Source organism: Coturnix japonica, chromosome 5 (genome assembly GCF_054131305.1).
Source record: "Coturnix japonica strain WE chromosome 5, WE-NBRP24, whole genome shotgun sequence".
Classification (NCBI taxonomy): domain Eukaryota; kingdom Metazoa; phylum Chordata; class Aves; order Galliformes; family Phasianidae; genus Coturnix; species Coturnix japonica.
In genome coordinates, this window is record NC_140667.1 from 40,925,507 (window position 1) to 41,213,864 (window position 288,358).

General features: G+C 36.6%; 3 long non-coding RNA genes across 7 annotated transcripts; 1 reads left to right on the top strand and 2 right to left on the bottom strand.

The window, feature by feature from the left end:
• Window positions 1–16,609: 16,609 nt before the first annotated feature.
• On the bottom strand, window positions 16,610–171,255 carry LOC146760775 (uncharacterized). Its single transcript, XR_014947249.1, has 3 exons — window positions 171,145–171,255; window positions 137,025–137,095; window positions 16,610–18,855 (listed from the first exon to the last, which is right to left on the bottom strand). It is a non-coding gene; the product is annotated as an uncharacterized LOC146760775 (long non-coding RNA).
• A 59,676-nt stretch (window positions 171,256–230,931) lies between these two features.
• On the top strand, window positions 230,932–243,209 carry LOC116653528 (uncharacterized). 5 transcript variants are annotated; one of them, XR_014947252.1, is made up of 7 exons: window positions 231,634–231,819; window positions 233,983–234,029; window positions 234,165–236,195; window positions 236,373–238,301; window positions 238,479–240,407; window positions 240,585–242,513; window positions 242,691–243,209. It is a non-coding gene; the product is annotated as an uncharacterized LOC116653528 (long non-coding RNA). The 5 variants fall into 5 exon arrangements; XR_014947254.1 differs by lacking the exons at window positions 231,634–231,819; window positions 233,983–234,029 and adding an exon at window positions 230,932–231,007; XR_014947250.1 differs by lacking the exon at window positions 233,983–234,029.
• Window positions 243,210–267,749: 24,540 nt separating this feature from the next.
• On the bottom strand, window positions 267,750–282,788 carry LOC146760776 (uncharacterized). The gene is made up of 4 exons (XR_014947255.1): window positions 282,369–282,788; window positions 280,711–280,788; window positions 279,675–279,798; window positions 267,750–271,054 (listed from the first exon to the last, which is right to left on the bottom strand). It is a non-coding gene; the product is annotated as an uncharacterized LOC146760776 (long non-coding RNA).
• Between the last annotated feature and the right edge of the window lie 5,570 nt (window positions 282,789–288,358).

Sequence of the window (288,358 nt, forward strand, 5' to 3'; positions counted from 1 at the left end):
TCAAAACGTTCATCATTTTAGTACCATTACTAAATTTTACACTGTACTGACAATCATTTGGGGGAAAAAAATACCAGTTAGTGACAGGAATTTGCAGAATGAACTAAAAAGAAATTATAACTTGATAAGATTTCAAATATTCGCCTAACTCAATTTCTGTTATATAGACCCCTGCTTTTCTAGCAACATTTGATCTCCTCATCAATTAGTACTAGAAAAGAACATAAAGAATGCATATTTGTTAAAAGGAGCCAAGAATGGCTATAAAAAGAATACAGTATATTTATTCAGATTTTTTTTCTGAAAAGTGACATGATATAAAATATAATATATATTGATATATATATATAAATACATTTGATTGATTCTAGATAATTGTATCTCAAATGTTCCAAGTTAATTTAACTCATTATCAAGATCAAGCTTGGTTTAACACACCGTGAGATTTCAAATTAAAAGAAAGATTCTGTAAGCTAGCTTACTAGTATTGTCAGTATCATCAGAAACACACATCATACTCTTATGAGGAGTTAGCATCCTTGGGCCCATTTTAGAGGAATGAGCACAAGGCAGGCACCCCAAAAGAGGAAAATTCAGTGACAAAACAATTGCCCAGAAAATTTTTAAAAAAGGCTTAATTCCTATCTCTTTCTGTAGCAATATGAATCTATACATTCCCCCTCTCACTGGCTACTAAATTATAAAATAAATTAAAAAAAAAAAATCTAATATGAAACGTAGGCATTACCCTACCATTGAATCATTTGTGGTAATTTTGTGAAATCTGTTTAAACACAAGTTATGTTAACTTTAAGAATCTTTCCCTTCTATTCTTCATTAGCATGTCTATCATTTGGGATATTGAAAGAGTGGATATGTGTGCTGAGAGTGTCTCTTAGAAAATAAGTATTTGAAGTTTCAAGAAGAATTGAGAAAGCAACTTCTTAAAGAATAAAAACAGGTTCTTAGATATCGTTTACAAGCTTAATGTGGCAGGCTGGCAATGACTTTAGGCATGCTTTTAAAGAACCACCTTTTTCTGAGATCAAAACATTCCCTCCTACAACACTTACATTTTGATTTGCAAGACTAGATTGCTAATGTATAACTTTTAAACCCGATCATTTGATGGACAGAAGTTGCAATAACAGACTGGGAAAAGAAAAGGAACTGCATTTTGGTTGATTTCTTCTTTCCTTTTCCTATTTTCAAGACAGTCAGTAAAAATTAACTTGGATAATTATATTACATTTTATAAACCACAGAAATCATTACTATGTTGATTTTATTTACGCATTTGTTTTTGGGTCTCTATGAATAAAAATTTCAAATCCTCTTGTTTTCTCAAAGGATGCCTTCAGAAAACTGCAGGGAAAAAATTATTTGTCAGTAACTGTCTGTTTTGTTATTTTGTAAATTACTTATTTTTCCTTATGCTAATTGTTCAGCACTATAAAAATTTAGAGTGTCATGGTGGAAAACTACATAACTCTCAACTACAAAACATAGTTTTTCAACATAAAGAGTCCTCACCATAAGCTATGTACTTTTGCCAGCAACTAGCAAGGGCCTGCGTGCTTTACTCAAAAATCTGCACAAGAGACAACCCCCCTCTTGCACAGCTACTATGACAGCATCATTGCTGGATCACAACACTCACAGACTCACTGCGTTAACATTCATTGTTTTATCTCTATAAACTGTCAAAAAGCTTCAGTGAATGTCAGTGGGTGCCATTTTTTCCTGCATGGAGAAATTAAGTTCCATACCTTTGCTCATATGTACTTCCATGTCAGACCACATTTTGTCAGACATTTGATGCTTGGCAACAAAATTTAATGGAACATTGCTGGGAAGGTTCAACCTCTACCATTATACATTCAAAATCTGCCTCTAATATTATAAACCAACAGAACAAAACAAGAGGTATTACTTTTAGAGCAGCCCTCATACATACTATGCAGATATAAAACCGCATATATCCTTGATCAAAAACAAGTGAAGAAATAGAACAGAGAACGGAACAGGCATCATTTATTTCTAAGCCACAAAGAAGAATGATTGCTATCTGCACTAATCTAAGGACAAAGTTTATTTTCCAATACAATATTATGTTTTTAACATGAAATTTCTAGGATTTGTATATTTCTGATCTTTCATATGAGGAAAATTCAATTCATGGAGAAAATACATCTGCTTTGCCAGCTGACATCACCACAGATAGGGAAGAACAGATACGTGGCAGAGCACTAACAGCTTGCTTTTAGACAAGGATTTTATGAAATGAAATATAGCATAAATGAGTTTAAACCAGATTTTTTATGGGTTGTACTGTATGCTCCGTCTAATATAGGCTACTGTAACTTTATTCATATTTAGAATTTCATTTTCAAGTGCAAGATTGTGTTCCAAATACAAGCATATACACAATAAGTGATTACCTCACTTTACAGTGCTTGTCACCTATGTTTGTCAGACTATTCTTTGCATATTTAGCTTTTAAATATTTAAATGCAGAATTCACCTCAAAGTAATGATGATATCCATTTCAGTTTATGTCATATAAAGTAAACCATATATATTCCTTATTCACTGTTTCAGCAGCACCTAAAAAAAGTGGATATCCTGCAATGTAGCATCACTGTTACATATTTATCTATATATATGTTCAAACAGGAGAAAATTAGCATATGATCAATAAGAACGAAGACAATACTGATCTACAATGGCACATCACATCTTAGTCTCTTAACATAATGCTTACAATGTTTGGAAGGCAGACAGTGTACTACTAAGGTCCAGATGGGTTTGTCTAGGCTCTGTGTGCTGGGATTTAGAAGAAGGTGCTATTCTTGATAATGCAAGCAAATCCTGAGGTCTTGCATGTAGCCTAGTAGTAAAAAGCAACTCTACCCAAAAACAGTTTTCAGGCAGATGTAGCATGTCTTACTTGACATCATTAAATCACATGCTGCTTTTTTTGTTAGTTCCAGTCAGCAAGAGCAAGGACATACTTTTGCAGCATAACACACATTTGCTCCATGGTTAATTTGTTCCGAGTTCAGCTATAAGAGCTTTTCTGTCCTCTGGGACCTACAAGAATTGATTATCTGGAATTTCACTGAGAAAGCAAGCTCCCTTAGTAGAGAAAAACACATGTTCTTTGTCAGCTCACAGGGCATTTGTTGGCATTGCATGAGTCTTTTGATGTTAGTAGAAAAGCTAGAAGCCTTCTGTAGTTCTCGGAGGCCTGGGAGGTTTGTCTGAAATAGAGCCAATAAGTTTGAACAACTCTGATTCCTTCCTATCCCTGATAAAGTGATTGCTTCCAGGTTCCAATAACAGCTGTAACAAGCACTTGCAGTTACTTTATACATGAAAGTTGTTTCATTTTGCCCTATATACCTCAGCCTTAGTAAAGATAAGGACCTGCTATATATAACACTGTAATCTCTCAATTAGGCCACTGAGGCAGTGCTTCCTTAGAGTCTCTGTTAGTATTTTTCTAGTTTTGTTTGTTTTTCTGTTCTTATGTTTGTGGGTTTTTTTTCCCCATATTGTTGCTCTCATCGCCATACACTGCAAATCCCAGCCATGCTATAGAGACTTTGTCTACCACTTTCATGAGAATTATCTCTCTTCTCCGTCTGACATTCGCTCCCTATTATAACATGAACCAAATTATATGGTAAGAGTTAGTCAAGATGAGAGATCATCATAAAGTGTTGTGGGTGTGCACTGTGTCTGAGTATATATGCATAAGTGGCCATCACGGTCTACACATTGGTTTTGGAAAGAGCAATTCCCAAATAAGATTAGACATAGTACATAAAAGATTTTCAGGACAAGAAGCTGAGCTTGTTATCCAGTCACTAATTTGTTAGCATCCTGAAATTTTATGAAACATTATATTGTAGCCACAGCACAAAACTCATACAACACTGACTGTAGAAGAATGCACTGGTCAATCTGAAAACTCATGACCAAATTAAATGAGGCTTTTAAAAAACATTTAGTCTTTCTATTTGAGGTCTAAATCTGCTAACACTTTGTTTTAGTGAATACGTAATACTATTTCTTAAAGTAGCTATTTTAAGAAATATTGCAGAGTTAAAGAGTTAAGATGTCTGCACACTGAGCAAGAGAAAACTCAGACTGAGAGCATATCAAATCATTACAGTGTGTGTTAGGTACTCTTCCAGAAATTCTAATGGGCTTTAGAGTGTGAATCAAGTGTTAATAAACCCTATAACAGAAATAGGGGGCTATTTAATTGCATCTGTATTTTTATGAAATATTACTAGCCTATTAATATATTTCATCAGCATCAGAAAAGCTGCCCATGTAAATGTCAAATTGTCATTTAAGCAACATATAATGAAATCCTTTGAGATGGGGCACCATTTGTAAATTTTTTTGTAATTTGGTTTGTTGTTTTTTTCTCCTCTCTAGCATTTTCCATAACACCTAACACAAGGTATTATTCTAAGCATAGTTGAATTATAGTTGATGAGCTTTTTTTTTTTTTTTTGAGACACAGGTTTTTTAAAAGAAGGTACAGTTGTGCTAGCTGATTTTTAAAACAAGAAATATCTCAAATAACAAAATATAATTACTCTGAAGCACTTACAAAAGGCACCATGGTTAATTTACTCAAGTATTTTCTGAATTCAGTTAAGTAGATGTATGTTAGAAGACCCCTCCCTTAAAGATTCACAGTTTTACTTTTTAGCCTATCAAATGCTGGATATAGCATTTCATCTAAATGTGCCCATTTTTTTCCAAGTTTTAGCAACTTCTTAACTTTATTATATTTCAAAAGTAAATTTCACTATTCAGATGCATAATCAGTACTGTATTCATCTTTTTGTTGTTGTTATTGTAATGTTTCAACTGACTTACTTTTTCCAGGTTCTTGAATTGAAAGAAAACCATTAAATAACATACTTACGTACTTTCACAGTTCACTGTATCCTCCAAGCACACCCTTTCATCTCTCACCATTCAGTTATCACACAATTAATGCTATTTACACTCATGGGACTTCTGAGAGAACTTATCAGTGTGTATGAAAAGGAAACATCTGAGGAATTCAAATCACTGGATGCTTCATACTGAAATTCTGAAATCCCATAGTATAGGTAACCCATTGCCACATGTAGCAGTAATATAACAGCTATGAAAATAAGAGTCTCAAAAAATATAATAAATCAACAAATTTGAAAACAGACTATGCAAACTGACCTCTCATCCTCTTCTATAATTCTGATTGTTTTGTAGAGGATTCTGCAATTAATTTTTGACAATCAGTAAAGAACTCTAACCCCACTATTTGAATTTAACAATATTGCTTAAAATTTTAAGCCTCAAATCCATGTAACATTAAATTTAAAACACATACATAGAATCCTATTGGATTAATTCAATAAATGATACGCATTCCTGTTGGGGTTGTATTTCCAAGAAACTAGCCACTTGCAAGATAGAAAACTTTTCTGCTACTCAAAAGTTTATTAGTATCTCACAGGCTCTTGTTCAGCTGTCAACTTAAAGCATAAGCAGTGATTTTTCATAATGTAAGAAAGAGCTGAAGCAACTGAAATTCAAGGTAAGTTCTCTTTATTCATTCTGTGTATTACCAGCTTTCATTGAAAAATCACTTTTTGCATTGGAATATCTTTGAGTTCTCTTCCTTTATTCTGCTAAAACTCTATTTCCTCCATGTAATCTTAGAGACAGGTGCACTCAGCTGTGTCAGGAGTAGATAAGGACTGTAAGTTAAGTTTATCAATTGGCAGAGTGTGAAAACTCAAAAGTAAATTATAAAATACCTAAACGTATATGTATTGGTAATTAATTCTTCACTAGTTGAGTGAAACTTGGAGACATAACACCAATACAAAAAGTTTCAGTTATGTTGAGACTTGCAAAAAATTTTGAAGATATTCGTTTCTCAAAAAACTCCTAATGTTGTCTCCATCTCAGTTTTATGACCACCAGGACTCTCAGGCCCTTTTCTGCAAGGCTACTATTCCAGATCATCAGCTCCCCTGCATCTCATGGGGCAAGGTCTTCATCCTTCCCAGGTGTGAAGCTTCACATTCCCCTTTATTGACCAATTTCTCAAATCTGTCCAGGTGTCTCTTGACAGCACATCTCTCTGGAATGACAGCAGTTCCTCATGGTTTTGTGTCATCAGAAAATCTACCCTCTCTATAAAGCATTTCCAAGAGAGAATTACTTCAGACAGAGATACCAGTATTGGACTGTTATTTGGAAATATCTTACATCTATTGATCATATTGAAAGCCAAATGATCAACTAACAGATGCTGACCAAAAACTCAGAATGATAATACATAAATTGCTTCACAAGTAGTGTCTCTTATTTCCATGGAAAGTACAATAGATGCAAAGAGCACAGGAACATTATCTGATAGAGCAAACTTTCTTCAACAGTCACCACCTTTATTAGCTATATATTTTTTGCCATCAATGAACAAGAACCTGCATAACACACAAAAATCTGCACCAACATGGGCAACTTACTTCTGCCACTACTGTTCCACCCATTGCCTCACTGTGCTTGCCTTCACTGGTCTCCATAAATGTTCAGAATCAATGAATTGATATCCATCAGTGCCATTTCTTCCCCACATGGAAGAACTCAGTTCCACAACTTTGTTTCATATGTACTTTCATTTCAGCTGCCATTTCATCAGACTGCCCTAATGCTGCTGTCTTTAACATTGGTGGGAAGGTTCAGTCTCTACCAACTTCCACCTGTGATATGGTGGCAAAATAATAAGGCAGCACTATTTTCAAAGTAACCCTTAGATGTAAGTTCAGTAATTAACTTTCACTGTGAAGAATTAAATTTTTTTCTTGTCATGAAATGAAACTTAAATATTTTTATGTCTTGTGTTCCTTATTCTATCAGCGTAGACATTTCATTGCTTTGAACCATTTGCTCAGTGCTATTATGACTGTCCCTAGTATTAAACTTTAAGCTGCTAAACTTTCTAAAATATATTTGATTAATATTCATATTTTTACAATATTTCACTTTGCTCCACATTTTCTTACTTTCTCTTTTTTATTATTATTGTTTTCAAGCTTTTAAGCATGTACCAAACCACTTTAAATAAATAAGCAGCTCTGAAGGAAAATTATAAGAGAGCATTATCTGCTGATTTCAGAAAGAGGTTTTAAGCCCTGAAATTTTACCCAGGATATTTGAATTTATGCTACCTGTATTATTATAATTTCTGCACATGGAAAAATGCTATCAGCTTTCTTCAAAAAAACGCTTCATACAAGCACTAACAGAAAGAGCAAGTAAGACCACAAAGGTTTGCTGTCTGGTTAAGTGCTGTGGTTTAACCTGATAGACAACAAAGCAACACATGACTATTTACTTGCTCTCCCCGAGGTGGGATGAGGGAAAGAACTGGAAATAAAACATAAAGTATGATGAAACAAACAAACCAAAAAAAAAATCAATAATATATCATATATTATCACAATTTGCTTACCTGCAACCTGACACCTGGATAACCACACAATTGCCAGCCAACTCACATCCCACTAGCAAAGGGTCCTGAGCATGCTCCCATCTCTCAACAGCAGCTGAAACAGTGTACTATTAACACCATCTCAGCTGCAACCAGCACAATAGACTACTTTTAGTTTCACAAATTTGTGACACAAACTATAAAAATGATTTCTAATTAACCTGTGTACTCTCCAGCTAAAGGTAAATGAAGGTAAATAGAACTGCAATGCCTCCCTTTTTGTTTACGTGATTGTTACTTCTAAGATAAACTTTGCTATACCCTTAAAATATGTTAATTTCTCCTCACAGGATGAGCTAGAGGTTAACAATCATATCAAGAAAAAAAATAAAAATCAACTTACTACTGAACTAGAAAGTATGAAATATCAAGTAATATTTTAGAAGCTGGGGAATTATGAGGAATTAATGGTAATGACTTCAACTTCCTAATAGTTTAATAATAGGCTGTTTTGCACTAATGCTGTTTAATTTAACATTCTCATTTTGATTAAGTCAAGTACTCCCAGGTTATGTACGTTCCAACACACTCCTTACAGTGGTGCTAAATCTTTTTGTACCCAAATATTATGCAAAGCCTGTTAGATGTAAACAGCAGATAAAAGCTACTATGCCCTTAATACCTCTCTACTTTGTGCACTTCTAAGGCTTATATCTGATTTTGCTTACAGTCTATCCCAAAGTTTATTCATCATCAGGTGGAAAAATATTTATAAATGGAATTGAATCAAATATTCTCACAAAACCCATAATCATTACAGCGGGAGGATTTTCTATTCTAGACTCCATTAGGCATCTTTGCAGTTATTTTTTTTACACAGACACAGTTCTCTAATTTATTTCCCCTTTTCCCTTCATCTTCTAACAGTGCAGGGTCATGCTGGGATATTCATTAGTTTTATGCTAGCAGTTCTTACAGGCAGCCTCAGAGGCATCAGCATCACCTCAGAAATCATTAAAGTAACTGGCGCTGCAATCTAAAACTGACAAGCATAGAATAATCATTTAGGAGCTGAAACATGGTCTTCTATAAATGAGTCTTTTGCAGGAAAAAAAAAAGTACACGTTCCAGTCATCCTCTGGAGACAAAATGAGATCTTAATAAATCAAATCCAAAGCCATTTATGTGTATACATCTTTGCCATGTCTGAGAAATAGCATCAAGTTTTTCAGACCTGTGTTTTTTTTTTTTCCTGACTAAGTCCAGAAGCACTGAATCACACATGACAGCAACAACGTTGGATCAGATTCATAATCTAACATTAGATTCACTGAACTAGAGTACTCTATTTGCATACTCATGATAACTTTTATTTAAGATGCCTGCTGCCTCCCTTACCACTATTAATGAGGAAAATTTTATTGAGAACAAGAATTGCCATACTCACGTGTATGAGGATAGTGTCATAAACAGTCATCTGTGGATCTGTGTATCATTTGGGTTAAGCTACTGACAGGCGAGTAAGAGTATCTGGGAACAGAAAGGAAATGTATTTTCAACTTTGTGAGTTGGTTCTTCAGGATCTTTATTCTCTCTCTGACCTACAGAAACATCTACCACTTTCCCTCAACCACTTGCTACAGGCACACATACCCTTTTGTAAGATCTGTTTCTTACTTCTTTTCCTCATAACTCCAACTCCTTAACACTGATTTAGAATCATACCCCATCATTTCAATTTGGCTGAAGGAAGTAAAAATGCAGCTGTCACTCATCCACACTACCTCTTTACTAAAACATGACTATATAACTATCAGCAATGATATAAACAAAAAGAAAGGCTTCTTTGAGACCATGGAAAGGCAACATTTGCTGATTAACTATGTTATGATTCAAAAGGTTAGTGTGGCAGAAAGGTGATACAAGAGGGAAATAGCAAAAGGGACAAACAGGAAAAGAATACTCACCCTTCCCCAATTACCTAAGCTCAAGAGGAAAAGCTCCAACAAGAAAGGGATCTCCAACAACAGAGGTCTAAGAGAGTGGCAGCCAGGCTTTATGTCTTCCTGTTACGCAGCTGAAATGCCTTCACCTGTGCTCCCAGGGCTGAATGGATCCTTTCCCCAGGTTATCAATCAGTGGTTCAGGCCGGGGCTCAACAGCTCCCATCAAACAGCCATGTTTTAAAATGCACTTGTTATACCAATTAGATATCAGTAACTTGATCAGTTAAATGCTTAGGGCTTAACTCAGTTGCGGACAGATTCATATATAGCTCTGCTTAAGAACACCTGAATTATACATGGTGTATTCATTCTTTCTAACCAGCCGAGTTACAGACCTGCAGAAGTGTTGTAACTCTTTAAAGCAGCAAATGAAGGTTAAAGTGGTCATTTCAAATGAGAGGCTCAGCACATCAACTAGTCCCAGAAACTGACAGACTGCAATAGGGAGAACAAACCTGTAGAGTTGAAGTGGGTATAAACCCGTTTAATGCAACCTGATCTCAATAACACAAATAAGATTGATGACAGATTTCAAACAGCTGTGTTGTTTGTCTGAACTCTAAACTTCCTGTCTTAAAAACTGCATGAAATTTTCTCTTTTCAAGTTTCAGATAGTCTCTCTCATTGCTTTTAATGGCACTACTTGCAGAGTAAGAAACTTCAAAGCATTAAATACTGCAGAATGTGGTCTAGTAAGAAAAGAGGCTCATTATGAAAGATGCTCTTTTGCTCAGGGTGGATGTCAAAGATTTATGAAAAGAGTGAGAACTCTACGCAAAAATCCAACTTCCTGGAAAAAAACAATCTCCTACTGTCCAGTTCCTCAGTTTCCTTCATATTGCTGCTGAATCACAAGCACTGTTGAGATAAATTTAAAAAATACATCTTGTATTTTGCAAGGAAAATCTTTTGTAACCCTGTAAAAATACTATCAGATAATTATTCTGTTTGGCTGCAGTTTGAGAAGATGGTCATTTTATCTGTGATACAGAAGAAAGCAGCTGGATAAATTCTATCAAGGCAGATAAAAGGAATGTTCTTAGAGAAAGAGTGAAAAAGATGACTTTCTGAAAAATTGATTTTAAACTCTAATTATGGCTCTTTGGAAATTATATCACTCACAAAGGATTAAAACGTGCTTCAGAATCACAGAATGACCCAGGTTGGAAGGGACCTCAAGGATCATGTAGTTCCAACCCCCCTGCCTAGCAGGGCCACCAAACATACACATTTACTAGATCAGGTTGCCCAGGGCCCCATCCAACCTGGCCTTGAACACCTCCAAGGACAGGGCATCCACAATCTCCCTGGGCAGCCTGTTCCAGGGCCTAACCACTCTCCTAGTGAAGAACTTCCCCCTAACAACCAACCTAAATCTTCCCTCTTTCAACTTAAAACCATTTCCCCTTGTCTTGCTATTGTCAGCCCTTTAGAAGAGTTTACTCCCCTCCTGGGTGTAGATTCCCTTCAGGTATTGAAAGGCTGCAATGAGGTCACCCCGCAACCTTCTCTTCTCCAGGCTGAACAAGCCCAACTCCCTCAACCTGTCCTCATAGGGGAAGTGCTCCAGCCCCCTGATCATCTTCATGGCCCTCCTCTGGACCCTTTCCAAAATCTCTATGTCTTTTTTGTACTGAGGGCTCCACACTTGGACACAGTACTCCAGATGGGGCCTCACAAGAGCCGAGTAGAGAGGGACAATCATCTCCCTATCCCTGCTGACCACCCCTCTCCTGATGGAGCCCAGGATACCATTTGCTTTCCGAGCTGCCAGAGCGCACTGCTGGCTCATGTTAAGTCTCTTGTCCATCAGGACCCCCAGGTCCTTCTCAGCTGAGCTGCTCTCAAGGACCACTCCTCCCAGCCTGTACAGGTGCCTGGGGTTCTTCCTGCCTAAGTACAAAACCTAGCACTTTGCTGTGTTGAACCTCATTAGGTTCACCCGAGCCCAGCTTTCCAGCCTGTCGAGGTCCCTCTGCCTCCTAATGCAGGAAGCTATTTGCCTTCTCATAGTGAAGTACCTCTGCCTCTTTGACAATGCTGGTACACACTAAAATTAACAAACATGATAAAATTTTCTGACCTGTACTGCAGCTTTTTCTTTCAAAATGCAGATGTAGTAATCGTGTATTAACACGCTGCAGTATTCTTTGAGTGATCTTTTGAAGAAAAGCTATATGCTTGCTAGGAAAAATAATAATAATAATAATTTTTAAAAAGTTATTGAATTATTAGCTTACGTTGTTGAAATTCTATGAAATGGAGAATTCCAGATAGTACATTCCTTTAGCACACTGGGAAAAAAAAAAAAAAAGAGCTTTACCTTCTTGTCTCTGAATCATTTTCTTGAGTGGTTTACACCAAACCATCTGCATAGCCTTCAACTCAGACAGAAAACAAGTGGAGGAGGCATTTGGATAATGGTGCCAAAGAGATAGTTCTCATTTACTTTTATATGCCACAGTGGATTTTAGAGTGTACCCACAAACACACCCACATTTTTATTTTCTCTGACAAATTCTTGTATCAGCACTATTAGTGGAAAGATGATTTAGTATATTAAAATGCAAATTGAATAAACTTTGGCAGAGGATTCCTGTGGTACACCTCTCATTACACTAACTATTAGCTTATGAACTTGGAGTTGCGGCTTACTAAAAATAAATAATATTCATATGAGGAACATTAATCTGCAGTGTCACATTCCACTTCAGCTGGAATAATTAAAATGTGACTTTAGTTGAACTTGAATGAAGTATCATGAGAGTCAAGGTGGTGATTTTATTTACAATAGCTGTGTTCTTTATGAAACACCAGTACGATAAAAGTAGAAAAATCTCTATAAAACAGTATATAATAGATAACAACCGTGTGGAAATTAGCAGTAGCCATAAGGAGTGCTAAAGTGCAACAATCTAATCCTAAATGGGATGCAGCATATGTCACTATAATTAATAACTAAAAGAAGTCTAAAATGGTTTAAGTTGTTTCATATGAGATTTTGAATTGTTGCAATATGGGTTTCATTTAGGAAGGAAGAAAACCAAACTTTTAAAGTCTATAAAGGTGGACTGGAAATATTATTAACTTTTCCTTCTACTTCTAGCTGAGTTCAACCACAGATACTGATGTGAAGACATCTGAGACATTGTGACACATTCACTAAGGTTTGCTTCTTATTTTCAGTGGACTAAGGCTTATCTGATGTAAGTTGACAGAAATACTTCTCATCCACAAGTGAGTAGTTCTTGATCAGAAGTGAATTGTCAAGACAAATTTCTGAAAAGCAAAATACTTTTTTCTCTTTGAATGAAAGAAAAGAGAAAATAATTGATTTTATTTTATTAAAAATGCATTTATTCCATGTAGATCTATAATATCTACAATTTCTAATTCCTTAGACATTGGCCAGGTAGATTGGGCAGTTTCTGATACAACAAAAATTATTTTTAACCATCCAATTAAATATCTGTGTAGTAATCTCTTTTTTAAGTACTATAGCTCTCTAGCTATGCTGTTTCTCTGTTGCTTGATCCTGAGTAAGGTGGCTGAAGGCAGACAGTAAAGTCTTCTTATTAATAAATCACATAGAATTGTAAGGGTTGGAAAGGACCTCTGGAGATCATCTGTCCCACCCTCTGCTAAAGCAGGCTCTCTAGAGAAGGTTGCAGAGGAAAGCATCCAGGTGGGTTTTGAACATTTTCAAAAGAGAATCTCGGCAGCTTGTTCCAGTACTCTGTCATCCTCACAGTAATTTTTTTTTTTTTCTCATGTTTGTATGGATTCTTTTATTTTCTAGTTTTTGCCCGTGGCCCCTTTTTCTTTTTCTGCATATCACTGGGGGAAAAAAAAAAAAAACACAAAAAAAACCAAAAAACAAGATATGTTTCTCTCTTGGTTTGCTCATCTCCAAGCTGAACTGTCCCGCATCTCTCAGCCTTTCCTGGCTTACTCCACCACTGGCTGCACTGATGTGAACACTGCCAGTCTTTCATTTTATCACATTGTCCTTTTGCTAAGAAAAAGCAAATGCTAATTTTGGAAATGAAGAAAATCCAAGTTATGATTTTCCCTGTAACATAAGGGCACAATTACTTAATAAGATTTAATTCATCTCCAATCCCTGACACATGTACATAAGTGAAACTTAACACTTTCCTTCAATTTCAGTAAAGGAATATCTGAAGTTTACGCTAGAAAACATTGATATGTCTATTTGTATATCACTGAGAAGAAGCAAGCACAAATCCTAGACTTCACTGAAGTCTGTCTGAAGTGCACTCCTAGTGTCCAGACAGACTGTGCGGAGCATTTGGGAGTGAGGCCAAATCCCCTGGTTCAAAAATCACCTGCAAGAGCAGCTCTGCCAAGGAATGTCCAGAAACAAGGTTTGGTGATTTTGTTGTCCACGGGCTATAAATATGAGCAGCGTCTCTGGGCCAGATGAGAAGACCAGCAAAGATAAAGAAACAGCAGTTGAAAAAAGGAAATGTGCACACTTTTAAATCCATAGGGAAAGAAGGAGCAGGAAGGGCAGAGGGAAGAGCTTACAAGAAATCAACTTATTTGGCCAGCAACTTAGGGCTGGGTTGCCACACCTCATCATTAGCAGATGCTTTAAGTTTTCATTTTTGAGGAAGGCAAATACAGAAAATGTTTTGTGTGTTACCACTGACTGTACAACGGCATGTGCTTGAGTCAGTAGGATACAGTGCTAATAATTCATTTAAACAGTATAGTTTCTTCTGTGACACAACCCAGGCATTTAGGCCACAGTGCTGACTCCAGTTTTAAGATATTTAAAAGATCTGTGCTTAGTGAAGGAATGATGAACACAAGAAGTATCTGTGTAAAATCTGTATCCACAGCAAAGTACACATATTTGGAAAAGATCTGGTATGACAGAATTAAGTGTGTAAATAAACACAATGTAGGTATCAAAGCCTTCCCCATTACAAATTGCTTTATGCCTTTCTGAGCATGGCATGCAGATTCTGATAACTAATTTTTCCCTTCAATTCCTCCTTTCACATTCCAAACCTCTGAGCAACTTAAAGCTGAGATTTTCACTGAAAAAATTGACTTGACATAGAAATACTTCCCTCTTTTAGGAATCTGGAGAATAATGCAGTTATCTTGGGATTAGAATTTGCAGGGAGAGCTTCCAGATGTCCATGGGATCATTAGCAGAAAATTATAATTCTTTTAAACTGCAACTGATTTCAATTAAACTATCTCAGTATTTTTACAAAGACTTAAATGTAGTGGTTATTTCTTTATTGACACATACACATAATCACATTAACCGAACTGGGTGTCTCTTTTAGTGAGAGTATAGGCTCCAAACAAATGTTATTTCTGACTTAAGATCAGGCCACAAAATGTCCAAAAGCCCCCTTGTGGGCTTATCATGCAGTATTCATGTGCTCGGAAGAAATTCAAGGTGCTCACCCTTTTGCACACCACTTTTAATTTTTCATTTATTTTTGTTTCTCCCCTAGATGTTCTTTGTGAAAGCCCACCTCATAGCAGTGTGAGACCATGGTACGTGATTTAAATGAAGCATTTAAATGAAGAAATACTGGCATGAGAAACCTGTGTTTAGCCAAAGCACCTTGCTCTTAGCGAGGCAAAGATTCGTCTTTCATTACTGAGCTTTGAGTGTCCAGTATACAGTACTGAAGGGCTGATTCTTCCAGAGGAGGTAAAGTAAGATGGGGATAGAAGGAAAGAGGAGAGAAAGGTGTTCAATCATGCTGCCCTGGGGTCCAAACATTTCCAGAATATGACAGAGGGTGGGAGTTCTGGATTATTACCAGGAGGGAATGGAATTTGGTTCAGAAGAGAAAAACAACAAAAAACAACAACAACAAACAAAAACAAAAACAACAAAAAACCATATTTTGCTTCAGTTTGATGTTGTGTACCCCACACACAAAAGCAGCAGAAAGGGGTTTATCTCAGGGCTGAGGATCTGATCCCTAGGATCTGAAAAAAATAACATACTCAGACAAAGAGAAAACAATCCTTTAGCTGTTCTCCTGCAGTCATAAAACCATATTGTTTGTTCACTACTTTCTCAGAAAGGTTTCATCTGTTTTCACTTTAAAAAAAAATGGGACCAATGATGAAAACCAGAATAGTATGAAACATGAAATGCCCTAGTTTTCTGATTTACATGAAAAGTCTAATTTAACAATGATATGATTAATATGTCAACAGGAAGCAGAAAATAAAGAAGAAACTGGAAATATTTTGGAAAGGGTGAATACAAAAAACAAATAACGATAACCGTTGTAAGATATGTCTGATATAGATGTAGATAATTTTTTAATGTCAAGCTAATGGGATTACAATGTGTACTATGAATATATATACCACTGGACATATAACATATCTATGGCACATTGCCATAGATCCCATCTCGTATCAACAGAGGATGAAGGATTTTCACGACTAGAATTGTGTTTGAAATTTCACAGAAAAAATAAAATACATATATATATCTACATATATTAAATAAATGAAAATGAAGGAAAATATCTCTGACTTGGAGTTTTCAAACAGTGGGAAAAAAAAATATTAGAAGCATACTTACCCTACAAGAGGAAACATGAATATAACTCCAAGGTTTGGACTCTTTATTTTTGCCATGAGCTTCCAGTACTTACATTGCCTTTTCATTTCATCTGGTATTTATTTGAAAATCCCATCTGTTCAGATCCCCCCAAAATTGTAACACATATAAAATGTTAAAACTATTTAAATAATATGAACATAATTTTCTGGGGCTACTTTGCTGAAATGATGTTAAAAAATCTTTCCTTAATATTCAATGACTTTTCTTTATAATGCCTGCTAAAGTTAATAATTCTGTTGAGATTAGATGAAAAGCAGAACACTAATCAAAACAGTCAAGAAATAAGAAGGAATAATTCAATCTCTACATTCTCTATATTTATATATTGAAATCCTCTACAGTGTACATCAACAAATCATGAAAATCTTTAGATATCTCCATCATCTGAAGTACCTATCAAGCCCTATTTTGCAAATATACAAAATGTTGATAGAAAGAGGAAACTATTTTATCTGTTAAACAAGAAAATCAATGTCATTTTATTGTTTAGTGTAATTTTAGACATCAATACAAGTGAAAAATACAATGTTTAATTAACTGCAAATCAGTCATGCCATTACTTCCCAGAGAATGAGCATCCTGTAGAAGCTACAGGACCAGAGGTTATATGCAACCTAATTGCTACCACCTTCAAAAAAGCTCTAGTAACTGTACTCCCACAGAGTCCACCAAAATCACACATCCATTCCCAAACACTGTTTAAGAGTTAAAAAAAACATACCCAAAATAGTTGAGTAGAAGAGATGGAAATCTAAAGAAACAATAAACACAAGAAGAGATGGATAACAAATCAACAGAAGCTTAGGGAGTTTGTGTCCACCTTTCTTGTCACAATTTAGCTATACCATCTTGGTGGGACATATATTCAACGGCTTGTAGATTGGATCATCTTGAAACCTCTTGATTAATTAATTTATTAGGTGTCATAATGTGTTCCTGAGCCTGTCATGAAGAATATTTTTAATTTGCTATTTATATTCTGGTATGTAAAATTGCATGTTACTTTTTTAAGGCTCTGATGTGTTGACCAATGTTGTAATGAGTGTTTGAAGAACAAATGAAGTCTTTGATTCTTCTGGGGAGAGGGTTTAGCAGATAATAAATAATTTGACACAGTTTAGGGCATTTAAAATCTTTTCCTATTATCCCTGAATCAGCCATAGAATTATGTTTATTTGGCTCCACACATGGACCCTAGATTTAAAAATAACCATATTCCTTCCTGAGTGAGGCAGTCAGAAAGATAAAAGCCAGATGTACTGGCTGTCTCAGGGACTTAGTGTTCATTTTTTTCTTGACATGTTCGCACCAAGTAATGAAAGTGTGCTGTCTTCCTTGTGAAATCTGTGGTTAGAGCCTGGTTCTGGCCAGGAAGCTGAGAGATTTCTATTTCCGTATCCCACAAATGCGCAACAGCATGTTCTTTCACATACCTGGCAAGGACATGTACTGAACTGATTTTCATCTTGTGTTATCAAAAACTACTAGTCACAGAATCACTTGTACATAGGAACAGCTGCTGGCAAAGAAAGGTAATGATTTTGGGGTCACTGGATTTTGCTTATTCATCAGTTTAAGGGAGGTTCATATAGATAACTCATCTTCAATTAAGTTACTGAAATTTGGCCGATTATTTGCCATCTCACCTACATGGATTTTTGGCAGCTGGTCTAGCGGACTAATATCTCTCTGTAAATGAATCTTCTGAGTAGCTTAGCCCTGGTCTATTCAGTTATGGAGGAAATCCAAAATCTACAGCTTTTCATCCAGATCAATCTGAAACTGAAAGTAAGGATATAAACAAATGTTCCTCATAAATAAATTAATTTTTCTTGTCCCACTTTAAAAGTTTTCAAAAGTTTTGCCATGTTGTGTTCAGATATTGCCTTGTTACGTTCAAACACTATTTAATTCAATACAACATGAGTTCTTTTGGGAAAATCTCTTCTCCCTGAAATGCAAATTAATTATTTTTATAATCATGGTCATTAGTATTATTAGAATTAGCAATACTTACTATCATTTTTACTCCATTTCTACTTTCCTTAAAATCATCACAAATTTGACCTTATTTTGCAACTGCTTTGAGCTGTTCTGTTTGTAAATCTTGTAGGTTTATCTTAAAGAAGTGCATAGACAGCTATGTAAATTACTAAGAGATAAGTCAGCACAGTATTTGTGGGCAGTGACAGTTTCAAAATTGAAATGATCAAATCTTTTTTATCCACTCTTATATTTGGTTTTACAGTCCAAATTCATCATGAATATATGGTGATGTGATGTGATCCACACATTTTAGTGCAAATTTTTATATACATTCTCTTTCTTCATATACATATGCTATACCTCAAATAATTGATACAATACATAAACCATACAAGAGGGAAATAAAACACATAAATAAACACAGTAGCAGGTGTACTTCATAACACTGCAATAACTGCTGTACTGAAGAACACAGCAGTCCGGATTACAATAATATCAAAATGCTTCAATGCAGTGTAAAGTGTCAAGCAACATCTTTTTCCACTTTGCAGTTTCCATGGCTGAAATCTTGATCCCACTGAATTCAAGAGGGTAACTCCATACAGAGCTATGATACTGCCCAGTGATGAAGAATCTAGGTTCTAGTGCTGTGACATTTAGTTCAGCTAGTCATCATCTCAGTCCCATTCATGTGGTTCTTCACATGGTAACTGGAAGAGATTTAAAGAAGAAATCTTTAAACCAAGAGGGCTGAGGAAAATTCTCATTTACATATGCAGCAATAATCCCAGCAATGGTAACAGCAAGTTTATGTATATTATGTGAAATCATAAAACAGACCTGATGCTGTGAATTAGTTTATAGTAGACAAGAAAACAAGTAAGCCTGTAATAGCTTATAAAAATTTTTTTTTCATAGTTTTCCAACTTTGGTTTTTCAGTCACTATGCTTCTATGTTGAGTTCGGAGTAGAATTCATATATCTGATTCCTTTCCCAGCTCCCCTTCCCAAAAGAAACATTAACTGGAATTGAAACTCTTTGATCTGCTCTTAAAAATGGATCTGATTTTAACAGGAAGCAGCTATGCAAAAAGTAAGGGCTTAATCCAAATTTGACACTGCTTTGTGCATATATCATCAGTGCATGAAAAACTGCCAAGAGATTTTGAGATTATCATTTAAGATGCAGAGCACTAAGGTGTGAATTTTACAGATTTCTGCAAAGCTAGAAAGGAAAGGACCTTGTATGTTGTAAATATATAAGAAAGCTTAGAAATCATGTTCGATCTTAGATGGTATTTTGACTAACTTTCACCCAATTTAATCACATACTACACACCCCACATGCATTGCATTTCCAGTCATTTTGGAACATTCATCTTATTTTATTTAACATGTTAGTTGCGTAGTAACCTGAAACTTTGTGGTGCGTTGTTATATTTGAAGTGTACACTGAAATCTGTACAATTGAGAAGTCTAGCTTCTTGCTGCTGCTTGATTCTATGACAGACAAAATAGAAATTGTTTAAGTTATGAAGTAAGAAAACAATTCTCAAAATCTGCTTCTAATTGTTCAGAATTTACTCCTTGCTCCTCAGATATGCATAATCTGAATTATAGATACAATCCTTGCAGACATGTTTTTATTAAGTTTCCCAAGTAATGATCAACATGAATATCTTTTCCAACTACTTTCAATAAGAAATTTATTGTGAATTTTATCACATTGAGATTGTTGTCTCTTCATTGAAAAAACAGTCAAGAAATAATCCAAATGAGATTTGAGGAAATAAAATCTTAGAAAGACCATCAGCTTCACGAATTCTGAGCACACTTTTACATGGTACACTGTTTACCAAGCAGTATAGAAGGAATGTTTTATTTCTTCAGAGCCAACAAATACTTTTAAGTGCCATTTCTATTGCTTTTAAGATAGAGTAGCGAAGTCCGTAACTTTTACTTCTGCTGAACTGTGTAAGCTGTTGGCATTCTCCTGCAGTCAATTGTGGTCTGTTATTGGACACCATTCTGGTAAACCTGAAGACCCAAAGAAACCCCATAGTGATCCTGTGGTTTGGATATAAGAAACAAGTTGTTTCAGACATGCAATTACTTCAAATAGCTGTTGTCTGCACCCAAGAAGCATTCCTTATCTGTTTTAGCATGGCATGATAGATTGCACTATACTACTCAAGGACTGTTTCAACCACTGCAAAGATTCATGCGCTTACTGTTAAAAATCTGCTACTTGATCTCTTTATTAAATCTTGGTTACCAGAAACTGTTTCTTATTATAACTGTCATTTGACACTTTCTGAAGTATTTTTCCAGGCAGATCTTCAAACAATTCAGCTTGGTAGCAACTAAGAATTTATCACTCCAAATTCCCCAAGCAAGTACCCTTGCTCACTGAAGAGCAGACTCTTGATTGTAGGTCTGCAGCAACAGCTGTTATATAATTAATATAAGGTTCAGCTGATTTTATCATTAATAATTAGGGTCTTGTTCAGCAGTTAATTTAACAACCATTTAGCTTTGTACAAGGAATGATTTTTTTTATCACATCTTATTTTTTAATGTTTATTCTGTGAATAAATATAAAATCATTTATTTTCAACTCACCTTTTTGTTTACTTTCAGGGTAGTTTAGGGGTTAGGAATCATCAAATACATAGCTTTTAAAATAACTCATTCTTACATATCAGTTCTCTTCACATCCCTACTAATAAATAAAGGTCAGTTTGCTGTCATTTAAGATTATGAAACAGTTATTATACATGCAAACCTCATAAGCAAATTCAGTTTAATTCCTTTGAAGAGCTATGCTTATTTTGCTAACAATATATATATGATGGCTGATGTTTGTTTTCCCTATTCTTATAATTTTCACAATTATTGTGCCTTGTGTCACAAGGGCACAATTAATTTGCCCTTGTGACAGTTCATAGTGTCTCAATGTGCTTGCTATTGTCAAATGCATTGATACTCTTCATAATCATGAGCTTCCATTAAAGACCAGAAAGACAAGATGAAGATAATCTCTAGTAAAGTTAGTCATTAGAAAAGTGAAGCATTTGTTTAATGTACTTTTTTGTTGTTCCTAAATTAGAAGGTCTATTTTTTTTTTATTTTATTTTATTTATATATTTTTTCTTCAAAGAGAAATAAATAAAGCAGTATAGTCCCTGGAGACTCTCAAGGCAAGGCTGGATCAGGCCCTGAGCAACCTGATCCAACTGTATACGTCCCTGTTCATCATGGGGGTGTTGGAATAGATGACCTTTAAATGACCCTTCCACCTCTAAGAATTCTATGATTCTATGCTTATTAAATAATTAATAGGAAACAAACAGTAACAAGTATAAATTGTCACTGTTAAGAAACCTGATTGAAGTTAGATTTGCCATATAACATGTCTATCTGAAACTAAAGAAGGCTACTTCCTGGAATCTGAGGTCACATTGTTCCGATCTGTAAGAGTAGTCTTTTATCAACTATTTAAAGGCTTTCTTGCATATATTTGCCTAATCAAGAATATCTGCTTGGCCAAATTAACCCACATATCTCATCTCACCTTTAAACAGATGAGGTGGGGTGGGAAATTTGATCTACTTTACCTAAATTCTATGTGATTTGTGAGCTGTTGCTGAGGTGCCAAAATATCCCTCAAATGAGCAAATACTGAAAATCTCATCAAAATCTAAATTTCAAGGGGCTGTTGTATGTTAATAACAAATTTATTTGTGTCATTCAATTCACCCAGCTTCCTGAAATCAATAGAATAATCTCTGCTGGAGAGGTCTGGATAAGGTGCACACTTCCTACTGGTACATAAATGGATATGATATCATTAGTCACTCATACATGATGCTGTTTGTGGAGTCCGTGGTTTTCTTCATTCAGTTAATGGTACAGTCAGTCCCCTAGAGGAACATACTTTTTGTTTTCGTGGATAAAAATGTTCCTTAAAAAGCTTCTACAGAAAACTTTTATGGGGAAAGCTATTTTCTCACCCAATACTGGTGTCAAGAATTATGCTACATGAACTTACTTTTATATAAAGCAGAGCACGTGTAGCAGCAGTAAAAAATACTCACTTCAATGCAAATGACTGGATATTTATGTTATTATACATGTTTACATCAAAAAGCTTTTTAAAAATATATCAAAACATTTTTAAAATAAGACTCCCCAGTGTGCCAAAAAATAAAGATGTCCATCTGTACATTTTCTAGATTTTGTACTAAATCATTCTGTGTTTGCATTGTGAAAGCATTACAAGCCATGGATCCCATGTGATACCTAATTATAGTGTGGATGTGGGCTGAGAAATGTCCTGGCATTATGCAGATAGAATGGCTTTCTTGCAATTCCTTCTGAAATATTTGCTTCTTTTCTCACTCTGATTATTTAACACCATCTGCTTTGAATTCTTTCCTAACTTATTTGATAAAGGATAAGGATACGAGCAGTTTAGAAAGCCGGAAAACTTAAAAAACACAGAAGAGGGAGAGGGAGAGGGAGAGGGAGAGGGAGAGGGAGAGGGAGAGGGAGAGGGAGAGGGAGAGGGAGAGGGAGAGGGAGAGGGAGAGGGAGAGGGAGAGGGAGAGGGAGAGGGAGAGGGAGAGGGAGAGGGAGAGGGAGAGGGAGAGGGAGAGGAGAGAAACCCCACCTTCTGTTAAAAAAAGAAACAAAACCAGCACACTAAGAAAAGCTGATAACAATCAGGGCAAACAAACAATCACGTTAAGGTGATTAGATAGAGCAGTTTGTTTTTTTTTATTTTTCCTTTTATTTATTTATTCATTTATTTGTTTATTTTTCTTGAGTGGCTTGATAGTTTGTGTGAATAAAAGAATGTTTATAAGCAATGTTGTTTGTTGGGATTTTTTTCCAGAGCATTTGGAAGTTCTATACTGAGAGACTTCTGTTTGTGCCTACAATACATCTTTTTTTTTTTTCCACTATAGTTTTAAACTATACATTTGTATAAATGTTACAGTTTTATATGGAATGCATGCAACATATGTATTATAAGTAAGAAGAAAAGTATCTGTGCTTGAATACTTATACTTGAGTACTTATATCAATATGGCTAAGTGGTGTCAGGTGTAATCATTCAGAACCTTGAAAAAAATCTGGTCTCAATATTGTATATTGCCAAGAATCATAGAAGTTACTGTCTAAAATTTAAATTCCTAGAAAGTCAGTATCTTTGGTTTTGTACATTAACTCTTTATTAAAATCTTTGCATATATCTCAACTAATATCAATAATGCTATTCACATCATGGAAAAATGTTAGCACCTAGAATATAAAAAACAAAAACAAAAAAAACCAACACTGCACCCCCTGGCATTAGATCAAGAAATCTAGAAAAACAACAAGAGCCGTTAAAGATAGCATTAGCCTCAAAATGATTTTTTGTAGCATATACTTGTTCTTTCTGTGATTTCCTGAGAATGGCCATAAAACTTTGAATTTTAATTTTGAAATATAATACGACTACAGTGTTCAAACATGCTCCTGATCCAGTAATGGAATGGGGATAAGTAAAATATAGCTTGAACATGAGTGAAGAAGCATCTCTCCATCAGCCTCTATCAGTTCTACAAAGTTGGTTAAAGCTGGAAGATTCAGAAGTAGTCTCTTTTCAGACTGACGGGTAGAAAAAGTTAAGATTAAACAGTAAATTGGTGCTGATAAGCTAGTATAATGTTTGCTTGTTTGTTTATGTCATAGATGACTCTCTATATAAGCCCTCTCCCTCACTCCCCTATTTTTAAGGTATTTGAAATGGAGAGTCATGTTTAATTCACATATTGCAATCTAGTTATCTCAGATGTTTCATAAAGTAGAAAGAGATTTTTTACCACTCATCAGCTATTCCATTAGACTGCCTGTTCTTAGTGATTGCAACGTATGTCAGTCTGTCTTTTTCTTTTAATATTCTCCATAGATGCAGAACACATTTAATTGCCATGAATAAGGTAAATCCAAAATACATTTTGGACTATAAACATTTAGAAAAAACATTGGTCACCTAAAACTCAGGTTTGTCTTTTACCCAGCTGAATATGTCTGTATTTGTATGTTATACAGCCTCAGATTATTTAAAAGACCATTGTTTCCTGAGATAATACTACTGCTGAATACTGAATGCTGTGAGATACTGCAGCCTTTTCTAAGTAAATGAAAGGTCACAAAAATTTACTGCATTATATAAATGGAATGATCTCTCCATATGCAGCTTCTCTGCAGGAAAATAAAGAATGGTGCTATACAAATTTTCTCCATTTTAATCTTATTTACTCTACACTGAAAATCATTGCCAATGGCAAAAGAATATCTCAGTTTTTATTATATAAAAGAAAGAAAGAAAGAAAGAAAGAAAGAAAGAAAGAAAGAAAGAAAGAAAGAAAGAAAGAAAGAAAGAAAGAAAGAAAGAAAGAAAGAAAGAAAGAAAGAAAGAAAGAAGAAAGTAAAAAGAAAAATCTAAAAGAAAAAGAAAGTAGAACATTAATTTCTTTGTGTTATTGACAAAATGTTTAATGTTGACATTTCAATATCAGTGTCCAGTGTCCTCAGGTATTTTTATTGAGTGCATGGCCTTTGTAAATACCTTCTGTTTTAAAAGCATATTAAAAATAGCAAAAAAAGTAAAGTACCTATTTGTAATTGGACTGTAGCTGAAAAACATCTGTAAAATAGATTTCCTTTGGAATGTAAAGTTAGTAAAAAGTTCTGCATTTTTTAGAAATAATATGTAACGTTATGGAATATGAAATGAGGTATTTGCCATACAGAAAAAGCACTTCAGGAGGAAAAATTAAAAAAAAGTTTTAAAGTTAAGTTGAGCTAATTTTGTTTTTTACTTAATATGTTTTCCTAGTGTGACACATAGCACTGTTGCAAACCATATTATGTGACAGAACACAGTCAGTAAAATTTTGCAGAATAGTTTGTAATATATGTTTGGATTTATGCAAAGCATACAGAACCTTAGCTAGTACAGATAAATCTCTTTGTTGGAAACTGAATTGCTTTCTGTTCTTTTTCTTCCTTAAGTGCCTCAGTTCATGTTTAGGTATGCATAACATTTGTATTGGGTACAGCATCCTCACAGGGGACTGGATTCAATTGTGGATCCCTTGTGGATCCCTTCCAACTCAGGATATTCCATTTCTTTCCATTCCATTTTGTTCTAATTAATATAGATTTTCAAAATTCCTATGTTTCTACTGTCATTTTTACTCATCTCCAAAGGAGTTTAACTTGGTAGAATACAAAGAGAAAGCCCAGCAGATCTCAGCCAGAAACAGTGATGCAGACTCAAATGTCCTTTGCAAGAATGGAGGCTGAACAGACAGGAAATCCTAATACCTGATAATTGCCTGCAGCAATTGTTTTTCAGCATGTTTCCTTCATGCTTCTATCTTTCCCTTTCTCAGTCAGTTTTATTTTTTAATCAAAACAGAAACAACATTTTCTGAGTGCTTGGCAATTAACTTCAGTGCAGACTTTCATTCTGCACAGTTCTGCCATGTTCAGATTAATTCACATTTCCCAGGATATGGCACTGCTGAGCTTGGGCATCTGTAGCAGCCTCCATGGCTTCATGTTTATCACTGCGCAGTGAGAAGGGCACAGGAACACGTAGTAATTCTGCCCTCTCCCACAAACTGGGTGTTATCCTGCTGACAATTTATTTGGAACCAATCCCTGTGTAAGATGACAGCATTCCTGTTGCTTAACCAGGAAGTCCTCAAGGTCAGCATGGGTCAAGGACAGACTGGCCATTTAAAAACAACATGACATAACAAATGGAAGTGTCCCATTTCAGCAAGTCGGCATGAGGTTTATTCCTGTCATTACTGTCACCAAATCAAATCTGCTTGTGAAAGTCAAAGCTATCAAAGTATTCCTTGCTTCCTTGCTGATAATTCAGGAATTATACAGCCATCTACTGGTGCTTTTTCTACCTATAGGTATGATACTAACATATTTGGAAGAAAAAAACTATAAGAGACTTTAACTCAAGTTAAAGTGGTAAATTTTGCCCTTGTGATTGAAATGTTGAAGAGAAAAGCAAGGGTGAGATGTGGCAACCACAGTTCTACTGTTACAATTCGTAAAAATAATGAGCAAACTAATAAAGAGCATGTTAGTGACTGAGAATGATGAAAGCATAGCTTAAATGGAGGCTGACATGAAAAATATATATATCAATTTGTGTGTGTGTATTTGACAACTAATTGCAGTTATTTTTAACAGTGTAAATAGCTGCTACCTTGAAACATAATAGAGATATACTCCCAGGCAACCAAATTGGTTTTTCCTTACCAGGTGAGCAAAAAAAGAAAAAAAGAAAAAGGTTGTATTTGTGGGATTTGTGGGAAATAAACACCTCTTTTAGGCACAAGCAAAGGTAAGGCAACAGTGGATATCTGTATACATAAATTAAAACTCCAGAAGCAACCATCTTCTATCCCATAAATAAGCATCCTTGCAGCCTGATTATTACATTTTCCGTTTCTCTCACAAAGTTGTTCTCTGTTAAGCTTAACAGTAACCATACATTAAAGTGGCAATGCCTGTTCAGGGACAGAACTACTCAAATTTTTCAAGTTTTAACAGTCAGGAGACTAGCTGAAGATACATTGTGTCCTGTCCTGAACACTATGAGCCACACTCAGTAAAGCTGATGCCTCCTCGGCACTTATTCATCTGGAGTATCCCTGGCATATGACTCACCCTAGGTGCACCTGAACACAGCATGTAGCTGGGGAAATCAGATGTGTTTGTAAAGACAGTTCTTGGTTCTCCTTACTATAAACATACATTAATATGTAAAGCAGGCTAAGAACCATTTCTTGTTTAAGACACACACTGGCTCACAGCCACAGGGCTCTTTCTAAACCAGTGTTATGTGGAGCTTGGCCCTGGGCCCTCTCAGAGCCCCAAACAAAACTGCTGAAGCCCAAAGGCATTGTAAAATGTAAATATATAGTAGGTCAGATCAAAATATCTGATGTAATGTATTGTCTGTATTGCAACCTATCTGATCAAGGGTGATATTTTTATAGCAAAATACTTGAGAGTGTGATGGGTACCTAGATCTGTGACATGAGAGAAAGTGGTGGTCTTTGAGAGGGTCAACAATTTATATATATACACCATTGAACAACAGTGAAGGATGAAAGAACCAGACTATCCTGGCATTGTTCTTTCTGCTCATTGAGAATATACTTTACATGTGCTTTGTCCTAAGCAGTGCCTGTGCACCACCAGGAAAAGTATCTCTGGGCATCATCCCAACTGTGCCTGCTTGGTGTTTATTAACCAGAGCTGTAGATCACAGATAAGTTTTATGCCATGCCATGGTCTTTTTGTTTTTTTACTATGAGCAGAGATTTGCTGGAGTAAACGTAGCATGGACATTTAGTAGCAAGCAAAGAAACTGAATACTGTGTAGAGAGTAATTTGGCATAGATTCAGATAAAATTTGCTGTGAAAGCTAAGGGAAATAAATAAATAGCTCTCAAATTCAAGACAGGAAAGGAAAGAATGAGTCAGGGGCTCAAGTGGATAGGAATGAGGAAGCAGACGAATGACATAAAATAAGACAAGAACAGACAGAGGTAACAGAAGACTAAATTAAGGGTTTCACTAAACTCAGCAGACAGAGGTCACCACCAGTCAAGTGTGCAGCCTGCTGGCATTTTCATAATCTACTCTAATTCTTAGTAGAACAGATATTTGTTTCATCTATTAGCAGAACTAAGTAGCCTTCTTCTACCTTTGGGATGCAGACTGAAATATTCTCAGAAGCAAATCACAGCACATTAGCTATGTAGAAAGTAATGGCTTTCTCTTGGCTTTCTGCAAAGTGCTCTTGTAGCAAAGCCCTTCATCATTCTAACCTAGGTAATCTATCTGAATTTGGCAAAATGTTTAAGCAGTCATTTAATATTCGATGCTGACTTAAAACTTCCATGAGTTAACGGATTTCAACCATGCTGATTTAAAGCCTGTACTTACATATTTTCTTTGAACTAAGCCTTTCAGTGTGTATTTTACCAACTATAACTTAGCCCCTGCACCTCTGAATCCACATTACATAACCACATTATATAACCACAAACTGTTTCACGAATCTGTCACAGCAGAACTTTGGCTAATTCTGGAATTTACAGCCTACTTCCAATCAGCTTCCACTAAAATGTGACGGGATTGTGCCATCACCTTTTCAGAAACCATCTGTATTCAGCCAGAGTTCTTAGCAAAATTGTGCTGCAAGAACTTGCAAGCAAGAGCTAAGGAGGAGGTGGGATTGCTCTGGAGATTTAACAGTCTCTTTTGGATAGTTTCTTTCAGCTACACTGCATACTGTAACTTTAGAAGACACATCTACAGAGATATAGAAGTGCTTCCCACTCAGCCTCCATGAGCACATTACCCACTGCCTGACCTTACCTAGGCAAAATATGTAAATAAAGCTTCCAGTTGAGTACAGTTGGTTTCAGAGGGTTCACCAATGATTTTATCTTGCCTATATATTTAGAAATGTACATAAAATAAAATCATTGAAACATATTTGAAATAATAATTGAATAATTGAAAAAAAAAAATGAAAATGATCTTCAGATTTTCACTTCTTATAGCTTACCAAATCTTGTCCATCACTTGGTGAATTTCAGCTGATATATCAATCCATAAAATTCAAGAGCCAGTCTGCCTGAGACCGACAGAGATCTGCTATTATGTGCTAGTTAAAAGAAATGAGACTCTGAGAAGGTTTATCTTCACTTTTTTAAACATGTAAATGTTCTGAGTATGAGCTGTTAAGTGTTATTGGATTTGCTAAATATACCCATACATTGCTATCTGCAGCACAGCTAAAACTTGCTCTTGTACTACATTGTTGCTGTCAGAGTATAATACATAATTAAAAGCTAAATAAAAGCCATAAATGGAATAAGGATTCATCTTAAAGTCCTTTCACAATAAAGCATTTAGGTTTTTGTAGATGCATTTAAATGGGGGATATTTACTTGTCCTGATAATCTAATTCAAGTCTACAAAACAATTGCCATAGGTGTGATTTCAGGAATCTCTTAATACAATAATAGTTCTTATTTAGTTGTGCTACAGTAGTACTGGGAAGTATCAAGTGGGAAAAGCTTTCTGAATGCACATTAAGAGAAAATTCCCCCACTCCAGAGTAAATCAGTAAGGCAGACATGCCACAGACTTAATATTTGTGTAGTGAAATAACCCATAATAATTTCATCCTAAATCAGCTGGGAGTAAATAACTATATATGCGAACAGTGAGGGTACATGGTTGATCTCACCTAGTTGGTGAGATGGAGAAAGCAATGATTGAAACCTCTTTGAAGAGGGAAACAGAGGCCAAAGTAGAGATCACTTTCTTCTCCAACTTCGCTCATTCATGTTTAGTTCCCGATACGAAAGGGAGAGATGAATTCATTTGCTCTTGACATTCATCATTCTGAGGTGGGACCAGGGCACATTGCAGTTTCATAGAGTCATAAAATGGTTTGGGTTGGAAGGGATCTTTATGATCATCCAGTTTCAATGCCCCTGCTAACAGCAGGGACACCTACCACTACTCTGTGTGTGAAAAAGTTATGGCTACATTAGACCTATCAAGAGGAAGATTTTTAGCTATGCAAGCATACTTCAAAAAAAAAAAAAAAAAGAAAAGAAAGAAAGGGAAAGGAAAGGAGAAGGGGAAGGGGAAGGGGAAGGGGAAGGGGAAGGGGAAAGGGAAGGGGAAGGGGAAGGGGAAGGGGAAGGGGAAGGGGAAGGATGCTGACAGTTATTTTTCTTCATCTCTCATTGCACATAACAGTGTCACTCCTTTACTCCATGACAGAATGAAATCTCAAATGATTTTTTTTTAATCTTCTTCAGTGCATATTATTGTGAGCAGCAATGCAGAAGAATACATTTTATCAGATCACAGATCCTCTAGAAACTGCTGTCACCACACTGAACTAAGTAACCTGATGTCTGTGTCCCATGTCTACACCCCACATCATCACATTTGTTTAGCAGGTTTCTACAAATCTTCACTGAGTTTCAAAGGTGCATTCCTTAGTGTTATCAGTCAGAGAATCACAGAAACGTAGGGGTTGGAAGGAACCTCCAGAGATCATCGAGTCCAACCCCCTAGCCCCCAGTCAAGCAAGCATTTAGCAAAACTTTGTTTTAATATTATTATCTCATCTCAAATTATGGATAGTTCATTATTCTCTTACCTTTAAAACATACCTCTATTTAATTACATAGACAGACTGGGGTGGACAGAATTTTTTTCTTAACAGCCACTAGCTGAGTAGAAGAGACTAAAATATATGACATCTGTATCTATTGGTAAACAGGTTAGATAGCTGTATGAAAGCTGAGATTTTAGATCTGATTTAGAATCCTCCTAGGTTTTCCTGCTATGTGCTTGCACTATTCTATTTTATAACATAAAGAATATACTTCTACAGGTTTAGTTAATGAAGTTAATTGTAAATGAAGTTATCTAAAGCTGTGTCATTTACTAATTTCATTTGTTTTGAACTTCCCAGTGTACACAGGAACTCATTCATATTAAAGATGAGTTTAGCCACTGAAACTGTTAATTTAATGTTGAATTTAATCTCTAGCATTTGAGTGCACAAATGCATGTGTGTTCACACGTATAATATTTTTATCAATTTAATTTAATAGGAATTTCCAAAATACCTTATGAAAACGGAAATAAAATGCCTCAGAACTTGGTTATGATTTAGAAATTATTTCTCTGTAATATAAGACTCTGGGAGAAAATAATTGAGAGTCCCTACAGACTACTAACAAAGGCCAGATGTGCTTAGCCACCCATGGAGATGCAAACATCTCCAAACCTCAAAAAAAAAGATGGTCCAGGCATTACATAGTTCCTATTTTGATATTTTCTGCCAAACATCCTACTTGGATCATGAGCTCTGTTCTGTTAGATGTTACTATAAAGAAATCTTTTCCTTATGCTGCGTATTAAAACTGAAGGAGTGAATGTGAGAATGATTACCTTACAATTGTATAATCTTCTCCTTCAAATATCTTGGTCCAAAAAACAAAAAAACAAAAAATAACAACAAAACTTAGCAAATCACACCAATATGCACTTTATATTAAATTAAAATTAAAAAAAAAAAAAAGGAAAAAGGAAGAAAACAAAACAATTATTTTTAAAAAAAAAAAAAAAAAAAAGGAAAAGAAAACACAAAGCAAAGCAGAGAGCTTTTCTCCTAATTTTCTTGGAAAGTAACACTTTTTCAAAAACTACTTTGCTCTTCCAAACAGAGGAAAGCATTGATTTTACAATGGCCTCCACAAGTGGCTAGCTAAATTTCTCAACTTTATCATGTATACTTCTCTAAGATTTTTGGAGCATAAAGTTTTTACAATTTCGTGGAATTCCATATCAATTTGCATCCAATAAGTTTTTTTAAAAAGACCTTTTTTAAGAATTGTTGCTCAATGTTTACTTTAATATTGATTTTTATATTAAATACTACATGTTTATTACTTTTAAATATTACATATTTATGTATTTTAATATGTTTAAAGCACAACTGCTTATAACAATTTGTTTAAAGCATTTTTTGAAGTTATTAGATATAAACAGTATCTGGTGGAATTAAGCATTCACTTGCAAATGAACAGAAGGTTGCAGTTAGTATTTTATACTTCCCTCATATTATAAGAGGCTAGGAACATAAAGACTTGCTTTAGTAAAGTTTTTTTAACCAGTGACAAATCTGCTGCTATAAAATATGGGTGTCTTCCAAAAATTTTAAGAGGAGACAATTTCATAATATATGTCTAGAAAACATGTGAGAGTATAACATATCAATTATTTCCCTAAAGGCTACACATTTGACTTCTTCATGTGTCATAAACTCACATATCCATACATTCCTTGAATTCCAGTGTGATAAAATGAATAACATCTGTCTCTTTATCTGCTGCTGCTGAATGAGCACTCTCATCCCTAACACCTAGCATTTTCTAATAATCTCAAGTTATTGAGCTATCTTCACATACAGCCCAACTACCAAATGTAAGATGGTTTCAGCATCAGAGTAGGTTTCAGGAGTTTGTTCAACTCATAAGCTTGGTGGCGTCCTTCTCTGTTAGGCACTCTGCCATCTACAGAGAAAAAGCCAGTGGATTTTTTTCACACAGTGAGGCAATAAAAACATAGTGGAGGATATACAATTAACAGTTCACAGATTCAACAGCACAAAGTGACCTGAAACATCATCTTAACCCTCTGCAAAATCACTGCACAAATAAATAATAATGAATGCACTTTGTATTCAGAGGAAGTAAATTAAAGATAAGGTCTACTAGTAAATTTCGAAGGAACTGAAAACTAAATCATTTGCCCATATTTTATTTGGAGTTCATATATATTGCTGTACAGCAGAGAGCCCAGTAATCGCTACACTGTTAACTTATAGGCAGTGCCTGCTAATTCTAAAGTACCAGCAATTCATGTGCTTCTGAACTGTGCAATTGCAGGCTAACTTGAAGAATGCCAACAATTCTGAAGGCAAAAAAGATCCCATCATGCTGACGGATATAAGTACATAAGTGATAATGTGAAAGCATTAAAATGGCATCACTTTTTATTTCCTTCTAGAACAGAAGTGCAGATACCATTATTTCAAGTTGAAATGAAACTAAATAATAATACATTACAAGCCTTTTTATTGGATGAAATGAGGCTTTCTTGTAGAGTGAAAGGATGGTCTAAATGTATTCTCTTTTTGTTATCAAACAAATGTTGTCTCATTGTCTCTCTAGATTAAAAATATTTAATCTGAAACATTTATTAACACTGATATTGCTAAATCTAGAAGCTATTATGTTTGACAACTCCTTCTTTGCAGTAACCCAAATCTAAATATGTCTTGTAGCATCTCATCAGGAAAAATTGCCTTCTGGTAATAGCAGTACTTCAAGGTACAGATAGGAGAAAAATGACCAATGTTCAGCACTTTTCAAACCTGATAGTTATAGAACGACCTTCTGAAAGTTAAATAAGCGTTCTTCAGGTTAATCTTCATTTTATCTACATAAAAGTGTAGTAGATGCCTCTGAGATCAGCTGAAGAAACTCATTGCCTAAATGTATTTAAAAATGTTTATTTTTCTAGATGGTTTTCTACTTTACATTGAAAATCCACTCTAAACAGGAGTGATTACAAAAATAAGATGTCATTCTCAGTAATTCCATATTTATCATTTTCACTTTCAGAGCACTGCTGTACTTCAGTAACTCTTTTTCACCGTATTTTCTGACAGCGTCTTTAGCTTACAATCCTGTGCCCTTGTATTAAAAAGAAAAAAGAAATCTTATACTGACTCTAGTTTTACTAATGCATTTGAAGTAAAATAACTTTCCGTCAAATCATGTGACCTTTTTCCTTACTCTTTTTTATTCTCTAAGTAGTTCTTCCAAAAAATATTATTTTTAGACAGACAGATTTTTAGATGAGTACATTCATTTAACACACCAAATAATGAAGAGATTTGCTATAAGCTGAAAGAATATTAAAAGCTTTTAATATATCCTGCAAGAAGCTTTAGACCCATTGGGTATACTATTATGATCACTGTTCACTCAACAGTCACTATGTCTTTAGCTCATGAATAAAATAATGCCTTGAAATATTCTCAAGAGCCTCATTGCATTTCTGGCCATGAATTCTACAGTACTTATCTTGATGCCTCCCATATCTCATCTTTTAAAGATCTTAATAAATGTCTTAGAGAATCAGGATGAGCTGGACTGCTTACTAAGGAAAGAAACATAAAAAGGGACAAAATGTAATAGCTGATATGATAGGTATTCATCTCTTTATATGTTAAATGTGTTTGCATCAATAGTTCAAGGAGCTGAAGGCACAAAGTATGAAAGGCAAGCATGATTGGCTTCAGATATCAAAGACTAGTAAAGAAACAGAAATATTTGTCTGGTTGTGAACTGACTGTCACAATGAATTATTTGACTCAGACTTCACCATAGGTATTTACTGAGAGAACAAAAATAAACAATCAAAAAAACCTCATCAAGAAAACACACACACACAAAAAATCACATCTGCTAGCATAATTAAATGCTTGAAAACTTATAGCAGGATTGAAGTTATTCATCCTCATGATAAAACATTGAACCTAAAGCAAATTTCTAAAAACCAAGGCTAATCTCCTGTAGTAGGAAGTAGTGTGTAATTTCAGAATTCATTATCATCTTCATCTTTACTAATGAAACAAGATTTGCAACTACTAAGGGCAGTTTAGTCCTCCTAGGATCTGAAACACAATATGGAAGTACATATTCGTCAACTAAACACAGAGGATTCATAGATGGACAGGAATGTCAGGTAAATGTTACATACAATATGTCTGGACCTTTAAATTCATATATATACCCGAAGAAATTTATGTCTGGATCTTATGTATAAACCCAAAAGACAGAAAATACCACAGTGTACCTCTTATATCCTTCTGTCCTTCAAGCTGAAAAAAGTAACCTGTGCTTTAGGGAAAGCTATTGCACTGGTACAGTACTTAGCAGCTGATAGAAGCAATGTACACTTTTCATGGATGAAGAGCTAAAAGGCAACCCAGATCTAGTTCCATAGAGGAAGAGGGATCAGCAAATGACATCCAATGATGAAGACTATTTTTCAGCTCACATTTTTCATTCTTTCAGGAGAAATATAAAAAATTTATTTATTAAAAAAAAAAATTACCCTACATATTTTAAAACCATGGAATTATTTAAGTTGGAAAAGACTCATAAGATCACTAAGTCCACAATATCAATTCCTGGGAAGTCCTTTACAATGCCTAGCTACTCTTCACGTAAATAAATTCGTCCTGACACCTACAATGACACCTGACCCAGGTAAAACTTGAGGCTGTTTCCTTACAGCATAGGCTTACTGAAAATCTAAATTCTTTGTCACATGTCACAAGCAGGGGATAGTGAAATCCTACTGTTATTACTCAACAGTCTATCAGTTGTAAGAGATTTTAACAGATATTTTCAAACAAAACTATAATTAATGGTGTAAAAAAAAAAAAAAAGAAACATTAGTATCTCAAGAACTACGGTTTGTTTTTTTTTTTAACTTTTTAAATGTTTATCTATAATTCTTGAGTCATTTTTATTTTCATTTATAGAATCATATCACGGAATAACTTAGGTTGGAAAGGACACCTCCTGCTTGTAAGCTCCCTTCAAGTACCGAAAGACTGTGATGAAGTCCCTCTGGAGCCTTGTGTTCTCCAAGATAAACAAGCCTAGCTCCCTGAACCTTTGTTTATCATCATGGTCTCCCTGTAGACCAACTCCAGCATACCCACATCATGTCTCAGAATCAAAAAAGCTTCCATCAGAGCAATAAATTCAAGAAAACATTTCATTCAGAGATCAAGAAATTATAATAAGAGATTTTTTTGATTAAATTATCTGTCCCAGTTAGCTTAATAGTCATATCATATTTATACTCAACTACAGCAAAAATTGTTCTATCCATACTTCTGCAAATTCATGAACACTTATGCTTCGAGAAATTTTCAGAAAATCAGATCACACTAATAGGGAAGGCACAGTTCCTTGGTTTTGCTGGTTATGGTCTAGTTTCCCTATCAAGTGTTCATAATAACTTAATTCCCCTCAGAAGAAAAAAGCACAGTTGTTTTATCTTCCTTAACGTATGTTTTTCTCTGAAGTATACTATGTTTGTCTTTCACACAAAACACATGCTTCCTAAATTACAGCAATTACTAAAAATATATCTCCCATCTTAAAATAATTGAATGCAGCAAGAGCTAAACTAGTGATATAGTATAAAAATTATAAAGCATTAATATACGCATCACTATTTTCAGCTTCAATCTATATGTAAATAACTCCATTGTTTACAATGGCTACATGAGAATTACAAACTCCTGTAATATATTTTGCTGCTATATTTGAAGCTTTATGAACAACCTTATGATCACTATGAAATTTTCTTTGGTAGATGAAAGTTTGCTTTTAAGTCTTGTTACAAATTAGTTTAAGTATTAGTCACTATATTTTAGGGTTTTTTTTTTTATTAAAGTGATGCTATCTAAATTTAAAAGAATATGTATAAGATTGTTATCTGAATTTCTCCAGAACACTCTAATTTTATAAACAACTCCAAATGAACTGGGATTGATTGAGTTTTCAGGAGAATGAGTTTACTTCAGCTAGTATAACACATGAAATATCATCAGTTAGCATATTTTATCACCTCATGTCTGTTTACACTGCAGCCTTAATAGCACTTTATGCTATTGTTTACAGACTTGTATTTGTCTACTTCTAGGCCACATTACACTATTTTCATGCTTTTCTATCAGTCAAGCCCAAAAGAGGATATACACCAAAACCAGCAGCAACACAGTTGTCAATAGTAGGATATTAGACAAGTGTTTATACACAGAAGAAAAGCAAGGAAAAACAAACAAACAAACAAAAACAACTACAACAAAAAACAGCTGTATTTATTTTGGATTCATCATTTTTTTCAGTAACTGTTGCAAGTGAAATAAAAATTCCAGTGAATCTTTAGACATGAGGCATACATATAATCAATGAGCACTTTTGAAAAGACATTCTGTTCCTATTCAACATAGTTTAAAGTAGTACACATTTTCTTGACTACTTCTGACTTTAATTACTGTTCTGTCAGGTGCTTTGGCACATATTTTTGTGTAGCTGAGCATATCCAAAGAACCTCTCAGTAGGCAATATGAGTCTAAGCAGATGGTAATGATATGTGGAAATGGCCAGTGGTAGTGAATACCTTGAATGTTTTCCATCCTTTCACTTCATCTCATAAAAAAAACGGGGTACTGGATGAAAATAATGGGATGCAAGTTCCAAAGAAAATGGTTCTACATTTAATAGGTTACTGAACTAATTAGCTTCTGGAAAAGGTGGTGGGCGCTAAATATTTATTTTGATATAAGTGAAGTCTAGACAAACTTGAAAATTCTTTTAAAACAGCCTCAAAGCTTGGCAAATTCAACAGGTTCATCATGGGTTTATAGACATAATAGTCATACGAGAGCTTAAAAATGCCCTGAATTGAAAATGGAGAATATTAAATGTACCATGTGGGACTGCTGTGTTTTTATACAGTTTTCCAGACATTTACTATTTTTATTCATGCTCATTGGAAAAATTGATGCTTTGTTTGCTTGTTTGTTTTTGTCTGGTCAAGACTAGACAGATATTGTCATGGTTGTTTTATGTTATCATTTCATTTTTTCCACAGTGTGGGTGAGGGCACTACCCAGTTGTGTTTGGGCCTTTCTCTCCTGTTCAAAGGCATGTAATTTAGTGCTAGTCCCATTCCCAGTTATCCATGACTCAATAACTCAATTTAGAGAGGTCTAAAATAATTTCCAAGGGAAAACAGAACACTGCACCTTCAATCAACACGTCTCTTGAAGAAGCATTCTGGACATCTTACAGAGATTCAGGAGTTAGAATTTCTCTTTTTATTAAAGGTGAAAACAAGTACTTAAGCACTTGTTTACAAGTACAACATTCAAGATATTTGTTTTAATGGTATAATTAATGATTTTGAGTGGATAATTCATATCCACTGTTTAAAAATTAGTCCACTAAAACAGGCCACTGTAGCTATATCAAGCAGTAGAAGGGTATTTCTTTAATGAAGTAAACCTGCAAATTGTTTTCCTCCATAAACTTAACATTTCTTGGCCTTGCTCCTTAGAAGTCAAGGCTCTGACTCAAGGCATACGTAACATAAATAGAAAATGGAGATTATTTCACTTGTTTGTCCAAATATTCATATTATTAAAAGGAGAATAAGCTAAGAAAAGTTTCATTAGAAAATGCATTTAAGGAAAGATCAGTGAGCAGTCTGCTGGTACAGCTGTACTGTACTTGTAAGAAATTCAGATCTTGTTCAGGATGTCTATCCTTCATAGTTCACCAATTATTACATACTGTGTAATGACAGGATTAAGCAGAAAAGATAAGGCAGTGGGCCTGCCTGTAATTCCAGTAGTCTTTGTTACTCATTTCAAGTATCAGAATTATTTAGATAATATTTTAGAAAAAGTTAAATATTTCAGTATTGGCTAGAATAAATTCTCAGTAAGACTAATTTCGATTTAACAACTTGGGGTGATTTGGAATTATTCCTAATTCTATACCCAGATAAATTTTTCCTATAGCATACTTTCAAAAATCTCAGAAAAGTTTTCAGGTGGGAATGCTACTGAAGATAACAAATTAGAATATTGACTATTTAGGACCAAGAAAAGCTGGCTTTATAAACTACTTAAGAGTTCATTGTTAGATAAAATATAGGTGAAATCTAATACGTGCGGTTTATATTTAATTTATGTCTCAAAAATAGTTTATTTTTTTAATAGGCTCAATGGATTATAAAACATATTGCTTTGCTTTTATCAACCTAATCCTGAATCTCTAAGGCAAGGCTTACTTTCAGTGATTTCTCTGGTTCTGTTCACACAATTTACTTCAACCCAGTCCCCAATTTTCTGCATTGCTTCAGATAAGAAGAATGTGCTCATAAAATTCCATTCATGCAACAGAAGTACATAGCTGGCCACGGGACTGAGTTATTTTCCTTTACTCTTTTGCTCTTTACATCATAGCTGTTGCAATTACTTTAACACACACTCTTTAAGAAAAGTGAGCATTTACAATTACACTGTATTCTGTCTTCACATGTTTATATTTCATCAGTGTGGTGTGAAATACAAAAAGAACTATATGTTCAACTGTGGAACCAAACTGAGACCAATACATGGTCAGCTGGTGGGAAATCCCTACTAGACGAGAGGCTGTGGTAGTTTAAAACTGGGCCTGTAATCCCCAAATCCCTTACACAAGCTGATCTTGAACTGCATTTGAAACGTAGCTCCTCACTTTTTCTGGAAGTTCTTTTTGCCCAGCATTTTGGAGAAACAGTTACAGGTAGCATGGAAAATTAGTGCCTTATTTCAGATAGTCATCTTTTTTCATGCTACCATTTTTAAGTTCCCTATGTTTTAATACTTTATCCTTCACCTCATGTAGAAACAATCCAAATCCTGGTGGAAGTCTAAAGAAAAACAATTTTTTGCATGACTAAATAAAGTTCTTATAGTTCTTCTTGACCCAAGATTCCAGCTTATCTCGCTACAGTTGTTCTTTTCTCCCAAATGGCACTGGAAATGGAGCAAAAGCATGACAGTCGAAGAAATAAGGAATCAGCCTTTCTTTTTATCCCCTGTAAATACTAAAAGTATCCTTATCTCTGGCTCTGGAAGTGTGCTTTGCTCTTTGGAGATGATTTACTAAAAAGCTGCCAAATTCACTAATGAAATGAGAAAACGTTGCCAAAGAATCTTTATCAAAACCAAAAGTGTTAGCAAAATATGTTTAAACTTTTAAAATATTTTACCTTATCTTCTACTTCTTATTTTGCTGTGGCAAAACTAGCTTTTCCAAAGCAAGATGACTTGTTTATGTACTATTGTGGATTTCACAGAAATAAGTTACTTTGAAATGTATTGGTGTTTAACTTGTTAAATCATCAACGTCTTTAAAGTACTTCTCCACTTTATTGTTATAAAAATAGACAAACTCTCTACAAAAAGAAAAAAAAATCTTTTTATGCAGATCACAAATAGAACAAATGGTAAATATATATCAAGCAAGACATTCATCTGACAAGACACCACTAACAAGCTATACTGCTATGCATTACCCTGGTCTTTGTCTAATTCTCATGTGTTTGCTTTTTTCCCCAGTAGCTTTTTCAGCTTTTTCTTTTCATATTTCTATTAACATCTAGTAGGAGAGTAGCAAAATGATCACCTGAGTCTATCAGATTTGGCAAGAAGCTGTTGGTTGCCTTGAGGATGACAGGTGTTATTTTTCAGCCTAATTGTAACACAGCAGTGAAAGAAAGCTGTATCTGCTTATGGACTGCTGAAGTCCTCTCTGTATTAGAAGAGGTACGCTAAGGCTTAAGCTGGATGTTGACTCAGTAAACAGCTGCAGAATTTGAAGACATTAAAATCTCCTGGTAATGCTGTTTCTCCTGTCTATTCCCCCTCAGAGATTCTTGTAAGAAAACTTCTGTGAGCTCAATCTGACAGACTTTGTTTAAACCACTGGTGGTCGATTTTAACTCATCATTGGAATTAACTATCTGAATTGGTGCTCACTTGGCACAAAGTGAGCAACTTCTGGAGGCACCTTCACCTGTTGTATCCATATCATCTATGAGCACAGCTCATCTATGTTTGCTGACATAATGCTATAGCTTTAACGAGATCGCTTCTGCTATATCCAGGGATTTCAGAACATCTTTTGGAGAAGATAATGAAAGTCTTTTCCAACCTGAGGAATGCTATGATTCTAAGACAACTGGGAATCTCATATGGTAGTTAAGACATTCTTTTAGAAGCAGGAAAAATAAGCTGAATTTTCTTAGTTTGTGTAGGAAATTGTACTAGATTTTCCATTTCTCTAACAGCTGCCTTGGCTCTCAGACATCAGAGAAGCATCCCTCTGCACCTCAGGTACTTCAGCACAGCAAAGAAAACACATACACCAGACTGGCAGCTAAATTCTGACTCATTAGTATTGCTGTACCTACCTTTTGATTCCTATATATATATATATATATATACTTTTTTTTTTTTTATTCTAGATTTCATGGATATTCTCATAGGATAATGAAATAAAGTATTAGGAAGAAAAGGATGCAATATTGCAGATGCAAACGAATGAAGACATAGCTTACTTAAATGAAGTTGTATCCTACTAGCTATAAAAGGCATTTTCTAGACTTAACTGATTACTCAAAACCATCTCAAACCATGACAGGCATTTATGCCTGTGCCATAAAGAGAGAGGTTGTTTTTAAATACTGAACTACTAAAACTCCCATAAGCTCCACTATCACCTTGACAACGAAGATTTATTCACTGATTTTCTCCAGGGACTCCAGTCACTAACCTCCTAGCCACTATTTGGACAAAGTACAAGTTATCACTGGACTCATTCTCCTGGACAAATCTTAATTCAATTTTTCTTCCATAACAGACATAAAATGAAATTATGTTCAATATCTAAGAAGCATCATCTCTGCAGACCACTATATTTTTTCAGTTTTTCAAAGGAAAAGTTTTTTGCATTGAAGTGTTTGAAAAGTGTCTATGTCCCGTTACTATAGTCCAAATGGCAAAAAAAAATCATAAAAATCTTGAAAATAATGGTACTGGAAAAAGATTTTTAATTTTTTATGGCAAGTTTGAGATATAATGATACATAAAGACAGATGAGAGTAAACAAGAGACCATGAAGGCTTGCTCAATTGTTTCAATATTCAAGAGAAAAAAGGAACAAAAATGCTTATACCTATGTCTGGCTTTACTGGCCATTGCTTAGACCTGGCAGTCTCCCTTTGTTAAAGTACAATATATATAATAGAGACTATAAAATCCCATAGCACATATAAATATGATGGGAATGTAAATTCATATGGATCACTAAGATTCTTAAAATAAAAATTTCAATCTGGTAGTACATATTCACCTACAGAAAACAGAAGGATTTATTTCATCTTGCAAATGTAAAGTCAGATGAGTACCCCAGGATCACAACCACAAAAAGATTTAAGCTTCTGAAAAGGGAATAAAGTTTCCTAAATCCAGAGTCCTGACCCGCACTTCTCACCAAGAAACGATGCATGCTTTGTTCTGTGACAATAAAAGTTCCCAGAAACTTTATGCTTGGTTTCTTGCATGTGTAAGAGATTCCTTAGTTATAATATGAGTGGATAGTTCTTACCTAAGCACTCTTGCCTTGTTCTCTTTTCTCTGGTCTCAGATAACTGCCTACTGAACAGACCTGATCCATCTGAACAAGCAGAATTGTAGATGATTGTGCAAGTCAACAGCATTTACTGACCTTAACACTGTCAAACCTGTTCCTGCCAGCAAACTAAGCATTCAGAGCATAAACCATGAAGAAAAGAGAATATACAAGAATTGAAAGAATCAAAATTTTGAATAACAAATCTTATTTTTCCAGAGTGACACAAACTTAAATTATTTTGAAAATACAAATTAGACTGATTCCGTCTACAACCTTTCCCCTATGTGCAAACATACCCAATTAAAACTGAGTGTTCTTTATTCTCAGTTTTCTGCTAATACATCAACTGAGATGGAAAAGGCAAACATTTTATCTATATGCTGTTCTTGTCTCAGATAACGTTATGGTCTATCAATTATTTTTACCTGATACCAGTATTGGTTGCTGGATAATTTAAAATTCAGGGTAGATATTTCTTCTCTCATATAGGTTTCTTAAAACAATGACAAGAGAATATTAAAACTCTCTTTGGCTCATGTATGTTCACTGATAAACCAGATGTCCTTACAGCCTAATATGCAAATGTTGATGGTGCTGATAATCACTGGACCTTAGTTTCTATAATTGTCTTTACCTTCATTATCTTCTATTATGTCTCCTATGAAATCAGTTTTCCAATATGAAATCTGATGCATGTAATGCTGCACATATCAAGGGTTTAATGGCCTGCCTTTCAATAAATTGAATTTAATCTCTTTTATGATTCTTAGGAAGGACCAGAAGATAATAAGACCATTGCAACAGAACATTCAATGATCATTTTCAGCCACTAAAACTTAATATAGAGGTTTACTGATCCCTTGAAGCATGTCCACTTACTCTATGATGTATGCATAAGGTATCCCATTATAAATATTCTCATAGTGGTCTTGTAGCTGCATGATTAAGAAAAGATTTGCCTTAAATGTTATCACAAAAAGAATAGATAATATTGATAGCAAAGCTCTGTTCAAACCCTGTGGAGTCCATCTGCAAAGCAATGGTATTCAAACACACAGGTTAATTCCCAAATGTGAGATCTGTAATAGGAATAAAGTAAATTATTATCATCTGCAAAGTAAATTTCTAGTGTTATGAGAACATTCTCCCTCCTTTCAAATATTTTTCTTCTCAGTCACTTTCTGATTTTTTCTCAGCTGTTAAAATTATGGCTTTATCCACTGCAAACCCTTTTTTTTTTTTTTTTTTTTTTTCCCTGCATACTGCTCTTAAAAAGATGAAACAATTAGGCACAAGTAATTGAAAAGAATTGTCAGGGGTTCATTCTTGGCCTCATAGTGTAGGTCTGCTGCCATCTATAGATAAATTGCAATGTTCACAAGCATTTGTAATGTATTATTTGAAAAAAAGGAAAAAAATTGCAAGGACAAAAAGTGCCACATACTATAGGAACCTCTTCTGCAGAAAAGTATAGTGGCAACAGAGTACTGTACAAAGCATTATCAGTTCTATAGCTAATAAAATAATCTGCCTACCATCAACAATTTCATATTAATGATAAGTGCTGCTAAGTATTACTAGCGGTGCTATAATAATATACAAAGAGTAAATAAAAACAGAGGATGAAGAGTTAGCCATGTTTTAAGGACATGATTTTTGTTTGTTCTATCAAACACATCAAGTTTGCATCACCTTACATATATTATTAACAAGAAAGATTATAGGAGGACTATGCAGAATAGGAAACATGATCATAAAGGTTGTGTGCCAATCCTTCAACTTCCTCTAGCCAATATTTTATTTACATTACCTTTTATCCTAGGGCCTAAAATGCATCACAGGAGCTCTGTTAATAAAGATTTCTGTAAGTTTTCTTGTTATACATTATACCTACGCTAGATACATTTTGAAAAAGGATGACAATTCTTTAAAAATAAACACAACATACATTGTTTTCAGTATTCCAGTGAGATATTCTCATCCAATTTTTAATCACCTACATCATATTTTATGGCTATTTTAAGATTGGTAAGTCATCAATAATTTAATCAAGGATCACTTGGGAAAAAAATAAAATAAAATAATTGTGTGTGCCCCGGTGGCACAGTGGTAGGAATGCCACCTTGCAACACTGGGGCCCAGAGTTCGAATCCCCCCTGTGGCACAAGTGGTAGAAGTGTCGCTCTGCTACACAGAGGCTCGAATCCCGGGGGTTGGATTCGATGATCTCTAAGGTCCCTTCCAACTCGCATGAGACTATGACACTATGATACTATGATAAAATAAAATAAAATAAAATAAAATAAAATAAAATAAAGGAAAACATCTAGGTTATATTTATTACTATTATTTGGGGGGGAACAACATAAAATCAGACCGTTACCCGAATCATAAATCCCATGCTGAGCTGAATATATGTGGATTCAGTGTGATTGCAGATGGATTAGAACACATCAGGTACTGGGAAAAAGAAAATAGCTCCTAGAGAAAAATTTCCTCTAATAATACATGACAATTTTTAATGAATGTTAGCCGTAAAATCTTTCCCAGACTCCAACTACTGATATTTTAAGAACATTATAAGTAGACTGCTTAGAAATAGTTACTATTGCTTCAAATGAACACCTCTGTGTGAATTCTCTTAAAATGTCCACTGAAGTCCTCATTCTTTTCAGTTAAATGACTAACCTCTCTAGCTAGAGTAAATAGTGGCTGATACAGAAAAATAATAATAGGATATTAACACTGTGAATTCTTGTTATGGACTTTGAGACCTGGTATGTGCTAGAATAAGCTCTATGAATTGGATGAAATTCAATAATTCAGCCTGATAAAACTCGTAAGTCAGATCACAGTTGCCGTGAGTTGTTATATTTAATTCCAAATCTGCTATTGTCAGTTCTCTTTGAAGTCCTATAAAACTGAGAGCTGAAAAAAGCAGAGTGCTAACCCAAAGGTAAATCATTTTAGTGCTAGAGAAGATTCAGCATCTTTAATTCATTTTTATTGCATGCAAATGATTCAAAATTAACACAGTCGCTTGTCCCTTTTTGTGACAACCAATTTTCCTTTTTCAAGTCAATTATTTCCTTTGAATAATAAATATGGACTAGGGGTTAATAGCTATATTGGAATGGAGCACCTGAGACAATTGGTTCCCATGACAACCAATCTCACTTATTAATAATTTTAAGTCATTCTACAAACCCCCCCCCCCCCCCCCCCCCCCCATTCCAAATGAATTTATTAGATATAAGAGTACCTAAAATACCTGACATGCACTTCTTGCAGCCAAGCCTTTCAGATGGGGCATCACAGACTTCATATATAATCAACAATTACCATAATCTGAAAATTAATTTAGAGAACTGACAAACAAGGCCTAACCACTGTTTATGCAGTCTGTTTAGGGATCTGACTTTGATACCACATTTACTTTGGATTCTGAAAGTGTTCGCAAAAAAGATAAGCCTTGCAAGTCCTTGCATATTCTTCAAAATTATTAAGTTTGTAAGAAGGCAATGTTCTTGTTATTTTGTCTGAGGAGATAATGTGAGAAAGCACACAATGTACATCTGAATGTCATATTTTGAGCAACATCCTTGGAGGCACAAAATACATTGCTGATGTAAGTCACCTTATGGCCTTTTAAAATTCATGCAATTTCTATACTGTGATAATTATTCTAAGTAGTTACCCCAGTAGTGACAGACATCTTAAAATTTTACTGCTCTGTGCTAACATGGCCTGTTTCAGAATTTGTGACTCCAGTACCATGAACTTGACAAGTCTTTGTGTGAAGCTATGCCTTTTACCTTGTTTCTCTGTGTATGCATTTCTTAGTTCTCTTTCATATAAAAAAAAAAAGAGCTCAGCATCCCAAGAGTTTCAGCAATATGCACTCTATGTACAAGTACTACCTCTGTCCTGATGTATGAACTAATACTTTGAATGGCAATGTCTTACATATAAACTAAGTGGTTTATATCTAAGTACACAGAACAGAAAGATCTGAATGACAATTTCTCCTACTGCCTCTTGCAATAAATCCTTGTAAGAAATAAGACCATGCATCCTCCTTTCTTTTAAAACAATAAATTTCCACCTGTGGAAGGTGGAGGTATTTTAATTAAGTAGTAATGCATTTATTCTATCAAGGTCATCCCAAACATCATATCATTAAAAATAAAAACAGCAGAACCATAAAAACCTTGTGGAATTTCATATGGAGTCTTCCTGAGGGTCAGAAAACAGGTGATATATATCAGTGTTTGGTCATTTCTTCACCGAGTTTCAAAGTTGCTAAGTTCTATGTTAATGTTCTTGAAATTCTCTTTTCACACACTTCTTCACGTCCCTCTTACTTTGAGGCTACAACTGGGCACCAGATGTGCAAATATTTGAGATTCCTGAGAGAAATTCTGGAAACAGTGGAGCAGATCAGACATGTACCAGAGCATACCATCAGTTGTTCTGTCTCCCTCTTGTCTCCTCTTTCCCCTGGATGGGCTAACAAGCGTTCAGACTCCAATCTGACTTGGTATTAAGAAGAAATTCTTCTGGTATGGAAATCTCAGATCAGAGTCAGGGACACAACTGCTTGTGCTTTTAGATTCTATAATAATTTCAGATTTTAGGAAGAAATGTTCCCACTTCTACTGTGTGATATTTATACTACCCAACCAGAGAGAACATGTCATAGTTACAGGGGAAGAACATCCTCTTGTAATAATTTATGAAGAAATCAATACAGTAAAAACACTCTGTTCTGCACCTTTTCTTTCTTTTCTCTCGTTGGAAAGCAGAAAAGTCCCATCCCACTCTCCTCAACTTATTTGTCTGACATGCACACATAGACCAGTGTTGGTCCTGGAAAGCAAAGTACTACCTGATCTCCTTGAATTTCCCCCATCTGAATACAGTGCTCTGTGTCAAAGGCATGTACACATCTGCCCCCAACATTGTGATCTGCTGCTAGGGGAAACAGAAATAAGACAGAGTCCACAAATCTCTTCCACACATCTTTTTTGCTACCTCCTAATTCCCTGCAGTTAGAGCTGGAATTTCACTGCTCTGAACACTGAATTAGACTGGATAGCAAGCATTCAAAGCAGTTGCTGCTGTGCTGCATGCACTATATGAAAACACTGCCAAAGTATTGAGAAAGTCACAGTTTCTTGGGCACTTGTCTGAATGGGTTTGATCCATCTCTGACAGTAGTCTTCGCTAAGCTAGTGCAGCTGGCTGTAACTTTTGCCTTTGCAGCTGTATCTACCTCATTCTCCAGTCTGCCAAACACAGTGGGAAGATGGGGAAGAACATGTCTCCATAAAAGCCAGCAGATGGGAACTTGACTTTAATTAGATATGTTTCGGCACTGCAATAAAATGCTATGGTGAGAAGAAATGCATCATTTCTCAAAGAGTGGGGGGTAGGTGTGAGTGAAGCAGCAACAGCTTCACAAGGCTCTTGCGTGGCTGGGTTTCATTATGCATTGTTGCCTTAAGCAGTACAAACATTAATAACACTGAAAAAGAGAAAATGCAGCTGATTTTTGCCTCCAAGGGGCAAGTGAAGAAGAATGACATAATTGTTGAGTGGTGCCATTGGAAGCTGTATCTGATATTGGTCAACCTGCTACGTGAAACACAGACTGTGTCACAGGAGACCTGTAAAGTCATTCCTATTGAGTTATGTCTGCAGTAATTCATTCTGCTGAATGAAAATCACAATAAACACTTGATTTCAGAACTGAATAAATGAGCTAAAGACAACTTAGACAGCCTCCTTTAATGGAGTGCTGTGGCTTTGCCAAACCAGCAACTTCTTAGTATGAAAAAAGCCAGGGAGCAATGACACAGAAGATTAGCAACTGTGCCAAATGCTTCTTAATGAATGACACTATACATCTGACAAGATTTAGTAAAAAAAAGAAACAAAAAAACCTGCATGCATCTAGCCTCAAGAGCATCCTTCCATGAGCCACATAAGATGTGTTCTCTGCTCCTGCATACAAATCATACCCATAAATTCTCCAGTGTTTTCATGAAATGTAACTCAAATACTTTTTTTTTCTCCTTTTTAAATAACAGGCCTAGATGCAACAGTCAAGATGCTGTTGCTGACACACTGATACTGTTAATTGCAGTGAAAAGATTTGCCAGTATTTCCGTATGACAAACTAGCATAATTGATTCTCCTATTTTCTGCCTTCTGCATCCTTGTATTTATACCACCTGTTCTCACCAGCAGCTCATTCTGGCCCCAATTCTGGCAGAAAGGATCCCCAGGCTAACTCACTCACTTAAATAGATGTTTGCATAAATGTAGAAATCTACATATGCTGGGTTTCTTATGGGACTGGAGACATCCTGCAAAATCTGATATTAACATATCTGCTAAATTTCTGTGCAAGCACTCTGAATGTTCCATCTAAGTACACACACCTAATGAACTCTAACATGTTTTGTGACCCTGACCTGCTTATGTTCAGACATCAACTGAAAATCAGTCTATTATAGCTTGTCCTAGATGTCCATCATCACTGCCTGAAAGGTGGCCTTGCAGTGTTAGCTGTAATCTTCTCAGCTAAGAATTTCCTCAAAGACAGCTCCACAAAAATAATTCTGATGTGAACTGCCTTGAGCCATCTTTATAATGCAAATTAAAATGTGTAGGAAATGAATAATATTGAGTGGAAAGCATGCTGTAACTGTTAATAATAAGGGCTTTTGGAGACAAAAACAGTCATATATATTTTAGTCTGAAGAGAGTGCTTTTTAGGATTCAAACTGCAGTGAGTCTAGTCACTTAGTTTCACTGAGTCAGATAAAGTGTTATTGTTGCTGCACACTCACATCTCCATAGAGGGCTGGTTTTCAGACTTTTAGATTTTCTGAATTTTTATCTCTTTCTGTTTGCTACTATCTTAAAACAGTTTAATTCAAGTTTAGAATTTGGCTTCTAGACATGTAGGAAATCTAAAAAAAAAACCAACAAAAACTACCATATAAAAGTAGAATTAATATAAACAAAGGAAGCTCAAACATATGCAAGAGGAATTTTTGCCACACCTGATGATTACCAGCCCTGTAAATTATGCCTTCTGACTTAAATAGGAGTAGGCCTGCATTACAGTTGGACACTATTTATCTAAGTATATATTTAAAAAACAAACAAACAAACAAAAAAACCAAAAAACCAACTATAGAAGAAGAGCAGTTTAAGAATGATCTTGATGACTGACAAGGTCATGATATTTTTCAGTCAGCACTGAGTATCTATCAAACACATGTTGATCTACAGAATGAGCAAAGCTGTTTTTTGGTAGATGAAATAAAGCGCACATTTAGATTTTTAGACTGTGTGAGCTTTTTGATCTTCTAGACATAGTTCAAACTTCTGAAATTATTATTTTTTTCCTCTTTTACATGTTATACTATTTCTCTAAAGCATTTGCTAGTACATTTGAAACTGGAGATATAAGCACAAGTCATCACTATCTCCAGACATCTAGTGTAAATCAAAAACCTTAGGAAAAAAATATATATATAATCATTATAATCTTTATAATTATAATCATTATAATTTTTGCCCATAGCAAAACAAAAATCTTTGTGCTTTTTTTTTCCCTGCAAGCTAAACAGTTTTCGGTAATATTCTTTACTGCTCAATTCTCTATTAGAAAATTAGAAAGACCATGTTTATTTCATCAGAAACGAGGCAATATTCTAATTGCAGAGTTTGATTGTATTGAGTCACTTGGAGAGATGATCATCACAGTCAAACTAGTCCTAGATCCCCTGGAGTATTGTCTATTCCTGTGGGATTCATCGATGCTATCCATTCAGATTCCAGTCAAGACAGTTTTTTTCCCTGACTGCTGCAGTGATCACTAAAAAGTATAGATACCAGTAAAACAGTATGCTCTTCAAATTATTTTGAAAAGCAAACATGGTAAATTTGGCCTCTACATCAACGTGTCATTTTTTCATTGTATTTCCACAATGATAGGAACAGTATTTAAGGACAGAGATTACTTTATAGCAAAACGTTGCTCAGGGAAACTCTACAGAAAACAAAAGCCAACACTGGAATGGGTTGTTTGTCATGCAGATGAATCTTGCATCTAGTAAATGCTAGGGGAGTAAAGGAACAGAAATAATCTTATTGCATATCCTCAGATTTGAAAAAGCATGTGGAAAAAAGGAGCTAAGGAATAAATGGTATTAACAAAACTGGTGAAAAACAAATCTGACTTAAAAATACAGTACCGGTGCCTTCAGAGATGCTAAAGTATTATTTTGTAGAAGAAAAAAAAAAAAAGGAAAACAAAACCACATTAAAAAAAAAAAAAAGCAAAACAAAACAAATTATGTATTATTTATTTACCTAACATAGATCTTAATAGACTAATAGTTTGAATTTTATAAGATTTTCCCCCAGCATGCTTATTTTCCAGTATTATACCAAATAACTTACATGTAAATATAAAGAAAAGGAAGTCGAGTTATTTCCAAATAAATTTTTGTTCCTATCTCCATTGGCTCGTATAATAGGAAGCAGGGAGCAGTATTTTTTCTAACTATCCTTAGTCTCTGAAACAATAACCCATTAGCCATGTAGCTTACCATAAATGGATTGCAAAACTGTCTATTTCACAAATTATAGCAGTCTTCCAAGTAGTCAGAAGTAAAGTTGCAGCAATTTTCCATGTCTTTAATTTTACTGTCAAAAGATATGTAAGGGCGATGTTCTGGAACTGATGGATTTCAAGCAGAAAAACTAAATTTCTTCTATTAAGAGGTAAAAAGGGAGGCTTTGCTACTATAATTTTAAACTAATTATTAGCTCAAGAAAAAGGTTTTGTGAATTCAAATTAATATATACTGCATAATACTGTTAATGGTCTACACACTTTCTGGATTGTAGGATAGGTAGAATCGTATTTCTTTGAGAAAGTAGATTTAAATTTTAAAATAAGAAAATGCAGGGTGAGAGGAGAACAGCTATTTTTAAGCATAGCAACATTTTAGATTCTATGCCAGGGGACAATTTAATTCAGCTTTTTCATCTTTGTTTGCTAGTGTTGTTACGATGAATGAGTGAACTTAATTAGTGCTGCAAGGAAGGGGCTGTGTTCCCAAAGCTCTCTAAATGGGAAAAATATTTAAAGAACATGGAGGAGAAAAGTATTAAAAATGCTTTGGAAATAACAAAAGAACTGCACAACCTTTATACACAGTTGTATATAATATCTGTAAAGAGCAGTTTCAGAAATGTCTTTGATATTTTCCTAAAGCAAATGAGATGGCTCTTTTCTGCATGCACAGTGCTCATAAAACATGTGTTTAAAGAAATTAATATAATGATTGCTCCATTCTTAGTCCAAAAAAAATAAACTTTAAATATGCTGACAAAACCACATGATTTATATTGGACCTTTTTATTCTCTTCACTGAAACTCACGTGTGAGTGGGCATACAATAAGGACTCCTGATTACTCAAGCCAGCTTCTGTAGAAAGCAGGAATAGGGGTCTTTCCTTGAATCTGCTTTCAACATGACTTTGAGTAACATGTTATGAAGATACCACAGAGTTTTTTCCCATTACTTTAACTGAGAGTTACATCAGCCAAGTCAAGTCCCACATCTCCATTTGTAGATTGGAGATATCATTACACATTCCCTCTGAAATAAGTTTAGTTTTTAAACTGCAGCACAGGTATGAATATCATTTCTGTTGAGGAGACCATGGTTCTCAGATGGAGCCTCCTGGACTCTTCCAGGAATACTCCTACCAGTGAAAAGAATCCACCACTTACAGTAAGCAGAAAATATGAAAAAAAACTTGTGGAGATGGATGAATGTTTTAGCATACCATGAGATTGCACTTTAAGGCTAAAAGTGAACAGATGGCCAAACACAAATACACGTGCATTTGTTCATCTGTCATTTGTGCTCATATTGTGATTCTGGGCTACGGAAGTCAAAACCACACAATCCCAGATACATCCTTAAACAGCAAGCCTATCATGCTCTAAGGCATCCTGTTCTATTTGTTTAAAGCCTAAGGACAGTACAAGTAGAATAAATCCAAAATTGACAACAAAAAAGGCTATGAATTCATCACCAACCTTGTAAATGTTTAGGATTCAGCTGGTATATATATATATATATATATATTTAGACAATCTGCTAACTGATACTCTGTGTTAAAATAAATAAAATATTTCCCTGACAGCAGCAACTATAACAAATCCCTCCATGAATTCCTTTGGAATCCTTCCAGAATCTTGTATCAGATATTTTGTTGTGGCTTTGTTTTAATATTCTACTCATGTCACAATATCTCCTGAAGAAAAAAATTTTGGGTTATCTTAGAATAAGTGACTTTCTTTTCATGTTTTTATTTTTGGTTGTTGTTGTTGTTTGTTTGTTTTTGCATAGGATGGAGCTCATTTTCCACACCTTATCATGGGTCTTCCTGACACAACTGATTTGAAGTAATGACACGGCTAGTGATATAAACAGGAAGCAAATTCTCATTATAAAATTCTGCTATGACTAAACAAAAAACAAACAAACAAACAAAAAAGCCTAGGAAAAATGTAATACCCATGAAAACTTTCATATTTTGAGGAGAGAATGTCTTCAGAGCAGCCCAGAGGAGAAGGATTTGAGGCACTCTTGCAGCCCAGAAAGCCAACCATATCCTCAGTTACATCATGTACACAATAGGACGCATCAGCAGAAAAACGAGCCTCTACTCTGCTCTTATGAGAGCTCACCTGGAGTACTGAGGCCAGTTCAGCAGCCTTTCCTATGGCAACAGGCTGAAACAGTTGGCAATTTTCCAACTGGAGAAGAGAAGGCTCTGGGAGGACCTTATAGCAGCCTCCCAGTACTTGAAGGGGGCCGACAGAAAAGCTGGAGAGTGACTTTTGATAAAGGCATAGAGTGTCATGACAAGGGGAAATGGCTTTAAACTTGAAGATGTTAGGTTTTAACTAGAAATTAGGAAGAAATTTTTTTACTGTGAGGGTGATGAGACACTGTAACAGATTGTCCAGCAAGGCTGTCACCCTAGAGGCATTCAAGGCCAGGGTGGACGGGGATCTGAGCAGTCTGCTCTGATGGGAGATGTCCCTGCCAATAGCAGAGGGTATAAACTAAGTAATCTAGGTTTCTTCTAACCCAAACCATTCTATGATTCTATGATTTAAATGGAAGAAGAATGTCACAAATGGACATGTGCACAATTTATGTCTCTACTAAGAGAGGCTGACTGTGAATAAATTATGTGATATTAGTATAATCATGCTGATTGTTATAGTTAAGGAAATTATTAGCAGTAAAGTGAAGTCTGAGAAAACGAATGCAATGTAACTTCCTTGTATGTTCTATAATCTTCTCTAAATAGTATTATAATGCCATGTCCAATTCATATCTCTCTCCTCATGTATTTAAACAAAGCAGACAGTGATACATTGTTCTCCTTTCAAATAAAACAGTTCATGTGACATATCCTAATTTGCATTCAAAAGTAAATGCCTGATTCTTTATGAAAAGGTTATTCACAGTCACCAGTGTATTTTCTTCTTGGGAAAAGGAGCTCAACCAAATTCTTTCTACATGTTCTCTGCTTGTATCTCTTCTGGTATTGAAGCAATTTTCATTATTATAGTACAAGTATATGGTAATTAAAATTAGGTATTCTATATTTGCCAAGCTATTCCATCCCACTTTCTCCACTCTTCGCTTCTTAGTTCAGGCTATTCAATGAGTTACTTCACATTTAGGACCATAATCAACACTTTGCTTTCCTGCACTGAGCTCCCAGAAACCAGAAATTCCCACAAGTACCAAATGCCTTAGCACATCAAAAGAAAGAGTACCTTTCCCATCTGTACCTGGCTGATTCATTGTGCAATCCATGTGAGCCCCTCCATGCTGACTTGTTTCCCCAACTTCCAGTGAAGGCGTTTATGATGCTTTAATGACTTTTTCTGCACCACTAGTGACAATGATGCTTTGTTAGACATCTAGTAAATACAAAACAGTATTACGTAGCTGAACATTTTATAGATTCCTAGCTCTTAAAGTCAGTCATTAAATATTTTTAGCAGTGCTCAGTAATTTTTTTCTTCAAAAACTTCAGAACATTGGATAACTGTGAGTAAAGTCATTAAAATAAAACATTGATTTGAGAGATGAAGTATATTTAGGTGAATAACTAATTAAATGAATTCATAGGTTGCTACCCATTGATCATACAAGGAAGTGCTGAAGTATTAATTTCCTGACTGTCTTGTAATTTGATTTCTCATAAACTTTTATGCCAGTGCCATTAATAGCTACACATACACATAACAGGTGGTCAGGAGAATTTGTGCAGAGATGCTTTAATGGTCATGCATTATTCCCTGAAAGCTGTGAGATTAACACATCTGTTGCAGATGCAGGAACAGCTAGCCACTAATGGACAGTCTGTTTACTTTGCCACTGCTCAATAAATTCTACAGAAGGCAGATTTTTACAGCTTAATCAAATATTCACATTTTAAAACTAAAAATAAAAACGAGTGTAAAAAGCTAATTCCTTCACCTAGCATTTAAGGCTAAATACTTTTCAGCTGTTATAGATGGGAAGTCTAGGAAACAGCGCACTTCCCCCTGAAGCTACGCTGGGCCTATGAAAACGTGGTACCACAGGGATTTCCAGGGATAGCAGTGGCTCCTCTGACTTCCCTTGCACCTGGGGAGAATGTGCCGCTGTCTGTTACAGCAGAGGCACAAAACCAACATCCCCATCATATGCAATGGTGATGGCATTCCCATGTCAGGGATCCCACAACAATGTACTTAACTGTTAGAAAAAATGGCATCACACATTGTTCTATGTCATCTTAGATATATTTAGGAATAAATATGATTCTAAATCAAAATGTTAGGCTTCAGTATGCCAAGCCTTCAATAAAAGCAACTTTGTCAATGCAAATGGAAGTTCTGACAGGAGAAGACACATTTCAGTAGTCAGTGGTTTGCAAGACTCAGCCACATACCTTAGGTACCTCAAGAGGGAGGCTTTTCATTTGAAATATTTAATATGTATTAGAACTTTAAATCAAGATGTATTTCAAAGTCATGTTAAAACTGAAAGTTGTCAGCCACAGTGTTTGTATTTCTAATTTAAAAAATTAGATTCTTACTATATCTTGGAAGGGTCTATTATAGTGTCTTGTACTGTAACAAGTCTGCCAGTATTTTACACTAAGGAGTAAAGTTCACATTTTAAAGGATTGAATTTTCTCTGTAGAATCCATGCAAATAGTACATAATCCCATAATGAAACAGGTCATAACCTATTGCCACTCCTGGTAATAGGAAGGAGAAACTAAAAATAAATCACTGTCAGTTTAAAAGGTTAATTTCCCTTTTACATAGGCAATGAACTCAATTGATGGAGAAAAAAAAAAAAAAAGCCTTTTCAATACAATACAGAGAGAAATTATTTATCTGAACAAAATGTGGGTAAAAAAAGCCTCTTTATTATTGTCACTCAAGGGTTGTATCTGCCTCATTACTTATTCTAGTTTAGACGTGACCTCTTATTAAAACATGTTAAAATAGGGGGAAAGTCTCTGAAACGAGCCCAAAAAAGTCTTTGTTCCACTTCTCAAAGTAATTTAGTAATAACACAGCTTTGAATGCAGAGGTCTTTATTTTGATTAAAATGTAAAAAATATATGGCAAAACGTGCAAGGATGATACTTATTGAGACACAAGCTGTGTGTGTGTGTGTGTGTGTGTATGTGTGTAAGTATATGTCTGCATGCTTCTATATGTCTGCTTACGTTCCTGGTTGACAGAAGCAGTAAACTGCTTGCCAGCAATTGTGTTTTCCATAGAGGCAGCAGTGCTTTTCCTTGTATTTATAAGCTATTCAAAATGCATGAGAAAATGGGAAGTGGGAGGGGGGGAAGAGGGGGGTGGGCCATAGAATGGCAAAGCAATAACTTAAAATGAAAAGAATGGCTACAGCGCTTCGTATTGATTTCTAGCAGTCAGGGACATGTCAGATAGCATTTAAACCATCTTCTGGAAACATTTAGATTATCCCTATCATCACATTATCTCCCAGGCAGCATTTCCTCCAATAAATACAAAAAATTATGTGTTTAAAGATAAAAGTCACACATAACAAATAAGTTATTTACTTATTCCAAGGATCCATTTATGGATACTTGGTTTTGTGGTTCTTCAGTTCTTGTTTATACTTCCCCTTTGTTAATCACATCTGTAATTTCCTTGCTGAAGTTTTTTGTTTGTTTTAAGATGATTATGGTCTCTTACGCTCTCAATAGCTTCCAATTGATTTACTTTTCTCTCACATTTATTCTGTAATAAATGAAACTAACGTACAGAATCTCACTGTTCTCAATCTATAGAATTTTTCTAAAATCTGTATTTGCATAAATCTCTAAGAAAAGACGAAGGGAATCACAGAGGGAAAACAGATAAGTTTCATCTTTGGCCTCCATTCAAGAAGGATGGATGTCCACCTGCATCCTTGTGCTCAAGGCACTAGAGGGCTGAAGCACTTGTGTCAGCAGCAGTGACATAAAACAAAACTCAGTGATCTGGGTACAGGACTTAGAATAGAATAGAATCATAGAATCTCTAGACTAAGCTCTACTATTTAATATTGAAGCACTGCTGACATTTTTTAGTCATTTATAAGGATGCACTTCATGCATCTGCTTTACATACAAGATCTACTGTCATCAGGTAGCCAGGATAAATAATTTTACATTATGTATATTTCTATGGCAATGTAGTAATCAAATAAGAAACCCATGACCAAAGTTAGAGAAACCTAATAAAAATAACTGTGGATCCACAGAGGATTTTAATTGAAGAAGAATTACTTGCCTAAAGAATTGTAAAACTGGACTTTCACCATTATCATTAGGCCTGGCAGATTTTACAAAAAATTCCCCTCCCTCCTCAAAATAGACTTGTTACAAGGTATCTGTGATATGCTACTGTAATATTGTGATAAAGTAGCGTCATAATGTCTGGATCTCACAAGACGGAAAACACACCATATTACTGGTGAAGTGTCTACTACTGAACATTCTGTATCCAGGGAGGTATTTTGTAAAACTAGATCAGGTCACCACTATATTGAGAGACTGATGACGAATAAAATAATGCTACAGAAAATATTGTTCACTAGTGGAGGTAGTTCATAATTTTCTCTTCTGGTATTTTTGAAAAATGAAATTTTCCCCAGCCCTTTATCCAGTGATTCCCTTCTCCCAAGAGGTATGCACACTCCATTTTCAAACTTCACTTCTTCATCAGTTCCACTCACTAAAAATTCTACTGTGGTTTTTCTTCAAAACTTATTTTTAACCCAGTATCCTGGTCAAAGTCAACCTTACATAATTATTGTCCATGTAGAATTTCTTTCTTCCTTAAGTTTGTGTAAATCTGTGCTTACTGTTTATTCAGGAAGCATTTAATTATATATGTCCATAAAGCATATCTGTGCTCCTCTTTAGACATAAATGTTCTCCAGTAGACAGTTTGATTTGTTCTGATACATTCTTCATCTATTTCAGCAAAGGATATGAAAACATCCATTAATGAAAAGCTAGTTAATCCATTTATTAAAATGGGTTACATCAACATGACTGCTGAGAGACCAAAATGATGAGAAGACATCAATAACTGGATGTCTAATTCAGATGAAACTTACTATATTCTGTAGCTTAGGAGGATAAACTTCGTGTATAGAAAGTTGACAATCTAAATATGAAGTGCGACAAAAAAGATTTTTTTATCATATTGCTCTTACTATTACTCTCTTTTTACATCTCTTCAAACAAGCATGTAACAGCCCTCCTCTCTAAATACATAGAAAACATCTACAGTCAGGATCTGAGAAACACATACAACCTAAAATAATCATCTAAATAAACAACCTTAAAATCCATAGGGTGAATCTCTCACGCTGCAAGTGCCTACTGATGTCTAATTTTTAATATAAAGATTTGGAACAACCTGTCAGTCTAACTTTTGATGGCTTATATGGAATCATAGGATAGAATCATAGAATCACCAAGGTTGGAAAAGACCTCTAAGATCATCCAGTCCAATCATCTATGTATCACCTATATTTTCCTAAACTATGTCCCTTAGCACATCTAATCTTTTCTTGAACAGCTCCAGGGAATATGACTCCACCACTTCCTTTGGCAGCCCCTTCCAGCACTTCATCACTCCTTCTGGAAAGAAATTTTTCCTAGCTTCCAACCTGAATCTCCACTGGCACAACTTGAGGCCATTCCCTCCAGTCCCAGTACTAGATATATGGGAGAAGAAGCCAACCCCCACCTCACCACAACCTCCTCTCAGGGAGTTGTGGGGAGTGATAAGGTCTCTCCTGAGCCTTTTCTTCTCCAGACTAAATAATCCCAGTTCCCTCAGCCATGCTTCATAATGCTTGTGCTACAGACTCCTCACCAGTTTAGTTGTCCTTCTCTGGGCACACTTCAGCGCAATGTGTTAAATGAGGTAACACATTATGTGACCTGTTGAAGGTCAAAGAGGAAGACTATAGAGATACACACAAATGCCTGAGAAGTATCTGAATGCTGCAGCTACTGGCCAATTTCTTTATGTGGACCTTAAAAACAAGGGCAAGAAGGACTTCTGTTTATTTCAACGAATGACAGAGAACACGTGTTCCTGGAGGAAGATAAAATGAATGGAATCATAGAATCATAGAATTACCCAGGTTGGAAAAGACCTCAAAGATCATCAAGTCCAGCCACAGCCTAAGCATAGTACCCTAACTCTAACAACCCTCTGCTAAATCATATCTCTGAGCACCACATCCAAATGGCTCTTAAACACATCCAAGCATGGTGACTCAACCATCTGTAGTTGAAGCAGTCACCAGTGTTGATTTTTCACTTGTTCTGTTCATTTGAATAACATATAAAATAAATATATATATCAGCCACTTAAATCTCTGTAATAAATAAGTAAAAAAAAAAAAAAACACCACACATTAGGAACTGCTTGTTCCCTTATACATTTACAATACCTTACACAGTGTGTTCTCAGGCTCCTTACATTTGTCTCCTTTTTCATACATGCTGAATTAATTTTTTAAGATATACATATTTAAATACACACTTTAACATACTCTCATCAGAGCATGACATTCCTGAGTCACTCTATTTTTTTATATGTTAATTCACGCAGAGCTGCCCCTGGCTTTATCCACTTCTTTTAGCAATGTTCCCGTAGTGTGGGATTCTGGTATTATATGATACTTGTTATACATAACTGCTATCTCTGTTATGCCTGCCCGGAGGGAGCTCATCAACTACAATCCATCTGCTTATTCACAGCTCCCTTATTGATTATTCATGAAGCAGCTGCCTTAGAAAGCAGGTATTGGTCATATTAGTGATGATAACCTGCATGCTTCAAAAACTTAAGTGTTATCATCTCTGCTCTTGCCATCTGTGACCTTGAGAGCATCTGGGATCTGTGGAAGAGCTTTGGGTTCAGTATGCATACTTGGGCGCTGCTTTGCTGTAATGCATCAGTAACTTTTTACTCTTCAGTATTAGTTTCTGTACACATGGAATATGTTCTGACTGCTTTCACTCAACAGGAAAAAATATATATACTTCTATTTCTTGGTTAATAAAAAGTTAAAATTCCATAAACATCAAATTTGTTCAAAGAATGATTTAAAGGAAGTACTAGTGGAGAAATATATAAAACAATACAAACAATATCCCTCCAACTTCTAGCTACAGGTATTTGCTCAAAGATATAACTCCAGTGAATTAACTTCTGTATTTATCCTCATGCATTTCCTACATGTATGGCTATCCTCATCCCATTTCCCAGTATATCATTTCTCCCTCAGATACCTCCATCCCATGTACAATTCCATGTTACATGCTCTTCTTGCTACAGAACACATTTGCTTCCCTAGGAAAAAAACAAGTTATCAAACCCATTTGGATTTCCTGTGCAGTAATCACAGCTATTTTATTAGTGGCAAAATAATGCTAAATAGGCCTTTATGCTATATTTTCAATAACAAGATGTTAAATCCCTTTCAAACTATCAGCATGCAAAATAAATGTTTCTGTTACTCATGGGTTTAAACGAAAATGCTTTTCATTAAAGAAAAATGACTTCACTTATATTTCATTTGGCAACCTTTACTTTCATCTTTATGGGGGAAAAGATGCTCCATGAGACTTCGTTTTACATTCTTATCTAGAAATTGATTTTACTAACAATAAAAGGATGAATATTATCCAGGATGGAGAACGCAGTTACCTGTTTTAGCACATATTATTCTTTCACATGTCAACACAGATTACTAGCATTTTCTATTATAGCTGTAATATGTAGCATTTCAGTCATTACGTTTGCGTACTATCACCACGAGAGTAATTTTTTCTCTGAACTCCATATTTTATCACTTAAACTTCCAGCAAAAAAGTTATGAAACCTCACCACTAGGGTGTGAATTCCTCTAAGATGGGAGGGCAAATGTTTCCTCATCTCCTTTATATTTCAGAGAAAGTGTAAGTCGCTCCAAAAGTAGTGACTCTTCTTTATTTCAATTGAAACTGTAACAAGAGCACTGTTTAAAAGAGCACACTTTTAGCTACAAAACACTATTTTTGAACATGCCAATACCATCAGTGAGGCATTTTTCACAAGAAACAAACGAGAGACTGCATGCTGCAGTTGTAAAAATCTGCACGCCTTTCCAGAGTTTGGTTTCTCTTTCACATCTCTGCAGCAGATGCTGAAATGCACCACTACCACCTCACTGTGCTCCCATCCACTGTTTGGCCTCCATGAACATTCAGTTAGCATTGATGAATGTTAACAGGTGCCATTTTTCCTGCATGGAGGAATTCAGTGATGCATCTTTGCTTCATATGAACTTCCATGTCAGAAGCCATTCTGAGAGGCTGCTTTTCTGTCACTACCTGCCACACAGCAACAAAATACAACAGGAAATTGGCAGGAAGGTTCAGCCTCTACTGCTTTGCTACCACCATCTGCCTCTGACATAGTGGGCAGACTTAATAGAACAAGAGGTGTTTCTGAGCGGATGCTGTACATGCAAGATATTTGTTACATTTTAATTTATCTTAGACTACATTTTGAAATATCCACCAATGTATGTCAAAATAGGATATTTAGTGGTTTGAAATACAAAATAAGTCTTACTATGAATTCAAAATTTAAAAATTTAAAAATCAGCCTCTTTTAGTAAGCATGCAGTTCTGTCAGAAAAATCACACTGATTTTAGACCCAAACTGTAGTTATGACTTAGGTAAGATTAGCTCACAATGAAAGTTGGCTCTGCTAAGCTGAACTGGTTCACTCTAATGGTTTGTTAATAAACCAGAGCTTAGCAGGTGTGTAGTGAATTGTTCCTTGATTAAACATGAGCATTTGCAAGCCCAGGTCCTTGTGAAAGTCCAAGAGAGAGAGAGCACTGATGAAGTTTAAAATACCTCCCTGGAGAGGTTTGAAAAAAAGGGTTAAAAAATGTAAAGTCACAAGAGAAACAAACATGACTTTATATCATGAAAAAAATTGTCTTGATCAGCCTGTACTAGCTAGCAGATGCAATACTTCCCAACCTGGGAGAGACACAGAGCATAGACATGAAATTCATTTTTTTTTTCCATAATAAAGTGGGGTTATTATACTGCTGCCTGATGCGCTGTCAGAGACACTATTGTTTAATACAAGATTCTGTAGAGACTGTTATAATGAGACATGGTGAGAATCTTATACATGAGTTGAAGAACTTCTTTTGCTGCATACTACAGGTAGTGGAGTTACCATTCCTGGATAGTAACATACAGAAAATGTTTAGGTGTTGCTCAAAGGGACATGGTTTAGTGGGAAATATTGGTCATATGTGAACAGTTGGACTGGGTGATCTCAGAGATATTTCCAAACACTGGTAATTCTATGATTATGTACTCTCACTATTAGAGAACAATGAATTTTCTCCTTCCTATTCCCATTTTATAAAACTTTCCATTTTTCCTATCACCTCCTCTTTATCCATCTCTTTAAAAAACTGTGTTATTAGAACAACAATAAACAAAATCCTACAGTCTGGAACCAAAATCTATACTTTAAGAAAATAGAAGCTTCTACTCTCATGACATCATCTGCCCCATTACTGACTTTCTGAAACTTTCTAAAAAGGGTTCTATATTAATTTAGGTATAGATTTGTTTTAGTAAATAATCCATTCATAAAGTATGGCAATCACCATTGATGATATCAACATAGAGAAGCTAGAAATATTTCTTTTAATTGGATAGCATATAAAAATGTTAGAAGTTGTAGAAATCATTTTTTGCAAATAAATTAGTAAACTATTGGGATTTTAATGTTACTTGTAATAAGCAGAATAATTCTAACACTCCTGAAAAAAATGACAGAAAAAGACAAAATACAGAAGTTACAACTGTACAGGTTTTCTCATTTTGCCCTCCAAATACAGGTCATTCTTGCTCTGGAGGGACATCATTAGAATTTCTTCTTATTTTTCTTGCCTCTCTAAGTCCTTGAACTCTGTCTTTTCAAACTATCCTGTGTTCTGAAGCACAAAAATACTAGAGGGTGTTCTTGTATTTCTGCTGGCATCTGCACCGAGGCAATCCCACAACCATCAGTGGGTAAGATAGTTTACCTTACCAGAAAAGCTTATATTTGAGCACAGACGGATGAAAGTCAACATTTTATTCTAATATCCTAAACACTGAGAGTATTAGCCTTCATCTCACTGGTCTAGTGAGATAAATTCCATGTTTATTATCTACTCTCCTGACATATAAAATCAAACTTCTTAAAATATTAGAATGTGTTTTTGCTACTTTCTACGTGAACAATTAGAGCCATGTAAATAACATGGGCTGTGCTTGCTTTGAGGTCCTGGTACACAGATGTGCCTCTTGGCCAAATCCTAACAGCAAATTGGGAAGACATATGGATGTTCCCAGTTCCCCCTTTTGCACTCATTTTCATAAAAAGCAACTCCATTGTCAAAGGAGGGAGCTACACTACATTCTAGTAATGGAAGAACAGGAATATGGGATGCTGCCTGGAATGCAGCTGCCTCAGAACATAGTGACAATCATTGAGGATACACTACAGGGACAACAACTGACAGACAATAAATTGTTGAGGAAACACCATCAAGAACACATTTATAAGCTAACAGCCTTTGTGCTTAAAAGAGAAGTGTTTCTTATTATGTGCTTTTATTTGTAATGAATTCTTTTTCTCCCAAAGCCAGCCTCATATACATGTCCTTATGTATTTTTTAGTAAATAATGTCAAGATTTGGCATTGTTTTTGTTTTTCTCCTGAATTACCTTCCTAATATATTCTGTCTGCCTGCTCATCCTGGTTTCTGTTATCACAAGCAGAAATCCAACTTCTTCTAACAATGAATATTTAATTGCAATAAATTTTTTATACCTTTTAAGATTGGATTTTAACTAGGCATTTGTAGATGATGCTGAAATTTACTGACTAAACATCAAGTATCACTGCTATATGACTTTAAAAAAAGTGTGAATCCAAATTCTTGTGCAGAAACACAGTGCAATAAATGAATCCACATACAAGCTGTAACATCTGATTTGATAATCTGGATGTTTTTGTTCGGTTTTGTTAGGAGATGTTTCTTTGTAGTTTAAACTTCAATGTCTAGAGTCCTAATCCTACTTCTACACCACAGAGTAATTCAGGTGAGTCATTTCACTTGTGGTGTTTATCCAAATGAGAACTGCATAGTTTAGACATTGAACTTGATCCAGAAGGGGAGATTACTGTTGAAGAGGAAAGACTGCAGTTGAAGTTCTTTAACTAGTGTAACCTAGAAGAAACTGAGGGAAGCCTTATAGTAGGGTCAGATTAGGGTATTAGGGAAAAGTTCATCTCTGAGAAGGTTGTCAAGGGTAGTGATCACAGCGCCTATCCTGCAAGAGTCCTAGAAACAACTTCAACAGTGCTCTCAGACATAGGGATTGCAATTTGGGATTGTCTTATGGAGTTATGAGCTGGACTCGATGATTCTCGTGAGTCCCATCCAACTCAGGATATCTATGTTTTTTAACCTGTTCAATCTCATCATTAGTATTATGAACACAAAAATGGAGGAATCCCATTAATAGTACCAAGATTACTCACAAAATCACAGAATCATAGGGGTTGGTAGGGATCTCTAGAAATCAAGTCCAATCACCCAATAAAGAAAGCTCCCTGCAGATGGTCACACTCATAAGTGTCCAGATGGTTTCCTCTAAGCATTATACCATTTTACTCTACTTCCTTGAATCTTCTTTTTTATACCAAGGACTCTTGTTTAAAGACAAATTAACTGAAATGGTTTTAAGTAATGATGAGTGATTTTTCATGGACAAATAATACTTCACAACAGGACAATAAAAAGTCTAAATAAGGACACAACACATCTCATGTTAAAAAAAATCTGCACTGCATTTTACCACACATACCTCAGATTTAACCAATGTGATTAAAAAAAATACTCTGTTCTGTTTGGCTTTCTAAAGGTTAGTTGACAACATTAAAAATAACAATATTAATTAAAACGGACTGAAATTAATGAAGTTAATTAATCAATTTTTAGAAAAATAAAAAATAAAAAAGATTGCAATGGTTTTCTTAAGATCTAAATATAGCCCTAATTTTTATGACTATTTATTCACCTGCTTTAAAATATTTTTTTATTTGAAGGATTTAAGTCCTAGAATGTAAGGCCAAAAGATAAAAATACTAGGATCATCCCACAATTACAGTACACAGGTAACTGAGGTTTTCAAAAAAGGGACTAATTTACAAAACTTTCAGTAATATAATCATACTTAACCTTTACAAAACTCTCAAATTAGTTGTGTTTTTAAATCCTGTTACGTCTGAAACATACTTCCTAGTGATTAGACATCTATGCTGTCAAGCATTACAGTTTATGAATGTTTTAAGTTATTACCAGTTCATTACTTTCATTATATGGTTGTGACACAATGGCAAGTACAAGAACAACAACACCTGCCACCACACAGAAAGACCCTAGGATGCAGTAAGTGAGAATTCACTCCAACCAAATAGCAATGAGCACAAATATAAGGGAAACTACTTACCTTCAGAAAACCGCAGCTATACAAAAACTGCCAAGAAGATACATCCTTACCTCCTCTGCTAACCCTTAAATGAGGTCTAGGGAAGGGGTGGATTGCATTGCATGCACCTGAGCTCCCTGGGCTGGCGCTTTTAATTTCTGTTTCAAGTCCTGACATAGCATTACCACTTCAATGGTCTTCCCTCAGTTCACTTGCATACCAGCCACTGTGTAAGTGCAGATAGAATTAGTTAGTTACTGAGGCAGAGCTATGAAACTCTAAGAACTTCAGCAAAAAGCTGCTATCCACGCCTAAGAAAAGTATTAAATAAAATCAATGCACCAAGTCCAAGTGTAACAAAATAACAAGGGGGGTTAGGGAAGCTCTAACCCTGCTTTTTGAAGACATAGCTTCTGATTCTACAGTTTTGAAGAAAAAAAAACAACAACAACAACAACAAAAAATACTTAGTATATTCAGGAAGATAAAAACCTGGGAAACAGAAACAGAGCTCATCTCACATTCTGAAATTGGAGTCCATAGAAAACACAAGAAACCTGTAACTGCTATACCGAATGGAAAATGCACTACCATCCAAACCACTCTTCTCAGAAAGTAACTGTGTGATATGGTTTGTTTTGTACCTTCTCCTTTCTTTTCTCCCTTTCATTTTCTCAGATACTTTAAATCAAAACTTTGTCCCTGGCTTCAAACATTTAAATGAGGAAATGTTGGCAGGTGTCTTGAATCATCCTTAGGCTGCCTTAAAGAATCTGTATCAATACAATCTGAAACACCACTGTTTTCCAGATATAGTTTAAAGAGCTTTTAAGGTTTTCAAATACACAAATTTAGGAATTCCCTAGCATAGACCAATATACTTATGAATTTACTCATATTAACATTTGTATTGTGTATACTAAGATGTTCCAAACAAAACGTATACAGTGAAAATTAATTTATTAATAAAAATCCTTTATCTTTACTAGGATTTAAAAATAAAACAAATTTAACTATTTGTAAACTTAAAAATATCTTCCTATACCTATTACACAAGAATATACCTTTTACTTAATTGTAAAATATTCAAATTATTTGCCAAAAAAAAAAAAGTTCAGCCTTTTCTGTCTGTATAACCCTCATAATCTTCCAGGTAATTAACAACTATTAATCAGTTTCAGGTCTCATAACTCACACGAGGTAACAGAAAGGATATTTTGCTAATTTTCTCAAACAAATCAATGGAGACCATTAAAAACAGATCCAGCAGCTCATTCATACCAAGACAAGTTTCCTACATCCAAACCCACAAAGCGAGATCTAGACTACTGCTAGCCAAAAATGGCAGATATCTCCTTCAGGGTGGGCAGCCACTCACAGCTCAGCCTACCTGGCAGCAGAAAATTTGTCCTGAAGTAGTTCAGCTTACAAGACACTTCTAACTCAGGATTGTATCTACTATTAACCTGCAGCCTCATTTCTGCCAAAGTTTTTCAGACTGTGAGTACCTATGCATGCTTCTTTACACAAACTATAAGCTTAAAACACTAGTTACAACAGTCTAGAACAGTATCCCACAGTGTATGAAACTCCAGAGGTAAAATTCACACCTTGACTTTAAAAAAGACAGATTTAATAAAGTTTAACTTCTTTCTAGTTCCAGTGCCAACCCCCTGGCCCCACTCCAGTTTTTTTCACAGAATGGCATCCTGTGTCACATTATAACAGTATTATTCCAAGCACTGCAGAATTCCTGTGTAGTTTAGAACCTGTCTAGAGACTGTTGGAATAAAGGGCTGTCTAAATCATTACTCAACATCTATAAAAAGTTCTTCCTTTCCTTTCCTTTCCCTTTCCCTTTCCCTTTCCCTTTCCCTTTCCCTTTCCCTTTCCCTTTCCCTTTCCCTTTCCCTTTCCCTTTCCCTTTCCCTTTCCCTTTCCCTTTCCCTTCCCTTCCCTTCCCTTCCTTTCTTTTTATATCCAATTTTTGTGTTGTTATAATGAAGCATTTCAAAGTCAATATACAATTCTGAGACTAAGGATTTATTCTAACCTGTATAATAAGAGTAGACGGGAAAAGGAATACAGTTTGACAAGAATGGCAGCTTTCATAGATTAGGAACAGAATAATCAGAAGCTCAGAATCTTTATATCTACATAGGTCACTCTGATGTACTATTTTTAATACAGAAAAATAAATCTTCCAGTTTTTCTACAAAATCCTACATAGTACAGATCCTATCAGGCTCCAAAACAAAGATTAGGATCATAATTCAGTTTAGAAAGTATAGTATAATTCAGTTTACAAAGAATCTCAGGAAGCCTCTAGTCCAACTTTTTGCTCCAAGAAGGGTCAGCTGTGAGATCAGACCAAGTTGCTCAGGTCTTTACCCATTCTGTAGTTGAAAATTTCTAAGGCTGGAGACTGAACAAATTCCCTGGGCAACATGTTCTATTATTTGACAGTGCTCATGATGAAAAACTTTTCTCATGTATGAAGCTGTCTTGTTTAACTTATGCTTATTGTTTATTTTCCTCCCACCACAAATAACAACCTGCCTTCCTTTTTGTAATAAACCCCTCATAGACAATGAGGATCTGCTATGTCCTGTTAAAGTTATGACTTCTTCGAGCTGAACAAACCACCCTTCCTCATAATCTCTACATAGGGCATGTGCTTCAATCCAGAGCTATCTTTTTGAGCCTCTTGTCAATATGACCTAGTTTATCATGAATGTCTTGTTTGTTTGTTTGTTTGGGAAGCCAAAAATAGTATATATTGTCTACATGAAGTTTTAACGAGTGCTGAGAAGAGAGAATAGTCTCTTTTCTCAGTCTACTCCTATGACCTTGTTCATATATCTCAGGAAGCTGTTGGCCTTCCTTGCTACACACATTCAGGTAACTACAAACCAAGGGCCTTCTCAGGAAAGCTGACTGCAGCCCATGTGGCTGCAAATATTTCTTCCTTGTCATACGCACAACATTGCACTTGCTGAATTTCATAATATTCCTGTTGGCCCCATTCATCCAGTCCGCCTAAGTCTCTCTGAATGACAGCCCTACACCCCAGTTTGTTGTCACTTGCATACTTTCTGAGCATTCTCCATTAATTCCATCACAGCACTGATAAAGTTGTTGAATGAGAACGGCCCCAACACAGTCCCTTCTAACTAGTACTCCATCACTTGTCACATATGTTTACATAGAATACAACCAATTAATTCTATAAGCACAATTATTGGAACACTTTTTTGTTCACTTGTTGTCCAGTCAGCCAAACTATAACATCTTAATTTGAATGCATAAATATTTAGGATGATATCATCTAAACCTTTCAAAAGATAAGGTTAATGACACCTACTACTCTCAGCTCATCCACCCATCTAAACTCTTTGATTATAGAAGGTGATGAAATTTGTTAAACATCCTTTGGCATTTGTAAACACATGCTGTTTTTCATGTGCCCAAAAATGTCATTCCATGAAGACTGTGAGTTTCCCAAAGACTAGAAGGATTTCCGCATGCTTAGATCTCCATGCACGGTGACATATGATATCTCTAAATATCAAAACATTGCTTTCTGACATATTTCTCTATCATACAATGTTAACATTCTTGCTGAAGAAGAAATACCTTTCATAAATAGTTCATAAGGATATTTCATAGACATGTTAAGTTTACTTAAGTCTTGATTGATTCTTCTTTTCCTTTTTATTTCCTTTCATTCCTGTAGCATTTCATTAGCAAATACACAAATATTTTACTGAAGTTAAAGCAAAAATAAAAAGCCAGGTCTATGGATATTCATAATTAATTATGGCTACATGTAATTAAGTATGGCAATCTGGTGATAAAACCTTTAAGTAATGACTCATGAAGAGATAAAAATGGAGCATGTGTTTAATCAGTCTGTAGCCTTCCACAGAAGCTGGCATTACTCAGGTGTTAATGAGACATCTGTTGCTTAGGATACCAGAGAAAGTGCACAATTCGTTTGTGATGTAAAAAAAAATAAAAATAGCAGTGTGTTATGAAAGACAGAAATATTAACTAAGAATTCTAGCCTTATTCTTAAACTTTGATAAGTTTATTTAACAAACCATGTATTTTATCTCTCAACTGTAGTTTGGTTTAGTGACAGGAAAGCCAATGCTAGTTTTACCAATTAACATGAATAACAGTACTAACCTGCTCAACAATACTGACAGCTGAGGGTTCTCTAGCTCTGTTAATGAAGATCTATCTGTCTTTTGAGTACTCTACAAAATAAGTTGGAAAATCTTGAGAAAGATAAGGAGAAACGTGTTCTTATCTCCCAGTTATGAAAATGAGCCCTATTCATGAGGAGTATTTAAGGAAGTTCAGAGAAGTTTGTTTTGGTTTTAAATATCTAACTGCAATATAACAGGCAAAGGACAAGAAAATAAAACAAACTGAAAAGTCAAGATTTTATTTCTGTCTTTGATGTACTACACTGCTCTAAAATATTTCCTCAGGAACCAGGGAATTTCCTCATCTCAATTAAAGGCTTAATGCACTTTTGACAGGTCAAGTTCAATCTAAACTTTCTGATAGAAAAAACTGGAAAAATTCCTATTAAAATGGGAGGAACTATAACTTTCTACAGGGTTTCCAAATAGGCCTGATAATGGATTGATGTACATCTTTCCAAATTTTATGGGGAACAAGAAATTTAGTACAACACTAGATCTCAGATTTGCCTCACTCTCAGTCCTAAGAAGGAAAAGGCAAAGAATATGCTAGCTTTTGAGAGTAATTAAAGACAGATAATAAATAGAATTAAGAAAAGCAACCTTGGACTTCCAAAGAATTACCTGCTTTCTAATAGAACTTTAAAGTGTTCAGTCTTCCCACATGCAACATTCGTATTGTATGATTTATCTTGGCTTAAAACATATAATTCAGTTTTAAATGTAACTAACTTAGACCTTTCTAAAGGAAGAAAGCCTTCATAAAATGAGCCAGAAGTTCTCTTGGATGCAGGACTACCAGTAGGCAGGGATGGTAGGCTTAGGTAAGACTGAATCAATTTCTCCAAATATTCCTTGTTGTGTCTTGTGTACTATGAATCACATAGTATGCAAATGAAGTGAATGGAGTGTTGTTTTTTGTTTTGTTTTGTTTTTTGTGTGTGGCTTCAAGTTGAACTTTTTTTTCTACTTTATGTTTTATTAATGGATTATAAATGGAAAACATTGTTTAGCAATGTTATTCTAATATGATTAAGTTACACTTCTTCCAGAATTCTGCTCTACAACTCTTAAGTACTTAATCAATGAGTGTTTTGACTACTTTACACTGGAACTGTAGGGTGAAAATTTGATTTGTAATTTAAAATGGCATCTGAATGAGTATCCTTTCTCTGAACTGTGAAAGACAATCATCTTTCTTAATGATCATTACATGAAGAAATGGTAACATGTCATCCTTACATATCACCCTAGTGAGTTTTTTAGATTTATTCCTGTCTTCCATTAGCAGTACTAATGTGTTATTTACATATTTATACAAAAGTGTTGGTATACATTTTACTAATTTTAAAGCCTTTTCTTGCATATCTTCCATAATGATATCTATTAAATTTAAGAATGAATTGCTCTGTTTTATTTATAAACTGAAGAGACTGATCGTTCACTACTTCTGTGAAGTTTCAGAGTCTGCTAATGGAAGTCTATTTTGAGGCTTATGTAAAGAGACAGTTCATGTCATAACTTCACATATTATTTATATTTAAGGTGATTAGTTTAGTTTTGAAAGCTGTTGCCACTTTACAACAGCGTGAAAAATTTAGGAGGAACTGTTTAGGATTTATAAAGGCTTGTTTTTATTCTCACTGTTGTCACGCTCCTTCTTGTCCACCAGGGCACTTGGGTCCTTCTCAGCACAAGATGACCTCCAGAGATTCCATCTAACCTCAGACATTCTGGGATTCTGTTCCGTGTGGTGGGAATTTGGTTCTGTTATTCTCATCCTCTTTGGCTTTCATTAAGTTGGAAGAGAGAAATAAGAAACTAATTAGAGTATTCAGAATGTCTCTATTGTTGAAAAAGCATAACACAAAAGTCACAAGTGTGCTTACAAAACAAAACTCTAAAGCTAAGAGATACTGTGCACCAGCTGAGGTTAGTTTTCATCTCACATCTGCTGCTTTTGCAATATGGGAGTTGCTGCAAATGTAATACTTTCTGTTTTGTTATGTTGGCCCACAACATCAGAAACATTATTCCTTTTGATTGCCACTGCCTAGCAGAAACTCAAAGTGAAATTTTCCTTTGTAAAAATAAATATGCGGGGAGTGACTTATTGACACTGATAAATGAATGTCACCACAGCAGAAGGTTTTTAATTTCTTCTGATTGTTAATTCTCTGCATCCATTTCAAGTTATAAGAAAAAGAGTATCACCATAATTTCTGCCATCAGAAAAAAAAACACTGGTTTGCCATTTTACAAGCTAATTTATTCTGATGAATGGAAGCATAGGAAAATTAAACAAACCGAGCACCAGAGAGAATGCACTTTCTCTTTTAGAAAGTGTAGAAATACCAACTGTTCCACAGTGCCAGGATTAATCTGGAAAGGGATTACATTTTCTTAAAACATAGGAGAAATTCTGATCATGATTTGCAAGCAAAATCAGGATCACAGAACATGTTTTGGTAAACATGGAAAACATGCAATCAGGTACCATATGCAAGGCTGACAAAATGGAAGAATGCAGAAGGTATTGCATGGTGAAGATGCTTACGTTTAAGTAGTTGCAAAAGGCTGTTAAATAAAAGGTGCCGTAGGGTTGTTTTTTTCAGCTAGTGAGCAGGAAAGATTCGTTCAGTCTATTCAGCTCTAAGCAGTGTAGATGCAGTTCAGGTGCTCCAGGATTCAAGCTTAGAATCACAGAGTTGGAAGAGACCTTAAAGATCACCCAGTTCCAGCCTCCCATCTAGTATCACCCCCCCAGTGTCTTTCTGTAGATGAGATACACTAGGAGAAAAATAGCTATCCTTAAATTATAAGGATGATAAAAAGATTTTATAAAACTTCAAAAAAATATATTGATATGATTTCTGCAGTCAGACATACCATTTCCATTTAAAAAAAAAAAAATACATTTGGGAAAAAAAAAAAAAAAAGGGACATTTTAGAAATTCCGAATTTTCCTCCTTTTCCTGCATAGTAGCATGTTATTTTTCATCTACAGCCAAATTTAACTGATCACTGATGAACATTCTTGTTTGTGCTTTTTTTTTTTCCTGTCAGGAAATAATACAGTCCAAGGAAACGTTCTCTTCTCCTATGAGTGTTCATGCTACACAGTGCTAGATGATGAAGGAGACTCATAAAACAGCTAGGTTCCAGGATGACACAACTATCTGCAGCTTTCTTTTCCTGAAGTCTAACAGCCTTCAAATTGCTATCTCTGAGTTCTTTAAATATCTGTCCATTGCACTGCTGTCAAGCCTTGAGACTACAAAATTGTGCCTGGAAAGTTGCAAAGCAAGGAAAAGTTATATGCATCTGACAGACAACATATTGTTTTGTAAGATGCCATACATTTGCAAATGAAATTTGTACAGTTCTTATCCTGCAATACATCAAAGCTGCATTCATTGAGATGCATTCAGCATCTCAATTCCTGAACGCTTGCTTCATGGGAGCAATTGGTTATTTGAAAATCAGGCCCATTCACTTTTTTTCCCTTCATAAATAATCTTTCTTAAGGCTAATTATAGCACTGTATACCCTAGCTAATATTATGGTTTTGGGTGAAAGGAGGAGATGGGAAGGGAAAAAAGAAAAGCAGCTTTAGCACAGTCTCTAAAAGAAAGAGATTACATTTGAGACACAACATGGGGAAACTGTGAAGACATTCAGAGGCAGGCACAGATTCCTGGAAAATAGCATGAGCACCATATGCACACATAATCTCAACCAATCACAGACACATCACAAGGAAACCAGAATTGCCTTTCCACTGGCTGCTGCATGTCCAGGTATTGTTTCCTGCTCCCTGCTCTTATCTCTATCAAGCAGTGCAAAGGGAATAAATACAACAGCTGCTTCTTCGCTCCTCCTTGCCCTGTTCCCTATGTGGTGTAAGCTTACACTACCATACCTTTCTTGGTGTGGCAGAAGTTGTTCAGTTTAATTCCATTTATATGAAAAAAAGCGGGGAAGAGGAATAAGATCTTCTTATTGGCTATTACCGAATTATGTCTGAAATAACTGTTAAGAGATCACTCATGGACTAGGAGGCAAAACAGTATATCACTGTTTCTTCCTAGTTATCTCACTAATGACTCATGTACTACAAGGTTAAAGAAAAGAAACTGAGGAATTTCTTCTTAGTACTGAGGAATTTCTTAGTACTGTTAGCTCTGAACCACAAAACCCTCCAAGGTAGGACTTCTGTATTACTCCCTCAGACCTGTCTGATGCTTTCAAACAATCTTCTCTTTGAGCCGCTTTTAAGTGTCTTTAAAAATGGCATCAGTACCATTGATCAAAGCAGACTGACATATGATGAGACTGAAATACACAGGAACTTATCTTAGTGAAAAAGCATTCATTAAACTAATCATCATCTGACCCCTAATATATGCTTTGAGAAATACTTTAATATCTGTGCACTTCCCATCAATAAAACCCAGGATGTTTATGAGTTCTTTCAGTTTCTGTTGCTCTGTTCTGTTTATTTAGATTGCAGACTCCTGAATTCAATTATTACATATTAAACTAAATGCCCATGAAGACAGTGTACTAGTCTTTGTTTTAAATCAGACTATGTTCACACTGAAAACAGAACAGAAGCATTTAGTCTCGAAACTGTATGATTGCAAAATTTCTTGGGATGACTTCTCCAAGGAATGGCCTCAGTTTGCACAAAGGGAGATTCTGGTTGGATGTTAGGAAAAATGAGTGGTCAGGCATTGGAATGGGGTGCCCAGGGAGATGGCGGAGTCACCGTCCTTGGAGGTGCTCAAGAAACATTTAGATGTTGTGCTAAGGGACATGGTTTAGCAGGGAAATATTGGTGGTAGGTGGATGGCTGTACAGGAGTTTCTTTCCAGCTTTGGTGATTCTATAATTCTATGATTGCATGAGTAAGTGAATTTTAAAAGAGTATTACGTTACAAACAGATCTAGTTCTTCTCTCAGACATTAAATCAACATAATTTTGTTCTTCAAAACATAATCCTGGGTGTGGATATCCTGCTGCTCAGCATACTCCAAATAAAGCCCTCTTCATCAGTATTGATTTGACTACAGTCTCTATGACAAAAAAGAACTGAAAGTTCCAGATCCAAAAAACTTTCAGGTTCAACCATGACCTCAGAGCTCCATTCATTTAGTCCAAATTTCCACCAAGAAGTAGATGTGAGAGGACACATTCTGCAGTCCTGGGTACTCAGTTAACAAGTTAACTCAGTCTTCCTGATGCTGTGTGCTTTGGATAGAAACCCAGATTCTTTGGCAGAAAGGTACAGTGAAGCAGTACAATGAACTTTGTCATCTCTTCCATTGGAAAACCGGGACTTGAGGCATTACATTTAGCAAGGCAGTTATAGATGAATTTTAGGCTTATGGGCTAATGTAGCACATATAACTTTATACACTAATATGCAGATTCATTCATTTATTAATGCCTCAGGCTGATTAGTATCTTAAATAAATGGCTACTTGCATAATATTCATGATTGAATACTTACTATGAATCCTTAAATATTATTTCTGTTATTTTATTATCATTGAGATTGTTACAGTCAGGCTGTTTAGTATGCACTCATTTTGGAATTGTTTACTGCACATATTTTTGCTAAGAGGCATTAGTCTGTTGTAAACAGTACAGTGTTCAATAATATAAAATGTTCTAATATTGTTGATGGATATTCTTGAAATATCTGTGATTAAAAGTAGAGTCTAAGTTTTCATGATTTGTTTCATTTTGTTTTAAATACCATCCAGTAAATTCCAGAAGAAATATACAATTTTTTTTTTTTAGCAGCTGCCTTCATCTCAAGATATAAATTTTTCTAAGTAATTAACTATCAACTTGAGATCATAAAACATAAACTAAATTATTACTATTTTTAAAGGCATATGAAGTCCAGAAATGCTGTGATATTTGCGCAAAAAAAGAACATCGTGGCACTTTGGGCCAAAGACAAAATAAGTCATTATAACTCGTTGAGAATTTTGCCTTTGATACATCATGTTAATAAACACAGAGACTGCTTATATTGCAAGATGGAGACAGAAGGATCAAAGCTTTTCAAAATCTGATCATTATCTCTGTGTTTTTTTTCCCCGTTCTTGTTCTGTTTTCTTAACTTGTGTGTGATTAGCATTTCCTTTCTTAGTATGTTGTTTTCTTATTCTGGGTCAAAGGCTGTTTGATACTAATTAAAATTTATTTGGATTTGTCATTAGAATGTTTGCTCCCTTTTACTTTCCCTGGGCATATTTCAAGACTGAGACTAAAGATGAACATGGCCGTGCCTAGTGTATAAGACAGACCTAATGTTAAAAAGATAAAGGAAGGATCCAAGAAGATCTGTAGACTTCATAAGCATAATACAACAATAGAAGCAAACTCTCAGAGGGAAAAAAAAAAACAAAAAACCAAACAAACAAATAAATAGAGAACAGAAAAAAGAGTGGAAGAGGCAGTTAAATGTGAAAAGAGGGAAACAGTGAAAAGCAGGAGATTACAAGTGAGGAGATAACACAGGGAAACAGAAACAGAACTGTAAAATTCATGTAGGTTTTCTGCCACATATCATTTTTGTGAGCAGTCCTTGGACTTCTGCAAGTTCTTTTGCCATGTACAATACAACATAAGCACAGCAGAGAGTGCCAATGAAAAGTCATTAATGGAGTTAAGGCATGTACTATGCTCACTTGCATGTTAATAGTTATAACATCTATACCGGAAAAATACACATGTTCTGCAAATGAAATTCATATTCAAAGGTGGGGATAGAAAACATTATTGTTATTATTGTACTGATAGTTACCATTATTAACTGCAGATGCTGTATTGTGCAAATTCTAATCAAACTAACTTCTGTCCACTGTTTAAACCAATTAATAAAATATCATTCACATGGCCTTGAAAAGCAGAGCTAAAAATTTAGCGTATTCACTCATGAAGAGGGGTTACAGAATTCAATGACTGCACTAATGGAAGAAAATTTCCTCACACAGTAATTTACTATATTTTCAGTATCCTGTCATGCTATTGACTGTTGCCTAGATCTATGCCTTGAGAAGATTACAAGCATCCTGTAACCCTCAAGACAGGTTCAAATTTTGTGAAAAATTTGAACAACTTTCAGAACAACTTTCTGAAAAGGGTGGTGTAGTTTAAGAAGCTAACAGAGAGACTGAAATCATCACCTACAATCTAGTACCCTTGTGGTGTTGCTACATATGGATATTACTTGAATAAAAATGCCACTAATAAAAAGTTAGAGCTACTGAAGAATGAAAAATATTTATATTTTTCTTCCACTGCTTTGATTTGAGGCATTAGTTCTCATTTTGGCCAATAGCACTGAGGAAAACATTGCTTTCTCATCCATCATTTGATAATATATTGCCTTTTATGTAATTTTATCCAATTTCTGTAATATTTCACTGAAGAAAAAAAAAAAAAAAAAAAAGAAACCCATATGATTTCATCCAGAGACCTTTTTTCATAATAAAAAGATATGTTGTTACAAAGGAATTCTGTGATTGATCTGTCAATGTTCTGATACACAGAATATGTTTTACTGACAAGAGCCATATAAACCTTTGAGTTTTTTTTACTTGTACTGACTGATTTTGCATCTTGTTACCGTATACAGCATGCCCTGGCAAGCTGCACAAACAATATAACTTGCAATCCCAGAGAAATTGCTCGAGCAGGATCACAAACAGCGTCAGACACCAGCTACAAATACCATTATGCAGCATTCTGGCCCCAAATGGCACTCATAGATCTTGGAGTGGCAGGTTTTTGCAGTATAAGTTAAGAATCGCATGACAGGGGAAGGCTAAACATCAGGAGCATAAAACATTAATTGCTGACTTCATGCATTTGTAAATGAGTCACAGCAAGCAATACTTCTGCTAAAAATCCCTATGGCTTGTGCTGACAAGTTCGGCAAATTCTTTTTGCAATTATGTGAGCTAACCTTACATATATTTACTCCATGTTAAAGGTACTTTATTGTAGAAAATAGGTGCTTCCAAATATATTTATTGTTCCTATTATTAATACCTACCACCCCACAGGGAAGATATTTCTTTTTCAAACATTGAGTTGTGTAGAAAGTACTTACCACTTCATCTTTGCCAACAGTTGTTTGGTTGTGGGTTTTTGTTGTTGCTGTTGTTTTGTTTGTTTGTTTTTGTTTATTTTTTTTATTTATGATTTATTTAAACATGCCATCATTTTCTAAGAACTCTAAGGTTTCATTGCTTTTCACAAGTACAATGCCATCCAAGGTGCCAGCTGATGGGAGAATATGTATTCTCAAAAAGGCATCTGAAGCGTTATAATTTTGCTACTGATAAATAAGTGCACCTCCCACATATTCAATAAGAAAAAAACTTTGAGTCTCATTGAAACCTTCATTGACCTTCTCTTTCTTAATATTTTAATCCACTCTCTCATGAATAGTACTGCTTATCTTTCTGAAACATGCCAATTCTTTTATCTAACAGAACTGACCTTCACTACCTTCAAACGACATATATTGTAAAACATGCCAAGTTAACTTTGGATGAAAATGAGCTTTAAGTGAATGAAAATCTGTTTTAATACTTCGTATCTGATGCTAGTAAAAGCACGCAATATCACAAGAGGCTGGGACAACAGCTTTTAGAATCTGAATGTACACTGAATCCTCACATAAGTGCAAGAAACTCATGCAAATTTCAACTCCAGACTTTAAAGTATTGCCTCTGCAATGTTGATCTTTACAGACAAGGAGCTTGCAATGTCATTTTCACAGTGGTTTTACAACAGTCTTCTTCACCAGGAGAGGAAGGGTGAAAAGAGATAAAGTTAGTCTGCCCCTTAAGCTATGTCAGGTACACGTGTCAGCTTACAAGAAGAGTCAGTGGACTAATTCTTGAATGTGGAGGCATAAAGAATGGGATAAAACCTTTCTTCCACAGATGAATACTAAAAATCCTTAGCAAAGTGGTATTGATCTAGGTCTACTCACATTAAGAAACAAGTGTTATTTTACCACAGCATGGGATCAAGACTCTTTTAGATACATGAGGTTAACAATTATTGTAGAAAAGTTACAAAATATGTGTTCACAACTTACATGTCCTTAAAACCCACACAGTTTAGTGACCGTATTAGCACCCTATCAGTTAGAGAACAACTGAGTGTATTGCAGAGTGGAATACTGACCTTGACCCCAGGCATACATGTAGTTTTCCAGTGAAAACAAAATTCATTTACCAAAGTATGGATCTGGAGGGAGGATTTGCATTTCATGTGAACCAATCATCAATCAGTTCACTACTGCAGGATGACAAAGCATTTAAAATGAAGGTCATGTTACTAGGCTGATTATAGTCTCAGTCCAGTTCACCAAATAAACGTGATTGAAATGTTCTTGACATTTATTTTAAGAGTAACTCTTACTGTACTAACAGTGTAACACCCTACAAGCCAATAGCTACTTGCATCAAGTTCCATCAGATATGATTAATAGGACTCTGATCTAGGCTGGATAGGAAACCTGGTCAAGCTATGTTTTGCCCTTCTGGGCACTGTAGAACCCTCTTCTTTACACATACATTATTAATACATAGAACATTTGGGGCAATAAAAATATATCTTGTTTATAACTGCTTTCACAGCATGCATAGATATGACACTAGGGCATTCAACCATAGCAACATTAGACAACCATTTGTTTCAGCCGTAGCTGCTGGAAATAATGCAGGACTCAGCTGATAATGTTTAGGTAGACACAGAAGATTGCATTTAAAATAAGGTGTTGTATGTTCCGATTATTTTTAATGGGTAGGAGGGGAGGCCAGTTCTTGTTTTACTTCAGGTTTTTTGGGGTTTTTTAGTGACTTGATCTTGATTGAAATATGTTCCTAATAAATGTGGAGCTTAGCATTATTTATTACGAAAGCTGCCTGCTACTTCCTCTTTCTAAGCACCAGTTTTTTAGCTACTTTCATTTTTCCAGCCTGTGGCTTTTGCACTAAAACTTTTATGTTGAGAACTTGTCTTAGATTGAAATTAATGTTCTCCTTTTTTTTTTTTTTTGTTTGTTAATGTGCTTTATAATTTCAAGCACTGCGCACTAGGCCATTTTGAAAAAGTCTTAATAAAAAAATACACTAGTTTCACTATATTCCACAGACACAATTACTAATGAGACGTACTCTGAAAGACTTCACTACCTTTGTTTTTAGCAAGACGATTTTAGGATATTTGAACTTGACTTGTGACTACCACACATGCCAAAGATGTACTGCTCTTATTAAAAGTCCATATAACAATCTAAGGTTGGTAAAGCCTCTGAAGGGCATGCACACCAACATTTTCCGCAAAGCAATATGATCTTATAGCAGACTCTCAATGCCTGGTTCAGTTGAGCTTTGAATATTTCCAGAGAACAATTCCATAGCCTCTCTGGGCAGATTTTTCCACTGCTTAATTAGCATTTTCTAAAGCGCTAACGGCCAGACTGGATGGGGCTTTGGGCAATCTGATGTATTTGGGCAACTTATAAGTTATTACTCTACCCAGCATAGAGAGTGAAAGTAGAGGATCTTTAATGTCACTTATAACCCAAATCATTTTATGGTTCTACAGTTTATGGTAAAAATTTTCTCCCAGTATCTAATCAGAAAATTTCCTGCATTTTGTGTTTCTTGCTCTTATCCTTCTCTTCCTTTTGTTGAACAAATTGACAGATCAAATTTCTACCCTTTCCAAATACTTCATATTCTACAGTCCGTGGGCTATCTTGATGTTTTCCACTGGACTCATTTCATTATATCAGTAAATTTTTATATAAGGTTGTTTATATACCTTCTGGCTACACTCTTGTTAGTTTGTAGAGTCTAGTATGTGTTTTTCTTTCATCACTATAAGGGCATGTTTCTAATCTACACTGCATTTCTTGTTCACTGTCTGCCCAGGTCCTTTTCTGCACATCTGCTTCATACCTAGTCAGAGTGCAGTCAGAAGAGTTGTATAGGGTTATCCTTCCTAGGTGTAACATCCCTCATTTGCCTCTGCTTAACTTTATGAGGTTCCCATTGGTAAATTGCCCTGGCTTTTTAAGATCCCTCTGAACAGCAGCCTTATTCTCCACTATATCAAACACTGGTAAACACATAAAACTGTTGCATTCTGTCTCATAATCCGTTAACTGTGATTTAACAATACCAACCCCTGCATCAATGTCAGATGAATACCACAAATCACTGGATGACAGCTGGATTCTGCACTGCTGATCATAACCCCTTGAAAAGAGCAAACCTTTAAGTTTTCCATCCAGCTTAGATTCCACCTATCAAAATTCCCCCACCTGTTAGGATATGAGGGAAACTAAGGTAGACCTTTACCTAAATTCCTTTACTAAAGTAATCAACATCAACAGCTATCACACCATCCACAGATGGGATGTGATGTCTTATCATAAAAACCTATCTGGAGGGTCAGGAACAAACAGAAATCCATTTCTGCAGTTCAAGATGTTGTGAAATGCTCTGAGTTATTATGGAAAGAGCTCTGATTCTCTGAGTTAATTTTCCCCCATACTGGTGATCATTTATTGTCAACAGATGAGCATATTCTTCCTAACTTTTATCAGGCATTGTAAAGATGATCAACAATATGACTAAATGGATACTCTTATCTATCATTCATCTTATACATTTATTCTATGATAAGCAAAAAAAAAGTGAGGAAAAATACGAAAGCAACTGAGATGGAAAGTTTCCCAACCTGTAACAGTTGTTCTGTTGCCATGTTCATAGCCATGTGGGACAGTTACTGTGTATGATAGATTGGAAAGAACACTCAAAACTCAAACACTGAAAAAATCTGCCTAGGGCATGTTTCAGAATATCCATTTGGAAAGGGAGAGAGGATGTTATAAACAGGTTAGACAAATATCTAACAGTAATAGTGATGAATGAAGTTCAATATCCTTTCAAGATATTTCCAACAGCACTGCTTTCTTTAATTTAATCAGCTTGAGACTGTTCTATACTATTTATAATTTGGTAGTACTGAGGCTCATATTTCAAGTATTCTTTCAATGTTGGTTTTTCTGTCCACATGGACATCATTAGGGGATCTCAGAATTGAGGCAAATTATAGGCTGGTCATGTTACATATTTTAAAAAATTCAGGAAGAATAGAGATGCAAGGCAGCTCAAATTACAATTATAATATTAGTTTCAAGTTTTAAGTGAGGAAAATCATTTAACTGGAAAGTGATTATAAGTAGTATAGATGCAGTTAGGAGAAAGAAATCACAGTTCTTAGAGTCATTTGGAAAACTCTTTAAAGATTTGTCTCTCTAGCATTAGATGATGAGAGAGACAATAAGATCTGTAAAATATATCAGCCAAGAGCAGTACCTCAAGACAGAACAGGTAGGCCCTATTTTCATTAGAGTAAGTGGTACTAAAACTGTCCATTTCAATAGCCAAGTTTGTAGCTGGACAAGTAATGACACTAGATAAAATAGCAAGAGAGATTTCCCAGCCAAGAAAAAAAGAGAACTTGTTTGTTCTCTAATATGTTTCCTCTTAAAAACTGCAGTGCCCATTTGCTACATAGTGACCTGCTCGACTGCAGTACTTTTTAATAACTTAGGGAAGGCATATTGATTTTTATGCTTTCTGCTCTAAGGGGAAATGTTGTAAAGCAGTAGATCAGCTGCTCAGCACACTGGAATCATTTACCTGTTCAGGATACATTGCTGGAAGACTGTAAAGAATTGCATGCCTTCTCTCTCTCACTCTTTGTCTTTTTCCTTCTCAGTTTCTCACTGTCTTCCATATTTTTCCCATTTGTTTGAAGCAATTCCTTAAGCAGGGTTCTACATATGTATGTTACTGAAACCCTTCTTACATGAGCAATAATAATCATGATAATACAGAAACTTATGTTCCACTCAGGTGCTAAAATAGGAGGAATATATTGACTTGAGATTGTTTTCTGTGATCTGGCTTTTCCTGTAACCAAGAATTTACATAGCTGGAAAGACCAAAACTGTACTGTGGTGAGTAAGTAGTTGATGGTCTAAAACATTTCCTTCACAGACCACAAATGCATTGTACCACAGAACAAGCAAATCAAAATGGAAGGACTCAAGAGAGAATATGTCATGAAAGGAGGCACAGACGTGAAAAATCACCGTAACATGAAGTCACAACAGTCTGAAGGTCTCTTGTACTAAGTTTTTGTGTGGATAGTAGATCTTAGTGATTGTATTTTGTTTTATACCAGTAGGCAGCTAACCATCACACAACCAAATGCTCACCTTCCACCCTTACTCAATGGAGGGAAGTAAATCAGAAGAGTGAAGGAAAGAAAACTCATGGGTTGAGACAAAGACAGTTTAATAAGAAAGCTTCTTATATACTTTATGTGCTGTGTAAGCACTGCTATTCAGTAACTAAAAGGATAGTGTTTTATACCAGCACTATTTTCACAATAAATCCAAAACATGCATCTTATGAGATACTATGAGGAAAATTATCCCAGCCAAAACAGGACAAGCAATATCCTATCACCATTTTAGTCTGATACAACCAACTCAGAAAGCCCAAAACAACGAATGTAGCATCAAGACCTAAAAAGAATAACAAATTCAACTGAGGGAAATAGGGTGAGGAAGAGATAGAAGCAGAAGATGTAATAACTTTTGAAATAAAATTTTATTTGTTCAGTGTAGAGGTCACTTGTCTGGTCAGTCCTCTGTAATTTCCTTCATTCTTAGATCCTAGCCCTCAAACAGAAGTCAACAACTTGGAACAAACTACCAGTTGTTCTGTACCAGTGCTGTATGCACTTAAAATATTTCTGTGAGACTGACTCTCAACAGAATTTGCTGTTGTCTACTTTAAATGCTACACCAAAATAGGTTTGGTACTTAACGGAGTTAACCACTGCCTCAAATTGCTAGTTCTTAAGATACAGTTTTTCTAGATAGTTGATGCATTGGTGCAGTGCATCGGGCTGATACAAAGTTAATATATTTCATAGCAGATTGTACAGAGCTGTATTTTGGATCTGTTACTAGAAGTCCTGATCAAATATCAGTGTTTTTCTGAATAGAAAAATAGTTTTCTTCCTTCTAAAGAACTGTGCACTATGCTATTTGAAGTTATGGCTAGACAAATAATATAAGCAATCAGTGTAGAACAAACTAAGCTCAAATAGGCTTCTTGCCTCATCAGCTATAAATCTGTGTTTTGTCCTCCATGGCACTGGATATCTTCATGTGGCTCTCAAAGATATTGCTTCCTGCTAAAGCACATTTATCAAATTTCATACTTCCAGAAACATTGAAAATAATATGGTTAAAAGTCTTCTGATTAGTGAGTAAGAGAGTGAGACAATGTGATGCATTTCAGTGCGTAAATCATTCTTCCTATCACAAGCCAGGTCTACATGAAATGATCTATAATATGTCTAAAAACACTGCTATGAAGGCTTTTACCTGAATCTACTTTAGAATATAAGAATGATAATCTGAATGTTGAAGTAAATTAAATACAAACAGCTACAAAATGATGGTAAATAAATGTGAACAGCTCCTACTATTCAAAACTGTAATAGCACATTTATGGGAAACAAGATCGCTTTTTAAGACTGTCAATTTTAGCAGGATGGAAAGTAATGTTTGTTCTAGTTCATTTCAGAGTTTTTCATAACTAATAAATGTCTTGGTCATTAAAACAACTATTGAAACCTAACAGCTAGCAGTCTGGATATTGGACAATAAAGCTACTTAAAAAGTTATTTATCAACACAAATGATTTTGCATAACGGACACATTTTTATGCGGAAAATGATGAAGTAATATGCCACTGCTTTTTATAATGTAATACCCTGTAACTAATGATATTTCTGAAAAATCATTTCACATTTCTAACAATTTTATGAGGGAGCTAATGATTTTATATGACAAATGGTTATGCAAAAAAAAAAAAGATTTTGTGCAGTTAATGGCTTCATACAACTAATGAATGAATACCACTCCTACAATTTTAGTGCACATTACTTTCAGAGTGATCATTCATCCTAAAGATATTTTATGCCTTTTGTAAAATTTATTGTGTTCTAATCCTTTGTAAGACGTATTTCCATATGGTTCCTATGGTTTTCTGCATACTAATGAATTTCCAATATGGTTACCACAGATTAAAAGGTAGTCTATAAAAGGCATTATAAAACCAATTTCTTTTTATGTTGATTTGATATTGATAGCCTTTTTCATTCCCCTTACTGAATTATTTTTATTTAATTTAAGGTTCAGATCAGGAATAGTCCCCTGAATGTAATCTCCTGAATTTGTAATTTCTGGTTCATTTGGAATATAAACTGTAAAATATTCTCTAGCGTCAAAGATTGCTAATAGAATGCTTCATGGCATCCATGTAGGATTCCATGACGCCACTGCTATGAGGACCATCTTCATAGCAATGGTCTGAGCAGACAAGAACTTAAATGACCTCACTGCCAGCTCAGTCTTTGACTAATTTCTCAATTCCATCAAGCAAATAACGCTTGAGATTTTCTCCCTGTCTCCAGCTTTCTGACTGTCTTTGCCTTCCAGTCTTTATCTTTACTTTTCCCTAGACTTTTATGATGGCTGGATAGAATTGATCAGTACTATATCTTTGGCAGCTTTGCACCAAGCATGCCAGAAAAAAAAAAAAAAAAAAGTCAAATGAACACAACAGCTTAATTAATTCTTTGCTGAGCACAAGATCACCACATTTCAGACAAGGAAAACAATGTTCTTTTTACCTGTGATAATGTAGCAGACAGATTAAGAAATATCACTGTGAAAGATAGAATTCGCTTTTGCCATCTTTAGCCTACTCTTTGAACCACTTTTTATATTTGCCATCTTTCTTCAAGGGAACAAAGTCCTGTTAAAGTCATTTAGCTTTAAAACTAAGTCTTTTCCAGATCTCTATGATGAAATTTCCCTTCAAAATGGACATCCTATTTTCATCATAAAAAGTCTTTAAAATGCTGAAATACAAATGAGAAGGTTTCCTGTAAAAACACTGAGAGCTGCAGAGGATGAGTGACACCATTAAAATAAATGTTTTTTTAAGATACAACTCAACTTTCCTGCCTTCTATTTTTTGTATCATCAATAACTAAAATATTTTAATGGATGTAGTTACAGTTGCCCTGACAGCTGAGACCTCTGTGTTCAAATCCGCCATAAGCCTTTCGTGATGACTAGTGACAAATGCATATTAGACATTTTCTACTGAGTCATTTGCTTTTATCACAGGTGTGTTACAATGGTTGCCATGGTGTCTTCATAATATGACACTAGCTAGTATTGATATACCCATACCTTTGATGAAGACAGCTTCCATCTACCCTCAAAATACCCGCAGTACTTTCATATTCTTTTTTTACAGTGTAAATGTATTCCAGCCAAGGTTTTGGAGATGTTTATACATCTGGCATTTTGCACTTTGAATGCAATTTCACCAAACCTTGAGCTAGCTAACAGGCTTCCAACACTAGTTTTATGAGGGACAACCAAATTTAGGCATTATTCAATATGCTGCAGCATTAAGAATAGAGATTACCTTCCTCACAAAGCTCTGATCAATAGTGTAACTATAAACTATAAAGTAGACATTGTTTTTCAGCAAACCCATTTCCTCATATAAAGACTCAGTTCTTATTTTGTAATGAAAACATGAATGTATAAAGTAAAAAACTGAAATATTTCAATGAAACTGTTTATTCAGCTGCTGCATTTCTACTCATCCACTTGAGCCAAGCTGCCCTTGAATCACTGCTACCCAAATATTCACCTGTAAGCATCTTAACTCCTATACTACTCTTAACAATGAAAGATGGCTTAAGGCAAAGGTTAGAACAGCTTCTGCATTTGAACAGCATGTAGCTTCCTCCTAAATGGAAAAACTGAACACTGAATAAACTAAATATCAGAATTCAAAATAAAACAAATCCAGCAACCTCCACCAAGAGAAAAACATTTTATTTGAGCTTTATTACTTGTTATGCCTGAACTTGGGATGGTATGAACTGCATTTTATGAGAAGTTAAATATTCATCCTTAAACCTTTGCAATTGGGAATGTTTTTCTTCTCCAGTGAATAACAGAAGCAGCAGTACCCACAATGCAGTTACCAAAGAATAAGAATATTGTTAAAAGGAATAGTGATTCTTTTAAGGTGATTTGCTTTGCTTTAATTTCTGTTTTTTGTCTGACTGATGTTAGTCAGAAAGAGATTTACCAGAACCAGGCAAGAGTACACAGACATGGGGACCATATTCAGTTAGCTGCACTAACAAATTACAAAACAATACAAGTAACTCAGACTGCTGCTCACAGTGCTTTTGTCTTTGGCAGACCCAAAAGAAATTCTGTGCTAGTGCTCCAGTGAGTGTTAAATATCACTATGATTAATAGCTAAATATTCCTGAAAGCTGTGGAATGAGAGTAAAGACAAGTTTCCAGGTGTAGACTTTGGTACATGTCAATATTTTTGTACCACTAACAAACTGCATTCTATTCAGCAGTGTAGGTGGATGGATTTATCACATGTAAGATTTGCATATACAGCGAGCCCAGAGAAGATGTGCAGGGCACTGTAAAATCAAAAGAGGAGGCTTTATCTTACTCATGTTACATCACTTTGCACATCTATGTACCCTGAACTGAACTAAACCTGCAGATGTACAAATATAAATCAGTGATCTACTCTTCTGAAAATTATCAGCAAAACATTTTAATAATCATTTAATTATGACCAGTACCTGTGGAAAACGGAGGAAAACACTGATGTATCTGGCCAAATTTAGCAATCATATTTTAATTTAAAACACCTTTAGCAGCTTAAGTATGATTTTAATCAATTTCCACATTTTATAACAGAGAGGTCATAGTTTTTGTGAATAAAGGATTAGCCTGTTAGTTTTGAAAAAGTATAGTCACTATCTACCATACTATAGATTATGTTCCTGAATTAACAAGTGGCTGAGAATTGGCCTTACAGTGCTACCTGACTGCTCCAGTTTGATGCTCCTAGCTTTTGTAAACCAAGTCATAGCCTTAAAGATATGTTATTTAATTATGGTCATCAACTAGGTCATTTTTAAATTTTCTCTCAGGATCTAACAAATATGTCAGGCACAAGAAATATGAATAATCTTGGATGTTTAATTCAAGCATGTCTTGTTGGCAACAAGCATGATCTGTTGGTGAAGAACCAACATTATGTTGTTCAGACAGGTTAGAGACGTTCTAATCAATATAACAGAATTTTGCGATTTACTGAAACAGAAGATAAATTTTGATTCATTACAAGAAATTATGGCATTGCCATACTTTTCAGTGCCTGGAAAATCAAAAAGTCATAGATCTACCTATAAATATTAACTGCCATTTAATTTCAGCTGATAACATTATAATGAATCAAGGCCTGGCACGTGTGGAAATTAGGCTAAATGTGGAGGAGAGAAAATCACTAAGTGAGATGAAGTAATATTCAAAGCATCTCTACTTTTGCTGTAACTGTCACCTCAGTTTTGAAAAATGCTGTGAATGGGGTCACAAACGAGCACCTACAGGAAGAAATTGGTCAGAGACATGAAATGGTAAAATCAGAAATTTTTGGTTTTTCACATCAAAGATACCATAAGCATGTTGCAAATCAAATAAAGTTATTCAGCTGTATCTTTCCCACTACTAAAGAAAGGCATACTGTTTGTATCTTTTGTATCCTGATTTGAAGCTAGGGCTTTCAGAGTAGGACAACCATGCTTCCTCATATATGGCCAGAATAAACAGACAGACCCCAGAACAAAAAGACTAAAGATATATATGTCATATCTCTAAACAAAATTTATATCTTCTGCCAGAAAATAAGGATTTTAAAGTAGTACCTCAGAAAACAAAATGTTTCCCCTCTTTCAGAGCTGCTTATACTTTGGTGAAACTATAAATATTCTACAGAGCTGTGCTTTCTTCAACTGGATCAGGCACTGCCATATATATATATGAGACACTGCTCTTTTTTCTTATCTGTTTGGTTTGTTTGTTAAACTCCTGTTTTGTCAAATGTGCTGCTTTTAGCCCAAATTGTCATTTACAAGATAAAAAAGTTATTCAATCATCACTGTTTAATTTGCAAATCTTACTTGCAAGTTTCTACATTCTTGTCTGGGCACCATGTACCATGCTACTAATTTTCACATTTTGATTAGAAATCTTTATGCACTTTAATTCTCAATCATAAATTTTTATGTCATATATTAAATGCTGCTGTTGCCTCACCTTGAATAAAATGCCATAAAGATCCAATATATCTTTGCTTTACAAGAAGATAAATGCCACACAGTACGATACTTCTAATTTGAATCTTGTAATCTGAAGCTCAAAGACATTTGCATATGATGCACATATATTTACCACACATAGATTTATGGGTTGCAATTCTCTTGGCCTTTAAAATGTTGGTAGTCTTATCATTATAGCAGAGTGAAATCAATATAGTTATTAGAAAAATATGCCAGAAACATCAATCTTCTGTGAATAATACTTGAGAGTTATCCTCAAGAATTTATTATCAACAGAGTTATCTGTTGACATCCACAGCCCAGTTTCTGAAAAGGCAAACCTTCAGATGCCATTAGTAAAAAAAAGTAAAAAATCAAGGACAAATCAAGCACAGTGATCCCTGGAAGTGCAGGGACTGAAGATGCTCTTTTGTTGTAGTGTGTGAATTAAGTCCTAGCAAGTAACTTAAACACAGAGGAAGTGTTGCAGTGTACAGAAAAAATGAATGCTGAGTGCTACCATCACAGGACTTATTGGCCTTGAATGCAATTAGAATGAGTACATGCATGTCAAATACCCAACTTGAAAGTGTCTTTAATCCTTTTAAAGCTTGTAAACAGTATACACCAATGCAATTACAATATAGGACATTACCATGCTTAATAATACATTTCTTTGCAATTTTAAAAAATCCCAGTGATACAACAAAGATTACTACAGAACAAAAGAATAGCTGTTTTTGTTTGTTTGTTTGTTTGTTTGTTTTTCTTAGACTTTAACATCATAAATACAGACAAGCCTGACTCAACTTGTCAGGTAAATATAACTCTGAACAGCTGAAACAGCTGTGAAAGTCAGGACTAAGCACTAGCAGTATATCAGTAGCTTTGATTCCTAGGCTGCATTCTTGGCCTGTTTTTCTTAGAACTCACTTTCTAAATTCCAACTTCACAATGTTCATTTTGAGCCAGAAGATCAAATATTCTAAATACCATCATAAAACAGAAAAGAGAAGGCTTCTGATGCACTGAAGGAAAGTATACGTTAGTATTATTGAAGCCCTTTACTATTAATCCCATTACTGTAAATCAACCAGTGACAAACCAGCTTACAGGCAGCTCCTCAGACTGCCACCAAAGAACTGTATTTTACAGAAGTCCAGTTCTGTGCAAATATTGCTGCCAGAGCTGCTGGAGATAAAAGATACTTTTATTTTCATTCCTTCTAGCAGTTTTGATTATCCTATAAATCCTTTATAACTGTCAGAGTAGAAGGCAAAACAGTAATTAAAATGGATAATGTTATACAAAATTGTCAAATGTTCCTTATAACAAACATCGTATGTTTCTTTATGAACAACAGTACACCAAATGTCATTCTTGCTTTCACAAGTGGATCTTCCTTTATAAATTGGGCTAAATTAATTGAAACTCAATATTAAGGTCTATATTTCATCCAGTCTTTTATAATCAATAAGTATGTTACTTTCTGTATGCCCCTTATTCCATGTATTTTTTACACTGTTAGCTGACAGTTTTTGTACATTCTTTATTTTTAATACTCTGATCTCAATTATTTTATTAATTTTTCCCAGTTAGTTTCAAGGTTGCTTTGAATCTTGCCTATTTGGTAAAACATCATTAAGTCTTTTAACATGAATTATGCTTATTTACTCAAAAATCCCATTATTTCTTCTTAATGATAAATTGTGAGTAAATGCAAGTCGGTTTCCCTTGATTATTATACTCTCCTATGACCTTACTTACTGACATACTCTGTCAGTAGACAGACCCTGCTTCATATGTCTATATCATTTTAGTAACTGTAATAAATACCTCCTACGGGCTTCTGACATCCCTGCTCTAAGTTCTGGAGGAGTATTCTTGGTCCACTGCCAGAAGATCAAAGTCCCATATCCATTCTTTCAATAAAATACTAAATACATATTGCACAACTATGATGATTTTCCTTTGAAGTATAATAATCCTGCAGTAGTTTTCTCAAAACATCAAAACTAGCCATTCTCTACTTTTATGCCTGAACAGTTTACAAATCTCTTGAATCTAACTCGATCTCCACAAGTACAGATTTTTTGAAAAGTGGGCATATATTTTTCCACTTGTGGGTTTGTTAGGTTTACAAAGATGCAACTCCTGCTCTGAATGCTACAGATATAAAGGGACTCCAAGCATCAGTGGAACATCACTGCTCAAAAACAGAGGAAGCAGGAAAGTAATTAGGCATCACGCAAAAACATTTTATTCCCTGCACTGCTTTTTATTTCCCGGCTAAGAAAACAACAGTATGTACAGGGGAGATGACTGCTTCCAACATCATTCCAGAGTGCAAATTGAGCTCTCTCCCCACAGCAGCACAGACTGCTAGTCTGTCCACAACTGTATGGAGAGCTGGCCCCACAACCTACTGCCACTCACACCAAGGTCTACTAGCCTTGTGTGCTCATAGGCCACTTACTAGTCAGGATTCAAAAGAGTTCTACCAGATTTTAACACATACTTAATTAAAATGTCAGTGTTCTTATGCCTCCCACCGATTTCATAATGCACTAATGCTATTAAGCTCTTCTATATTTGTGGGCTGCTACTTTTCTAGATTTGTTACTTTGTTTTGACCGTGGTTCATGCTTAAGATTCGATATGCAGTAAAGAGTACACAGCAATATTTCTTCTGAAATCAGGAATGTTTTTGATCTTTTCGGTGTCTAAGAGTATTTTGACATTTCTAATCCTAGCTCACAAAGAATACCTAAACAAAAAAACCACACACACATACACACACACACACACACACACAAAAAAAAAAAAAAAAAAAAACACCACCAGGAGATGGACTGGGTTGAAACAGAACAGTAGAGGTAAATAAGTTGTTGCCTTCACAACAGTAAATGATTCCTAAAATCACAGGGGTTGGAAGGGACCACAAGAGTTCATCAAGCTCAACACTGAAGTACAATAGAGGAAGCATATTAAAAACATTCCACTTTTAACCATGAATGTAATTACGATCCATATCCAAATTCTTTTGCCAAAAAAGGTAATACAGTGATTTCTCTAATCGATTATGTGCTGCAAGTTCAAAACCTATTATCAAAAATGACAAAGCAGCAGGTAGAACAAGATATACGGTGACATCAGAAGTTTTAATCAATATATGGCAAACATGAAATACACTGTAGTTTTTGAAACTTCCAAATACTGTTAATAAAATGTACCCAAAATTTGCTAAGCAGGAACATTTCAAATTTGAATACTTACTGGAAAGTTAAGAAGTCATACTTAAAGTTGGATTTTACATGCTGTAGTTGGATTTAGATTGGCTTATGAATGTGGGGGGGGAAAAAAAAAAAAAAAAAAAAAAAAAGAATACGTATAGTTAGAAAATTCCCTTGCAACAGTAATTGATCATTCTAGATCAAAGGCTGTGAATGTATAAATGAAATGTAAGATATAACACTAATTGTAGTAAATTTCACCAGAGCTGACAGCTGCTTCACATACTGGAGACCTTAAAAATGAATGTCAAATAACATAAAAATAAACTGCATTTTCATACTGATAGCAACCTCATGCTACCTAGGAGCTCCTCTAGCACAATTAATAGGACTATAACACCAGCTCCTCACTTTGTTTTTTACTTTCTCCCTCAGTTTTCTTTCTGTTAATTTATAACAGACATTTTTTAATGGAATCAAAGTACTTCACCCTCCATATTGTAGTTGGAAACAGACAAATGAAAAATATAAGTACTGCTTAAAGAAAATGTGGTTTTCATTGGAAAATACTGTTCAACATTTTACAAGGGTTTCCTGAAGTTCAATTTTAATCAATTACCTTTTGCTATACACTCTCAAGGTGATTATCATGGCTTTACCTGACACCTTCAAAGAAGAAATATTTTCTTTTTCATGTTTATATGACATATTTTTCATTATTATTTTTAGTAAACTTCATAAACTTCTCTCAACAAAAACATCATTCTGTCCATGAGTATTTTTCCATAAATTAATAAATGTCAACATTTAATCATAATTCATCGTAAGAATGCTTTACAAAAATTATTTTCTTTGCCTGAGAATATATATCATTTCTTCCTCAACAGGAAATCACTAAAGAGCATTTTTTTTCAGATTATTCCATTTGCCTGCTCCAAGCACCTCCTACAGGAGCTATGCTTCCAGTAGGTCCCTTTCAGAGAAAGCCTTTAAGATTTCACAACCCAGCTGTCACAGTAGAAAAAGATATGGGTTAAAAAGCATATACTAAAACAAAGAAAGAAAGAATCATTTGCATAGCCCTAATTAGATTCAAATGGATTAAATTTTATTGAACTATTATACATGGAACCAGAACATTTGGCAATGATCCGCATTACATTTCTAAGAGATCGGGGATTTTTCAATTTATGGAACTTAGGTGTTCTGTGTATATTAGGTATAACTTTAATAAACCAGACAACTCCTAATTAAAGATTTATAAATCTCACAGAGTACTCCATCTTACCACCGCAGATTCCTCACAAAAGCATTGATAGGCATACCTCAAACCTGTATTTAATTAACTCCCTTGAGTAAGATCTCTCAATTGCTCAGCCTCAGTACTTCCTGCATTACAAAGTATGAATATACATCCCAAGGTAAATATCAAAATTGTATCAAGAGAAAAGAGCAAATGAAAGAATTCTGAATTCAGCAAGCAGACAGTTGTTTTACTATCTTACAGATAGTAAATTACTCACTTCTGCCTACCTCTTTTATAGCATGATTAATTTGGGAGAAGTAGAGAGAGAGTAAACCATGGTCAGAAAGAAGGGCAACGTGGCATGGAAATAACACAGGGAAGTAAGAGAATAACATGGATGTTGGCATGAACATCACTGAGAAAGAAATATAGAAAAGAGTTGAAGTTGGCAACATGTCTAAATCAACAGTTGCTTATGGAGATTGGCTATAAAGACAGTAATTATACAGCACTGTCAAAATGGTGAAAAATTAGCCCTGAGAGCACCTGGATCAGGCTTGACTCCTCAGACTGTCAGGGTGATGTGGGAATTGAAGTCTAGGAAACCCTGCTAAAGAAAATAAGCACAGCAGGAAAATGAATCATCTTCCAAGTGGCAGAATCCATGATTTTGTATAAAACAGTTCTGCTCTCTGCATATTAACTAAAAGATTTTAAAACCTACTCTTTATCTTGAAGCATTATTTTTCTGATCTAAATTATCCTGAAGACATAGAGTGAATCTAACCAGAAGTTATAGCAAAATACTAGTTTGTTGATGGAAAAACTTTAATATGTCCTGAAGCTTTGGACAAAGAAAATATCTAAGAAAAATTTTGTAACGTTAATAGTTCTAGAGGAGCAGAACAAGAGCAGATGAGCACATTTGAGCTAATTTACACATTGAGCCAGTACAATAAATGTGCTAAAAATCATCCTTTATGATTGGTACATTGACCCAGAAAACTGTGAATATTGTTCCTCTTTAGTTCATGTGCTTCTTTGCCGATCTCTCGGAACTGCTATATGACTCAGTGACTATTATAATTGCTCATATTAATATACTTATAATATTTATGGTATGTACCTATGTAAATATTTATAGTATAGATGTTGTCACTTACATTTTTCTAAAACAACACACAAAAACAGCAAGACTACTCCTTTTAGTACCTTTTCCTTAAAAATATACAAGATGTGTGTGTCTATATACATACAGACATGCAAGAGAGGAAGGACTCTAAATAACTCCATTAATGTCTGCTTTAGGCTGTGGCTCAGCTTCTGTGTTTGGGGGACAAATGCAGGAAGTATTGGGTGAAACTCATAGGCTATGTTATGCAGTAACTTGGATTAACATAGCTGCCCCTCATGGCATTAAGACACATGAATCACAGAATCACCAAGGTTGGAAAAGATCATCTAGTCCAACCATTCACCTATTACCAATAGCTCTCACTAAACCATGTCCCTCAACACAACATCCAAACGTTCCTTGAACACCCCCAGGGTCTGTGACTCCACCACCTCCCTGGGCAGTGCATTCCAGTGACTGACCACCCTTTCTGAGAAGTAATAATTCCTAATGTCCAGCCTGAATCTCCCCTGCTGCAGCTTGAAGCCATTGAATCTTCAGTTCTTTTCAGGACAGCTACTGTTGCTGCAAGAAACACAGAATGCTTTGAACTAAACTCTTACAGTACTTCCACCAGAATTACTTGCGCAGCCATTTTGTGTCCAAAGTGAGGTTAACTGCTATGGGTTGAAAGTAACTGTGAGACTCAGCAACTCCCAGGCTCCATTTTCAGTTCTGAGACTATTTCATGTGGCTTGGCCTAGGGCAAAGATCTTTAAAATCTTCGTTTGAATTTTCTATCTGTGCAAATCTGGATAATAAAACTAGCCTATCTCACAGAATGACATGAGAAATAATTAACTAACATTTGCACAGTCATCTGAAGGCTTTTTTAAGCAGTAAGTACGCTGCTTGACAGCCCATCCAAAGACTGAAAGTATTTTTAGTGTATACCGAAGAAATGGAAACATGCAGAAGTTTACAAAGTCCTTAAAGTCTGTTTGAAGATATCATCTGCAGAAATTCTTAAAAGTATATTTAAACAGCATGAAAAATATTCTGAAGGTAAGGTTACATTACAAGAACACTCAAAATACCAACAGCCAGAGAAACTTCAATGAAGCAAGACATTAAGAACAGAGTTAGATGGATTTTTAATATGAGTGGATAAAAAAAGCTTATTGTTTAATGGAAATAGATCTAACATGTAAAGAACTCAGTAGTTTAACAGTTCTTAAAAGTCCTAATTGTTTAAATAAGCAAACAACAAAAAATATATGTTTCTACCTGACAATTAAATAGTCCAATAAATAACTTTATCAAAACAAAGTCTGGCTAAAACATTAATTATTATAGTTGCATAGAAAATGCTCTATCACATCATAACATTAAGATAAGGCATAATATTTTAGATGGAGCATCAGCATGAATTCCAACAAGGAGGACTAAGTGGTTAGCTGGTGATGGGAACTTTACCTTTAGACAAGGCACTGAATATCTCATAAGCTCAGCTTGCCACCTTGTATGGTGGAAAACAGCTGTACATTCACAGAAGTTTGAAGTATTCAGTTTCATAGTGGCAATTAAAAAAAGACTGTGCAGGATACTCATTCCTTGGCCAAGGAGCATTTAAATTTGTGTATGCTATGTCTTAAGATTTAGCTGGGGTTTAGTAGCGCAGACTGGATATATGAAAAAAGCTGGCTGCCAGTACTACTGCAAGAATTTATCAGCTCTACTCACATAAACAGCGTCTTACTGACAGAGTCTCACATCTCCAAAAACATCATGGAAAAGTAAATCAAAAAATGACTTGAATGAGTTTCCCAGTATAACACAGACAGTAAGAAAGCTTGCATCATTACCTTTGTTTCACAGTCCAATAACAAATATTTTCACATTTCTGCATCTTAGCATTGCAACAAAGCCAATGTGAAACTCTATTCATAAGCTAGAGGCGTACTTATTTTCATACATTTACTTTCTTCCTTCCCCGGGTCAGTGAAGCAGTAAATAGAGAGAGGAAAAAAGGCTCTCTCCAAACAGCATCAGATCACTGGTGCAGGAAATAGCAAGCAACTCCCTGCAGAAGCATATGCATTCTTAGCAAATTCTACCAGCAAATAATAATCATCCAGTTAATTATATTTAATTACTCTTTGCATCAAAACAATAAATAATGAGAGAGTCCAGTGCTGCTTGTTGGAGATTATAACTTGACATGAATATGAGAAGCAAGAAAATATAAATGCATTCTGTTCTTCAAAATGGAGTTAAAAGAATAATAAAGACAGAGTGCAAATTGTAACTTGTATCAATGTTGGCCAATGACTTGCTATGGCACCTGAAATTTCAGAGAAAAATCAACTTTTTTTTAAAATGAAAAACAGTTATCAGTGACTCCATAAAGAAAAGACTGTACCCAGTAACCTAAAGTGGGGGTTTTGGTGACAAAGGCATAAGGAATGAGGAAGGGAGAAAAAATTAAGAAAAAGGAAGAAGATACATTATTGATGGCAGCTCTTAGGCTCCCCAAAGTTCCAGCAGTGACACACTTTGGAAGTATTAGACAAGACCTTTAGAAATAGACTACAGGGGGTAACCTTGAGTTGAGAACTGGCTCACTATGTTTGGTCTTTTCCAGCTTAACAGTTTATGGAAGGCGCAGCTGGAGAACATGGATTACTTCATTCATTACAAAAATCTAACTGACTGCTTTGAATAAAATTCAGAAGTTCATTTATTTTTAGTACTTTTGTTCTAAATTCCATGATGCCAGTACATATTTTGTTTGATAGATCTTGCAGCTGATAATCAGTTCTGCAACTTTAGTACAGCTCATATTTCAAATCAGAGTATTGCTTCCACTTGCAAAAAGTGCACTGTGTTATGCATATGGCTTAGGTATGTATGCATAAGTATATTTTTATACATGCTTTAAAATGGAAGTTTTTTTTTTTTCTATTCAGTAGAAATAAAACACATTTTTGAATAAGAACCACTTCAAGTTAAGCCAAAGTCAAGAGTAATATCTGATCACATCCCAAACATGACCAGTTGATGTGTTGATGTACATTAGCATCAGATTGATGTAATCTGTGAGTAGAAACTCATGAAAGAATTTACTGCTAGTACCACTAAAGATCTTCAGTATTCAGGAGTCTTATGATGGACTAGAAAGAGGAAGAAAAGGTTGTTACAGATTATTTTTACTTTCTAAAAGTTTAATACAAATTTATAGTTCAGGAGGGGAAAAAAAAAAAGAAAAGTGACTTCTCTGTGGGAAGTTCTATCAGAAGAAATCACTAGAAACCCAAAAAGCCATTCCAAGATTAAGGGACAGCAACTTACAGATAAAAGTCCCATACTGGCTTGGAGGAAAAGGGAACTCCATAAAAAACAAAAAAGGAAGGAGGAAGGGGGAGGGGAAGAGAGATGGTATAATACACAATAAAAGTAAGAAGACACGTAATAAGCCAGACATAACTGTACTTGGTAGCATGATGTGGTTAGAAGACTCATATATGGCATGATTTAAAATGAAATTCTTTTTTAAAGTATATTAGGAAAAAAAAAAGAAGAAGAAAGAAGAAAAAAAAGCCAGGTGTGCAGTCTCCTTAGAAGATGGAGAGTATAATAATATGGTAGCAGAGATTTTCACAAGTGGTGTATATTTGGAAAGGTATGTGAGGATATCCTGTTTTCACATGTTTGTCAGAAAAATTTTCAGTATCCAATCAACAAAAGAGAGTATTAAACATCTATAAATCCAGTAGGCCCAATTAACTTGAGCTAATGGACTTTTAGAAGTTGACAAAGGAGATATGAGTCAGTGATGCTAAACATGGCACTCAGCCCTGTGGGTTTTTCTAATGTTCTACCACCAACACGGAAGATTAGTTTGCCAGATAAATCGAAGAGTTTACAACTCTGGTGTATGCAAAGAAGAAAAAAATGTCCTGATATAGAAGAACACTTGAATTATTATTTGGAGGCATATTTATTTCCCTACACATTTACTAGAGAAATACAGCATGAAATCTAAGGTAAATGATGATTTTAAACTGGGTTTGTATTTTTAACAGCAAAGATTAATTATTTTCATAGCAGATTACTAAGAGCAGTTATGGATTCTCCATCTTTTTTCTTAATCAAGATCAGGCACACTTTTGAGAAGAAATACTGAGCTGTGTAAAAGGTAACTAGGGGCAATTCAATATTCCACAACAGAGAGTGCAAACTCCTTAGTCTAATGAAGATTTTTGGTTTTAAAAGATAGGAAAGCCAAAAATTGCTGCAAAACTTAAAGCAAACTCAAAATAATATTTGCTTCAACATAGTTCAAAATTATAAATTGATAGAGTTCTGTATTATTTGTTCAGATGAGAATAATTTAGAAGCATCTCATAATGTTCTTCCCTGTGGAGAGAGTACTTGCAATCATGCAAATTCATGCAATGTTCCCCAAGAAGGAAGAATAATAATCCCTGCTTACAGCTTGGGCCTGTGGTTTAAGCACTGGGCTTCCAGCTGTTGCATTTCAAACAGGAACATGAGGTGAACAGAAAAAAAACACAGTCACTCTTTCACTTAAGGGAAAGCAGCAGACATTACTCTCTGCTCCTGCACATCCTTACTTACACTGAATAAACAGATCATGTGGGACAATTCTAATACTGACTTTGTACATCTTTGTATCAATTGTGTTGTTAGTGTCTAAGAAATAACACTGTTTGTTCTCCATCAACAGTCAGCAACGTTCAGTGAATGTAGGTTATTTTTGTCTGCGGGAGGAATGGAAGAATTCAGTATCACACTTCTGCTAAACACACACTTCCACATCAGTGCCCTTATGCTGACATTTGCCTCAGTTATGTGCAGTATAGTATGGGGACCTCTCAATTTTATCATGCTACAGCAACCACAACTCCATGATCTAATATACCTGGTTATTTGTACATGTGTAGGAAAATCAACAGGGAAGTTGTTTTCTACAGAATGTTTTTAGATTCCCTAAAAATTTTGAACAAAACATGAAAATGCCCAAACATTTACTGAAAAACTATGAAGGCTGCTCAAAAGTAATGTCTCCTATTTTAATATGTTGGCCTAGAAAGCCAGAGGTGGGTGGTGGTGGTATGAAAGTAGGAGCTGAAACTTCCTGTCAATATTCCATTTTTATATTCTTCTTCAGCAAAAATACATAGCTAATGATCATAACTATTGATGAAAAATAGTGTTTTGTGGCCAAGAACCAACTCAATTAGATAGTGTTATTGTGTTCTTTGTATCTGCTATATTTTACATGGAAAAAAAAGAAAAAAATAGGAGGCATTACTTTCAGAGTGACCTATGTATGATTATTTCAACAGAATATTTGTGTGTTTTAGCACAGACGCACCAAGGCAAGAGCTCTGGCAACTTGTTGTGCTCCATTCATATAATTGCTCTTTCTCCACAGAATCACCTCTTTCAGCATACTAACACACTCTTCAAAAAACACCCAGCCCTAAGAGAGCAATGCATCAGAAAATATTTATTGGAACAAGAAACTCAACATCCAGAGCAGACTTACAGTCAGGAGTATCAAGTCAATCCCAATTCCAGAGTGCAATGGCAAGGACATCATCCATGATTTAAGAAAATATCCACAGTGTTTCTAGCTGACCAAACAGTGCTTCAACTACATATTACTACATTACTGTTATTATAGTTCATATTTGCTGGTTTCATAAAACTGTGTAAAGTTATTAGCATCCTACCTCAGCAGCACTTTTATGCATCTATCTGCTCATTAACAAAAGCAGTTAATCAATGAAGTTGCATAACAGATCTTGGTTTGGTGCATGTTATATGCACCTGGTGTTTAAAACCAGTTTACCAAGTCAAGATAATTAATGAATGTCCCAGCACAGTGACCTTTATGAAATCAGCTTAGTGAAAGCTGCACTCTGAAAGCCTTCAATGGTGCAAATTTTAACATATAAAAGATTTAAATCAAGTCCTAATCAAGTCCTATAAAACAAGTGCTCCTGTTAGAATGGATGCTAAGAGACTGGTTTAAGCCCACTCAATAAATGAGATGTGATTCCATAACTGATGGGTAGATGTTCAAGCATGTCACCCGATGCTTTGCCAAAAAAGTGAAATACTGAGATAACAGGCTTTAATACAAACTAAGTAATGGACAACAAAGTCAAAATTCAGGTCAGAAAACAGTCCAAATCCCACAGTTACAGTGTATTAAACTTTCAAGAATCAGAGAAAAATGATTCCTCTATAAGCAGTTAGTTTTAAATAAAGGCATACTGTTGTATAAAAAAAAAAATGCCCTCCTCACAAACCACAAACTCGTATTCTTAAAAGTTTACTTGCCACTTTTTTGTGCAAGTCTACAGTCACTTGCTGTTCTTTTGAATGTGAAGATGTTTATCCACACATAAAACTGAAATCAAAGATTGAGTAATTCTATTCAAATAAACAAATACGTAAGCCAAAGATTTGCAAAGTCAAAAGATTTGTTTAGATAAGCACTGGGGGCTCAAGCCTCAGAAGCACAGCTAATTGTGCATGATGATACTATCTAATTAACATGGCATCATACAGCACTAGAAAAAGTAAGAAATGGAGAATATGGAGAATAAAAATTACCATCCAGGATGGTATATATATACCTACTATACCTATTGTCTAAGGTTATCAATGCGTAGAACAAGGAAACAAGAATAATAATCTGAGAAAGATGGGTTTTATTCTCTAAATTAAATGGAATTTTTATTACTGAGGTAAGAATTGGTCAAAGGCAGACATAAAAATAATCTGCATGCAAATGTGGATGACGTCCCAAGAAAAGATTTATAGTTGTGAGACAAGTGCTCATAACGAGTGAAATATAAAATAGACAAAGAAGGAGAACAACTGAACACACTCATCAAGGGACAGAGATGTCAGCTGCCTAATACCCACTAGTTTTGATGGTATTTAGTGAAGAATTGTGAAAACCTTTGAGTGATTTCTGTACTTTCATTAAAATAGACTGGAATTTACCAAGGTTGTTAAAATATCTTAATGTCTAACAAACACAAAACTGTGCTTCCTCTCTTTGCTGGATTTCACTACTTGAGAAGCTTGCAAACTTACAACTGAAGAAGCTGAATGTCATCAAAGTCAGGAGCAGACCATAAGTAAATCTGGAGAGAGACTTTGGAAATACACCAGCTGAACCTATCTAGCTAGATGCAGCCTGAACTTTCATTGTATGCTGTTAGCTACTCTCTTCATTACCACCATTACTTTTTTTTTTTTTTAAATGGAATGTTCTTTTGCATTCTTCTTTATTTTCACATTGTGTCAACTACCTGTTTTTCACAGCAGTTTACATGATTATATCAAAACTGTGAAAGACAGAATAAATCCTTTGCAGACATTCTCCTTAGGCTTGTATAAATCAGACTCCAATAATCCTACTGATAATCAGGAAGTGGAGCATAACATTGGAAACATCAAAAGGAATTTATTTTATCGGAGGTTTTTCCTCTTCTTTTTAGCCTTTAGGATTTTCAGCCTCTTCATTTTTATTATTCTAGATCACAGGCTTTTAAAATGGCATGAATGTCTTCCCTTTTTATTAGTATAATTTCCACTCTCTGTGGTCAGAATGCTCATTATTAACTCTGCACAGCACCCTTGTCGAGGCTTAGAGGTGTTCTATAGCCTGTTTTTTTCTGATTTCTATACTTCCTGGCAACTTATTGCAGGTTGACTTTGAAAGTGTAGCCAGTCATTAGAAAAGGTAGACTGGAAATTAGAGTTTGCTAAGCCTCCTAGACAACTACCATAGCAGGCAAGTAACTGAACAAAGAGCTTTAGCCTTTGTCTATTAGACTTTCTCATCTGCTCTGTCTTTCCCTCTGCCTGCTCATTTTAGCCTTGCTTTCAGCAGGCAGCAAACCAGCTCTGTGTAACCTCGTTGTCTGGTGACTCATTTGAGCAATGTCACTTTCTGAATGTAGCAGGGAGGCCTTTCTTAATAACAGTTATGATTGCACTATGTTCAAATGTTACTTCCACACTGGAATAGCAGTTGTCAAATTCATAAATCCAGGTGCCTGTGATGCTGTCAAAGACAGCAACCTGCTTCCATGGTAATTTGAGTTATGTCTCTACCTGTGTTACCAGACATCACAAAAACAGCTGTAGCACGGTAAGTTTTTCAGGGTCACTGCACTATCCTAAGTACACACATAACTTCCTTTCATCTCATGTAGGAAGCAGCATAGTTATAGCTGACCTTTTAATCCTGTTACAGCTGCATTATTCCCTAATGCCCAAATTTAACGAGGGGATGAAACAACTAGAGCAATGATACTAATGCAAAGACACATAGATCCCCGGGAAGAAACATTACGCTCAAGAGTGCAAAATACAGTTTTCACCTCAATCAGTTTTGAAGTAAAGAGAATTAGAGTGGAAGTTGCGTATTTGCTAAGGAGCCATAATTTTGCATTTTATTGTATCCCCATCAGTGTATAGTTTAAATTCTACAGTGAAGCAAACTAGATTATAAAATGGATGCTTTCATCACTATGTCTTTAAGACTGATTTAGTAGCTCAAAATTTCCTTGAGATCCCTGCAAATTAAGAACCTCAGCCACTGTAAGGTGGTGTAAGATTTAGCAACATTGTGCCAGCTTTTATAGCTGAATATCAAATTTGCAATATCCGTGATTCCAAGTTACAGTGCTTTTTTGGTTTTTATTTTAAAGCAATAATGGAAGCTTCAGAAACTGATCCAGCCTGCCTCTGTGTTATATGTGGAAGACAGAATCCAGTGTTATTTGAGCAACAGGGAATGTGCAAGAGAAGGTCAGAGTCCCCAGAACATTTGTCAGTATCAAAACTCAACTGTCTGAAGGAAAGAGCAGCTATTGAACTCCACTGTGTCAGGTTTTTCTACTAAATAGCAGGTCCTGTGAGAGAAAGGAACTTGAAACAACTGCACTAGCCAGCAGGGATAGCAAGAGTACTATGAGGTTTTCCTATTTAGAGTGTACAAGGCTGTGAGGAAGATAACAGGTCAAAATATGTTTAAAAAATATTGTGTGTCTTCTCTATGCTTTAGGATACAGGTTTCCATTTACACTAGATTTGACCTTATCAGAATGTTTTCAGTTCCCTGAGAGCAAAAAAAGCCATGTTTACTTGAACAAGCCATGAATAAGATTATGTTGAAAACAAAATTCATCCACTGGCTGGCTCTTTGGTACTAGCAGCTCTGATCTTATTTGCTGCTAGCAGCAAAGACAAAACAATGTAAAATATCACTAATGTGATTTGTCAAAGTATAGTTTCAAAGTTTTCTAAGTTTTCAAGCATACTTTGTGCAAATATGGTCAGATACGATCTGGGAATTGTGATGTGAAAGAAAATATTTTCTATAGGTTTTGTGGATATTAGTTAGGATAGAAAGCTTTGATAAAAACAAATCTAAAAACAAACAAACAAAAAAAAAACAGTTAATCTATTTCCCATCCTTTCTCAAAAACTAAATTCCAGTGTGTTTGCCTGATACAGATAAGCCTATAAGCCAACCAAAGAAAAAAAGAGAAGAAACTTGCCAAATTTCCTTATCAAATTGCACTAAATAGCAGAAAGATACAACTACACAGTTGTCAAACCTTACAGTTTTATCTTTAATCTTGAGACATATTATTGGTGCAGAACATAACTGATCCACTAACTAGGCTGTTTTCAAGAAATGTGATCACTGGACTATCAATAAATTCTGCTATATGAGACAAATCCAAGACTACATCAATCCTTCAAATTTCTTCTTACATGTAGGATCTTTTGGTTTACAGATCATACAACTGATAGGCTAGAATCAAACTTTGCAACATTCCCATATACATGAATAAAATAAATTCTAAAAGTAGCAAAAAAATACATTAACTATCCCGAATTTGACACTCTACTATTTCCTCTTTTCTTTTACAAAGAATCTTGAAAAAAGACGTCATTGCAAAGAGAAATAATTGTTAGTCTTTCCAGCCTCCATTTCACCCGAATCTGTATTCACCTGAGTGCTAGAATAACTTGTTTTTCTCCTCTCCTCACCCTCATTGACTCTCAGCAGTTCCAAAGAAAATACTTTTGATAAACAGAACTGTCAATTACCTAATTTTTTTCCTGCCTTGTTGCTTTAGAAATAAGAACATGATAGAAAACAGCACAAGAATAGGGAAATTAATTGCCATGTATATTTCACTGCAAAACACAGAAATTTTCTACATTCTCTACAATACTTGTATATTAGAATCCCTGAGACATCATTTTTAAGGAATAAAATTGAGTGCATTAAGTATTAAGGGAACATTCTTGAAAAAGTGGTTCATTTGTATTTTAAGAGCTCCAAAAGAACACTTGACCCTCTTCCACAAAAAAAAAAAGAACCAGTACTCCCATTTGAACTCCCATTTAAGCAGGTCTAACAATTTTACTAGTTTATGATTTATTTAATATTTGAGGTTAACAATAGGGAACAGTTTTCCATTTGCAACAGATTAATATATTTCTTAAGATCCCAATTAATGCAGGTATACTATAACCTGAACCTGCTAAGAGGAAATAATGGAAACCTTGCTTTTTTCTGTATAGTGAAAGAAGTATGGAACTGGTAGAGTAAAATAAGGATCCTGAAGATAGCAGTCCATATGCAGAAAATGTTTTCAGTAATGACATAAAGTGTAATAAGTACTCAGGATATTCATCATGATTATAAAGACAATTGTTAATAATTTTGTATTGAAGAAGGTGTGAAAATGTTAATACCCAACATGTACAGACTTACATGCATGTATGTTCTGCATGGATTTTAGCAGGTTATGGAGGAAGGGAGACTTCCCTCCAGTTTGTTTTGCTCCCTCTTCCCATGCAGTGGTGCCAGAAGTCACCTATTTTTCACATAACTGTCTCTTTTCCAATTACTTCCTCTATGGGACAATCAGATAATCAAAATCTGGCTTCCAGGCTGCTGAATGCCCAATAAATTCATTGTCTGCACTTCTGGATCCATTTCTGTTATGTGACTCTTGACTGAAATGTATCCATGACATCTATCAAAACAGGAGGATATGTTTGCCAGTGCATGACCCCACTCAGAGAGGGAAAACTTCCTGATCAGGCCCTAGACTGATGAGAGATCTGCACACATATGGAAAACATCATTACATTCTTTAGAGCAATGTAAGAATAGCATTTGGCACACCATTGCTAAATCTGTTCTGGCAGAAAATGAATTCAAATTGATACTAAAAGATTCTCACAGGAAAATAATAATAATAGTAATAATAATAATAACAATAAATTGGATTATTTTTAATAAGAAAGACAGAGCTAGGTTCCTTGTATTACTTATTACATACAAACATATGATGCTTTTCTAACCAATTTTCAAGTTACTGATGGTGGTAAAATGGAAATTTGGAATTGTGGTGCAGAATGTCACAAAAATTCACATCTCACAAATATTTGAACCCATTCTACAGAGAGAGACAAGATACAAACTGCTCCACTACAGTTTACTATCAGCCCTTCATTTAATTTGGAGCTCTCTTAATTTGCCTTTTGAGTTAATAAGTCTAGATGATGAAAGGGTTCAAGTCCTCCCTCAATAAAGCTAGGGCACTTCTCACTTTATGATCTGCCCTGCAAAAATGTTCCTCTTCTTAAAAAGCATGTTTTTCAATATGAAGCCTAGCATATTATACGTTACTTATGTGGAGATTCACACTTTAGCTTTCCATTTGCCAAATAGCCTAACAATGACTTATAAGGGGCTAAATGATTTTAGCAGCAAATCTTGTGGCTAGGGGAGTATGAGATGTGATCTCAACTAGTCACTGTTTTTATGGCATGATATAAAAACTATTACCAAATTAGTTATATAAGGGTTTTGTCAATATTTTAACTTGTGAGCTCTGGCCCTGTGTCTTCTACTCAATATTTTGTCACACTTTTCTCCTGAAAACACTAGGCTTATCCACTATTTTTACTGTGTGCACCCTTAAGCATCATTTAAATGGAGTCCAGCCTCTAAAATATTTGGATCATCACTAGTTTTAATAATCATAAACTAATTTTCTGTGTTAAAAATCTCTGCTTTTTAAAACCCCAGATTTGAAACTGAGTATACAGCAATCCAACAAGAGCACTGCGTAGACACGTATAGGATCTAATTCAGATTCAGTGCTTTGAGAGTACACATAAATTATCTCAGGACAGCAATTTCAGTAACCAACAGAAAATTACAGAAGGAAACTAAAAAGTATCTCAGACTCCTGGCCTTCTCCCTCATCTTATTTCCTGATCATACTTCTTTGTGATTCCCAGGCTACATCCTGACAATATCTAACTACGCACTCAAAAGTAATTCACAGTTCCTCCGTACAAGTGTGAGTCAAACACCTTCCATCATTATGCCACAAAGATACATTCAAACTCCTGTTCTTTTTTCTTCTTCCTATCATCTTCCTTTTTAATGATTATGTTACTGTAAAGAAGAAACCAGACTACACTAAAAAGCCGCCGTCCTTCCAGGATCAAGTCTCATACCGCCTCTTCTCTGGAGTAGTTAAGTCAAGGAGAATAGCAACATTTTAAGGGCTAATACAAAAGAAATATAATATTACCTCCAGTAGCTCAGAGTTAAGAGCATAAAGAAAACATAGACACTTCTGCCTGCTCATCTTGGTACACAGTGGATGCAGTGGGCAAGTCTTCTTTTCAAGCACTCGTTTTGTGATAATCACAGAATTGTAGGGGCTGGAAGGGACCTCTAGAGATCATCGAGTCCAATCCCCCTGCCAAAGCAGGTTCCCTACACCAAATAGATGTTAGTTGCTTTTACATTCCCTGCTCATGCTGTGTTTTTCACATGTTGTGTTTTAGCCATTGCAGACATCAGAACCCCTATGCTCACCTCCCGCCAAAGGGTGGAGGAAGAGAACTAGAAATGTAAAACTGAGAAAGCTTGAGGACTGGAATAAAGACTGTTTACTAGGCAGAGCAACAGTTGTACAGAAACGCAATGCAAAATGGAAATCATCCAATGCTTCTCACTGGCCAGCCAATGCCTGGTGATTTACAGGAAAGGAGGGCTTCATAGAATCATAGAATTACCCAGGTTGGAAAAGGCCTCAAAGATCATCACGTTCAACCACAGCCTAACCATAGTACACTAACTCTAAAAACCCTCTGCTAAATCATATCTCTGAGCACCACATCCAAACAGCTCTTAAACACATCCAGGGGCAGTGATTCAACCACCTCCCTGCGAAGCCTATTCCAATGTTTACCCTTTCTGTAAAGAAGCGTTTCATCAAATGTAATGGTTACTTGAGAAAATAAATGCTATTACTTTGAACATCTCCCTCTTGTGCCTTCCTTCCTCCAGCGTTATTCTGTACTATCTGACTGCAGATAGTACAGAACATCCCTCTGGCCAGTTTATGTCAGCTGTCCTGGTTCTGTCCCCTGCCAGCTCCTTGTGGACCCCCAACTTCTTGCTGGCAGGGCAGCATGAGAAGCACGAAAGTCCTTGACTCAGTGAAAGCACTGCAACTAAAATGCTGGTGTGTTAATCAGCACTATTTTCATCATAAATCCAATAAATAAATAAAATAGCATCATATGAACTATTAAGAAAACACTTTATCCCAGGAAAAATAAAATAACAGCACAGCAGGGAACCTTGTATAAAGCAAATGTAGGCCCTAATAACACATGAACCTATAAGCTGCCTACAGGGTAAACAGTTTTTAATTTATATGAACTATAGGCACTGTTTTCATGAAACAACTCCTTCAAAAGAAATCATTCCTCATTGGCATTAGTATTTTGCTACCAGCAAAATGGACTCAATTTATGAAAGCATTTAGGAAATGAATCCATCAGAACTTTCCAATCCTAACTTTCAAAAAGATACACAATTCAATACCAGTAGAAGATCTGTCGACAAAACTCTATGATTTATTTCCTAGTGCCATTGTGTATGGTAGGTCAACAAGCTGACATTCCTTGCCCAACAGCATTCTCAATTGACAAAATAAGTAGATTTCTATGTAAGAAATAAAACTCTGTAAAAGCAAAACTTAGTCAAATGAAAATTCTCTAGAAAACTTCGTGATTTACTAAGTTTCGGTCATGGCTTATACTTTCACAAATCTAATTTTCGATTAATAGTATATGCTATATGCAAAAACATTGTGTCATTTGCTAAGCTCCAACATTTTATAATTTCATTTATTACAGTAGATGTTCTGGGGATCTCCTATACTTAAAAACTAACTGTATATTCTAATATAAGATTTTAGACTTTACATTAAAATTTTCATTTAAAAATTATATTTTTTATAAAACTATTAAATTTATCATTTGTAAATGACAAGCATGAGTCAGTTCTCACAGTAAGACACATTGCAGTGTCACTGCCCCTCTGGAGATGCAACAACATTCTACTTCTCAAAGACAAGTATAGAACACATGCAAAAACAAAATGGAAAAAAAAAAAATCCTACCAATAAAACAATACGACATGTTTTTAAAATGTTGTGATTCCTTTTAAGTATCTTTTTAAAAAATCAACACCCTGTCTTGCAACAGATTAGCAGCTGCAGTATGTTAGTTTTATATTTTCTCTGCAATGTTCCTCTAATTGTCTCCCTGTTGTTCCTCTAATAAAGGGGACATCATTTCACCATTTCTTCTATCTGATTTATTTGGAATACGTAGATCTTATATGCTCAATAAATTTGTGTCAGAGCACTTTTTGAGTACTGATGGATCCATGGAACACATGTCAAGGTCCATTTTTTGTGCTTTCCTTTTTGACTCCATCACTTTTTGTTACACAGGTATAAGGATTTAATTCAGTCTGTCTCAGCTGATAAGGGATGCTCTGTTTTCTCAGCTATCACTGGAACAGTTTCATCTTGTACAGTTTTTTCAAGTAGCAGCTCACAGGCTAGACCCTGTCAAAATGCATTTAATTCTCTTGCAACAGCAAATACTGAACATGTGCAGCGGGCAACAGCTCCCCAGGCTGAAACCATATTTTCTACTGTAAAGAATAGTTCATTTATTCAAGGGGGCTGTGATGAGATACCATTTGCCAGGCACAGTGGTACTTCAGGTTGATTTAGGCCTTTCCTTTGCCCCTGTATTTTACAGTACTTGTATCACACTCTGAATGGACTTCTTACAAGTAGATCATTTTTGTAGTCTCTTGATATTATCTAGCAGTTTGTAGTCCTTGAAAACTGTAGGTGCTGAAAACAAGGAGGCTGGGAGATGGACTGTGTGATCTTAATGCAGGGCTAAAAGGAAGCTTAAGTGAGCTTTCTGTCCACACCACCACTGGCATGAGCTCCATTACAACATGTGATGAGCGTGGCTTAACAAGTCATGTAAAACAGTTAAGTCAATCATTCTGATTAATTCTCTCCTCTCATCCCCTTTTTCTTGCTAGAAATCTTAAAACATTCATTTTCAAGTGAGAGTTCAAGTCTCACTGAACACAGTACATGAAATTGCAACTTTCACCAATTTAGAATACAGTTTATTCAATAAGAAGTATTTCATTGTAGGATGAAAAGGAATAATATGCAGGTGATATTTTGCTGGAAGCACAAACAAACAAACAAGCAAACAAAAAACAAAAAAAAAACCACACAAAAAAAAAAAACCAACATATTTTCAGGCATTGTGAGAAAGTCAGATGGTAGCAAGAGTAGTTGAAAGAGACATGTACTGCCAGAGGTATTTCAAAGAGAAAGGAAGCAAGTCTGTAAGGGCAAAAGAATCTCACACTGCAAGATGATAGTTTCACACCCAATTAAAGGTTGACAGAAAGAAGGATACGTGCCATAACTTCTTTTATTCCTTTTCGAGTGCTTGGAATAATAATAATTTTTTTTTTAAAAAAAAAAGTAGATAATTTCTCTGTCACTGAAAGAGATCACCCTCAGAATCCAAAACTACAGAACACACTTGTGAAAGGTAAGTTTTACTTTATCAGAAAGATAAAGAACCTGGGTCTAACATGACTGTGCAAATTTGTTATCTGTTATGGTGACACTTGAGTTTTTCTCAAATACACAGCTGTTACTGCTCTGGTCATCTTCTCTTGAAGCACTGCCTGCTTCAAATAATATTTCTTTAATTCTTATTCTGCCTTCAGGATTTTCTTGAGTACAAAAAGTTCAAGATTGATTTCCAAAGTAGCATTTTCTAACATCAGTAAATACTTAGGCAAATGTTTACAAGAAAACTTTTGTTTCTTTAACATCAGTTTCTGCTTTTTAAGAAATTTTATTATTTCTTCTTTAAGCAGAGACTAGTCTTAGAAAATGCTACATTCTCACATGAAGTTTTTTTTAAATTCAAAAATGATTAAATTGGAGAAACAAAAACCAAATAAACAAAAAAAAAACCCAACCAAAAACAACTTACTTTTGACTTTAAGGGGTCAGTATCTCATAATTATACAAATCCTGACTCATCTTCCAAGTTAGTGGTTAACATCTTTTGGACATAAAAACAAGAGAGCATTCACCATTGTACACGAATGGCCACTTTCTTTTGAAATGTATAGTTGAACAGAAATAATTTAAACTGTTCTTTTCTCTGGAAGTTAAGAGACCTCTGCTTATTTTCAAAGCAATTGAGGAAACAATCTATCTTACATGTTCCATAAAAAGTCAAATCTAAATTTGAACTATGTTATCTACAGCTAAACTATGATGTGCAATTCAGTAGCTGAGCTCAATACAATGGCTCTTCAGCTTCACCAATCATCTCAACTAGGCTCACAAATCACAACACAGCAGACAATCCTCGCTACTTCCTCTTTTGAAGAATACTAAAATACCCATTATGCTTTTTCCATCATTTCCTTAGTAAACATCAAAACATCACTTTTTTTTTTTTTTTTTTTTAATGAATATAATTAACTGTCAGAGATTAGTGCCTGCCTGTTTCTGTCAGTTAGGTGAATCAGTCATGTTTTTCTATGATATCTATAATAAACCATTCATATTTTCTGGTATAAACCATTCACCACAAATCACTCAAAGTCTTCAGATGCTTTAAGAGTAATCAAAGCAAATGTTCTTGAGGTGCATTCTAATTTTCATTTCTCTGGTAAAAAGAAAACACATGGTCATCAACACTGCACATGGCAGAGGCATTGGAACTAAATGAAATTTAAGGTTCCCTCCAACATAAGCCATTCTATAATTCTATGATTTCCATGATAAAGATAACAGAATAAACCAATCCCTCAAGGAAAATGAACTATCCACTTAAAATTCACACCTTTCAAAGTGCATTAGCAACTATAAAAATTTTACCAGGAATTATGTTATTTTAAGGTCTAAAGCAGTCTGCTACCAGTTTGCTTATAATAAGCCATCAGAAAGAACCCCTTAAAATCCTAAGATGAAAACAATGCAAGTAAAGTGAAAATGAGCTATTAGCCTGCTTACAAAGAGGAATGATCCAACTGAAACAGGAACAGAAAAGTATTCAAAAATGTTAGAATACCTCCACACATGGAAACCTAATTAGCTGACTAAACTCATTGACACAAGATATCATGGAGGCCAGAAAGATGAAGTCTCAAAGAAACAGGGCACTTCACTGCATTTCTTAGGACTAAAGAAAATAATCATTAAATGGAAATGATACCAATCTCCTAATCACTTTAAAACAAAATTTCTGTGTTTCATGGATAGGACACTGCAGAAAAAGAATCACTGGTCTTTTACTCAGAGTGTTATTCAGAACCAAGAATAAACAGTCTCCAGCTTCAAATATTTGCAAACCATTATGGGCTCAGATGTTCTCAAAGAGGTAAGTTTGTTCTCCTGCTCTGAACTGTGATTAAGAAACAAATTTCTAAGACACTTCAGACGAGGATAAAATTATCTAGACAAAAAAAATATCTAACAAAAACAAGTGATTTAATAGTAAAAACTATTAGTTTAAAATATTCATTAAAAAAGAAGGGAAGGAAAGAAGGGAAAGGTACAAAAAGTAGTTTTAATCCCAAATTTAAAGCCTGTTGTATGCCATGCTATAAACACAGGGTCCTTTAGAAAATTATGTAAGCATTGGATGGCTTTCCATTTATTGCTTCTAATTACTGTTCACTTCTCTGCATGAAGGTTTTGGTACTGAGCTAAAGGCTTACCTCGTAAGCATAGAAGTGCTGTGCTGAAGATAAAATGCTGACTTATGTACCAACACACCTAACACTATGATCAGGGAAGCAGTGATAACTCAAACAAGGTCCAAAAGAGAAAACATGAGGAGCTGAGAGAAACTCTGAATAATAATGAACACACATCCTCCTGACCATCTCCTAAAATGTGCACTTCTTTCCCTTTAAGATCCAGGGCTTGGACTCTTAATCGAGGAATAAGGTTCTCTGTTTTCTTTCAAAAGGCAGTTTTGTGTAAGTTTGGTCTCTTAACCAGACAGTATCACTAAGCACTACTGAGCTTAGTGTCCCCTTCAGTGTAAGAGGACAGAATTGTTTGGCTGCAGTTTGACTCAAACTATTTAAGGTTGAACAATTAATAATTAGACCATTTGATTTCAATTGGGAAATCACAGATGCTGATCCCATGACACTGCCTGCACTTCAAGCAATATGAATAAATCTAAATTATTTCAATTAGTTACGATAAATTGGATTATACAAGAATAATCATAATTGTTGTGAGACATGGACTGAAACTCAAGGTCTAGCAGATAATCCACTTAAATAGAAGATTAATTCAACTGAAGATACTTTAAAAGATAGCAAAAATTTAGCCTATGGAATGAGAAATTTATTTGGTATCTCCAGTACTCAAAGCAAGGTGCTAATTTAAAGTATACTCAATAATAACTGAATAGATACTAGTACTACATAGAGCTTCAGGCAGAATACTCAGTGGCATCATAATGACTGTAAGACTAATTTAGTACATGAATTGCAAGCTTTGATAGAAAAATAGCTAAGAATATATTCTCACAAATACTACCAAGCCTCTTCAGAGAATGAAGAACAGCCTGAAGAAAACAAATTCAGCATATTTGCTAAAAAACAGAGGATATCTTACTTTTTTTGTCAAAAGAAAGTATTTAATTTCTGAATGAAAGTTTAAGAATCAACTTGGATCCAGCTGAAATCAGGACAGAGAAAGTTATCCTTCTCAATAACTTTGCTGTCAATTTTTGCTGCTGAACTGCACTCAAATATCATACTACTCAGATGTCATACTGCCTACATTTTCTTTGAGCATTCTGTTAAAGTACATGATGCACTCACTGATTTCTTCTTTTCACATAAGAAATCACCAAGCTTCCAGGGCCTTTTCAGTAAATATTTGTCTGATTAGAACCACGAAGGAAGTGAAACTTCACACAAGCTCCCCATTATTCAGAGCATTCCTGGGATACCCAATAAAGCTGCAGTCAAGATGTAATGATAAATAAGTAAATTCTTTATACCATTGCATAAAGACATATTTAATATCTTTTTGCCTTCTTCCTCTACCTCTTCCCTACGGTAAAAAACAAAATGGTAGAGGAGGCTCAAGGTTCATTCTCTACCTGAATGAAGGTTGCTGTGAGCTGGGGTTTGGCCTCTTCTCTCATGTTACTTGTGATAGGAATAGAGGGAATGGCTTCAAGCTGCACCAGGGGAGACTTAGGCTGGATGTTAGGAAATACTAATTCTCTGAAAGAGAGTTCAAGCAGTGGAATGGGCTGCCCAGGTAGGTGGTGGAGTCACTGACCCTGGAAGTTTGGAAGTTGTGTTGAAGGACATGGTTTAGTGAGAACTATTGGTGAAGGGTGGATGGATGGACTGGATGATCTTATAGGTCTTTTCCGACCTTGGTGATTCTGTTAAGTCTAGTTGAACAGTTGGAGAAACCAAGAAATGAAAACTGCCAGTAGCTGTGGAAGACTCACAAAGTTGCAAAATTCATTATCTATCTATCATAACACTGTATATTCAGAAATTAAATAAAATTATATCATTACATTTATTTTTTTTTAATTGCAAGTTCAAAAGTTGCTCTTTGCTCTAATATTTATCTGCTGTTGAGCAAGTTCCTGCCTAGGGCAGGAACATTACACAGAGGAAAAAAAACAAAAAAAAAAAACAAAAAAACAGGCTTAATAATAAACATACTGACCCATTCTTTGCTACTGCACTGTGAATCACACTGCCATGCTTTTTGCAGATATTCAACAACATACTACTCAGCAACAGCTGTTTTATTATTGCCTTTAATGACCATAAAGCAGAAAATACTGCATAATGCAGAGGATACATCCTGATAACTATGTCTGCATGTGAGTATGTCAACTTTATAGCATCGTTTGGCTTCTAAGGAATTTCTTGACTAACAGATGCATCATTATACACATGAACAATTCACTGTCTAACTCAAACAATAATACAATACATATCACAATGTTATAACTGAAAAAAAAAAAAATTGAACTCTAAAGAAGTACAATAGGCTGTCATTTTGCTTGTACAAGCACAGTTTGGATTGACATAGTCTTTGGGTTATAAATATTTTTGTACTTTATTGTAAAGTTCTGTGGGCTGTTTTTCTCTAGTGAATTTCATAGTAAAAAGGAAGAACTGATACTCCTCATTTAAGAAGAAAAAGAAAACAATGCCTGTCAGACATAAATTAAAACAGAAGCCAACTTGGATATATTTTGTATTATCACATGCTTTGCCAAAAAGCATCAGGGAACCTCAATTTTACAAGTATACTTAAATACCTTGCTTTTACAATTCCGTGGCTCACTCTTATGGATAACAAGCTAGTTATACAGCTGATTGGGAAAAATAATCATATAGGCAAATCTGCAAAGAAATGCAAGCAGTCCAGTTTCTCTTCCTGAAAACAAACAAAAACCTCCTAAAATCTTTAGGTTCAAAGCTTTACTCAAACATTCATACCTCAATGAAAAATGTAAATCTTTAACTGGATATTTTAAGACCTTCATTCTAGTTAATTGTCTGCAAGAATGTGTTTACCTTGTTTGATTAATTAAGAATTACTCTGCATAGCAATAAAATGAGTACATTCAAAACCTTCATGAATGTGCAGCAGGTTTTTATTCATACACAAAAAAGGTGATATAAGCATGCAATAAAGAATAAATGTTTCTGTGTGACAGGTCACACTACTACCAAATTTCATGAAAGATTATTCCGCTTGAGAGGGAAGCCTTACAGAAACAAAACTGTGCCTTAGAAAATTAAAAGATGTCCTGATTTTTTTTTCTGTTGAGCAATGCACACAACACTTTGAGATTGTACAGTGTATGGCTTCAGCTACAAACATTCCTCACTGTCCCCTGCCATGATACCATCCTTCACCCTTGTTATCATACAGGCTGCAGAACTAGTTGTCAGAGAACACCTGTGTACCAGAGAGAATATATGTGGATAATCTATTCAATTAAATGGGCAAGGTCATCTCACTAACTCACTGAGGCACCTGATTATGACAGCCATTATGGATACATTCTGCAGTTTGGTACTCACAATCATCTGAGTGATTCTCTTACATTTACTGATGTAATGCTTCTCACTCTGATTAATTATAAAGGAACACATCTGCTGTTCCAACAGGAGAGGATGACAAATGTGAGCAACAGTGTTAGAGCAGGCATCTGCACTCCACTTAGCCTAGTTTACAAATAAACATATAGTTTGTTTTATGAGAGCACAGGCATGCAGTCAAACTGAAAAGCATAGAAATGGACAGCCAGCACACTCAAAAAACTACTCTTTGTTCTCCAGAATTTTTGCAACATCTACTTGTGCACACTGTTTAATCACTTGACCACTGTTCTGATACAGCCTCCAGCCTACAAATGGTCCATAGAGACAGGGTTAATTTCCTTCCTGCAGGTTATCCAGACATGCTAGTAAACTACATATTTCTTCAGGATGCTCCTACCTTCAAAGAAAAGTTTAGTCATTACACTGTGATTAAGGAGAACAAGAGTTTGTCTCCTTAATAACTTCAGGATCAATCACTTTTAAAGACAAAAGTACACATTTGTTATATTAAGAATACAAAGGTTTGTACAAAGGTTACTTATTACTGAAAACTTGTCTATGAATGCCAAATATGTGCAACAATGATGAAGATGGTGAAAAACCTTTTTATCAGTAAATTGTATACGTTGCAACTGGGACTGGTGGTGCTGAACAAAAAGTACACGCTGGTAGACAGCAAAGAAAATGCTGATTAATCCCATAAAATCTATCAACTAGAAAAAGCTTGCTACTTTCTGCTAGGATTCAAAGAGCTATCCTCCTCAATGGATTTGTATTGTGGGGGGATGTAACTTAAATGGGGAGTTCATATTAACCTACAGTAGAAACTGTGCCCTACTGATAATCATGAAACACATGTGCCAGCTTTTCTTTTGTCTAATAGCAAACTTTTATTGAAAGGGTGAGTTAAAAAATTAAGATATTAAAAGCCCTTGGTTTTAAGGTTTTGGTAAGTAGGCAAGACTAACAGATTTGTTCAATATTCATGCTTCCTAGGAGACCATTATCTTGAAATCATTACCCTTATTTATTCTCCAGTCTCAAGGATCCTGTAAACTTTTAATGAAATAATACATAAAAGTGGGTTTCATTCAGCTACAAATGCTCATTAATTGTTTGCTAATATAGCACATTTTTCCTTTCTATTTAGTCTTCTGGCATTATTATAATGAAGAACAATTGCTTTATAAAGAAAGTTGTGCAAATACTGTAAATCAGGATTTCTTCTCCATCCTGCTAATTTGCCCTGCAGTGAACTTTTTTTTGTTAATTAACTTTCTACTGTTTGTCATTCCGATTAAATAGTGTAGGGCAATTACCTACTGTTATATGAAATGCTATAAAAGCTATGAAAAAACAAAAAAACAAAAACAAAAAAAAAATCAACAGTACACAAAAAAGACCTGATACATGAAGGAAAAAAAAAAAAAAAAAAGGATTCTGAACCAAAAAACCTAAAAGATTTTTTGATTTTTAGATACCAAAGAAACTAATCCAAAATAAAGGGGATAAGGTATGGTCAGTGTAGCAGTAAATTAAAACAAACAAATCTGTTTAGTGTTTAGATCAGTGAGAAGGAAGTGAATAATTTTTACAATGCAAGTATATAGTGTTTGCTCACAGGTAGTTACTTATAATCTGAGCACTGGTCAATACAGGCAGTAAAATCTGACATTTGTTGGAAATTTATTGACATTATTATCTCATTGATATCTAGACTGCAATCATTGTGCCCAGCCACAAAACTCATTAGTTTTTGTTTTTGTTTTTGTTTTTTGGCTCATTCCACTTGTTTTTATCACATCTTTTTCAAAAATTACAATTTTTTAATGCAAAATCCATAGAACAGTAGATTGTCTTCAATAAACCCTATAAAAAATAGGTGCACACCTAAATTCAAGGATTTAAAAACATAGCATACATTTAAGATACAGCATTCATTGACTTGTTGTGAAAAGCAGCAGCTACGTTATTCTAGACCCTGAGGTCTATCTAATTGCTAAACATCTTGACATAATATTATGAAAGAAGTACAACTCATTAACTCATAATTCCAAAGAACATGGCTTTACTATGCTAACAAGCCAATAACTAATCTATTTTAAATTATGCAAGAAACTCAGTTTTCATCTACAGAAATAGGACAATATTGCAAATGGCTGAATAAGCTGTGTTTTTGCTCCAGCTAATTTCACTCAGAAGAGGGAAAGTATGCCTCTTTGGAGGTGAATTTCTGAAGAAATTCCATCACAGATAAATTTGTTATTATAGTGCATATAATAAATGTTCACTATTATCAGGTTTATTACACATTTGCCACACTGGCACTAGAGACATATACACAGTAAGGTACTTGAAACACTGTCCTGGATTAGTTAAAAAGAATTTTCAGCTTTTAGAATGGCAAGGACAGCATCTTCATAAAGATTAATTTTGACTACAAAACTGCAAAATGGAAAAGCTTAGCACATTCATAAGAAAACTGAGCATGATCAATTTCAATTTCATCAAATAATGAAAATAATTCTGATCAAAGTTTGGATATTTTTACACAAAAACATTTGTCCTGAAAAATGTAGCTTCCGTGACAATTAGCATGTTTCTTTATTAACAAGTGTTTAATAAACATCACAATACTTTTGTCAATTGAGAAAAATGAGAAGATCCGAAGCTATAAATACTTATTAAAGAGGATTTATTAAGTAAGTGTTACATTTACAGACTCTTATCTATCAAGAAGTATCCAAGAATTGCAACATACCCTTTCTTTTAACATTACAGAAAAATGGCACAAATCATACCATAATGATGAGTGAGAAGGAATAAATAAATAAATAAATAAATTTTTTAAAAAAAGAAAGAAAGAAAGAAAAAAAAGTTAAGTATCATTCTCTAGATGAAAGTACTAAACTTAAGGTATAATTCGTTATCAAAACAGAGATGCTCAAGCTATATTGAACACATTTGAAGGATGGACCAACATATCAACATCACTATACTAAACATCCTGGTTCCCACCGGGGTCTGATTCACTCTTAGTAAGACCAGCAGTTTCCTAAATTTTCAACATCTGCTTGATTTAAAAATTCTCTTAGTATCTGCGGGAGTGCAGTGCTGGCCATTTACCTCCCTCAGAACCAGTTTCACCTGAGACACCTGAAGAGTCTCTCTCCCCTCAAGTCAACACAAATACTTTAGTCTTGCAACGTGATGGGATTTCTGACTACCAGTGACAGTATAAAGAGAACACATACTGATTAGGGCTCAACACAGACTCTTTCTTCCTTGCTAGTCCCAGCTGGGGGGAATAATTCTAAACAGCATTTTCCACAGTGCAAGGCTAGCTAAGGAAGATCCCGCCCCAGTTTAGATGAAGCACATCTAAATTTTAAAATAGCAATGAAAGAGTTTTAACAATTTCTTTTATTATTGTAGAAAAGAATATGCAAAGTTTTATGAATCTATTGAAAGTATGTAAGGTCCTTAACAGAAATTTTGGTCTTTGCCTATAAAGAAATCATAATAGAAGTGAAAACAAAGAGTATGCTACATTAGCACACAAGAACTTAGTGATATTTTAAATAGTAAAATAGCTATCCTATAATTCAGTTTGGAAAGTTTATCTTGAGGTCCCTAATTCAATCTCCTGTTCAGGAAGGGTCAGCCACAACCTTAGAAATGTTTGGTCAAAGCTCAGTGCAGTCTTGAAAACCACCAGGGATGGAGAAATTCTCTCTGGATAACATTTTCCAAAGTTTCACCTTTATAAACAGTCTTTCTTACAGTGCAAGCACTAAAATCCCATTTGCCCACAATCTGCTGTTTCCCTCCGAAATGTTCAGGTTGCTGTTTAGCAAGATTCTCATGTCACTGTTAGCTACTCTTCTGCCAATCAGTCCCCAGCCTGTGTTGTTGCAAGGGATTATGCCTTCCCAGATACATTACTTTACAGTTCTTCTCGATGAATTCCATAAGATTACTGATACCCCTTAACCCCAGACTAACTAGCACGCTCTGTTTGGCAGCCCTGCTGATAATGTTCTGGAAACATATAAAGCATGTTCATTAATGACCCGGAGAATGTTTTCAGTTCCTTATTGAACACATCAAAGACAGCCTGAAACATACTGGAGAAAGGGAAACAAAACAAGCATGCTTTAATTAGTAAAGTTTTCCTCTTTTCCAGTAGCCATTTTCTATTAGGAATCAAGAAAACCTAGCAGTAAAAATATTGTTTCACCTTGAATTTCTTTTTTTTTTTTTTAATTTTTTTTTTTTTTTTTATATTGGAACACTGAAATGGTTCTTTATAAATTAATTGGACTGTTAAAGAAATATGTATAACACATCGTTTCACAAAGTCTGCTGGTTATGAACAAATCTACAATAACATGGCACATGCAATTCTCTGATAGTAGTGGAGCATTAAATAAAAACATGTTGTTTTTTCCTTACGGGTTTTTGTTTTAATATTAATAAGGCCATATTTCAAAAAGAGTAGAGAGAGAGAAAAAAAAAAAAAAGTTCCTAAAAATGATGAAAAGTCAATTATTCATTTCATTCAATTTGATACCAGCTCTAGATAGATGGGAAGGCTCATGACAAAACATTAAAGACACCAGAAATAAAGAGAAATCTAAAGTAGGGGTATAGTGCAGCAGAGCCTGTCTGCTTGGTATGAAAACAGAATATTGATTTGGAAAATAGTACACATTCAAGTATAATCCGAATGAAAGATATTTCAAGTCTCTTTAAAATTTAAGCTTTTATAAATGAACTGAACTAATTTCAGCACATACAATTGCAAAATTTTCACAATTCCAGTAGAGCTTGCATTAGCTGGTGGCTGCCAAAGGATGATCAATAGTCAAAACACAGAGGTGGGTACACCCATATCAATAGGTACTCAATCTTTGCAGAGTAGAACAGGGTCAGAAGTGCATGTAATTAGTCATTCTGCCTGCCACAAGCTCTATTAAGCTCTATTTAATACCAACAGTATTAATAAAGGCAGTGAAATGTAAACAGGCAGTATACAAGAATAGTGGATCTCAGCACAGCTCTCTCGGGGATAAAGGAAAGTCAATCTCATTTATAGTACTCTAAGAACAGATTACTGTATTTCTTAACAGCAGATTCAGGTGAATATGTTTTCTAGTATTCCCTCTCCTTCCTGTAAAGAATATTAACAGATTAGCAAGTGGCAAAAAAAGCAGTCTGTGGAATATATTCATAATTTTTAAATACTTTTTTTTACTTCAAATGTAAAATTATACTGCACTTTTTTGCATATTTTTTGCAAGTTCTAACATCTAATCTTTATAAATTCAGAGAAGAATCAGAGATATCTTTTTTTTATTAATCCTGCACTCAATTGCGGAACATCAGACATTTCTAAATTGTTTTCAATGAAAAGTTGCAAGTAGTAACAGTATGAGTTTTAACAGTTTTCATTATGCTAACCTGATGCTGAGTCTTATGTTAAAATGCTTTGTGTTTTACAAAGCTACTCTGATTTTTATGAATTCTTTTCCCCTTTCCCATACAAAGACATTCAATTAAAACTTTAAATGTCATCATCCAGGAGCAAGACAGCTGGGATGGCAATATTTGCCCACTAACTTCAGAAAAGATTGAACTTTTCTTACCCCTTTTCTGAAGATGCTTTTCAGCATAGTTGCACAAAACCCCTGGCTTCTGCAATACACTTCTCTATGCTAAAGCAAAGTCAGAAAATGAACAAGTGTGAATCAAATGTACTTAAAGGGAGTAATAAAGTTGTCAGTATAGATCCAGTGACGCTGGACATCCTGACAACAGAAGGTGCTGTAAATGCCTCAAGGCCACACTGCAGTGATTCCACTACTGGGTCTTCCTCTAGAAGTTATATAGTGAATTGAAGCATCAAAATTATAAAAATAAAACTGAATGTTTTATCTTTTTTCTAGGGTACTATAAATAAAAGGAAAAACAAGAATAGAAGGTTGAAAAAATCAGGAAAAATCATTTGATCACTGTTTTCCACAGGCTTTCCTAATCTGCCAAATACACATCCATCTATTAAAGTATCAGATTGAAAGTTACTTAAAGCAGCATTCTTCATTCTTCCCAGTTCACAAAGGCCAAAATATATATTATTCAGATACCTATCTTTATTCTGCCATCTGTAATTACACTGATGTTCATGAGTGGAGACAACATCTAAAATCACTCAATAATTATGAACAATTTTAAGGTGTTGTATTATAAGGTATTTTCTGTTTTCACAGAATCACAGAATCTTATTTTGTTTTGTTCCTCCTTTGCTCTTTTTTCTTTTAGCTAGACAAAAAGAGGATAGAGACTGAGCCCTTGAGAAGCCATCTTAGCTTTTTCTCCCACGCAGAAGAAACAGATTTAACTTTAGATGATCTAACTTTTCTAGTGAACATTAGACTTCACAGACATTTTATTCTGAGGGAAGAAGAAAGAAAATGTGAAAAGAATCATTATCACTGATTTCCCATTTCTTCATAAATTTTCAGAATGATATTCTGCAATTTATTTCTTTTACTTTTTTCTCCACTAGATTAAAATATAAGAACATGAGAAAAGTAACACGACATACTACTCATCAGTAGAATTTCAAAGTAATATAGAAAATTCTAAAAGAATTATCAGGCATGATGGAATACTAAATTAATCCAGGCAAATCAAACAAATCACATCTGAGAAACTATTTTGTCGTGGATTTTGACCCTTTCATATATTTTATTTTATAATCCCATTTCACTGTTAAAGTGCACGTTTAAAAGAGCTGGTCATAGTCATACTTCTGCTATTTGATAGCAGCATCAGTAATTTCACAATTCTGACCACAGATTCATCTATTTTAATATTCTAAACTTCATAAAATGAGGTCATATAGGCGGCTTTTATTAATTGTTTTTAGCATTCAACATACAAGATATTGATTTTTATAACCAGGAAGATGGAGTGAGTCTCAGGAAGTAGCATGAAGGACCAACTGACCAATCTCTCAGAAATGCAGACACTCAGTTCCCACACTTAAGATCCTCAGAAAACATGTTAATTCCCATTTAAATTTTTAATCATTTAATGCCAGCCTTCATTATCAATAAATAACTAAATAAATTTAGTGGTAGTATTGGCTTATTATATAACAGCATAAAATTTAGCAGTTATACCTTCTGCATACCTCTGTATTTAAGGGGGTATCATTACTAGAAAAATCATTTTCCCACAGAAAGTCTGGTTCAATGCAGAGTTTTAATAAATCAAACAACAGTCCAAATACTGGTGCCATACAGAAACCAGCAGGAGGCACAAGAAGTGAAACCCTTCCACTAGAAACATCACAACACAGGAAAACAATTTTACAGAGTCAATTTCACATGAAAATTTTGCCTCAAATACTTCAGCCCATACTTGGATGACAATAATTTCATGCTTCCATATACTCATATCAACTTACAGGAAAATTTAAGCTCAAAAGAGTAGCAAGCCTTAAGTTACATATACCAAATCACTGTTATTTACCGATTTACTGCACAGACTTTTTTGTTTTTACTGGCATAGTACTCAAAATAATTAGTATTAAGACCTATCAACTACTCTATTGACCCTTTCTACATAGTACAGCTTACCATAAAGCATACCTGATCTCAGTCAAAAGCCAGTAATGAAAACATATTACTTTTCTGTAAAGCATGGTTGCCAATATAAGTATTTGTATCAATATTAATGAGCATTGGCATGAGAATACATTGTGCTGTACAAGCCAATAAACATCAAGACTTCACAATTCATGAACAAATTCTTGGGAAAGGAAAGCAATCTATCTTTCAAGGTAGCATTATAATTTGCTGAAAGTACATTCAAATCTAAAAGGTTGAGTCATAAGGATTTGTCAAAAGCCAAATGAAAAGTCTCAGCAACAAAGGAGAAATATCTTCTGGCTGGAATTCAGAACTAAGCCTAAAGATTAAATGGTCCCCAAGGTTTTTCCATGCTATGATTCAAGACAATACACCAAATAAAAATCCATCTCCAGTAAATGGATCATAAGTACCTAAAACATGCTTGTCAAAGCAACAGAACAGATAGAGCTTTTAGTTCTGAAACAGGGTATTTCATTTCTGGCACCTACATCTATGTCTTCTGGCATTCATAAATGTTTTCAGTTTGATTTGGAGTGCAGAAGACTGCAGATAAAGAAACTTTTAAGATCAAGATACTGGAAAACCAGAAACACCTAGCATACCAATAAACTTTTGCAATGTTTCCGAGAAATTACAGGATGTACCCTTACGTGGATATATGGTCCTTCACTTCAACAGCATTTAACATTCAGACATGGGGGACATGGGGGGGGGGGGAGTGGAGGAGGCGAGGAAGGCTTTTTCTGTTGACCGCTATCAGTCAGACAAGCCCTCCTGCAGCAATCAACTGGTGTATACAACTGAAGGACACTCATAGCCCTTAGACTCTTAAAGGTGGTTAAAGTAATGCTTAGGTCCCTCCCCCCTGAGAAAAGCTTTGGATCCCACTGGGCCCCAAGATACCTACAAGCTACACCCTACAATGTTTATTTCACATCTTCTACTCTTTTCAGCTATTTTGCACTGACTTCACTGAAGCCAAGATTCAAACTAATTCTGCTAACCTCAGAAGACAAGTTTCTTCACTAGTTCTAAAAGCCTTCAAGCTTTGTTTCTGACAGTACAGGATCATAGTAATACGCTGGTCCTGAGAAGGCAGTTTGCATCAATGTCATGCTTTTATGATTTTTGGTTACTGGTATTCCACATCATAACATCATGTAGTGCACTGGGAGTTAAAGTGTTAGTGCTCCAGTTCCGGGTACCTGTCCAGAGGAGAAGAACTACATTCCCCAGTGGGCTTTGTGGTCAGAGAGGAGATATAACTCCTGGCAAGATCACCTGATGGGGCTCTTCTCTCTTCATTCCTCTGCTTTGCCTCTCCTTGCTACTTCCTGTCCCCACTGTGCACATCACTTTAGTATTACTGTAAGGCCTAAAGCTTTCAGATACTCTCTCATTATATTTATTAGCTTCAATCCTAATTGTATTGTAGACTGTCCCTCTTTGTATTGTATTATAGTGTGTTATCTTGCATTCTGATACCATATTTAGTAAATTAGTTTGTTTCTCCTCAGATCATTGCCATTGTTTTTAATTATTTTGGTGCCCACTGTTTCCCTTCTCCAGAGGTGTGGATTTTGCAAAGTCCCTCTGCCCCACTAGTCACAGAACTGGGTCAAACCAGTCTGCAAACCATTGACAATCAATTACACAATCCCAGTATACTTGAGTGAAGCAAAATCTAGGCTTATGTTACCCTAATATTACAAATTCAAGTCTCAGGAAGGGTTTCAGGTATAAATTTCAATAGGGGATGATTATAACACATTGAGAAAGCTCACTGCAATACCAGAGAGCTTTACAGCTCTGCAGATCTATTCCATAAAACATAGTGCATTCATCCAGCTCAATAGAGAGAATGAATTGTTGCATAAAGCTCAAGTGTCAACCTCTTGCTGGTAGCAACACTCATTGAACAAACAGCAAAATAAGAACAAAAGTCCAGCTACCAGAGACGAATTAGTACAGGAAGAGTTTCTTCTACTGGAAGAAACCACAGCACAGTTTAAATGCAGCCTATATTTGTTTATGAATTGGCTTTTTCAGGTCATGGAAATACACATTCTGAATCACAGTGTACTTCAAATGAAGGGATTCAACTCACAGGATGCTGTACAAAGCATTCAGGCAACATCTACCTCTGTTACCGTGAAAACTGTTGATTTCTGTTGTCATTTTTATTTTTATTTTCCTTAAAGTATTTTTCAGAAGTACAGAACAGGCCAAGGAATTCAAAGGCTAAGAAAAGAGCATATGCTTGAGTGACTTGGCCAACATCACACAGAGCTCTCAGCAGTACAGATCTCCCAAGTCCTCTCTCTAGTACTTCAGTAATAAGTACATTCCCAATCCTTCTCTACAGTACAACAAAAATACCACAAAATTTCAGCAGTATGTCTTTAAACAAGATTTCACTAGGTTATCGTACCGTCTTTATATATACTGCATGCATAAGTATACAACAAGACAGGAAAAAGGAAAGAAAAGATGCAGCAAATATAGAAAGATGTATGTAGGACTTTCCCTTCCATCACACAGAGGCAGTCTTTAATTTCCATACTGACCTGATGCCCATCTCTACAGGGCCTTCAGTTCCTACATAGTTTTAAAACTGTTCATTATTCATTTTATTCACCTGACTAACTTCTTTAAAACTATATAGTTAGTGTTCCAGTACTAATTTGATTTCAGAGAATTCCACCTCTGTTTGCTTTCCCCTTGTGTCTACTTTGGCAGATCGTTAATTAACAAATGACTATAGATAACAAGTTTATATTTAAATACTCAATGGTGCAGATGCCTGAATCAATTCACTAAGAAAGCCTACTTTTTCATTCACTGAAAATGCAGAAAATAGATTAGTACTGATTTTATTGCTTTTAATTTATATTCATTTAGTCTGAAGAATTAGGAGGTACCTGGTTAGATAGCAGGTATATGGAATACTGAGAAACAGGGTTCAGAAATATGTATTTTTTAGCTTACTTAACCATATTTCAGGAACTTATATTCTCTTCAAAAAACGTGGACAATTTTTTTTAACATGGGTGTATCTCATAGTCCTCCTACAATGGACAGTGTTTCAGACTTCTCATTTAAATCAAGAGGTCATAGAGACATTCTGTTGAATGGACTGTTTGGTGCAGTATTAAGTAGCTTAGATCTAATTAACTGTTAATACAAATAGATGTTAGTATCATCAGATAGCAAAGTCTGATGCCAGCTTCTGTCTCAGCAGCTTCATTGAGATTCATTTCTGTGAAGACAGGTAAAAGGCAACTGAGGATGTATCACTAGTATCTCCCATATTTTTCTTGAATGCCCATTGTTGCCTACAGTTAGAATCAGAAGCAGGCAAGAAAAGTTTTGCCTCAGAATGTCCATTGTTACAACCCACTGAAATTTCTAGTTTCTCCTTTTTTTTCCTTTCTTGACATTTTACATCAAGATAGATTTGCAAATTAATTGCTACTATTTATTTATGCTTTTCAAAATATAATAATTAGAAACAGGACTGATAAAAAGTATTTGAAAAATCCTTTGTTTTCAATCTAAAACCACAACTCCATTCTGCCTAATGCTGAAATTAATCATCCAACCTCACATACAAGGAAGAAAACAGTTGTCTTAAAAATACATACAAAATACTGGCTTGAGCTATTACCTCTTTTAGGCTGTGATGTTTTCTGATCTAATGGATTCATTCTGCTGCAAGAGCTACATTATATCTTTTGAGTTTGGAATGCACAATTTCACAAGTAGTAAACTTATTTTTAAGTAATACAGAAGATATTTCAGCAAAAGGAAAACTGGCAATGCCCATCACTGAAATGCCATTAATTTTAGCTCTCCTTATGCTCACCTTTACAAGCAGAATCAGGCCTAAATAATCAGGCCTGAGTTCTCAGAAGTAGGCCAGCTATATAAAGTCTTATGCCTGTCTTAGTACTTTTTATTTTAAGAGGTCCCTCACCAGAATTTTCTCTCAAAATATCAGTTATTCAAAACTTCAAAGACAGTGAAAAACTGAACGTTCCAGATTATTGATATTATATTAGAAATGACAGGAGTAGCAAAGCAGAAAAGCAAATTGGAATGCTCAAAGTAAACGATAAAATAAAATTAAAAAAAAGAGGCAAGAAAAAGAAGAAAAACCTCATATCAGTTAGAGGTTACAGACGACACAGAATAGTTATTTAACATTCAGACTGAGCATAGAAAAACAGAACAATTAATACCTCATTTTCTCTTTACTAAATACAGTCATGGCCTGTCAATCTTAATTTCAAGCCCAAAATGATTCTGCAACCATAAAAACAGAGAGCATAATGATTTGTTTGATTTGTTTATACATTAAATGTTAAACGTTCTTCATTATTTTCAACAGATTTTTTTATACTATTTTGCTGGCAAGGTAAAGAAATACTCAAAATAGCAAGCTGTCCTGGCAAAAAAGGGACAATTGCATTTCTCTGTAGTATATGTGAAGAAATGACCGTGTGTTTTGTTTGGTTTTTTTTTGTGGATTTTTTTGAGGGTTTGATTTCTGTTTGACAATGGAACCATTGGATTAGCAATGCATAACATTAAAAATAATCCAAACACAATAAGGTGTAATCTTGAGACTGCAGAAAACATTCTTGGCATTTCACTTCATAATCTAGATTTTGTCCAGATGCCGGATTTCAAGCAGAGCTGCATGGTGAAGAAAAGGTTCCAAAAGTAGCTCTAAATCCTGCGTCATTATGTAACCTACAATACCCTACTGTGCTCCATGGTCCCAGTGCAACTTGAGGTCACCTGACAGAAGGATGCCAGGGCAATGAACAAAGTCCCTGCACTGGCAGTTATGATGGATGAGGAGGGACAGAGAGCAAGTGATGATCAAAGTACAATACACAGAGGCATTCAGAACGGCCACTGTACAAACACAGATTTGATCCCAATCAACATGCTGAAGTATGTGCATCAAGGAAGAAAGCGGTTACAATAATATTAGAGGATGTGGAAGAGCAGAGATATCAACAGAGGACTGTGTTTTTGCACTGACCTCAATTTACTGTGCCGGTTCATAGTAACCACGTTTTCAATACTCCCAAGCTGTACCACTGGAAAGCATTTGGATTTCCTTAGTATATCTCAGTATATCTTGCAGGGTATAGCCTACTTTCAAAAGAATATCTAATGGAGAACGGTGTTAAGATGTTTGTCTACCCCTGAGCATTAAACAGATTTTCCATATGAAAAACTTAAAGAACATTATCTCTTTCTTTCAAAACCACAGTTTTCATTAAGGCCTGTTCAATATTATTTTTCTAACAACTAAACAAGAAGCAAACACACACACACACACACACAAAAAAAAAAAAAAAAAAAAAGCATTACTGTTTGAATGACTTCTTTTCCTCTCCACTTGAACACAAACATTGGTATATATGGGACTTACTACAGTAATTTAAGGAACAGTTAATTCTAACATTGCTTTCATCATTCCTTCCTGAATGCTATACTCTACAGCATGTAAAGAAAAAATACAGAGCCCTAGAAAACATACTTTCTTGTTTTAAGTCAGGTCTTCATCCTGCCTATACTTGTGTGAAACTTCCACTGACATAATCGCTTTTGTTAATCACAGCTATGGAAAAGCCAACAGTGTGTTTCAATATTTTGTGTTGGACAAGTGCATTACTTACAAAGAGTATTCTATAATGCAAGTCAACTTACATAACACTTGAAAAAAAACAAAATATAATAGACAAAATAAGTTGAATTGCACCAAATAGAAGTAAAATTTAAACTAAAAGAGGAGAGATTTAGATTAAGTTTTGGATGACATTCCTTACTTGGAGAGAAGTGAGGTGTTAGCACAGGCTGCCCAGAGAAGCTGTAGATGTTCCATCCCTGAAGGCATTCAGGGCCAGGTTGAACAGAGCCCTGGACAGCCTAACCTGATGGTGGGGCAGCCTGTCCATGGCATGGGATGCGGGCTGGGTGGGATTTTAGATCCCTTTGAATCCAGATCTTTGTATAACCATATAAAATCTAGCAGAATGCTTTAAAGACATCTGTGGCCTAAAGAAAATGTGTTATGAAGGTAAATGCCACAACAGTGCATGCAGGTAAACATTATTACAGAAATAAGAGTTTGTTTTTAAGCATATTATTTTTCTCTCAAACTATATCTATGTATTGCACAACATGTTAAGTCTTGCTATTTTCTTTCTCTTTTATTATCCTCCCTTTCTTTCCTTCCCCACGTCCCTTTTACTCCTTTAATTTTATTTTTTTTTTAAAAAAGGCTTTTGTGTCCATTGCAAATTTCAACAAAATCTGCTGCTAAATATGAGCTTTTAACAAATTTTAATAAGAACTCTTGCAATCAGCGATCAGCAGGATCAAGTTGACATTTCATTTCCTATTCAGTACTTTTTTAAACTCCACTATCCAGATAGTGTCTGATTATCGTTCTGTTTCAGACACTCATAATCATTATCTACAAACCTGAAAGAAGGAAAACTTCACAACTCCAAGAAGGTCTCCATGCCCTAGACACCATTTTTTAATGAGCTATCTTGACACAAATATTCTACTAGAAACATGATAAACATGTTGCTAGTCAGGAAAAAATCTTTATTTCTTTTGATTTTATTTATTTATTTAATAGATGAAAGTGGTCTGACACTGTGTTTATTTTTAAAAATGCTTTCCATTAACAAGACCTGACATGTAAGGAACTGATTTCAAATAAAGAAATTAGGAATACTACTTTATGTGCTACATTCAGGGCCTCATACTTTCAAGATCGAATTTGGTAAAGCATCCAAGCTTTACAAGATACATATTTAAGTACGAGCCCAATCATCATAGTGCAGGTTTAATTCCATTTTGTCTAACTCCATTTTGTCATCTAATTCTAATTCATCTTCAATAAATGTCCAAAGAGTTTATGTACATAATTATGACTTACAAAGATCGAAAGAAATGTAAATATACATCTTTAAACTTGAAGGGGGAAATTTTTGGAACAGATGTAGCTATTTAAGAGCTCAAGCAATTACCACTAAAGCATGTCAGATCACTTAAAAATTAACGTACACTCACTTTTCTTTCTGTCATAGTCCTACCATAACTACATAACTCAAAATAGCAATATAGTTAATGTACATTATAATTATCATTATTAAAATTAGTAAGACACAAAGAGACATGTAGCTTTAATCTTCTGAAATATTTCACATTTACTGCACTCCAAAAAATGCCTAGAAGTACTACTACACATTTTCATCTAATTCCCAAACCAACACTTTTGCTCCTTTTGAAATATATATATATGTGTGTGTGTGTGTGTATATATATTTACTTAATGTCTCGAATAATTAATTTCTCATCTGTGCCTTATCTTAAATCTATGAATTACACAGCTATCCTCACATCAATTGCACTTAAAGAAAGTAAGTGATTATTTTTTTGCTGGAATACAGGTAAATGCTTTATTTAGTAGGAACAGCAGCAAATAACATCAGTTAAGGTCCTAAACATTTCAGAAGCCCTACAATTTCATCATCTTTTCTACACAACACTGAAGTAATCCTTTACAATTAAGACAGGAATGGATTCCAGACAAAAAGCCCATATGGAGATGATTCGACACTCCTTTTCCATATTTTGAGAGTAATCTGCCTACAACTGCTCTATTCATTTCATCTGCACCAAAATGCACTGAAGTTATATAAGAAAACCCATTCCACATTTGAAATCTTACCAATAAAGCTACTTGCCAAGATCTTAGTTACTCTAATATTTCTAACATCTCCCTTTTTTTTTTTTTTTTTTTTTTAAACTCAGATGCCACCTTATGTTAGAAATTCCTTATTCTCTTGCAGACAGAACAGCTGATTCTGGGATGTGAAGATCTTTACAACTGTACAGTTCTTATCAAAAGCACCATCTATCAAACCAGCGCATAACCTGTACCTGGGCCAATACACCATCTTTCTGAAATTTTCTTGCCAGTTTGTAATTTTATTTCCTTTGAAGGTGGCTTGTTTTGACAGAATAGAATTGACTGAGCAATGAATATTCTGCCTGGACAAAGAAAGAATTTTCTCTAATCATTCAACAGATCAAATGAGATCTCTGTTTTTCTAGTGATTCACACAAAGAAGAGGGAGATAATTACCTGCAGATAGATAAACTCTAACAGAAAATCATAGTCAGATTAAAAACAAAGAATAAAATAAAATAAATCAGGTGCAATTAACAATATAGAAGGGACATGAAAAAATTACATGAGCAGATTTGTCTCTGGGTTAAAAAAAAAAAAAAAAAATCACAACAAATATCATAGAAGCTAAAGCATGCATACAAAAAAACCCAAAAACACATTATAGGGTGTACTAAGAGTATCTTGGAGATTGTAACTGATGTAGTCATTGAAGTTTCATAAAATATTATATTTCCTAGCATGAGGGAACTGCTTTATAGTCAAGAGGAGACTCCTGTCTTCTCCAGTATTTGTCATTTCCTTCACTCCTTCCTGGTAGCTCACTTCTACTCTATCCACTCTCTAATGTGTCTGATGAATCATCACAGTTCTTGTTGCTGTTCGTTATTAACTGTTAGTTAAACATCAATGAGCCCTCACTGATTTATAGATACTTTAAATTATTGAAGCATTCTTTTACTTGCTTCTTAATAAGCCTGTTTCCTCATATTCCCAGACTCTTGTTCACATTTATCTTGCTTAACTGACTCATCTTCTTTCTCATCTCCCTTTGTGTCTAAGTCTGAAATAAAATAAATGCTGAGAATGTCATCAATCTTCATGAGACCTATTATTTAGGTACTTCATTTTGAAGGAATGGATGACCCAGGAGATTTTTAATTGGATAAAACTTTCCTTGCTTGATTGCTAAGTCACGTCCATCATAGGTCAACAGCAATTGAAAGTGAGAGTCAGTGATTTCAAGCATTCAAGATGACAGAAGAATGACTTCTATTATTTCACCAATTCAGACTGTACTCAGCTCGGTGCAGTTCAAATGTCTTCTCCTCAGTCATAATCCTTACCAAAAGCTTCCACACTGAATGCCCTTTTGTACCAAGAGGAACTGAATAAAAACCTGCAGCACAAATGGAGCTAATCTTTTCTTTTACATGGAAGCCTCTTGCTAAATAGAAGAATGTACTCAATAAAAAAATTCTGGTTTGCAATGTTGTTTGAAGTATAAATGTTTCCAGCAAAAACACCATGCAGTGCTAACTGCAACTGTCAAAGATGCCTTTATGCACACAGAAGAATTCTACAAAGAGAATAGCTATCATCTGTCAAGTACTTACAAGAAGACATGTACTGTAGCACAGGACCATGATGAGTAAAGTAGCTTGCAGTAGAAAACTTAGAACTTTGACAGGGCACAAGTCAGAAAGCCTGCTCTCAAATCTATTTATCTACAAACCTATATTTCCATAATAATCTTCCATAAACAGCTGGTTTTTCTCTAGAATATTCAGCTAACTTATACAGAATTATAACACTGAAATCTAAATAAATTACTCAATAATAACTATCCTACATTATGCATCTTCGTATCCTCTACACAGAGCAACGGTAGTCTTACTTTTATACACTGCAGAGAAGACACATCATTATCTCTTCTTCTGATTAAAAATACAGTATCATTGATCAAATTGCTTTCCTAATGACATAGAAATTAGAAGACTATATGAATATTCTGAGATGAATTAATCTTCACACGACCATCAGGACTATCAGCACAGTGGTTTGCTGGTACATAGTTAATTTTACAATATTAATTTTATTTTCTAGTCTCATTAATATATTAAGAATAGATTATGAAGATGAAATCATAGATAATGAAAAATGACAATACAAAATTCACATTTCCCTATCTTTTCCAGTATTTGATAAATTCACAATGAGAAATAGCTCTGTTCTGTTAAAGTATGTACATATGTGCAGAAATGAATATATGTGTCAAAGCATGTGTACATAAAAACTTGGATAAATGTACATTGTTTCACATTTCATAAACAGGCAGGCAGAATTAACAGTAATACACCAATTTGTTCTTTTAAGAAACTTAATGCCTGAGCAATAGTTGAATATAGGTTTGTTTTTTTTACCCCTCCATTTTTGCTTCAAAAACCTACTTATTCAGCTATGTTAAATGAGACTTTTAGCAGAATAAAACGTATCTGACCTTGAAGCAATTAGTAAATTGTAAAAAGTGGTAAAAAGGTAAATATATAATGCTTAAAGTGCATTCTTTAACGGATAAATATACAGTAAGAAACACTTAATACACTGAGAATGTACTGACTTCTGTAAGAGAAAAGCCAAATGGTACTTGGTCAACAGTACAGTATCAGTAGCCAGATTGATAATATTATGAATTAATATTTTATCATTATAATAAGGGTTTCTGAGAAAAGTTTAGGACCTTAAATTATGGAGTGGAGAAAATAAATATTATAATCTATTTTAAATGAGCCTCATCTTTACAGAAGAAACACCATTTCATATAGGTTATTCTTAACACAGTAACACATCACTTCTGCTAATAAAAGATCTAGATTTTAAATATAACAGCTCATTCCTATACAGTGTTTAGTATTAACACTTTCTCAGACTACATTACAGATGTTGTTATCTCCATGGCCATTCTCATGCTAATGAAACAGGACACAGAAAGATGAACTGCTGTAGCCAGTCACCAGAAATAAAAAAAAAAAAAAAAAAAAAAAAGCCAAAAACCTGCACTCTTCTCACTGAACAGTTCTCCTTGCATAGAAAACTTGTTGGTTTCATACTCATCCATTTTTAAACTACAAACATAACTGATTATTAAACATGTATCATATAGGAAAGAAAATAACCCATATTTCTTTCAAAACAGGAGTATAAGTATATATAAGGATAGCCTGGAGCAAAGAATCTATAATCCATGAAGTGAAGTAATGTTTTCTCATTAAGAAGACAGAATTTAGCACTTACTGAGATGTGGGTACATTTCTTTCATATAAGTCTACAATATTTTTTGCTTCACAGGTTTTACGTTAACAGCAAGATTATGCTTATTCTTTTGTCTCAGAAAGCAATGAGGAGAGGAATCTTTATAATTACAGTCTTCATAAAATTAGAACATTTCACAGAGTTAAAAAATAATAATAATAATTAAAAAAAAAAAAAAAAAGGAAAAGGTCTGTGGATAGTGCTTATGTGAGATTAGAAGCAGAGAAAAGATGTATAACCAGCTTCGGTAATCACAGATACCATAACAGTTCTTGTCCTATTATCCCACCTTGAGTTCTAATTTAGATAATTATATTCTTTTAGCTAAAATTGTCCCTCCAATTTTGGTTGGTTTGAACATTTTTCCTTCCTTTTTGTACAAACTACATGCTGGATAAGCACCATTAAACAGCTGCTGCGTTTCATTCCAAGCAACTAACTGTTAACAGATCATGTTGTGTATTACAAGGGTTTCTCCAAAAGTTAAGTCTCCTGCTTTATTATGTCGGCTTAAAGGTGTTAAGTGTGGCAGTAAACATTGGAACTCCGAGCCAATTTTCTGTTACATTTTGTTGTCATGGGGCAGGTGGCAGCAGAGGAGCAATGTGACAAAGGGAATCTGACGTTGAAGTGCAGATGAAGCAAAAGGTATGTAACTGAATTCCTCCATGTGGAAAAGATTCCACTTACTGACATTTGCTGATGCTGTTGAATGTTTCTGGAGACCAAACAGTGCATTTCAACAGGCACAGCATGTAGGATCTTGCTTATCACTGGCGAAATTGCATAGTTAATGGTGAAAAATGGCTTTTTGTAGCTGAGAATTCACGCCATCAATAGCATTAATGTGTTCTTTGTAACTCTTGTAGTTTCCATAGAAAGAAAGTAATACTTCCCATTTGTGAGTACATTGAGGGTCATGGAACTAAGCGACCAGGTGCATACTTGGAGTGACTATGTAACCCCAGTGAACTGGCAAGTAAAACTTTTTTTTGGCATTAACTAGGATAGGATTTGAGAATTTTCTACTGATATAGACTTTGAACAAGTCATTGAACATCTCTGTTTCCCTTTCTTGCCTTGTCTACTTAATCTCTCTGTCATAAAATCTTGTGTGGTAGTAATATAATATCCTAACATAGCTGAGTCCTGACATCAAATAATCATCAAGATACTACTGGGTGGAGCTTACTACTCTTAACTACCAAACCAACAATTAACTTTGTAAGAACGTGGACAACATGACCCACTACATTTTGTCAGAGAAGTAATTCCTTAGTGTTCTCAAATCTGCTCTGGATGTACAGAAAGGCAGACAAAGTAAATTTCTATCAGCAGTTCCTTGAAGTTAACTCAAAGGAGACTTGTGCTGCTAGAAGAAATAGAAAGGAGCTCCATCTGCCTGGCTGCAGTTGCCAAATGGAGAATGTACACTTTGTCGGGACTGGGCTCATTGGACAGAGAGGGAGCAGCATACCAAAAGGCAAACAATACAGGATGCAACTGGATAATATATCTGCACAGACAACGAGCTGCTAAGCACGTGGAATTGAAAAGAAAAACACAAAAACTCTGGAGGCCAGCCTTTGTCATTAGGCTACTGAAGAGTGTATGCAACACAAGTAGAGAATAGTCATATTAAGAACCTTGTGTAGCTTTTAAGATAGAGTAACAGTATTTCAGAGAAGTATAATCACCACTGAAGGAAGCTTGTAATCACAGAGGGATGTGGCTAACTTGAGTGGCTGCCAGTCCTCAGAGAAATCTTGGGGCTTTTTTGCCCCCAGTAAAAGTAAAGATCATGAATATAAAGCAGAGTTCTCTGAGCTGACACTAAGTGCCAAAGATCTGTAAAATATACAGGTTTCAATTTAACCATTATACAAATCATAAGGAGTTCTAAATTTACTAAATATTAGGCATAAAAGAAAGAGTAAGTTCCAGACTCTTAAGCACTATTATGCTAATTTTATGCTTTATTTTTTACTCTTTGATTTTCCTCTTCAATTCTTAACCAAAAACCATTATCTTAGACTTAAATGTTTTGAACCTCTCTTAAGGACTACATAAGCATTTCACAGCATCACAATCTGAACTTGTTTCAAAGTAATTTGTGTCAACATGTTTTCATATTTCTGTTTACTTACCTCACTGTTTGTCATCTGGTATGCTTTTGTTCCTCCATTTAAACTTGGTTTGTTGTTTGTAAATAAACTGGCTAAAAAAAAAATTTAAAGAAAAAACATTATTTTTTAAATAAAAGCTTGAAAATGTGCAAGAAATACTATTTCAGCTATACCTAATACATGTAGTGAAAAGCCTGTGGTGTTATAAACCTCATTTGATGTATGAACAGTTGTTGAAGGGACACACTTCCCCTTAGGCTATTATTTGAGGAAAAGCAAGAAAAGATTTTATTGCTTCCTGGCATTTAAATGATCTCAGAACTACCCCAGACATGGTATTTGGTCTTCCTCTGGGACTAAGTTCACAGCATAACTCTTTGAGATGTTAATTACTATGCAGAAAAGCATCAATAATGGCAACCATATGTAATGTGCCATGTGGAATCTCAAACAGCACTCACAAGTTCATTTCATCTCTTGATCAAAGAGGGCTTGGGTTTTTCAACAGAAAATAAAAGTGGAATTTCTCTACATGGAAGTTATCTAGAGTTGTAGAGAAACTGTTTTGTCTCCCACAATACATTATTTTAAAAGATTTTCGGCCTTGAGGGGACTACATACAGGTGGAGAGTTCTAGAAGTGTTACAGGAGGGCACATCCAGGTTTATACAGTTACTTACACAGCATCAAGGTAATTCCAGAAACTTTGGCATTGATCACCTGTAGCTGCACATCATTTTAAAATAGGATGGGTTATTTCTCTGATATTAAGACCACTTTGTTCAGCACCAGCTCAGCCATTCACACAGAAAGTTAAGCTCCTACTGACTCTTAAAGCTTGCAAACCTAAGTTTACAGTGTTCCAAACATTCCTGTTGCTAATATTAGTATTTTCCAAGTTAATTTTAGGTGCAGATTAAAGACTCTGTGATTCCAGAACTGTTGTGAAGATTTGAACTTGATTTTCCTAGTTCAGCTCCACCAGAGTTATGAAAAAAAAACTCAGTATTAAGAATGGGCTTAGCTCATTCAGAAAAATACAGAAGTCCAAACTAAACGTTACAGAATCATAGAATCATAAAATTACCCAGGTTGGAAAAGACCTCAAGGATCATCAAGTCCAACCGCAGCCTAACCATAGTACCCTAACTCTAACAACCCTCTGCTAAATCATATCTCTGAGCACCACATCCAAACGGCTCTTAAACACATCCAGGGACGGCAACCCAGCCACCTCCCTGTGGATCCTATTTCAGTGTTTAACTACCCTTTCTGTAAAGAAGTGTTTCCTAACGTCCAACCTAAACTTACCTTGGCGCAACTTGAGGCCATTTCCCCTTGTCCTGTCACTTGTCACCAGTGAGAAGAGACCAACCCTGCTCTCACTGTAAGCACTTTTCAGATACTGGAAGAGAGCAATAAGGTATTCCCCTCAGCCTCCTTTTCCCCAGACTGAACAGTCCCAGCTCCCTCAGCTTCTCCTCATAGGGTGGATTTTCCAAGCCCTTCACAAGCCTCGTTGCCCTTCTCTGGACCTGCTCCAGTACCTCTGTATCTTTTTTGTACTGAGGTGCACAAGACTGAACGCAGTACTCGAGGTGAGGCCTCACCAATGCCGAGTTCAGGGGCAGGATGACTTCCCTAGTCCTGCTCACCACACCATTCTTGATACTTTGACTGGCTTCCAACCTTTGTATTCCAAGAATTTCTGCTATTTAATTTACACATATACTCTTCCAGAAATCCTAGCCTTCTCTCCCAGGACTTCTAGATGGTTTTAAAATTAGTTTAGCAATATTTTTCTAGTACAACTTCAAACTTCAAGGAAGAAAGAGTAATTACTTTCTTACTCCTAAATATGATTAGCAGAAAACCAAAAGCATTAAACTTGTAAATACACTGTCAAAAATATTAATATGCAACAATGAATAAAATTCACCTTTTACTGTGCTGCAAACTAGTTTGTTTTTTAACCTATTTATGAAATGAAAGATATCACAAAAATAAAACAAGAATTGCTATCCTTTTTTTCCTGCAAACTTGGCATGCAAATAATTCATCTGCTTTCCCAAGTTCTACAGTGGTCTAATATTTGCATAGAGCTAAAGGATTTCCTTTCATGACTCCAAGAATGTGCCAAGAGATAGATAAAAGCACTCATCTCTCCCAAGATCAATATTTTACTACAGTCTATTTAAAAAAAAAAAAAAATTGACCACACTGCTGCCCACAGTAAGCATTGCCATCATACTTAAAACTGCTTTCAGTTTTAACTTTTCAATTGAAGCATTTTGTTGGAATCGTACTTGTAGTACTGTCTCACACAGTCTGTTATATTGATCCCAATATAATAAACCTGAAATCTTCAATGCAGTGAATTTTATTAACCTCAGATTTGATCAGTGTGGGATGTTAAGTTCTGAGAAAGAAATTGCATTATAAAAATTCAGTTGGAAACACAGCAGTGCTAGCTCATACCCTGAAGATAGAAACACAGAAGAGACCTGTCAAGCACCAATTTAAGCTTTTCCTTAGGACATCACTGTGCCTGGATATTAGAAGTCTAAGAGCCACACACAGATCATGGACTGCCTGAAGGTAAAAGGAAGGTACAGGAGTCTAAATGATAGAAGTTTAAATGATATTAGGCCTGATTGAAAACTGTAGATATTAGTTTAGCTACTTACATGAATTTCACTTGCAAAACATCATAGAATTACACTGTGTCAGTGTTTTTATTAACCAACTATGCACTAAGGAACCTGCATGAAAAGTTTCTATAGTTTTTACTATGTGGAGAAGAACTTGACAAAAAGAAGGCCTCGGAGTAACGCAGCTAATAAATGAGCCCACTGTCTTCCACAGATCCCCATGGCTTATACAGATTGTGCAAAGACAAAGAAATGTCCATCTATAGTAGAAAAATCAATCCAAGTGAGGGGAAAGTTTTCTTATTTCCTGTCTCTACTTTCCCTGTTCCTTTAAAGATAACTTTTAAAAGACTGGAAAGAGCAGTCTGACCTGTTCTAATTCAAACACATCTTGCAAAGTGTATGTATGTACTTCTGAAGTACAGTACACTCAGGTATTCATCACACTGAACAAGTACTCAGTCCATGCACTTAAAATACAATCCTCAGGGAGACTTCTTCCAAGATTTAGCAAGTAGTTCCTTTTGAGAAATATTTTATTTTAAATACAGTGAAGATGTTTGTCAAGGAAGGAACACAAGCATCATTATTTTCAATAATATATAATTGCACCTCTAATATTACCAGTCTTTCCATAATAAATAAAAGAAGAATTCAAAACAAGTAGCTACTCAGAAAATCTGAGTAATTCTTAAGACCAGGTGTTTAGTACTAAATCCTGTGTTCTCCTTGGATCCATGGAAATCTTTAAACTACACAGATTTTCTGATTTGATAAGGGTTCTCCATTTATAAATGGCTGGAGATGAGAGGGTCTGGAAATGACCACTGTCTTCTCAGAAGCTGTGACACAGAAAATGTGTCATTTTACAAAACAAAAAAATGTATATTCCATACCACTGCTACTAATCATAATACATATATATATATATATTGTTGTTGTTCTAAAACCCTAAAGTGTAATCTACAAATATGCATGACAGTTAAGTTTTAAGAATGCACTACACTTACTCCATCTACATGATTTATTTTTTGGAAATTTTATTACCTGCCTGCATAGATTCTTGCAAGACTTGTATTGCTTAAAAATTATGCTTAAAGACTACTAATAGACGTGTATTAAAACATAGTAATAATTAAGTCAATTATACAATTCAGTGGAGTCAGAAAGCTCCCTTAAATTGCTTTATAATTTAGAGTAGGAACTTCATTAATCACAGATATATCAATGTAAGACCCATCAAAGAGAACATTATGATGGGAGTAGTAATTTATTGTGACATAACTTTATTCCCTGCTAGATACTTTGCCTAAATAAAACATTGCCATGGTACTTGATCAGCATAAAAAGAAATAATGCAGGAAAACTTGGCAGTAACCAAGTTCGCATAGAAATCCACAAATCTGTTTCCAGATTTTGGAGATCCTTGTACAGGATTCATACCTTCAGCCTCAACTTAAAAGTCTACAGTGATGTTTAACAAGTTACTGCACCACTGGTCATTACTCACAAAGGCTAACTTTTTATCTGACATCAAATACCCAGTATTTTGAGAAAAGAAGGTCTCTAGCTCAGACGTTAACTTTCCTGAAAGAATCACCACAGTTTTTATGGCTTCTTCACCAAGAACGTGCTGAAAGTCTGTCTAGGATGTAAATGCATTGTGATTGTAGATCTTATTCAGTTTTCACTCACATGACTTTCTCAACCTCTGGACCTCAGGTGGTTGGGATGATTGACGGGATACAGCTGATGAAAAATAATATCAACCAGCAACAACAACAACAAAAAACTACCACAAGGCAAGTAATTTCCAGGTCAAATGAGCTAATTAGTGTTCTGTATAACTTAAACAGCTCTGCTCATCAGAAATAATCTGCTAGAAATGAAAGGCCTTCAATTTCCTGATATACTGTAGAAACATGCAGGAAGAAATGGCAGAAGAATTCTAAATATGGCTGAGGTAGCCAAGCCTATATCAGTACCTTCAGACAACTCCTTTTTATCTTCATCAATGCAGCACAAGTTCCTTACTTTCATGCTGCCCACAGGATTTACATTCCATCTTCCCCGCCATAAACACCGTGCAACATTCTCATGACTTGCTCCAGATCCCTAACATAAAGTATAACCGGATCAAAGTGTGAAGTTGAATATTGGCCTCTCAACACTTGCAGAACTCGATGAGAATCACAGAAGTAGGAAGGGATCTCAAGAGATGCTAAAGCAGGTGCCCTATAATAGATCTCACAGGTAGGCATCCAGACAGGTCTTAAATATCTCCATGGAAGGAGAAATTCGAGGTAATTTTTTTTTTTTTTTTTTTTTACCAGGGCGCTGCTGGAGAACCTTATTAAAGGTAGAACAAAACAAAAGTTTGAGTTTAGCAAAGGAATTTGCTTATATTAATCTGATTTACTCCAGTTGTTTGCATTTTTTTTCCTAACAGCACAAGGATAACAACGAACACTAACACAGAACACAACCATCTAAGTCTCATTCCTCATACTTTAAATTTGCAAGTATGTCAACTATCTCAGGGCACTTCAGACAAAAAGTAAAGTACCCGTTTTTGTACTCTCATATATAGCTTGCTCAAGTTTAAGGCATGAAATCTTGAACTAGAATCAGGCTGGGGAAAAGACCTTATCTGAGTTCACATTTTTAAGACACTCAGTATCCATAGGCACATATCAAAAAACCTTGCACTTCCTCTTCTCCCAAAATGAAGAATGTAAGAACATATTTGAACTTCTGACATGATCCTTGGAAACAAAAACATATGAGATATGTCAGGCAGTTTTTATCTCAGAAGCCTGCAGAAAGCATGGGTTGGTTAGGCATGTACAACACAGACTCCAGAACAGCCACTCAGTATTAATTTAGTGTCAACTTAAAGCACATATATGCAGATCACAAACTGTGGAATTTCATACTCAAAATGAACTATGACTCATTTAGCTTATCTTTAATGTTTGTCTTGAAACAGAAAAGCAGCATTACAACATAACATGGAGATCATATGTTTAATTCCTAAGTTTGGAATTACGTAAGACACGATTTCTCCTTTATAATATTAACATTTACTTCTTTCTTTCCCTTGGTTCTCAGTAAAAGGGGATATGCTGTAGGGCATTAATTATCTGATCTAATTGTAATCTGTAATCATAACATGCTCCAAAATTATAATTTCCAAAATATAGAATGGTAATATTATAGCCATATTTACCAAGATTCAAGGCAGAACTTCCTGCTTGGGTAATCTGTTTTTCCAGCAAATCCAACTGTTAAAAATTGTTTCATGTGTTTTTTGAAAAGTCATTTTGTCCAGTATGCAAATGTGTTATATGTACTATTTCTCTAAAATTCTTTCCTGCATTTCACATTCTGAATTTCTTTTTCACTTGCCCATGATGATTTCTGCACTACGTTAATTGACTACAATTGTTGCATATGTTGTTTTGCCTCAAAAACTTTGACCTTGGTGACTGGGAAAAAATATTAAAAGCACATAAATAAGCTACAAGGAGAGAAAAATATCAAGAGAGCTAATAATGTGGTTAAAAACACCTGACTCGGGCCATCTCTGCTAGCTGTAGTCTAACAATGACAGCACTTATATTATTAGAAAAGTTTAACTCCTTGAAATTTATATCACACCAAAACAAACTGTCAACAAACTGAAAACATGACATTGAGAGACACAGTAAGAAGAAAAAAAAAACCAAAAAACCACAAAGAATAAAATAGCCTAATTTATTGCCCAACAAATGCACAGAAAGTAAATATTCATCTACATAACTGGTATGGCTGGGAGATATTTTTCTCCTAGTTTTCAAGGCAATGTTGATCTTTTCTATAAGATGTTGAAAAAAATACAATTTTTTTTTTCCCCAAACAATTACCTTTGCACAGCTACAGCTATCTCAGTTTAAAAAAAAAAAAATCACTGATGGCTAAAATAGTCACTTATTTCATTTGCATTTAAACACTATACATATTGAACACAATAATAAAAACAGACTCTCTTCTTCCAGACTTACATCTGGTTTTATATATAGGAAAATATGAATAGCCTTAATTAAGTACTAGGTTTATCCACTTCAAGATAATTGAGACTATACTGTACATTTAAATTCAAAAACCTGTTTAACTTTTTCCATGATTAAGTAACGACATTGATGTTGTTGCTTTGAGTGTTATTTTGCTGAAAAGAAAATATGTCTATTTTTTAAAACAATTCAGCTGCATAATAAAAGGTAATTTTTTTTTAATGTATAACTGTCTACTACCCAGACCAGATTGCACATGCTAATGGATACAGAATTAAAAAGAGGTTTTTTTATTTACTAACATTTTCATAAGGATGCTAACAGTAAGCTAAGAATAGAGCAATGGGCAATAATGCATCACATTGTCCACAAATTGTCAATTTTAGCCTCCAGGTGCATTCTAGAAGAAGAAATTATTGATTACTTTCATCTGAATCTGCATTTGTACTTGATTCTTAAACAGCTAGAATGGTGCAACTTCATTCACTTAAAGGAGAACCTGGATATTGCAGTCACTAAAGAAAATGTTTTGAACACAAATATAATTTTAATCTACTTCAGAAAGGTGTTTTCATGCCACATTCTCAAAATAACTTCATCCTCATCATCATCTATTTTTCATGCACTAGAATCTCCACAATTAAAAAAAACTGTCATTGGTACAGCAAATAAAATACCCATATTTTCAGAACGCTATGTCTATTTCAGAGCTTGCCATAAGAAGAGCACTTAACATCAGCTGATGTACCTAACATCCAGACACCTGCTTCTGCTTTGTACAAACCTCAGAAGCAGAGATACCACAGACACCGAACAGTAACTTAAAAATCACAATGAAAATCTTGACCCAGTCAAATACTGATAAAAGTGTCATATGATGCAGAACTATGATGCCAATGAAGAAAACAAGAAATCAGCTTATCGTCTGGCTCACTACTGATTAGTATTCTAGTTTCCTGCCTGAAAAAAGCATTAAAGAGAAAAAAATGTTTGTCAGTTTCTGTGCACAAAGTATAAGAGGCACAGATAGCAGATCATAGACTGCTATAAATAGTCTAATTCAAGAGGCAATTAGATGATTCATCTTCACTATTGCATACAGTAACAGTCTCATGGCTCAGCTTTCTCCATATGTCTCAAAAGCTTGTTTTTCCGCCATTTTCAGGGAAAGGATGATTTCAGGGTTTTCCTGTTTTTCTTCTGATTAGGTTCACTCCAGCTTGTTAAAGCCGGCTACTTAATTCTGAGTGAGGAAGACATTTTTTGGAAAAGATTTTATTTATTTATTTATTTTTAAGTGATGCTTTAAAAATAAGTCCCAGCTGCCCATGCTGGTGCCTCTTTTCTGTGGGACATCCTTGTTGCTCACAGAAAAATTGGGACTTCTCTGGGACAAAACCAAGATTTTTGTCCTCCACAAACAATAAAAATCTTAATCAAAATTTAGAAGCAGAGTCTGAACCATTTTCAGCTGCTAAGTTCTTTTACATTTTTCTCCCCAGAAAAAGCCACAACCACATTAACTTTCACGTTGCGTGAGAGAAAGAACCACCTCAACCAGAATCACATCAAGTATAGCACTGTACGGACATTCCCAACTCCAGTTTATCCCCTGGAATAATTGTGAATATAATGAGTAATAAATCCCAATGCCATCCCACCCCCTATAGCATCCAACACTTTTGATAACCAATTAAACTGATAACATTGCTCTTTATTTGACCTACATACTTTTACCCTAGTACCTATAGGTACTTCTGCCTATGAGCTTCTGAAACTTCTAAAAAACCTCATTACAGCCCCTCTGTGGTTAACTTCAAACTTTGTAGCAGATGGTCCCCAATATAAAGCTGTGAAGTAGAACCACAGTAGGAAAGAACATTACTGAATTTGTTTCTTTTCCATAAACTTAATTTGGATTAGAAAATGTTTTACTATCTGAGACCCAAAGCCATAGGCACCAAATAATTCTTATGCTAAGTAAGAGTAAACAGTGAAACAGACAACAAATTCCAGGTGCTTTTCTCACAAGTTCCTGGATTTCTGTTCCATCGAGCAACTTTTCACAACAAGGTGAAGGAAATGTTACACAGCACACTGCAGTACTGTAGGACAAATATGGTTTATTATCTAAGAAGTGATAAAAGCATTCATGTCATCATAGAAAGCCCTACTGATATAAAAACCTAAACTGTTTCACCAGCCAGGAGTTGAAAAGCATAGCATTGATATGATGGCAAATAATATAAGAGCTCCTAAATTGTAAGGACGATGTTTTTGGGACAATGATCTTGAGTATAAGCAATATAAAACAACCAGTTTCTATATGACTACCTGTCATAGTTTTGTAATTTTTGCTATTGGTATTCCACATCATAATATCATATGGAGAACAGAGAAGAACAACATGTTCCAGGTGACTTCACAGTCAAAGAGGAAAATATATCACAGAGGTAACGCTCGCTCTCTCACTGCCTGACAGAGGGTGTGGGTATGCTTCCAAGCCATGCCACTTTCAGTTTCAAAGTAGGGGGGGGGGAAAAAAAAAAAAAAAAAAAAAAAAAAAAAAAAAAAGTTAAAAAAAAAAAGAAAAAAGTAGAAAACCTAAATGTTTAAAGCATCTTTGATTTGTGTATATACTTTGTGTATATACTTTGATGATTTAGAAATAGAGCATATACATATTTTACATAGTGCTATACGTACTATACACATAGTATACCACATTATAATATTTGAGTTTTTTCAAGCCTTTCTTTGAACTCCTTATTTCAGTCTCACATTTAGAGACCAAGAAAGCTGATATGCACTTAGTGATTCAGCAACAACTGCTTGGATGTATAAAAATGAAAAGCATTCCTCTACAATCTAATTTAAGTAGGTGTAATAGAACACACATGTTCTGAGACAATAAAAAAAAAAACATAACAGAGATAATGACTACCTTTTCTGTGATAGCTTTCTTATTTACAGTTTTAATAATGGATCATGAAGAAAATGTATTCCTTTTTCTGAAACAAAAAATAAACTTACCTGAAGAGCAGGTAAGTAAAGAATTTATTGCTCAAGTTAGAAATTTAGAGCCGCAGTACTCTGTAAAAAAGTTAATCCCTTGGAAGTCAAGCATGGTCATAGGAGACTTATGGGATTGAGTTACAGCAGCTCCATTAATACCTAATATATGTCCAGAACCGAACCTCATTTTCTGATATATCTGTCTTCCAATAAAATCCTATTTTCAGAATGGAATTTTGTTGAGAAAAGTAATTTTTACGGAGGATTTTGATTTTTTATAGTTATACTTCATCCCCATTATCTTAAAACGCTTTTCAGCATAACAGAAAAAATTATAATGGGAACTTTAGCACAACCTAGAGGCCATCAGAAGACATCCCAGCAGATAATCTGTGAAATCATGTCTTTTGAACAAGTAGAAGGCTGCTGAGACAAGATAAACAGAGAAGCAAGGAAGAATTAAATAAATTACTTCCAATAACCAGAAACAAACAAGCAGATTGATAGCAGATTACACAAATAAGAACAAACCCGTGTGGCAGGTAAATGAGATTAAAGTGATCAAAATATCTATCAGTGTTAAAATCCAAAATGCCAAAAGATTTAAAAAAAAAAAAAAAAAGAACTAGAAGTTTATTATGCCAATGTATAAATCAACTACTTAAATTATAATATTTTCAGAAATTATTAGACACAACTAAAATACATGTATTAGTTCTCCCTTGTATTTAGAGGCAGTATCCAGTTCATACGATGGCAATTGCAGTACAAAAAGGTTGCTAGCAGTAATTATACTTGATAAGAAAAAAATATAAAGCATTAAAAAAAGAAATTTTTGTGGTAAGTATGAGAAATCATTTTCTGTTAATTTCTATTCAACAGGAATAATGGTTACAAAAGAGAAGCGTACTATACCACTAGTTTTACTTAAGCAATCCTTGAAAACTGAGGTAGCTCCAGAAGACTGGACAAGAACCATTCTTAAAAGGTGGAAGAATATTCATAAGCAATGAATACCAACTTCAGTGATTCATGTTCTGTACACTGAATGAATTCTTCTCCTTGACACAGGCAGACATCCTTAAAGAAGGGCACTGAAGAGAATATTAATTTAATCTACAACCACTGCAAAACTAGATAGTATCGTATAAGCTTGCTCAGCACATGGAATGCATCCATGGAACTTACCACTTCAGAACATTTATCAATAAGATTTATAGTGATAACTACCTCATTATCAAATTGATCACCTAATGATGCATAAAAGCTGGGAGTAGCCAATCTTATGCACTCCCTCACAAATGCCTTCTATCAAAAATACCTCTACTGCAAGAAGAGCATCAGACTGCACTATGTGTTTTGAAAGGGGCATTCATTATCCAGAGAACACTTTCATTCACTTTCCTATGCCATATCTGGAGACTAACTGTCTCAGCAGTTTACTGTAGTGTGCTTTCTCCAGGATAGTATCTTATTCCCTATTTTTAATACCAGCAGAGTTAATCAACAATTTTGTCTGAGACTGTTCTCAGCCCTCTGAAGCTCACGACATCAGAAAGGATAAAGCGGGGATTAAGGCACTTCAAAGCATGGAATGGGAAGATTACTTTTTTCAGATGCCTGTAGAAAATAGACACAGGTCTTTGAATTTTAATCTTCCCTCACACTGATGATGAATACACAAACACTAAACAAAAGCAGAAACAGACTATAAGCATTATTAGTGTTTTCTATGAATGCTATATTTCTATTGTGGGAACCTGGAATTGTTATTACAATAAAAATTGTATTATAATGGAATCATTACCAGTACTCAAGTTCACATTCAACTGATGTTTCCATTAGAAATTCCAATTTTCTGTGGTCTCTGCAACACCTCAAATTGCAACAAGCACTGATGCAACAACTCCAAAATGGTCTCAGAATCCCTTTTTTTTTTTTTTTTTTGTTATTAACAATATTGTTGTTAACAATAAAAGACTGAAATCTGAGAGGTCATTTTTAATTGACAATATTTAAGAACATAACAGTTTAATATATTGTCTCAAGGGTTGTTCTACCAGAATAGTTAAATAAGTGAAGAAAAATGTGAGATACAAAAGACAAAACAAAAGTAAGAACAAGAATGTTTATGAATATAAAGATTAAAAATCATCTTCTGAAGTAACTCAGGCGTACTTAAGATATGCACACTGAACTTGTGTCTGATTCACTGTTTTCTTATATTACCCTTTTATTGCTTAATTGGGTTACAATTTCAAAACATTTCCTCTCTCTTAAAAAGAAAAGCATTCTTTTATAGTCAAACACAACACAATTATAGTAGAAGATAAATAGTATTTCTTCTAAGCTATGATGTTATACATACTGAAAGTAACACCCAGTTTGTGCTTATGAATATTGACAATCCATAGAGTCAAAGCTGATAATGTCTGTGATTTATCATAATATTAAAAGCAACAGGCATTCACAGCAGGTATGCCAAAGACAGATCTTATATCCCTAAGAAAAGTGATCTTGCTGAAACCTCACTTTCTTTATGAATAGCTGCATTTTCTACATAAACTGTTTTGTATTTTGTTATTTTGTTATTTTTCTGGGAGTGGGAGGGGGGAAGAGGGATTGTTTTTAAGTAGAAGTACAAAGCATTTCTATGTTTCCTGCCTAATCTCATTCTTCAGTGAACGGTATCATCATACAAAACTATAAAGCAGAAGATCCTTCTGTTATTAGAGGCATACGTAACACCTTAACTTAAAGCCAAACCATGGATCCCAAGGCGGCTCTGAAAGCAATGCCTCTTATTGCCTCTATGACATCTGAGGCAGATGTTGGTAGTACATAGTATGGCAGTAGAGGTTGAACCTTCTGACCAATATCCTGCTATGTACTGTCACCATGCAACAGATGGCAGCATAGGGACAATAATACGTGGCATCAAAGTGCATATGAAACAGAAGTGTGTCATTTAAATCCTCCATGTGGGAAAATATATATATATATATATATATATATATATACACACACACACACACACCTATTGACATTCATTGACGCTTGCTGAAATTTTATGAAGACCAATAGTGAATACAAGAACAGTGAGATAACAGCTGGTGCACTTCTGCAACAATATTGACACGGCATCTGTGAAACTCTGACTCACATCCAGAGGCACAGATTTTCACAAGCACAGCATATAAGCTCTTGTTCATAAGAGGTAAAAATGCATAGCTAATGGTGGTGACTACATTGAAAAATAACGTTATGCAGCTAAGAGTTTGCTCTAGCAGTGTTCTTCTGTTCTTTATAGCCACTATAGTTTACACAGAAATAAGTAGGAGACATTACCTTTGGAGCTACCCTTGTATAAGAATAAATTCAGTTGTCAGTGAAAAGTTTTTTTTTTTTTCCTTTCTCCTCATTGTCAATAAAATACCTCTGTTCCTAGAGATATTCAGCATCAGGCTAGACTCCTTGAGTGCTCTGAGCACCCTGATCTAGCTGGTAGGTATCACTGTTCATCACAGGGGAGTTAGACTACATGACCTTTATGGGTCTGTTCCAATTCAGGCAATTCTGGTACATGCACAGGATTTCAGCGGCAGTCACTCTGGTTGATCAAATCAACAATAGATTTGTCCTGACTTCAAGAATACAAGTTTGGTGAAACCATCATTAGAATATTACTTTCTTCTACTTTCATTTCACGTATAGGAAAAAAAGAAAACACTATTAGAATAAAAGTACTGCACAGAAAACAAGCAAATCTGCTTTGCTTTTACTCAACTATTTCTCATTTGGGTAACAAGGTACATTTTCTCCATGCATTTGGAAAAGTCACTCATGCCTCATGCCTTCAACCAGTACATAAGAAAATTTTAAAATAACTGCTATTTATCATGCCAGTCATGCTTCAACGTTAGGCAGATCATGTGGTTAATGATAAACTAAATACCCATAGGAGCTGTAAAATCAAAACCCTGAGAATTTGTGGTCATTAAGAGCTGCTTTGGGAACAGAATTCAATTTAGCCTCTAGTCTATGTACCACAGGTTTTCCTCCAGTTTCAACTGAACTCATTTGTTAATAAGCCAAGCACAAAACATCCATAAATAGAAGCAAGGTGACTTGCTATCACCTATATCTCTATGTTCTGATGTGGAAAGATACACAATTCCTCCTCTTGAACAATTGCTGTGTCACCACACTAATACAGTCAATATTTTGACAGTGACTGGATGATGCTGAGTAGATATCTTTCTAAATTTGATGATGTTGTAAAGAAAATCTGCAATATCACTTTTTGAGTATCAGGAAACACCACCTGTACATACAGAGATCAACAGTACTATTTTAACACCTGCTGTGAAATAAAGATGAATACAAAGATAGCTAAGCTTGGTGTAAGTGTTCTAATCTCCCATAGAAAAGGATAAAATGAATACTTTTGATCAGCTAAAGTTACAGGGAATATAAATTCATTTTGTCAGTAATGTAATAAAGAAAGAGAAAGTAGAAAAAAAAAGTATGAATTATTTTTTCTCCTACATACAGAGATGTACCAATAATGGATGCACAGGAACACACCAGGCATCATGATTCTTCCCCAGAATACTTCACAATCTCACAAAATTTTAACACAAGGATTTCTCAAAAAAAAAAAAAAAAAAGCAGGTATCCTGGTCATAAATAGAAATTAATAGCTTTTTTTTCCCCACAAACATGCTCAGACACTTCTAAGCGTATATCAAATTTTAACACACGCAATGCCTACTAACGAATAATTAAACTCTCCATATCAAAGAAACTGCATATTAACTTTTTTTTTTTAATCCCTATTATCTGCTAAATACCACTGACAATACTACATCCCAATACTGGAAGAGAGAGAGATTGTTTCCCACTACACCCCATTTTATAAGCCTTCAGCATACCTCCTCAGTCATTTCCTCCTGATCTTGAGACACACTAGTTTATTTAATTAACCCTTAAAGAGAAAACATTTAACATTTGTAATAATTCTTTATTCCTTTCTCCATAACTTTCTCCTTTCTTTTTTTTCCTACAAACATTTCATAAGCATGAAAACATGGAGAAATATTTATGAAAACAGAAGAAATGCAGATAATATTTTTTTCCTTTCCCTGACAGTCCTAACATTTGATCTAACATTTATAGACTGAAGTGATTTTTCTTCTTCCAGCTCTAGCTGGAAATCGAATGGTATCTCATTCTTAGTTGTTAGCACATATAAAACAAGAAGTAGAAGTAGTCATAGAAGTTATTCTGTTTACCTCACTAGATTTGGATGTTGTCCAGAGTAAGATGTTTGCTATAGCTTCTTGCACAGTCTGGGTGTTAATGAAGTACTATTCATACTGAACAAATGCAAAGTGTATGCTATACTATGATCATTTAAAATGGAATTTCTTTTTTCACTAGCATGTAATTCCCAATGTTTTTTCATATGCATTATTGTTGAGATTATTTCTTCCACATTTCTTTTACTCAGAACTCACCATAGACTGAGGGAGAGTTGGTAAGTTTAAAACAGAAGTAACAATGACTGCACGTAGAAATGCAAATAGAAAAACTCTTTGGCACACTCTAGTACACATACTATCAATTTTACTCTTATATAGTACATACGAATGATTCTGTTGTGCTTGCTTACTCACAGACTAACACTAGTATAAATTAAAGGAACACTTCAGTGAATGCCATGAGAGCAAAATGCAACCATTTCCTCTAATGAAAATGCAAATATTTCTGACTAAGCCAGGCTGTAAATGGAGAAAGATTTGGCCTGATTTTATTCCTCCAAAAACATTTTGATGGCCCAAAACTGCAGAGGAACTTTTCCCCGTGCATCACATGTCCACCAGTTCAGGTACACAGCAGCATCCTCTCACACCTTAACAGTAACATACAGTAGTACAAGAAAGGAAAAGTTTGCTCCTTGTTTCCTCGTTTTGCAAAGAGTCATAGATTGAAGGGAAATATCTTAAACAATCACCGCAGCCTACCAAAGCAGACAATGTTAGCAGAAACTACCTGGCTCACATAAATCTCACTGGGAAGTAAAAGATATTTTTTAGTTGCCGTATGCTTTTCAGCTGTCTAGTTAAAAGCAGAAGTGAAATCTGTGCTTTGTAGACTCATCAGATTCCCAAAGCCAGTGAAAAAAAAAAATCATTGAAAGTTGTCTTGCAGTGACATCAGCCAGCTCTTTGAGTAACCTGGAATTAATCTCATTGGATCCCATAAACTTATACGCATCTAGCTGGAGCAGCACACCTTGCTTAACCATAATATTCCCCTATCTACCAAATAACATAATGAATTACATTCATATAGATTATCTCAGCTAAGAAATTAAATAATCAATGGTTTGCCTAAAGCACTGGAATGAAAATGGCTCTGAGTGATAAAATATGCATATATTCTGCTAAAAATGCTGCTACTATAAGTTATAATTCATACAGACCAACAAGAGGGACAAGTTATTCCTGGGTCACTTAGGAATTTTATCTTTCTTTTGTTAAAGAAAAGGATTATGGAATATAGAGAAAGCAAAGAAAAAATAGTAATGGAAGTTCTTATTCAAAAAAAAACCCACAAAACATTAAGTACTTTGTGAGAGTTATAAAGGATGAAATTCAAGTTCAGTGCCTCTTTTAAAAAATAAATAAAAAGCACAAGCCATCTTGTGAGCTATTACTTGGACACCTGTAACTTATTTTAGCCAAGTCTGATAAAAGCATTATAGACAATCAGTAGCTGCCAGGTAATGACGTAGTACAGAGATAAAATCTTGTTTTCATTACCTTGTTTATGTTATTGATTAAGCCACACCTCAAGAAAATGAAATGGCAAGCAGAGGGCTTTGAGGGGTTTTATCTATGGAAATGTCTACTCAGCATAATATCCCTTAAAGACAGATCCTGGAAAAACAGGAATGTCAGTAGCAAGACTTAATGTGACTTGTTTTTTTTAATGGCAGACTCTCACTTGAGACTTCAGTGAGCTAAAATGCAAGGGCAGACAAAATTCCTGTGTGTAAGTTTCTGCAAATTGCAATTGCAGCCATAAGGAACTTTTTCCAAATGTTTCATCAGCATACATCAATTCATCTTTTTATACCCTTTTACGCTTATAAGCAGACTGATAGACTCAGTGTTAGGTTTAAAGTTCTTTGGGTATTACTACAACAACAGTAACAAACAACTGCTAAAGAAGACCATGAGCCTGCCAGTCAGGACCCAAATTCTGCTCAGATTCAGAGAATCCAGAGCTCAAACAGCACCTTCAGGCTCTTGCACCTAGAAAAAGGCACAAATGTTATCACTGTTTATTTTGTAAAGCCAGATGTTATTTTGACTTGGATTAAAGTAAATTTCAGAAACACCATATCAAATTCTCTATCCTCCTACTTAGTCACAGTTGTCACTACCATATTTACATTGCTCTAAGTTAAATAAGGGTAGGCTTCAGAGAGAGAAACCTTTTTGTCCTGTGTTTAATAGTGGCAGAACCAACACATAATTATGAAAGTCAATGTCATGAATTAAAACTACAAAAAATACTTGAAGGCTATTTGCAGGCCTTATTTTCTTCCTGGTTCTCTACCAACATTATTAAAAATAGTGCAAAATGCAGTAGCCATTCTGTAAATGAATAAAAACTCTATTAGATAGACAACAAAGACAAGCCCATAGCCCAGTCCCTAAAACAGGGGCGATATTCGGTATTCACTGATAGTGTTCAAGTGGAGCACATTAATAAAAAAAAGTACATTTCCAGTCAACCAAATTAACTACCCTTGTCATCCTTCTGTTAAAATATTATCTACCATTAGTGACTAGTAATGCTATTAGCCAATTAGCCATTAAAAAAAAAAAAAAAAAAGCACCCAATCAACAGTCTGAAGTTATTTAAGTAAGATTTAAGCTCAGTTTTTGAAGGGAAAAATATATTTCAAAGCCTTCATGTTGTAACATTCTTCCCAGTTTTACTAAGGGGAAAGTACTTACAAAACTTCAATAATTTTTTAATACACTTATTTTCCATTTGTAAAAATACTACATTGTGAATTAGAAACATTTAAGAGCTAATTACACAGAGAAGAGAGCATAAATTCAGCCCAGTGGTTTTCAGATGATCAAAAAAAAAAGTCAAACAACACTTTCCATAATACTCAGCAAGGCAACAAACTGTAAATAACATGGGTGAAAAAGGCTTGAAATGTCAATCTGTTTTATTATGAGTTTTCCAGTCTATCCCTTCTGTAGTAAATGAATTATAATGAGAAACAAGACTATGCCAAGTCTTTGAGTAACTTACTGAAAATGTGATTTAACTTTTGAGGCTGTCCCAGCTACTATATGAAGGAGTAGCCTCTGGGGAAGGAATACTATTACTGTACAGTCACATAGCCATTTCTCCAAATCCCTTGTATGCCTACATACATACACATTTGTAAATATGGTAGTCAACACTTTCCAAAAGAAAGTTGGTAAATTTGTAACTAATCAGGGCTCTGTATCCTTTTGGGATTAATCCATACAGATGAGAGGTAACCTATATCTGTTCACACTACCCAAAACACAGCAAAATGAGAATGCTGAATGGAAGCCAAGTGGTGTGAACTGGCTCATGTCCAGCTCCCCAGGACTCATGTTCTCTTAAGTAGAGCAATTACATCAATTCTGCACAACATTAGCTCCAATTCTCCTCCAGGCCTTTGAGACAATCACTTTTTTGTCATTTTCAATTTCCAAGTGTCCAAAATAATGAAGCGCGGCTGCAGAAGCTGACACAGTAATGGGAAGAGAAACGGTGTTCCCCCTCCCCCAAACATACACACACTTTTTTTTAAATAATATTTTGATACCAAGGGTGCTTGGTTTATGACCAAGGGCAAAACACATAACACACACTTTTGTCCAGCTTATTAGCCCTTCTCTGAAGGGTTAATAAGGTCATACTAAAACTATATTAGATAAATATTAGACCCACCATGCTTTCAGAAATTACATAAAGATAGTTCTTTCCACCCTACCCTCTAACACGTTTTCGCACTGCAGGGCCAAGCAGTTGCACAGCCTGTCCAAAGATTAAGACTGAGACTAAAACCTTATTTGCCTGCATGACAGTCCCTCAGGAAAATTTCTATTACCATAAACAGCCTCTATAGTGCACAATCTGTATTTTCAACTGTTACTGACCATCACTTTCCTCACGTGCAGAAAAAGAGAAATTCAGATTCCCCAAAATACAATCTCTGTGGAGCATCACAAAAATAAAAGATCTATAAGCTCTACATGCCTTCTCAAAACACTTCCAATCAAGAAAAGAAAATACCTAAGAGTGTCCTGAAACCAGCTAAAGCAATCACTCCAAATTACCAGATAAAATGACCATGCAGCCTCAATTTCCTTGAAATATCATCAACAAGATGTGATAGAACCTGTTATATGAATATACAAGTATGGTCTTTCTCCTCTGCCCTGTCATCTACTGCTATAAAAAGACTTGGAAATTCAAGTGAATAAAACCCATGCTGTCATGAGAAATGCAGTCGAAGTAAACTGACAAAAAAAAAGTTGAGATCCTTCTTACAGTTTATTTCCATTTCCACTTCACAGTGATACATCCATTCTTGCAGACTTCCAGCACTGTCACTGTCTCATCAGAGGATTATGTACAGGCAAGTCTCCCAGAGTTGAGGTATGTGGCTATGTATAGTATTGCAAATCCACTAGAAACCAGGAGGATTCCAAATAAACTTCTGATAGGAGAAATATCATCATAGAAAAAAATATCAAGGAATTTTAACCCAAAATTTAGGGAACAAGGAAGCTTATTTATTTTAATGCACTCAAAAATTGTACAGATGTCAAGAGCTGCCAAAAACCCAGGTCATATAGAATACTATAGTATTCTGCCATTCTTCAGGAGTAAATGCACTAAAATTAATGTCAATATAACAGAATTGAAATCTGAGGCACATTTCCCATTACTGTAGGAAAAGTATTGCCTTCTCTGCATCTCATTTTTTACAAATCAGTCAAGCGATGAAATACAGAGTCAAATATATCTACTGACTGCCCTTCAAAAATCAGCACAATTGATCAGTTGAGATATAACCAGCCTCCAGCAACTTTTAAGCTGTGCTAAACTTATATAACTTCCATTAAGTAAGAACTCTAATGCAATACAGTTGAGCCAGATATCTAAAACACAGAGTCCCCAGGTTCTGGTAATAGAACAAAAGGAAAATGGCTTCAAGCTCAAAGAGAGTAGATTTGGGTTAGCTATAAGGAAAAAGTCTTTTTCAGTGAAGGTGATGAGACACTGGAACAGGCTGTCCAGAGATGTGATTGATGTCCCAGCTCTGGAGACTTTCAAGACAAGGCTCGATCAGGCTCTGGGCAACCTGGTCTAGCTGCAGATAACTATGTTCACTGCACGAAAGTTGAGATAGATGACTTTTCAATGTCCATTCCAACTCTAAGGATTCTACGATGCTGAAAATCATCACAGCATTCTATATAAGGAATAATAGTAGTATTAAAAGTTAAAAAAGAAATAAAGATAAATGGATATACATATAATCCAATTGCATCAGTGCCTCATTCTGGCTGTACTACATATTGATGAATAGCGCAGATTTCGTGAAAGTTGAGTGTTATTTGACAGGAAATGAAGTCCTCCTGATCACAATTTCCTCCTCCAGATTTCATGGCAAAGCAGTTTCAGGTCTCCTCCTGGAGAGTGGCTGCAGTCACCTCTACAACAAGATAAACAGCAAACACAGCCTCTTCCATATGAAGTGCTACCAGTCCAAGAAGTTATCTCTGGCAACGGGCAGTACCAGATACATCAAAGAGTAGAAATCTTGCTGGAACAACTACCTAATAAAGTTCTCTACGTGTGTGAAATCCATTTTTTAAGACATCCATGATAGGAGATAGTGCATTAATCTCCCTGAATGCACTTGTTTTAGTTAGGTTAACAGATACTACCAAATGTTTATAAAAATATGTTTATCTATGTCAGTTTAATCAAGTAATACTAGGATAAAAAGGTTATAAGTCATCCCATGATATCCACTGGGAATCACTGCACAATGCAGGAGCTGCTTTGATTTTAGCATACTCAATGAAAGTATTCTCTGAAATGCCACTGTATCACTAGGCAAAGAAAAACAAGTAAGGTAGAGCAGTGAAACACCACAGTTCTCTACAAACAACATTGTTTTTGTCGACAGAATTGTATGATATTTGTTTGACATTTAATTAAATCTCAGGGCCACTAAACTCAAAGGCCTAATGATGTCACAGCACTTAATTTGTTCAAAGATTTTCTTCTAGCATCTCTTTAGTTAGGCAGCTTAGGAAAAGGAAGAAAGGAAAAGGTCAACAGGGGGATTTCAGGAGATGCTACTAACTTCTTGCCTTATCAGTAAAAATAACCATTCAGCTTTCTAAAATGGAACGCATGAAAAGCCATGGGCATGAAAATGCAATTACTCTCCTGTAAATTGGTTGCACATTAGTATGCTGGAAAGGAGAAGAAAAGCATAGCTTGGTCTTGGAGAACCATGAGATTGATAGCCACCAGGAAAATGGTTTCTTTAATTCATTTTCTTCTGAATACTATCCAGACCATTAAAACTTATTTAATACTTGTAAGCAGAGAGAATCTGTTCCAGCTTGTGAAAAATCTGCTGAAACATGCCAGACAACACATAAAAAATTCCAAACAGACAATCTAATTAGTTGTTTTCTTAATATCTTCCTGATTAACTAATAATCTTTCTTTGATTTTGTTTCCCTTGAAAGGGTGAAGACTGTTATTCTTTATTTTTGAACTGGGAATTTTTAACATGTTTCATCACTGTACAATAAGCAAGCAAATAAAAAAAATAGTAAATATTGATGGATTTAGAGAAGTGAGAATTTTATGATCAATAGAAGTGTCTGTAGTTACAGACACTATGATGACAATGAGCAAAAATGAAGTTATGGGATATGAATTGATTCCTTTTGTGAAGGAGAGATATAAGCCAACTGGCTTATTGTGTTGTTATTGTTACATGAGACAGACAGAAACAGGAACTGCATTCACATGAATCATGAGAGATAGCAGCACATGAACTTAACAGTGCTTAAGCCAGAGTTGACAGTTAATTCAACATGGAAGTTTGGGACTGACAAACATCAAACATCTTATCCCTGTAATAGGTTAAATGAAAAATGTGCTGAATTCACAAACTAGATTTGGCACGTTTCTATGCCTTAAAATAACACACATAGAAAGAAACAATTTGCAGCAGCCCTGATTCATACCTACATCTGTTCAGACCTATCTCCAGAGCTCCTTTAATCTCACCTACCAGTAATTGCAGCAAATATCTTTCCAGATCTAAAATGGGTCACAGAGTACATAAAGAATGCTAACACATCAAGCACTGCAGAAAATGCAGGCAAAATATTACCTTTGTAAACCCCAGTTGGACTTAAGTATGATACATGAGGACAATTCTGAGCATGTCCAATAGTACACCTCCAGACAACTAGGAAAACCTTACATATAAGAGGAAGAAGTTTAGCTGCACCCCAATACCAAATGAGTGGGAGTTTCTAGAGAGGAGTTTTTAATTTGACTTAAATATCCAAATCCTTAGTCTGGTTTTAGTAATTATGTGTTTTGTTTGCACCACATTAAAAAAAAAAAAAAAAAAAATTAAAAAAAAATAAATAATTTTACTAGATTGAAGTTATATTTTAAGATAAATCACATGCATCTGCTTGCCCATATCTGCTTGACAACCACTTCATAAGTTCAAAATCTATGGTCTCAGTCCTGAAGAAAAAAAATACCGCAGAGGTAAACAAACAAACGTAGAATAAACACTGATAACTCAGTCTAGGACATTAATAAAGAAAATATAATCCAGCTCACATTCTCATCCACCTTAGGCATATTGCCGCTAAGATATATTTTCCTTCTGAAAACTCTTGTTCTGTATAGCCCAAATGAGAAATTGCCCAGACTTATTCTTGATAGCTGTCCTGACTACCCTTATTATAACATATCTTCTTAAGACATATTGACACAATTAGAACTCTCAACAAGATACAATCATCCAAATAATATGAAAAGCTTTGGATATCTCACATTTTGCTATCAGGTTGCACTTTAGAACATAAAACAGTTGAGTTAAACAAGACTGCATATATCTAAGGGAGTTAGAGGCAGTCCAGCACAGCACAAGTACTGCTGCATTTAAGTAAGGGGAATCATCCTTCTCTTTAATCATAACCAGATATTACATATGTAAAAGGCATAAAGCAATGCCAAGCTGCAAATGAGTTTTTTAAAGAATAACTATTGTACATTTACTTGTTTGAAAGATTTCAAACACTACAGTTTGCCTAGGTCTCCAACAGTAATTTCCTATGAAATTAGACACTTACTTTTTGATGTTCATTTTGCTACTGACCAAGTCTAGTTTGAAGGGCAGAGCACAGAGAAGTACTAGAACAATAGAGTGGAAAGAAATTTGTCACTGGGTTAAGTACAGTGATACCGGCCTCCACTTTCGTTCTCCACTGCAGTATGAGCCTTCAAGGTTGAAGAAAGAGGCATAAGTAGTTTGAAAAATCCTAATGCTAACTGCTGTTAAGAATAAGTGTATAAAGATTGGGTGTACTAATGGAAGGAAACAACTGCAATGCTAAGGAGATGGGCATCTAAACACTAGCTTTCTTAAGGGTTACTTGTGTCATCCAAGACACTGAAACTGTAGTTGCCAAGAACTAACCATTTTGAGCATTCCACTTTGTGAGCAAAGTGTCATCCAAACAGGGGGTCCAAGAATAATGGCACACCAAGAAATACCTGCTTTAAATCCTACTCCTACTCTTGACTAGAAGTGAATATCACACTTGGTTAGGGGTTTTTTTGTTATTTTTAAAGGCAACTACAAGCCTTATGATTGAAAATGTGATTTTAGACCATTCACTACAGTTGATAAGAGCTTCAAAGATAAAATAACCCAGCCACTGTACCAAAGACCAATAAATATCTTTAATATTAGACCTGCCATCATGATACATTCCACTGTTAGCAAAACATAAGCACATCTAATTCTTAGTCCTTTTCTGCACTTGTTTTTACCTTTTCATAATAATTTGGACTCCATTTTTTTCATGCTTTCTCTTTCCATCTGACTATTTTGCTTTTACTTGAGAAATCATACCAAAATATTTCAGCCACTAAAAATCGTTGCTAGAGAGCATTTCCAGTCACTAGCCTCTCCTCCTAAACACTCTCTCTAGTGTTTGGGAAAGGAAAAATGAAAATGCCCCAACACAGATAGAATCATAGAATCGCTAAGGTTGGAAAAGACCTCTAAGATCATCCAGTCCAACCATCCACTTATCATTAATATTTCCTACTACACCATATCCCTCAGTACAACATCTAAAAGATCCTTGAACGCATCCAGGGATGGTGACTCCATTATCTCCCTGGGCAGACTGTTCCAGTGCCTAAACGCTCTCTCAGAGAAGAATTACTTCCTTGTATCCAACCTGAATCTCCCCTGGAGCAACTTGAGGCCATTGCCTTTAGTCCTATGGCTAGTTACATGAGAGAAGAGGCTGACTCCCACACCTCATCACAGCCTCTCCTAATCTCTTAAGTGCTGCATTCATTCAATCTTATTCATTTCTTTGTTTTGCCATTAAAATATGCATGAGTGGGTGAAGCTGTGAAAGTGACAGGAAATTGCAACTGTACATTTAGACAGTACTTTCAAAGACTGTTCCAGAGAGATACATTTCTTCCAGGGAAAAAAAAAATCATAACCATCTGAAACAATTCAGTTTCTAGTCAGACTGATTGCCGTGAAGCTAGACATACTGCTAGAAACACGGAAATGGCAATAAAACAGACTTAAGTTGGGAGGAAAACAGCATCCTTCTTTCTATTTCCAAAAGATCAGAGCAGACAGGACTTGCCAGTCTGCACTGAAGTCCCACACATAAGCATGGAACTCATAACTAGACTGTCAAGAGTCCACAAAGCACATCTAAATCCTTCAAGTCTGCGTCTCTGTTCCCTAAGAGTACATCTTCGTGCCTATCACCACTCTATTGGCTGTCTGAACAGACTTTACCTTCCAAAAAGAAAAAATACCAACTTTGGCCTTTTCAAACCTGCCTTCAAGCACCATCTTGAAATGACTTTTGAGGAATCCTTACTATGTGCCCAGACGTGCGGCCATTTCCTTATAGTTATTTTGCTCTGTTCACATCCTCCCTTACTGACAGCACTTCACTAGACAAGTCTGAACATAATCTACCATAAAGGATGTGGAGATGTTCTGAGTTCAGTGAATGCCAACAACTAAATGACAGGCAGAAAATTAAGTGCAATAGGGACTTGAAAAGATGGATGAGAAAGCACACTAACCACGATCCCACTCTGGCTAGACAATTTGAGTTAAACCGAGTGCGCTTTAGACATTCAAGGTTCAAATACAAGAGTTGCTGCACAGCTTCATGTATTCATCAATAAAGGTTAAGCAACTCACATAGCTATCAGTGCCTGAATGGAATTAACAAATGAATAGTGGAAACCAAGCAAGTCAAAAACAACCTTAATAAGAAGAACAAAACCTTTGAAAGGACACTCAAAGTACCATTTGCTTTAATTAAAGCCTTATATCTACTTCAAATTCATGCTGACAGTAAGCTTTCCTGGTCCTCCGTCTGGTACCACTACTTTCCACTATTTCAGGCCTGTACTGGTATTTAAAAACAAACAAACAAACAAAAAACCAACAACAACAAAAAAACACGTTGCCAGTATAACTTCACCATTTTCTGGTTGAAGTATAAGAACATGTTACAGACTGTGTTGAAATATCTATCTTTACAAAATGGAGTATGTGGAAATCGCAACCAAAACAGGAATCTGAAACCCATCACTTTAGCATGACTGGTGGCACTGTGAGCTTTATGCAATTCTTTCACTCAAAAACAGTAATTACATGCATACAGTGGATGCAAGCTGAATTTCTTTAAATATTGTTGGTATTGGAATGGCAGCTAATGGCCAGCTAACATGTGATGTAAGAATGCAAATTACATTTATAAACCAACAAAGTAGACAGAAAATGTTTTCAGAGTTCTCTGAATCTAAATGATGCTGTTGAACCCGTACTTCAGGGAGCTGTTTTTCCCAGTGAACTATGATGTACCATAACACTTTAACGTCAGCTCCAGAATGTTTCTAAAGTAAGGTCAACAGAATATCCTGTATTATCTTCAGAAGCCACTTGATATTTAAAATAAAGTTTACTGCGTGCAAAAAAAATCTACTCTGAGGCTCCTTACAGCACTCTTCGGATTAAAGCGTGGTTGGTATTCTACTGAGTGTGTTTCTTTTACCCTTCTGCTAATAAGCTTTCTGCAACAGTGGATATTGTACACAGAACTAATACAGAGTGCATGACAGATCTCATTTATGCAACAGATTTGCAATGCTAACAAAAGCAAAAGACCTCCTCTATTCAGCCCACAAAGGAGGAAGGATTTATTACAGACATATTTGCAGTAATAAAAGTGGACATGTTTATCCTTGTACTTTTCATTCTATCACTAAACACTTCTAAAATTTCTGGTGTGATTTTGATGGTATTTAACAATGAATCACTGCAAATCTGCACACCTGCACCCTACAAAGAATACAGGTCTACTTTCCAGGAAGAAGTGCTATTTTGAGAAGCATTTCAATTTGAAAGAAGGAAAAAAAAAAAAAAAAAAAAAAAAGATTTGATAGGGAAGGGAAACAAAGATACCAGACATTAAAGGAACAGATACTTGATTAACAAAGGACAAAATGCCACTTTAAAAAAAAAAATAAAAAAAAATTCCTGTTATCCACCAGTAGCCAACACAAAGCAAAATACATAATGTCCTGAGACAAGCAGGAGCTTCATAAATAATACTACTAAGCTGAAGTAATTTAAAATCATTTAAAAATTTAAAGTATCAACAAAACATTAGAGATGCTTCTATCTAGAGCAAGATAAATCTATTCATAAGAACATAGCCTAATAAGTAGAATTTTTCATGCTGTAAAGGAAATCCAGATCTTCAAGAGCCATCAGAGATCATGAGCAGTACCTGTCTGACCTCTACCCTCCTGCAGGCTAGAGTTAATTCCTCTTCGAACTGAAGCACTCCTTGAAAAAAATAGTAAATCCATAATTTTGTTATGTGTTCCAGAAGACAAAAGTTTCAACACATTTTCAGGATTTTCAATTTTTTTGGTGGATAGCTACATCACCCACTTTTCTTCCACACTATTTTTCACACTCAAATTGGCCAGTTCCGTTACCAACACTGTATGCTGTTAGACTTAAGAGTACTTTACAACTGCTTTTCTCCTTTTTATGTTACTCATCTGTCAGCAGGGTTTTACAGTGGTTGGTATTTTCCAGGAAAATATCCAAAAAGGTTGCATATTGTGAGAAATATGCTAAAACTCTAACTGCATAGATGTCTTAATATCATAATAACGCACCATCAGTAACACATTAGGGAGAAAGAATGGTATGCTGCATACAGTTCTAAGTCAAAGAGAAAGTTGTATGAATTTCATGAACTATGAAAAATGATAATTCCAGCAGCAAAATAACGATCCCCAAATCTCCATTCTCTAATTAATCTTGCCATTGATAGCAGAAAACAAATAAGCTGAAAAAAATATACACGTTTTCTATAGTGCTACTGATATGATGAATATTAACAAGAAGCGTAAGATTAGGAAACCAAGTGGACAGCAGGAAAAAAACTACTTTTTCTCCTTTAGATTCTCAGACATTAATCTCAGGAAAGGTCTCAATAAAAACATCAGTACAATTAAACAGGGAAAGAAATACAATTACAGTTCCACATTTTTCTACCTTGGATGCAAAGACAAATGTCATGCAATTTTATAGCTCAAAGAAAACATGATGGATGAGGGGAAAGGAAAATGTACAACTATGGTAAATAACATACAAAGGAACTGTATGGTATTACTAACAGGAGATCTAAATAGGTTATGCATAACATCTAGAAAATTGCTGAGTGGTTGCTCAATATCTGTAACAGTGTGTGAAAAGGTGAAAAAGTGTGTGTGTGTGGTGGGGGGAGGAGGGGGCGGGGAAGGGCTTAATTGTCAAGCTGCCAAAGAGAGTGCTTGTGACAGGTTGTAATAAGGAAGTTATTGGGACCTGCTGATTTAAAAACACATAGTTTAGTAGCTGTTATTTAATCTCCTTAATTGATGTTGGAAAGAAAAATGCATTACATCATCTAGTTCCCTCCCATCTCTGCCCCAAATACAAATATTTATTGAACCTGTCTTTCTTTTCTGCATTCACACAATCAATTCTACTATTTCCATCCAGCAACATACTGATAAAATTGATTTATCTTTTTATATTTTTAATCCTCTTATTTTTCTTAATTCTTCTAACTGTATATTTCACCCTCTGTCTTTCCTTTATTGGTTTTCTGAAGTTTTCAGTTTTTCATCTACATTATTAGCTTCCTCTTCCATTTGTTATATACATTTATTATTCACAATAATATTTGTGTCCTCTCAGAGCTAAACTGACTCTGCTGTGGCTTTCTGGACCTTTAATAAAGAGTACTGAAACAGTCACCAATTGCCATCTGCATTTTCAGTTATGAAAGATTTTTGCTTTTGCTGCAACTGACTCTTTTGAAGCATGACACACACAGGTAGCAGTCTGTACCTAGAATTAAATTCATTTGTAACTGAAATCAAATCAAGGTCATCTACACTAAAGGTACCAAGGTATTCTAAGAATTAAACAAGTTCTTCTGCAATATACCAGTATGAAAGCCTCAAATTTTGCAAAACACTGTAAAGTGGGAAACAGTTAGCTTTAATGTGTTACATCAAGGTGCAACACTGATTTGGAAAGATGCATAACTCACAGTATTACCAAGGTGAAGATTTCAGGATTGGCTGAATAGTCCAACTGCACAAAGTTGTATCAAATTCAGTCACCATAATAAAGGCAAATCTTCTCAGACTACCTCTCTGAAATGCTTGGAAGATAAAAAGCTGACTATAAGTAGTAAGCAAGCTGTCAAGCTGTCATTTTTTCATTCATTTACTTATCCATACACACAGTTTCACATCCAGCAAAGCAACAACATTTCAGTTTTAAATGCAAGTAGACACATAAGTTTATAGAAAACAAAGTTTCACGTACCCCATTAGAAATTTGCTTTTACTGAGCTGTCTCCTGTGACTTTTCATAGGAACACTACATAACTGTAGTATCCTATGGGACAGTGCTTAAATAACATTGTCTTAGCAGGACATCCCAGTTATGATCAGGTTCTGAGACATAACCATCTCTGATAAACATGGTAGATATAACTTTCCTACATCTTCTTTAGTCAGTAGGCTCTTTTCAAACACTTCCCCTAACAAATTTGCTCCTTTCCATTGCTACCCTAAATCCAGCTTTTGCTACTGTCATTACTGCTTCCCTCTCCTCCCCATAATCACAGGACATTTAGCACAAAATCATAAAGTATCTTAAGATACAAGGGACCCAACAAGGATAATCAAGACCAACTCAGTTCCATGCTATATATTTTCCAAGGACAGCTGCTGAAAATCCATTGTTATGCAAAGAACTCAGATGTAAAACTAAATAATGTGTCCCTTGTAGTCCAGAAATGCATCTTAAGAACTGATCATAGATACTTACGGTTACTCATACTCTTGCCATTTGCTCAACTTTGTGAACTGTATGTGAAGTTATTTATAGATTACTTTGCATAATATTCAAAAAGAAGGGATAATTCTAACCCTCTAAACAACAATTTGTAGTGTAATAACTGAAACAAAATAGACTGCTTGAAGGGGCCAGCAAAGTACAAATAAGAGCACCTTTTTCATGTTGATTTCCAAGCTGAGTCTTGCAGCAATGGGACATGCACGTATATTATAGAGGGCAGAGAAGAGTAGTCAGATCAACTAAACCCTACTGGGATAAGGAACTCATTTAATAAAAAGACACTAGAAAACACTTTTTCCCCAAGCAAACATGATTGATCACTCACATCAAAATCCTTGGCCATGAATACATCTAGTAATTTGTGGGTTTGTTGCCTTAGAAGGTCTTAATGTCTATTTTACTAAAAACACATACAAAAAGAATCAGGCAAGTTCATCTTGTTATAGACTTTCTTTTCTGCTAATTCAATAGGAAAGTATGTAACCTTCTGGAACAGGACTGCTCTTGTCCCTACCCTATGCAGTGTTAATCAGGCAACACAGATGGAAATTAATGAGGTAGTGAAGTTTACCATGCTTGCTTTGATAGACCTTCCTTGCCTGTTACAACTCATGTCTTCATAATATAACAACCAAACTATTCTTCCTGAAATTTTGGTCACAAATTCACATTTGCAGACCTACATTTTCCTAATAATCAAGTCAACTGTTCCTGCCAATGGTTTTTGAATCAAATCACACACTCAAATTGTATACATTCAGAAATTAAGACAAATGTTTCCTGTATTTGAATGTCACAAATAATGACATCACATTATTTTTCCAAAAGCACATTCAATCCATAATACTTTTGTGTATTCATACAACCAGGAAATGAACCATAGCTTCTTCTATCATCATAAAGTTGCACCAGCTTCTCATTTTAACTAAATCTTTATCCAGCTGTTGAATATAATTCTCAAAGTCTAAGGCTTAAAGTCAGTACCTTCAGTGTTCAGTGAACACAGGAGGTCTTCTTTTTTGGTATACCTCTAAGAGCCCACAGTCTTTAAAAGTGTTAGAAAAGATGCACATTTCTTTGTAACAAAATTCATTATGCATGATTTCCAAAGTCTTGTCATTATTACACCATAACTTCTAACTGAAGCTCTTCCAATACAGAGCATATGAAGAATCTGCATAGACAGGTTGTTCAGCATCTCAAATCACATATTTCTTCTCTGATACATTTTTAGGCTCTTTTCTCTGCCTAGCTGTCTATTTTCACAAGCCTTGTATGCGTACATACATTTTGAGATATTTGCTGCTGCCAGTTTAAGCAGAAATTATTCAGTGTACTCAATAATTTTTAGAGATGTAAAAATGGTAGCTCAAGAGAAACTGATTTGCCTGTTCATGTGCACAAATACAAAAAGCTTGATCACAAAGTCAGTTATCTTCTTAAAAATTAACTAGAAATGGAGCAGAAAATGAAATGATTCTAAATTCTACCTATGTGTACAGCTTAGTTTGCAAGGGGGGGAAAGAAAAAAGAGCTTTACTGAATGTCCAAATCTCTTTGCTCTTTGAGATGGTCCTTGCATATATTATAATGCAGTCTCATGTTTTGTAGAATTTCTTCAGCTAACTCAGTTACTGGAAGAAGTCTGAATACAAAAGCATGGAGGTCACCATTCAACATCAATAAAATTACCATTCTTTCTACAGCTGGATTAGATCTTTTACACCTAACTTAAATATATGGCTGTTGGTGGAAAAACTAGAGCTGTCTGACACTACAGATGTGCTGCCAGGAAAGCCAGACTGTGACTAAGGGCAAAACTACCAGATTGCATCCTCATCCATGCAGACTGCAATGTCTCGGTACTGAAGTTCCAACACATATCAGAGTGTCCTCCCGCTTAGCCCACAACCATTTACTCATTCATCTGACACATCTACACAACATAATTTTTAGCTGTCTGGTTGCCACTGACTATAAAGACAAGCTGCTTTCCTACTTGAGGGCAACAAGTTTAGTCAGTGTCAATATGCTCACTACTTTCACCACATGCTCTACAAGTTAATGCTAGTACCCACATATGCTTCCCAATTGCACTTAACAGTATGTTTTGGGCTCTTTCCAAAGTTCAAAGAACACTTTGGTGAAAACTCAACAAGCCATACATGTTGATAACCACCAACACCTTATATACGAAAACATGTCCCTTGTACTTTCAGTCTAAGCTTACAATGTAGGAACATTTAGAATTAAAAAGCGTGAAAGAAACACTATTTCCATTGTGACAGTTAATTCTTAAACAACTTTTTAAAGATAAAACGTGAATATTCCCAAGCCTGCTTCTATCAATATATATTAAAATAAGTAAAATAAACAGTACAAAAATAAAAATACAGTACAACTACCAAAATACATCACACTATGAATTTAAAATGAGTGACTTGCGCATTGATCTAATAAATTATTTTCATTTAAATTGCTTAGTAAAGCCACTGATAGACTAGTGAAATTCTCAACATAGTCAGTTCTTAAGACTGACTAGAGCTAGACTGATTAGAGCTCTCAAGAAAATAACAAGTAGGTGTTGCTACTTCTACTTCCCCTTTGAAATGGTAATGATAATATATATATATACACACGTGCATACATTCATTTGCCAAGAAGTTAACTGATAGCCAAAGTATTGTTGTCACCCTTCTGCATTTATACAAAGTCACCACTAGATCTGTATAATTATTACAACCTAAACCACAACAACATTTAATAAAACAAATGAGAATTTTCACTTGTAGGGCTTCATTTACTTGCACATCAGATTGAATAGAAATACTATTGTGACTACCATCCCAAAGAAAGACAATAGAACACAGACCCAATACAAGTTAAGACAGAAAAGTTTTGAAAGGTATAAATTGACAGTTCTAAGCCCATGGAATTTTTGAAAGGGTTGAAAATGGTAGTGAGGATGGGAAAGGGTCTAACATGTCATTTTCTAATTAGAGTTAAGATTTAAATGAAAGAAATAGATGAGCACAGATGAGATGTTTTTACACATGCACGTGTATATTTTTAAAATTGCATGTTTTAAGAATATTTGAAAATATTTTGTTTTAAATCAGGTTGCTACAACTTCTTTTGCCATAGTAGTTTCTATAATGTTTTGTTTGAAGGAAGAAATTAAGTTTACATACTAAACATATCAGTGTACTCTTTAAAACTTCACTGAGTCTTTGTCCAAATAAGAAAATATTAAGGATGCTAACTTCAGAGGTTATGACCATCTGGGTTCTGTTTCTCTGTTTTTACAACTTAGATGGCACTTCATTTTAAAACTCTACCACTTGTTTCCATGGCAAAAATCAAGAGGCCAGTTGCAAGGCAGATTGAGTATGCTTGATTTAATTTAGAGATTCTGAGAGCTGCAAACAATAATCATGGAGACCCCACATAGCTATGAAAATACAATCCTAACATTAAAAATAAATAAATAAATGTTGGTGAACAGATAAGCCCCACATCTTCTTTTAACAGAAGGAAATCAACATCAATTTCTCAACATTTTATGAAACTTATTCTTCTTTCAATGCGAAAGCCATGTACAAATACTTTGGAGCACAGGATAAACAATAATTCAAGTCTGAAAATTCAGTTCTCAGCATTTCTGTACTGTCCTTGCAAGGTGGTAGGGGCTACCCAGGGACATCAGGGAATTTGATATTTTCCCACTTACACCCTCTTTAAAAAGAAAGTTGTCAATACTGAAAATACATATTAGTCTGTGCGTTTAAACACATATATACAACACATGCATTTGGGGAGATATATATAAATATGAGACACTAGTATACATATATATATATCAATATATACTACATTGTTCACTAACATATACACACATTAATATATTTGCTAAACTATTATCTTTGCCACTCTGATTTATTATCAATAATAAAGCTATTATTTGCTGCAGAAGTCCGACTGACTTGTCTTGAGCACATGCTTAAGGTAGTAATGTAACCTATAGCAAAGAGTTTTGACTCTACAGCAACATACATCCCAGTTGGATTAGAGGAAAAGAAAGGGAAATCATCTTTACCTTCTGCACTCATCTCCAGAACTGCCTAGACTGGATTTTTTACATTAACAATCATTAAAACTACTGATGAATTTCAGGTTATAGTGTGATTTCAAATGTATTACAGTTCTTAAGTGAAAGGTAATGATTTGAAAAGAAAAGCTTGAATACTCATATATGTTGTAAACTTCAGTAAATTAAAAAGAAAAAAAAAAAAAAAGCATCTTCTACTGTACTCTTTGAGAACAGTTTTCACGCTCAATATAAGGAATTTACATATCGAAATTTTCTCAACACAGTCAATACAAAGCTCTCAGGACACTCTACAGAAGGGGACAAGTTCAGATATCTTAGCACCTGAGGCAGTTAGTCCTGTGACTTCCAAGAAAATTTTAACGTTAGAGTTGACACCTCACAAGAACTCTTTCTTACAAAACACTATTTTGTACTTTTCCATTGCACAGTATATCTATCACAAGTACATACACAGACAGCTCACCTGCATTTCACCACCACTTCTCCTCAACCTTCTCTTCCATATGAAATCCAAAACAAGAAAAAAACAAGCTCTCCACATCTGATCTACACGCTCCTCACATCTCCTGCAGCTGAGACAGCTAATGGGATACAGCTGGCTAGCCCACACTTAACAGCTCATTTAAGGTTGGGCCACCCTCCCCAGTACTTTCTAAGGGTTCGGATAGTTTTCACTGATGGCTTTTACAGAACTAATAATGGCGTGCTTAAAATACTTAATATAAGTACAAAAGTTTGAGCTTCCCTGATGGTCTGGTTGATTAGTTCTTTGCATAAGAAACGAGTTATCAGAATCCCAATCAAGAAGAAAGCAGTATTCTCCTTTTAAAGCAATACTACCTTATGTTGTTTGGAAGAAAGGCTAGTGTATTGAAAACAGAGCCTTTTTTTTTTTCCAGCTGTATCAGTTTGTATAATAATTGACATTACGTCTTCCTACAGGCTTCACGTTTCTCTGAATAATGAGATCTTAAAGCTATAAACACATGGCAAGATATTCACTTTCACAAAAATCTTAGCAAAAGATTCAAAGGAGTGAGTCAAACGTGCAACAGCTATGTGCTAATGTGTATGTTAGCAAGGACATTTGGAATGCTAACATTACAACATAATAAAGATACCTAATCTACAGAAGGTGTAAAAATAACACAAACGAGATCCTCCCCACTGTCTGTAAAAAACAAAAAAGAGAAAATGCAAAGGAGGAATCACTTCGGTCCCCTTTGTTCAAACAGTACCTTCACCAATAAATTGAATCCCGTTTACATCCTAGAAAGATGTGTGCTGTGACTGGGTTAACTGGGTTAATTATAAGCTAGTATGACTATTTATTGAGCCTTAGTACAGAATATACAGATACAGAATGCTCCACTTGTATTAAACGTTCCACAATGTACACCTGATTTGTAAGATATAACATCGTTTAGTAGATAGCACACACGTTACACTTACATAAGGTATACAGTCACAACACATTGCTTAAACATTGCTACACAGACCTAGCTTAGCAAGAAACGGTGATTTTTCCTACAGAGGGAAAAGGGCTTGAGTCTCATATTTAACAGACCAGCACTGCACAATGTTCTTTGCCTCTCTGCTAATTTGATGACTAAGTAAATCCCATTACTAATGTTTTATTCTATAATTTATAACACTGATGATCTTTATCTCCACATCATCTTCTGCCAGCTACAATACAGGAAATCCAAGCCTTGGCCCAATATATGTATGCACAAATAACTGCTTTCAAGATGACCAATTAAATGTGGATTATCTAAAACATTCACCTATAAATTCAAATACTGAAATATCACTCCATTCTTTATGAAATGCTTAGTTACGCATGAGTAAAATAATAACATTAAAAATACCTTAAAATCAAAGTATTGAAAAATAATTGCTCATGTCAAGGAAAAGTTGAATTTTAAAGTAAACTGAAATGACAGGTAAAATATCCTCATGCCCTAGAACAAGGCAGAAGAAATAAGTGTTTATTTCTGAAAGGCAGAGGGAAAAAAAAAAAAAAAAAAAAATCCTAAAGAAAAAAATCTTTAACTTTTCTGTGAAGTTAAGATTAAACGACTTTGTGTTATTAACTCACAGCTAACAGTTCCTGCATGGTGACTGCAGCAGAAATGCAAAAAGAAAACATCATAAATATTCTCAGGACAAAGTCCAAAGCAACAGTTTCTAATATGTGTCTACACTATAAATGTGTGTTCATATGTGTATAGATTTATCTCTCTCTCTGTATATACATATATGGCTATTACTTCTAGAAATGTTTAAATACAACTGTGTACACTATCCAGTTACTTTGAATATTTTCTACTGTTCAGTTGTTTCCAACTTTCAACATTAAATTGTAACAGAACATATTATCTAAGATCCAGAAGGTAAGAACCACATAGGCAAGCAATAACAGGACTCAGGAGTACTATGGTAATCCAAGAACTATAATTTATGGAGACAACGTTCTGCAGAAAATTTCAACAAATAAGAAAACAAATAGTATTTAAAAGCAAAACAAAGCAAGGCAAACAAACAAACAGAAGCACATTGATTCAAAGTCCATTCCTCCACAAATTGACTCTAGTTCCATTAAAAAAGATTATCTCAAATTTTAATCTCTGCATAACAAATCCGATGCGTCCAGTCAAACATCACTTAGTGTACATAGAGAGCAACATCAGATCACTTTAGGTAACTGATATCTGATTCAATTATTATGTTTTTCAGTTAAACTGAAGTGTCTTGGGATGCATCAAAATACCTATGCTTTCAGTGAGCTATAATTTTGAATTAATTACCTAATAGCTTTGCTGTCTATTCCTACTGTGAACAGCCACTTACTGTTTCTCATAGCAAACAAGTTGTTCTTACTGTAACAGAATGACTTATTAGACCCCAATTAAAAGGCTGCATTTGATACACACAGTAGCACATAATAGTTGTTGATTAAATTAGTCAACTTGTTACAAAACAAACAAACAAACAAAAAAACCTACAAACTTGAATCACAAGATCTGACATGTTAGCGAAAGGAAAATACACTTTATTTCATCTTGTATCTACTTACCAATGTATAATTTATACCAGGGTACATTTTGAAGTCTTTGTCTCCTGATTTTAAATGGCTCCCATAATAATATTTTCATTACTACTCTACAAAGCTTAGCAAATCTTCTTTAAAATAAAGTTTACCTGAAGTGACATTTAACTGAGGAACCGTTTATGCACCTATTTATAAACTTCAGATAGTAATAAATATTAACAGTCTCATTGTACTGATTCCGAGCTGGTTTTGTTGTTGTTGTTTTTCTTTTTTTTTTTTTTCCATGTTGAAAAATATTCACTAGGATTAAAAATATATTCATAACACATAGATTTGGGCTTCAAATTACTCACAAGGCTTTTGGAATTATCAACAGCTTAACATCCACACTATTCCCTTAGTTTGGTTCTTCCAAAAGAGAACATAATTCAAAAACATAAATCATGATGAAAAACAATATCTTACAGTAAACAAAGCAGTCCTGTTAACATTATTGTAAACACAATAAAACAAGGTATTAAATAAGGGAGATGGGAGAAAAAGGGAGTGGTCAGAATTCTTAAGTCAGATTCATTTATGCAGAGCTCAAGGAATCACTTGACAAGTATCTAAAACCTCGAAAGAGCTGAAATTACAAATATGCCTAAATCATTAAAATATGAGAACTTTAAGTCTTTCACTGAATATAAAAATGCCTAAATTCTTAGGAATACCACTTTTTGCAGATCCACTCAGAACAGCTTTCATCTCAACAAAACTCATTTCAATCCTTATCTCATATCAAAGTCCCCAAAGTGTCCATGTTCCCTGAATGACTAGGTTTGGAAGTTTCATTAAAATCTTATCTGACACAGTGATGAAAGCAAAATGAAAGCACAATGTACATATATCTGAACATGAAAGGATGAGGATTCATCTCTTCTCTTTAGGAAGCACCTCCCCACCACACTGGCAGAGGCCAGTAAAAAATTAAGGGACATGAGAGCATCATAGCACAGAGTAAATGCTTCAGAGCTCTCCTTGAAGGCCTAGGGCTTCACAGAGATTTCAAGATATGCTGAGTTAGAATAAAAGCTCACTGAGAGCTATAATTTCATGCAGAAGAATTCCAAACTCCAAAGAGAGAGAGAAGTCCTTGGAATTTATCACAGCACAAAAACCAGTTTCAGAGGTAAAGCCAGTGATTGCTTAACATAAAGTATATAAAACAGTCCTGGAAGCAAGGGTTAGAGCAAACCACTTTCCTCAGCCCAGTGAGAGTACAGTAGCCTGCAACAGATTTATAACTCTTTTTCACTTACAGACTCTTTGACTTTTATATATTTTAAATGGTCCTCCTTACTCATAAAAGGAAAAGAACATTTAAGCTCCACATAGAAAAAGCTGACTAGAGCACTTTTCTGTTCATTTTAAAATAGATTGAGGATGGCATTGAAATTAAGTACCTGAATGATTATTGTAATTGGTATGCTATTGAACAAAAGTATGACAATTTTACCAGTGCTTTTGTCTGTAACCTGCAGATCTTGAGGACGCCAAGTACACATTAGATGTGGAGGGAGAAAGACAGCACAGAACAGGTCAGTTTGATCAAATAGCAAAGTCCAGAACAGTGAGCTAGGCCATGACAGCCTTCTTCTGAAAAAAAGAAAAAAAAAAAAAAAGAGTAAACTTGGTGTGTGGATGAAGAGATATGAAAACAACACACTTTTATGGAAATAACAATAGCTTTTTAGAAAATTCTTCGCCAACATATTTTATTGGATTTATACTCCAGAATAAAAAAAAAAAAAAGAAAAACAATCCCCAAAACAAGCAAAACCTTCATTAAATGCCAAAGGAAACAGAGCAGACACAGAAGGTCCCACTTACAAATCTAAGTGAGATCTGACTCTACTTGTGGTCTCTAAAGAGGTAAGAAAGTGCTGATATGTTTTTTTTTTTTGGATTTGTATCCTTGTTTCAGAAGAAGCCGCTTTGTCTGATCAGAAAGCTAAACCTGCACTTCACATTTCAAAATACCTAACATACATGGATCTTCTTTGTGTAAGCTTCTGTGAGTCCTATCTAAGTGCCTGACTCTTCCCATAAATATGAAGCTTAAATGCTTAATTCAGGGCTGCACATGCTGTTTCTGGGAACCACCTGAAACTAAAGCATCACAAATTAAATTTATCTGTGTATCAATTTCAAAGACTTAGCTGCAGATAATGCTGAAGTTTCACTGTAGCTAACAACTAGCACATCAGCAAAAGAGGTGCTAATTATATTTTCATTGCAAAAAATTTCACAGTTCAATACAATTATTTAATACATTTGTGGAGAGAAGTTAATAACAATACAACAACTCAATACCACATTTGGTCAAACTAGATGTTTGAGAGTGATGGTATGAAACAGAAAACTTAAAAATTACACAAACCAAATTCCATCTGAAAAGATGAAAATTTTAAAATTAACTCCTCCCACAAAAAGAAACCTTTCTGAGTGTAATTGAGAATATCTAAACTGAAAGGCAATGAATCTGAAAAAGAATCAATATACTCTTAAAGTGCCATTTATAATAAGGCATGTTTGAAAGGAAACTGATGCTTTGAAAGTCATGCTGTTCTCTCTGATGAAAGATTTTCACCATAGACAATGCTGGCTTAGAAATAGCAGGTTTATAGGGTAGGCAGTAATCATTCACTACGCCAAAGCAAAAGCTAATCCAGAATTACTTCCCCTGTTATTTATACAGACCCTTTGAAGCAAGAATTTGGGGCTTACTAATGAGTGAATTCTTGTCCAAAGAACAAAATGAGCAGTATTATTTTAAGCAGTATTCTTCTCACAACTTGTCAAGTTTTTTTGTACACATAACAAGTTAAAAACATGATTACAAATCAAACTATAGCAGAAAAAAATAGTATTAGTGACTCACTTTAGACTGAAAAGAAGCATATTATTTTACAATTCTTGTACAACATTATACTTTGCTTTAAGGCATATTAAATACAACAATAAAAAAATCAAAGTATTTCAGCATATTTCTTGCAAAAATCTTGAAGAGATTTCAGTAAATTATTCAGACATTAGTAAATTATTCAAGAGCTTAAAAGTCCATTCAAATTTTGCATCTTTAGTACTTTTTTTCTTCTAAGAATAAAACCACCTACTATAACAGGTGGCTTTTTATAGCAAAAACACAAAAACAGAAGTAGCAACAGCTGTGGTGGAGGATATCAAAATCAGGAATATTAAGATGAAGCATCATTTATTTTTATAAAGATATGTTTATTTTGTGATAATAGATGCAATTAATAGCAACATATGCTAGAATGTTCATAGAATCAGTAATTAATGTTGCATTAATTTCAATGGTTTATTAAATGCAATTGCAGTGCTACATATTTTCAAAGCTTCTGTCAAACACAGACCAGCTTGGTTAATGAATCAACAGCTTCAGTCATTTTTTTTTTGTAACATAAACATTACAGATGCTTAAGCTCAGGCCTGATTTTAACTGCAGTAACAGAAGAAAGTGCTTTGTGGTTCTAATTGAATAGTTTAGGCACTTAAAATGTTGATCATAGGGAATGAGTGGTAATTATTTAAGTTAAGAACAGCTGTGAACTGACATCATTAATGTTCATCGACCTAAATTTATGCTTGTAGCAATATGGCTGTTTTCAGGAAAATCTAAATTAAAGAAAACTACATTTAAATAAGAAAGAGATCACTGAATGAAAAATTATACTGTACTGAACTATAAATGACATATCCTCAGTGGAATTATTGAAGTCTTTAACTCTGTAGCTCTCAGGTAGCAGAGGGAGAATAATTAAACTCCTAGCCACATAACAACAATTAATATTTTGTCCTACTGCACATTTATTAAATAGTCTCTCTAGTCTTACCAAATGTTAGTGAATGAACTGGAACTTGCTGGGAGGTAAAATATGTTAGTAAAGACAGGTTTCCTCAACTGAATGAGAAAACTTGAGCACAAATGGAGGGCAGGGTGGTCTTAAAGTGAATTATCTTAATAAATGGCTACAAGTGGCTACAAAACAGCATAACATTGAATGTCTTGACATTTATTGGGTGTGCAAAATAACTGTAATCCAGAATTATATTGATATTCTATGGAAGTCAAAATGAGATCCTGCTGTAAACAGATGCATTTCCCTCAAGGGAATTTTAAGTTGTCAGTGTTGTATGTTCAAAGAACAGAAAGACTTCTGCCAGCTTTTGCCATTTCTCTAACCTGTAATGTGTACTCAAACTCTACACATAAATCTCTACCAAAAATAACATTTGCCCCAAAATATATGATCTGCAGACTGTACATTATGGCTTTGAGTATCAACTAAATTGCAAACAAGAGTTTGGTAATCCAATATAAGGGGTAAACAATACTTCACTCATATGTCACAAATCTTCCTCCATCTTGTAACAATGAATTTGTCTGATGAAGGCAGTCATAATACCCCACTTTCAAACAGAAGTTAAAAGTAGCTGTAACGTAACCTGAAGAATCAGAAGAAACTCCTTTTCTTGAATTCACCCCAAAAAAGCTATTAATCAGAACACACTACTTAGGCTACCTACAAGGCTGCATTTTGTACCTTGCATTTGGCTCCACTACCACAGCAATGCCCATTTTCTCCAGCTTGTGCAAAGAAAACTGGCACTTTAATTGTTTTTAGGTGCCCATTAATCATTAGGTCAGAGTAGGTTTTTGCTCAAATCATATCATCACATCCTCATCTCCAAATTGGAGGGAGGTGGATTTGATGGGTGGACAACTAGATGGATAAGCAATTGGTTGAAAGGCCGCAGACAGAGGGTGGTGGTCAATGGCTCTATGTCCAGGTGGAGGCCGGTAACGAGTGGAGTCCCTCAAGGGTCTGTCTTGGGACCGGTGCTCTTTAACATCTTTATTAATGACATCGATGAGGGAATGGAGTGCACCCTCAGCAAGTTTGCTGATGACACCAAGCTGAGTGGTGCAGTCGATACGGTGGAGGGAACGGATGCCATTCAGAGGGACCTTGACAGGCTGGAAAGCTGGGCTCGGGTGAACCTAATGAGGTTCAACACGGCAAAGTGCAAGGTTTTGCACTTGGGCCGGAAGAACCCCAGGCACCTGTACAGGCTGGGAGGAGTTGTCCTTGAGAGCAGCTCGGCAGAAAAAGACCTAGGGGTCCTGATAGATGAGAAACTTAACATGAGCCAGCAGTGCGCTCTGGCAGCCCGGAAAGCAAATGGGATCCTGGGCTCCATCAGGAGAGGGGTGGTCAGCAGGGATAGGGAGGTGATCGTCCCTCTCTACTCTGCTCTTGTGAGGCCCCATCTGGAGTACTGTGTCCAGGTGTGGAGCCCTCAGTACAAAAAAGATATCGAGATTTTGGAAAGGGTCCAGAGGAGGGCCACAAAGATGATCAGGGGGCTGGAGCACCTCCCCTATGAGGACAGGCTGAGGGAGTTGGGTTTGTTCAGCCTGGAGAAGGTTGCGGGGCGACCTCATTGCAGCCTTTCAATACCTGAAGGGAACTTACTCCCAGGAAGGGAGTAAACTCTTCGAAAGGGCTGATAATAGCAGGACTAGGGGAAATGGTTTTAAGTTGAAGGAGGGAAGATTTAGGTTGGATGTTAGGGGAAAGTTCTTTACTAGAAGAGTGGTTAGGTCCTGGAACAGGCTGCCCAGGGAGGTTGTGGATGCCCCGTCCTTGGAGGTGTTCAAGGCCAGGTTGGACGGGGCCCTGGGCAACCTGATCTAGTAGAGGTGTATGTTTGGTGGCCCTGCTAGGCAGGGGGGTTGGAACTACATGATCCTTGAGGTCCCTTCCAACCCGGGTAATTCTGTGATTCTGTGTGTGTGTGTATGTAACTATATCTGGCATGCAGGTATAATTTCAAAAGCAGAACCAGCAGTGAAACTCAGGTCTCCTGATTTTCAGACTTACATCCAAGATAGCAGATTTTACTCTTTTACTTCTCTCTGCAGGTCTAAATTCCCTAAGTTTTGTTTCTGTAACTCCGTAGAAAATGCCCATTCACACCTGGCCTCTTAAAAAGAGCAAAGATCAAAAGATACATCACAGAGGCAAGACCAAGTGCAGTGAATTTCCAGTCTCTAGCAGATTTCCTGAGCTGGTTCTCCATACAGTTCAGTCAGACAATCATTAAAGCAGAGAATACTTAACATCACCTACAGCAGGGTATCATAGCACATCTTTATTCTGCAGCAGCTCAAGTCTTCGGAGCTTCCATACACAAGCTGCAGGGAGTGGAGTTTTGGCTGATATACATAATAATAGGGCAGAAAAAGAAGCTTGAGTTTCTTTCTGTCCAGCCTGAAAGAGTTGTGGTGACTTATGATTTGAAAATTCTTTCATTCTAAGAAGAAGCTTCTCTTGCCTAAGACTGTGCAGCTGGGGAACCATCTTCTGATTAAGAGTTATCATAACTCACACTAAGCATTTTCTTACTCCAAGGGAGTAAGAACAAAATGTTTTTTCGGTTTTTTCCTCAGTAAGATATTTTTATCTTAGAAAAGGTCTCTTATTAAATTCCTTGAGGGCTTACAATTCAGAAGCATCAGTGACTCAGGAATTTTAACTGAGTGAAGTTAATACACTCATATTTGATAAAATTATATTTCTGCACAGGAGTTTGGTTTTTTGTTGTTGTTTTGATGGTGGTTTTTTTGGTTTTTTTTTGTTTGTTTGTTTTGGTGAGGCAGAAAAGAGTAATCTATTGAATTTTATGTTAACATGCACAAATTGAAGTAAAAGAAAACCCTGGCATTATAGTTGCACAGCAACTACCAGGTGCTTCCCTATCAGAAATGATTCAGGCAGGTAGCAGACATGACATAAGCAGTGTCCCCAACTGCACTCCTTTGCCAGCATATCCATGCATGTTTTATATTAATTGGCAGGACTATATACGCTCAAGATCTCAAGGTAAGAAACACAACTTTACCTCTAAATTCAACAGTAAGTCAGACATGTTTTCTTAGCATAAAACCAAAGCAAGTATTTCAGTACAACAAATTATGTAAAGAACCACAAGGAAAATGGAAAATAAATTTTCAAATGTTATTTATCTCTTCAGTGTTCAGACTTCTTTGTTTTTGACTATGTCTAACTATGTACAATATTGTACAGCATCCTACAGCATAAAATTTGTGTTACCAGTTAGAATTCACGCAACATTTGAACAAGTAATACATCCACTGTGGACTTCTTCCTCACCACAACTTTGAGGTTGCGATGAAGAGGGGCTTGTCTTCTGCTAGGCAACAAACAGGACCTGAGGAAATGGCCACAAGTTGTACCAGATAAGGTTTAGACTAAACATAAGGAACTTTTTTCCCCTCAGAGAGCAGCCAAGTGCTAGAATAGCCTGCCCAGGGAGGTGGTGGAGTTGTCGTACCTGGCAGTGTTCAAGAGGCATCTGGATGAGGGGCTCTGAGATATGGTTTAGTGGTTTGCTGTAGCTATGGTAATGAGAGGACAGTTGGACTAGATCTTGTAGGTCCCTTCCAATCTTGTGATTTTATGATTCTCTATGTAAATATTCAATATTTATCTGTTCTCTCAGCAACTAAACATCAATGAAATCATAATTTTTTTTTAGATTGTTAAAATTACAGCATTATAAAATGTCCATTCTATGGTGGTTTATGGAAATGTATTGTTTTTTGTTACATTGTCATGACTCTGCATTAGTATGGAGTTCATTTGAACAAATTTAAGTACTTCAACAGAAACTGCTGAATCAGTTAGACATTTCAAGGTTACTATGGGAGGCCTGATTACAGTGCTTTGTAAGCAACCCATAAATTCTTCGAGGTGGGCCAGCCCCTGATAAAGCAACAACCATCAAGACCTGGCACTCCCTCCATATCCCTGTTGAACAATTCAAAAATGAGGGCCTGAGCACACAAGGGATGCACAAATGAATACATTATCTACCCTGTGCCTATACAATCATGATTTCATTAACATCTTGCAATAATATTGTGGCTGAAGGAAAACCTCCCACATTACTCAGATTTCCCTGTGATTTAAGCATGGATATTGAACTGAATCTTTGATATTCTTAGGAAAATTACTGTGCAGATTTATTCTACAGTCAAGACTCTTACGGTCTGTATTGTATTTTGCTCTCCAGGAGCCTTGTCGGGATAGTTAATCTAAAGACAACTGTTACACTTGTAGAAAACTTGAACCAGCTTTCTGACAGACTTATTCCACAGAACTTTTAGAAAGCTGGGCTGAAAGTCCTGTAAGTATGAATATGAGGCAAGAGACCTGAGTGACTTTTTCCACACGTACGTACAGTGTATGTGTATTTCCAACATATACTAGTTTGGTTATGGTAGGAGTATAGAGGTAGGTGATAAGGTATAGGGTGTTGTTCATAAATCTTCCTCTTCAATAGTAGCTAATCTTCTCCTTAAAACATTCCTTTTCTATTTTGTTAAACACCCACACAAATCCGTTCACTATTGTGTGGGAACACTCGGTTTCCCTGTTTTAAAAGCAACTTATTAGGCATTTCAAAGTTTGCCATGAGTTGCTGCCACTGATGCTATGCTGCCATTTTTGGTTTGTTTTTTTTTTCCCCCTTGCCTTTTCTTCTCTTACATACCTGTTTCCTTGTTCATTAGCCATTACTATGCGTTATTTGAACTGAGCTACTCTTATGTAATAATGTTCATTATATTAGACTATTCCTCCCATTCTTCCCTCCTCCTCTGGGTGTGGCAACCAAAGCAATTAAAAAAAAAAAAAAGAAACAACTCAGAGCAAGAAAAAATTTAAAATACTTTGATTTCCTAAAGAGCAACTTTATCAGTGTTGTTCTCTCACACAGACTATGCACACTTCATTACCCAAGGGTCCACTTCTTTGTCAGAAAGAAGAATCGAAAAAAGCCAGAACTAATTTCAGAGTTCTGATTATCTGGCAAACAAACAAATAATTAAATCAAATCTTTTTTTCTTTTCTTTTTTTTTTTTTTTTTTTGTCTGGCCAAAGCTGAATAGCTTATTTCTGCAGACTATTAATGTCTAACATTTCTGTTTCTGTGAAGATTTCAGATAGAAACCTTAGCTAGTTACTGAAAAGCTTAAGACGAAAAGTTCTATTAACACTTCAGTTTCTGTGGAAGAGCAGACTATTATTTTTGTCTGTGCCCAGAAAAAGCAAAGACTTTTTTGTCACAGTTCAATACCCTTGCTGTAAGTCTAATCTTTGGAATGCTCTTATATCTCACAAAAATACTGTTTGTTTAGTGGTACAAAGTAGAGAGTTTATTCAGTGCAAGCAAATGACTGGCTGTTTTCCTTAAGGGAAACAAGAGATGTATTGCCAAAGTATTTGGTAGCTGTATTAATAATTCACGCTTTTACTTTCAAATGCATAGATAACCTCTACAGCACCACGTGAATCATTTTTTCAGTTTCTTAGCATGACTAGATATTCTAACATTTAAACACTCTAGGTGCAAGGTAGCAAATCACAGAGATCTAAATCAACTCACTTTTGACCTTTTTCATTACAACAAGTCTAATGAGGGAGACAATTTCTACTCTTAGTTCTTCTTTCAGTGCTTAAGCTTTCACCCTCCATAGAAGCAGTACATAATCTAGCTGTTTCTATAAGCCATATTATGTGTGTCAGACACTGTATTACAGGTGAATTGATCTATATATATTTTACTCAAGTGACAAACTGTTAATTATCCAAACTAAAACAACCACATATTTTACAGTTATTCCAGCTTTTCTCCAATACTTGGGTTACTTGTGATAAAAATCAGATTTTATATAAACTTAATGCAGAGTGTCACAATACAATAACAAAATAGAAATATTGATCAAATTTCTGCTTGCATTACAAAGAAAAGATGCAAGACTGTTCAAATAAAATTTTCTGCAATATTCTCTGGAAAAATAACACCTTTCCAGAGAAACTGTTACAGTTTTCATCTTCAAGAAGCAATTCTAAATATTTTTCAGAATTACATAAGAGCCCATTTTAGAAAACAGCAGTGAATGCAGGTTGTCTGCTCTGTCACATAGATTCTCACTTCAACTCACAGCAAAAATTCTTTAGAATACCATAATATACTCTCAGCTCAAGGCTGAAGCACTTTCCTTCAATCCTGGTTTTATTCCTTTGAAGGAAAGTAATGTTTTCTTAGAGACTAATTTATTCTCTGTCAAAAAAAAAAAAAAAAAGAATCAGATAAAGTCAAATCAGAACAAAACTGTGAATTATCTGTGCACATTGAAAAGGCTCTGTGCAACACATGAGTAAACATTAACAGTTACTTTCCTTCAGAATTTCTTACAAAAAAAAAGATGATGCTTCAGATTAACTGTGAACCTGGAGAAAAAAAATAAAAATGAGCCTAAATTTCTTAATATTTGATTTATCCAGTATTAGTTTTTCTAATACTGAGGTTATGCAATATGAAGTATGAGGTAAATTTATTGAAGTTTCTTGGTCTTATTATAGAAAAAATTACCAGTTTTCTTTACTAAACTGAAAAATATGCTGTAGGTGATGTTAATATAACAATTACCGCTTCATCTGTTCTTTACTGGTAGAGTAAGATAGTTTTCTATTTATTTAGGTTTGACATTTCCATTTAACTCATCATTTCCTTCAGCAAGAGGGACTAGTTTTTGCATTTCCTTCCAGACCACCTACTTACTACTGCAAAGTCATAATGGGATTCTTTTACAAAGAAAAAAACATCCTAGGCAGCAAAAAAGTGAAGCACTACAGATATGCACAAAGGCATGCAATTATTTTTGGAAGGGCACAGTTATTTTTCCAACAATACTGAACAGAAAGAGGACAAAGACTATAATTCTGCAAGATTGTTGTACATTATCTAGAAATAAATGTACAAGTAGCTCTCTTATTTTATATTTTCAGCCTAACATAATTTGTTTTTTCTTCCTTCAGAATCTGTATTTAATAATTTTACGTTCTCTTGTTGAGTTTATCATATCACAGAGAGACCATTTTCTAAACTATTTATTAAGTTCACTTTTTCAATAGGGTGACCCCCACAAGAAAAACTTGTAAGTGAAAACAGACATTTTATTAATTGAAATAAGGAGGGAAAAAAAATAATAAAAGGAAAGAAAAGAAGGGGGAAGGAGAAAAGGAAGGAACAAAACCTAACTAATAATGGAAAGAAAATTGTGTGGCACAGGATTAACACCCAATCAACCTCTGAGCAGTGGTTACTCTGTTAAAACTACAACCTTGGTTTCATTGCTGGGCATGATGTTACACACCATGGAATATTCTTTTCATCAGCTGACCCCAAGTGACCAAAAGTCAGAATGAGAAGCAAAGAACTCACTGAGGCAGTGCATGCACTGTTCAACAGCACTTAAACATTGCTGTATTATCAAAAAATGTTGTAGTCATTAAAGTAATGGCAGTACAATATGGGCTCCGCTGAATAAAGCAAACTCCATCCTAGCCAGACCTAGCAGATTGTTTTAGTACATACAAAACCCGATGCCATTTTTTTTTAAATCATGAATTTTGATCAAAGAAAGATTAAAATGGCTATCACATATTTTAGTAACTCAGTGCAGACAGACACTATTTAAAGCTGTCCCTCTCCAGCTTGAATCAAGTCACTTCAAGTCATTCCTGCTTAGACTAAGCTCCCTTGCATAAAATGCTCTAGAGAATAGCAGTCTCCAGCTGTATTTGTACAATATCACAAACTGCCTGATGCCACCAAAGGACATTACACTTCAATTCTGGTATAAAAGTTCGCTTTGTAGAGATGCTATTTCAAATGAACCATTTATCACATTCTTAAGGAGTAAAGGAACTTTGCCTGATTCTCTTATAGAGCTGCTGGAGATATAGATGAAATGGCAGAATAGTCATTAATTGATTCAAAGCTGTGCTTATAACTAAGAAAACAGCTGTTATTTTGTTATTTTGGAAGCCATCCAGGAACTGAAAACTGAACATTAAGACCATTGAAGAGTAAAATGTTTGCAGAAGTCTTGGCAATGTAGATTCCCACAACAGCAAAAGCAAATTCTGATCAACTGATATAACCCAAAGTATGAAAAGCAAAATTGTTCAACTGGCAATTAGATGATCAAAAGCTACTCTAATTAAAAAGATATTTTTGTTCATGTTTTTGTTGTTGTTTGTTTTGTTTTTAAATAAGACTGCAGTGTGCCAATAGAAAATAAACATAAGGTTTAAAATCTACTTTTTCAACAGGGGATTTCTCTTAGCTCTAAACTTAGCTTATAACAGTTGGTACTAAAGAAAATTTATTACAGTTTTGCTCCTGCAAAGAAACAGAATTGCAAATGCAAATAAAAATTTACCAATTAACTATGATAGATTAGCAATATTGTTCATCACAGAATGAAGGTGATAAAACAAACATAAGATGTTTGTAGGAAGTTCTTAAATAAAATACAGTGTTCTTCAAAATTTTCTATTTCTTTTCTGTTGAAATTGTCGTGGCTTTGTAACTTTTGCTATTGGTATTCCACATCATAACATCATGTGGAGCACAGAAAAGAACCACACATCCCAGAGGACCTCACAGTCAAAGAGGGAAATACATCACGGAAGTGATGCTTGCTCTCTCTCACTGCCTGGCAGCAGGCATAGGTGTACTTCCAAGCCACGCACCTTCAATTGCAAAGTAGGCTTCTAAATCTTCAGAAAGCTCTCACTTTACTTGATTTATTAGCCTCAATCTCAATTAGATTGTATTATGTTGCATTATCTTGCATTCTGATATCATAGTTAGTAAAATAAGTTTTCTTCCTTAGATCATTGCTGCTGCCCTGTTTGTTTCCTTGAGCCCAGCTCCCACTTCCCTACCCCTTTCCCATTTTCCCTTCCCAGTTTCTTGGGGGGCCAGGGGGCCTACAGACCTACTGCCCCCTATCACAGACATAGATTGATCTGGATAACTCCGTGACAGAAATTTAGCCATATGCATGCATGTTAAATTGCTATCCTTGCAATATCTGGAATAAATATATATATAGTGAATTTATAGAAACATAACAAGCCTAGGAACGGAAAATACAAACTTCACTCAAGAATTAATAGTCACCTTCCACTGGAGCTGTGGCAATGTATACCACCACCTGAAATTATCTTCATAGAACCACATAATCCTTCAAGTTGGAAGGGACCCTGAAAGGTCATCTAGTTCAACTCCCCTGCAATGAACAGGGACATCCACAGCTAGATTAGGTTGCTCAGTACCTTATCCAGACACGCACTGAAAACCTCCAAGGACTAGGCATTAACCACATCAGAAGCCAACACATTTCAGTGCCTTACCACCTCCACTGTAAAAGACTTTTTCCTTATATCTAACCTAAATCTATCCTCTTGGAGCTTGAAATCATTTTCCCTTGTTTTACCACCACAGGCCCCGACTTATTTTAAAAGCCTGTCTGGATCTAGACGAAAGCTACTAAGTGGCTTACATAAAAAAAGGAGTTTATTCCTTCTCAATACTTTGTCTTACAGCACTCAATATCAGTTTAATTGTACAATCCTACTTGTTAGCAGATATATCTTGAGAAGCATTTTTTACTATTTAAGATCATATGTACTTTAAACACCAATATGCCAGAGGCTGATGCCTAACCATACACAGATGTGAAAGCTAATATGTTTTAAAAGCAGTAATTCAGTGATTAAGTCATCTCCTTGTACCTAACTACTGCAAAATCTACTTCCTGCTTCTTAGGGGATCTCTGCATCCCAATGAAATTTCTTTATTTCCAGTAGTGAGCTATTAGCCAAAGTACTTTCTAAAACAAATTGTATTGCAAAACACATTTTGGAGATACTGCATTTCTAAATATTGTACTCGAGTAAGGTCATTTTCTACAGATGGTCTTCACAGCATAGAAAACACTGGAATATTCTGCAGGTAACTTCCTGCTCCAGTTTTCCAACCAAATTGGACAAATCAGACAACTTTGAGAAAGCAACACCTATGACTCTGGAGGTTATATGAAGTATTGGCTGGCAGCATTACTTTTGAGTGCATGAAATTTCTTTTTGAGAAATAAGATTAGTTTTGTTTGTCTTCATCAGTGTCGCTAAGAACAGTACATCCATTAAATAACAAACTCAGTTTCCATAGCCACGTTCTCATCTTGCCAAGACCTGAACATGGGATGACAGATTTCTGGCACAAACCCAGATGGATGGATGAAACTGAAAGGAATAAAAACATTTGAGATATATTAACTCTTCCTTTAATCTCAGCCTTACAACACCCTATGTAAATATTCTCAAAAATATTGAGGATTAGCAGGGGAAGTAAAGAACTTCATAGTCAAAAGGTAATACCTTTCTTCAAAAGAAGACCAACCCACATTATGAGGTATTTGTGATTTACCCAAATTTTCTAAACATAAATGCCTTTACATTTACCTAATTTATTATTATTCTTTTTAAAGAAAAGACTTAAAAATCCACTGACTTGTCAGACAAATATAGTGGTTAACACTGCATTTATATTTTGTGAATTCTCACTGAGAATATGCTTTTTTGTTTTTTTTGAACATTGTCATTAGAATTAAGGGAGACAAAAATAGAATGGAAAATTGCCACTATGTAGAAGGAGGTGTTGTTTCTAAAGCACAAGGCAATATCCTTTACAGTTTATAACAAATTCCTACTTGTGATAAGGGCAGCAAATCTTTTGGTTCTTCAAGGCCCCTGCCTTACAGAACAGCCTTAGTAACTAATTCTCATGCTCCTCCCCTCCCCCACCAATTATCTGTTCATACCAGAAAAAGAACAGGAAGCTTTTTGATGCCACCAGTTTTCTCTTAAAGATAGAAAGTCATGTTTCATGCTCATCTCTCTTCCACCACACTCTGTGCTTCCTCACAGACCAATTCAAATGTAATTTGACACTGAACTCCAGACTCAGTTTTTCTCCATGTACCAATAACAGAATTACATAACTAAATCAAGTTACTGTTGAGGTAGTTTCCTTTCTAATTACACTTGTAAGGGACCTTTCTATCACTGAAGTCAGTAATTATCTTCCCAAAAAACCCAAGAGCTCTAGTTTGTTCCCCAAATGTTTTTCCCTCCCCGTCCCTCAGTATTGTAAAGTCACTCCTTCACTTACTTATAAATTTGCTTCTGGGATCTGGGAAGCTAGTAAGATTTTTTTTATATGAAAGATTTGTCTTTTGTCTCCAGCTGCTGCTTCAGATGATGAACATAATGCCCTGTCCACTAGCCCTGTACAGATGTGTCATACAGCTATGCAGCACCAAAGGCAGAGAATTTTTTTAGTCAGTTTAAGCACATTTAATCTATGGCAAGTATATTTACTTCAGAAGTTTGACCTTTTTACTGTATTTTCTTCTGCTATTAGGCATACATTAACACCAGAGGTGCTGATCCTTTTCCCTAGTAGGAAGCCTCATTGAAAAACGTTCAAGAGAATGTTACTACTGATGTGTCCTTGTAATAATTGACTTACAGCTATTTTCTCACAAAGACAAAACGTTTACAGTCGTACTCTACTCTATTATGTCACTCCCCTAAACCCAAAATAAGCCAGTGAAGTCCAAGAAAATTTCAAAGAAACAGCATGATTCAAGGTTCTTATTATTAATTTTGTATAGATGTTGTATTTTATCTTACAAACAAGGTGCTCACTGCTATATAACGGCAAGACTCTTTCTTTAGTTTAGGTGTAACTTTAGTTCAGAAAAGTTTAGTCAGTAAACACATCTGTAAATACACAGAAACCACAAGTCTTGGAAATGACTAAATAGAGTAAGAAAGTCATAATAAAATCTGTAAAAATTGAAAAAGAAAATACAGGTTAATATCTCCCAGAGTTTTTAGTATCTTTGGGATTTAGCCACTATAATGAGATCCTAACTAAAAGAAGTCACACAGTAATAAAAAAAATATCTGTCCAATAAAATGGAAAATCATTTCAAAGGTGTGTAAAGGAGCTTTATTAATTATTTGAGCTCCTCAAGATTTATCAAGGCATAATTCATTCAGATGTAACCTATTGGGCAGTGTTTCTGTATCTTCACATGCAGCATGAAGAATGTTTCAACACCATAGAACATAAAGTTCACTGACACCAAATGAAGATACAGTCTTGCTATCAACACAGGCTCACTTTCACCAGCACCATCTTGCCATGCTCCTAGCTTGTTCTCAAGCTCATTCTCATTTCACCCAGCATTTCTGCCAAGCTTTTCCTCAGAATTCCAAAATAGTTAGAAGCTAGACATCTCTAATTGCTCCCCCAGCTCAAGCCCCCAAGTACATAACTCAGAACAGCACTTCCAGGAAAAGATGCAACATTACTGACAAAAGAGGCATGCAGCATGCTCCATAACTGCTACATTTCAGTTAAGTCAAGTTTTCTTCACACTTCAGGCTTAACTTTCTCCTTTACACTAAAAATAACTAGTTATCTTCAATAAAATAGTCAGTCCAGCCTCTAGTTATTAACCTTTCCTTTTTGCCACAAGAGCACACAACTGTTAAATAGAAAGAGAACACTCTCATAAACATTCATAATCTACCTACTCTTTGACAACAGCATAGGCTCTGCTGACAATTGTACTATCAACAAAAAACAGTCAAAAAAGATACTGTAATGAAATAAAAAAGGAACAAACAGAAAAGAAATGCTCACCCATACCTGAAGACTTTAATTCACAATGAAAAGCTCCACACAGGAAAACCTCTTTCCAGAACACGCAGCCCTCAATGGCAGTCAGCCCTTAAATGGGGGGGTCTAGGATAGGTGCAGCCAGGCTCCACACCTTCTGGTCACACATCAGAATTTGTTCCACCTGTGCTTCCACAGCTGACCTAGTCCTTGCCTCAGGTGATCAATTAGTGGTTCGGGCCATGACTCAACAGTTCCTCTACTGCAATAAACAAAGTTTTGTATTAACAGCCAGCATCTTCAGTATTGTGCCAGCTAGTGGCAATCAGTTTGCTGCACACTATGGCCTGATTATCACAACCAAAGAATCAGCATCTGTTTTTCAGACAGTGCAGCATTACATGATTTTCAGTGACATACGCTTATGAAGAAAAACTTGTGTGCTGCAGTAAACACACCATGGTTTACCATGCAATGCTCTTCTACCATTACTTCTAAGGCAATAACTTTTTTTTTTTTTTTTTTTAATAGTGCTTAGGGAAACTGCATGTTTTTAACATTTAATTTTAGGAAGTTATTTATTTAATTAATTAATTTGTTTTATTTATTGCATTTTTCCATGTATGTAACCTTATCTCTCTTTGTTCATCCCAGTTGTACAATGAAAATGCAAACATTTAACTACATATAGTTCATATAAATTTGCAGACCCAGGATATAAGAATAACTTGCATATATTCACGTAAAAATATGAGCTTAGAAGTGCTTATCTGATCCAAACTGAGGTTTTGGTTTTTTTTTTCCTTTTTTTTCAGATTGTAAAGCATTCTTTGGAAGATTAGGCTTTCTGTGTGTTTTTTGTCTGGTGGAAACACGTATCACCACTGATCACTGACGTTTTGTTCTGCATGGAATAAAGATGCTTTTCAAATATGTTTTTTTGTTATTGATTGACTTTCAGTTTCTGTATAATCATTTGTATCTTTCCTGCAAGAAGTATTTAAAGAAAAGAAAGAAAGCTCTGCCCAATTCATTTCCAGAAATCTGGGCACAGTGCTTACAATTTGCATTGTAATTACTTATGAAAAAGAAACGTAGTTCATTTGGTTCCTGTAACTCATTTGTCAGAAATAATTAAAATGACCTCAGGTAGCAGGTTAAAATAGCACCACTGAATCAAGCAAAAACCAAAACTTTTCAGAAAATAGAATATTCAGTTAATTTTAGTACAGAAGAGAACATAGATAAACTTCTTACATATCTCCTGCAAATAGACAAGATACAATGATAGTAAGCTGTACCTACTCAGGAGCTAAGAATGAAGGCAATAAAATAATGTTTGTTTTAGAATAAATTCATTTATTGTGTAATTTTGCTGGATTTAAACTAGCAATGAATCTGATTCCACCTCTCTGGAAAATACTATGAAGGATGTTGTATATATACAACAGCTAGGATTCAAAGTATTCTTGGAACAACATATTCATTCTCTTCCATTAAGAATGTGTAACATGGCTCTGTAGGCCATTACTTATGCACAAATACATCTTCAAATGAACAGAATTGTTAAAATCACCACATCTGCTTATGTGAGAGGTATTTTTATTCATGGCCTTGTTTTAAGAGAGTGGATACATGCTATGTTGCCTCTATCATACATTTCTGGTGGAGACCACTTGGAAAACTAAGAAAACACAGATCCAGAAGATGTGAAATTTTGCTACCACATTAAAGTAATTTGCAATTAAAAGGCATCTAAACATTTCTTCTTCTGTCAGCTCTTTGGGGCAGTCACAGCAGTTAGTGAATGATTCTCTTCCTGTTTGGTGATAAAGTAAATTTTCATTTCCATGTTGTTTAGAAAACAATTTATTTCTGTTCAGTGCACTGTTTACTTAAAGATAAGGGGAAAAATAATAATTACATGTGTGTGTGTGTGTGTATACGCACTGAATAGGCAATACTCACTATAATCCTGTTTAGCACTAAAAAAAGCAAATTTTTAGCTGATGAATTCATTACATGAAGAGAAGACCAAATTAAAATAATATTATCCACACAAATATGTTATGAAACACTAATAAAGAGAATGTCTTATGAAAAAGGCAATAGTAAATGTCAATTTAATATAACCCTAGGAAAATTCTACTGATGTTTATGTCCATTTCTGCTGCTATTATCTCCAAGTCAACTATCAAACAATTAAAGCTCTCCTTCTCATTCAATCCTGTGTGAGCAAATACTAGCCACAGCTGACCAGGGCTAAATCTTGCATTATCCCAAAAGCCAAAGTTAATAAAACTAACGAGGAGAACCAGAGATCCCAGGTTCTCTTGATCTTTGCTGATGTTTCTCAGAGCAGACAGCATTCCAAACACTCTCTGTTGGTACTGAGTGCCTGAGGCACTCAAGGTTGAAGCACACATTTGTTCTCACATAGGCCCATCTGTAAGGTGGGTATCATGCTCTTTTAGAAAGCATTATGACAGTCATAACTGAGTTTAAGCACCAGCCAAGGATGAGCCTTATGTGTGCACACTGCAAAGAATGTCAGTGCCATCTTTTGTCAAAAGTTGTCATGCATTTACAAGGGAACGAATCACACTATTTGCAAATAGCAAGGTTTAGAAATGCCTTTTTTAGCCTCCTAGGAAACAGAAACATGTTATGATGTGCAACTTTTGTATCACAAGTTGTTAACAAGTTGACAATGAAAATAAACGCATGAAATCAATAGGATGTCTATGCATGTAATCAATAGGAAAGAGACTGTGGAGATAAAGGAAAGAAAGCCTTGTGGGCAGACAAGCTTCTTCAGCTTTCTTCTGAAAATGATTTGTTCAGAAGCTGCCTGCTCCCCAGCAGCCTTTCATGGCACTCACAGCAGGTGTTTCATCTTAACAGCTGTGCTAGCCTTTTTATTTTCTTCCCTTACTGTATTCACATTCTGCTTTGTCATCAGTTCAATGTCATTCATTACTGAGAAAATTCTTTCAACCAGCACATTACTGCCTGGGAAAGAAATGCCAGTGCAAATCTAGAGAACACTGGAGAGTGTGAAAACTAAAAATGGATTTATTTTATTAAGTGAAAATCTCTCAGTATCTTTCTTGTACAAATGTCTTTTACCCTCCTGCTAGTTCATCTTGCAACTTCATTTCACCCTTCAATGTATCATTTATAACACTTTCCCTAGCAATTAAAATCACTGAGAATTTTCACCTTCCCATTACAGAATATATTAAAAAGTTCCAATCAGCTGAACATATCTTTACAATGACTGTGGTCTTCATTTCTACCATTGGTGTTAATGCTGAAACACAGTAACTGTGTAACAGTGAAACACAGTTTCACTGGGAACTGAAATGAGTTAGTTTTGTGAATTTAATTCATCAGAGAGATTTGATTCTGACAGGGGACTTTCTCTTGCTGATGAACTGAAGTAAAACCATGCACATACTATGTGAATCTCTATTTGGTGTAGTACAGCATGGGGCAAAGCACTGGTCTACGCTCAGAGCCATATTGGCTAGACAGCTGAAGGTGACTCAAAGTGACCTAAGAGAGTGTGCACTTTTAAAAAAAGATATCCTTTCTGCCCTGTTTTTGACATTCCCAACCACTACTGATAATTCACTGAATGAACTTTACCAGGCGTAACTATCAACTCTGAATACCAGTAAATCCATAAAAATTTGTGTCATTTTTATAGACTGCTTAGAGGAAAAGGTATTCTCTTCATATCTTGATAAGAAGGGAGGTTCCTATGAATCTTCCCAAGCATCTCTGCAATAAACAGAGGATTAGTAGCAAAATTAAACTTCTGTAAATAAATGATACAATTAAATGATTAAATGTGCAGATATTAATTTATATTTGTGAAGACTACAGCAGAATAGGAGAAGCTCAGGTGATATAAGAAAATGCTGGAAAGAATGTCAGAAGTTGCAACTTGTCACTACATTCTAGAACATTTCTTTACCAAAGAAACAGCTAGCCAACAAGACACCAGTTTATTTTGAATAAGAAAGGCAGAAATCTAATCACAGTTATATAACAAAGCTGATAAGGAATCAACTGGGAGAGCAAACTCTCATAAGGGAAATTATACCAGGTTGGACTCATAAAGAAGGTATACTTGTCTTAAATTATCCTAAACAAGTGTGGGGAAGAAAGTTCACAATATCAATGCTCTGAGATTTCTATTCTGCTCAGGCTCATCTCTCATGTTCTTCAACCCAGCCTGGCTCCCACAAAGCCTTTCTGCTCTCTATTACTCTTGCTGGGAGAACATGATAATACAAGTTTCTGTAGCATCCATTCCTAAATTTCATTAGCTATCAGTTAGTCACACACCATATAAAAGGAAATGGGTGGTGGGATCAATGTGCATAAACCCATTTTCCTCATTTCTTCTTGTCTAGCAAGATGAGATGAGGATTTCTCACAGTGAACAGCTGTCTTCCACAGGAGGTTTGTGTGATTCAATAAAAAACATGTAAATTTTACTAACAGTAAAATACTGACAGAGAAATAATGTAAATGCAGTTATGACTTGATATTTTGACCAGTATCAAACATTTTTAAAATCTGTTAAATTTGTTAGACTGTTACAAGTGGTTTAAAGAAACATTACTTCTGGCATTTTTAACACTTTTTGTGTATGTATGATTGATTGTACAAGGAGACCTCAGTCTTCTGACCTTAATAAGAGTGATTAAACCAGTAAAATTGAGTTAAACCAAACCGTGTAAGTGTAAAAACTGACATTCTAGTCCCAGTCATGTCTCCAGCCTGTTGGCAAGCACACCAGATTCCCTCAATTCAGTTTCCCAATCTTTATAGTAAGGATATCAATTAAAAACAAACAAACAAACAAACAAACAAACAAACAAAAAACCTTTTTAAAAAAGTGATAAAAAGTGATATACTTATGTATAATAATATATATGATATTATTCTAAAACAAATGTAAATAATATGTATAATACTTTGTACCTTCTTTTTATAAAAAGCTAAATTCTGTTGATAATCTGTCTTATGTGTCTAAATTAATAGCTTAAGCAACCCCAAAATTCTATATATGTCCATATTGGGAGCTACTGATTTCTACTTTCAACAAGTACAAATTTGTATTAAAAACCTAGAGTCAAGAAACAACCAAATTTAAATGTCCTCTTGATTCTCATGGTTGGCATGTTTTTCAATTGTTCCAATCTGGTCAGAAAATCATTACAGCACAGGAGAAATGTTAGGGCTCTGAACCTTATAGGTGCTCTAAAATGCACGTATGAATTACCCTGTCACTGAGATTGTAACTATTTAAAACAGTAGTCTTTACCGCAAAAATCACTTTTGGTCAAAATTAATCAGCATTAACCCCCTCAAGTATGTTGTATCTAGTATTGGTCAGTAGTAGGCCTTTAAGGAAGAGGAGTGTTTAAATATGCAGTAATATTTCTATAGTAAACTTGAAATGGACTCTTTTTGGAGGAAGGGAGAGTAAAAATAAGTTATCTTAACAACAAGTATTTTGTCCAAATTCCTTCTCTCTGATATAAAACTTCACTTTTTTTTTGCACTGCAGAAACTCCTCAAAAAATTATGCTTTCCTATTTTCTGTTCAGTGTTATCATCCATTCAGGTTTGTTTAATAAATCAAAACTGTTCTACAAGCTCTTCTGAAGTCCACTCTACTTCAGCCAGGGATGGACATGCTGGAGAACACTTGGTCACCAGGCATACAGCCATGTCTACCCACCAGCTTTTGCCTATACTGGTGTCTTGACAAAATAGTTGGCAGACGATTTGTTTTTCTCTTTTGCTCTGGCTAGACTCCGTATGAAAATAACATTTTAGCACAATACCACAACACAATATTCATGTTTCCTCCTCGGCTCATTTCAATTCCCTCCACTAGTTATCCCCAACACCACATTAACTGAGGTCTGCCATCTTTGGACTGTGCATGCTGCCAGCCATCTGAACCAGAAATGTTAAATAAACACACAAAAGAGCTGCTTCTCTGCCACTGTTAGATTAGATAAATCTGTGCCCTGACATAAAAGAACTGAGATGTCTCATACATATTCCAGATCAGCGAGTACCATCTGCTTGCTTTCATTTAGAGCCAAAACCCAAAACAAGGAAAGTTGTCACACTAAGAGAAAGAATTTTTATATTTTGGAATTGCTATAACATGCTGGAATGTATAGTGTGTCAGTGTTTTGCTTAATACCCAGCTGCAAATAATCAAAGAGAATAGGCTGAGTTGCAAATACAGTAATAGAATCAGAATCCAAAGTGACAAAATTCCTCAGTGGGTAGTGTTATGCTGTACAGTCTACAGAGATACAAATTCAGAATTTGAGAAAAATTTTATGCTGATATTGGGTTCATAGTCACTTTTTTTTTAACAGAGCATTTCTATTTGGAAGTGGTTTACATTCTACTTGCACACAACATATTGCCTCCTGTACTTATGCTTTGCAAAAGTTTTGGAGAAAATGGCTGAATGCAGTTAGTGATTCTCACTCAATGCAGTAGTGACATATCAACGCCCATGTGAACTGTAATGTCAAAATGCAGAAAGATTTAAGGAAATATTTACTTAACTTGCTATACATTTGATATATGGAACACATCAGTATAGGTAAGCTAGAGAATAGGATCCTTTAGAATGCCATCAGAAGACATAATGCAGATAGGCAAAGGCCAGGTGTTCTTACATTCCTGAGCCATCAGTACTGAAATCCAGCCAGCACCAGCGAAGATAGGTATCCCATGGAAACAAGTACAGTGAAATCTACAATTCAGAGAGAGGATCGTTCAAAGAAGAAAGCTGACCCTTCCTAAAGGCTTTGAAAAAAGCAATATTAAAGATGAATATTAGGCAGTATATTAGACAGAATATTAGATAGTAGTAAAGTGATCATGACAAGACTGAAGAGCTATTTAGAATCAATGACATACTTGCTGAGTCTGGAAATATGAAACTATGAAGCACATACACTGTGGCAGGTAGTGTAGAATAGCATCTTTTCTCCTTATACTGCTGAAAACCATTTGAATTCATTTATTTTTATTAAGTATTCGGAAGTTATGGGTATAAAACAACCATATGAATATTATTAATGATAAAAATATTCAGAGTCAAATCTTAGTGGAACTATTTAATTTTTCTAGTTCTTTTCTGATTCATAGATTGTGTATTTAGCAGCTGAATCTGGGACATGGGACAAACTGACTTTATTCTAAGATCAGAATCTGAGTTGCCATCTTCTTTCACACCAGCACTGCCATTAAGACATCCTTAACCATTCCGTGACAGTAAGGAGAACCACAGCATCAATCTATATCATTTAGTTTAAATGATGGTATAATGCGCAAACAGGAATTTATTTCACTAATTTTATCCACTTAGCATAATCCTACTGGATTTAGTTTACCTATAGTATAACTGTACAGACATTAACATTCTGACCTGAGTGGAATAGATCTGTCACCTTAAATTGCATTTTTTTATTATTGCGCTATATGAAAATCTAAAACCTCCAGTCAACAGGTGGCATTTTAATATGTCTATATTTGCTGAACAGTTCATAGAATATGAAAGTTTGTATTGCAGAATCTGATAACACACAATACCTTTCACTGACTGCCTAATATCAGAGGTAGCCTAGTTATAACAAGAAAATGAGAGAAGCAAAACATTATTAAATCAGCACCAGTAACTGTGCTTGTTTTTGTATATAAGTGCACTCAATGGCTAAAGGCATACACATAAACAGAAGTACTTCAGTATGTCTCTAATTAGAGCATTACTTCTGCTCTCTGATTATACTGAGATTGTTAATGTTTAATTAAATTTGTTTCCTCACAAAACTTCATTTAATCATGTGAACCTGATCACTTTATTTAACATGCATCACTTACTACATTACCTTGTGGTCCCTCCATGCTTCTGCTGTCAATCTCATTGTGTCTCCTGAGAAGCTTGCTGAGGTTGAACACCAATCTTCCTATGGCTGTGCACAGGATGATGACCAGCATAGTCTATATATGCTATCAAGCTACACATCAGTTAAAATGATTGTACAGATTTACCATTTGCAGTGGTATGGGTCATATATTCAGTGCCAACCAATAAAGTTTATAATCATCAGCTTGCTATTAAAATGAGCACTGGGTAGTTTTTATGTTCTTTAGAGGCTATTTTAAGTGTTTTGTTGACACATGAATCCAAAAAAATCACCTTTTAAATAAAGATGAGGGAAAAGACACAGCTATAGCAGCAGTATTTTTCTCCTGCATTGGCTTATTTAAATCACAGAACTTTCCTAAGTTTTTTTTTTCTGTGCTGGTTCTTTAACTTCAATAAAAATTGCCAACAGCTTTTACCTGTACTTGCAACTTCAATAATGCAATCAAGTTCAAAAATATAGATATGCACTCTGCATATGTCAGAATTATAGAGAAAGCTTTTTCAGTTTGATTCAACTAATCTTACACTTATAATATTATACATTATGTATATTTATTAACAGATAACATGGAAGTACAACTTGAGCAGTGGTTACCTTTGCAACGGCCAACATGTTTTTTAAGATGAGTGTCCTAAGACCAAAGGCTTGTTTTCTATAAATACTAGGTTGACATCAGTGAAAGTTCTGGTGAGTTTCAGAGTTCAGAAAAAAACAGAAAGCTTTGAACATTACTACTACATTTCAAGGAAATGTTTTAAGCACTATTTTTAAAAAGCCATTTTTGCTCATTTTAATAGATAATAATTTGTCTGTAATTACAGTGGGGTCTCCCAGAAGCTGCAGGGACAAGCCATTATATCCATATTACATTAACTTAATTCAAAACTTGCATGCTAAATAATTATTGCCTATCTGAATATAGCAGCTAGGAAACAGATTTAGTCGTGTGAGATGCTACCTAAACAGGAAGAAAAGATGGTAACATTAATATTATTAGAATTATATTTCCTATTATAATGGATTACTTGGCTAATTGTAGTTGTGATAAAAATCAATGTGATTGGCTGATTTTGAGAAATCTCATATTTTGTCATTAAATATGCTCTCAAGTATGCAATTATATATGCGTTATTTGCATATGTTGTTATTATAATTATTTGCAGATATTATCTCCAAATTCAGTATTTGAGTAATTCATTAAATGGATACATATTTAGGACATAACACAAGAAAGAAGAAAGTGCCAAATATTTGTGAGTAACTGTGGAGAATAACTGAGCTGGCCAGACAGTGATACCTTTGGTGTTGAAAGTAATCATTGGCTCTAGTGCACTGACTGTTAATTTAAGTTGCTTTGTTATCCCGAATTTGTGCTTCTAAACTGCAAAGAAATTTCATGAATCATAGAATCATAGAATTATTTGGGTTGGAAGGGACCTTTTAGATCATCTAGTTCCAACCCACTTGCTATAGGCAGGAACACCTCCCACTAGACCAGGTTGCTCAAAGTCCCATTCAGCCTGGCCTTGAACTCCTCCAGGGAGGGGGCATCCACAGCCTCACCACGCAACCTGTTCCAGTGTCTCACCACCTTCACAATAAAGAATTTCTTTCTAATATCTAGTCTAAATCTACCCTCTTCGAGTTCAAAGTCTTTTCCCCCATCCTGTCGCTGTATGCCCTTATAAGCTTTCCTATGGGTCTCCTTCAGGTACTGGAATGCCCCTACAAGCCCTCCTAGGAGCCTTCTCCATGCTGAAAGCTATTGTTCAAACATAAACACATACCTGAAATGTTTCTCTTTAAGCAGGAATAAGTAGCCTTGCCAGTTAACCATAAAATATGTGAAGATTGGTGTGTATTCAAGTGTAATATCAAAAGCAAGGCAGCAGATTCCAACTTCCAAAGACAATAAAAGGGAGATAAATAAATTTAAGAAAATAAATAAAACTACAAAAGAATAATCATGGATATTGTGTCTAGCAGTAAAATTTAAACAAAAGAGGAGGTTACAACCTTATTTGCAGGATAGGTCTTACAAGAAAAAATATCTATTATGTAAAACCAAGTTTCATGAAAAAATGTCAGTCAAGCACAAAACACAGCAGATCAACTGAGTGTAAATTGTGGAGATCAATGACAAATACAACCTGCATTGATTACTTCTGGGAACCAATGCAATTCATGGGGAAGTGACTGCTTTGCTGCCAAGGAGCAAATTACTTGACAAGTAGATACCACCCAAGGGTGATGGCTGCTTTCACAGTGGTTTTATTGTTGTGCCTTAAGGTTTCTTTGTCTACTAAAGTTTTGTTTCTTTTAAAGGGATATTGCCATCTTTCAACTGCAAATATTTTATTCAGCTTAGAATTATTGAGATACTCTCTAGAGGAAACTGTTTCTCCTTTCCTGGTGTTGTGATGACACAACTGTAAACATTTAAGTAAACTTCCTGGTAGTTTGCAAACATACAGAAAGAAAGAGATACATAATGTGCACACCATCACTGCCTTGCATTCTGGTACCTTATACTCACTGCCACATGCCTGGGATAAATGGGAACAAAACCAAAGTATTTTCCAAACCCAAACAAAAGCTTTCTCAGTCAGAAAAGCTGAAAAACAATGGATCAAGCATTGGCTTTGCAATTCCGTGTTCTGGCAAAGAGAGAACATGTATATTTCCAAAATACTGCAAAAGAGGCCTTTTCATCCAAAAGATATCTGGCTGGATCAAACAAAGGCCTTAGGCTCCTGGAAGCTGTTGGTGTTTTTGCCCCCATAGTGAGCTGTCTTTGACACCTCATTTTTTATAGGATCTAGTTCTGCCAGCTCTCTTTAACAGATGCATTAGAGTTCTTTGTAATGGAGATCAAATAAGAATCTGGCTTTGGGAAAAATAATAATACTCACTTGCATCATAAAAGAGATGGCTACTAAAAGTGTTTTTCCTGACTAAATAGAACTTCTAAAACTTTCCATAAATACTTCCAGTGTTTTAATGGAGACACAGCTTTGTGGGTAGTTCTCTCTGTATGTAGAACTGTTTACCTGTTCTTTCCCCAGTTGTTCACAGAACAACACCAGCATAACAGCAGCAGTGTTTCATCTGGAAAAGAACTTAGGGAAGACGCCATTATAATCCTTGCAGATTTTTAATATGAAAAAAAAAAAAAAGTAATATAGCATCAGATCTGACCTTCAGAACTTAGTAGAGTGAACAGAAGGTTAATGCAGATTTACATCTGATAGTTGTATATTTAGTCAAGCATACTGTGAATAAATATGAATCAAATGAGAGAAGTGCTGAAAGATTTTATATGTCTGAACTTGGCCTGAATACTATTCCCCAAGTATGCCACTTTTTATCAAAATTCTGTATAAAGAGTATAAGATGATAGTATAAAATACTTAATATGACTATGTAAAACTGTTCTTCCATAGAAGATTTCTGACATGGTTCTTTCCTTGGGCAAAGTCTGTATCTAGTTTTGTTTCTACTGAAGTGTACTGGAATTGATGTATCACTCAGCAAATGTTTTACATCATTGAACTCAGTCTTATTAAGATGTCTAGAGTATCTCTTAAATTCTTCACTGAGCCAAAAGAATAGCATGGTATGCACTAAAGTTAGTCTGGAATTCTGAAAAGTGACTAGCTTTCCAGAGCTGAAATATAGCCTATGCACTGGGAAAATTTTCTCTCTTTGAGCGGTGCGTCAGAGGATTCCATCTTGGTTTTACCCTTTAGGAACTGTGCTTGTTTAAAATGCAAAATTGTCTTGTCAACTTCTATCAGTTCTGTTGACAACAAAAGCAAAGAACCTTACCATGCATTCCTAGAAGTTATGGGACACCTTCTGTTAAAATGCTAGGCATCCATCATTTGTAAGGAAATTAATGCATTAAAGGGTTTGTGCTCCTAACACAGCTGGAGCCTGATCTTCCTTAAGGCTGCTAGGCAAATTTCTGAGTAATTTTTATAGAATATTTTATTAGAATAGAATTTAGTACAATAGAACTGAAATAGAATCATTTTCTATGTAAAAGGAGAATGAAAACAAAGTTTTCCCTCTGCCAATGAAGGGGGTGGATATTTGGCGACCAGATTTATCATAAACGCTAATAGGCTACAGAAGAGATTTTAGAATATTAGCTCTGTGATGAAGCATTTACAATTTTGAGAAGTCATCTGAAACAGACTTTAGTTATATTAAAATAGAATACCAATATGAAATGTCTCATTCTATTTCCATTCTCTTCTGTGCTGCTCACTGTTAACAAGACACTAAAACACATCTGCTAACAAACAGAAGCAAGAAATTATCTCAGATACAGTAGTAGAAATTAAGTACTCACAGGTTATGTTCCTAATCATGTTTCAATATCCCACAGAAGATTTATTCAGGAAGATGTCTCACCCTAGGCTAATGGAAATAAGAGATCAGTTATTTATCATCATTTTGTTCCCTCCTTTTTTCCAATTCCTGCAATATAAACTGAATGTTGTACTGTATGCAGAAACTGAGGAAATCCAATTTGGATGGGCTCTCCAGGCTGCTTACAAGAAGGATGATCTACTGCAAATGCTGCAAGTTTTCCAGCAGAAAGCTTTACTTTCTAGAAACTCCCCTGAGCAACTCTCTTCCACAGTTTGTAGTGAACATTTGCTCACTAACGCTGAAATGCCCTTAATCCCAGTTACAAAGAAACTGCAGTATCTTGAAATCAAACATGATATGTATCATTGAAGTTAGAAAAGGAAAGATTTGCTGAGATCTTCAGGATTATATTTAGTCAGATGGTTAGTAAGCAGACCAATGTCTTAAGATCTCTTCATCCTGCAGCTGTGATACTATGAGGAAAAAGTTAATATGAAGCAGATGTACTTAAACATATACTTAGATCTGTACTTAAATCAAATACTTTTCCATAAATACCAGTCTGTCAGATCATCCATTATCGATAATTTTCCAAATTTTCCAAGCTGCTTTATGGAAAACAGTAATGCAACAGAGTGTCAGACTAGCAGTGCTTAAGTTATGAAATGAAGCAGCTGCATAGATCTCTGTAGATTAAAGCTGCTTGATAAAACTAGTTGCAACAGCCCTTCATCTGAAAAGAGTGTTTGGCATAATTCAGTTGTATAATATCCCTGAAGAATGTTCAGATCACTATGCCTGTTTTACAGGGGAATAAACACAGGTGTGTATAATTAATCTGTGACAAAATCATACGGTAGCTGCACAGACAGCTTAAAAGATAAGCACCCTGTCCTGACCCTATGTCTGTTCTCCATCACAGACAAATTATCATCCCATGCACTTATTAAACTTTTGTCAGTCATGAGCTACATTAACACTAAGGAGTTAATAAGTATTAAAGTAATGGTCCTACAAATTCTAGAGGTATAGGCACATAAATTGCCTAATTTGAAGAGGATTTGAGTATCTTTTTCAGTATGTAGTGATCACACTCTGTAAATAAATATAAGTGCAAGAACTGTTTGAAAAGGATTAACCTCCCAAATCTATGTAACAGAGAATCTGAGTCATTCACCCTAGAAGCAGAGTTTGGATGAAGCCTCAAGCTTCCATTACAAGTGGTTTATTTTCCCACTACTTGGCTCTTATCTTTCTGTGGCTGTTTCACATAACACAATGTACAGAAACACAGCTTAGGCTTCATTTTCCACATCATCCCTTAATCCTTCTGAAGTCTATTGTGGTTATCATTTCATCAGGAACCCAGAGAGAATGATTGGGCTGGAGAAATTGTATTTACGATCTTCTTGAAGCAGCAGTACCCTGTGCATGAATATAAATCAACAGGCAAAGCTCTGCCTATTTCTGTGAAAATGGGAAACTTGCGAGCCATTTAATGTGATCTTAAAATATCAGTCCTTGCTTTCTGTAGAAAGCATGCAGTGTGACTTTTGGCAATTGGTCAGGCCCTGATCTGCACCTTTCCTGTTCATAGAGTAGTAACCCAAAAATACATGATATGAGATAGCAATATTCTTTTCCATATTGTTATGTAGGCTGTACTGCAGAGCTCAGTGCTCTGCACTGAGAGAGAAACTGGAAAGCTGTGTACTGGTTTTCACAGTGGCATTCTCTGTACCTGCTAGTTATCAAATTTGCTGACATGAGTCTTGTCATACTCAAATGGCAGTAACAGACCTAGTGACTGCACACGAGTCAGTTGTGACAAAAACTGCAGCAATAAAAAGCATAAGCAATAGCAGCATAATTCAATATTTCATCGGGCATAAAATTGTACCTTCAATGTTTGTATTAACTGAAAACTAAAGTCTCAATTTCCCTGATTTTCTTTGTTTTCCTTTTTTCTTTCTTCCACTGCTCCATAGGACAGCCAGGTGGTTGGCTGAGTTTGAAGTAGTTTCATGACACACATCTAACAACAGTAAACCCATTTTTCAGCCACCTTAGTCTCTTTTATCCTTGCCAAACAAACACATTTCTCCAAGCTTTTCATGTTGTTGTTGTTGTTTTTATTGCCAAATAAAGACATTCCTGCAGGGTGACCTCATTGTAGAGTTCCAGTACCTAATGGGAGGCTACAAACAGGAGGGGAATCAACTCTTTACAAGGGTAGATAATTGCAGGACAAGGAAAAATGGTTTTAAATTGAAGTAGGGAAGATTTAGGTTGGATATCAGAGGAAATTCTTTACCATGAGTGAAATGCTGGAACAGACTGCCCAGAGAAGTTGTGGATGCTCTGTCCCTGGAGGCGTTCAAGGCCAGGTTGGATGGGTCCCTGGACAGCCTGGTTTAGTAATAGATATGGAGGTTGGCAGCTCTGCCTGCAACACAGCGATTGGAGTTTGATCATCCCTGAGGTCCTTTCCAGCCCAAGTCATTCTATGATTATATAATTCCGTACATATTCTGATTCTCATACATATCGACACAAAACAAAAACTCCCCTTATGTTCACAGATGTATGTTATATTTTAATACAGAACTCATCTCTTTCCACAGTAGTTCAAACTAAGGACACAAGTAATGAGTAGATGAAATGTAGAATTTAATTCAGATTACCTGACTTTTATATCTGTTACCTACAAGATACAGAGAGGTAAAAAGAAAGAAAAATGTCCTTAATTTGAAATATATTATCTTGTACTCTTTACACCGGTCAAATACCTTCTAATGCACACCTGGTACTTTGCTGCCAAGTGATATGGCATTTTCTAAGAATGATTTGCATTCACTCACTGCTTAGCTACCATTTTTCAATGAACCACAGTAATCCATGCAAGCTTGCGGTCTTCCTTCAGTGCATATGCCCTAGCATTTTTATAGAGTGGAATCCATTTATTCTACTCATTTTCTCAGAAAGTAAACCTCTAGGGTTTCACAAACTGCTTACCTTCTGGTTGCTATTCCTGGCCTTAATTCTTTCTGGACAATAAACAACCTGTCTCTGGAATGCAAATATAAATTACTACGCTACTTCTCAAGTTATTAACTCTACCATCAAATGGAGGTTTTAGTACAGTGTCTTTCCAGAAATAATACTTGTATACTATAGTCAACTGCATTACACACTTTTGTATACACTATGCAGACATAATTGCTCAGTGAGAGTGACCTCAGGGATTTCTAGTATGACATCTTATTTTAGAGATATTCCTTTTACAAAGCACAGAACTGAAATGTGTCTTGAACACTTCCAGGGGGTGACTGAGCAGCCCATTCCAGCATCCTATCACTCTTTCAGATAACAAACTTTTCCAAACCTGTAACTTAATTTTTCCTCTGTAACTTGATGCTATTCCCTCTAGCCCTATTGCTACTTAGACAGGAGAAGAGAACAATGTCCTCCTTCTTTCAGGTATTTATAGTGATAAGGTCTCCCCGAGCCTTCTCCAAACAAAACACTCCCAGTTCCCTGAGCAGCTCCTCACATGACTTCCAGCCGTAAACAACTGAAGAATCCCAGAGACTATAAAGTAGATTTTTAATGAATGTAACTGAAATCGTTTACAAAATTTCCACTCTACCTGCATGTCCTTCATCACAATCAGTTCTTCTTCCCTTCTTTTGCCCTTTTTGGAACAGTGAAAAACTAGGCAGGATCTTTCTACCAGTTATGACTATGGTATGAAGTTACTTTGCAGGTAAATTTTACCTGGCCACACATAACTCTTAACTTAAACAGCTACATATTAGCTGTTTCTAAAATATGTGGCACTTATAGAACACCTAAAACATAAAAAAGAGGTATATTTTTTCTCTTTATAAAGAAATGTAACAGTATGCTATAGTTCTCAATCAAGCTATGCCATTGCATAACAAGTTTTGATCTGGTTTCCTGTGCATAACAAACTGGGGTATCTTATGTTCAGAAACAGTATTAAAAAAGCAAGATGTCTATGTCTGAGCATGTAAGAAAAAATCAATCAATGTGTTTTGATTTTTTTCTTGTTTTAAGGCCTCAACTGTTTAAATTGCTGCCTGCAATAATCCAAGAAATAGAAGAGAAAGCACAGTACATAGCAATGCGAATCTACAGACCCACTCATGAATAAATTAAAGTTGGTTTTAGCTACCTAATAAACATCACTTACCTACATCTGTCAACTCTTCACTCTTGCTTTCAGATATAATTGAAAAGCAGTTTACATTCAGCAAGTACATTCCCTTACTCTATTTCCATCTAGGGCTTCAAAACAATCAAAACAAATACAAGTTTTGAAGCCCTAGATGGAAATACAATTTACAGAGCTGGTGTATATGAATATTCTGCATTCAATAAAATGCATAAGCAGTGCTGAAATCAACTCAGATGAACCTCTTCCAGGGAATGAGAAAGAATTGGCACACAGAATTTGATTTTTTCTCTTCTCTAGTTACTACTATTCCTTGACTGAGACCATTGTTATAGAGATAAATACTTTTCAGAAAATGGACAGTGTTTTCAACCGTTCTTATAAATAAATTCACTGTGTGCTAAGGAGTTTGACCCTGAAGTTCACATATCCTAAGCTGCTCTACTTATTTTCCAGAAATTTTCTCAGTGATGCTGAACTTATTTCTTAGACCAAGTTCTTCAGAGGCTACCTGAGAATTTGGTCCTTCTCTTTTAAAAAGGTGTTTATTTGACGCTTCTACTTCATCTTATTTTTACATCTTGTTACATTTGTAAATTGAAAACTTCAGATTGAAAACTTAAGGAATGTTGTGGGAGGAAAATATCACAACAAAATAAGTTTCCCTTTAAGACTGATAAAAATTTAATGTTTCGATGCTTTGAGAAATTGTCTTTTTATTTTCCCTCCCAACTATTAACCAGATATAACTGAAATTCACAAATAATTTTAAATGAAACAGAAATTTACAATTTGCCTCTGAAATTTTGTCCAAATCTAGTTATTATTCAGAAAATGCATAACTATATAGATGTAGAAAAAATTAATGTATCAAGGTGATATTTCTTGCTGAATAGTCACACTATTTTGCACACGTATAACTTCTCTATTTAGCAGTTTTAGCACCTGCACACATCTGCTGCAGGAACAATTCAAGTTTGGAAAGAAGTCCTGATGCCAATTGTGGAAAGCTTTTTCACTCTCATGCATATGAAACAATGAACCCAGGACTCTGCTACAAGAAGAGTTGTGTTATGATCTGGGATGGTGGGGGAGCTAGAGTTAGGTAGATTTATGTTGGAACTGACTCATAATTTACTACTGAAACAATGTGTCTTGGATGAAGGCCAGCTGTCTTCCAAAAACCAACTGGAGTTGAAATTGTGGCTGAGTACTTAAAGGAGAATGTATTTGAATACATCGCTTAGACTGAGTTGTTAGTACTCTGAGTGCATACTTTGTCAGTTTTTTTGGTCTTTTATTAGCTCTTTTTCTATGCTTCCACCCCCTTCATGGCTCTCTTGCTGTGTGCATTATTATTTCCAAACTTTCCTACATGACTTATGTCACCCTTTTCTTTTATATTAAATTATATCCCCTCAAAAACAGGCATTATTAATGAATACTGATCTACTAAAGATGAAGTTTTAAATTAAGATTATTTTCAGTATAAAATAAGAGAATATTTGCTAAAAAACAAAGCCTACTGTAAGTTAGAACAATGTATAACGGGTTGAAATTTTAAGGGCTATAAAGGCATCAGCATGTACGTCAGTGAAACAAAGCATGCACATTCCAGTTTCTCACATTTCTTTGACACTGGTACAGCACTAAAAACCACTAACAGTTGCTTTTCAATTGAATTAATTAGAACTATTTTTCCTGAAACTCTTTTATTGTTCTTGAATATATATGAGAAAAGAACTTCCCAACCCAGTCACACTAACTTAAAACTGTCAAATATGAAGTTTCTTTTCGTACAGTTACTTGAACTGGTCAGTTTAAAGAAGTTTTACACATGTAGAAAGTTTAAAAAGTTGTTTGTTAAATACTTCAGTTATAATTCATTTTAAAATCCTATTAAGTTTGGTTACACAAGACTGCATTTAATATACTTAAAGATGCAGTACTCCTTAGCTGTGACATATTTATAGGCCGAACATTAAAAAGTTTATAAAATAAGGCAGTATATTCTCAGTGTCAAACAGCTCTCAATGAAGACAATTATTCAGACTGTCTGTTTGTAATTAGGTATGAAATAATTTATGATTATAAAGATAAGTGAGCTACTTTTTTTTAGAACACTGTATTTTCTCACAGAAAGGTTTCAAAAAATATAACAAGGCCTCATAAATTACTCACCTTAGACTTTAGGCAGATTTCTTGTGGAATTAAAAAAACATGTGGATTCAATCTCAGCAGCATGTGTCAAAAATAATGAATAGGATAAATGCTATCAAACTGGAAAATAAATCTAGGACTGGAAATTGGTGCAATGGAAATCACTTGAACCCCTTAGAAATGTAATGAGAAGAGAACCTCAAAAAATTCATCATAGATAGGGATTCAAAGGTTGAATGTTTATATGTTGCATAGCTGGTTATATCTGCTAGTCTGGAAACTGAGCTGGAAACCTTGCATGATCAGACTCTCTAATCAGATTTCTAATGAAATTTCATGTGCATTTCATTTGTGACATCAAGAATATGCTTAGAAAAAGGCTTTATTTTAACTGTAAAAAAAAATCAAAATTAAAGAAATATGCAGCTGAAGTAACAGTTTGGTTTATTCAATGCTTGCTCTAGTTTGCCTTTCTCCATATCCACAGCAAAACTCAGTCAAGGATGCTCTTAGCTATATTTCACATCCATTCACAGGCAAAGGAAACTGAAACACCATTTCAGCTTCTGTGCTCTACCAGTCTTTCCAGATGATCCCAGCCAGATGTACTTTGCAACAGTAGTCAGAATAGCACAAATAAGGAGGAAATAAGGAGAATGCAGATACTAAAAAGCTCTGCAGAAAATTGTCATGTTGTTAAAATATACAACAAATAACTTACATTTTCTAGAGGTCTTTGTTTCATAAAGTGATTAAATTCCAATAATGTGATTATTAAGAAGCCATTTGTTTTTTGGGTACAAATAAATAATCTGGAATAATTACCTATAAAGTGGCTTTTATTGCTTCTCAAAAAATGCCTAGAAGTAAAGGTATTGTAGTCACCATACTGGAAAAAATTCACTTCTGACATTGAAGTAAGTTTCAGAAAGTTTACATAAAATGTGAGCTTTTTTTACTGATATTACCAGTTTCAAAGAAAAGGGACATACTGAAAATGAATGTGCTTCTTCAACCACGACAATAGTATTGCTACTTCATTCTCATAATGTTATGGGACCCCAGGCAGCTCAAAACTTCATCCTGAAATGATGGCATATTTCATGATTATGTCCAGCTCTGGCAGATAAGAGCATTTATATGCTAATAACAGCAATATGGGTAAGTCTAGAATTTTACCATATGTGATGAAGCTTTTAATCACAATAAGCCTTATGGGCTCAATATATCTACTTCCCCCCAGAAAATCATAATACCTACATAGGTGTTCCAAAATTTATTTCCTTTAAATCAACTTTGAGGGCTCTGTAAAATATGAAATGAATGTGAAATGGGGATATTTGTTACCTCAGAGAATTGAGTTATTAATATGATGTGGGTTATGCATAACGCCTTCAAATCACTAGAGAAAATGCGACTGGGTGCTGTTTGGGAAAAAGGGGAATCAAAAGTACTCTAAGAAGCACCTAAATCATCTTTTCAGGAGAAGCATTAGTTTACAGCTCACAACTGGAATTTATGCTGACTTTAAAGGAACTGAACTCCGCTGAACACTAGCCATGCTATCTGTAAAAGTTCCTTGGCCTGTTTACATCAGCAACCATTAGGAGTATGCTTTTTTATAGTTGACAGCGTTGTGTATCCAGGTGGTCTCACTGTTTCAATTATATGTTCAGTTAGTTCCCATCTGGAACAGAAACTTGCTTGTAATTCTGCCATCACGTTGTTAAAGTCTAACTTAACAGCACAATAGCAAGTCAAGCTTCCTATCACCAGGGTTGAGGACAAGGGTTTGCACTGGGGAAGAAAAAAAAAGAGAGAGAATACTGGATCTGTGTTTACATCATCTATTACAGTTAACAAACCTAATATCAGCAAATTTACATGTCATCCCACCTGTCTCCATTATCTGATGAAGGATGATGTCTCCAACACCCCCATGTAAAGATGCAAATTGCTCCCTGTTTTCTGTAACTGTTCTGACATGAGGAAGTGCAGCCCATGGTGCTACTAAATGTGATTTGAGGCGGCTTCTCTATCTAAGAAGATTTTTCACATGGAAGTATGGAGGAAAGAAACTATTTTGGTAATAAAAAAATGTTGTAGACACCAGAATGACTCTGAAATTATTTTCAAGCTTTTAACAGACTAGATTTCAATTTTGCTTTTATTTTTTTCCCTATTCTAATAATAATTCATCAAGTTTGCCACTGAAATAATTATCAGCATTGCATATAATCTTTCTAACAAATTCTGCTTCCATATTTGCCACTTTAAAGCAGTGGTTTTCTTTCAGATGTCAAAATTTTGCTAATATTAGTTGTTAAATTATTTCACATACATCAGTGATTAATAACTAAAACATATGCTTAATTCCAAGGAGGCTCTTTACTATCTCCATACCAATAACTGAATAAATGCAACAAGTGAAAATGCACATTAAGATTACCTTTCCAAGTCAGGCTACAGATTCCTGGGAAACTCTGGTGAACATTCCTCCTTTAGAAGTAAATCTAAGATGTTTTTGAAGTATATAAGCAACGCATCTCCTGAAATCCCTTCAAAACTTAACTGTGATGTGATGTGATGTGATGTGATGTGATGTGATGTGATGTGATGTGATGTGATGTGATGTGATGTGACAGTGCTCATCATCTGCCTTCTGGACAGTCACCACTTTTACAATTACCACTTGATACAATAATTTTTGCAACCTAATCTCTGGTTGCTCTTGAGCTTGATATAGATGGGAAGAGAAGTTGATGGGAAATGTGTGAGTTCACAGACTGGTGGCTGATGTGAGGAAGCTGTGGAAGGGTGGCTTACTCTGGGAGTAAAGCAGGCTCCCGTGTGGCTTGTTGAAATGGTTTAAGAGAGCTCAGAGTACAATACAAAACTGTTTTGCAGGCTTCATTCGCTCTCATGGCCTCCCAGTCAGTTATAGAAACCTACCTATTCCAACTCTAGTGTTCACAGTTGCAACAGTAGTCACTGTAGCACCTTACATTTCTTTTCTAGTAGCTCCCTTTCCTGGCCAAAGTAGCTCATATAAAATATCTCTGGTAAGGCTGTTGATAGTTGAGGGGGTCGTTTGTTTGTTGTTTGTTTTGTTGTTGCTGCTTAGTTTAAACAAAACTAGTTTAGGGATGTGGTTTAGTGGGCATGTGAGAATGATTTAATGGAGGGACTAGATTATTTTAGAGGTCTTTTCCCATCCTTAATGATTCTATTATTATAATCTAATTAATGTTACTAAACGTTTGGTAAAAGTTGAAAGGCAAACACTTTGAAAGAGAAAAAGGTGACTTTTGCTCTGAAATGTTCATTAAAAACATGTTTTAAAAACAGTTCCTGAGCAGTATTCAAATTTTTCTTTTCAGGCCTCTTTACCTGCCTTTCTTCACAGAATATTTTGGATATGCATTAAATGTACCTCATCACTGTGAGAGAAATTTCAGTAAGAACAGTTCAGTATTGCTCACACAATGTTAGAACCACACGAAGAATAACAAGAAAAACAAATTAAAATAATTTATTATTTCTTATTTACTGAAGCAAATTATGTCTACCCCATAATTAAACTCCCAAAGAGCACCACAGACAGCAAACATTAGTTCATCACTTTTGTTGTACAGGTATTAATTCCAGTCACCTCTAGGAAAGATGATATGCAGTAGAGAATGCTAAAATCTTGACTGAGATCTTCCGAGGCAAAACAGGGTTTTCTCAGACTCATCAGTTTTACTTCATCCATTAAAACTGTTGGAGATTCAACACTGTGTATTCCAAATTGCAATCAAAAGAATGGGGTGTTAGTACTTATTATTTTCCTTTTACTACATAAGAGATAAGAAGGAATATTAAAAAACAGACTCAAACTACTTGAACCGACCACCTCCTGAATACAGCCAGTCTGCTCATGGCCAGTGTGAAGACTGGGTGTGGAACATCAAGGTGCAGCTGTGCAGTTTCTCACAGTAAAAGCAGTATGCAGTGCCTGGTGTCTGACCAAATTTTCAACCAGAACACAGCTGCCTGGTTAGAAGGGCTTTCACTCCATGAAACCCACCAAAGATAAAGTGAAATTAGCCTCTTCCAAAACATCAAGCCACCACCACCAGCAACTCCAGCCTCTAAGGTTTTCAGCTACCATAGTAATTGCCACATTACAAGAACCTGGAAAGAATAAAAAAGTAAGGTTTACTATTTACTTTCCAGCTGAACAGCAGCAGTAATTGCAGAGACAACTACACACAGCAGATGTTCAGCAAATCATTAATAAAATTCTGGAAGATACTCAGGTATTACAGTGATGTAAGGTCTATAGTTTCAGTGTCACACAAGGTAAGAAAAAACTCTCGCTACATGCCCTGGACAATTTTTTATCCTTATAATGTCCTTAAATAATCCTATAGTGTGAGTGAGAATTTGAACTTTTTGGTTGCTGTTACTTGGAGGGTCACTCCACTTTAAATCAGGCTACAACTGTATAATATGCACAGTCGAACTCTGGTTATTCTTATTAAATAATTTGCTAGCAGTCAACAAGAATTTAAATTAAAATCTTCTGCCATTTAAATGCATAATTAGAAAACATAATTTGATCCATTATTTTCCGCGATCAAAACCACAAAAATAAAATGACCCGTTATTATTTTGAGGAGAGAAAAATATGAAAAAGAGATAAAAGCTCAGAATAAACCAGAGTCAATTTACTTTTATCCTTTTTTCTCTGACAGAAGGCATTTAATTGGCAGTACTAGAAATGAACTGAGCTTGCCATAGTCTACAGCTGGCTTTGTTTTATTTGTCCCTTTTGATGTATTTTAGGCAGTATGAATGTTTGTTCTAAATTCCTTTTTGATATAAAGGTCTTGTAACTGAATTCACAGAATCACAGAATCACAGGGGCTGTAAAATCATCGAGTCCAACCCCCCGTGCCAAAGCAGGTTCCCTACACCAGGTTTCTGTGTAACTAAATGACTGCAAAGTTACATCAGACCAAAACACTGACAAAAGTGTAGAGATCAAATTTTTCAGACCTCAATGTATTTTTCACACACATAGCCTGCAACTTAATTGTATTTAAACCAACTATCATGCAGAAGTCATGTATCATATCCCTTTTTCTATTATTTCCATTTCCAAATATGGAGCCCTTTCTTCCTCAGGACCCCCCTCCACAGCCTGTGCTTTTCCATAGCCAGAGTCCTCTGACCAAGGAAGCTTTCCTGTACTGCAGTTGCATTGCAGTCCTACACATCTCTTCATCTCTTCTATGTCCATTCCTTTGGTTTAAAGTAATTTATTCTGAGTGCAGGCTATGTGAGGATACTTCAGGCAGAAGTACAACTTCAAAATGAATGTGAATCAGATGTAAGATGTATCATATGCAAAAAATATGATAATAGTCCTGAAGGTTCATACCCTTCAGTGGGAAAATTCTGTACTGGAAGTTTTTCCAGCCCATGGATCTATCTAGCAGAAGATTCACTCAGAATCACAGAATTGTAGGATTGCTAAGGTTAAAAAATCACTAGGATCATCTAGTCCAACCATTAACCCATCACCACCATACACTAAACTACGTCACTCAATGCATTATCTAATTTTGCCTGAAAAACTCCAGGGTGAAGGCATGCTCTTATCTAGCTGAACAATGTGGCCTGGAAGATCTTCAGAGGGTTTTTAAAGGCCCCAAATGATTAATAACAGCTAGTGAGCAGGCAAAGGGGAACTGGAGGAGAACATTAGCAAAAGGTAGAGAAATAGAATGATGCAGATGGATGATGATTTTTGACACAAATAATTGAGTGTACTACTTCAGGGTATGTATTTTATTCAAAGGGTTGCATAAAATAATATGTACTACTTATATTTTTTTCCAAAAGCACTGGTATTTATTTTCTTCATTTCCAAGAACAAATAACTATGCTTCAAGCAATACTTAATAATGAACATTCTGACATAAAATTACCCACTTTCAAGTGAGCAAATTTGAAATGTTAGAATAGAAACAGTTCTACAGATTTATCTGGAGTGACCACTTCTGATCCAGTACTGAGGATGCTAACAATAACACAGTAAATTCCAAATAACTTCTGCTTATATAGATTTGGAGTAGTACAAAAAGAGCCAAGCAGAGAACACAGTCATGCCTCAAGTGTGTGAACATCACAGATTATCTTGTTCTAGTGATAAATATGTTAGACCTGACATTGCCTTTCCTCAAAGCAAGGCTTAGGGAAAGGTTTGAATCCTTACTACTCTTCATTTCTCTTTTTTTCTTTTATAGATGATTCAACACTTCCAGGGTCTTATTGTGATATCCCAAGCCAGAGAGTGTGATTTTTTTTTTTTTTCCTAGATAAAATTTTATTGGGTGATAACATTTCAAACCCAAGAATTACAGAGATGGCAGGGGAAAAAAAAAAATGTTTATCCCAGCGTCAGCTATTTATTTTATATTTTAAGAGATTGCAGCCCTTAGGAACTACAGCTCTGTGCTTATCCTCTCAGAAGCACACATCTGAATGAAAACAGGACAGAATCAGCCAAACTGTAGGAAAGAAAAGCCAGATTTTCCTCTGATTTAAAACAGTTTTCAGTGATCTATATTGATATATAGCAGATTATGGTTTGACTTGAGCATTTATTAAAAAGAAAATCAATGTTCTCAGTCTCTGGTCGCACTCTGTGGTGATATAGTGGTATCTGAGGACATTTATTATAAGTATCTTGTAATTGCCTTTGATAACAATTGCTATGTACATTTAAAATGAGAAATAAATCTACTGGCTTCCTTATTGAAGCAAAACTTCACCACCCTGGTAGCTCACAGAGACCTTGACCATGCTTCTGGGCCTTTATGTGTCAGAGGTTATGGCTGGGAAGTTCGCAGTTTTAAAACACAACTTGCATTGTGGTTTATGGTAAATCAACACCTCCATCTTATAAAATGTGTAAAAGCAGAAAGTGACTGTGTTTTTCAGCACCATTTTTCATTCTAGATGATAATGTAAGTCATCAAGCTCACTCATTTTGTAAGTAACTTTTCTGTTGTGCAGCTTTTCCTTTCAACACAGCTGAAGTATCCGCCCAAACTCTCATCAGCAAGCATCGTAATTTCTTGCCTTGTTAAAGACGGGCTTTCTTCCTTTAAATGCACTCAAAACTCATCCACAAAAAGAGTTTCTTCAGCTACACCATTTCTCCCTCTCCATATGCCCAGCCTGTCATACTTCTAAATGTTTATCTGTGTGAACAGTTTGTCTCTCTTCCACACTGCCTCTCTCAGGACAGGCAGAATTTACCTATTTTGCAGAAAAGAAGTGTTCTTCAAATCCTTCAGCATTTACTGTTGTACTTTGGATCAATGAAGAAAGCATTAAAAGAAGAAGAAACAAAAAGAAAAAAGAAAAAGAAAAAGTAAAAAAAAAAGAAAAAAGAAAAAATGTATTTATTATCTGAATTTGCTTTTTGGATTTCTTTTATATGTGATACTCCTCAGATTCATGGGTTTTGGTGGTGGTGGTGACTTTAATATGTAATTTCCTTTTCTGATCCTCCTGCAATATTAAGTTGTCCTTTAATGGAAGATGAGCCACTGAAAAACTTTAAAATGATACTAAAAAATGACATTTTTAAGGTAAAAACTTTTATTCTTTTTTTAGAATGTAAGTAGTAACTTTGAAAACTGTATTTCCTTACATCTGTTTGTGTCTATGAAACACAGAGAAAACAAAAGAAAAGAAAAAAGAGAGAACTTAACTCCTAAACCAGCAACTGATGCTAATATTGTAGCATACTTTGTGCTTCCACTCTTCAAGGCAGATTAACACAAATTAAATTTTGCACTAGCTTTGCAAAGCTGTAACTGCTCCATTTGATTTTAGGGGATTTTATTAATTTGAATTATTTATTTGCTGCATGAGTAATACCAAACTAGCTGATTGCACTTTTGATTGAGTTACAGTAAATTTGTATGAGTATATGAAGCCAGTGTTATTATTCTTACATTAAGGCTAAATAAATGTGCCCTTTCATTAGGAAATGTTTTCTATGCTCTTTCATTTGTATCATGTTATTAAAAATTTTTCTTAGGATGCAATGAAATTTAGCTAAAGGGGGAAAAAAAATAGTTTGCAGAGCACCAGTGCTTCAATTAATTAAATCCTGTTTCTGTAAATAGCCTTAAGTGAAAGAATCAAGCTATTATGTTTTGTAGACGAATGATCAGCAAATGCTCAAACTCATCTGTCATGGTCTAGTTTTGTAACCTGACAAGAAAAACGAAGCCAGCATTTTCTGAATTCATAAAAAGTTTGAATTACAGTCTACAAAGAATCCACACAGTGGATCTAATGCAGAGACTGGATCTCTCTTCTGTTTGGAAGCAAAGGGTTTATCACCTGTCCTTCACAGACATAAAAGGTTAATACAAAGTGTATACATGTTTTCATGTCATCTAACCCCTAGATTGATCGTGTTCTCAATTTAATGTAGTAGAACAATGTTTCTGCAGTCAGAATATTTCATGAGGGATACATCATTATTCCAAGGGTTTAAATGTTCACTCTGGCCACTCAGTTATTCTGCCAGGATATCCTTTGCCAAATGAGATTGTCAAAATAAAACAGGCAGTATGTTAGTGGAATGAGAATTCATTCTTCCTCTTGGTCTTACTTTTCTTCAAGAGGAAGAAAAATTTTTCTATTTTATTAGATAACCATAAGTCATTGGAGAGGAGGGATTTTTGTAACAAGTAGAACTTTCTTTCTTGTCTACACTGCTCACAACACTGTAACAACATCATAACTACACTTCTGTGAAGCAACTGTGCTTATCAGCAGATGTATGAGTTCCATACTCAGATATGATACCCATGAGCAATGATTTTACAGACCCAGACCATTCACAAAAGGGGATAAACATGTGAAATCTCAGAATGAGGTCTTTTATGTCAGCAAATCAAACAATCATATGCATACAGGAATAACCACTTGTATAGCTTTTGAGGCTAGAACTGTGTTCCTCTGTTCTAACTGTACCTCTACCAACTCTCATTCTTAAATAAACATATAAATGTATATAGTTATATTTTATTTAACATCTATATGATTATTTACATATACAATTTAATATGATTAATGAAATATATTACAGTATAATATGTATAAGTAACACATGCTGTATTTATATGTAATATATTGCATATATTAAAAATAAAGACATTATTACTCAAGCTGAAGAGTCTCTAGGTAAAACTTTCAAGTTAACAGACAATGGGTTTTCAAAACTTTGGAAAAAGATTTCCTAAGCAGTCAAGTATTTCATTGAAATTGTGTAGATGTTTTGGACATTGATGGTAACAGGGGAAAAAAAAAACAAAAACAAAAACCAAAAAAAAAAACCAAACCAAACAAACAAAAAAAAAAAAACAAAAAAAAAACATCCTTCAAGCACTGCAAGATGTATGTATGCCTTACACTAACTTGGGGACTTTTTATACCTCTTAGGTTAATTCAGGGGCTACAAAGCAGTATATTTAGTAACTCAGACAGGAAAGTGGGACCCAGTTAAGTGTGGGACTAAAACTTTTTAACCACATGATAATAGTTACATATGTTACAATGCAGGGAGTCAAAGAGAAACTCAACATCAATGTTAGAGAAAGCACTGAATCCTGATATGAACACAAACACACCAGTTTGAATCTCCTTTTCTTTAGTCCTTTCAAACTTGATATGGGCATTGAATATCAACTAGTCTAAAGCACAAGAAAAATAAAGATTAGCTTATACTTGTGGTGTATTCAGCCAACAGATTTTTCACTTCTCTGTGTACGGCCTATGTCAACAGGTTTAGTACCATATACCTGGTTAGGCATTCCCCCAAAATAAAAGCTCTTCTTTCCTGAACTTCGTGGACTAAGTGAATTTGAAATATACTTCTCAATTGTAATGATTTTTGTCCTTGAAAAATCCTTTGAGCTCAGTTACAAGCAGTGGTATTGCCTGAAGTTCAGCTGCATCAAAAGCAGCATGCCTATTCATTTAGAAGATGTAAATATTCTGAGGAAGAATGTCACTGAGAAATTATTACAGAAGAAACATTTGAAGGAGTAAACATTTGGTAACTCCGCAAACTGCACCCATCTTTAAATCTATAAAGAGCTGCCTTCACAGAATGTTAAAGAATTCTCATCTAATGGAAAGCCTGTGCTTTAAATAAGATGTAAACTAAAGCAGTATTCAAAGGTTAGGTACCAGATCATAAAAATTCTGAAAACAATATTTCTATAAAGAAGAAAAGAATCATGGATAGAACAGGTTAGTTTCAATCTGATCTCTTGGTCTTTAATACTTAGTTGCCCATATGGCAACAAGGAAAAAAAAAAAACAACAAACTTAACTGATCTGAATGAAAGATAACAAAGTACCTACTGGCTTTGGTAGTTTCAAAAAGCCCTTGAGGGTGTCTCCTTTATTCCAGTAACATTGTATTTTAACATTTTCCTTATAAGTGTAGGCTGGAAGTTGATGTATTCTGAATGGTGGCTGAAATTCTCAGACCTGAACCTACTGTTTCAACAGCCAATACAGCAGTGTTGTTCCAAGTATCATGAAATAAAATAAGAATAAAATTAAGGGAGCCAGAAACCTTGTTGAGATCTTCATTACTTTGCTTAATCAAATTTCCCATAATCCCCTTCTGTAACTATAACTGCACTAGTTTTAACAGCAAGGGTGCATTATTCTAGTATTTACTCCATCTTTGTCTTGGAAGTGCAGTCTGGTGAAGGAGATAATAAACGACAAATCCTGCCCTTCAAAATAGCAGTACCATGGTTTAGTTTGTACTCTTGATACACTAAACATGGACATATTTTGAGATCTTAGAATAATTATTCAGGAAGAATTCAGTACAGAGAAAGGTTCAATGAGACTGAAGGAAAGAAACTCAGCTGTTTTCCTTTCCCTGCTTTCCTCATCTGTCAAGTGTTTTTCTCCTGACACCAATCCCATCTTCACAAATTGTCCACACTGGCGCAGAGGCAAGAATCATCAGAACTAAGCATAAGAAGATAACAGGAAGGAGAAGACCTGAAAGTAATGATTCCATCTTTCCTCAATTTTTGCTAACCTCTGCAGTAATCACTTTTAAGGGATTAGCTTTCTTTAAAACCCCACAGAAAACAGCAACAACAACAAAAGGGGAATATAAAATAATTAATACTGTAATATTTTGAAATATTTTCCACCAGGTCTATGCCCTTCAACTTGTTATTGCTGTTAGTAACTTAATCACCAAACATGAGGAAGGGACCTCAAGGATCAGCAAGTTCCAGTCCCCCTGCCACAGGCAGGCATGCCAGACACTAGATCAAGCACCAGATCAGATTACACAGGATCCCATCCAACCTGGCCTTAAATGCCTCCAGGGACTGGGCATCCCCAAGTTTTCTTGACAGTCTGTTCTAGCACCAGACCAGACTTTGAGTAATAAAACTTCCCCCATGACATCTAATCTAAATCTCCTCTCCTTCAGTTAAAAACCATTATCCCTTGTCCTGTCACCATTTACTTCTATAAAAAGTTGATTTCCCTCATATTTATAAACTCCTTTTAAATACTGAAAGGCTGCAGTGAGGTCTCCCTGCAGCCTTTTCTTTTCCAAGCTGAAAAAGCTGAAAAAAACCCCGTGACATCCTACTGAGCTGAATTATTTACCAATGAAAATCAAGAAGACACTACTAAAGAGCTGCCTATGATCACTGTATCTTAGGATATAAAAAGGTTCTTCTTGTGTTTGCTTCCATACAGTATGAAGTTAATCACAATGCACGTATTCAGACATTAATCCTGAGACACTTCTGCTTAGATAATAGATAGGCAAGGACCATTGATCTCTGCACTCACATAAAATGATTACACTTCATAAATAGTATAATAGCCACTAATCAGAACATTCAGTCAGAAATCACACAGACTGCTATAAGTGTTTTCTACATCTGATTACTGAAAGATGAGCATAATAAAGCAAAATTAAAGATAAACAGAAGGTCCCGTTACTGAGTAAAACATAGGAAATAGTCTGTCTCAGGGTAAATCAATATTCCCACCTCCCTTTTTTCTGAAGGAAAAAATGATTGTCATCCAAAATATTCTTGCATGTTCTGAAAAGTCTATCCATAACATTAAAACCACAAACAGTCCTAAAACTAAAGTCTACCTGAGAAACACTTAAATCTGAACTCAGGAATATATGAAGAAAATAATAAAGCTGTTATCAGGTATTGCCATTTTTTGTTGAAAGATGTAACAATTTGTTACAAAAAGAACTAGATAGCTTATCATATACCTATATATGCCTGTAAGCAAGCAGACTTCAACAAAGATGATTTGGGGATAAATTTCATTCATTTTTCATATCCTTTCAAGATTGCTCAAACCAGGAAAGTACTAGGAAAAGTTTGGTTTATTATGATAAATAAGTATTCACACCCCAAGCTGAAAAAATCAGTATTGACCTAAATTTACTTATTCAGAAATATGTTTCAATTTACACCATGGCTTTGAATATTTTGACCTATACCAGGCTTATACAAAAATAACCAGAGTAAAAGAACTGAGCTATATTAACCAGGGATAAAAGTATGTATGTGTATACAAGACAGAAGATAGAATACAATAGAAATATCAGCCAAATACTGGAGTTGTTCCTAAATTTAGGTCTCCTGTTTCAGAAGTGGCAGACATAATTGGGCAAGGGGGTCATAAAAGTTCTTCAACAGACAGCACAGAATATATCTGTTGGAATTCAAACATATTCAACAAAATACCAGCTCCAGGAAGCATTGTTATACAGCTGATGGTTTCCTATTTCCTTCAGTTTGAAACTGTCCTAAGGCTAGTAGGTCTTGAATTTGCAAACCTGAGTCATGCTTCTGGTTTTAGTGAGGGAAATAGGTTATCTGTCAGCCTCAGCTACACACTTCTACTAAATAAATAAATAAATAAATAAATAAATAAATAAATAAAAATAAAATAGTACTTAGTGCAGGAGCATATAGAGGAAAAAAGAATAAACTAAAAAACCCTGCAAACAATAGCATCTTGACTCTCCTAAGTAGCTGCTTGAAAAGCAGCAGAAGCATGGACAGTTTTCAAGTGAGCTTCCTTAGCCACAGACAGAAGAATAAAAGCATTAGTATGTGGCAGTCAGAATAGAACCAGAGGCAGCTACACCAAATATGCTTTGGACAGCAAATCAGAAGTGGAAGCATGGGAAAAAAAAACAAAAAAAACCCCTACAACCAAACAACTGGAATATATATTCTACTTCAGCTCTATTCTCCATAATTACACCCTCTCCCATATTCCATTTTCTTAGAGAAAAGTTCCCTGGCTCTCACTGGAAAAGGATTAGACTATAAGGCATAGTTATACCCCACACAAATTAGCATGGGTAGATGTCTGTGACATGAAAAGAGGGCTGAGTGTCCAAAAGCTTTTATTTCCAGCTATGTCAGTTGACCTAATATATTGCTCTCCCTATAAATTTATGTGAATAAGATCATACCCACATGCACTGCATGCAGTTAGAAGGTCAAGATAACCTACAGAAAGGTCTTTACAATGGCTTGCCATTAGAGGAAGAAATAGCAGGGTATTTATATTACCTCTGACATTGCTGTCTGTACTTTGAGTCACCTGTAGTAATTTAAGCAATTTTACATAAAGTGTTTCAGTTTCATCATCATTTTCATTATATTTTTAAATGGAAGGTAACAACAGCACCTGTCTCTCTTACGTTATTGCTAAGGCAGGAGGGCTATATGAAAGCAATTTGCCAATGACATTTTGCAGGGACAACTTCAACTTCTTGTGTGTTGCTATGACATATGAAAGGGACAGGGAATTTGTTTTTTTTTTTTTCTTTCCCAACTTCCACATCATTTAAAAAAAAAAAAAAAGAAAAAGAAAAAGATGAAGATGTTCTTAGACACTATGAATTTATCTTTCCAGAATTAAATCAGTATGTTTTAAATAAAAGCTTAGCCCATGCTCTTTCACTGAGCATCCATATTCTGATTCACTTATAAAGAAACAAGATAGAGTCAGCAATCTCTGCTGCCATCTTCTGTTGTTACTTTTTGTGCAATCATTGATCAAGAGACAGAAATATTAAAAATTCACTCTTTCTGAAAGTGAGTATAACAAATGAAAGGCTATAAATCAAGAATCAGAGACCCTTCACAGAATCACAGAATTTTGGATAGAAATATCTACTTCAATCATGCTCCATCACTTTCACAGCACAGATTTATCAACTGTGGTATTGTCTCCCATCCAACTGTTAACTACCATTACAATCTTTAAATTCTCCACAAAAGCTTCTTTCTCTCTTTATTCCTTTCAGTGCCAGTCTGCTGTCCTCTGTCATAGGGTAGAGATACATTCTGAAAGTACCTCAGCTTATTTTAATCCACTTGATCCAAGTCCTTGAAGTAATGTGGGTCCTAAGGCACAATCACTCTCACTCTGTTTTAACAAAAGACTATTTCTCTTCTTCACTAGAAATTTCTTCTAAGATCATTTTTACACCTTCACTTTCTATGTGTTTGGCCAAAGGTCAAGCACTGAGAAAAATGGTCTTTAATGAAATATGTAGTTTATTCTTCTTCCACAGTCCTAATCTATCTTCTTAATAATTCTTTCCTTTCCTTGACCTCCTGTAAGTTCCGTATCTCTTTCAAACATCAGTCTCACATTTTGGCTCAAAACCGTCTCAATACTCTGTTATTGACAGTATTAGTTTGCTTTTGCTAATATCCACATAAAGCAGTGAGATTAATAATGGATTCCAATATCTGAAACTTTATGCTAAGTGCTTATCTTGAGATTTTTTTGAGTGTAGAAGATACATCACCCCATGCTTTTTTAAATCAGAAAGAAGAAAAAGGGCCAAAGAATTAATGTTTAAAACATTCTTTTCCATTCAGTGGAAGAAATATTTTAAAAAGAAACATAACAAGAATAAAATAACAATGAGAAATATAATAAAGACTTCATTATTTGATTATTTTTTTATTTTATTTTTTTTTTTTTAAATTTAATGTCACCATAAGTATCTCAGTGGCATCCTTAGATGTATACGAGTCCTGCTTCAAAATTACTGCCTCCTATTTTACAATGTTGGCCCACAGCTTCAGAGGTGTATGTTGGTAGTATGATGGTAGCAGAGGGGAAAAATGTCATCTGACACTGAAGTACATATAAAGCAGAGATCTGTTACTGCATTCCTCTGCTCAGGAAAAAAAAACAAAACAAAACAAAACAAAACAAAAGCACCTATTGACATTCATCAATGTTGCTGGACCTTTCTGGGGACCAATCAGTGGGTGATAGCACAGTGAGGCAGCGAGTGGTGTGTTTCAGCAATGACATTGGTACAGAAGCCATGAAACTATGGATCATCTGTTCTGGTGCAGATGTTTACAATCACGGAATGCATGATCTTGCTCATTGCTGGTAAAATGCATAGCTAATGGTTGTGACTATGTTGAAAAATAGTATTTTGGAGCTCTATTTAATAGTGTTCTTGTGTTATTTGTTCACATGGAAATAAATAGAAGGCATTACTTTTGGAGTGACATAAGTCGTTCTTTTCTTAGTCTACCTTTCTAAATAGCTGTAATTGCTTACTGTCATTTCCGACGTATTCTTTTTATCAATACATATAAATTTAATTCTTCAAGTTCTCATTTTGATCCTTCATCAAGTATCCTGAACTAATTGCCCCAGCGACCAAGAAAAAAAATCATGATTGGCACATGCATGTCAGATTTCAGTGACTTCCTAAAAGATATCTATTCTCTTCAACCACAATAACCTTTCTAAAAATAACATCCCATTATTTTTTCTGTATCTGTATATGTTCTTTCTATCAAAATACCTGATGGTTTCTGAAGAATCATTTATCATCAAACATTGTCAACTGGCTGTTGTATTCTTGGTCAGTTTTTAGCTTTCCTGCAGAATCTGTCTCTAAAAATTCACACTTAAACAACCTCTGTCACCAGTGTTGTAAAGCCCTGCAAATACATCTTTAAAAATACAAGTATAATTGTGTCTTAGTCATCAAGCATAAAATATCCCAAAAGATCTGCATAAAGAAACACAAGAATATGAGAAGTCAAACATGTCTTTATTGTATGTATATTTCAATGTATATTTCACAAAAGATGACTCAGGATGTTTTCTGTGGACAAGATAAATGAAATAGATATATAATCCAAACAGCTATTTTTCTGTTATCTCAGAATCACTGAAGAAATAAACCTACCTTTACAACTCTTGGTGTCTGAAAATGTCTCCTATCTCTTTCAGTCTTATGTTCAGCATCATTCTGCTTCATTGGAACAATCTTTATTAAAATACATTTGGAAAATACATGAGCCTTTCTTGCTTATTCTCTATTTATCTCTTTTTAAACTGAACTCGCTAATGATCAAGTGTTCGCTACATGAGGAGATATTATTCAATGGGAACAGCCTGTCTCATTGTCAAGTGACAGTGGGACACTGAAAGACAGACAGATGAGATGCAGGAAAGTCTTCTTTTGTCAGCAGGAAGGCAACCAGATTTGTCATTTTTGTTGCAGTTTCTACAAAATAGAGTGCATATCATTCTTTTAGATATGTTTCTACACCAAAAGACAATAGACAGCACTGTGCCCAATTAAGTATATTGTGCAATGAGAATAAAAAGTAAATGAACAGCATTTCAAAACAGCAACAAAAAAATAGCACGTGCACAATTTCTGAGCATCTGATAAATACAATTCTATATGAAAGAAATAAACACAGGCGTTGAAGTATAAGAGCTTATGAAACCTTCAGAAATCGGGGATTTCACAAGCATGATTCATCAGGGTTTCTCTGACTTAGGTACAATACACTGAAGATCACTTATGTTAATATATCTTGCAGTCACAGTGCCACTTAACTGAGCACTCAGTCCTCACTAGCAAGCTAGTTTTTTAAAACTGAAGTGTTGTAGAAGCACTTAAGATTTTTGGTCTTAAATACGTAGGTTAAAAATCATTTGTAGTCCTCTATCTTCATTTTAACAGAACTTAACTACTTGAACACTTGCAGAAATGGGCAAATAGAAACAATGATGATGCTTACAGTGAGTTTACTTTTAAAAGGCTATCATTTTTTAAACTATCACAGTTTTCCATGATTTTTTTTTCTTCCTTCTTCTCCCAAATTCTAAAAGATGATGGTAGACAGAAATCAGCTTTATCACTCTTCTTGTGTACAACATAACTTTTCAGAAATAAGTCTTAGTTTCAGTCATCTCAATTTGAATTCTAAATTTTTATTTTTCTATTCCTCAATTCTGAAGGAGTTCCCCTCTTTCATCTACTATTAACTGTAATTACTCTCCCGGTCATTCAGCCATGACAAAACTGATCTCTGGCCATCTAAAAATGAGTAATTAGATATCACTCCACAATTAATAAAAATGAAGCATTGATATGAATGAAATACAGAATACATAACAAGTGTGTAATCAGGGACTCAAGTCAGCCTATTAGTCAATTCTTGATTGTCTGAAGAATAAGTAAGACTGCAATTTATGCAGAACAAACAAGCTGCATTTTACTATGCGTATCAGAACATGAATATCCATGCCACTAGTTTTACCAATTCATTTATTTCTTTTTGCTTTAGATGGTAACAGACAGACACGGCTGTTTATCTATAGCAGATTATGAGCATGCTCCTTTAGCCCTGCTTATCCTTAGACTTCCTGCCAATACACATTGCCATACTTGCAATTGCCAAACTGAGTCCAATTGCCATATTGGACTCAGGTACACTCATCTGATTGAACATTGCAGTACCTCTGTACAAACGCGTGTCTAGGTGCAGCTTTTCTTTTTCTCCTAGTACTGACACGAAACACTGCTGAATATTGCCTCAGAAGCCACAGTAGTTCCTTTGCCCGGTCCAGAACTGTGAAAAGATTTACAAGAATTTTCCCTTTAATTTCTCTAAACCATGTAATATTTTGCTTTCCCTGCTGATATTATGATTTTTTTAATGAACTCTAGATAGGATTCATGCATTTGCTCCAAATAGTAGATTAGAGGAATGTATGAATATTAATTACGAGTATGTTTTGTAGACCATGTTTACAATAATTCCGTGATTACTTTCTGGTAATTGTGTACTAATAATGCTAGTTGTATAGATACAACTTTAAAAACAAACAAGAAAGAGGTTCATTAGCAACCAACTCTCAAGAGTGATTTCATAACATAAATAAATTTCCTCTATTTAATATGGAGAGGTTGCATATGTATTCAGATACAGTTGGGTACAACAGCACTAAGAAAGCCAGGCAGATGCAGTCAAAAACTCACACGTATTTTTAACTGCATTAACATCCACCATTGATTGTGCATTTGACAGAGGCATGTAAGTTAGATACCAGGATGTGTTCCATAGCAGAGATTTAGGCTGCAGGAGTTTGGAGGGTGGCTCTAAAATCAGAGATTGAAATGAAATTAAGGAATCAGGATACAAATCAAAGTTTTACTGCAAGATCTGAAAGAGGACTTACAATAGTTTTTAATGTATTTCAGCTCCAGGAAGACACCAAAAATTTTCAAGATTACCATGAATGTCAGCCTTCAAAAGGAAGCCATAACAACAACCATTCTGAACACAACATACCTCTCTCTATATCACTGTGTTAGTATATCTGACCTAAAGTTATTCATAAAATTGGACCTTGGAAAAAGGTTCATGAATGATAGCCAAAAAAGAGTAGGAATACTTTTATATGACCAAAACCATCCCAAAGTGACGTGCAGTCCTTCACTTACTACTTTTTCTACTTCACTTTCTACTTTTTCATGGCTATGCAGCATATTCTTTGCTTTGTGCACCAATCTGATTGCTACTAAGCAGTTGCTCTGCTGTGAACAATTAAATAACTGTCAAAGACGGCAATATATGGTGATGGATTAGGCAGTCTCTATCTGTTTATAATTTTGGTCAGTGAAATTTGGAAAGAACTTCAGAATCTTTGGCTGAAAGTCCCTCTGCTAATGCCAGTGATTAATTATTAACAAATGTGCTGTTATTATTTTAATAAGCCTCTCAGTATGCTCACAGTGCTGTGGAAATCTTCCATGTAGGTTGCTCTGGAGGTAATGCCTCTTATTAATGTCCATGCAACAGGCAGAAAAAGCACCAATAACGCTATTTGATAGAGCAAATTCTCAGCTATAAAACACTGTTTTTCAACATTGTCACCACCATTAGCCAATTTGCACAGATGAGCAGATCAAGACATACTCCATTTCATGGAATGACAGCTTTGCAGGGCTGTCTGGGACATGGCTTGTGGGGGTTAGGGAAATGTTTGGCATTGGAAGATGGTGGGCATGTATTGGTTCCCCCCCTTCCCTGCAGGGCAGTGGGCATGGCCCCAAGGTTTTGTAGCTCAAGTAGTGTTTGGACACTGCTGCCAGATATTGGGTTTGGGTGGTGTTGTGTGGAGCCAAGAGTTGGACTCAGTGATCTCTGTGAGTCCCTTTCAGCTTGGGATATTCTATGATACTCTGATTTTAAAGGGAAGCCTCATTACTTGGCTGTTGGCATGAGGGTGGGCTTATAGAATCATGGAATCATTAAGGTAAAATTTACCCTGGCATAAAACAGAAGCAAGAACCCATTTAAGGCTGTGAATAAATTCAAAGGTGTTCTTTCAACACCTCTAAATTTCCCAAGACATCAGAAAATTTCCTCCTTTATGAAAGTATATATAATAGATCTCCTCCTTTGTCAGCTAAATTCACAACAAAAGTCTGTCCCAAATTCCTATAATCAATTATGTCTGAATATAAATTAATGTCAGTAAAATATCATCAAATATGTTGAAACACTATAGGCACCTATGACACAACATAATGAAGAACTGCTGCAGCACAATTATACATTGCTCCAAGCCTGGTTCTCTTGTTGCTTGGAAAATGGCTGTTCCAAACTAAAATCATTCAGAAGCAGTCCCAAATAACTGTGCTCCAGTTAAATATTAGATGTGATCTGCATTTACCTTCTTCAAGACAAGGAAATCAGCTTGAAAGCTTCCTGAAAAAGAAAAAAAGAACAGTATTTCTTGGGTGCTTGTACTGTGAAATGATCCACAGAAAGATGAAGTGACACATAAGAAAGAGTTTAGTGCATGTTTACATGTTCTACTAAACCCTGCTCAGTAATTTACAGAATTAGAGATAGTTAAGGGTTAAAAATTTGTACAAGGAGGAAAGATTTGAGAGTTTTTCAGCTTCACTCATTGCTGTGTTACCAAATGAGGGCCTACTGCTTGATCTTGAGTTTACTGATAGCAGTAGTACAGATGCTTCAAGATGCTTTTGGTCAGGCCTTTAAGGTCTCTGAGCTAGGTAGAGAGCAGAGCAACAGGCAAGTGGAAATGGCGGTTATAATGAATCTGGGTCCAGTTTCTGAATACTAAATCCATTAATTTGCAGCCACCCAGCAAACTAAGTAATGTCAAATAATTGAAATCACAAACAGCAAGGAATATCTTCTGAAACACAATGTCTTCTACCCTACTCAGATAATGACAGTGACAAAATAGTCATTACAACGAAAAGGCTCAAAATTCATTTGCATTTGTTTGAGTGGCAATTACTTGTTGTTTGGTGGAGTTTTGAGGATGGAGCAATCTCCCTTATTCGCATATTCAAGTCATCAAAATCTTTAGAACAGGGCGTGCTACCAACTTCTGTTGCATTCAGTTTGAGTATCTATTGACCTTTAGTTAAAATCCACTGTCTTCTACTACTTTTGATTTATATTTATATATGGAGTTGTGTGTTTGTGTTATGTCAGCTGCAGAATCCCCAATCAGACACAGCTCTTTGCCTCCAGAGTGGCTAGGTGGGTCCTGCTGGGGTCAGGACTCCTTTCTGAAAGCACTGCAGGTTCATATGCACACAAGGCACAGATGGGAAGGACAATTGGAATAACTTCTTTGACAAGAGCCAGTGAGAAATTGCAATAAAAAAATACTAATTTCAAACAAAACAAAACAAAAACAAATCTGTGGCTGTTTTCCCTGGTTGATACATTTCTGCAGCCCCACTAGCCAGGCAGTGATGCAAACCACACGTGGGGAATGTTTCTAGCAGGCTACAAACAGGTGAAAGAGGAGCAGCTGCAGATCCCAGCTGCATGCTGTTACCCAATGAAGCTGCTCAGGCACTGTGGTGCCCTGACCAGGGTGTTGTCAAAGAAGTAGAAACTGAAGATTAAACTCCAGAAATAAAAGACTACAATAGCATACAATCTGTCTGCTGAGTTTTAAAGCAGGTAAGATGGGAGCTTGAAAAAAAGAGGTGATGTGGGGTAATCAGGCACGTTCACATTTTTCTCTCTGTAACAATATTTCTAAATTCAGAAGGGATTTTTTCCATAGAGGTAGACACCTGAAAAGACAATATTACAAACAAAACAAACACCAGAAGTGAAGAAACTGCCAGCTGAGATTGGGTGTCTGGTTTATAAAGTGCGACCACCTGTGGGGCAGCCCTGCGTGCCACATACAAGTAGAAAAGGCGGGAACGGTGCAAGGGGATGCAACAAAGGTGAGAAGCAAGGGCAGCGTTCTTTGCTCCTATTGGCTGGTGGACTGTGTGGGGGCATCTAGATAAGGCGCGCGTACTGGCTGTTGAGTGCACAGGTGTTTTAGTCAGGGTGTGGCGATAATCTGGAATTACGTCTTCTGGGCTGAGGTAAGGGACCGAGTGTAATCCTCGCTGGGCTGGAAGGGATGGGGGCTGTGGGACAGGACGGCATCAAGCAGGGAAGTGTAAGTGGACGTTGCTGAGGGCGGATAGTGGATTGAGGGGTGGCAGAGGCAGGTGATGTTTATGGGATGAAAGGCAGGTTGAGATGCCTAGAGGTGGGTGCAGTTGTCGTGCTGAGGGAAGGATGCGGCGATGAGTGCTGCTGCTGGGCGAGAGGTGTGTATGTGTGTGGCGGGGTGTTGCAGAGGCGGGCACCATTCCTGGGCTGAGGGATGCGGGGGGGGGGGGGGAGGGTCGGAGAGTGAGAGAAAAATGCCGTTCCTGGGCTGAGGGGGGGTGGGGGAGCGGCGTGTGAGTGGAGTGAGGAAAAACGTGGTTCCCGCGCGGAGGACCGTGTGAGGGGAGGGAGCGAAATGCTCCGTTCTGGCGTGCGGGGTGGGAAGGTGGGACTGCATAAAGTGAGAGAAAAACCTTGTTCTTTCGATGGAGGAGCACGTGAGAGGGAAGAGAGAAAAGCCGTTCCCGAGCTGTGGGGCGGGATCTAGAGAAATGCCGTTCCCGGGCTGAAGGATGCCTGAGGAAGGGCGGGGGGGGAGAAATGCCGTTGCTGAGGGGAGGCACGAGGCGGGAGCGTGAACGGAGTGAAATGTGGTTATCGCGCCGAGGAGTGTGTGAGGGGGAGAAATGCCACGTTCCGGGGCGGTGGGACCGCATGAGGAGAGGAAAAAAAAAAACAACTTTGTCCTCCCGATGGAGGAGCTCACGAGGGGAAAGAAACGCCGTTCCTGTGATGAGGGGTGCCTGAGGAAAAGCGCGGGCTGAGGGGCGTGTGAGGGAGGAGGGGGAATGTGAAGAGTGAGGGGAACAATGCCGTGCCCTGGCTGAGGGGAGGCGCGAGATGCGGGCGCGTGAAGGGAGTGAGGAAAAACGTGGTTCTTGCGCTGAGGAGTGCGTGAGGGGGGGGAAGCAAACTGCTGCGTTCCGGCACTCGAGGGTGGGGGGGGGGGGGGGGGGGGGGGAAGGAAAATGGGACCGAGCGAAGGAGAGAAAAAGTTTGTTCTGCCGGTGGGGGAAGCGCATGAAGGAAAGAGAAAACTGCAATTCCCGAGCTGCGGGATGGTAGCGAGAGAAATGCCGTTGCTGGGCTGAGGGGAGGCGTGAGACGGGAGCGTGAAGGGAGTGAGGAAAAATGTGTTTCTTGCGCTGAGGAGCGCGTGGAGGGGAGATGTGCCGCGTTTCGGAGCAGTGGGGCCGCGTGAGAAGAGAAAAAACCTTGTTTTCCCGATGAAGCAGCGCATGAGGGGAAAAGAAACGTCGTTCCGAATCTGTGGGGCGGGAGCAAGAGAAATGCTGTTCCGTGATGAGGGGTGCCTGAGGAAGGGGGCTGAGAAATGCCGTGCGCGGGCTGAGGGGCACGTGAGGGGGGGAAGGGGGTCGGGGAATGTGAGGGGAACAATGCCGTGCCCGCTCTCCGAGGGGAGACTCGAGACTTAGGCGCGTGAAGGGAGTGAGGAAAAACGTGGCTCCCGCGCAAAGGAGCGCGTGAGGGGGGGGGGAAGCGAATTGCTGCGTTCTGGCGCGCGGGGGGGGTGGGGGGGAAGGAAGGCGGGACCGCGTGAAAAGAGGAAAAAAAATTACTTCTCCCGATGAGGAGCACGTGAAGGGGAAAGAGAGAAATGCGATTCCCGAGCTGTGGAGCAGGAACGAGTGAAATGCTGTTGCCAGGCTGAGGGATGCCTGAGGAAGGGAGCGAGTGAAATGCTGTTGCCAGGCTGAGGGATGCCTGCGGAAGGGAGAGAGAAATGCCTTTGCTGGGCTAAGCGAAGACAGGAGATGGGCACGTGAGAGGAGTGAGAAAAATGTGGTTCTCGCGCATGAAAGAAAGAAGAGAAATAATGCGTTCTGGGGCAGACTTGAGGCGGAAGGAAGGTGGGACCCTGTGTCACGGGTTACTTAGATTTACCTATGCCCGTGACAGGGGAAGCCACCCCATGGGCCCTACCCCCGGGGGCCCGGAAAGGAGGGGGAAAAGGGGAATGGGATAAAAACAGCGGCAATCTAAGGAGGAAAAACTTATTTTCCTAAATATGATATCGAAATACAGGATAACACAATATATTATAATTGAGGCTAACAAAACGAACAAACAGAGAGAGAGAGAGTCCCCAAAAACTGAGAGGCCTACTGTGAACTCTAGGTGACACGGCTGGAACGCTTCCCACTCTCCGAGAAGTTCGAGAGAAGAAGGAGGGCACTCCAGCCTGGGAACGAGATTATATAGCGTCCTGGTCCCGTGACTTATCATTACCCCTGTTGTTCTCTGGGATATGTAGTCTTATTCTGTGGACTTCACATTCAATAGAAGTATCCATACTTTACATGATGTTATGATGTGGAATACTGATAGCAAAATTACAAAACCATGACACCCTGTGAGGAGAAATGAAAAATGTTCCCTCGATAAGGAGAACATTAGAGGGAAGATAGCAATGCCGTTTTTGATGCTGCAGAGGCACGTGAAGGGGGAGGATAGAAAATGCTGTAAATGTGCAGAGCAGGGCACAAGGGGGAATGGGGGATGACTAGACATGAGGGAAGCAAGAAAAAGCTTTTTCATATCTTAAAGGAATACCTGAGGATAGGGTCAGAAATTCAGTTCTGGTGCTGGTGGGAGGTGGAGAAAAATCCTGTGATGGGAAGTGACAAAAATGCCCTTGCTATGCTGATAAAAACCTGAGGGAAGGAATAGAAATGACAAAATAGTGGGGTGAGGGGACACAGAGAAATGCTGTCACTGTCCTATTGAAAATAAATGACAATAAACCAACAACATGCAAACTACAAAGTTAAGTACTGGTAAAAAGCAGTGATGCTACCAAAGAAGAGAGTTAAATATATGTCCTCTTTTACAACTAATAAAGATAAAAATCTGAAAGCAATGTGTCTGCTTTCATCAACAGGACTGGCTACAGACTTTAAACTGCTATTCTCTGGAGCAAATGTTCAGGTGGGGATGTGGGGTTGTCCATCGCTGGGTGGTTGTGTGCGTAGGGCCCTTGGTGGGTCAGCCAGGCCGTTTCATGTATGTTGTGGAGGGATTTGGTGGTTTTTGGGTCTGAGGAAGGTCTCCCTTTGTACTCAGGGCTCGCTGCTGAAGAAAGAAGAAGTAGGATGTGGAGCTCTACAGTGAGCATATGGAAGAAAGAGAAGGAGGAAGAGGCTGACTACGGATGGGCAAAGGGAGAGGCTCCCTGGGCAAAAGGAAGAAGTGGGATGCGGAGCTTCGAGGCAACTGCGGAGAAGAGGCGGAAGGAAGAGGCCGACTACGGACGGGCAAAGGGAAGAAGAGGAAGGAAGAGGCCGACTACGGATGGGCAAAGGGAGAGGCTCCCTGGGCAAAAGCATGTCACATCACAGTAGAGCGTTGCCGGCGCCTGCCGGCTCTGTGCTGGGCGACCTGCCCCTGTAACCAGGGCTCGGGTCTTTTGCTGTAGTTGGCCTTTTGCCTTCTTGCTCCTTTTGGCTGCCCCGGGGATTGTGGCCCCCTGTACGGAGGGCGAGAGCCACTTCTCCGCACTCGAGTGGGAAACGGAGCTAGCTGGACCCCGAGGGCACCCTGTAAGCAGGGTAGCGCCCTTTCCCTGCCACCCTTCCTCCAGCCCCTCGGCACGGTTGCCTGCTGGTGACCTGCCAACGTGACGGCCCCGTAGTCGGGGTGCGTGTTGCGCCATTTGTCCCTTGGCCCCCTGAGAAGCCCCTTGGCGCGTTGAGGCCCGTGGCCTCCGTGCAGCCCCCAGGGGTGGGTCAGAGGCTCTTGTCTGCTGCTCGTGGGTTCGGGTTTTTGCCCGCGCATTGGCTACGCCGTGTTCTCCTTCCCTTCTGGAAAGCTGCCCCTGTGCGTGTGCGTTCCCCTTCCTTTCCTTGTGTGCGCTTGCGTGGGTGACACAGAGCGATTGAGCTTTCCCTTTAGGCTTCCCTGAAAATATGCTGCAGCCAAGCTTCGGCTTTCCGGGGGGGAATGGCGGACTTGAGGCATCAATTTGGCGGGGTGTTCCCGCTCAGTCCTGCGAGTGGAGCGAGATGTCCTCTTGTCTCGCCCCCTTTTTTTTCTCTCCCTAGGGCAGAGCAGAGCTAGCGCTGTAGGTTTGTGGCCAAGGCCGCCCTGTAGCCAGGGCTTGGGTCTGTGCCTGCGCGGCCGCCTGTCCTGCTGGCTATGTGCCGGCGTGGCAGCCCTGTACTCGGGGTGTGTGCCACACGAGTCCCGGAGCCCTCTGTCCCCCGAGCAGCCCACCCCGCTGTAAGCAGGTCTGGGGAGACTGCAGTACTGCAGCCGGCTGCTCTAGCCAGCTCGTGGGAATGACCCCTCCCTGGCTCGTTAGAGGGTGCAGGTTGAGGTGTAGGTTGAGGAGTTGCTTGAGGTTGGGGCGACCTCCCCGCTGAGTGGGTCGAGGTTTCCCCCTGGGCTCCCAGAGATGTGATGTTGTGGTGTTGTGCTGCTGCCGGGCGGGCCGGCCCGTCGTTCGGGCTCAGGTGGGAGCTTTATGCTCCGTGGGGCTTTTTGGAGATGCTGAGGTGTGGGGTGCCGTCCTGTAGGCAGGGCTGTGCGTGCCCCCTGTTTATGATGAGATGTGTGCTGAGGAACCCCCTGTACTCGGGTGGGTGTTTCTGTCCCTGATCTTTTAGAGGCGTGTGGCTGGGCTTGCGCCCTGCCTGGAATCGTAGCTTGGATCTGGATTGCGGCCTTTGTCCGTACCGCCCCACTGCCTGGCTGCTGAGAGTCGTTCCCGCTGCTGTGGGGGAAACCAAGCTCTGTGGCTCCGTGGGTGTCGTCGGCCCGCCTGTAATCAGGGTCTGGGCGTGGGAGCCTTTGTGCTCCGCTGGCAGCCTGTGTGGGGTGACCGGCCTCGTTAGCGGGGTGCGGATCATAGCGACCCCTAAGTTGGGGGAGAAGGAGCCTCCCTCAGCCTTTGGGACCAGAGCTGCCCTGTAAGTGAGGGCCTAGCGCTGGAGTCCCGGGCACTTTGCAATGGAAGCAGTGGCTGGGGCCCCCTGTAAGCAGGGAAAGAGCCGACTCTTTGGCCACCGCTTTGCGTGCCCAGCTAATTTGCCCAGGTTGCCCGACTCTGCGCCCTGCTGCAGCACCGGCTGGACCTCCGCGGCGCGTTGATTTGAAGTGAGTAATGCTGCTTTACGTAGTTCTTGCTGGGACAAACTGGGGGTGGTGGGTGCGGGGTCATCCTTGGCTGGGTGGTTGTGTGCCGGGCACCCGTGGGGCGTTGGCTCGCCCGTCCCCTTTAAGGTGGGGGAGTTGGGGCTCCTTGGGTCTGAGGGTCTCCTCCTTCATCTGAAGGATCGGCCGTTGAGGAAGGAAGAAGCGGGACGCGGAGCTTCGAGGATACTGCGGGGAAGAGGCGGAAGGAAGAGGCCGACTACGGACGGGCAAAGGGAAGAAGAGGAAGGAAGAGGCCGACTACGGATGGGCAAAGGGAGAGGCTCCCTGGGCAAAAGCATGTCACATCACAGTAGAGCGTTGCCGGCGCCTGCCGGCTCTGTGCTGGGCGACCTGCCCCTGTAACCAGGGCTCGGGTCTTTTGCTGTAGTTGGCCTTTTGCCTTCTTGCTCCTTTTGGCTGCCCCGGGGATTGTGGCCCCCTGTACGGAGGGCGAGAGCCACTTCTCCGCACTCGAGTGGGAAACGGAGCTAGCTGGACCCCGAGGGCACCCTGTAAGCAGGGTAGCGCCCTTTCCCTGCCACCCTTCCTCCAGCCCCTCGGCACGGTTGCCTGCTGGTGACCTGCCAACGTGACGGCCCCGTAGTCGGGGTGCGTGTTGCGCCATTTGTCCCTTGGCCCCCTGAGAAGCCCCTTGGCGCGTTGAGGCCCGTGGCCTCCGTGCAGCCCCCAGGGGTGGGTCAGAGGCTCTTGTCTGCTGCTCGTGGGTTCGGGTTTTTGCCCGCGCATTGGCTACGCCGTGTTCTCCTTCCCTTCTGGAAAGCTGCCCCTGTGCGAGTGCGTTCCCCTTCCTTTCCTTGTGTGCGCTTGCGTGGGTGACACAGAGCGATTGAGCTTTCCCTTTAGGCTTCCCTGAAAATATGCTGCAGCCAAGCTTCGGCTTTCCGGGGGGGAATGGCGGACTTGAGGCATCAATTTGGCGGGGTGTTCCCGCTCAGTCCTGCGAGTGGAGCGAGATGTCCTCTTGTCTCGCCCCCTTTTTTTTCTCTCCCTAGGGCAGAGCAGAGCTAGCGCTGTAGGTTTGTGGCCAAGGCCACCCTGTAGCCAGGGCTTGGGTCTGTGCCTGCGCGGCCGCCTGTCCTGCTGGCTATGTGCCGGCGTGGCAGCCCTGTACTCGGGGTGTGTGCCACACGAGTCCCGGAGCCCTCTGTCCCCCGAGCAGCCCACCCCGCTGTAAGCAGGTCTGGGGAGACTGCAGTACTGCAGCCGGCTGCTCTAGCCAGCTCGTGGGAATGACCCCTCCCTGGCTCGTTAGAGGGTGCAGGTTGAGGTGTAGGTTGAGGAGTTGCTTGAGGTTGGGGCGACCTCCCCGCTGAGTGGGTCGAGGTTTCCCCCTGGGCTCCCAGAGATGTGATGTTGTGGTGTTGTGCTGCTGCCGGGCGGGCCGGCCCGTCGTTCGGGCTCAGGTGGGAGCTTTATGCTCCGTGGGGCTTTTTGGAGATGCTGAGGTGTGGGGTGCCGTCCTGTAGGCAGGGCTGTGCGTGCCCCCTGTTTATGATGAGATGTGTGCTGAGGAACCCCCTGTACTCGGGTGGGTGTTTCTGTCCCTGATCTTTTAGAGGCGTGTGGCTGGGCTTGCGCCCTGCCTGGAATCGTAGCTTGGATCTGGATTGCGGCCTTTGTCCGTACCGCCCCACTGCCTGGCTGCTGAGAGTCGTTCCCGCTGCTGTGGGGGAAACCAAGCTCTGTGGCTCCGTGGGTGTCGTCGGCCCGCCTGTAATCAGGGTCTGGGCGTGGGAGCCTTTGTGCTCCGCTGGCAGCCTGTGTGGGGTGACCGGCCTCGTTAGCGGGGTGCGGATCATAGCGACCCCTAAGTTGGGGGAGAAGGAGCCTCCCTCAGCCTTTGGGACCAGAGCTGCCCTGTAAGTGAGGGCCTAGCGCTGGAGTCCCGGGCACTTTGCAATGGAAGCAGTGGCTGGGGCCCCCTGTAAGCAGGGAAAGAGCCGACTCTTTGGCCACCGCTTTGCGTGCCCAGCTAATTTGCCCAGGTTGCCCGACTCTGCGCCCTGCTGCAGCACCGGCTGGACCTCCGCGGCGCGTTGATTTGAAGTGAGTAATGCTGCTTTACGTAGTTCTTGCTGGGACAAACTGGGGGTGGTGGGTGCGGGGTCATCCTTGGCTGGGTGGTTGTGTGCCGGGCACCCGTGGGGCGTTGGCTCGCCCGTCCCCTTTAAGGTGGGGGAGTTGGGGCTCCTTGGGTCTGAGGGTCTCCTCCTTCATCTGAAGGATCGGCCGTTGAGGAAGGAAGAAGCGGGACGCGGAGCTTCGAGGATACTGCGGGGAAGAGGCGGAAGGAAGAGGCCGACTACGGACGGGCAAAGGGAAGAAGAGGAAGGAAGAGGCCGACTACGGATGGGCAAAGGGAGAGGCTCCCTGGGCAAAAGCATGTCACATCACAGTAGAGCGTTGCCGGCGCCTGCCGGCTCTGTGCTGGGCGACCTGCCCCTGTAACCAGGGCTCGGGTCTTTTGCTGTAGTTGGCCTTTTGCCTTCTTGCTCCTTTTGGCTGCCCCGGGGATTGTGGCCCCCTGTACGGAGGGCGAGAGCCACTTCTCCGCACTCGAGTGGGAAACGGAGCTAGCTGGACCCCGAGGGCACCCTGTAAGCAGGGTAGCGCCCTTTCCCTGCCACCCTTCCTCCAGCCCCTCGGCACGGTTGCCTGCTGGTGACCTGCCAACGTGACGGCCCCGTAGTCGGGGTGCGTGTTGCGCCATTTGTCCCTTGGCCCCCTGAGAAGCCCCTTGGCGCGTTGAGGCCCGTGGCCTCCGTGCAGCCCCCAGGGGTGGGTCAGAGGCTCTTGTCTGCTGCTCGTGGGTTCGGGTTTTTGCCCGCGCATTGGCTACGCCGTGTTCTCCTTCCCTTCTGGAAAGCTGCCCCTGTGCGAGTGCGTTCCCCTTCCTTTCCTTGTGTGCGCTTGCGTGGGTGACACAGAGCGATTGAGCTTTCCCTTTAGGCTTCCCTGAAAATATGCTGCAGCCAAGCTTCGGCTTTCCGGGGGGGAATGGCGGACTTGAGGCATCAATTTGGCGGGGTGTTCCCGCTCAGTCCTGCGAGTGGAGCGAGATGTCCTCTTGTCTCGCCCCCTTTTTTTTCTCTCCCTAGGGCAGAGCAGAGCTAGCGCTGTAGGTTTGTGGCCAAGGCCGCCCTGTAGCCAGGGCTTGGGTCTGTGCCTGCGCGGCCGCCTGTCCTGCTGGCTATGTGCCGGCGTGGCAGCCCTGTACTCGGGGTGTGTGCCACACGAGTCCCGGAGCCCTCTGTCCCCCGAGCAGCCCACCCCGCTGTAAGCAGGTCTGGGGAGACTGCAGTACTGCAGCCGGCTGCTCTAGCCAGCTCGTGGGAATGACCCCTCCCTGGCTCGTTAGAGGGTGCAGGTTGAGGTGTAGGTTGAGGAGTTGCTTGAGGTTGGGGCGACCTCCCCGCTGAGTGGGTCGAGGTTTCCCCCTGGGCTCCCAGAGATGTGATGTTGTGGTGTTGTGCTGCTGCCGGGCGGGCCGGCCCGTCGTTCGGGCTCAGGTGGGAGCTTTATGCTCCGTGGGGCTTTTTGGAGATGCTGAGGTGTGGGGTGCCGTCCTGTAGGCAGGGCTGTGCGTGCCCCCTGTTTATGATGAGATGTGTGCTGAGGAACCCCCTGTACTCGGGTGGGTGTTTCTGTCCCTGATCTTTTAGAGGCGTGTGGCTGGGCTTGCGCCCTGCCTGGAATCGTAGCTTGGATCTGGATTGCGGCCTTTGTCCGTACCGCCCCACTGCCTGGCTGCTGAGAGTCGTTCCCGCTGCTGTGGGGGAAACCAAGCTCTGTGGCTCCGTGGGTGTCGTCGGCCCGCCTGTAATCAGGGTCTGGGCGTGGGAGCCTTTGTGCTCCGCTGGCAGCCTGTGTGGGGTGACCGGCCTCGTTAGCGGGGTGCGGATCATAGCGACCCCTAAGTTGGGGGAGAAGGAGCCTCCCTCAGCCTTTGGGACCAGAGCTGCCCTGTAAGTGAGGGCCTAGCGCTGGAGTCCCGGGCACTTTGCAATGGAAGCAGTGGCTGGGGCCCCCTGTAAGCAGGGAAAGAGCCGACTCTTTGGCCACCGCTTTGCGTGCCCAGCTAATTTGCCCAGGTTGCCCGACTCTGCGCCCTGCTGCAGCACCGGCTGGACCTCCGCGGCGCGTTGATTTGAAGTGAGTAATGCTGCTTTACGTAGTTCTTGCTGGGACAAACTGGGGGTGGTGGGTGCGGGGTCATCCTTGGCTGGGTGGTTGTGTGCCGGGCACCCGTGGGGCGTTGGCTCGCCCGTCCCCTTTAAGGTGGGGGAGTTGGGGCTCCTTGGGTCTGAGGGTCTCCTCCTTCATCTGAAGGATCGGCCGTTGAGGAAGGAAGAAGCGGGACGCGGAGCTTCGAGGATACTGCGGGGAAGAGGCGGAAGGAAGAGGCCGACTACGGACGGGCAAAGGGAAGAAGAGGAAGGAAGAGGCCGACTACGGATGGGCAAAGGGAGAGGCTCCCTGGGCAAAAGCATGTCACATCACAGTAGAGCGTTGCCGGCGCCTGCCGGCTCTGTGCTGGGCGACCTGCCCCTGTAACCAGGGCTCGGGTCTTTTGCTGTAGTTGGCCTTTTGCCTTCTTGCTCCTTTTGGCTGCCCCGGGGATTGTGGCCCCCTGTACGGAGGGCGAGAGCCACTTCTCCGCACTCGAGTGGGAAACGGAGCTAGCTGGACCCCGAGGGCACCCTGTAAGCAGGGTAGCGCCCTTTCCCTGCCACCCTTCCTCCAGCCCCTCGGCACGGTTGCCTGCTGGTGACCTGCCAACGTGACGGCCCCGTAGTCGGGGTGCGTGTTGCGCCATTTGTCCCTTGGCCCCCTGAGAAGCCCCTTGGCGCGTTGAGGCCCGTGGCCTCCGTGCAGCCCCCAGGGGTGGGTCAGAGGCTCTTGTCTGCTGCTCGTGGGTTCGGGTTTTTGCCCGCGCATTGGCTACGCCGTGTTCTCCTTCCCTTCTGGAAAGCTGCCCCTGTGCGAGTGCGTTCCCCTTCCTTTCCTTGTGTGCGCTTGCGTGGGTGACACAGAGCGATTGAGCTTTCCCTTTAGGCTTCCCTGAAAATATGCTGCAGCCAAGCTTCGGCTTTCCGGGGGGGAATGGCGGACTTGAGGCATCAATTTGGCGGGGTGTTCCCGCTCAGTCCTGCGAGTGGAGCGAGATGTCCTCTTGTCTCGCCCCCTTTTTTTTCTCTCCCTAGGGCAGAGCAGAGCTAGCGCTGTAGGTTTGTGGCCAAGGCCGCCCTGTAGCCAGGGCTTGGGTCTGTGCCTGCGCGGCCGCCTGTCCTGCTGGCTATGTGCCGGCGTGGCAGCCCTGTACTCGGGGTGTGTGCCACACGAGTCCCGGAGCCCTCTGTCCCCCGAGCAGCCCACCCCGCTGTAAGCAGGTCTGGGGAGACTGCAGTACTGCAGCCGGCTGCTCTAGCCAGCTCGTGGGAATGACCCCTCCCTGGCTCGTTAGAGGGTGCAGGTTGAGGTGTAGGTTGAGGAGTTGCTTGAGGTTGGGGCGACCTCCCCGCTGAGTGGGTCGAGGTTTCCCCCTGGGCTCCCAGAGATGTGATGTTGTGGTGTTGTGCTGCTGCCGGGCGGGCCGGCCCGTCGTTCGGGCTCAGGTGGGAGCTTTATGCTCCGTGGGGCTTTTTGGAGATGCTGAGGTGTGGGGTGCCGTCCTGTAGGCAGGGCTGTGCGTGCCCCCTGTTTATGATGAGATGTGTGCTGAGGAACCCCCTGTACTCGGGTGGGTGTTTCTGTCCCTGATCTTTTAGAGGCGTGTGGCTGGGCTTGCGCCCTGCCTGGAATCGTAGCTTGGATCTGGATTGCGGCCTTTGTCCGTACCGCCCCACTGCCTGGCTGCTGAGAGTCGTTCCCGCTGCTGTGGGGGAAACCAAGCTCTGTGGCTCCGTGGGTGTCGTCGGCCCGCCTGTAATCAGGGTCTGGGCGTGGGAGCCTTTGTGCTCCGCTGGCAGCCTGTGTGGGGTGACCGGCCTCGTTAGCGGGGTGCGGATCATAGCGACCCCTAAGTTGGGGGAGAAGGAGCCTCCCTCAGCCTTTGGGACCAGAGCTGCCCTGTAAGTGAGGGCCTAGCGCTGGAGTCCCGGGCACTTTGCAATGGAAGCAGTGGCTGGGGCCCCCTGTAAGCAGGGAAAGAGCCGACTCTTTGGCCACCGCTTTGCGTGCCCAGCTAATTTGCCCAGGTTGCCCGACTCTGCGCCCTGCTGCAGCACCGGCTGGACCTCCGCGGCGCGTTGATTTGAAGTGAGTAATGCTGCTTTACGTAGTTCTTGCTGGGACAAACTGGGGGTGGTGGGTGCGGGGTCATCCTTGGCTGGGTGGTTGTGTGCCGGGCACCCGTGGGGCGTTGGCTCGCCCGTCCCCTTTAAGGTGGGGGAGTTGGGGCTCCTTGGGTCTGAGGGTCTCCTCCTTCATCTGAAGGATCGGCCGTTGAGGAAGGAAGAAGCGGGACGCGGAGCTTCGAGGATACTGCGGGGAAGAGGCGGAAGGAAGAGGCCGACTACGGACGGGCAAAGGGAAGAAGAGGAAGGAAGAGGCCGACTACGGATGGGCAAAGGGAGAGGCTCCCTGGGCAAAAGCATGTCACATCACAGTAGAGCGTTGCCGGCACCTGCCGGCTCTGTGCTGGGCGACATCCCCCTGTAACCAGGGCTTGGATTTTTTCTGTAGTTGGCTTTTGGCCTAGGTCCTCTTTTGGCTGCCCGGACTGTGTGGCCCCTTCTGTTCGAAGGCCTTAGTCACTTCTCCAGCCCTGATTGGGAAACGGTGCCAGCCACACCCCGAATGCACCCTGTAAGCAGGGTAGCGCCCTTTCTTTGCTCTGTAATTTCAGTAGTTTTTTTTTCCTTATTGTCTCTTTTGAGTTCTTGTCTTTGCTGATTATTTGTATGTTAGTTGTCTTTGGTGAGAACTCTGACATTCAATAAATACTTACTTATACCTCTTTCTTGTTGTTTTTGTCCTGTAAATGCAGATTTAGCTGCACGCTTTCTGTGCTGATTGCGGTTTCTTTATAGGGATTTTTTTCTTTGTTTCTTCTCCCACTACTTTTTTATTCACGTGTTACCCAAGTGGCTAAAATGCATTTGGAGGTATGGGTTCAATGTGTGGGTGGTTGATGCCTTTTCTTGTATTTTGTAGTTGTGGTTGCATCTACTGGTGACTTTTTGCTCTCTGTTTCTGTTGTGAACCTGATTTTTGTTGCACATTTTGTCCATACATGCTGTTTAACTATTTTGCCTTTCAGTAATGCTGATGTTTAACCCTGTGAGCTGCTAGGTGAGATGCAGTCATTTTCTTGTTCCCCACTTTCCCCCTATATTAAAGGTGGTGGAATCAAGGTTCAATCTGGGGTGCTGAGATGATTCTTTATTAACATAAAGAAGTGGAATTGGGGGGAAATCTAATGATAATTATTATGACAAAAAGTGCATTTCTGTGTGTGTATTTTAATTGCTGAACAGGGAGTTAATCTACACCTATTCACTGATGACCGGCATGCTCTCCTGTAGAGGCAGTCTGCTGCCTCTTTCAGTCCTCACTTTTTCTTATTTTTTAATCTTTGTTATGTCTTATGTGAAGTAATATACTTTTGGGCACCTTAGTTCAGGTGTTTGGGTTCTGTCCTATTACGGCTCTTCATGACCAGCCCCCTTCTTGGCTGGACAGTAGGAGAAGCTGTGGAAATAAAGATGTCCTTTACTCTTCTGAACTTCTTAGCAACAGCTGGAAATGTTGGTATGGTCTCTGTAATTTTTCTTATAAAACTGAAATCTAGCATCATATTTGTGCCTATAAACAATTCTCTCTCATCTGACAGTAAGAGACACATCAGACATATCAGCCTGATTCATGAACAAGTCCTGATACGAATCACAATTCTATGCGAGTTACATGTGAGGAGCTAGTTAATTATTTTGACAGCTTGATCAGTACAGATGCATGTGCACAAAATCTCAATTATTTGTCCAGTGTAAAAATTATTGTTGTTAAAATGAAGATTAAAATTTTCCACGTTACTGTTTATTTTGCTTTACCTGTGGAATATTTTATCTTTAACTCCTACCATTCTTTATGAATTGGCCCATTCTGGTGCCTGTGTGTTCTCACTACACCTGGAATGTATTTTTCTCACTGTCCTTTCTGTGGAGATTTTTGTTCCCCCTTTTCTGTAATGGTTGATTTGCTAATCAGTTTATTTGGACTATTTTTATTTTTATTTTTTTTTTGGCTGAAGCTATTTATTGCTAGAAGTACTATTAAGTGTGTCTGGGATCTGACACTACCATGTGTATCTATTCACAAGCATTATCCAGAATTGTGCACACTGATCACTGAAAGGCTAATAAGTCTTTTGGCATTTTCCACATTTTCTTGTGGCCTGCACCTCTGTGTTGTGAACTTTGTACAATTTAGCTTCTATGAACACTTTATTTTCCTCTATTATTCTAGTATTTATGCTTGATCTTCCATCCACATTTTAGAAGATGCTTTCATGGCAGGACTCTACCAGGTTTTTCAGATAGTGAAATATGCACTGTAGGGTTTAGTGGACTTCTAAACACTCTAGTCTTCAGACAATTTGTTTAACCCTGTTTCCTTCACAATTTACTAGTCAGCAAACTGACTTCAGACTCAAGGAGTCACTAGAGAAGAAAAATGAGATGTTTCTATGTTCACTTGTAGATCCATTAGACATCCATTAGGTACTTAGAATTTGATCAGCATTGCAGTAGAACATCTGTGGAGGCATAGGAAGTACTGTGTATCAAAAATATAGTCACGGTAAAGGTAAAGATGAGGAAAGACGATGTATAACTCATGTACTTTTTTTTTTTTAATTTACAGTTTCACAAGCTATGTCTGTTGAAAAATAGCTATGCCACTGTTATTTTAAATGCCACTTGTTTTCACACCACAGTTCTATTTCTATCTTTGTTTATATGATGTAATAAGTTCATTAATAATGTGATTACTTTGCTTAAACTGTTTTCTAATATAAGCAGCATGAAAGAAAGTGTTTGAGTTTGGAGCTGGAATAGACAAGCCTAAACTAGGCTTTGTATTCTAAAATCATCTATTCTTGTGAAGTAACTTTGTTTCAAAAACAATCCTCTTAAGTAGATTTTAAGTTCTTTGAATGTTGGGTGTTGATCCCCATTCTTGATAGTGGCACAGAAAGATAGCATCCTCTAGAACAAATGCCCAGGTTCCTTCATTAATGAAAATAGGAAATAATGTCTCTTGTCTCATGTTCTCCAAATCATAGTCAAGCTTCCCACAGAAAAAAAAATATATATACCAAGTCACTAACGGGGACATGTTTCAACAAAGATAATGAGAACTTTTGGTCAAAGCTCTTCACTGAACAGACACCATATCTTAAAAGCAGGGATTGTTTGAGCTGAGAGAATTCTAAAACCATGTGATAAAATCTGTTACCAGCTAAGAAAAATGGTGTCAGCACCTGTTCTCCTTGGTTTGACACTCAGGAAAAAAAACTGACACTCAGTCAATTGGCAGTTTCAAAAGGAATCTCTTATTCCATCCTTAACAGTAGATGCTTTTACTAACAGAATCATATTAGGATTTGATATGATTTAATAAGGAGATAAATAAATAATAGTAAGGAAAAAATAAGCACACACAGGCCCTGAGAGCTAGGTTTATGCTCTTTATGGTCACTGAGAACTTAAATCTTACAAAATAAATAGTATTAGAAAGAGAAACTAACTATTTTTAGGAAGTGAACTTAACTGAAGTGAAGCAGACATTTTAATAGTAAAGGTCCAAACAGAAGAACTAGTATGTCAAAGTTACAGCAGATTTTCTATTGAAAGGATATTTCACATGAGGATTTTGTTGTTGCTGTTCCTAAAGATACACACCGCAGTTCACTGTCAGCTAGTGGTCTTGAAGAACTAATTCTTGGAAATGCTCTGTAACCCACAAAAGGTTAGGCTGAAGAATAATGGCCTCTTTTCTCTTTAGAAATCCCCAAGTATATATAATTTGATCTGAAAAATGACTTATCAGTTTTGACAGTTGTATCATAGAAAGAGAAATGTACCTGCAAAAAGTTGACTGAGTTCAGTATATAAAGTGCAAAAAATCTGGGTCTTGGCAGCTCTCTTTCTGTTGACCTTTGTTTCATTAGCAGATAAATCCTTTCAACTCTTGTACTCTTACATTTATACTTTATGGTTGTGTAAGCTATTTCAAAGGCATAGTCTGTTGAGCTGCTTAATTAGTAAATATTTGTAAATGGAATCTAAATCCTTAGTTTAAAGAGGAGGGAGACATAGATCATTGCTGAATGCAGGTGTGCACAGTTCTATGGTAGAATTATGGTAGCATAGTGCTATTCTCCCTTGTGCATTATAGAATCTCAGAACTAATTGTCAATTGTAATTTGCAAAGTACTAAGAACAATCAGAAGTCTGTTCTCATGTATTTCATCATTCTCAGTCCCAGATGGCAGAGATGAATTTTCTGTATCTTCATGAACCACGTGAATATTGTCACTCAGGAGATGTGAAAAAAGATTCATTTTTAACATTGCAGGGCTGAGAGACAATATTTCAATATAATTTTGAAAATTCAATAGTCTTCACGTTTATTCAAAATACTCTGGCAAATTTTTTTTTCAATATATTACATAGATCTTTTTATGTGATAGCCCTCTGCTTAACTAGGAATTAGTTTGCTCAGGGTTCAGGCAGAAAGTATTGCAAGGCACTTTACTGCAACAGAGAAATTCCTGGATATTGATGTAGACTAATAAAGACATCTGTTAGATGTGCAGCTGTTGCTAGACCTGAGGGTCACTAGTGCCATGACTGTATTCATTTATGAGCCTTGCCAGTGTGCCTGGAGTTTCAGCCACTCCACTGCTAACCTTGTTCACTAGATAACTAAAAAAAGAAAAAAAAGAACAAAAAACCCACAAGTCTTAACATTCTCTTTCAAGTACTTTTACGCCATTAACCAATTAGTTATTACCTACTCATTTATATTAATTTAATGGCCTGAACAAGTTGCAGAACATACCAAACTTGTTTCTATTCACATTACATCCAACAACAATTTTTGCTCTTTTTTTTTTTTTTTTTTTTTTTTTTTTTTTCCCCATGCTTTCAACAGCAAAATCCCTTTATTTTTTTTCCTTGAAGTGAGGAGTGCAAAGTGAATGAAGTGATGGTCAAAACTGTAAACCTGAACTACAAAGTTTTCATCTTTTTTCTCTAATCAGTGTGAGACAGATGAATTCTCTCTGAAGTTTAAGAAGAAAACAGGGAGGAATGAATATTACTAAATGTCCACCACCTGCAGCAACACAAAATGGATTGCACAGAATACACCAATTTTAGCCAAAGAAATGAACCCAGTGAAATGCACAAAAGTCACAATGACAGCATGTTCTTTGTTTGCTTCAGTTCCTATATCCTAAATGCTAATTTTGTAAATTGTTTGCATTTTAGAGAAGAAATCACCAGATATCCCATTCAGTAAATATTTCTGTTGCATGCTATTATTTACCTGTAGGATTCAAAGCTATGCACAAATTCCAAAGACCTTGACAGTATTTCCAGAGATATTAAAACAAGCTCTGCTTTACTCCCACTCACGTAAGATGTAGAGAATCTCACTCATACTGAGAATAAATATGTTCTAGTCTGAGAGATGCTTGAAAAGATTTAATTTTAAAAAAATTAAAAGGGTAAAAATGATAAGCATTAGCTCTAGACATCAGCCCAAACAAAGGCTCTAAAGATTTCAGAATTTTAACAGAAACAGATGAGCAACATGTGTTTTCATTTCACAATGAAACCTTCTGAGTAATGGAAAAAGAAACAGTTTCTCTCTGCAGCCTGAGAGCCTGATGATGGAAATATTTGAGCATTAGTACTAGTGATGAACTGTGCTATTTCTTTTCTTGAGGTCTTCATCCACCCTTGTTTTTGTTTTGCCCTAATGACTTACTGCTTGAAATAGATCTTCTAATTAATTTCAGCAGCACATGTTGTTAATTAAAGTTTGTCTTTGAGGTACACCTCTCAAATTTTAGATTTGGGATGTGACTCCCTTGTAATGTCTCTGTGACAGTTTCTTCAGGATAGAGGTAGTAAGTGCTAAAAACTCACCTTCCCATTCATTGAATGAAAGTTCAAAGCTGATTTCTACTTCATATTTGCTCACTGCTATCACCCTTCCTACTCTCCAGAGCACATAACACACTGCTTGTTCTCCACTCAATGATTTGAATGATAGAGCTGGAAGAAGGTTCCAAGACAGCACTGAAATTCCTTTCTGAGGCACATTGGAATAAAAATGCCTCTTAGGTGACTCACCCTCTAAGAGTCCCCCACTGAAAGCAACCCTTTGCCACCTGCAGTCTTGACAGGTGACCATTTTCCTGAGCCTTGTCTGGTGCCAGAGCCCAGACCCACAGGTGAGACGTTCTGTGCAGTGGAACAGAAGAGCACAGTGTAACCAGTATTCATGCCACACTAATATAAAAGATATATCTAACATAGCTGCTACATTGTTTTTAACACACTGCTTCTAATTTCTCTGCCATGTATCGTAAGAGCAGTCAAAAGTGCAATAAAGAAAACTAAAAGCTGAAAAAATCAAGACCAACAAAGTACATTTTTTCCCTTCACAAACACAGTTACGGGGAAAAAAACATGGCAGAAACACATGCAGTTCACCAAACATTTTCTGCTATATACTCAACTATATCTCAGAAGTTTCTTTCTTGATATCTGTTAAAGAGCAGCCGAGGTCTCAGTACTCTTGGTGAGTTCTGAGGAAGGTGATCAAAATTTCAACTCATTCCACTGCATGCATTTCCAGACTTCTCTTAGATTCTCACAATAAGGAAGCAGCACAGTTCAATTCATATGCCGCTCATATTGCTTGCCTCCAGGCTGTGAGGATTCAAGCAGAGTAACAGTAAAACTTTATGACAAAAAATGCTTTATCTAGCAGAATCCAACCCATTTTAGTAATACAATTCCCCCCCCCCCCCCCCCTCTTTTTCTTTAAGAATTCCCAAGTTTATTGTCTTTGGGAATCTTGCACAAAGCTATATTTGAATGGCTAATTTGCTTCTGTTATCTAGGAACTTTAATTTGAAGCTGAACTTAGATATATCCCTTCTGTGCTGCAATCTGCAGCATAGATGTATTATAAAAGTTGACTAAAGTAAGCAGTCAGAGAAAAAATGTCCTCCCTCCTTTTCACTCTGTGCCTCTGTCAGCTAAATTCTAATTAGCAGAGGACAGATAACACTAGACAAACTCCACAAATATGCAGACACAGCTCCATAAGTAGTCTGTTGTACTCACAATAATAATGAAGATATTCCCCACTGTTATCATGGGACCACATGTCTGATAAGGCTAAACTGAATTACAGCATGAACATCAAGCACATGGCAAGTGAAGAGAGGAAAGAAGAGATGGTAAAAATTTCAACTCAAAAAAACCCCCAAAAAACCAAAAAACTAGAGGAACTCAAGGTTGTAAAAAAATGGAATAATAAAATCATATTTGCTCTGGGGATAAATCAATCCAGGAAGTATTAAAGATGGTGAAGTCCTGTAGCGAGGATGGCAGGTAAGAATGGTAGAATTTTAAAGCACAGGATTTTCCCCACTAGACACTGATAATCATCATGAATAACATATTTTTCTTGCTTTTTTGTCATACAGTAAACATTTTCTTTATGATATGATTTTTTAATGCCTGAACTAGAACATTTTTGAAAGCACATGGAGGCAGCCCAATGCTTAGATACATTTATAGTGTACTGCAGTGTCCAAGATAAGTTCTAAAGCTCAGACAATCCTGATAGGGCTTTAGGAATTTCTTGCAGATTTAATGAATGAGCATAAGTTCCTACATACTGTTTACAGTGAAGTAGGATGAACAATGTCTTTTGTTACCTATTACACTGCAACTACTGAACTAGCTGAGACCTCTTAATTCAATCAGAACATCCCAAGAGGATACAATAGTTTGCAAATTACATTTGGCATTAGGTAGCATTCTCCCCTTTAAATCCCACCTATTCACAACAACAGAGGGAAACCCAGCTGCTCTGAATTAGCATGAATGTTGGATCCAGCTGTTCTGGTAAATCCATAGCCAGCACTCCAATACATTAGATTTTAAGTTATTATATACACACATCATTAACTTTTAATAGTAGAGCAAATGAAGTATTTTCATTATGCTTGCCAGTCTATGACATTTATTTGAACCAGCCAAAATTCTTTTTTTTTCCTTTTTATAGTATATCCCTGTCTCTATAAATACAGATGTAGTTTTCTGACCATTGAAACAGGATCTTGGACTTCTGAAAGACTTAACAACAAAACACAATCCTATCTCAATGAATAGTCATAGGATATTTGATTATATGGTGATACTCCTTCGCTAAGGCATTTTTGAACTATTAATTAAAATGTCCAACTAAATCAGCCTCATCAACTCTCCGTTATCCAATGGAAATCTGTGATATTTACCAAATGAATGGTCTGAATTACATTTGTGCAAGTAAATAGCTGAGTTTATACAGAGTGACAGTAAGCTATCATGTGGATGTTGCAACACAGATGGTCTTTTCTACCAGCATTGCAAGTGCAACTGGTCTGTTTTTGGACCAGTTTTGTTTGTTTGTTTTTGCATCCTGTAAATAGCAGAAGCACATTTTCTGTTTTAACTCTATCTTCTGCAAAATGTGCTAGGCAGTGAGGTACATGCAAAATCCAACACAAAACTAAGCCCATTCTAAAAATAACATAACTAAGATAAGTCAGCATATAAAGCTCAGTCTGATTCCTTTTCAATCCTTTGGTTCTGTGAACCAGCTCCTGCTGCTTCAGCAACAGCCAAACCAAACCAAGCCCAGACAGATTGTTTCCAGGACCCAGATGTATCTGATAATGCCTTGAATAGAAACCTGAAATCTGATCTGCCAGAAATCTCAACTCTGAACTGTGAAACCACGGCTAAAAATTCAATAGTAAAACTGCTTAAGCAACCTTGGATAACTGATACCAGCAGTTTCTCAGTCATTTGTTTTTGGCTCTTTGCCACCTTCCTCTTTACCCAGTCCAGCTCATCACATAGCAGCTAATACATGCATTTCTTCCAGACCAGCTCAGTTTGCTGTTCCACGGATAAAAATGAATGGCATTGGGAGGCAGTACTTTTGCTCCCACTGAATTTTCCCTTCTATGATAGTTTTAATTCCCATCCAGATTCTCATGAAAACTGTAATATATCCAAGCACTGCTACAAAGAGTTGTCGCTGAAGACCCTAATTTCTGCCAGCATGACAACAACTCCAGGTAATACAGGAATCCATAGACAGAGCCGGTGCAAAAAAGTAAGATATAAAAGATCCTTTAGCTACAAGAAAAAGAAAATGAGACACATAAGAGATTTAGTAAAGTATTTAGTTTCCATTTCTTCCTAGAGGAATGCCACAAAGATGGCAATACTGTTCTGTGTATGCAAACTGTAAAAGAACAGAGAAGTATATCAAACCAGTGTTTACTCTGTATTTTAGCTTCAAGCTCTGGTAAAACTGGAATAAACTGGAACGGGAAATGCTTGGTAATTCATCATTATTGAATGACCCATAGATCAACCCCTGAAATTTAACAACAAACCTAAAGGTTGGTGTAGCTTAGGGCAAATAATTGAAATAATATTTTATGCTCCATTTCCATGCTGGAAACCTTACAAGGCACAAAGATCAATACTCAGCATGATAGATGGATGGTTTTGAAAGCTTCAAAAGTCATCTGGCTGACTTCAAGTTCATGAGATATGAGAAATGTATCAACCATCGCACAATTCTGCCATTAATTTTGCAAACTCACCTACTATGTTTTTGTGGAAAAGAACAAAAGGATTTGTGACTTGCCTGTGTAATAACTTCCAAAACGTGGGGAGGCAGCTCAGCTGTTTTCTAACTCCTCAAACTTTCTTCAGATCTAAAAAGCTCCAAATTTCAGAACATATTTATTCTATGCTAGGAGTTTAATTTGTGAAAGGAAATTATACTGAAAAAAACAGGGTAAAGTCAAAGGGGCTGTTTTGTTCTGAAGGTTGTCTGCAATGTACAAACTGAGGGAAGGATGGTCTGGTTCTCTCAGGGTGCACAGGAAACACATGGAAGTAGAAGAAAGGAACAATTATTAATCTGACTTTCTCACTGGCTACCCCAGAGAACACCTTGGCAAAAGAAAAGAGCTAACTGCTCAATTTCATATAAGGTTGTTAGGATTTAGTATTTTACCAGTGAAGACTTCTGCACTTTTTGTTCATTATAGCAGTACTTAAAAATTAGTTCAGATATCTAGAAATGTAGTAATTAACTCAGAGGGTTTATAGTTATTCTGGTACAAAAGGTACACCTTCTCTATCAGCTCAGTAAATTGTCTTTTTTCCTGATGAGATATAACTTCGATGATGACGGACAAGTTTATGTACTGTAGTAGGAACAGGGTAGCGTGCCTTCACTCCACAGTGAGCAAAAGCGTATGAAATGATCAGAACTGCCTCTCATAGCAGAGATACATCCACCGTGTCCTATACTTTGTACAGAATGTAATGGTGTATAGAAATTCTATAGACCATGTTATGGAATCTTCCTTTCTACTGTTCCCCATTTAAGCCTTCACTGAAGCATAGGCCAGAATCAGGTCTTTCAGTAACCTAGATGAGAGCATTACACAAGCAATTAACTGCACATGAATGAAGAGCTCTTGATAAGTGGATGTTAATAGTTCCCGGTTATTGTTCAAATGAGCATAATTTAACTTCTTAAGATATAAGGAGTTGAACTATTCCAGCTGATGATGATCAAGGTTACATGAATACCATCAGCATATCCTACTTTATCATTACACACTCCATCTACTCTCACGCTGGATATTACCCTTTACATTTCTCCTCTCTGCCTGTTTAGCTCCACACCTGTTTGCTTCCAGTCTTGCAAAGTACACTGATGGAAAGGGAAGATTCGCAATCACAACATTGTCTTGTAAAGCAGAAGAGCCTCCCTGCCAGTGAAGAGACTTCCAACACATACGGTTTTTTTAAATCATAAAGCACTTCTAACATGAGCAGTAAACTGCAAGTATAAACATAGGAGTCTAAATTCTATGTAATCTACAAATCTACAGTTTGTAAGCAGCAACATATTTGATGGTTTAAGTTAATAAAACATTATCTAGAAAACCAAATGTTATTTAAACATAAGATCTACTGTACAGTCAACAAAGTACAATTGGAAAGAGTACCATAGTAGGACAACAAAGGAACATGCAGAGAAGACCCATATCTGAAGATTTAGGTTAGCAATGAAAAGCTCCACAAAGAAAGAATCTCCAAAAAGAGATCGTTAGTCAGCCCTTAAATGTGATCTAGGATGGAAGGCTGAATTGCCTTCACCTGTGCTCCCATGGCTGAACCAGTCTTTGCCACAGGTGATCAATCAGTGGTTCAGGCCGTGACTCAGCAGTTCCCATGCAATATACTGATGAAGTAGATAAGGCTGGAAAATTCACCTGCTTCAGCCTAAGTCCACAGGATTGACTCCAACTCCAGTCTTAATGAATTTCCATACCCTCATTCTCAGCTTCAGCATTTACATTATAGCTGGAAGTAAAACTGTCCACACTGAAGCCTTTCCACATGTTTGGAGCAGATCTTGTGGCTTATCATCAATATATGTTACTTCTGTACAAAACTTAATTTGGGAATAAACACTTAGCATTGAGTAGTTTGAAACAGGGCAGCAAAGCTTCACAGTCCTCTCAATGTGGAGCATCTGCATTCATTTAAATATCTTGTTTTAAAGAAAAATAAAGTAGATCCATGAAAACAGAGGTAGAATATTATTTTGCCAAGTTAAATAATCTCTCAAGATACCTCTTTCTCTTAAATAGTTTCAAGGGATGTAGCTATGAGGATTATGAATCAGATTAGCTTGAGGGGAAAAAAAAAAAATCGTGGAGAAAATTGACATAGAATATTTTCTGGACCAATCACCTACATTTTTCATTCTGTAACAGCTTTACCTTCCTGTTTTGTTTTATACTGTAAATTAAGTTATAATTTTAAGTTTTAATTCCCAGCATACCATTCATTAACTTCAATGTAGATGGGAGGATTCCAAAGGATAAAGCTGTCAGAGTTTCTCAGCTACATAGCAATAAGAATTTTTAGCAAAATCAAAACTGTCTGTTTTTCTCTAACTTGTTCTGAGTAACAATTAAATTGCAAAGCAGAAAGAAAGAAAAGAAGCCTTAGGCAAGCACTTCAACCCAACTGGTTGAACTGCTTATTAACATCTGCAAACAAGCTCCTATAATGAGAAGTGTCATAGAAGTGACACAGTTGTCATTGACAGAGAGAGATATGAAAAGCTGTTAAGATAAACATTTTTAACCAGATCCTTTGTACTTTTGGAAAATAATAACCGTAAAGCACAGTGAGGTTTACTAGCGGTATTGTTGGATGCAGTCTAGATATTTTTTTTAATTTCTGTTTATACAGATTGAAATTTGTTTTTTCCTGGCCTCCTTCAATCCATCACCATGAAAGAAGATAGACAAATACTAAGTATCAGTTTTTTTAATTACAGTTCTGACATGTTTCTAAATAAAACTTCATCTAGAATGTACGGGTTTGTCAAGGCAACCAGCAGAACGTGTTTTCTCATGAAATTAGGCATTTGGAAAAGAAAAAATATGAATTAGTATATAATGTTATCTTTATGACTGGAAATATGTATCTGATTTACTGTTTAATTTTTGTTACTTACATGAAAAGGTGATGTGCTTTAAAATTCCTGACAGATAAGAGCTTTGTCTTGTGTTTCATCATTCCTCAACCCAGAGGATTTCAAAGGAATTTGCTGCTTTTGTCACATCATCATCCTTCTGCAATAGAAGAGAATTGTGGAGGATGGGAAAGGAAGTTTAACATTTGTTTCTGGATGTAAATCCCTCTCAGATGACTTTAACTGCAGTGAGTCTTGAACCATACACATACAGAATTTATTCTGCTCAGCAGTAGTAGTAGTGATATGTGCAAAGCAGATATCTCTTTTTAAAAAAAATCTGGCATTTTATCCTTAAATATGGAAAAATAGCTGCTAAAATTCCAAATTCCAAAAAAAAATGGCTGCTCTGCAACTGCTAGTTATAAACTAGAAGACAGACCAGCGTCTCCCATCTGGTGGGCAGGATAAATCCTCTTCTGATTTTAATTTTTTTTACTCGCTAAGAAAATGTCTCTGTGGTTCTTATATATATTAAAAAAACAAAAAAAAACAACAAAAAAAAAAGTACATATAGGAATATAGGATTGTTTTGCTTGCTTTTGAGATTTAGCTGAAGTTTTTTCACATCGCAGCTATTAGCTAAAAAGAGAACTGGATCCAGCTGATAGCTCCACCATCAGAATTTTCATGCAGATGAGCTTAAATGGCAGGTGTGAGGATTTGTAGTGGAATCTGTTATAAGACTGAAGGAAAGTTAACCTATCTTTTGTATCGTAGCTGCTCATCCAGACATATTCAGATATTCCCTTGTTCTGGCAATCCTGCTTGTTTCTTTCACTGTAAATTTGTCTTATTCTTTTTTCAACACCCATCACAAACTCCGTGACCTTTTTCTTCTTTAAAATATTCTTCCCTTGAGCCAGGTCCTTCCTCAGGTTTATCCTCTGTCATAAAAAAGGTTATCAGCAGTTTCTTCCTATTTTTTACTGGGTAGCTGTAGATCTGACACTTTATTAAACAGTTTACATTAATTTTCTGGAGAGGCATAGTTTATTGGTCCACTGATGCAGACCTAGGGAACTGATTACAAAAGTGAGTTTTCAGCTTTCCTAGACTGTACCACAACTTCATTCACAAAAGTAAACTGAGAGAAATAGCTAGCTTCCAAATGAAAGCGTGGCACACATATATATATATATGTAATATATATAATATATAATTTATAATATATAATAATAATATATAATATTCTAGTAGATCATTAGCATTCATACATAACTAACTAGGCTTAAATTCACAAAGAGTGAATTTTAGCAGTTACTTGGACTGGTAGCTACCCTGCCAATATAATATAATTATAGACAGAGACCTTGATGAATAAACTACCCAAATGGGATCTCCACTCCCCATCTATTAAATATGATAATAACATTACTTACTGTAGTCCTTAGATGATTTTTTATAGTGAGACATCTTGATCTTTGTGAAAGAATGTGTGTTTCTACAAATCCGTCTGCATGAAAACAAAGGGTATCTTTTCAAGGCCAGAAACTGCTCCTGTTTACAAAGGACAGCATTAGTAATGGATATATATAGATCATGGGTGGGATATAAGGATATTAATAGAAGAAACATATTTGATTGTTTTAATGAGAAAGATAATATTTCCTTTGAAATTCTAATTGTTTTTGTTATATTTTATGTTGTGAATTAGTTATCTATTTCTAGTGATTCTTACCAAGGCAGTAAAGATACACTGTGCCCTACTGTTCAAAAGGAATAGGTGAAGTTAAGAGATAATTTATGCAAAGTAATGTCAAAAGTACAAATTACAAGTTCAGCCACTTTTGAAGGCAGATATTCTATTGGTTCTTTAAAAGAGGGAATTATATACCTGCTTATAGAGAGCAATAAATTTCCTTCTAAAAAAAAACACAAAACAAAGTAGTTTCTGAGCTCTTAAGTACAAGAATTATGCTTAATTCATGATAAAGTGACAGCACCAATAGTAACATTTAATGTTCCCAATATTGTCGTGTTACAATAAATCAAACTGTTAGAAGCTTTAAGACTCTATTTTTCTTTCTGAAAAGAGAGTGCTTTAATTTGAGTGAACGATAGCTCATGATTAAGAAGCAGCTTACTGATAGTGAATGTATGAATTTGTGTCTCTTTAGCAGTCACAGAGAACTGCATGCATATTTTATAAAGTATGCAATGCATTTATCTGCCAGCATGCCAATTATCATTCTGGGACTTTATCAGTATGATAGGAGTTAGAGAGGCCAAGTTTACAGGTAGAAATAATGATTTAATGATTGTTTGGAATATGTCTGCTATCTTGCTTCGAAGTGGTGTATTTTTTCTTGTTAGTACATGGAGCTTTCAATTATAATGGTAAAGGAAGAAATTCAAATCAAAAGATAACATGCCTGGCAGTAGTCACTCTGCATAAAACTCCTTTTTTTGCACCTGCACATCTCAAAGTGTTGAAAAGAATGAACAATTCTATGTCTGCCACTGATAAAGAATTTGCAAGTAGGAAAATAATGCTTTTGATAACAGTATTTATATTTCATTATTTTGTTTATTCAAAACTAGTTACAAATGAAGCTTCCCACATGCTGAATACTTTGTAAGTACTAAATAACAGTCACCATTCACTAAATAGGAACTAGTCCTTCTGAAATAGATGGTCAAGGATAAGATGAAGAGAGAAAACAGGATAACGCTAATTCTACTAGAATTATATTGAGAAATTAAGACATTAATGGGAAGATCAAGAAAAAAAAATCTTCTGAATTTCTTAGGAAAAAACAACATGGATTAATATCTCAAGTCTCAGGATGGCCTCTGTCTATCTTTCCTGTTCCTCTTGATACTTTATTGTTCATTGAAATACTTGAAAAGGAAATACAGGCTCTGAAATCCAAAGATTAAGGTGACAAATGGAAAGACTGCAACTCATTTGGTCTTTTCTGGGGAAAGAATTGACTTACTCTAAATTTTAATAAATATTTTCTAGCTTCAAACAACGTTTCTTTTTAGGCAGGAGCTTTCTCTTAAGCCTTTCTTAACAGCACCTACTCACATTCTTGCATGATTTGTGAGTCTTGTTCATCTTGTTCATTCTCTCCCCTTGCAACAAACTGGAATGCTAGACTTCAGACTCAGCACTGGATGTTCTGCCAGTTGGTGGCACTGGTGAACAAAGGAAGTGCAGCTGATGTTGCGGTTGGGTTGGGACAATCCCAGGTGTGTATACAAACTGGAAGGAGAACTCATTTAGAACAGTCCTGCAGAAGAGGATCTGGGGGGTCCTGGTGGATGAAAAGCTTGACACTAGCCAGTATTGTGTGCTTCTGGCCCAGGTGGCCAACACTATCCTGGGCTGCATCAAAAGAAGTGTGGCTAGCAGGGTGAGGGAAGTAATTGTCGCCCTCTGCTTTGCCCTCATGAGGCCCTATTTGAAATACTATGTTCAGGCCTGGGGCACCCAGTACAGAAAGGATGTTAAGCTAATTAAACAGATGCAGAGGAAATGAAAATGATCAGATGGCTGGAGAACCTCTCCTATAAAGAAAGGTTGAGGAAGATGGGCTTGTTTATCTTGGAAAAGAGAAGACTGCAGGGAGAACTCATTGCGGCATTCCAGTGCTTGAGAAGAGCTTATAATCAGAAAGAAAACAGACTTTTTGCCCAATTTGATAGTGATAGGACAAGGAGGCACAGTTTCAAACTAAAGGAGTGAGATTCAGACTAAATATAAGAAGGAAATTTCTTACTCAGAGGGTGATGAGGTTCTGGCACTGGCTGTCCACAGAAGTTGTGGATGTCCCAACCCTGGAGGCATCCATGGCCAGGTTGGTTGTGGCTCAGGACAGCCTGGCAGGTGAGGGGCCAACCAACTCACCACCTGCTGTGGGTTGAGAGTAGATGATCTTTAAGATCCCTTCCAATCCAAGCCATTCTGTGATGTTATGTAGGACAAGATCCACTGAAGGATTTAGCTGCTATAAAATGGAGAATCAGATATCCTCTGACAGAGACAGGAACTGAACCTGGCTACTCACTGTTATCCATGAGCACTTCATCTTGAGGAACTGAATTTTAGTGGGTCACCCTGCAACTCATGATTAGAAAAGATCATGACACTTTTCCCTGTACTCTGTCCTCCTTAGGAGTATAGTGTTTTTAGATATTTGTTATCTTAGGTAGTTTCAGACAGGAGGTCCCACAATCTGACTAATTTAATCTGATGGTTGCAGGGACTGTTCTCCAGTTTTTCAACATTGTGTTACATCTGAACTACCATGTTCTCTCCTCTTTTTTACTTTAATATTTTTCAGTTTTTTAACAGTCTAGATGAAAGGATTACTTAATAGTAGCTGCCAAAATAAAGGATAAGAGATTGAGAGCAAGAGAAATTTGAAAGAAAAAACAATGAATTTAGCAGTTGCTGGTATTTATCTCAGATCAACCCATTTCAGCCTTCAGTGGACCTTGCAACCACCGTGGTGTTTCACATCCATTTGTCAAGTTCCAAAACTTGTAGTTTGATTAATTCATTTTTGCAGCCCCACACCACTTCTGACAGGTAGTATTATCAACTCTATTTTATACAAGCAGACCTCAGGTATGAAGAGGCCTAATGTTTTGTGCCTGGTCACACTGAATGATGAGGAAATGTTTGGAATTAATGTCAGCTCTTCAGACTTTCTGTCCTCTGCATTAAGACTTACCAATGCAGATGGGAGAAAATGTAGAAAAGCTCTTGTGTGTGTCAATTTGCATATTTTCTATGTTTTTTACCATTAAACTACCTGTTTGGCATCTTATATTAGAGGTTCCTTGTGTTGGAAAAAATTCTCTGCCAGGCTAACCTACTTATAACTTCCAAAGCAACACTTTGGCTAAATGTGAGACTAGTTTTTTTGAATGATGCACATGCAATTTTTTATTTTAAAAAATCCTTCTTTCCTCTTAGCTTCATCTTCCCCATGCTCACAACCCGGCTATGATTTACAGAGCACCAAAATATTTTATCAGACCTGAACTGGAATACAGCAGCTTTGCCACATGACCAAATTTGTTAGCAAAAGATAAATCAACATGTCAGACAAAAATACAGGGAAGATAACACAAATGGTAAATGTGGAAGGCCTCCCTAATGGGAGGGGCTGGATTTTGCAGGGGGACATTAATGATCGATGGTGCAGAAAAGAGAGTTTCCTTTGCAATGATGTTACATTGCCTTTAAATAGAGTAGTAGGGTGAGGGAAGAAGGAAGAGAGAAGAAAGGGGGAAAAAACGTGATTTAGTTCTAAGACATATGATATGCAAGGTTGTGATTTTTGAACTGCTTTGCCTCTAAGATTAACATTAACTCAGACTGACATTTTTCACCAACCTTTATGCAGGGAAAGGAATAGTCTGAAGAACTTTCTAACATGTTTATGAATTGCTAGCATGCTTGAAATAGAAAGGCTAGATCACGATGTTTGTTAATGGAAGTTGGACTATTCACATACTCATAAGAATACTAGCAGGCAATTAAATTAAGGAAGTAATAAGTGTAAACCAACCCTAAAACTCTTTAAGAAAACACTTTCAGCTTAAGGCAGGCACAAACTAGGTATTTTACATATCCAAACACCTACAAGCCCAGCAACTGCTACTTAATGTTCAGCAATGAATTGGAGAGCCCAAAATATAGAATACTTTGTGCCCTGCTCTCAGACCTCTGAACTCCAGGAGATGGACAAGCTGCTGATGCAGGAGAATGATACCATCAAGTCCAGAATATAAACTAAAGCCACAGGCACTGATGAAACTACACTCTTCCCAGATTGTCCTCTATTGCTTAATTCATAGTAACCAGGACATTCTTGCTTTGCTTTAATTTCACTGTGTATGTGGAGTACTAGTAGTAAGGCAGTGCCCCAGTACTGTCAACACAGTCAAAAGAGCCTGGACAATCAACGCCTTTACCAGAGAGACAGTCTACATTTCTTGTATCTAATTTAAATGTCTGAGTTAGTACCTGGCCTTCATACAGGCTGCATACAGGATAATCTGGGATGCTTCAGATACTCTGCCAAGACTCAGCTCATAATACAGAGAGTTGAAATGCTTAGTGTGGGCATCTTCTTTAAATGTGCAACCTATCTCACAGGCTCTTCACCGTGAGCAGGAGTTAGGAGGACAGTTCAAGTGTTTGGCTTTACCACAGCAAAGACAATTCACGTAAGCTTATTTTGGGAGCATAACAGTGACTGCACTGAGACAGACCAAAACGTCATTAAACTATTACTCTTAAGGAACACTGACAGATACCCAGAGAGTTCTTAGTGAATAACAAGATGATGAGAAGACAGTGATAATCCCCATACCTTCAATGTATGTCCCCAGTTCCCCAGTATATCATTATTATGTTATCAGGGGAGGGGAGAAGGGAAGGAAGTGAGTACTTCCCTTCAGCAGCAGCAGCATTTCTGTCAGAATATTATGAAACAAGGATGAAAACATTTTTTTCTTTCTTTTTTTTTTTTTTTTTTTTTTTAAATTATCTTGGTTTACTTACATAAAAATCTTCTCTTTAAATCCCTTGTAATAAAATTATAGTGCAGGAATCCAGGTGCAAAAAACATTATTGTTACTCTCTGATCAAATCACTCATTAGAGAATATCACTTTCTCTATAACTCTGCTGCAGTACTTAGAAAGAATGCACAGTATATGAATGTGTTTTTCAATCACTTTTCTCCCACTGGAGGAGCTACAAATATCCATTCCTATTATAAAAGGCAATTTAGAAAAAATAATATGTTGCTCTTTTCCCCTCTACAACTACATGCCAAAAGACAGAGGGGATAAAGATATTAAGTACTAAAGCATGCATAATAACTACGTAAGAATTAACAGAATTGTGCTAGAAAGTGTCAGCAACTGAGTAAGAAAGATGTAATTCAAAGTTAAATTCAAACAAAAAAAACAACAACAAAGGAATTTTTGTGAGAAGGGATGATTGAATGCAGCAATAAAGAGAGAATTGAGACAATAACTAGAGGCTGCATGGCTGGACATATTTAAAACAAAAATACAGTCATTCTCAATATGAACATAAAAATGGGAGCGGAAGGTGTGAGAGTCCATTGCAGCAAATATCCAATATAAATTCTGTAATAAAAGAATGGCATCTGGATTTTACAGTGCTAACATCAAACTGTAAAGGTCTGACTGGGGCAGTCCTGGTTTTCAATGCCAGCCTGCTGTTTCAAAAACCCTCTGCATATATGATACTTATAAAATCCAAAAAACATTGCTTAAAGACAAATGAGGAATAACCCGATAAATATAGCCCTAGATAAGTCATCTCAGATTTTACACAAATGGCCCAGTGAATACTGGGGCTTGTTTCCAAAAGTTGCAGTTCATTATTGATGGACATTAGGGTCAAATGAACAAGTCATTATTTCCAGCAATTTCTTAGTCTCTGTAGGTTAACTTTTGATCTGTTTGGAGCAACTTCACTAATTTGGAGCTTTTGCTGTTTGGTTTCATGTTTGCTTTTCTGAATATGTGTTTACCTATTGAAAATGCAGCACAAGAATTCTGAAGAGAAACATGTCACACTTCATGTTGAATAGATGTAATTTTTAGAACCAGTCTCCAGGTCAAAATATGAACTTTTGCTTTTTTCATAGCATTAGTGAGAACAGAAGGTTATTCTAAGAAATGCCTCCTGTTAAGATTAGAGTATTATGGATTATAAATTCTCAGATAGTAGAAGCAGAGTTTTATCACGTTTAATAAAAGCAAAATATCTGGAGAAGGTAAAGGGAAGGATTTTCCTGCTTCTTTCACACGTCCAGGTAGGTGGACTTGGTCTTTGCTTAATGTTCTGTTCTACTACATGAATAAGTTCATTCCATCTTCCTTCGTATTCTCTTCGACTAGCCTTCTCCTTGAGCACTTCTCTTTTTTTTTTTTTCCTAATACATGGTGTCATGCAGACTTCCTTTTCTCCTCCCATACCCTTTCTATTTTGGAAAATTCTGTAAAATTTCAAAGGTGTACATCCCTCATAGTGAAAGACTTAACTATCTAAGAATGCCACAAAACTTAATTACTGAAGTCCTCATTATTGTCTATGATCATCTGTACTATCACATGGTAGTCTCTGATTAGAAAGATGAGCAATCTGGAAAATTAATAGTTCACAATGACCATTCAACAAAACTAATGAAGCACTGGAATGAAACTAAGGGACGAGGTAGATTTTCTATGATTTGAATATTTAAATCAAGGTTAGTCACAGCACTTGATCTCAGGGTAAGGGTTACATGGTCTTCTTCCATCCAGGACATAGGGTTATCTGGAGATAGATTCTTCTGGATTTAGAGAGTAGAAGTTCTCCTATCTTAAAATGTCCTGGATTGAAAAGGACCTCAAAGATCATTTGGTTTCAACCCCCTGCTATGTTCAGGGCTACCAACCGCTAGACCAGGCTGCCCAGAGTCACATCCAGCCTTGCTTTGAATATCTTCAGGGATGGGGCATCCACAGCCTCCCTGGACAACCTGTTCCAGTCAGTCACCACCCTCTGAGTGAGAAACATCCTCCTAATATCCAACCTAAATCTCCCCTGTCTTAGTTTAAAACCATTCCCCCTTATCCTATCACTAACAACTCCTTAAACAGTTGTTAAATCCTCCTCCTAATTAGGCATATATGCATTTAAATGGAAGAGGGAGCAGAAGCATTTCAGTCTGGATTACTGTGGTGGTGAGCTAAGTTTTAGAAATTCTTCTAAATTCTTTCCTCTCCCCAACAGCCACAGTTCTTTGATCATTTCAGTAACTGGGTATACAGCCCAACAATATGGTTGCCCTGGGACTGCACTGAGATGTGACAGAGACATATCCTAGTGGCTTAGAGGAAAAGAACAAGCAAATTGGACTTCGTAAGCAGCAGTACCGGCTTCATTACCCAAAATAGTAGCTAACACAACAAAATAAGAGAGAAAGAGAGGAAGAAGTGATAATGTCATATATACTCCCACAGTAGGATGATATCATGGTGTGTCTCTCATAGTTCTGACAGACTAGCTGAAGACCCACAGCAGAGGGAGGTCTCTAGCAAATGTGTCATTTGGAAGGCTGGATTCTTTACAGGAAGGTTAAAGGATTTGGGTGACAAATGCTGAAGCATACAGGAAGGTATCTTGCCATTAAGGATAAGATTAGTATGCCAAAGGACTTATTCCTTATATTCTTACTTTCAGTTTTGCATTTTGTATCTAGGAGCCTGACTTTATTTATTTATTTGCTATTAAGGTTCTCAGTTTTACAGTGGGGTCAGGTACACTAAGTTAAGCTGATTTCCAATACTACAAAAACGAAGCAGCATACATGATGGACCACGAGTAATCAGCACTGCCAAACCCATAACTTCTAACTGACTGTTGTGTTGCTAAATAGAAGTAGCTGAACTTGATTGCTCTTTTCATACTCCTGAAGACCTCTACTGTGAGCCTCTCCTTCTGCATGACAAAGCAGATATTTCTCTAGTTAAATTTGTTGATCCAGTTTGTTGTCAGGGAACCCCAGTCCTAACATTTCTAAATAACTTGATTCATGGTATGATTCTTTATGACGAATAAGCAAGCAATATGCTGTCTTTTGGCCTCCTGAGGTATTGTAACAGGATTATTGAATTTTACATTATTGACCCATCAATAATGATTCAATACTAACTCCAGCAGAAATGTGCAGGAGAGAGAGATGACTGTGTCTGCTACAGTACAGTTCCAGTTTGAGACATGTCTGATTACTGTAGCATTACAAATGAAAAAGAAGGTATATAAAGAACACTTCCTTACCTTTTTTGACTTCTGTCAACAAGTAGTTCAAGATCATCAGCTGCTCAAATAAAAAAAAACCAAAAACACATCAAAAAGGACAAGTAAAAAAAACCTGAGTTTTCACTGTTGCTGTCAGCCTGCAGCTATTATAAATGAGTCATTTATAAGTATGTAATTTACTGAATGTGTATAGAAGCACATTTAATGCTGCTACAAAGGCAGCTTGGATGTTTAATGAGGTTTTTATAGCACATTGTGCTAAGTTTAATGCAGGTGTGTAGGTATAGCTTCCTCAGCAATCACTAAGGATTGGTTAAAGGTGTTCTCTTTCGATTGTAAGCCTGAAAAAAGTGTATTTAAATAGGGCTCTGGGTAAATTTACATAATTATTTTAAACCTTTCCATGTCTATTTTTTAGACTTGATTATTTTAGTAATATATGTAGGCTACATTAGTTATGATGTGTTTTTGGAGTAGTTTTTGTTCTTATTTTTGTTTTAAAGGTAACAACGCTATCAAGATGAATAAAAAAATACTGGTTAATGCATGGCCAGGTCTTTCAGGAAAATGATGAGAGACATCCTAGGGAGAAGGGTCTACTGAACATAAAAAAATACATTTTCAGTTTTGTTGATTTTAAAAACACATTTATGTCAAAACTGTATGCTGGCTAATAAAATCTGTTCTCTTCAAAACCTCCCCTCCCCACCACTACCACCTTGGTATTTTAAAATCCTCTTGTGGTGACTAGGGTCAAAATCCTGTCAACACATAGACAAATTCCTAATCTTTCTAACAAACCCATTGATTTCTTTAAAGAAATCTACTGCAGCATAGTGCAGCACATGCATAAGTGTTTGCAAGGTTGGAGCCCAGATGATCATTTCCAGATGAGTGTGTATTGTAAAGAGAGTGGTGGAAGCAGGAGCCCAAGGTTACATCATCCAGCAGTATCATTTCCTGAGACAGAGTACAGAACAACTTTTATCACTGGATCTCAGGAAGAGCTACTGCTAAAATGTCTCAGAGGAACCTGAGAGATACCAGAGCAGTGGTCTTACCTGCTGATCCTGAAGGGATGCTGCTGACCAAGATGACAAAGCAGCAATAAATTATGCCTCTCAGGTACCAGATGTCACTCCCATCTTTACTGAAGAACTCATTTTTGTCTGACTCCACACACTAAATTTTTGCTCTGCAGGAGCAAGTGAGGACCACTGTAGATTTGGGGCAGAATCATCAGCTTTTGAAGTGTGCTTTCTTTAACAGAGGAAAATGCAAGTGTAAAACAAATTTTACATTTATTTCCTCTTCATTCAGAAGTAACTTTTGCTGATGATCCTGATCAAAATCACATCTGTTCACATTTTGTTCTGAGTGAGTGGAGATAGATAGTTGTTTTCACACTTGTCTGAGCAAGAATTCTAGAAATGGGCTGGCAGACAATAAATGCAGTTCCACATGGTGGTACATTTTACATTCTGAATTGAAGGTCCCTGCATCCTGGCAGAAAACTTCCAATCGGAAATGATCACAATTGATAAGGAAGCATTTCCTGGGTTATCAAAGCTAACATAGAAAAACAAAGAAAAGAAGGAGCAGACTAATATCACTAGAAAGAAAATATCAAGTTTGGAAAGGAGACAGTTGTATTCCTCTGAGATGTAGTTCTTGTTTGGATTTTTATCACCAGAAGAAGTAGCCATTTTTGGCCTTGGAACAGTCATACAAATAATCCCGAGAGCCAGACTTTTCTCCAGACTATGCATAAACCTGGAGAGAATAACATGAAACCTGGCAGTTTCACTGTATAGGGCTAACAAAGCTTTTTCTGGATTCTAGCTTATCATTATATGTCAACAGAATTCAAAACCTCAAAGTAAAATTTGACTTAAGCCATAGTGTTTAACATGTTTCTGAGTTTGTTCTCTGTTTGTTTGTTTGTATACAGTTCCCAGTTAGATTCAGAAATTAGATCATCATTTCCCAACTAAACTTTTTTCAAAGGCCCCAGAATTTTAGTGGATCTTTAAATATAAACTGACCTGCAATTCAGCTTTACTGTGCAGTATTGAGTCAAGTGAATTTCCATTATATGGTTTGGGCTTTTGCTGAGGATCCTTCACATCATGCTCCCTGAACATGCATACCTTCCTAATTCTGTTGTTTGCACAATTCTAGATAAAAGACAATAAATACAAAAATTATCTTATGAAAATTAGACAGTGCTGTCTCCCTTCATGTCTTTATTGCTATCAGGCAGCATGCAGCCTACTGTCAGACTGTTGCTGGCCACTGCAAATAGAATTTACAGGAGCAATCCAGAAAAAAAAAAAAAAAAAAAGAGAAGCAAAGTATGAGAAAGAATGGATTTTTACTGGATACTGAAACTAAGTAAACATGACATGTCATTTATCAAAAGCATAAATACAAGCAATGCCAACACGTCTTGTTCCTCTAGAATGATATATTTTACCAGAGGGATATTTTAGATTTTTCACTTTGTGCCAAGGTAAGTTTAATACCTCTCTAATCTACAACATATGGGTCTTATGACATTACATATTATTTGCATCACCAATAAAACAGCTCATTAATCAAACATGCCACCATAACCACCAACAAAATACACTGAAAAAATGTTTTAAAAATATTTTTAATGGGATTATTTGCTTGAAATACTCCCTTTTTGGTACAATAACCCTCTGTTAATTTTAACACTGGTTAAACGTACAAAGGATTATCACAAGCCTCTGTTTAATTGAAGACTACACTGAAAGGAAAAAACACCAAACACTCTGCAGATACATTTTCTTCACAATTCTCTAGTGTGTTTTTATTTATTTTTTCATCGGTGTGCAAGTTATGAATAGAATTGCTATGAAGAAACAAATATATATTTTCTGTGTAATCATATGCTATTTTATTCAAGTTAGATCAGTCTATCAGAAATGAAAACTGAATTTGCACAGATTAAAATCATTTTCTTTCATATTATGTAATGAAATATTTGTGTGAAACAGGAAAATATAGGCAGTATTCAGAACTCTCAATTCAGCTTTTGGCTTGCAACAGTTTCAGAGTCAGACAGAAACAGGAAAATATTCTGTTTATCATTTCATCATGAAACACATCAATTTAAGACTATAGGAATGGTTCTTAAAAAAAAAAAAAGCAATCTGAACTTTTATTACTGCATTACAGAAAATTAATATTTAAATAAGCACTTTACTTGCATTCACATCAGTCTGTTTGCCAGGTGCCAGTGCTCAGATAAGAATGGATTTTGTTGGTGTCCATTCCAAAAATGAAGCCTATCATTTTTTTCTAATACAGTTCATTTATGTTATTCAACTAGAGCCTGAATCAAAAAGTACTTAGGCATAGGACTGGTTTTAGCACACATATTAAGTCCTGTTTAGGACAATGAAAGCAAAACTGAGTGAGTATTTTCTATTCAGAAATATTTGCAAAGTCAAGGGTGCTGTTATCTTCATGACTTTAATTACTTGTCAACCATTAAATGTATCTAAAGGAACATGGATAAAAGTATATGAGAAAAAGTAAAATATATGAGACCGTGTGTGTGTTGTGTGAATGAGTCTGAATAGCTATTAGCCCTGCAGACTCTAGATGGGATTCTCATTTTCACATCTCATTCTCAGTTCTACTCTCTACTCTATAAAACAAGCACGACACCATTCCACTTGGGGTGATGTGAGAGACTAAAACATTAATGAAGCACTTTCAGAGCCTACAATGAAAGGCACTATAAAAATCACAAAGCATTACTGCTGTATATTAGAAAACACATCCCATTAAAACTCCCTAACACCTTCCATTACAATTATTATTTTGAAAAGAAAACATTGCTCTAATTAAAGAAGGCCAAGTTATATTCAGCTGAAATAAGAACTGTGATATTTCATCCAGTGCTCACCGGGACTTTCAAAACTTCAGAAAAAAAAAGTTCAAGAAGCTATTTTGCAGATTCAAGATGAGTCAGATATAACTACACCAAGAGTTTATTCTGCAAATGGTTTTCACATGCGCTCAAGTTTAAGAGGGTTTCCAGTGAGACTACTCGCATGTATAAATTTAAACAAGTACATCTCTGTTTGGAGACTCAAGAATCTAGGAAAAATGTTTTTTACCACTTCTCTGAACCATTGCTCTGAACCTGCTAATGATTATAGTATCATAGTCTCATGCAGGTTGGAGGGGACCTTAGAGATCATTGAGTCCAACCTCCCGGGATTCAAGCCTCTATGTAGCAGAGCGGCACTTCTACCACTTGCGCCACAGGGGGATTCGAACCCAGGGCCTCCGGTGTTGCAACGCAGCATTCCTACCACTTACTCCACACATAACAAACTCCCACTGACTTTAAAGTAAATATCTAATTCCCAGTACTGCAATTAATTATTTTCCTGCTGAAAAATACTTCAAAACTCCCCAGATATTTTCATTTCCTAAAAAATACATTAAAAAATCATACTTTCTAAAACATTAGAACAAGTACACTGAGGCAGCCAAGAAAGAATGAAAAGGACTGGGTAAGCATGACATTTACACTGGGTATCTGCCTAGTGTAAATTTTCATTAGGTGTCCAATGGTATCCAATTAATGTGAAATAATAGTGTGCTCAAAGAGTGCTATATTTTTACCTCTATGTTTTGATGACATGCACAAGTTGTTGGAGTAATGTTGCCACCAGAAACCCTTGATAAAAAATAGTCCCATTTAAAACAGTTCGGTTCAGCTCCTTCTCTCTCAATTGGAAACATAATGCAGAATACCACATTAGAGTCACTAAATTACTTAACTGCACATGCAGACCTGTACGATACACCCAATGGCCCCTAATAAATCTGAAATATTTTACTATTTCCCCTCCTTCTTAAATATTCAGACATGGGCATATTTCTTTTCAAATGCTTTCTTTAGCTGTGCTGATATGCTGTCAGCCAAGTTACCACTGGGGTAAAGAATCATAGAATCTCAGAATCATTGAATGGCTTATGTTGGAAGGGACCTTAAAGATTATCGAGCTCCAATCTCCCTGCTGTGGCAGGGAAAGGTTTATTAACAGTCACCGTGCATGACAGTAAAGCAAAGCATGCAGATGATGCTTGCCATCAGCTAGAAGTAGAGTCGAGTTGCCTGCTTCTTAATCTAAATAAAGCAAACAGGATCAAGTACAGTGTGTGAGAGAATTGCTCTGTGGTAGACTGGATCTAAATAGAAAGTGTGGGAAGCCAGAACTCTCAATTGAAAATATTTAAATTTCGCTATTGTTTCTAAATAACAATAAAATACATAATAAAATCCCCATTATATATACGTAAAGAAAAAGTATTTGTCGCAAGTTTTTACAGCACCTTAAAATTAATTATATTTTTCGCATCATAAAGTGCCAGTCGATCAAAACACTTCCAGAAATGTATCAGTTTCCATGAACTTTGACCAGAATGCACAGAACGTCGCAGTGACTCAAGGGAAGGCAAAAGATGCTAACAGCTGCATTTTCTCACTACAGAAATGAATTACGCCATCCCTGTTTTTCCCAAAGCAATATTTCTCTCAAATTGCCTTCTTTTCTGACTTCCCAGATCCCCAGTAGTTAGTGAAGGACATTCATTAGGACCTTGCTTCACTTGAGTGGTTGCTTCATGATGTGTACAAGTCAGACATCTTCTGTGAGAGATGCATGAGAAACATGGCTTTACTCACCTGGTCTATACAGTTTTGCCTATCAAATGTTACACAGTGGGGACCTATTCTGTTCTTCAGGGGTTTCTGTTCTCTGTCCTGAACTCTGATGCACAGTGGCTCATGCAGATCCTAGCAAGTAACGCTGGGGCTTTGATGGAAAGACCTGGTGTTTACCATCGTTGCTTAACAGGTGATGAATTAGGTTGCAGCTGGTCAGACATTTGTCTCTGAGAGCTTGCAACACTTATATCTATCTTATCTTTGAACAAAGCCTTTTGTTCAGAGTATCTCAGTGAGACAAGTGGAGTTTTCAGTATGTGCTCAAAATGAAAAGTCTGTTTAACCACTGCTATATTCATATGGATCATCCTCAGTCTCTCCCAGGTTGTGTCCCCTGTGGTGAAAAACAAACAAACAGCACATTAAGAATGAAATCTTAATCTTTTCTTCCTGACTTTCTGGCTCTCCTTTCCATCTATCACTTTGATCCTGATATTGTCTACTTGCTCTTTGACATCTTTTTTAATAATCTGTCCAGATTTTCTTCATGTCTTGACAGAGTGCATTTCCTTCCAGCAAAATCTTTTAAATTCAGAAACTATAGAGGAAAAGACAACTGTTGACAGATCTCTAGCTCCCTTTCACCACAACCTACTGCTTGCTTCACATCTCCCCAATGTTTTTCAGGTTTAAGAAACATACCTTGAAACACACTATTTTCTTCTTCCCCATTTGTTGTGTTTTCAGAGGCATATCATATACCACAATTGAAAATACTGCAGCTAACTTCATATGTTTAGTGTTGGGAATTGCAAGCAGATAATAAAAACAAACCAAAATGAGTTCCCCTAGTTACTCTATTGCCACCTTGTCAGCACTGCCCCAAATATGAGTGGCTATTTTGTACCAGATTTCACCATATGTCATTCACCACAAACTTGTGTAACATAGACCAGGAATTGTCTTCATAAAACTATCTAATTTTTCTTGTGTCAATATCAACCAAATCTAAACTTTTTCTCTGACTTCCTTAAATGCAGTTTTACAAACATCTCACCACCTGAAACACAAGTTGATAAGAAAGTTGTTGTTTGCTTGCTGGGTTTTTCCCCTCTTTATCCCTTGCTGTTGAAGAAAATGCACAGCTGTTTGCTCTTAAGTGTGGAGCAGTTTTAATATTCTAAGTGCATTTAAGAAAATTAATTTTCTACCACACTTTAGATGGCTGGGTTAAAGAAAGCTGAAGTGGCAATTAAGAAACTTGTTTTTCCCTCTTTGTGTTTTTTGTTTGTTTGTTTGTTTTAAGACAAAAGAAAGTTAATGCTTTAGAAAACATCTTTGAGGGCTGAAAAAATCACACAGCATGATTTTGCTGCCACCTAGAAGAAGGAAGCCTGCATTTATGCTGTGCAATCTAAGTGTGTCAGTATTTTGAAAGTATTCAAGACCTACTAATTAAATCTCTTGATCTTAGAGTGCTGATTAACTGTTTTCCATCTTATGAAGATTCTCACTCTTCCCTCTTTGTGTACAAAAATGTTACATAGAGCCCTACATTATTTCACTACTTCCCAATTTATCCTGGCTCTATTTCAAAATTATCCTTTGATAATTTGGGGGAGAGGAAGCTTAGCAATATGTTCCATGGATTCTTTCCAATCTGAAACATTACTGCTCTTTGCTTACTGCCTCTTACCTCTATTCTGCTGCCATAAACTCTTTCAAAACCAAGCAGTTTTCACTTTTCTTCACCAAAACTTCCCTCTATTCCTAGCAACACTCTATGAAACTGTCGCCCTTTGTTTTCAGCCTATATTTTTTGCCTTCATCACTTACATTTTATTTCTGCAAAACATTTGTTCCTCAAGGAGGATCCTGCATATAAATCTGCCTTTTTTCCTGCTCATGTTCACATTCTACCATCGTCATTGTCCTTTCATCCAGCAATAATAGTTGTCTGGGAACTTACAGCAGAAAATAGGTGGAGTCTGAAAATATTACTTAGTCTATCTGCTTTTGTTTATGCATTAAACAAGGCAGTCACAGAACATTTAAGCTCCTTATGAACCTCAGCCTGGACTGTCATTCAGCACTGAGGGAGCATTACTTCCTCAGCACTTGGCCTTTTGGAGATAAATTTTCACTGACATCCCCTCCTCCTGTAATTACCTCACATCCAAAATGTGCTTCACTTAGGAAGCTTCATAGCTGAAGGCAGAAAAGAAGTAACAATGGAAGAGTTACACAAGCAAATCTAAGACAATTCTAGAAGGCATGGGAATTAACTATACCCAAGAAAGCCTTAGGAACATCATTTCAGTTGCTGGACAACACAAGTTTGGTGAGCAGCTGGCTGCAGATTTGTTCCATGCCAAAGTACATGTATTTCTCTCCATGTCTGTTAGCTCTGCCTGTTTTCTCTGTGCCATTTCAGGACCTATTAAAGTCATATACTTTAACAATGATGATTTTACAATCAAGTGTACAATGCATGAATTCATGGTGGCCAAACCTAAATGCACTCTCAAAATGCTAACACTTGGGGAAATAGTCCAGAGAGGATTTTTGCCATAATATTTATTGTGGAAATACTATAGATTCCATTAACAAAACCGCTGCTGTGTCAGCATGTTCTGGGAAAAATAATAAAAGGAGCTATAAATAAAATACATAAATTTAATTAAAGATGAAATCTTCAGGCAGAAACTCCTCCTTAAAAGGGACTATAAATATGTTTTTGTTGTTCTATCTTTGTGATGTATCTTGTTTTTCCCTCCAATTTGTATTTTATTAATCCTGCTGTGTAATTACAAACATAGTAATTATTCAAAAGATAAATGGATGGGTTTACAAAACCAGTGGATACAAATCCATTCATCTAATAAGTAATCCAATCCTTGCTATAATAATTCCACAAAAACATACCATAGAGGCAGCCACATCAAAAAAGTGAATCTCTGCTACATTTTTTCTACTCTACAATTTAATTATTTATTTATTTTTAAAGCAAGATAATTTGTTATGCTTGGCATACACATAGAGAAATATTTAATAAACAAAAGGGAAACATTTAAAAACATTATTATTTTAATGTAATTGTTTATGGCTCTGAAATGTTCCCCATTTCTCTGGGCTGTCTGTACAGAAACCTCACTTTATAGCCAACTTTTGTTTTAATTCCATTCTTTCCTGTAAGTTCTTATGAATGACTCACATTTATGCTTAGAACAGAGACACACTGTTATATATGACCAACACTGCTGTTCCTACAGATATATTTAGATGTCATTGTAGAGCATTTAGAAACATGGCTGATAATTGTCATCTGCATTCAGTCTTCTGGACATAGAGGGTACTAGGCGTCTCTGGTCAGCACTAGAGTTCAAGCTAGCAATCAGGTTTTGTATCCAATATCTAATCCCCTTCCAGGAGATCTCTCTAGTATTAAAATTTGTAGAGAACGCAGAAGGCTTTGAGGAAGGTAGGTGTTGATTCCTTTCATCATTGCAAAGTACAAAAAGCAGAGAAGGGAGCAACATTGCTGATTAAGCCACCAAAAGCTGTGCTTGTGTGGAAGAACAGGTAGCATGCCCAGCTGCAGCACTCAGACAACCCGGAGGTTCTCTAAGTGAGTGAGGGATCAGAGACCAAGATAGTAGCATTAATTTTCAGTGAAAAATAAATAATGAATGAAAGAGACAGAGTGGTTTATATTTTGATCCCACTAGCAGCACAATGGTTGAGAACAGCCTAAAAGAGAGGTATGTCCTGCTTATTTGTGGCACCAGTTTACTGCTGTGTGATAACAGTGCTGTGGGAAATCTAAATTTGAGATTATCAGCTGAACAGTATCTTGCATTAAGTGATCTGGATTTATGTTCTGAAACCACAGAGAAGTTAATGAATTCTTGGCATCCTCTAAGACACATCTGTTAATGTATCACAGATTCTGGAGGTCATCAACACACTGAGGTCAGTCAGAAGACGGGAGCTCTCAGCAGCAAGGGTGTCAGATCCTTAATTCATTGCTAACCTGTATGGTGACAATAGAGACAATGTCAAAGTTTTTTTACGTCCTCTAATCTTCTAGTACTCTTCAGTTGTATTGATAGCTTGGTTTCAGCAGGACAACTGTGTGCCAGAGATTAGCACTTTGATTAGCCTTTGATTTAAGCATGCCAGTTTGAGCTAGTTAATGGTCTAGACATGGCTAAACATAAGAGTTTGGTAGGCAACAATTTGTCATGTGAGAACTTCCTTGCAGTAGGGCTCGGGCATATATTCATGCTTAAACATCTTATAAACCTGGCTGTGATGGGAAAGAAATATATCAGAGTTTAGGGAGCTTTTAAAACCTCATGGATACAAATTGTGTGAAAGAAATGCTGAATCACTGACAAGCATTTGATTGCCTAGAATTGTTTAAAATGTATAAAATGAGAGATGAATTCCAGACTTGAAATTTGGGGACTTGAATTCCTATCTTACCACTGCAAGAGTAATTAGCTCCTGAAAGGCCTACCTTGTTAAGAGTTTAGTGGGTTTATACAACAGAAATAAATGTAAAATTTTAACAGAAGAGAGAGCTTATAGCTTTATTAACGGGATAATAAAACAATAAAACCGGTAATGTGTTAATATGTTAGTTTGAGGCATGTATGGACAAGGTAATAAAATTGCTTAAGTATCCAGTGTGCTTAAAAGATATTACTGCAATCAGATTTTTGACATCATACATTTTGAGACAGAAGGTCAATTTTTTATGCTAATACATTATGTTAATTTTAAAATTAAATTTACCATATGACAGATAAAATAAGATGTTCTAAGCATATTATGGACTGCACAACCTTATGTTGCTAAGAAATGAGCAATAACCCTGGGTGGCTTTAGGAGATAACACTGTGTATTTGTCGGAGTGGGGAAGAACTGAGCACGTTTTTCACAAAATAAAGCTTCTGATATCTCTAATTCTACAAGATCTTTTTAAATCAGGAAATTTTGATAAGAATTACGAAGTTCAAATTATTACCTAATGTTCTCAACCATGTGGGAAATTACATCCTCTTCCAGTACACACATATTTCCTACAATGACTTCAGTAACTTTAATAATTTCCACTTACTTGTAGTAAAGGCATGCAGGTGTTTAATGGGTGTGCTGTTAATTTGTTTGCTTGTTTTCCACCAAGCAGCCAATTGATTCTGTTCTCATTTGGTCAAGAATCATTAACATTACGACACATTTCACCTTTAGGGTGAGAAAATTAAAATAAGGCATCATGAAGAGAAGGTACCCTGCAGCAAGTGTCTTCACGCTAGTCACTGCACAACCTCCATTGCAGAGCTGTATCTGAACTTGCCTTAAAGTAGTTAGTTCAGGAATTGGCAACAGTTTACTAGCAGCATCATGGAGGACAGCATTAGCAAAAGCTCAGCCATAGCTCTGCAGGAAAGCTATTCAGGTTAAAACCAGTTTACCACAGCCCTAATTAGCTGTAAACAAATCGCTGCAGCTCCACTGTGCTCATGCCATTAGGCACCTGTCCTGTTAGAAAATGGCCCTCTGATCCACTAAGTACACAAGTAGTATTCCTTCTGTGAAGAACTTACCATTGGGAAAAAAGAAAAAAAAAAAAAGTCCTTTTTGTTCTTACTCTGTTAATTGAAAGAGATAGGAGAGGAATAATATCCAGTGCTGCGGAGTGGCTGTTTCTCCCTATGCTAAGACATCCCTCTTTCACAGTGCTCTCCCAGACTGCACTTCCATCTCTGCCCTCACAGTTCTTCCTTCTGCCCTATGCTTGTTTGCTAAAAGCATAGAATGCCATCAGAACTCTACCACCAGCACTTCAAGCATGCAGGACCTTCCAGCATAGCAGAGACCATTAAACACATGGCAAGGATGACCAGATCCTTCTGACTGTTGGCCAGGAAAAATGGCATTAGTTTTACCACTAGTGAGACACATATCTTGGTGTCATTCTGATGTACAAAAGAATCATCTAGAGTGCCAAACTCTCTCATGCTTTACCCTGCATCAGCTAGACCCAGTCTTCTTGTAACTGCAGAGCAACAATGCATCTTTCTCCCTGTCAAATGTTAAATAGAAAAAATTGCATCTCCATACCCTGTGCTGAGTCTGAGCTGGTATCACAGTATAAGAGTGTCATTCACACATTTGATCAAGGGGACAACCCTGCATGTGGAACTCAGGTGCTGGGACTAACCTAGCACATTCCACCCAAGCAGAAAAGTGTCTGAACATTCATAGCAGACAAAACTGAGATGCTGTTGCAGCTGTTAATATAAACTTAGCCAAACTACATACTCAACAGCTAGGTTACAGCTGAAATGGAGAATTGAGAATCATAATTTTGGTTTACAGACCTAAATTCCTTCCAAGAGCTCTATCAGATGCCGAGACCTGTGCTTTAAGGCACAGAACTTCCTCACCTCTTTTCTATGACTTCATTCTGAGTGTACTAGGTTTTCTAGTTTTTATTTTGAGGTTCCTTAAAGTTTGGAATAGTGATAGTTACTATAAATCATGGAAAAACTTGGTTACAGGGGCCCTCAAAAGGTCAGCTCTTCTCCTACCCACAGAGAATTCATATATACTTACTGACAAATGTTTGCCTAATCAAGGCCTCCGACGATGTGAGCACATCTTTAGAAAATTCACCCCACTACTTTACCATCTGTACAATGGATAGTTGTTGTCTTTTAGTTTTTTTCTTACCTAGATACCTAGCTTGGATTGCTCTTGTTAAATTTTACGATTAATCTGATATATGCCGAATTGTATAGCTCTTTGGATCTGATTTGCTTTGATCTCTTTATCAGATAAACTAAAGAAATACAATTTGAGCTTGTGAAAATCTGCAAATATTTTTACACTGACTGCTAATTGTATCTATGGGGGAAAAAAAGGAAAAAAAGAATAGTCTTTTGCATCATGTGCCTAAGGTTTCTAATTTTTGTGATGTTTGTAGAGAGATGTGCTTTCAAGCCTTCCGTCGCCCATAAAATCCCAAATTTACAATCTGCTCAGTAGAAGCTTAACAGTGCACAATCTCCACAGGCATATTTTGCTACTCTTTCTCACAGTCCTGAATGTTAGCAGAGAACAGACTGAAAATGGGTTTTCATATTTACAGTCTATAGGCTAGAGGAAAAAAGAAAAAAAAAAAAAAGCCATTGTACTTTTTTAGTAAGCAAATAGAAATGCAAGGTACCACAACTGCTTTATGTTCTTGTTTCTAGTCTAATGAGCTACTGAAAAATCTGGGTGTAAAGAGGAGGTAGCTGAAATAAGCAGTGTTGTTAAATCAGATGTTGATACACAGTAACTGAGAAAACAGTTTTCTATTGTGCAGAAGAACAAGTTGAAGAAATTCATTTAAGGCTTATTAAGAAATGTCATCCTGATACGATTGAATGGCATGGATCAAGGGGCTTTTTATCAGGTATGAGGTGGATGCCATTCACTATAATTAAATGTTTACCTTTCCCTTCACCCACATCACAAGTATAACTCTCTGTCATGCTGAAATGGAAAGGTTACAAGCATGCAATGTTAAAGCATCATGAGCTGCCTAGATCTAACACAGAAACAGCACTGCGAGTAAATGCAGGGAACAGATATCTGCAAGAATGCCAACACACTTGTGTCTATTTTGTGACAAATTGTTTCAACACTACTGAAGTGTTCATTTTATTGCTTTTCCTCCTTCTGCTATAATATAAACACCTCTCATGAGACATTGTACATGTTCCACTTTAATATTAGGTTTTGTATCTAGAGGACAATTTGTTTCCCACCTACCTTCTTATCTTCCTGAAGTCATCTTGGTTTTTGGAATTGATCTGTTTTGCAGGAGTTATAAACTCCAGCCTCACTGGCAGTAATCAAATTCACTGGGGTATGCTACCTATTAGTTACACAGGTAGGAAAAAGTACAACATGATGCATATGAGAAAGCAAGCCAAGTGGTTGTGACATATGCCATTCCTAAAACAAAAATGTAGTTGAAAGACTGGAGTAATGGGAAAGTATTAAAAGACTGTCATTGTACTCCTTGTGTAGACAAAGCAAGCAATAGCACTGTGAGTAACTAGGCAGCATTTAGTTTTAGTATTTCTAAAATACATAGAGACAAAAACTACACTAATGTTTCTTCAGGATATGTGATGACTGTTAAACTGGATAAACTCCATGAAAAATAAATTGAGGTTTTGACTCAGTCTTTAATTTTTGAGATTTACTGGTTTTTACATTAAATGAAAATTTCCAAAAATTTGGATGAGGATGGTAAAATCATGAAACAATCATTTCCTCAAGAGCAGTCCCAGCAGAGATAATTGCCACAGTTCATAAATAAAAAAGATCCTCATTTATCCGTATTCCAGATGGATAAAGTGTGTGGAACCAACCCCAACAGTCTTCAATACACCCCAAAAGAAACACCCAAATGTAGCATGGGGGAATGGAGCACTTCAAGTATGGCTAACATAAAACAAGAGGAGAGATTGAAACAGTAGAGGCATCCTGATGAACAAGCATGTGGATTGGGTTAGCTGACAAATGCACAAAGCAGACACCACTTAAGAGTTTCTGTTTTGTTTTCTTTTAAATTTTATACTATTCTGTTGCTATGCACAGCATATTTATTTAAAACATTTCATACCTCCCTGCTCCACTCCCATCTTCCAGAGAACAGTTTGGGGAATGAATCCTCACTACTGAACTACTGGAAGAACAGGAAAACCTAAGTGAAATACTTGAAAAAGGGCAACGACATGAGAATAGTAAATATGCTTATACCTAAAGCACTGCCATTAATTTTAATGAGATTTTCTCCTGTGGAACATTTGCAGGATTCAGTCCAGTGGCAGAAGTGTAGCACACAACAGTGTTGGTAAACATGCTGAATGTCTTCTGTCATGTTGTTGTATTGTAAATTAATTATAGGTGCATTTGATGTGGAAGTGATTACTATGGGGCTTACTTACCTTAGCCATGGTGCATCCAAAGCTAGCTGTACCACTGGGCAGGTGTAGCTGTCCATGCTCATTGCTGGAGCCAGCACGAGGCATCCAGGATTTTAGACACATTTGATTTCTCTGTCTGAATGATCTGCTTAGATGTGGGTGAACAGAATAGAAGAACAGAAGCTTGACCTCTGAATCACTCTTAGTTCTTGTCATCTCTAGTTTTATGAGTTAACATAATTTCAGAAATATTGTTTAAGGAAGAAGAATGATATAAGAGATACTAAGTTGTTCAAGGAAAAGTTGGAAAGATAGCAAATTACTCTATTGATACTCTGAAATACAATAAACTATGAAAAGCAAAACATTTGCTGTCTGCCTTTGTCTTCTGATCTGTCAAACAAAACAACATGCAAATTAAAACCATGCAGAAAGATCCAGGTTTCTTTGTGTGGAGTTGAAAACATCTTCAAGGCACTATTTTAGCAGGAAGATACTATAGCATCACCCAGCCCCCCTTACCTGATTAAGATAGCAGTGAATCCTAGTACCAGAAACGGTCTGAGGAGATAAGGGTCTTCTGATAGGTCCAGAGACATGAACTTAAGTGCATGATAGGTAAGATTTCTGATTTTTTCAAGCAATTTCTCTTTGTTTATGTATGATAAAAGGAGCATTACATGTGAATTGAAAGGCTCTTCAAGAGCTCTTTGATTGTCAAGACAGGTGAAGAGACAGGTAGCTAGTGATTTCAGTAAGAAAGAAAGTGCAAAGTTGGCAGCCCAAAGACACCAGCTCTTATTTTTCCCACTTTCTATTTGGAACAGTGTGAGCTGATGTCACTGACCACTTCCAAAACCCCAGGTTTACAACGAAAACGTGGAGTCATGCTGTATATTACAGATAGTAATAATTAATTCATGTATGATTAATGAACTTTGATTATTCCTTTTTTTAAAATAGCCCTTGACTTGTGATGTCTGCTTACTAGCACAAAGGATTAAATGAGAAGTTTGTCACCACAATCTCTTTAAATGTTTGAGCAGACATTAATTACCTCCTCACTTGGTTGCACTTCCATTGTCCTTTCCCATCCACTTGTCAGCTCCAAAATGTCCCCTCCAGACCAGCTAACCTGAACACAATCAAACAATACAGGAAAAAAAAAATAAAATAAAAACAAAATACTTAACAAAAGAAAAGGCCTTTCCATCAAGCAATTGTGATTTAAATTTGTATGTATCCAGATATTTCCTTTGGTAAAGCTTTTCACAGTCCCCTGTGCAAGGCAGCAATCAGCTGTTAACAGCAGATAAATTAAAGAAAGGAAAATTATAACACACGTTCCACCTGCATATTGGCTTTAACACAAACATCAATCATTTTCCAAGGTAATTAGTATTGTGTTGGCCTGCAGGGACCAGGCAAATGAAAAGGGTAAGATTTAATACTCTATGCAATATGCATAAACACATGCACATCGACACACACGCACATATCCACTGCAAAGAGATTTTTCTCTTCCAAAGAACTTGTTATAAAAGCTCCACGTGAATGTGACAAATGTTGAGAGAAATTTAAGAATAAAAAAGCATATACAGATCACAATCATACAAAGACAACCCAGAAAAAAACCACTAATGTCCACACTGCTTCTCAAAGTTCACATTGAAATAAATGAAATCTGAATCAGGCTTAAAGTCTCTGCCAAGTTCTCAGGCAACAATACTTTCTTGATTAAGCAACAGGCAAAGAAGAACAAGGAGCTATTGTACAGGCAGCTGGCAGCAGACTGGTTAATAATAGCACTAGTGGATGTCTGAGACATGCTAAAAGTTATTGAATTCATTAAGCTAAATTCTGTTGCAACGTGAAATCACTAGGAGTCTTGCCACTGATCGCTGTTTAGTCCAGCCTGTCATTATTTCCCATATAGTATAGGCAATAAAGTAACAGTGCCAAAAATAATGTTGAAAATCATGTTGGATAAGAACCTTAGGAAATATGCACACTGTGAAAACATTTCATTGTAGAAGCTGAAGACAGAGAACAATCCTAATAGAAAATCAGGGTGAAAAGACATATGCTACAGTTTGTCAGACACTCTTAGCAGCAATATGCTTCTAGCTAATATAGAAATGTTGATGGTGTCTGTCTTTGCAAACCGCTCTTCCTTTGTGTCGGCCCCCTCACATACACAGAGACGAAAGTCAGACACAGCTTTGCAATCTTACCACTATACTAGCAGGTCTTAATTCCTTTTCTGCATTCATGCACAGAAGAAAAACAAACAGATGTTCAGTATTGTAATTCAGCTGAAAACCTTTAAGAAGGATGTGTCCAGGTATTAATTGGTAACATGTCAGGGACTGAGGGGATGTCAAGTAAAAACGTTGAGGAACTTATTAACATCTGCAGTTAGAATGACAGAAAATGGAGAAACAAGAGGAGCTATAGGAATTTAAACTGTAGTCACTGATTGTTCCAGATACCAGAACCATTAGAAACATAACACAGTCCCAATATATGTCTACTCCCTAAAGCACATCTCATCCCACTGGTGCTCAAAAACAGGTGTACAACTTGCACAGGTGTTCACCAGAATGAGAACAGACCATGCCTGATTATATTATAATCACAACCAAACACAGGGAGGACAAAATCAGACCTTTAAATTTACTCTGTGTTGTGAGTCACAGGAGGATTTTTACATACCTGTACTGAGCTGCTTTTTCCCATCTCAGCTGTGCTCGGCTGTGCTTTTTCCCAGGAAGTGTCACAAATCTAAGCATACTTCACTCTACTGCAAGGTAGGAGAAGTGGAGGAACCAGCAAAAAACAATTTCTACCTGACATTCAGCAGCGTAGTGGCTAATGAACCTAATTCAGTGATACTTAATATTGCTGTGGCACTGTCACTCAGCCTGTGCTCTGTGTTAATTCAGAAGTTGGAAAATTAACATTACTATTAGGAAATTTGCATATAATCAGCATACCCAGCACACAGAACTGCAGAGAAAAATGCAGGCTGTACTTAACAATGTCTGGAGACAAAGGACGGAGAAAATGCACAGCATGAAAATGGGAAAGAATTGCCCTTCAGCTATTGCTCTATGACGGCACAAACTGGACATCGCAAACTGAAACAAGGAGCACTATTTCACTCCTCTGAAAGCCCCTCCCAGGTGTCATGGAAAGAAAACAAAAGGCAAAGAACCGATGTTTCCTCCTGAGTGAGGTGTGCAAATCTGCAACATGTCGAGCCCTGAATTTGTTCTCAAATGCCCACTTGCAGGAAGCAGTATGGCCCCATTTCCACTGTTTGGTTAACAGATAGGCTAAGAAAACTGGGAAGAAAGCTGATTCATGGATTTAAATAGTTTTGATACCAGAGTTGCTCAGAGATAACTCTAGATTCACACATCACCAGCATTGGAAGAAAAATTAGGAATGCAGGGGAGATGAACTTGGGGGAGGTGCCTGAAGGCCCTAATTGCTTGCAGCCTGTGTGACAGCAGCTCTGGAAACAGTTCTATGAATGATTTCACAGGCTCATTGTCCAACCAGTCAGCACCCAATATGGAGACTAGCAAATAGAACTGTGACAAGAAGACTGGAAGTGCACAGTGGGAAAGGCTGAGCAAGGAGATCAGGAAAAAGGGATGAAACTGCTTAAGGAGTTTGAAGCCTGAGAAATGTTGGCAAGGGTGCAACAGCAAGCCAGAGGAGGGTAAAGAACTGGATGAAAAGGGAGGAAAAGAGAGGAAGTCTAAGGAAGAGCCTGGATATATAAGCAAATCAGGGAGAATGAGTTTCAATTACACACATTGCTCTTCTTCCAGTATTTCTTCATGTGGGAGTCAACAGCTTTGTAATTTATGCAGGAGGTCTGGTAAAAAAAGAAATTCTTCATAAATAAGGTCAGCTTTCCCCTCCTCCCCAGGCTCAGGCAGTTAGTGATTTATTAATTCCCACTGTGTTGTGGGTGACCCAGAAGAGATGACACCTATTCAAGAGTGGAGAGCAGCATGTAACCGTTGCTGTCAGCCTTGGTCAGCTTGCAAAGATACCAATGATAAATGCAGAGTTTCCAAGAGGCTTCAGTCATGGAAGCATATTTATTTGGAAAAAAGTATTTCTCACTTAAAAATCTGGGACAGATGCTAAGGGCACGTGTGGAGAATTTTTGTTTACATTATTGTCTTTTGCTTTTATGTTCCTGTTTGTGAAGAAATCTTTGGAAAACAGCAATTTATTCAGAGTCTGTCACACTGCTGACAGTCTGCTGCGGCTATCAGGAGATACATCTTAATTCTGTTGAGCTGGTTTGACAGACACTTGTAAGGTTTCTGTGTTTTATGTCTCAACTTCAGGAGACATCCTTACAGAAACACAGCATTTTATTTATTCCACTTGTTGCCAACAGATTATTGTTGTTTTTTTCTTATCTCAAACCATCAGTCTGTCCTGAGCTGCACTACTTACATTTCTCTCTCTGTTTGCTAGATGAGCTTTGCCTTGTTATAAACTTCATTTTTCTTCAGATTCAGCTGACTGGTGAGACTCTTTGGGACATAGTTGTCAAAATTATTTTTCAATAGAAAACAATCTTTCTGCAAAATTGAAATTTTCTGCTGGGAAAACAGAATGACATTGCCCAGCATTCAAGCTGCCCCAGGGGCAAGAGTAGATCACGAGATATGTCATTCCAGAAAAGTATTTCTGCATCCTAGCCCAAGGATCAGCCAGCACAGTGTGGTGCCCTGTGTTACTAGGGAAGCAAATACGTGAAAACAAGAAGAATGAAGGAGTGTGTAAAATATATTTGTGAGGGACTTCGTGGTGTTCACTGAACTTAGAGATAAAACCTTCATTGAAGTGAGATTTCAGAAGTTTTTAATAGGCATTTTGGCAGCAAGGGAAGGGAATTTGTGATCTGACTTCAAATTATCTGGCTATAGTTACATAGTGAGATTTCATGCCACTAAACCCTGATACATCCAAGATGTGCTAGCTCAAACTGTGTACTATGGTGACATGGTCATATAGTTTAAATCAGTGAGTGACTTGCTTACTCATCCTTTTTGAAGAAAAAACTTTTACTATCTAGAATTTAAACTTGCTTTATGACTATAACTAATTCTAAAAATCCAAAAAACTACTGTATCTTTTCCATAGGACAGAATTTGTGGTTTTTTTGTGTCTAGTTTGTATTTAAAAGAAATTATAATACAGAGGTCTCACTCTTTAGGACCCTGTAAGAACTTGTCCTAACCTACTTCTGTGCTTTATAGTCACTGTAAGTCAAGGACAACCCAGACAAAACTCTTCACTGCAGCTTCACTTTTGCTGTATCCCCCTTGATAGCACTGAAGCTCACAGCAAGAAAGAAAATTACAGCCAACTTCTAGGAGGTCAGAACTCCTCTTACAGTCTGGTCATTCATTCCTACAGGTTTAACAGTGCTCAAGGAGCCTCGATCCAGACACAAAGAGGTAAACAGGAAAAAGCCCATTTGCAAAGCCTGTCAAGACCCACATGAATGGTTCAGTGGGCACGTTATTTTGTCCACAGAAGATAGATATAATCAGAGGTCATCCTCCTTATTTTTCTCACCATATTTAGACTGTGAACTTTTCAGAGCAGGGAGGTATTATTTTTTCAGACTGTATAAGCACAATGTATTTTCAAGTTGCTTTTCCTTTGTTACACTATTCTTTTCCTCCTTTACACTCTCACCCCTAAGGAGATCCTGTCAAACTCAAGGACAACACATGATATCAAAGAAGTCTGAACAACTGTTTCTCTTCTCTCTTCCTGGACCGTCATTGTATTTAGCTTACAAGTTCATTTTAAATAAATAATCAAAAAAAATTGCAGTAATGTTTCCAAAGGATTGAGGAAACTGGTAAGTGGCTTTGGGACTTCTGTTCATCTGCTTTTGGTAAAGCAAGGAAACTTAGCTGATGGTAACCTTGGGGGTGTTTTCTAAGACCATGACAACAGAGTACTCTCCTGACACATTCTGAGGAACTGAAAAGAGAACAAAAAGCATGGCTGGAAATGCATGGCAGAAGATCAAAACATCTCCCTTCATGTTTGTATCCTCTTGATTCTTTTCCAAGTTTTCTCTACATTTTCAGGCAGCCAGTCACAAGCAGTTTCCACTTTTAGAAAGTGCATGGTATTTGCAACACGGTCACAGTTTCACAAAAGGCAGATTTTTGGAGGAGGCCTGCTGGCTGTGCAGCTGTCCCTCCTCTCTGCTATACCAAACATACTTGTGTTCCCAATGGGTCACACAGTGTATGTGCACATACAATTTTGTGCCCAGTCTAAGCTAAAAGTAACAACTAAAGTGAGCACCAGAAGAAGCAGAATTAATAATAGGGAAAAATTACCCACAGATAAAATTATAGGGATTGTAATTGTTGCTTTTCCCAAAATGTGTGTTTTAAAGTAGTCAGAAACAGTTCGGATACAGCTTTAGAATGCCCACTGTTCCCTAAGATGATAAGCTCTAGAAGACATTCTTTTTTGATGCAGTTGCCTAGCATCTGTTACTTTTAACTACCATCCCTATGCATGTGATTGTTTAAGTACAGGTACCACTCTGAAGATAGAGAACACAGCCTAATATTTGATAGACTGCCATAGGTCGTATTAGATGATCATAATGATCCTTTATGGACTTAAAAATGTACTAAAATCCGTTTCATTAAAACTTAATCAAACTCCTTCTGTCTTTTGTGATGCTATACATTAAGATGAAATATCAGAATTTGTTATGCAAAAATCAATCAACAGAATCTTACAGAATAACTTTTTAAAGATAATATCTGTAGAGAAGACCAGAAATTCTCTGCTTTTTAAATTTTGTTCATCTTATAAAATCTCTTCCTTTCCCAACTTAATTCTCAATATTCATAACCCTGTTCTCCTAATATTGTACTATACACATCAAAGAGTAAATGAAAAAATAAGCTGCCAGGTGAAATATCCCAGACCACGGTTCCTTCCAGATGTTTGAAGCTTACTGGGCTATACATATTATTTGCTTTTACTAAATGATACTGTAAGCAGAGAAGGGGCACCTACTTGACTCTGAAGCCATACAAATCTCTCAGGTTCTCTGTGGATTTGAAAAAACAGACAAAGTCCCTAAAATCTCTTATCTCTGAATTCAAATACTGGCCTGTTTCTTAAGCTGTTACAAGGGCTGTATTCTGTACAAGAGTAGGATAATAGGGCCAAAGAATCTGCTGGAACATGCAGTTTATTGAGGGTCATTGAAAAACCGCTTACCATTTTCCACTTCCATTTTCTCTGTGCACAGTCACATCATATTCTACTTTTTGTACTTCCCATTCCATCAGCAGTTTTCTGTGCTGTCTGTGATTCTACTTTCCCCTCTGCTCTTTCTCATGATAGCTGACCCATGTTTAAGCAGGCAACCAATAAATCCTGAGGCCCTGTGAGAATTTTAAAATAAGAATATTCAAGTAAATTCAAAATTGATTAATGAAAAAACAACAACAACAAATCTATTAAAATGTGCATTGCCCTTCTGGAAATAATGCTTCATCTAATACTTCTTTAGCAACTCCAGTAGCAGCCCCAATGACAGCCATGATGATAACCACTGTGTAATGAAAGAGCATTAATAGCATTTTACATTTATATTTTCTGCTGCACCAGAGAATTTTTTTTATTTTATTTCAATTCTCATTACATAAGGTCTGATTGAATGTAACAAACCTAAAAGGAAAGTGATCTCATTTAACTGTAGTGCTTGGTTACACTTCATTTTTAAAGGTTGCTTTTACTTTATTTTATATAACGGGTATTCTTTATGACAAATAGTAAGAGAGTTTAATTTAAAATCCTCCTCAACAACTTGGTATGCCTCACTACGAGAAAGTGCAAACAGTGAAGGAATTATGGGCTTCATTTATCTTTCCCATTTTATCAGCCATGTATTATGTTAAGAAACTCACTTATTCTGAGTGCTGTTGGCTCAACAACTTTAGGAGCTGGCGTATGTTACATTGCAATGATTAATCATTGTATACTGCTGCAGTGCTATGACAAGAGGATGAATAGCATATGAGGAAGTGTCTTTGGGTAAGGAAGGGCAAAAAATGCCCAGTTAAACACTAATTACAATAGAGAATTGTGAGACATGGGACAAGAGCATAATGACAAGCAGCCTAACTGTTACAGACATCAACAAAAAAAATCACAGATGTCAATCACAACATTCATATAATTGCAGACAATTTAAGACAGATAAATAGCTCAAGGTCACTTAACAAGTCAGTGGCGGATTTGGGGGTACAGTACCAAGGACCTCACCAGTGTTCCTGTCTATGGTACCTTGGCCTAAGACATTAAGAGGTTTCTACCTAGATAGAAATTAAGGCATCTCATAGCTACTGCCTGCAAGCAGAGTTTGAAGCAGCTTTGCATTTATATTCCAGTGCAAGAAACTGTTTATGTCACTCCTTGCTCTTATGCTATAGCCGATACAGAGGTCACTGTCATTTCTTTTCTTTCTCTGCTTTATTCAGCTTGGTAGTTATCTATTTTGGGATGTTTAAATATGGTTACACTATACATTTCAAAAAGCAGAACACTAGTGGCTTTTTCCACCAGCAGGGTGTTGCACAATCAAACAATGAAGACAGATTTTCTGCTTGGTCTCT